General features: G+C 48.0%; 8 protein-coding genes and 1 long non-coding RNA gene across 23 annotated transcripts; 5 read left to right on the top strand and 4 right to left on the bottom strand.

The window, feature by feature from the left end:
• Positions 1–29,320: 29,320 nt before the first annotated feature.
• LOC144286723 (uncharacterized) lies at positions 29,321–39,531 on the bottom strand. 2 transcript variants are annotated; one of them, XR_013354644.1, is made up of 3 exons: positions 37,960–39,531; positions 36,677–36,845; positions 29,321–29,945 (listed from the first exon to the last, which is right to left on the bottom strand). It is a non-coding gene; the product is annotated as an uncharacterized LOC144286723 (long non-coding RNA). The 2 variants fall into 2 exon arrangements; XR_013354643.1 differs by lacking the exon at positions 29,321–29,945 and having other exon boundaries at positions 35,126–36,845; positions 37,960–38,020; positions 39,261–39,531.
• Positions 39,532–39,811: 280 nt separating this feature from the next.
• On the top strand, positions 39,812–46,582 carry C1QL1 (complement C1q like 1). The gene is made up of 2 exons (XM_077853566.1): positions 39,812–40,506; positions 45,893–46,582. The coding sequence occupies exons 1-2, from the start codon at positions 39,910–39,912 to the stop codon at positions 46,070–46,072; spliced, it is 777 nt and encodes a 258-aa protein (XP_077709692.1). The 5' UTR covers positions 39,812–39,909; the 3' UTR covers positions 46,073–46,582.
• Positions 46,583–56,909: 10,327 nt separating this feature from the next.
• On the top strand, positions 56,910–77,262 carry KIF18B (kinesin family member 18B). Of its 2 annotated transcripts, XM_077853563.1 has the most exons (16): positions 56,910–57,029; positions 66,280–66,606; positions 67,252–67,409; positions 67,756–67,860; positions 68,064–68,174; positions 68,258–68,455; positions 68,595–68,771; positions 69,614–69,688; positions 69,850–69,950; positions 70,438–70,597; positions 70,947–71,074; positions 73,641–73,840; positions 74,073–74,592; positions 75,514–75,603; positions 76,060–76,166; positions 76,384–77,262. In XM_077853563.1, exons 2-16 carry the CDS (start codon positions 66,288–66,290, stop codon positions 76,503–76,505), a joined length of 2,571 nt encoding a protein of 856 aa, XP_077709689.1. In that variant the 5' UTR covers positions 56,910–57,029; positions 66,280–66,287; the 3' UTR covers positions 76,506–77,262. The 2 variants fall into 2 exon arrangements, with proteins under 2 accessions (XP_077709689.1, XP_077709691.1); XM_077853565.1 differs by lacking the exons at positions 56,910–57,029; positions 66,280–66,606 and adding an exon at positions 66,616–66,913.
• Positions 77,263–84,796: 7,534 nt separating this feature from the next.
• Positions 84,797–94,387, top strand: GFAP (glial fibrillary acidic protein). Of its 3 annotated transcripts, XM_077853550.1 has the most exons (10): positions 84,797–85,282; positions 86,170–86,230; positions 86,425–86,520; positions 87,588–87,749; positions 89,120–89,245; positions 89,445–89,665; positions 90,237–90,280; positions 90,653–90,772; positions 92,049–92,134; positions 92,806–94,387. In XM_077853550.1, exons 1-10 carry the CDS (start codon positions 84,819–84,821, stop codon positions 92,845–92,847), a joined length of 1,422 nt encoding a protein of 473 aa, XP_077709676.1. In that variant the 5' UTR covers positions 84,797–84,818; the 3' UTR covers positions 92,848–94,387. The 3 variants fall into 3 exon arrangements, with proteins under 3 accessions (XP_077709676.1, XP_077709678.1, XP_077709677.1); XM_077853551.1 differs by lacking the exon at positions 90,653–90,772 and having other exon boundaries at positions 84,798–85,282; XM_077853552.1 differs by lacking the exons at positions 92,049–92,134; positions 92,806–94,387 and having other exon boundaries at positions 90,653–90,777.
• FAM187A (family with sequence similarity 187 member A) lies at positions 91,985–96,340 on the bottom strand. The gene has a single exon (XM_077853553.1). The coding sequence runs from the start codon at positions 96,326–96,328 to the stop codon at positions 95,090–95,092; it is 1,239 nt and encodes a 412-aa protein (XP_077709679.1). The 5' UTR covers positions 96,329–96,340; the 3' UTR covers positions 91,985–95,089.
• A 124-nt stretch (positions 96,341–96,464) lies between these two features.
• Positions 96,465–100,886, bottom strand: DNAAF19 (dynein axonemal assembly factor 19). Of its 6 annotated transcripts, none has more exons than XM_077853559.1 (4): positions 100,757–100,886; positions 99,405–99,556; positions 98,724–98,856; positions 96,465–97,840 (listed from the first exon to the last, which is right to left on the bottom strand). In XM_077853559.1, exons 2-4 carry the CDS (start codon positions 99,545–99,547, stop codon positions 97,388–97,390), a joined length of 729 nt encoding a protein of 242 aa, XP_077709685.1. In that variant the 5' UTR covers positions 99,548–99,556; positions 100,757–100,886; the 3' UTR covers positions 96,465–97,387. The 6 variants fall into 6 exon arrangements, with proteins under 6 accessions (XP_077709685.1, XP_077709681.1, XP_077709684.1 ...); XM_077853555.1 differs by lacking the exon at positions 100,757–100,886 and adding an exon at positions 100,538–100,694; XM_077853558.1 differs by lacking the exon at positions 100,757–100,886 and adding an exon at positions 100,538–100,660 and having other exon boundaries at positions 99,405–99,550.
• EFTUD2 (elongation factor Tu GTP binding domain containing 2) lies at positions 100,815–147,386 on the top strand. Of its 3 annotated transcripts, none has more exons than XM_077853547.1 (28): positions 100,815–100,973; positions 105,206–105,314; positions 113,213–113,378; positions 114,515–114,593; positions 116,645–116,720; positions 117,209–117,274; positions 118,046–118,081; positions 119,940–120,030; positions 120,971–121,053; positions 124,451–124,617; positions 127,252–127,376; positions 132,267–132,330; positions 132,708–132,798; positions 135,421–135,556; positions 137,515–137,642; positions 138,497–138,690; positions 140,073–140,184; positions 140,578–140,718; positions 141,372–141,473; positions 142,651–142,733; positions 143,715–143,801; positions 144,231–144,357; positions 144,559–144,646; positions 145,287–145,405; positions 145,573–145,667; positions 146,168–146,321; positions 146,469–146,576; positions 146,920–147,386. In XM_077853547.1, exons 2-28 carry the CDS (start codon positions 105,210–105,212, stop codon positions 147,013–147,015), a joined length of 2,919 nt encoding a protein of 972 aa, XP_077709673.1. In that variant the 5' UTR covers positions 100,815–100,973; positions 105,206–105,209; the 3' UTR covers positions 147,016–147,386. The 3 variants fall into 3 exon arrangements, with proteins under 3 accessions (XP_077709673.1, XP_077709674.1, XP_077709675.1); XM_077853548.1 differs by having other exon boundaries at positions 100,971–101,085; XM_077853549.1 differs by lacking the exon at positions 100,815–100,973 and adding an exon at positions 101,003–101,026.
• Positions 147,387–147,856: 470 nt separating this feature from the next.
• On the bottom strand, positions 147,857–150,469 carry HIGD1B (HIG1 hypoxia inducible domain family member 1B). 2 transcript variants are annotated; one of them, XM_077853562.1, is made up of 4 exons: positions 150,343–150,469; positions 149,333–149,483; positions 148,636–148,770; positions 147,857–148,001 (listed from the first exon to the last, which is right to left on the bottom strand). In XM_077853562.1, exons 2-4 carry the CDS (start codon positions 149,430–149,432, stop codon positions 147,937–147,939), a joined length of 300 nt encoding a protein of 99 aa, XP_077709688.1. In that variant the 5' UTR covers positions 149,433–149,483; positions 150,343–150,469; the 3' UTR covers positions 147,857–147,936. The 2 variants fall into 2 exon arrangements, with proteins under 2 accessions (XP_077709688.1, XP_077709687.1); XM_077853561.1 differs by lacking the exon at positions 150,343–150,469 and adding an exon at positions 149,573–149,782.
• Positions 150,470–158,263: 7,794 nt separating this feature from the next.
• On the top strand, positions 158,264–203,796 carry GJC1 (gap junction protein gamma 1). Of its 3 annotated transcripts, none has more exons than XM_077853546.1 (3): positions 158,264–158,627; positions 200,973–201,048; positions 202,175–203,796. In XM_077853546.1, exon 3 carries the CDS (start codon positions 202,195–202,197, stop codon positions 203,383–203,385), a length of 1,191 nt encoding a protein of 396 aa, XP_077709672.1. In that variant the 5' UTR covers positions 158,264–158,627; positions 200,973–201,048; positions 202,175–202,194; the 3' UTR covers positions 203,386–203,796. The 3 variants fall into 3 exon arrangements, with proteins under 3 accessions (XP_077709672.1, XP_077709669.1, XP_077709670.1); XM_077853543.1 differs by lacking the exon at positions 158,264–158,627 and adding an exon at positions 159,002–159,178; XM_077853544.1 differs by lacking the exon at positions 158,264–158,627 and adding an exon at positions 159,525–159,717.
• Positions 203,797–220,341: the final 16,545 nt, after the last annotated feature.

Genomic DNA, 220,341 nt, shown 5'->3' with positions numbered 1-220,341 from the left:
CACTGCCTCGTTAATTCCCCCTTGACTCTATGTCTAGGAGTTCCTGCCACCTCTTCTTCAGATGTCCAGCTTCTTCCTTCCCTTGGGGAGGTCGAAGAGCCAGGGGGAGATTTGGGACACTCCGTGATGAGCTTCCTTGACTAAGACACTGGGTGGGAGAGAGACAGTCATGTCTGCTAGGTGTCCCCTAGTTCTCACAAAGCCACTTTAGGTCAGAAGGGCAGGAGAGGGAATGGGGTCGCAGTGATGACCCAAGGCCTCGGGGCCACACAGAGGCGGGACCCCCAGAAATGGCAGAAGAGAAGGAGCAAAAGGAAAGGGGTAGTGAGGTACTCTGGGCTGCCTTCCTGCTCCTTTCCAAGAGATGTGGATGTAGCCCGGCTCCTCTGTCTCACCCACAGAGCTGAGGCTGCACCAAACTGGGGCCCAAAGAGCCTCCTCCCTTTGCTCCCCACCCCCCCTCCCCTCCCCACCCCATCACTCAGATTCCAATACAATTTCCAGCTAACCAGCATGTCGATAGAACAAGTCGGGCAGCCGGATTGCTGGCCAATTACAGGAAATCATTCTGCTCCACAGCTCAGCGCCCAGGGAGAGAAGGGCGGGCAGGCGGCGGGAGGGGATGGGAGCAGCCGGCGCCCAGCTTGCAGGCTGGGAAGCGGTTTGGCTTCAGCGGAGGAGTGCGGCAGCCCCTAGGAGGGACTGGAGGGGGAGCGGGGGGCGGGTGAGGGGGAGGCCTATAGGCGGCTCCGCTGGGGGCTCTTCCTCGTCCTTACACTGCCTTTGGGTCCAGCTTCTCTGTAATAAAGACCTATGCTCCAAGCCACAAAGAGAGAGGACTGGAGACTGAGGGCCCCTGAGGAGGGCCCGGCGAAGTGAGGCTCGGAGTAGAAAGGGACAGAGGGAGGGGTGCTGAGACCTATCTCCCCTAGAGCCCTGAGTTTGGGAATGGGGATGGCACCCAGGTCTCCCTGGCCCAAGGGAGCCCCATAGAGCCACCTGAGCATCTGGAAGCTTGGCACAGAGGCAGCGCCTGTGCTTCCACACCCAGCCACGAACTGAGGGGATCCTGGGAGGCCCTGGGAGACGGGGTTTGAAGGGGAAGATGGGTGGGAAGGGGCTGCAGCCTGCAGCTGAGTGGACCAGCAGCGGCCTCACTTGGTGATGGGGTAAGTCTCGAAGCCACCCTTCTACCCTAGAAGGTAGGGCACAGCAATAAGGGAGGGGACTAGTGCTTCCTCACTTACCCTCCCAGCCCCTCTGCCTTACTTCCCACCGCTGGCCCTCAAGAAACTTTCACTCAGATGGAAGGACCCCAAAACTCCCCTCCACTGTCAATCCATCTGAACCACAGGGACCTGGATGTCTCTTTGCCACCCCCACCTCCATCCCTCATCACATCTTTCCCAGAACTGTCTTAACCACCCCTCAGGCAGCCCACCCTGAGATCCCTCTGCTTCCCAGCACCAGTGATTGATTAGCTCCCTGTCCCAGCTTTTAGGGTCTCTCCCAGCAAAGAACTGAAAGATCACGGAGGGACAGAAACTTTTCTGTGGAATAACCTTGCCCAAGTGAATGACTATTGTTGCTATGTTTGTCTTGAACCCCAAAAGGAGGCAACTCTGACCCGAAGATCCTTCCTCTGCCCCAGGCTGTAGCCATTTCCCTAGAACCCCTGCTCAGTTCCCCCAGGATCTCGCCGCTCCTCCCAATATCAAACCCTCTCCTTCAGACCCGCCAGGGGTGGGGCCTGGGTTGGATTCGCTCTCCTCGCTTAGACCAACCCGAGGGTAGACAAATGGACAGACATAGGAGAGGGGGTGCACCAGCGACGCCCAGCGCATGCCGCCGAAGGGCAGGGCCACCATCAAAGTTCCTCTGGTGAGTGCCCCGGGAGAGGGGGTCAGCGCCCTGGGGCGCCTCCTTCCCCGGTCCCTCCCCGAGTCCACAGGCTTGGACGTCCGGAGTGGGGTGTCCAGGCGGGCCCTATTGGCGTCCCCGGCTTGGCACACAGTGGGCGCCCCGCGCTCCGCCGAGCTGATTGAGCCGCAGCTCCGGGCTCGGGCTCGGGCTCAAGCGCCGCCTCCGCCGGCCTCCCCGGGCTCTGCCTCCCGCGGGCCGGGCGCCCGGTGCTCGGCGATCCCGAAGAGGGCGCGCGCCCCGGCCGCGTCCGCGGTGGCCCCCGCCCGGCGCGCCGCGCTCGAAGCCCGCAGGCTCCGCGCCATCGATCGGGCCGCGGGGACCCGGGCGCGCCGCCCCCCCACCCCTCGCTTTTCGCTTTTAATTGAAGTTTGTTTGAGCAGAGTGCGGAGCGGGCAGAGGCAGAAACCAAATATTTAGTTGCTGCAAATTGGCACCTCCAGATCAATTACCCGGCCCGTGTCAGGGCCTGCGCCGCCCCCCGCGCCCCGCGGAATCTCAATGCCGCGCTGCCCCCGCCCGCGCCGCCTGCCTCCGTTCCGCGGCACGTTTCTCATCAGCTCCAGCCATACATCACCCGTGGCCGCGAGGGGAACAGATTTTCAATGGGAAAAGTTCCCCGGGAGGGTCCTCGTTGCTGATTCCCGCCGCGCCCTGCGCTGTCTGGCCCCAGCCCTCACTCGGCCTGTCTGATGGGGGCGCCCCCCCCCAAAGAGTGAGCTCCGTGTGTGTGTGGGGGGGGGGGAGAGTGAGCTCCAGAGCAAGGTCTCTGGGTCACACGGACTTGACCCAATCCTAGTAACTCCTCTCACCCTCTGAGTGATCTAGGAGGAGTTACTTATGCTCCCTGCGCCTCGGTTTCCCCAACTGTAATAAAAAGCTCAACCTTCACCTTGAAGTGTCGTCGTGGAGGTCAACCTTGCACATGGTGGCTCGCCATAGATCTTAGTTCTCAGCCCTGCTAGGGGGTAAAATAGGTTCCAGAATGAAGTGAGAAACACTGAGTTGGAAGTGACTCAGTCAAGCTGCTGGAAAATACCAAAGGGAAAGCTGGGGGCAGCCTGCTTCTCAGAGTGCTCTGCAGAGGCTAAGCACGCAGCAGGACCCCGTCAGGCTCCATCCAGGAAAGGTTTGAACCCCCAGCCCAGGTGACTCTGGGTACAACCAGAAGAGGAACTGCTTCTCGGTGTCAAGGACTCAAGGATGCAGAGTTAGCTTCGCCTGGAGTCAGCTGACAGAGCCATGACCCCATGGATGGACCAGGGAAAAGAAAGAGGCTGGGAGGGTTCTGAAGGTCACCGAAGGCTGAGTGCCAGGAGGCTGCACCCATGGCTGAGGGGAGGTGGTGAGCCCTGCAAACTGTGTGAGGAGGCTGGGCTGTAGCTGAGGCCTGCCTTGTCCCTGCTGTATGACCCCGGGGCAAGTTACTTAACCCTGGGTTCCCCATGTGTAAGATGGAACCAACCTCCCAGAGCATTTATGAAGAACAAAGGAGACAAGGTATGTGACATCACCAACAGGCATTAAAAAGATGGTGTTGGGGCACCTGGCTGGCTCGATTGGTGGAGTGTGGGACTCTTGATCTCAGGGTTATGAGTTTAAACCCTATGTTGAGTGTAGACATTACTTAATAAAATAAAATCTTAAAAAAGAAGAAAGTGGTGCTGAGTTTGTGAGTTCTCATGCTCAATGTTCCAAGAGCCATTCCAAGAGCCCCTTGAGGGAACTGGAGTCAAATAGTTTGGCATTTTTAAATGACTGCCTCGCCAGACAGAGTGACAGGCGTGCTGGGTGGGAGGAGAGGTGTGGGGGAAGGCTGTGGGGCCCAGCTTAGGGCTCAGAGAGCCTTTCCAGCCTCCGTCTTACCTAGAGAATGAGAATCTCCAGACTGTCTCTCTCCTCCCCCTGGCTTCCATCACTACCATCTCTTTCCAGGCAGAGACCTATGTGCCCACCTGGAGTCCTTAGGGCAGGGGGCCCCCATACCTGGAAGAAAGGTTCTTTCCTGTCAACTTCAGAGTCAGGAAGGAGAGCCGAGGCTGATGTGGACTCTGGAGCCCCAGTGGGAAACAAACTCACTTCTCAGCCTCATGATTTTCCCAACTGTGAAATGGGACCATAGCTGGGGAGTCACTACTTACAAGGTGCTATTTGGGCTGGTGGGTGACCTTTAGAAGTTACCATTCAATCTGTGGCCTCACCTTCCACAGAGGCTCCTGCCCATCTCTTCCCCCACCTGCAGCAGGCTTATCTCTGCTGGCAGGACAGCTCCACCAGCCTCCTTGGGGATGCAGCCACTGTCCAGTCAGGAAGTCCTTCCAACAGTCTATCTTAAATCTCTCATTGCCTCCTTCAGGGAAAAGTTAAAGAATGAACAACACAAGATAAATGCTTTTGGATAGGCAATGCCACACTATTAAAAAAAAAAATACCCCCAAAGAGGGCAGGGGGTGGGAATTAGCTTCGGACACAATGCTCTTTACACTAAACATCTTGGCGATAAATATAGCTGTGTAATTCTTTTTTTCTCCTTGGCAGAGAGAAAGGCTGAGGCTGGGCAGAAAGGCAGAGGGACCCAAAAATATAAATCAATATGTGACTTTAATATATGTGTTCTCGGTGTCTGTGTGTGCTGGGGGATTATTAGTAACCTTGATGCCAGCTCAGTGTCCATGTGAGGCGGGGAGACGCGTGGCCCCCGGGGAGGAGAAGAGAAATTAGGAAGCCAAATTCTTCTCCTGATTGACACCTGGGTAAACATTATCCCGGCAGAAGGGGAAGAAAAAAAGATCAATGCCGGGTATTTTTATCACGTTCCAGGGACGGACAGGGGGGGAAATTAAAGAAACAGTCCCCTGGCATCGAATATGCTCATCTCTGGCAGACGGAGTGGAACCCAGGTGGACAGGGTCAGCAGAAGATCAGGATCGCAAGTGGAAGAGAAAGTGGGTGCGTCCCAGGGAGCAGTGGTCGCTGCTTCTTTTGCCCTGGGGCACTTCCGTGAGTGGCAGCGGGTACAAAAGAGGATGCTTTTAATGATAAGGCAAAGGTACCAGCTTTGATGGGGAGAATCACAGGCCACAGAGTCCAATATGAAATAAGACTCTGGCTTCGATGGATGGCCAAGAGGTATCAGTCTTGATGGGATTACCAGAGGGATGTTTCTAGTGGAGGTTCTCATAGCTTAGGGAGGGGAGGGTGGTTTTGGCAGGGCCTGCCCCAGAGAGGGGGGGTTGGGGAGGGAGGGCCAACGCCAACGTGGAGAGAGAGGCATCTTTCTGGATTGTCTTGGAAAGTGGTTCTCAATTCTAGAGTCAGGAAAACCTGTCTTCGTATCTGGCCTCCACCCCTTCCTGGCTGTATGACCTTGGCAAAGTCATTTGACCTCACGGAGTCTCACTTTCCTCATATGTCAACAGAGGTGGGTAACCCCCACTCCTCTGTCACAGTTTTCAATGAGATTATACAAAAAGGGTGAGGCGCTACTGCTATCTAGAGTGGCACCATCCAAAAGAAATAAAATGCAAGACGCATATGTGCTTTTCAGTGTTCTAGTAGCCTAGTTGAAACAGTCCTGAGAAATAAAAAAATTAACTTAAATCGTTTTAAAAATAATTTAACCCAATATATCCAAAATATTATAATTTCACCCTATGGCACTAGCCACACTCCAAGGGTGGTCACCACATGTGGCAAGTGGCTACCACATTGGACCAGCACAGATCCAGAGTAAAGCACCAAAGGTTAGGGGCTTTTGCTTCTGTGACAGTGGGGAGGCAGAGGGGAAAGTGTGCCCCTATGATCTAGGAAACAAATTGAGGGTTGCTGTGGGCGGGGGAGGATAACTGGGTGATGGGCATTAAGGAGGGCACTTGACATAGTGAACACTGGGTGTTAATATGCAACTGAGGAATCACTAAATTCTGCCTCTGAAACTAAAAAAAAAAACAATAAAAAATATTGTACTGATAAGATAATTCAGGAAAGTCATCAAACATATATAAAGTAAAACTTCTGGGCAGCTCAGGTGGCTCAGCGGTTTAGCGCCGCCTTCAGCCCAGGGGGTGATCTGGAGACCCTGGATTGAGTCCCGCGTCGGGCTCCCTGCCTGGAGCCTGCTTCTCCCTCTGCCTGTATCTCTGCCTCTCTCTCTCTCTCTGTGTGTGTCTCTCATGAATAAATAAACATCTTTTTATAAAATAAAATAAAACTTCTATTTATTGCCTTAAAAAACTGCTTTTATGTAAAGAGACCCCAGCACCCCAGCAGGAGGCTTTCTGGGGGAGAAGCTGACCAACGGCAGAGTCTTCCTTCAGTGAGTCCACCACAGCTCCCCAGCTCTCCTGGGCAGGACCTGGCGCTGGGTGGACACCGAGCTTTCTGGCATCCCTTGGCACTTGGCATCCCTTGGCATCCCTTGGCACTTGGTCTGGTGTGGAGGGACAAGCCTGCCAGTTGAATTGGGAAACTCCTTTCATTCCTGGTGCCTCTGCTTTCTGACTGTGGGACCGAAGACAAGGCCCCTACTTGAGCTTCACATCTTACCAGTGGGGATGGTCATGAACAAGCCCACTTCAGTCAAAAAAGAATGTATGCTCTGTAAGCCATGCGCATGTGTGAGGAAAGGAGAAAGTGGGGAGGATGGGCCACCCCTACCAAGGCCACCCCTTCTGTGGTGGCTATTGCTGGGTGTGTTCTCAGGATCTGCAGGGGCCATCCTACTCCTGGGGGAGTCAGGCTCCAGCTGGAGGAAGAGAGCAGAAGCCCAGGAAGGGTATGATTCTCCAGGAGCCACACAGCAAACCCGGAAATGGCTTAGCTGAAGCTTCTAGGTTTGGAACCAGGACACCTGGGTCCTGCTTCTTCAGCTGCTCTCAACACTAGGATTTGTGGGAAGGAGTGAACAAGGCTATTTCAGGGCACTGCGAAGGGTGCCGAGTGCTGTCAGGGAGGCAGTCCTCCTGGGTCTAGCCTGACATTTTCTACTGATGCTGTGAACTGGCAGCCTGGAGCTCTCACTCCTGGGATGGCTGGTCCTGTGCCCAAGTGGCCCCAGCCCTACTGCCCAGCAGTACTCCTGGTCCTGGCTGCAGAACCATCCTGCCAGGGGACAGGTGTGGGGAAAGGCACCCAGCTGCTCCAGACCACGTACCCCCAGTACTCCTGTGGGGTCCTGAGAGCCATGGAAAGGTCTCAGTTACAGCTTTTGCAGACTCTACAACTAAGGGGAAGAGCCGGGATATTAGGAGACCTAAACCCTAGAAAGTCCAGCAAATGGACTTCACCCGATCCAAGGGCATGCCTCCTGTCCCCTTCATCAAAAGCAAAACCTATGTTCATTTTTCTTTTTTTTTTTTTTTTAATTTTTATTTATTTACGATAGTCACACAGAGAGAGAGAGGCAGAGACACAGGCAGAGGGAGAAGCAGGCTCCATGCACCGGGAGCCCGACATGGGATTCGATCCCGGGTCTCCAAGATCGCGCCCCGGGCCAAAGGCAGGCGCCAAACCGCTGCGCCACCCAGGGATCCCTATGTTCATTTTTCTAAGCCAAGGGGTCTAAGCTTCTGTGAAGGGTCTGTGACTCCTCAAAGGGTAAGAACTGCTGCTCTAGACACACACACACACTCACAAATACACACACATAATATAGACACACTCATGCATATACACAAATGCATATACACATACACACATATGCATGCACATAGGAACACACACATATCCACACAATACATATCCATACATGTGCACATGTGCACATACACACGTACACACATACATGCTCTCTCTTCCTGTTTCAGATGTCTTCCATCTTTCCATCCTGCACAAAGCTTCCTCCACATGCATCCTCTCTCTGAAACTGCTTCAAGCCTGTTCTTCCCAGCTAGAGACTCGTGGTGATCCCTAGTGCCTACCAGATGCATTTCAGACTCTTTGGTTTGGCAGTCAAAGAGCCCTCCACCATAAAGCTCTGTCTTCCAGACACAGACAGGAGCCTCGTTTCCAGGCCAGCTTGCCAGACTAACTGACCCTGCTGGGTGCCACGCACCCTCCACTCCCTCCTTTTGTCCAGACAATTTTCCCTTCCTGCAACAGCCGTCCTCTCCTTGCCCACTTCCACTTGTTGCGATCCCACCCAACTGCAAGCCCTGGCTCACAGGCCACTTCTTCAGGTCAGCCTTTCACAGCCTCATCAGAAATGCCTGGCTTCCTCCCATTCATCCCCCATAGTCCCTTGCGTGGCCCAGGTTCTGGACCCTTATCTCTCAAAACCTTACACTTGGGGTCTCCAGGGACTGCACCCAGCTTGCTGCCCTGTGCAAACTAAGCCCCTGGAGGGCAGGGTCTGTCGGGGGTGTGCATGAGTCCTCTCTGAATCCATATCTCACCATCACACTTCTGCGCTGCGCCCCCCCATCCCCAAGGTAATACCAAGGTCAGACATGAGAAAAAAATAGAGGAAACATTTTGCAAATCACAGCGTAAACTCCATTCAGGTGCTCCCCTCCTCCCAATACTCTTCCTGGACTTCCACCTGCCCTTGGCTGGGTCCCCCTGGCCTCTCCCCATCCCTCCAGTCCAGATGTCCAGAGCCTGAGTGACTCAACTGGAGAGACTGCGTCTCTCTGTCTCTGAGTCTGGATCTCTGTCTGTGTCCCCAGTAAACATCTGATCTCCCCATCAGACTGGGATCACTGGGAATATGAGGGCCTACTTTTTTTGTTTTGTTTTGTTTTCTTTCTTGCCATTCCCTACTCCATTCAAATAAAGATTTCAAACAGCTTTCAGACACATGTGACAAGATAAAAAATGAGAGAGGAAGCCAGGGGTGGAAAAGGTCCTGCCTTTCCCTTCCCTGGTCCCTGTCTCTGGCTCCCAATGAAGGGCACCCTTCATTGTGGGTCTTTGCTGAGCCCATTCATTCTCGTTTGCAGCGACCTCAGGTATGGACTTGGCCAACACCCTCCTCCCTCACCAAACCATCAGGCTCTGCTGCCAACCCTGGCCCCGCCAGCTGCAGCTCACCTGACCCAGCCCTTCATGCTCTGGCTCTTTTTCTCCTGCCTCCATCTGCAACCACAGCACATCCCAGCTGTCTGATTAACTCAATTGATTAATTAAGCTCTAATGAGAGCTGTGACTCACCCCTGCAGCTGCTGACCAGGAGGCCAGCCATGCCAGGAAAGGCTTGGGGGCCACAGGCATGGGCCTTGGAGGTCCCAGGGGACAGGAAGCTCAGTTGTTGCTGCCACTGGTGAGGGAGGCACCACACTTACCCATGGCTAGGTCTCCTCCACAGCCCTTGGGGGTGAGGGGGTTCTGTGGGCTCTTGTGGCCAACCAGTCGGCTCCAGGATGACGTATCTAGCACCAACCTTGCTGAAGGCAGGGAAGGCACAGTGGGGATTGATTGGCTGAGATGTGCAGGGAGAGGACTAGATGCCCTCAGTCTCACTGTGAGTAGACTGGGGCAGACCAGGGCCTGGACTCCCCAAGGTCCAGAAGGCACTGGCCATGTGGAAGCTGGTCACCAACCACAAGGGGCTACCAGCTGGGCAGTTTCTAGCCCCTACAACTCCCACTAGAGTTCTAGAGCTCTAGCTGCCGGCTCCCAGTCCCAGGTAACCACAAGGGCTCTGCAGAGCAAGTTCTTAATTCATTGCCCACTGCCTTCAGCCTGCCCCACCAAACCTGACCACCAACCTACCCTCCCCCATGTTCTGACCCCTTGTCTGGGGTGAGGGACAAATGCCCCCTGTTAACAACCATAATCATCATTTTCCATCTCACAAAGAACATCCGTATCCATTCTTCTCCAGAATCCTGTGAGGCAACAGATGGAGTAGGGAGTCCATGCTAGCGATGAAGAAACTGAGGCCACTGCTTGCCCCAGATGACACCTGGTTTTTTTCTTGCTCCTCGGCCTTTGCATTTGTTTTAGGAAAACACTGCTCTTCAGCTTGGAGGCCTCAACTTAGGGGTCACTTAGACTGGGAAGCCACCTGTCTTCCCAGCTGTAAGAAGGGTCTTCCTATCACATCACATTTGGTAACTTGTTCACATTGCCCATCAGGCCATGAGGGCAGCTGCCACTCTGTCCATCCCTACTTTTCCCTGGCATCCTGCTCAGGGCCTCACATGTAATAAGGCATAATGAATGTTTTCGGGAGGAAGCAAAGAAGGAGGAAATGAATGAGCCACCACAAGTGACAGATATTCTGATTCCCAGCCTGGTGCTGGGAAGAAGGATGTTGCAAAGGATAGGGCAAGTCCTATTGGTGTGGGCATTTTGGCTGAGGGTGTGCAGGGAATCTACAGCAAGAAAGGACCAGAGCCACAGGACGAGAGGCAAACACCGAAGCCCCTTCCCTTCACCACCCACCCCACCCACAGAGAATATGTGGTGGGCTGATGGGAGATGGTGGGTGCAGAGCAGGAGAGGGTGGGGAGCATGCAGCTCTGGGGCGCTGGAGTTTCCTTCAGGGTAGAGAGCACTGGCTGGAGAGGAAGACTGGGTTAGAGTCCTAGCTTTGCTTGACCCCCCTTTGGGTGACTTTGGGCATGTGGCCTCCTTAGCGAGGCTGCGAATTGAGAAAGTCTCATGATATAGGCTCAGGATCTATCATCCTCTCCTGGTCTGGGAGGTCTGCTGCCCCAAGAGACATCTGTGACCAAGGGAGTGAATGAATGGTGATGGACAGTAGGAGCGGGGTTGTGACACAGCCAGAAGCCTCTGATCCCTGGGAAGAATCCCCTGCACTCCTCCCAGCCCCTCAGATTCAATTACCAGCTCGGCTTTCAAATCGGGCTCCAGCCAGTAACTTTACTAGAGAAAATGACTATGTGATTATTGCAACCTTGCTCCAAACACCATTTTAATTGGATCTGGGAAAAGGCTATTTGGGCATGGAGGGGCCATTTGGGGGGCAGGAGCGGAGCAGCATGGGAATGTCAAGGAGGAGCCCATTAGCCTCTGAGCCTTGAGCAGCAGTAGATGCTTCTGAGCCACTCCTTCCAGACCCCCACCCTCTCCCTAGATATTCATCCTGGACCTGGGGTTAGCTTTAGCAGTAAAGAAAAAATTTGTGGTGGTAGTGGGGGGCTTCACAGACAAGCAGGTGTGTGGGGGGAGGCGATTCTAGCACCTGAGCTTCCTGCCAAAGCAGCCCTCACCAACTCAGGAAACTGCCTTTCTTCCAATCTCCTTTTTCTGCCTTCAGCCCCAGCCCACCTGGGAGTAAACTTTTGCTCAAATACTAGCCCTAAGGAAGTATAATTGGAAAGAACATCTGATTTTCCAGAATCCAGCAGAGTTTTCTAGAGGGATTTGGGATTATCTGCTCCAGGGATCACTCTGCCAGCTTTCTCCCTATTAGGCAAATAATTGGGATTTGACTACATGCTAATCTTTCTGAGCTTCAGCTTCTCCAACTGTCGAAGGGACAGTTGGTCCTAGGTGACCCCTAAAGGCCCCCTCCCAACTCGGAAGGAAGCCATTTGAGCTGACTCCCCATGTGTCCTCCGCGTGGCTGGGGAAGTCCAACTCCAACTCCTCAGGCCTGTGGGCTCCAAGCCTTGCAGGCTCCATCAACCCCAGCAGCTGAGATGTCCCTCCCTACCCTGAGTCAGAGCTCGGCCTGGGGCCAGGTGGAGAGCATGAGGCTGGAATCTGGGCAGGAGGATAGGGGTGGGATGTGCCCCAGGGGTTGAAGGTTTGGAAGGAAGGATACAAGCAAGGAAACCCACCCCCCTGCCCCCAACTCCATCTTCATGTATCTCAAGATCTAGCCTTCCCAGGGCTCTAATGACTTTTTCCCATCACCATAGCAAATACCATGTCAAGACTTTTTAAAAAATTGCTTAAAAGCAAAAAAAAAAAAAAAAATTGCTTAAAAGCTGCCATATTGGTGAACTGCTCCAGGAAGCTACACATGGCAGGAGTGAATGTGCCCCCCTGCACCTCCCAGGAAAACAAGGATGCTGGGGCCACAGGAGGACTGGCCGGGCCTTGGCACACCCCCCGGCAACTACCAGTCACCAGCAAGCACTTACAGGGCACTGGGTGGACATGGGTGGAGGGACAATGGGACAAGTACAAAGGGAATAGAAAATGTTGGTTAAATTCATCCACCTGAATTTAGCATCTCCTGGTGCCAGGGATGGGGCCAGTGTGGCCCCAGGGAAGCTGACAATCTTGTCTGAGAGACAGGACACCCCTTTCCTGGAATAACCTGGAACTTCAAGAGGGTGAAAAAATGAGGCCCTGAGCACTTAGGAGGCATCAGTGTCCATAGGATGAAACCCAGGAGGACTTCCTATAGGAAGGAGGTCTGTGTGTGGTTTGGCCATGGGGATGTTGGTGGGAACTTTTGGAGGACCACACAGTTGAGATGCATAGGGAGAAGGAGCAAGTGGGAGAAAAGCAAGCAAGCGAGTTGTATCTTATGCTCACAACACCCCGAGAGGGGGCAGTGATTACCTCCATCTTCCAGACTAGAATCCTGAGACAAAGACAGGCTCACACACTTGCTAGGGCCACACGTAGCCAGAAGGGACAGAAAGGTCTTCCTGGGCCTCTCCCTGAGCCCTAAGAGGGTCAGCCTCACGCTGAGAGCACCAATTGCCAGAAGCCTAGAGCTCCGTTGGGAATTAAGAGGCCAGTGCCCTGGGGACTTCTGGGATCCTTGAAGATCCAGGAATCAGATCTGAGACAAACAGGACCCCAGCTCTCCAGGCAAGCGCCTGCTTGGAGTGGGGCGGGGAAGAGGGCTTCAAAGGCACAGATCAGGGGGGAAATTATATCGTCAAAGAGGCAAGCCAGTACTGCCATCCCTCTTTCACTCATTAATTTCTGGGGAAGTATTAGCTGTCAGCAAGTAGCGGTCCTCCAATTCAAATTACAGAATTTGAATTCTTAATTTCTCCTAATCCATCAATGAGCTGCCTTCCTGGGCTAATATTAGCAGCGCTGGTGAGGCTTATAGCACAGTCATCGATGTCTACCCCCACACACCAAAGAAGCCCTAATCGATAGGGCTGGGCCTGGGGTGGGCCCTCAAGAGGCAGGGACCCCCTCCCTACTCTTCTGCCTCCAGTCCCAGAAGAGTGTGGAGTTTGGGGGAGGTCCCTGGAGAGTCAAGAGAGCAACAGAGAGGTAGGAATGGAAGAATCAGAGCCTGAGAGACTTGAAACAAGAAAGGGAGGGAGGCTGAGATGGGGGTGGGGAAAGACAAAATTAGTGAGGCAGAGCGATGGGGAGATTAGGCCAGAGGCCCAGAGAGATGGATGGACATAAGGTGGGGAGGAGGTGGGGAGCCCTTCAGAAAGTGGGATCAGAGCAACCCGCACACTGACTTTGTTCACAGGAAAAGCACAGCAAAGCAAAATGCAAGCCCTGTGGGGCCCCACAGGATCATGGGGGTATTGTGTCCCGTAGACCACGTGGAGCCCATAACACTGGACCCCATAGTCCACTTTGCCTATAGATGTTCTGGAGTCAGTCACCTTGAATCAAATCATAGCTCGAAGGCCTCCTCTGCCAGGAAGCCCTCTTGCTTTCCATCCAGTAGCACTATCTCTCTACCTTTGGGCAGTAGCACCCTCCCCTGGAGACACTTTGTAAAGATGCTTCTTTTCACAGGTGGATTGAGGAAGACAAGATGGATGGGATGGCTGCTAGGCAAAGCACCTTCTGTGCATTTCTATTTCTCTCTTCAACAAGGCTATAAAGTAGGAACAGTTCTTACCCCACATTTAGTAGGCAAGGAAACGTGTTAAGTCATTTGCCCAAGGTCATGGGGCAATGAAGCAGCAATGCCAGGATTTGAACCCAAGCTGGCTGACTCCAAAGCAAGATGGTTAGTTAACACCATGTGACAGGATCTTGAGGGAAACCTCCAGGGGATTATACATGGTGCAGTCCCTGTCTTTGTTGAACTATGGAAGGGTGAAGGACATGTCAGGCTGGCCTCATGACTGCCTCACATGACCCTGCTTCCATCAGCCAGTCTTCTTATTAACATCCAGACAGCCTGGTACCTCCCAGCCCCCTCGCCCAGATCACACTTCTCTCTCTGGCTTTTCTATCTCCCCCAGATCTAACCCTTCATCCAGACAGGCCTGGTTCAAATCAGGCCTTCAGCTGGAAGCCTTCCCGTAGACCCATCTCTGATCTCGGCAGCCTGTCCTTCCCTGGCCCAGTTCTATTACCATGGAACCCGGTCACTCCTCATCCTTTATGTGACTGTCTTGCCTCCTCAGCAAGTTGTGAGGCTCTCTGTGCACAGCCTGGGTGCTCTCTGATGTCCTAGGAACTCAACCTTGCCCAGGCAAATGCTCAGTAAATATTTGTGGGCTTATCTACTGATTGATTGGTGAGTGAAGGCAGGAGGGATGAAGACGCCTCAACTGAGCAGTGTCCCTCCCATCCTGGGCCCTAGGGAAGTGCCCAGGAGCTGAGGACATGCAGGTGGGGATTCCAGGCCCTGGCACATGTGAATAGCCCAATGTGGACAGAGCAGCTCTCCAGATTGCTCTCCCAACTGCCCCTTGGGGGATCCCATCTCCCCAGGCTGGAGGATTTGGGGATGTGAGTGGGGAAGGGAGGAAGGGGGGCCCCTCAGCTTGAGAAGGGAGCCCTGCAGATGGCTCTTGAAGCTCCTCTGCCCTCCCCCAGGCTCTGCCAGGCACCAGAGGTGGAGGCAGACTCCAGGGTCTCCCCCAGGGTTGAGGTCACCCACTGCCTTGGCTGCCCCAGCTACTCCTCCTCCCCTATCTGCGAGGCTGGGCCCGAACAGAACTATTTCAGGCCAAACTTCTGAATTATACATGCTCTGGCCAGTGAGGCCATCACTCCTGATCAGTGGCAGTGGGGGTTGTGAGTAGGCGATCGCTGCGTTTCACTTTGGGCTCAAGTATCTGAGCTCGTGCCCATGCCAGAAGGAATGCGATGGGGTTGCATGCATGCGCTTGTCTAATTTTTGTGGCTAAGGGATTGTGGGTGTGAATGAATATTCGTGGGTTCACAGGAGATCTAGGTCTCTCTTTCTGAAGCTGCAGGATGATGCTGGCCCAGCACCTCGTGGTCTCCAAATCTGTGTGTGAGGCCAACATACAGGATGAATAGAGGTCCAGATTCCTGTGGGATGATACAAGAGAAATAAAGTTTAGGCCTTTAACTGCCTAAGAATAATGGCAGTAATGGCCAGCACGAGTCGAGGACCTCCTCTGGGTTCAGACATTTTATATATACGGACTGAGTTAATTGTCACAACACCTCTATGCCATATGTACTATCATCCCCATTCTACTGATAAGGAAGCAAAGGGTCAGAAAAGCTAGGTAACTGGCTCAAGATTGCACACAAGGAACAGCAGAATCAAAATTAAAATAGCTAAGAAAATAATAAGGCAAGCCACAGCCTGGGAGAAAATATTTACCATACCTATATCTGACAAAGGAATCGGATCCAGTGAACTCAATAATAAGAAGACAATCTCGTTTTTTTTTAAATGGATCAAGAGAAGATAGTGAATGACCAATAGGCACATGAAAAAAATATTCAACATCATTCATTATCAGGAAAATTCAAATTCAAACTACAATAAGATACCGCCATACACCCATTAGAAGTCTGGCCATGCTAAGTGTCGGTGAGGTTGTGGAGCAACTAGAACTCTCAGACACGGATGATAGAGATGTACAATGGTGCAACTGCTTTAGAAAGGAGTCTGTTGGGCAGCCCTGATGGCCCAGCAGTTTGGCGCCACCTCCAGCCTGGGGTGTGATCCTGGAGACCCGGGATCGAGTCCCACGTCAGGCTCCCTGCACAGAGCGTGCTTCTCCCTCTGCCTTTGTCTCTGCCTCTCTGTCTGTCATGATTAAATAAATAAAATCTTTAAAAAAATAAAAAAAGAACTGTTTTTGTTTTTTTTAAAAGAAAGAAAGGAGTCTGTCAGTTTCTGAAAAAGTTCAACATTCAATTACCATAGAACCTGGTCATTCCAGACTTAGGTATTTACTCAAGAAAAATGAAAATATATATTCACACAAAGACTTGTCCACACACATTCATAGCAGCTTTATTCACAACAGCCCAAACCTGGAAACAACACGAATGGCCAACAACAGGTGGCCAAATTCTCACCTGTTCATACAGTGGGCTCCACAGTGATAAAAAGGTATAAACTCCTGACACAACAACACGGATGAATCTGATAAACATTATGAAAAGTGAAAAGCAGCCAGACATCAAGAGTACATATTACATAATTCCATTTATATGAAACTCTAGAAAAGACAAATCTAATCTATAGTGACAGAAAGCAGATCGGTTGTTGCCTGGGGCTGGGGGAAGGCTAGGGATCGACGGGGAAGGGGCACCAGGGAGTTTTTGGGGATGATGAAAATGTTCCATATCCCGATTGTAGTGGTGGTTATCTGTGCATATAAATTTGTCAAGACTCATCAGATTGAACATTTAAAATGTGTGCATTTTGTTGTATGTAAATTATACTTCAATAAAATTAAAAACAGAAATCCAGGTAAGCTGAGCTAAAATCCACACCTGTCACTGTTATGTTCTGTGTCTCTTGAGATAGTGGCAGGTGAGTAGTGGGCAGGCAGGTGAGTAGGAGGAAGAGAAAGATGGGGATCTAGAATTGATTACCTGTCCCCACCTGGAGAAGTGTCCAGCTTTCCTCTGTGTTACTGCCCCCCCACCACTCAGGCTGTCTATGGCTTTCCTTATAACCTGGGGAACTGACCACCTGCGGGTGTCTAGTCTTCTGCTGGAGTGTCCCTCTTTGACTCATAGCTTCCTCAAACAGCATCCTGCTTGGTGGGTCAGGAAGCCCCAGGAGGTCAATATTTTGTTTCCTTCCACCTTTAAGGATCAAGTCCAACCTGCTCATCCCCCTGAGAGGCCTCTCTCACCCCAGCACTGAGAGGACTGGTTGGTGATGGGTCTCCAGTGCCTTGAGAGGGGGCATGGGCATTCTGCCCTGGGGCAGGTATTAGGCTCACCCCTCCAGGAACCCCCAGGAGAGGCCAGTGTGCCAGTGCTCAGAGCCCTTGGCCCTTGCTATTATCATCAATCACTTCTTTTTTTGAGATTTTATTTATTTGACAGGAGAGAGAGAGAGAGAGAGAGAGAAAGCAAAGGGATTAGCAGAGGGAGAGGGAGAAGCAGGATCCCCACTGAGCAGGGAGCCCAATTCCGAGCTCCATTACAAGACCCTGGGATCATGACCTGAGCTGACAGCAGACGCTTAACCCACTGAGCCACCCAGGTGCCCCACATTAACCGTTTCTTGAGTGCCTATTGGGTGCTAGGCTTTGAGTTAAACCTTACACCTCCATTTTCTCTGGTGATCCTCTGGGTAACCCTAGGAGGCTGAGGCTATTATTGCCCTCATGTTACAGATGAGAATGTTGAAGCACAGGGAGGGTAAGTAAGGGCACATGGCTAGCGGGTGGAAGGAAAGCTGACAGCAGCCAATGCATTTAATTTCCCAGCCATATCTGCACCACTCCATTCGAATCCCTTGAAGGGCTTTTTAAAAATACAGATTTCTCAGCCAATGCTTTGATTTGTCCCTATTTCCTCTAGATTCTCAGGAGCATAACGGGATAGAGGATCAGCCCTGGCCCTTCTGAGCTGTGACACGCCCCCAACCCCAGGTACAGAGCACCAGGCTCCACTTGGCTGGGCGCAGCGCCAGTCCATCTGACTGAGGAGGGAGGCAGGGCCGAACCTGGTCGGGACAGGCTAGGGTTGGGGGCTGGCAGGGAAAGAGGATCTACAAATAGCAGCAAATTGCTCATTGATTTCTGTCCTGTTGGGGGGAGCCCTGGGACTCCAGTAAGAATGGGATTGGGTTTTAACTAGAGAAGTGGAAAGGGCAGGCGTGCAAAGTCAGCAGGCAAGATACCAGGGCCCCTGTGGCCCTTAGGTACTAGAGCCTGGTGGTCCTGGGAAAGTAGTACCCCCACCTCCACCCACCCCTGGGGATGCGGGTTCCTGGAGGCCGGCCCCAGAATCTAACTGGTGTGATCTGGAACCAGGGAAGCAGTGAGGAAAACGCAAGAGGAAAAATGCTCCACTGCCAAAAATACCCGTTTTTCTGAGATGACCCATATTTCGAACATCTGCCCCATCAGACCCTTAAGCACACAAACCAATCACACCAAATGTTCGGATTTGGGGATCAGAAAATAACCTTCGTGCCTGGAAAGAGCATTTGAGAGATCCCCTAACAATCTTCCACATCCTGCCCGCCCACACTCCAGGCTCCTTGGAGTTGATTACGTGTTCTGCATGTCCCCACCAGCCCCTCTGTGTCTCTCTGCACAGGCTCTTCCTTCTGCCTGGAACATCTCCCCCCATCTCCCCTCCACCAGACCATGCCCTGTGCCATCCCAAGGATCCAGGCTAACTCCTGCTTCCTGCTGAAAACTTCCGAGCAGTCAACAGCCTTCTGGGGTTCTTCCTCCCCTGAAGAACTTCACAACTGCCATCTCCTTTGTGTGCACTCATGTGTGTGTGTATGCGTGTGTGTTTGTGTGTACATGGGGAAGCTCAGTGAATGCTGCACTCCTGGGGTTTCTTGGGCACGAGTCCCATTTCCTTCACTGGACAGTAGGGGCCCAAGCACCAGGAGCCACGTCTTAAGCATCCCTGTCATGCCCACCCCCAAAGCAGACACAGACGCCGCATGGTCAGCCTTAGACTCATGGCCTCAGAGACCCCTGCACCTGGAAGGAACCACGACGGCATCCTGTCCCTTTTCCCCTGCTCAGAAAGTCCTAGCGATGGAGGGCAGTCCTGGCAATGCTCTAGGAATTTCTGTCCCATCCTCTGGAAGGGGTGACAGGTGTCTTGACCTTGGTCTGCCTTTCTTCTCCTCCATCTCCAACTCCTTCAGCTCCTGAGGCCCCTTAGGATTCTCCTGACCCGTCCTCTGTCGGGACCCAGGGGACCCAAGCCCACCCTCCCTTTGTGCCACAGGAGGCTGGTGACTCTTCTTTGATCCCCGAGATGGGAATAGAGAGCAGGAAAAGAGGGGAGAAGTTAGAAGTTATTGCCATCAGGCTCAGCCTTGTTTCAGCTGAGGACAAGTTACAGTAGCCTCTGGCCATGCCCAGGAGAGGAGGGGAGGAGCCCAGACATCACCGCTCAGGGCAGCAGGGGTGGCAGCCTTCCTCATTGGAATGATGGGGAAACTGAGGCCTGGGGGAAGGGCCATGACTTGACCATGGCTGCACATGTCGGAGTCCAAGCCAGGAGCCAGATTCCCACCTGGGGTGTGGGGTCTGCTGCACCCTGAGTCTGAGGTTGGCAGCAGTCAGGGCCTCATGATTGGCATGTGAAGTTCCCTGGGCAAGCCCCACAGAGGGTGAGGGGAGCCTGAGGCTGGGGCTGGGCCTGAGCTTCCAGGGACAGAGTGATTTCCTGTCACTCGGCCCCTAAGCCCAGAGCAGCTGCTCCCTCATCTAATTAATGGCCCTGGTTCCAAGTCCTTGATGAAGGGGGATCATAAGCAGTCACTCTGTATGAGCCTCCACGGAGCTTTCCATTAAGCAGAGAACCAGGAGTGGCCGGGCGCAGTGGGGCAGCACACAGGCTGCCATGCCGAGGGCTGCACCCCCTTCCCACCTCTCATCCTCTTCTCTGCCCCTGCCATTCCTCAACTCCTCACTTCTTCCTCCCCCTTGGCCAGGTCACCACCCATTCACTGCCCTTACAGGCCTCCTCTGCTTCCAGTTCACCTTATCTCTCACCACTCCTCAGGACCTGCCTCTAACTGCTTCACCTTGAACCCCTTGCCTGGCTTCAGGAAGGGGGTGGACAAGGAGAGGTGCCACCTTCCACCTACAGCTTGCATTGAAGGCAGCAGTCTAGAGGCTTTCCCTATGAGATCAGCCCAGGCCAGAGCCATGATGCTCCACGGACTGTCACTCTTAGCAGCTAACACCCTGGAAGGAGGTGGAGGGTGCAGTGATGTAGGCATCCAGCAAGCAGCAACCAGACTTTTCTGGGGACAGTCCAGAGACAGTAAGGAAAACTCTCTCAACAAAACTCTGCAGCGTGGGCTGGGAAAAGTCCCTAGGGCCTGGTCTGATGAAGAGGAACAAGACTAGAGACCCAGCAGTCCACCACTGGCTGACAGGACAGGTCCCAGGAGCCAGAGGAAGTTTGGATTAGGGCTCAGTTAGGGTTAGGGCTGTCCAGCTCTGAGCAGCAGACATCTGAAGAGTTGTAGGTAAAGCACAGGATCCGGCAGAAAGCGACAGGTGACAGTGACTATGGGGTAGGGTCTTTGTTGGATACAATCTTGGATGGCCAATGGAGAATGGGTTGGTTAGTTTGGGGTGGTCAGCTGGGGGAGATCTGTACGGAGGATCACTCCTGGATGTTAGGGCAAAGATATTGGGGTGATGGTTGGCTAGTGTTTAAAGGATGTATTAACATATTGATGGGTGCACCTGGGTGGCTCAGTGGTTGAGCATCTGCCTTTGGCTCTGGTTGTGATCCCAGGGTCCTGGGATTGAGTCCTGCATCAGGCGCCCTGCAGGGAGCCTGCTTCTCCCTCTGCCTGTGTCTCTGCCCCTCTCTCTGTGTCTCTCATGAATAAATAGAATCTTAAAAAAATATATTGGTGTTGGGTCATTAGGTGTGGCTCGTCAGTGATGAATGATTGACATTGACTATTTGGTTGGGCTGGCCCATCAGTGTTGGGAGGTTGGACCTGGGTCAAAGGGTGGTCAGGACTGCTGGAGATGGTGACTTGGCTTGTTGGTGTTAAGAGGTAGATGTTGAATGGTCAGTATTTGGAGGTTGGGGCATGCATGCCCTTCCCCACTCTGCATGATGCCTGTTAAAGCAACACTGAGTTCAGCCCCCTGGTTCCCTGCCCCAGGCCTTCCTCCAGTTCCAGGCTGCATCCCTAGTTTTGTCAAAGCAAAGTTGTCCTGGGGCTGAAGTGGGGGCTTAGTCTTTCAGGATTACAGCAGACCCAAAGGCAGGTCAAGGCCCCTAGACATGATGTGTGGGGCATGGGGGGCAGGGAGCCAAAGTGCTTAGAGTTGCAGCAAAGCTCCACGGGAGCTGTGGGCCTCAAGGCCAGGATGCTCATTGATGAATTGATTCCCATTATTGATGCTGCTTGGAGAAGTTTCGAAAGATGGAGCTGGGGGAGAGAATGGAGTTCTCCCAGAGAAAACCATAGTTCTGCCTGGCCACTTAGAATACAAATAAGGCCATCTGCTCACCTGGCCCTTCACAGCTGCCCCCTGCGGTGTTGAGGGGAGGTGGGGGGCATGCACTTGGCCATGCAATGAACTGCAGATGTGGGTGCTAGGGGATCCAAGGTCAGGCTTGGGCTACAAGTCTTCAGTGAGGCACCACAACTCTGGACAAGCCGCTGACTAGCAGGCGGATGTGCAGGGAGTGGTGTCAGGTTTGCATGCGGTAGTCACAGGAGATGGAGTTTGACCACCTGTCAAGTTTTTCCCAAAAAGCTGGTCGTTCTTCATAAGAGAAGGCTTCCCTACTTCTAGAGCCACTGAGTGCCCTGGACTGAAAGTGTCCAGCAGAGTTTGGAAGACCCCACTCAAGAGTCCCCCAGTCCAAAGGGAAAGACTGTGCCTGTGCCAAGTGTATTCATACCTTTCGAGGAAAACAAGAGACAGGTTGTCCCCAGGGCTCCAGATTGGCTTAGTCGGGGGAGCAGGTGACTCTTGATCTCAGGGTTGTAAGTTTAAGCCCACGCTGGGCGTAGAGATTACTTAAAAATGAAAATCTGAAAAAAAAAAAAAAAAAAAAGAGGACTGGAGAGAGATGGCAGTGCCCCAGACCTGGGACCAGAGGCAGGAATGTGGAGGCCACCCTGGTGCCACGTCTGTAGGGAGAGGAGCGGGCTGAGGACCCAGGCCTGCTGACTTCCTGTCTCAACTTTCCCAGGGACTGGCCTCAATTCACCACCACTTGCTGTCACACTCTCTGCCCCACCTTCTGCTTGCTGTCCCTCACTCCTCTCTGTCGCCATGGAATTATTGAATATACTCAAACCAGCAGGAGGCCGGGGCTGCCACTCCCTGGCCGAGAGGTGGCATTCTCTACCTGTGCCTGCCCTGACTCCACACCACCTCCCAGGAGGCATGTCAGTCTACCTCTTCACCCCTCATTCAAGCACCCCACCCACAGGAAGTATCCCAGGGGATTTGGGCTCAGAAGGGCAGCAGCGCCCTCTGCCTCAGACCTGAATCCTCAGCTGTGTTCTGGCAACTTGCTGCCTCACTTCAGGCAAGTCCCTTGCCCTGTGTCCCTCTGGACGAGTGAGTGGGCCTCCTAGGTCCCTGCAAGCGCTAAGTCTCTGAGCAGGAGTGATTAGGAGCAGTCTCCACTTGGGCTCTACATTAGCAACATGTGACCTCAGGTGGTGACTGAACCTCCGGGAGCCTCAGTTTCCTGTAAAATGGGCACAAGGGAAAAATTGGGCCTGAGGGCTGCGTTTGCCTCCTGGGATCACGGTGAAGAGCAATGAGGGATACCTCGGTAGCTCAGTGGTTGAGCATCTGCTTTCAGCTCAGGGCGTGATCCCGGGGTTCCGGGATCGAGTCCCGCATTGAGCCTGCTTCACCCTCTGCCTAAGTCTCTGCTTCTTTCTCTCTGTGTTTCTCATAAATGAATAAATAAAATCTTAAAAAAAAAAAAAAAGAGCAATGAGATAAAGGCAAGAAAGTGCTTGGTACAGGGCCTGGCACGTGGTTACCCTGCCTGATAAACATTATTATGGCTCTTGTTGTTATTATTCTCCTGCCAGGAGTAGTAACGTCTCTGACCAATCTTCTTTGGACGCCATTCCCCTTCTCCAGGCAGCGCAGCCATGGCTGGGCCCACAGCCCGATTCTTGTCCCATGTGATCAGAGCCCACACGGCCTACCTACTGTTCCATTTCCTTAAGCGCCACCTTCACCAGGTCCCCTTCCCAGGGACAAGGCTGTGCAGCCCCCTCGCTCTACACCCGCTACCACTCCTACCACTCAGAGGGCCCCCTCGCAGCCCCCCTCTCCTGCAATTATGTAAAGCAAACAAGAGCAGCTGATGGGAAAGGAGCTGCTATTAGCTTAACCTTTCGGGACTGGAGCTGCTGGGACAATGCGAGGAGGCCCATGGGGAGGGGGCTCCCGGCGCAGGTGGGGCTGAGAGACGAAGGGAGGTGGGGGGCACCCTTGCTCTGAGCTACTAATGGGTAGGATGCGGGCCCAGAAAAAGCAAGAAAAGGGACAGAGAACGAAAAGAAGACATGGAAGTGGAATAAAGGAGACTGGAGCAAAGAGATAAGTATGGAAGGGAAGGCAGAGAGAGGCTGGGAAAATAAAGGCCGGAGCTGTGCTGAGAGCTCCTGCCACGTCGTCAGTAAGAGTACACTGTCCCTTCACACTGTAGGGCGGGATGTAAAAGGCCATAGACAGCTTTCTCCATCTGTCACTATGGCAGATGGAGTTGTAGAATGAAGATTGCCAGTGCTGCAAGATGGCCTTGGACACCCCACGGCCCAGCTCTCCCACTTTACAGATAGGGAAACTGAGACCCACAGAGGGCTTTTGCCTCTCCCAAAGTCACAGCAAATGCTCCCTGAAACCAGAGGAACATTGAGTTTCCTGAATTCATGATGCTGAGCTCTTCCCTCTATATCATTTCCCATCCATCCTTCGGTCTCTCCATCCATCCATCCATCCATCCATCCATCCATCCACCCATCCATCTCTCCAAGCAGGCCAGCCAGGTTCCCAGTCCAAAGGAGCTCAGATATGGTGGGGGTGACATTACAAGGAAACAAAACACAGAATGGAGAGAGTCCCACAGAGAGACAAATTTCCCACCGGGCACGATTGCCTCTCCTCTGTAAATTTAGTATTATGAAAGTGTGTCAGTACGTACTGTGAACAAATATCTCCTTCTGTGTGAATCAGGGAGGCTTTGGGGAGGAGGTGACTTTGGTGTGAGGCTTGAAGGATGAATCGGAGGAAGCTGTGACAATGGCGACTTTCTGAGCAGAGCCAGGCTCAGGTGCTGCTAGAAACTGGGGACTCAGGGAAGTCCTTCCTCCTTTCTCCTCTGAGTTCTGGGAGGGAGAAGGAAGCAGGTGTTCAAGGAGATAAGACCTTGGCTGCATGCAGGCCTCTCCCTCCTGAGGTGGGCAGGATGGTAGGTGGGGCCGTTGGTGGGAAATTGGTCAGGAACTGTGGGGAAGGGTTGCTGAGGGTGGCTAGGTAGCAGAAGGTGACTTTTGCCTTTCTTCCTGGTCCCACCCGTGTCTCATTCCCAGCTCAGGTGGTCTCTGAAGAGGGGGTGGTGAGTCAGAGACCTGTGGAGCCTGGGCAAGAGCCTTCCGCCTGACCTGGGCTGGGCCAAGCCCTGAGACTGGCTGTGACCCTTCATCCTGCAGCCCACTCAGGGGGCCGGGGGAGAGGAGAAGGGGGGTGGTAGGCTTGACTCACACTTAGCCCACAGCCTCGGCGAGACAGCAAGGAATATTTTTAGGAGCTCATTAAACAGGGAAGAAAGAAAGGGAAGGAAAGGAAGGAAGACGAGGATTATGCATTATTTTTCATCCAAGTGACAGCTCTGAGCATCTCCACTGGAACTGTCATGCAAAAGAAATGGCATGTCTAATATTATTACGGAACGGGTGTGCGTGTGCGTGTGTGCATGCGTGTGTGAGTGGGTGTGCCTCTGGTGTGCAACTCTGTGGGGTGGGAGGCCCTCAGGTGAACCCGGCGAGCCCACGTGAGTGACACCAGGCCAGAGTGCTGTGTGCACGAACAGCAGTGGAGCGGCTTTGTGTGTGTGAAGGCGGTGTGTGCACTGCGTGAGGGGATGGGAGCCCTGTGACTGTCACTGTGGGGGAGATTCTGCGGAACTGTGTGTAATGGGGCGTGCAGACTGTGTACAACTCTGTGTAATTGGGTGTGTATAACTCTGGGTGCGTGAGACAGCACTGTGAAGCTTGTTTCCCCCCTCCCCCGGGAGCTGTGTGGGGTGGGCATGGGGGTGAGGGAAGGCACAGTATCCCAGGCGAGGGGGCAGCGGGGATGTGCACCAGGGTGGAGGTGCACAGATAGGAGGGGAGAATGGGAGCAGAGGTGATTCAGAGTCATGCCCCCATAGGTGATGCGGAAACAGGAGAAGTGAGGGGGACACTGGACCCACCTGCCCAGTCCTACAGGGCTCACACGCCTGTCCCCAGGGAACCTGGCCGACTATGCAGATGGAGGGACCCTGCCCTGCTGGTGCGAGCCCTCGAACTTTGGTAGGCATCTGGGGAGATGTCCTTGGCTTTCCACGGCCCTCTGGTGAGGCAGGGACTATCATCCGTCCTGTTTCATGAGTAAAGTGCTCATGAGCTGAGGCTCAGAGAGGTTCAAAAGCATCCTTGACCTCCCAGAAGCTGGCAGAGAGCTGAGCTGGGATTTGAACTGGCCTCTGCTGAGTCTCCATGTGCTGTGGCCTCCAGGGTTGCCGAGCTGAGTGCGAGGTGCGGATCAGCAGGAGGAGGGTCAGCCAGGGAGGCCGTGACCCTGAGCTGGGAGTTTAGAGAGCCTGGCAGGGCCTCCGTGGGGGTTTTCAGGGGTCTGACTGTATGACAGGTGCCCAGCAGGGGAGGGGCCGCCGAGAGCTGGTGGGATGCGCAGTGGGGCCAGCCTGGTGGGGTGTGAGAGATTCGCTGCTGTCAGCGGCTGAGCTGTGGCGCGGGCCCTGCCGACTCGGTAACTAAAGCCAACCTCGTAAGTGGCTAATTGATTTCTGTTCCCTGATTAAATGTGCGGCACTTTACATGGCAGCAGAAGGAGGTCAGCGCTCCCCCCACTTCTCCAGCGCCGCGTGCGGAGAGACAAAGAAATTGATTTTCCAATCGATGCTCTGAGCAATGATTAAATGTTCTCTGCACAGCGGGCCTAATGAGTCCCCGAGGGGCGTGCCGGTCCTTTAATTAGAGACTCCCGTGGGGGCCTGGGGTAGGGGCTGCCCTGGGGTGAGGGGGTCCGGCCGGGAGCAGACCTCACCCCCAGGGGCCGGTGGGCGGGGCCCCTGCGGGAGCACCCTGGCCTATGAGATGCTGTCTAGGGGCCCCTGGGCCTAGAGACCCTGTGGAGGGGTCCCTGGGGGCTCAGGCCCATGCCAAGGTGTCTCTGCTCCTTGCCCCCCAGCATCCACATAGCCGGCGGTTCTCCTTCCCGTGGGTCAACCCAGCTCCTCCTGGGCGGTGGTGGTGGCGGTGGTGGCGGCGGTGGCGGCGGCGGCTGCAGCCGCGATCAGACCGGACAGGAAATGAATCCCCTGTAAGCGGCTGCGTTTTCATTACCCGGCTGCCCCATTGGAGGACTAAAGACTTTAGAAATTCAAATGAGGCTCTCGGGGGAGAGCGGGGCTTAAACATTCCCCTGCGCAGGCGGCTTTATTGAAGGAATAAACTATATTTGCAAAGTAAGATATTGAGGCTGTCAGTTTCTCTTAGGGATATAATGAGATCCTGGGAGGGAGGGAGGCCGGCAGGATGGAGCTCCCGAGGGCGGGAGCCCTAGGCAGGGACTGGGGTGAGCTGCCAGCCTTGGCCAGGCGAAGGATCTCCCCTCCCCTATTCTGTGACCACCAACTGGTGGAACCTAGACTTCTTCCACATATCCATGATCCCCACCTCCCTTGTCAGAGCTCCCAAGAGAGATGGAGGCAAGAAGATAGCCAGATGTCACTGCTTGGCCATAGAAACCTCAAGACAGTGGAGCCCCTTAAATCCCCCCCCACACACACCCACCCACCAGCTCTCTTGTATGTATAGAGTTCTGCCTCTGGAGTCAAAACTCTAGTGTGGGGCTGTGGCTGAGTCTGAGCCTAGGTTCTGCCACTTGCTAGGTGTACGACCTTAGGCAAGTTACTTAACCTCTCTGTGCCTCAGCTGTCTTTTTCTTTTCTTTTCTTTTCTTTTTAAGATTTTATTTATTTATTTATAAGACACACGGAGAAAGAGGCAGAGACATAGGCAGAGGGAAAAGCAGGCTCCCTCTTGGGGAGCCCAATACGGGACTTGATCCCAGGACCTGGGATCATGCCCTGAGCCAAAGGCAGATGCTCAACCACTGAGCCACCCAGGCGCTCCTCCTCAGCTGTCTTATCTCTAAAATATTAGTGACTGCCTCACAGAGTTGTTGGGAGGATTAAATGAATGATTACACATAAAGTACTGAGCATGCACTTGTTTTATGGGTGACAATAAATAGTAGCTGTTATTAAAGAGGTGGGGAAGAGGTGGGGGAAGGTAGTCATCAGCCAACCACCAGCTCTCTCCCCCTCCCCCCAGCTCCAGGAGGCCTTATCTTATTCTAATCATACAAGAGCTATTATCACCAGACCTACCAGCACCACCATCATCACCAGCTTCACCACCAGTTCCACCACCTCCACCACCCCTACCACCTCTACCACCATCACCACCACCTCCACCATAACTACCACCTCCAACAACAACATCACCACCACCACCACCACCACCACCGCCTCCAAAATCATCATCCCTGTGACTCAAGACTTAGAGTCAGTTACATAGTTTTGAGATGGGGTCAGAGGGAGTGAAACTGTGTGGGATGAATCCCAGAAGGCTTCCTGAGGGTGGAAGTGTCTGAACAATGCAATCTAGGTACAATTCTTTCACTCTTCTTCCTTTTTTTCACTAATTCCTGGTGATTCAAGGTGGAGCTACCATTTTTTTTTTTTTTTTTAAGCAGGAGACTAAGGTCTAGAACCAGAAAAGAATGGGGAGAACAAGACAGCTGGACCCCTATGCTCACCACCTCAGAGCTCAGACAGGGATATCCATAGAGGGTGCCAGCCCCTGGTCCCTCCTTCTCAATGTTAGTCAGAGCTGCTACAGCATGGTGCCCAGGCCAAAGGAGCCTCACCGTCAGATCTGGGGGAGGAGATGTCAAGTATAATGGGTCAGGCAGCAGCTGGGTATCTGTCACTCTCACTCTGAAGCTAGTGGAGGAGACTGAGTTGACAGTGTGCAGGGCCAGGAGGACAGCAGATACAGAGCCTGTTCCAGAGGATTGAGGAGGTCTGGACTCTGGGCCTCTGTCAGGGGCATGAGGAGTAATGTGCTGATGGTCCTCCCATCCTCCTCAGTGAGAACCCAGTCCCTGGTGATACAAAGGCTGCTAAGACCTAGAAGTAAAGAGAAAATGGTCACTCCTTGTTTCTAACTGCTGCATGACCTTGGGCCAATCAGGTCGTGTAGCATTTAACCTTCCTGGGTCTCCATTTCCCCTGCTATGAAACATAGGTAGTAGCATCATGATGGTCTAGAGAAGGAATATGGAGCTAGGAGTCAAAGGACCCAAGGTTTAAATACATCTCTCTACATCTTTCTAGCAGTGAGCTCATAACCAGGTCACTTGTTATCTCTGGCTTCGGGGTCCTTATTTGCAAAAGGAGACAGTAATCTCTGTGTATTGCTATGGAAATGAAGCAAGTACCACAGGACCTGGCACATAGTAGGGCCTCAGTAGATTAGCTGGAACTGGGCCCTTTTCTAGCTCTCAAAATCTAAGCACAGGGTTCTGAAAAGAGCTCCCATACCACCATCATCTACCACCACCAGTACCATTATCACATCCATCACCACCTTCACCGTCATCATCACCACCTCCATCACCATCAACACCACCTTCACCATCACCACCTCCACTGTCACCACCTTCACCACCACCAGTACAATCAACATCTCCACCATCAACTCTATCATCACCAACACCATCCCCACATTCACTGCCACCAGTACCATTATCCCCTCTACCACCTCCATCACCATCATTACCACATTTATCATGACCAATATCATCACCTCCACCCATTACCTCCGCTATCACCTCCATCCTCACCACCACCACCACCACCAATACCATTATCACCTCTACAACTACTTTCCCCATCATCACCTCCACTATCACCAATACCATCAACACCTCCACCATAACCTCCATCACCACCACCCTCATCACCACCTTCACCATCACGAATACTATCATCACCTCCACTACCATCATCACCACCTCTATCACTATTTCTTCACCTTCACCAACACCATCTCCACCATCACCTCCATTACCACCACCATCTCACCAGCACATACACACACAATAATCCTTTTTAAAATTTGAGAGCCAGAGAGATGGGAAACAGGATGAAGAAAAGAGCTGTATCTCTGGAATATTCAGATAGTCCAGGAGGTAAAGCCAGCCTCTCTACCCTCTTAAATAAGAGGCTCCCCTCAGAGCAGATCTGGACTTCCAAGGAGGATGGCTTGAAGCATAGATTCATAGTGTATGAACTGCTGGTTTCTGCTGCGTGCCCCCCACCCAAACTTCTTCCCCCTGCCAGTGAGAAGAGATGCAATGTATGACACTAGAAAGGGGGTAAGGGAGGAGCTAGCATAAATTGAGACCCTACTGTGCACCAAACACCATCTTTGGTGCTTTATATACTTAATCTTATTTGATGCTGTTGGTACCACTGTGATGGGTATTAGTTACTGCCTTTTAACTGAGAAGGACACTGCGACTGGGAGAGATGAATGATTTGCTTGAGGTCACCCAGCCAGTGAGTGTCCAAGCTGAGATTCAGTCTCACCTTCACACTCTGTCCACCATCCTCAGATGGTCTGGCTGCCCAGGAGGGGAGACCTGCAGATGTGGGAGACGGGTGAGAAGGGGATGTTAACCCTGGGATGAGACAAGGATTCTGCGTCACTTGAAAGCATTCAGCTGGAAGAGCAGGACATCTGGGTCCTCAGGCGAGGCGCATGGACACTGCTCCCTGGTCTCCTGGGGGCATGATGCTTTGTTGTGCATTTGTTTGTCTCCTTCGATCAACTCTAAATACCGCACAGGCAAGAAGAGCCTAGTCTGGCTTTTGCGCTGGCTCCCAGGACGCAGCACAGAGCCTGGCACCTGGATGAATCATGCCTGTTGAGCAAATACATGAATGAACCCGTGAAAGCATGAATCAATCAGGACGTCAAAAGCTGGGTAGAAGGCTGCACTGACGATTGAAAAACAGGAAAACAGTAGCCAACGCAATTTTCGCTGCCTATTATTATTATTATTATTATTATTATTATTTTGCCTTTCTGATTTTATAGAAATGGTCATTCTCAGATTTCAGAGCACAAACTGACTCGTTGATGCCCTAGAACTAATGCCCTGAGACAGACCCTAGGGAAGAGGGATGATTATTTAACACAGCACCCGGGGGGCACAGGGTGTGAGGACGTCATTCTTGTGCCTGGTAAAGCAGATGAAATAAGAAGTTTCTACCAAAAACATGTTTGGCTCCTCATGGTGGCTTTCTTTCCCAACCCCCTCCTCAAGCCCCTGCCTCATGCATAGGTTCCTGTCCATGTCTGGTGGATCCTGGGTACCTGGGAACAGAGAGCCCATGGTTCCCAAGCTCAGACTCAGTGGCCAGGGGCCTGGGCAAGGTCTTTTGAAAAAGAGGGTCCAGTTGCCTCCCTTCCCCTGCTGCGGTCCTGTGAGGTAAGGGCAGCTGGGCTGGTCACTGGTTTCATCTGGGCCCCTGTGGGTGATGAGATGGGCAGTGATGGGTGAGTTGGCAACCAGGCCTGAGTGGCACAGCCAGCTGCCCTAGGCACTGTCTTCTCTGCTTGTCACCACTCCCGGCTGCCCAAGCAGCAAAGCAAAGCCACAGTGACAAGATCCAGAGGGGAGAGGCTCCAGCTGGGGGGTGGTGCTGGTCTCACAAGCCACTGGAGCAAGAATGTGACAGCTTCTTATCCAGGGGGGCCCTCTGTCCCCAGTTCCTACCCCATCTGCCCTGACCCAGCTCAGTCTCCTTTTCCTTGTCTTGCCTTTGTCTTGCTTCTGTTCCAGGCTGATATCAGCTCTGAATGGCTTTTGGTCCCCACCTCTATCCACTCCTCCTCCCTCTTCCTCACCCCCTGACCACAGGGCCCCACTGCTTCCTACAGTGCTTGTACAGGCAAGCACACATGCAGAGCCCACCTCAGACAGAAAGCAGGAGGTTCTCTCCCAGGACCTGTGATTAAGACCTGTGGGCAGTGGCTCGGACCTGGGAATCCAATGAGATTATGAGTGTGAGTTAGTGTGTGTGCAAAGGTTTGAGTACATGTGTGTGAGAGATCAGTGTGGATGTCAGAAAGGGCGTGTGTACACATGTGAGCATGACAGTGAATGTACCTGAGTGTTGAAAGGGTATGTGTGAAAGCAGGTCAATGTGGCAATGGGTGTGTGAGCATGTGGGAGCTGGCCGGGTGCTGGAAGAATGAGAGCAACTCTGAGTGTAAAAGCAGTGCCCAGTGGCGGCTGAGAGACAAATGCATCCTTTGAGCTGGTGTTTCTGAATGTGGAGGCTGCCGGCCCCATGCCCTGCTTGATCACCCCCATCTCTGTCATCCTGGGCTCCCTCAAATCAGGTTAGGGTGTGGGGAAGGGGGAATGAAGCTGCTGAGCTCCAGGCAGGGCCCCTGCCCGCTCCTTGGGCCTGTCAGCCACTGATCTGTTCCGTGTTCCTATAAATATTTACAAATCCCAGCTGCTGAGGAGCAAGACATCCTCCACCAGCTGGGGCTCCCAGCCTGGAAGCTGAAAGGGAGGGAAGGTGGGGGATGGAAAGGCGGGGCTGCACTGGAAAGGCAGGGGGCCAGCACTCCTGGGTTCAGCTCGCAGTTTTGCCAAAGATTAGCCCGTATACCCCAGTGTGTCTGCATCAGGAGCTGTGAAGCCAGAAATCTCAGCTCCTCTGCTTCAGGAAGCCTCCTACCTGACAGGCGGGGGGTGGGGGCTCCTTTACAGCCAATCTCCTGCTTCCTATTAATGTCTCCATTAGGGGTAAAGGGAGAGGTCTTACTTTTAAAAAGATGCAGAATTCTCCCTGAGTCCCTAGAGGGTATAGTCTCTCTGAACTCAGAATCTTCCCCAGGACACCTTGATAAATCTATATGGATCCTTCCAAACTGGAGGCTGAGGACTTGCAGCTCGATGGGCGACTCCCATCACAAGAACCTCTTCTGTAGACCCTGGCAGGAGCTAAAGGATTTCCATCGGACCTCACGCTCTGCCCCAGCCAGCTCTGTTACTTCTGGAAGAGGTGATGTTAGGTGAGACCCAGGAGAGGGCTCACTTGCCCCAGGCCAGGCTGATGGTCAGACACCCTGAGGAACCAGCCCAAGAGACTATGCAGGGGGGGCAGAGAATGACTATCAATTATTGATCCTCTATGTCTGGTGTCCAGTGCAGTATCAGGCACAACATAGGCCCGTGAGGATTTGTACGGAATCATCAGCCATATGCCAGGATCTTCAAGTCGAGCTTTCCCAACAGCACTTGGTGGTGACTCCCAACCTCCAGACCCAGAAGACATTGTGCCTGGGGGATGATATCAAAGTCCAAGGTGACCCGGGCCACCTAGCTCAGACACAGGAATCCCCAACACTGAGGAAGCTGAGATCTCTTCCCCTATCTTAACCAGAATTTCAGATTGATTGATTCAATATCTTTTTTAGAATTTCAGATTTATTAATGGTGGCCCCTCCTGGGCCCCAGTAGGACTTCCCTTGGCCTTGCCTAGGTAATACCTATATCCTGACCTAGATTTGTCCAAGAAGCCAGGAATTGGAGTGGGAGAAGAATGTAGGGAGTAGGAATCTCATGACATTGTGGGTTTCTGGCTGCTTGTGTGGGACATCCAACTGGAAACTTGGCCCTAATAGGGCATTAAAGACCAGCAGGCAGAGGCCTGCCAGGGTGGGGGTGGGGTGAGGGGAGTAGAGGTCAGGACTGTGGCTTCCAGTCTTCTCTCAGGGGCCCAGGCCAGCTGTTTTCACTGTGGCGGGGGAGCCTAACCATCCCAACTTCATAGGCAAGAAGAAGGAGCTAGGGAAATGCTGAAATCTGCCAGTCTCCTTAGGCCAGAGCCATGATGAAGGAAGGAAAGAGGGAGACGACACAGGGCAGGGCAAAAAGGGGAGTTCGTGGGGGGGCCAGAGATGGGAGCTTTCCTTGGCGAGAGGCATTTGGCCTCACCTCAGAGAAAACCGTGATCTTCTCAGCTGCCAGAGAGGAAAAGCATGGACTGGGGAGGAGGGACCAGGAGGAGGACAGTCTGGAGCTGGCAGAGATGTCCGGTGATGGCAGTGGCACAGGAAGAGTTAAGAATATTCCTAAAATAGCCCAGCCAGAGCCTAAACCAGCCGGCTAGTGCCTCTCCTGGAGAGCAGATCTATAGCGGGAAAAGTCAGCCAGCTCTGAGCCCACTGCCTGCTGCCTGGGCTCAAGCTGCTAATTAAGCCTCCCACCCCACCCCTTGCCAGCCCCTTCTGCTCTAGCAGGGGCCAATCAGCAAAGGAACCATGTCTCTCCAAGGGACAGGGGACTCCAGCTGGGACCAGGAGCTCTCTGTCCTGGCACCCACCTTCATACATTCCACCCCCCTCCACCTGGGTCAGTGATGGGCACACAGATGGACAGACAGGCAAAGTGCAGGCCTATGGATGGGATGGGGACTGGCAGGTCAGAGCAGCCGGGTTCTCCCAACCCAACCTGTGCACCGTCAGCCGTCGTAGGGTGGAGACCTTTGGGAAGCCCTCAAATGCCAGCTTCTCCTGGCTCTGTGCTCCCCTCTGCTTGGGATATCCTGGGGGTGAGGTTGGGGCAGGGAAAAGCCAGGGGAGCCCTCCAAGAATAAACCACATCTCTGTTTCAGGGGCAGGACCAGCTATGTGATTTACAGGACCCAGCATGAGATGAAAACGTGGAGCCCCTGTTCAAAAATTGTTAAGAACTTCCAGACAATGATAGCAAAGCATAAAACCAAGCGCAGATCCCTTCTGAGTGCAGAATCTTTGTCAGAACACAGGTTGCACGTCCTTGAGGCTGGCAGTGTTCAGGGGTTTGGTTTAATGAACATTTACTATGCACCCACTGCTCGGCTCCACTGGTCTACTGGCTCTTCCTCCTCAGAGATCTTCAGCCACTCCGTTCTCAAATACATGGATATAGGGTGCTCCAATATGAGCCCCTGAACATGGAAATGTGACTGGATTACCCCTACCCTGGTTGATTTGGGCCCTCTGAGGATTGCGCTGCAGACAGAGTTCCAACCTCCACACCCAGCTGTCAGACCTCTCTGAGCTGCAACCTCCACTGGTCCGTGGGGACTGCCTAGTACAGGGGTGAGCAATCAGCCCTCCTCCTCTTGCCTCCTGACCCCCACCAGTGGGGTCCTGAAAAGAGTTCAAGGGGCTCCCATCTGGCTCTGCCTCAGATAGGCATGACCCTGGGGAAGCTACTTTGCCTCCCCCAGCCTCAATTTCCCTGTCTGTCAAAGGAGAGGTCTCTAAAACCTTTCCAGACCTTAAGTTCTAGGTCTCCTGGGGTAAGAATGCCTGGGGAAGGCTATTCCTATGAGAGACAGAGCTTCCCAAAAAAAGTCAATCTGGGGAGCAGGGGGCTTTCTCCCCAGAACCCAGGAAAACCAGCTGCTCCCCATCAGCCCAGTTCCTCCTCCACTGCCCTCTTCCTAATCCTTGTCCACCTCCTGGCCTTCCACCACCTAGCCTGGGAGTTGGTGGGTGGGGGGTGGTCTGGAATAGTCAATGCCTTCATGAGGAGGCGAGAGGCATGCGGACCCTGCTGGCCAGGCAGGGGCCTTCTCCCTGCTGCCTTTGCAAGAGGCTCAGCATAATTGCACTGCCTGTCACTCCCATGTCCTGCTATCTGTCTCTCTGGCTGACCCTGCGCACCCGCCATTATATTGGTTCCTGTTGGGGCTGCAGAGCCTCATTACTTATACATGCAGCTGGGAGATGCAGGCTGGGCTGAGGGGAGGCACCTCCTAATAGGTCTCCTGTCCCACATCCCAAGCCTTCTCAGAGCTGCTTCCCTGGTGTTGGGTTGGGATGGGCAGCAGGGGGCTGCTGGTCTGAGGTGGGGGGTGCAGGAGGCTCCAGGCCTGAGCAAGTCTCTGGAGCCCCCAGGCACAAAGCTCTGAGTTCTCTGGAGAGGGAACATGTGAAAACCTGACTATGACTTGGGTATGTGGGCTCTGCCCCCTTAATCCCACTCACTCCTCCTCCTGCTATGGAGCTGGAGGAGGGATTCCTTTTTTTTTTTTTTTAAGATTTTATTTATTTATTTATTCATGAGAGACACACAGAGAGAGGCAGGCTCCTCGCAGGAAGCCTGATTCGGGACTCGATCCCCGGACAGGATCATGCCCCAAGCTGAAGGCAGATGCTCAACTGCTGAGCCATCCAGGCATCCCTGGGGGAGGGATTCCTTTTTTTTTTTTTTTTTAAAGATTTTATTTATTTATTCATGAGAAACACAGACAGAGAAAGAGGCAGAGACACAGGCAGAGGGAGAAACAGGCTCCATGTAGGGAGCCCAATACTATCGTGCCACCCAGGCATCCCTGGGGGAGACATTCCTGAAGAATGTTCCTCACCAACCTCTGAGCCCCAGCCAGACTGAGGAATTCTGAGTCCCCCCCGCTGGTTCAATCCACTGAGGTGTGTCCTGGCCCTTCACCCGAAATCATAACACCACTTCCATTCCCCCTGCACTTTTTGACCAAATATTCCCTCTCCAAAGGGGGCTGAAATCATGGAGGCTTTTCCAATGGAGGATCTAGAAGGGTCTGAGTTAAAATATCAGTAAAGGGATTTTAAGTATTTTAATAGATGACAGTGGGATGTTTTCTTTAATATGAGAATCACAGCCCTTCAGAGCTCCCCTGGACAATTCTCCAGCCCAGAGAAAGAAATGAAAGGCCTTAAATGTGATGAGACTTCCCCAAGCACATGTGGCAAGTTGATGGGCCTCATGACCTGGAAAGCCTGCCTCTGCCTCTTGCTTCCCAGCTCTCCACCTCCCCTGTGAAGTCTTCCTGGAGTCCTCTGGGCAGGGAGTTTTCATCTGTGCTTCCTAACGCCTAGTACAAACCTCATCCCAAGCCTTAGTTTTTCCTCAGCTACAATATGGGGAAAATAACACTGCCTACCTCATGGGGTTATTGATATTAAATGATACAAGCCATGTAATAGTTTTAAGTCCAGGATAATAGGTTGTTAAATTTAAATAAGATAATCCACTTGGAACAAGATCTTGCCCTTAGTAAGTGCTCGGAAGAACGTTAATAATTATCATAACATTTACCATTGCTTGCTGCCTGAGTCACCTGTCAAAGAGTGAGCTCCTCAGGGGTATGGTTTAGGTCTTTCTCATTTCGGGGCGCACCGGCACCACCACATTACAGTGCCTAGATCGACGTTTGCAATGAGTGGACAAATGAATGCAGATTTGCCAGCCGATGATTCAGGGCATAGCACCCCCGTCATCACTCACAAACCCAGACACACACTAACACAAATTGTCTCTTACATATTCACACCCACTCACATTCATTCAAAGAACCCCAAAATACCACAGAGCAGCCACCTGGTTTCCTAAAGTCAGCCATGTGTAAATGGAGAGTCTTACTCACTTTACGCACACCCATAATGCCCAGTACCCCCCCACCCCTAAAATGATAGGGGCTGTAGGAGTGGGGTGGGGCTCCCCCTCACAGGAAGGAAAGCAAAGCTGGGTCTTTAGCTCCCAGCATGGCAACATCCCAGCGGGGGAGAGTCCTGCTCTCCCTCTTTTCTAACAAGGCTCACCTCTTTCCCCTTCTGTAAACCTGGGTTCCCCTGTCCCCCTGCGGGCAGGTGGCTGAGGAGGAGGCTAGAATGCCAGAGCACCAGGGGTCCTTCTTCACTCATCTAAGTCTTGTCTCTGAACCTAGAAGCATAGGCCACTGTCTTCCTATCCTACACCAAACACTGCAACCTGTAGGAAGAAGGCAAGAAAAGGAAACCCAAGGCCTAGGGTGGTGGAAGGGCATTCTTAACCTGGGGGTGCAATAATTATATTAGCCACCATTTACTGGGTGCATAACCAGGGTCAGATATTGAGCCCAGGGCTTTACACCCATTATCTCATTGAATTCTCACAACCCTTTTTCTGGAGAACACTTGAGGTGCTGCAGGTTAGACTATCCTAAGCAGGTCTCTAATTCTAGAATCCTCAACAGCCAAGCTCTAGAGAATTTGGGGTGGGAGGAGTGGGAGGGCTCGGGGGTCCTCAGTCAGTAAACTGGGGGACTCCCCTTCAGGCAGCGCCCGCCCCCCAATCGGTCGCGTCCTCACGTCCCCACCTAAGGAAAACGGGTGCCCCGACACCGCGGTGGGGGTTCGCCTCACTCGGGGGACCTGGGCGGGACCGAGGCGGGGCCTGGCGAGCCCGGGGGGAGGCGGGAGGCGGTGGCCCAGGCTCACAGGCCAAGATGGCTGTTAATTAAAGTGCTGGCACCAGCTCCTCTCTGCAAAGTTTGAAGCCGTTATTTTCCACTCCAGCGAAGCGGGGAGAATCCGGCTGGGCTGACAGAGACGCCACACCGCGCCAGGGAGCGGGCGCTCTTTCGGGGGGCGGGGGGCAGGCCGCCTGGCAGCGCCGAGCGCGCCCCGAGAGCTCGGGGATGGGGGTGGGGGTGGGGGTGGGGGGAGGGCGCTCCCGCCTCGTCCTCGGCCTGGGGCGCCGCCGCGCTTTCCCGGCAGGTGCTGGGAGGGCTGCGGGTGCACAGCAGACGGGAGACCCCTCTGCGTGAGAACCTGCCGGAGGGGGACAGTGCAAATCGCACGCTAAAGACCGCGCACCTTGTCCCTCGGGTCACCAGTCCTGTCGCTCTTCAAAGAGACATATTGGGGGAGACCAAGGTGGGGGGACAGGAGGCCTATTGACAGCTGAGGACTACTCTTCCTGAGCCTGGGGGTCTAGCTGCTCCGCCTAGCGCCCCCCTCCTGCCGGACTTTCCTCCCTTTGGACATTGAACAGTACCTAGAGACCCAACCACCCGGGTTGGAAGAGCCTGGAGTCAGATTGCGGGTTTGAATCCCGACTCTACCTCTTATTAGTTGTGTGACTTTGGTCAAATCTCTTCACTTGCCAGAGCCTCAGTTCTCCATCTGTAAAATGAGAAAAGTGATGAGTTTTACCTCTAGGGCTTGATGTAAAGACCCAGTGTGATCTTGTATGTAAAGCATTCAAGACAGGGCCTGGCACACAGTAAGCCCAGTGTAAATGCTATTTATTGAATTGGTTTAGCTCCCTCCTTGGTGGTTGGGGGTCCCTCCAACTGGGCTCTGCCATCAGGGCTTGGAAAGTCCTCTCTCATAGCCCCTTATTTGATATTTTCGTGTCCCTTTCCTCCTCCCAGCTCTGGGTGGGGGTAAGCAGTCTCATCCTAGGGTAGAGAAAGCCAGAGAATCATAAGGACAGTTGTGACCAGTCAGCAGGGGAAGAGTGTGAGGTGGGAGGGGACCTCTCAGGAGAAAAGAAAGAGGCTGAAGGGTCATCTTTTAGCAGGGGCCAGAGGCCTCCAGAGGCAGAGCCTTCCATGGTGGGCTGGATAAAGGAGGATGAAGGAGGAGCAATGGAGCAGCATGAGTGGGGCCTCAAATAATGTGACAAATATTTTGATGGAAGCAGACACATTTCCACTTATGCAACCTCAACACTTTACTGCACTTGAGGAAGAGGACTGCCTCATGCAACCTGATAGGGAGAAGAGTTAGGGGGCTGCTGAGGGACTGGGGGAGACCAATTTCCCTTCTTGAAGGCTGGGAAAGGGAGTTACCATCCAGGGACTGTTGGTATTGGTCAGAATGAAGGAACAAGGCGGAATGCCCGCTTTCTTAGGGCCCCCATTTCTCTCTTGTCTAAACGCAGGAATAAGGGGAGTGATCAGAGGAAAATGGAGGACCAGCCCACTCCCAGGAAAAAGCAGCCTTGTCTGGCTTGGAGCTCGATGAGGAACAGGGAGGCAAGGAGGTATGGGTAAAAGATCCTGCCCGTCCTGAAGGAAGACGGGGCCAGGGAACAGCCAGGAGCCAGAAAAGAGGAGGAGCAGCTGCTGTCAGTTACTCGGGATTTCGCTGGACACTCTGACAGGCACACGATCCCTATATCTCCTGGACTAATGGTCTGTGAAGACCCGTGCAGAATGGCCCCTTCCCCATCTTCCTTTTGCCTTCCTCTCTTCTTCCCTCTCACTCTCTTCCCTCATTGCTCCCAATTCCATACTCCCCACTCCACACTCCCCTCAATTGCTCTCCATCCCCAGCAGGCTGGGGAACTGTCCACCCCGGCCTCCGCCCCCTATGTGCCATGGCCCCTAGAGCCTCCTCGGTTTTCTTCGCAACCAACCCTCGAGGCCTCTCTTCTCTGCTTCCCTCGGCGCTCGCTAGCTCTCCCTGTGGCCGTCTCTTCCATTCGGTCTTTGGTCCCTATTCTCCCCTTCCCTATAGGAGACTCTACTATTTCTTAGACTCAAGCATCCTCCGCATTTCCCAGTGTCAGTCTCCAGCGCCCAGTCTCCCGGTTCCTCTCCCGGCTCTGGCCTTCATCTCCGTGGCTCCGCCCCCTCGGTGGGCGGAGTCCTACCTCCAGCGGCCCAATTAGGTGCTGGCCCCGCCCACAGCCCCACCCCTCACGGGCGCCGAGCGGCCGGGAGCCGGCGGGCGGGGCGGGGCGGAGGGGGCGGTGGCCCGAGCGCGAGGAGGCGGGAGGAGCCCGGCAGGACGCGGCTGCCGCCGCTCTCATTCCGGCCGCGCAGCGGGAGGGAGGCGCGAGGCAGGAGCCGGCGGCTGGGCTCGGCGGCGCATCCAGCGCAGCGCGGCGCTCCGGGCCCGGCCCCATGCCCGCAGCCCCGCCGGACCGCCCTTGAGCGCGGGCGCCCTGCCCGCGCCCCCCGCCCGCCGGCACCATTGCCCCGACGGCGCGGCCGGGCGGCCCGGCGCTCCCCAGGCTCCGCGCCGGCCGGAAAACGCTGCTGGCGGCCGCTGCGGGCGTGGTGATGCTGCTGGTGCTGGTGGTGCTCATCCCCGTGCTGGTGAGCTCGGGCGGCCCGGACGGCCACTATGAGATGCTGGGCACCTGCCGCATGGTATGCGACCCCTACCCCGCGCGGGGCCCCGGCGCCGGCGCTCGGCCCGACGGCGGCGACGCCCTGAGCGAGCAGAGCGGCGCGCCCCCGCCTTCCACGCTGGTGCAGGGCCCCCAGGGGAAACCGGGCCGCACAGGCAAGCCGGGCCCCCCGGGGCCTCCCGGGGACCCAGGTCCTCCGGGCCCTGTGGGGCCACCCGGGGAGAAGGGTGAGCCAGGCAAGACCGGCCCTCCCGGGCTACCGGGTGCGGGGGGCAGCGGCGCCATCAGCACGGCCACCTACACCACGGTGCCACGCGTGGCCTTCTACGCCGGCCTCAAGAACCCTCACGAGGGTTACGAGGTGCTCAAGTTCGACGACGTGGTCACCAACCTAGGCAACAATTACGACGCGACCAGCGGCAAGTTTACGTGCAACATTCCCGGCACCTACTTTTTCACCTACCACGTCCTCATGCGCGGCGGCGACGGCACCAGTATGTGGGCGGACCTCTGCAAGAACGGCCAGGTGGGCCCGGCGGGGGCATGGGGCTGGCCTGGGGGCAGGGCACCCAGGGAGCCCGGGACCTATGGGTACCGGCGGGCACAGGTGGAGACCTACAGCAGCCCCGCTTAGGCATCACACGCGGGGACGGTGGACCGCTTGGCACTAACTCCTCGGTTCCTGGGCACCGGCGCGCGGCAAGGGAATGCGGGAGATAATACCAAATAATCAGAGCGCAGGGCTCCCAGGCGCGCGGACTGGTCCTTGGGGACTTGGCCCTTGGGAAGCGATATCTGAGAGCTGGGATTGTGGTTGATACCAGCGGGCGATTAGGGGAGGGCAAAGACGGGCTCTGGGGAGAGGCAGCCTCTGGCGCCCGCGGGCGTCCGGGCGCACCGCTAAGCGCGCAAGCCTAGAAGGCAAGCTGTAGGAGATGTTTTGGACACAGGCAAAGGGAGCCAGGGGCGCAAAGCTTTAGCTGCAATACATCCTCCGTCCCTGAGAAGGGACCACGGGGCAGATCTGAAACCCTTGCAAAACATGGGGCAGCCCGGTGGCTTGGCTTCCCACAGTGTCAGAGCTACAGGCGCAAGAAAGCCGCCTCCGGGGGAAAGTTTTTCCTCCTGAGGCCGGGCAAAGAGATGGAAACTCCCCCTCCCTTGATCTTGCAGCTGCTGCTCCTGACTCCTGGGGCATTCCCTATTCCCATCCCAGAGACGGAAGCTGGCGCCAGGCTGGTGGTACTGGGAGGATAGTGCATGGTGCTTTTTCTCTGAAACTCCTGCCCCAGGGCCAACCTCGACCTAACTCCGCCACAGGGTGACAGTTTTGCCCAGTTCCCTTCCCTTTTGAAACCCCCTCCCTTTCCTGTACTCCCAGACCATGGTGGCCAAGCCCCCCACCCCCGGGGGTTGAGGGGGGGTGGCTAGTGAGGCAGAGCATCCCAGTGGAAAAAGAGACCAGCAAGGGTCCAAACTAAAGCTAGCATGGTGGGAGTTGGAAAGGAATCTCCTGCGACTGGGACCCAAGACCCTGTTGGAAGCTTTCCCACTGCAGTACTACCCCGAGATAGAACCTGGCTTGGGGGGTGGGGGAGAGGACAGGCATGGGAGTAAGCACGAATACTACCAGGCACTTGTAAGTCTACCCCCTCTTCTTTTTCTCCTGCCTGCCTCTTTTTCCTACTCTCTTTTCCTCATCTCTCTCCTGTGTCTACCAGTCCTACCCAGCTCTCTTGGGTTTCTGGCCTCTGTCCCCTGGGCTTAACATCCCTCTCTATTCCTTGAGTGTCTCTCTCCTACTGGGGTTTGTCAGGCTTCCTGCATCTCTCCTCTTTGTCCTTGGTTCCTGACCAAAAGGGAGGCCTCAGTATCCAGGGAGGGCTCATTCTGCAGACAGCCCCACGATTCTCCTTATTAATCACCAATAAGGGATGCAGCAATGTCACCTTCATCAATGGAATCTTTTCCTTTCCCAAAGAAAGTTTGGGCTGGCCCCGAGCTGAGCCTTCAGGGGGTTTGGGGCCCATTTTGCCTGGATAGGGAGCTAGTCACCAGACCACCAGCGGGCCCTAGACCTGGTGCGCCACCTCAGGCAGTTGCAGCAGGGCCTCAGAGATGAGGCACGATGTGACCCCAAAGGTGATGTGTGCTTGGGCAAGGGGCACTTGCTTCAGTCACTGGGAGGTGAAACCATCTCAAAGCCTCTTCTTTCCCCTTCAGCAGAGCCTGCTGAGGAGGTACTCGCTGGAGGTGGGACCACAGGCTAGTAGAAAAAGGGAGGTGGCTTTAACGAAGGGTTTCAAGACCCAGCATTTTTAACAGTGACCCAGACCATTCCTCCCGACAAAACAGTGGGGCCTACACTCCTCTCCCCTACATCCTTTGTGACATGATCAGGATTGCTCAAGACTCATTAAATCTCACAAGTCATCCCACATATTCATTTTGAAGCCTTACTAGGAGTCAGGTTTGGAGCCAGGTAGTGGGGTTTGATCCACCTGCTCTCTGGGATCTTGTGGTCTGTGCAGGAGAGAGAGTAGTAACCACATAATACACACCAGCGATTTGTGTGTCAGAGGAAGACTGGGAGCCCAGCTGGCACCTCTGGTCCCCAAATGTGTTAGCTGGAGGGAATGATCCAGTGGGGCCTGCCCCAACCCAGACCAACCTGGTCAAGGGAAAGGATGGCGAACCTGGGCCAGTCCCCAAGGTGAGGAGACATGGCTAGTGAGAAAATAAAAAGATCAATGGTAGAAAAAGGATGGCTTAGAGGTAGAAGGGGACATTCAAGTGAGCAGAGAAAGAATGATGGTCCTGGGCAATGTACATGAACAGAACCGAGGGGCTTCTGCCTCCCGTGCCTTCAAGACCAGTGGCAGTGTTGGGCTCTGTGCTTTTCCTTCCTGGCTTCTTGCCTGCAGAAAGGCTTCCAGAATTTCCTCAGGAAGGCAGAGCTGACACTCTTCCTTGGCCTTTCCCTGGACAAGACGGGGAGCGGGAGTCACTACCTTCCTGCCTGGTGTGGAGCACCCACCCCATCCATGCCTGAGGCCCAACCTGGTGGCACCAAGCCTTGCTCATGAGGACATGGAGATCTGAGGAGCCTGAGGAAGGGGCTGTAGGTTGGGGGTGGTGCCCTGAGTGAGGTAAGCTCCCTGCAGCTGCTCTGGGGGTCCCCAGTTCAGATGGATCAGGAAAGACATGAAATTCATAAACTGGGCCAGGAGAGAGGAGGCTGTGTGGGAATGGGCCAGGGTCCTTGACCAGGGTGCCAGTTGTCCAGGGCAGGAACTTTGGAAAGGTGAATATTACAAATGGGGAAGGGCTTGGTCAACAGGGCCTGAATGAGGTGAGAGGTGGAGTAGCATATACATTGAGGACTCTCATGTAGAGCTCCTCACTGGAGCTCAGCCTAATGCCTGACAGAGGGAGAGGGGCTCCTGCTGCCCTTTTCTAGCCTTGAATATCTTTCCAGGCACAGAGCATAGTGCCTAGCACAGCAGGGACCCAATAAATGTGGGACAGCACAAGTATGCCCTGTGGGCCAAGCTGGCTGCCTGGGGGAGCCACTCCTGCACATCCAACACTCTAGCATTGATCAGGGGGCAGGGGCATGTTTCCTGGGTTGTCCCCTCTCCTCCAACCAGGGCCCTGGTCAGATCACTGCCTCAGTTTCCCTTCTAGCAGCACTCTAGGAAGTGATTCTACAGCGCCCCCTCGTGACAAGTCTCAGACTTGCTTTCTTGCTTCCATGGCAACCTCAATTCCCCAAATTTCCCCTTGGCCCCCAGGAGGAGTTAGATGTCTCAACAGTTTCCAGTCTTGGGCAGAGAATCAGGACCCCTGGGTTCCACTCCTAGATTCCCCACCGTCTAAGGATGGAAGGGCATAAATTCTCCCTGCCTCCATGGATAATTAGGATAATCACAGCAACAATCATGGTGATGAATAAATAATAAACATAAGCATAACAGTTCTGATGCCTGTCACATCACCAGGAGATTCCTGATGACAGATGACTGTATTCTAATGGATTTGGCTATTAAGAAGCACACTGTTTTAATGAGTTAAGGCTAAATTAATCTGGGTAATAAAAATAATTGTTATTAGTAGTAATTTATTAGCAAAGATAATGAAATGCATGCGTAATAATAAATACTATGAGGATTAGGGCCCAGGGAACAATACAGAAGTTGGCTGCTTGCTTTGAGCGCTTGCCTAGTAGCACAAAGGCCCATCAAGATTAAAATTTTTTTTTCTTCACCATCAAAAGGCTTTTATAAAGGTTGCAGTGGTGAGGCAGGATCTTCTCATCCATTTTCTAAACAGAGAAACTGAGCTTCTTGACAGACAGCCTCTTCCTCTCATTTGATTTTCTCTACCTTTAGCTGAACTGTGAGTTTTCCCAGCTAAGTGTGCCCAAACTGTTCCTTCCTTGGTTGAGGAAGAAAGAGGTTGAGGGCAGACAAGGGGCTGGAAGGATCTGGACTTTACCTGACAGACAGCATGCAAATGTGTTGGGTCCTCCTATTGCAGCATTGCTGCTGAGTCAGCAGCTTTGGCACAGCTGACCTGCAACCTCCTCCTCCCGCCCCAACAAGGAGAATGGGCCCTTCCCCTAATTTGACTTGGTCCAGCCCAGACTGTCAGCCCTTAGGAGAGCTACCTTCGGGGAAGGGGAAGGATGGAGAGGGGCTGTTATGGGAGCCCAGCTGGGAGAACCCCCTCAATGCAGCCTCCTCTCAACACCTTGGAGATGGTCCCTCTCTTCCCATTCTCCACCCAGGCTATCCTGGAGAGGCCCCAGATCCTCTGGCTCATGATGCCTTGTGTTGCCTCAGTTGTTGGGGAGGAATTCCTGGAGGGCATTTGTCCACCACCAACCCCCTCAATATCTTATGATTATAGTCAGAGCCCCCAAAAGTGACAGCAGGCTTCACACCTAAATGCCGGTGCTCTCTTGCTTCATCATCCTGCCCATCCCTCCCTTCTCCCATCAAAACAAGGGCCAGCAAAGATATCACATCCACCTGAGGATCACAGAAAGATGTAAAGCCTGGATTCTCTTCTTCCCACCTACTTCCTTTCTACCACCCTGGGGTGACATAGGAGGAGCCAGAAGTCCCTTTTGGGTGGGGTAAGAATCACAGGTATAACTGACAGCTCTTTGGAGGCCAGTTGCAGGCTCAATCTGAGCCTTGGGAGGGGAAATAATTACCAGACCTTCCATCTCACTGCTCCAGTGCGAAAGACTCCAGAATGAAGTACAGACAAGGAGTTTAAAGATTGGGTTCTAGTACTAGGGTGGTTGCCTAGTAGCAGCCTGGCATTAGTCTAGCCTCTTGACCCGTGGAACCAAGGTGCACCCTTGTGTCCATCCACTGATGTAAGAACAGGTAGGTATGGCTGAAATATAAGGCATTGTTGTTACAATTAAAGCAAAGAGGAAGGAATGATAAGGAGATAAGGTATGGCCCCCCATCCTCTGGTGTTCCAGAGAATTCCTCTTTGCAAAGAGGGAGCTCCAGGCTGGGACATCTCAGGGACATTGTTGAGGTCTTCAGCAGGCCAGCCGGTAAGACCTAAAGGAGTTAAGGAGGCCAGCTCCACCTTGATTCCTAATTCAGAACCAGATTACACCTGCCCTAGAAATCCAGGGCTCCTCTATAACCAGGTCCCCAAATACACAGTTATGATTGGAAAGGGGGGGATGACCAGAGAAAAGCTGGCTGAGAGCTGAAGGCGGGGCTTTTAGGGCCTCCAAGATCCTCCCCATGTGGCTACCTTACCTCTGACAGTCCCCCTCCCTCCCCAACCCTACTTCTCTCCCTCCCTCCCCGCTACCCTCTCACACACTCCACCCCTACTCCCCCACCCCCTTATCCCCCCCGCCCCCCCTCCCCCCGCAGGTGCGGGCCAGCGCCATAGCCCAGGACGCAGACCAGAACTATGACTATGCCAGCAACAGTGTGATCCTGCACCTGGACGCGGGTGATGAGGTCTTCATCAAGCTCGACGGAGGCAAAGCGCACGGCGGCAACAGCAACAAATACAGCACGTTCTCCGGCTTCATCATCTACTCCGATTGAGCTCCCCGCGTCCTCCTCCATCCCCTATCTACACCCTCCTCCACCCCCCACCCCGGGACTCCCCTCCGGCGGGCTGAGGACAACCCAGCCCCCGGCTCCCCAGCCCTGTCTGCGGGCCCTCCCCGGCTATGACGCCCCTGGCCCGCCCTCGCCACCGCCGGGGCCGCAGGCTAGGCTCTCCTGCCCGCTCGCCGCAGAGCCAGGTGCAGAGCGCCCGTCCCGGCCCCCGGGAGGCGGTGTCCACCGCCCCCGCCCCCTCCCGCGCTGTATATTTGTACAATAGGACTGTTTATTGTTCACCCTGCTCGCCAGCCCGCCCCAGACTGGGGACAGGTCTCGGCGAGGACCCTGCTGCCCATGCTCGGATGCGCTGCCCTCCGGCTCCAGGGTGGCGCTTCCTGGGAGAGGGGTGGGTTGGGGCTGGATAGCGTCCAAGCACCTGCTAAAGCCCAAGCCCGACCCGGCTGCGCCCCGTCTGACCAAAGCTCTAATAAAAACACTTCCACCCTGCTCGCTTTGGGTCTGTGCCCTGGAGAGGAGTTGCAGGAGGGGACGGTGAACCCTGCCTTCTTCCAGAAAGGAAAGGGGTCTGCTGGAAGTTTCCGGTGGATCTGGGAGCAGGCAGGTGCCAGAATCAGAGCTGCTCTGGGAGGAGGTGGTCCAAGGAGCCCAATGCTCACCACAGCCCAAGAGCAGAAATGGGAAGCAGCCCAGTTGCATCATCATCTTCCATGGTGGAAATGTTCCATTTGTCTGTCCTTGAAGGTGGCATCAGCAAGGTTTAAACTGCGACACCCAGGTTCTCAATTTGGTACCACTGTGTGTGATCTTGGGCAAGTCACTCGTCTTCCAGCTCTGGGTTAGTGACAGCAATGACAGGAACGTATTTTGCACTAAAAGCTGGTTGACTTTGGCCTAAGCGCTTCACTTCTGGGCCTCAGTTTTCTCATCTATAAAATGTTAAGTAACAAGTCCTACCTTGCTTGACTGAGGATTCAAGAGGTATCATGCACATGTCCAATAAACACAGCTTTTATTATTTATAACGTCACTGAAAGTTTGCACAACACTTCCAGGTATGGCATCTCACTCAAGCCTCCCAAGAGCCCTGAGAGTCTGGGTGAGTAGATTTTGTTCTTCCAGGGAGATGAAATATCTTTCTTCATGCGACAGTCACTAAGTTCTGTGATTGCACTTGAATCCAAGAAGCCCGGCTCCTTGAAGACAACACCCTTGTTGAGTCTCCTTGTCTTGCCCCTGCCTCCCTTATCTCCTGCAACTGGGACCCTGACATTTGCAGTTAGGGCATTCCTAAATAAAATAGCTAATATTCAGGGGTGCCTGGGGACACAGTTAAGCATCCAACTCTTGGTTTTAGCTCAGGTCATGATCTCGGGGTCCTGAGATCCAGCCCCACATTGGGCCCTGGGTGTGGAGGCTGCTTGGGATTCTCTCCCTGCACCCTCACTCTTGCTTGTGCGTGCATACTCACACACACACACACTCTGTCTCTCAAATAAATACATAAATCTTTTTAAAAAAAACACAAAAGCTAATATTTAGAGAGCACCCACTCTGCGTCAGGTACCACATGAGAACTTTATAAATACTATCTCATACATACGTGGGTGGGGTGGGGTAGACTGGCAGGAAATGCTTGAATGCTCTGTAACACGGGTACTGTTATTTTATCCATTTCAGTTGGGAAAACAGATTCAGAGAGGTTAATAACTTGCCAGGGTCACAGAGCTAGGAAAAGGCAAACATCAGTATTTGCAGCAGAGACCCTGCTCTTAGCTAGTATGCTATATTTCATAGAGATTTGGGATCTCCAAAGCAGAATGGAGGAAGAATGGCTTTGAGGCAGCTCTGTCCCTGCTATGCACAGCCCTTCCACCCCCACCCCTGCCCTGCAGAGGCTCGACGGACTTATAAGCATCTGCACTGGGCTGCAGCCATGGGGTGAGCCTGTTGGAGAGACCCAAGGCTCTATATTGAGCAAGAGTCCCACCTGGCCTCCCCTCCCCCAGCCAGCTCAGCTGGAGAGACCGGAAGGAGGGGTGGCCTCCTTCCCAGTCAGGCCCCATGTATGGACCCTTGTCATGGCTGGCAGCCTTGAATGACTTTCTTTATCCTCCCTTCTCTCCCCTTCTTCCCCCTACTGCCAGCTGTGGCCATTTAATAAAATTAGCTTAATGCTTGTTCCTTCCCTGTGGGGTCTGGAGATTGAAATCCGCGGGTCCCCACAAACCCAATAAAACCCCTGGCAGGTCTGGTTGGAATGAGAGTTTCCTCAGGAAAAGTGATTAGATTAGAAGGCGCTTCCCCCTTGCCCTAGGTGCCACCCACAGCCCCCTATGATTCTTTAATGGCCACATTGGCCTGGCATTACCCAGCCACATACCTGGGGGGTTCCTACCCTTCCCCAGAGGCCACAGGGACTGGACTGGGACCTCTGCTACAATAAAAAGCATGTTAATCATTTCTGTAGGGAGTGCCTGGCTGGCTTGTTTGCTTTTATTTCTGGTGACCAGACAATCCTCATGTCGTTTTTGAAAGATGGGCCTAATATCTCCATTTTGCAGATGAAGAAATCATAGTCCAAAGAAAATTCGTGACTTGCCCATGGTCATGCAGTAAGTGTGTGGCATAACTAGGACTGGACTGAAGCCAAGGACTTTTTTTCCTTTGCAGGGTACCAAGTGTATTCTAAAGTCACTCAGGCAGCATCCCAGCTGTGGTGGTGGGGCGGGAGGGCAGGGGGCATGGGGACTGTTTGGAAAGTGTCTCCCCCATCAGACAGGGGGTCCCCAAGGGCAAAGTCTATTTTTTTCCCCTCAGACTTGGGATACCTGAGGGCAAGGACTGTGTCTCCACCATCAGAATGGGAAGCTTCCTGAAGGCAAGATCTCTGTGTCCTCCATCAGACTGGTGATCCTCAAAGACAGTGTAAGCTGTAAGCTGAGGGTAAGGTGTGTGTCTCCACTGAAACCAGGATCGGGGGAGGGGGGGTCCTAGATGCAGAGATTGTGGCTCTCCTCTCAGTGGCTCTGAGGGTAGATACTGTCTTTTCTATTAAACTAGGGCATTCTAAGACCAGCCCCTGGGACTGGGGGTTCCCCAAAGGACAGACTCTGACTCTTCATCCAACTGGGGGATCTGTGAAAGCAGAAGCTGTGTCTCCCTTCAGACTGGGGGGCTCCCTGAAAGCAGGGCATGTGTCTCTCCTCCTCCTCAGTTAAGAACTTTCTGGCACAAGAACATTCTAGGGGGCAGGACTAGCTGGGTGGTAGAAAGGAGGCCAGACAGGCAGAATGGAGGTCCCACTCTGGAGGAAGGAAGGAAGAAAGCTCCCCAGACTGCCTCCCCTTTAGAAAGATGTGTGATTAATTAACGAATAATGTCCCTGCCAGGGGGGTGTTAGGATGGAGGCGCCCCTGGAGCTCACCCACACAAGGAACAGTAGGCCATCCTGTGCCCAGGCAGCTGCTAGCCCTAGGAGATAGGGCTGCCCTGCTTTCTGGGGTCATGGGCACCAGAGGGGACAGCAGGATCCCACCGCTGGGGACTGTCCTAATTGGATGACTTTGCAGGACGGCCAGGCAGGTGCGCTCAGCTCGCCGCTTCAGCTTGCTACAAACACATCTGCCACGGCAAGGTCTGGGGGTTAATTGCCTCCCGCCTCACTCCTGGTAACCGATATTCCATTTACTGCTCTGAGGGGGAGCTGCCCGGAGAATCAATCCTGGACAAGCATCCAGGAGACAGGGGAGCTGTGGAGGCATGGGAGCTCTTTCCCCGAGGATCTCTGAACACCAGAGGAGGAGGCAGGAGGCAAGGGCCCAGAGAATGCAGCCGATTGCTCCGGGCTACTGAGGCCTCACCTGCGCTCTGTTGACCCCAACAGGACCCCAAGGGCTAGAAGAAAATCCCAGGGGCACAGAGGCTGCACTATCCCAGCTAGCTGTGCTGTTTCCCCTGCCCTGGTTCCTTCTGCATTTATTTATGAGTGCCCCCATAAGCTGCAGCAGGTTAGATGCTGTTAATAAGGTTATTTTCACAAGCAATGAAGGTATATTTGAAAAGCGGAACTGGAGGTGTGAGCTCTCCGCTCCCTTCTAGGTAACAAACCTTAAAATCCTACAAATGAAGTGATAATAAAGTGGAAGTGAAAAGTCTACACATGTTGGGAACTGGGAAGGAGTGGTAGGGTTTCTGAGAGGTTGTGGGGAGCTGAAGGGAGAAAGGGGAGGCTATCCCTCATGCTTTCAGTATGCTCCCATTTGTTCCACCTGGGAAGCAAAACCACCGAACAGGTACTCCTATTACGCAGCCGGGAAAACTTAGACCCTGAGAGGGAGCCACGATTGCCACAGTTGGTTCAGAGCACAACTAGAACCAGAGACAGCAGAACCCAGTAGACATGCAGCAAGTAGAGACGGAAGTGGGATCAAATCCTGGCCATGCTCAGTGTTTCAAGAAAAGACATATGACCTTTCTGAGCCTCAGTTTCTCCATCTATAAAATGGGGCCGGGACGCCTGGGTGGCTCAGGGGTTGGTTGCCTGCCTTCCGCTCGCTCGGGTGTGATCCTGGAGACCCGGGATCGAGTCCCACGTCGGGCTTTCTGAGGGAGCCTGCTTCTCCTTCTGCCTGTGTCTCTGCCTCTCTCTGTGTGTCTCTCATGAATAAATAAATAAAATCTTAAAAAAAATAAAACGGGGCCAATAAAGTATCTACTTGTAGGGCTGTCGTGAGGCAGTGCAAAGAACCTGTTTCATGGGGCATCTGGGTGTCTCAGTCAGTTAAGCATCTGCCTTCAGCTCAGGTCATGATCTCAGAATCCTGGCATCAAGCCCCACATTGGGCTCCCCGCTCAGCAGGGAGTCTGCTTCTCCCTCTCCCTTTGCCCTCTACTCATGCTCCCTCTCTCACTCTTTCTATCTCAAATAAATAAAATCCTTAAAGTAATAATAATAATAAAGTATCTGTTTCATAAGTTTTTTTTAAAGATTTTATTTATTTATTCATGAAAGACACAGAGAGGCAGAGACACAGGCAGAGGGAGAAGCAGGCTCCATGCAGGGAGCCCGACGGGGGACTCCATCCCAGGTCTCCAGGATCACACCCCGGGCTGCAGGCGGCACTAAACCGCTGCGCCACCGGGGCTACCCTGTTTCATAAGTTATAAAGCAAAGTGCAAATGCATTATTAGCATTACAACACCTGTCCCCTGAGCCCCATGATTTAAACATCTTTTGGTTGCACTTGATGCCTGGGTGGCTCAGTGGTTGAGCATCTGTCTTTGGCTCAGGTCGTGATCCCAGGGTCCCGGGATCAAGTCCCAAATCGGGCTCCCTTCAAGGAGCCTGCTTCTCCCTCTGCCTATGTCTCTGCCTCTCTCTCTGTGTGTGTCTCTCATGAATAAATAAATCTTAAAAAAAAAGAAAGAAAGAAAGCAAGCAAGCAAGCAAGCCTGGGGATGGTAATGATGGTCATGGGAGAAGATGAAGATTCCTGGGTTGTTCACTCACTCTGTAACCCCAAAGTGAGTGTGGAGCCCTAGGGAAGGGGTCAGTTTGGGGTACCCAAGATCTGGAGTCTTGAGAATGGGTACCCTGAGTGCCCCCATGTCCAGTGTGGACTCCCCCAGCCTTCTGTTCTATGGCTTCCAACTTGGGATGAAAGCACAGGATACCCTGAGGCTGTGATCCACTGCCTCTCCTTGCTCTGCTTGTCTCAAAATTACTAACTAATAACCATCTTCAATGGGTCAGGCCCTAGCTTGGTGTGATTCCAGAGATGCCTAAGAAACCATCTAGAGATTCGAGATAGCACAGGAATCAGAGACATCCTGGACACAGTGCTATTGGAGGGGCAGGGGAGGCTTCCCAAACAGTCAAGAAGGGTTACTCTGAGGGAGCTGGGCTGAGTGGAGGCTTACAATTACTTACATAATGTTTAGAAAGGTTTTACAAGTGTCTGTTCCTTTGAAATCTCAGCCCTGTCTCCCTCCCCAGCAACCCCTCCCCCAGTCATTGCTGAAGCTGTCCTCTTGGGGATGGGGTTGGTGGGGGTAGAACCCAAGGAGCTGAGAGTTTTCTCTTCTCTCATCCAAGGGCTTGGGAAATAATGGAGCTAGAGGAACGACATACACCCTCATCTCTGTATCAGCTCCTAAGTTATAAGAACAGCTTATGTACTATTCTAAGAACTTTGAATGAATTCATTCATTTAAGCCTCACAATGACCCCACAAGGTAGTTACCATTATCATACCCATTTTTTTGGGACAAGAAAACTGAGGCACAGAGGGTGAATTAATTCATGCAAGATCACATGGCTTACCCTTTCCCGGAACAGCCCTCTTGACTGGCCATTCTCTGGAGTAGGAGAAGGGCTGAATCTCACTCCCTCCCAGCCAGAGCAGTCTCACCTAACGAGGTCACCTGGCACCCCATCCCACAATGTTTGCTGCCTGGCCAGCTTGTGCAGGGGCAGGGCTCCTGCCTTTCCTCAGATGGTGAAGGGCAAATTTCCTTCCCAGGCCCCCAGGACACAGGCCCCTTTGCTCCCTGAGTGAGGACCCCAGCCTGCATCAGGACAACTGCATAGGCCAGGCAAGTGACAGACCTCTCCTGCCTGCCCAGAGCCAAGGATGGATTGGCTAGGCTCGAGGTTACTTCCACTGCATGCAGAACACCTGCTCATTATTCAAAGCCCAGCTCTTTGCCTGCTCTTCCATGAAGGCTTCCTGAACTCCCCCAGCGGTCATCTGCTGGTCTCCAAGGCCATACTGAGAGCATCATCCACATAACAATGCCTGACTCAGTACATAACACTGTGCCTGCCACATAACCGTTCTACCATAATAGCAGCGATTCAAACATCTGTCACACTTCTAAACTACCTCCTGGTGATGGACGCTGTGATACACTGCCCAGGTCTCTCTCAAGACCTAAAGCTCTATTCCCCAGCTGCTGAAGGAGCTGCTACCAAGTGGCTCTCAGCTAGCAGCCCCCTTCAGGAATGGCCTCTGCTGATGGGAGCTGCTTCACCCAGTGTCCTGGCCACTTCTCAAGGCAGCCTGTTTACAGTGACAGATCAACATGGAGGTTTAAAGGCCTAGTCCCTTAGCAGAGCCTTTATACTCAGGACAACTCAGAAGATTCTTCCCAGCTTCAGAGCTCCCAGCTCAATGTCCCTCTCTGCCCAGTCCTGCTTCCCTTTCTTTCTCTTCTACGTGTGTTTGTTCCAAGAGCAAACCCGAGTAAACTTCCTGCACACCGATCTTCACCTCACAGTCTGCTCCGCAGAGTACCCAACCTGTGACACCTACCTCAGGTCTCATCCACTCACTAATTCCTTCAGCCAGCTTTATTGAGTACCTATCGTGTGCCAGGTTTGGCAGCAAAGGCAGGAGGTGGAATGTGAAAGCTAACCAGCCAATTGGTGATTATATGTCCTACCTCCCACCAACCTCTATGGTAAAATCCACAAACTTTTCTGCATCTGGTCCTCTCCTCTCCTACTCCTTTTTGCCTCCATGGAAATGCTGTTCCTGCTTCCAGGGCTGGGCCTGCCACTGTGCTCTGCATCCAAAGCCCTCCCACCAGGAGGGCCAAATCTGTCCTTATTTGCGCAAGACTTCCTGGTTTTCAAATTGAAAGTCCTATATTCTGGTAAACCCCTCAGCCCCAGCTGGCCTAATCAGAATGGTTGACCACTGTATCTCCCAACTTCTCGGGGGCTTCACTTAATTCATAATCCCACCTCTCTTTACTCTTCAGCTGCTCACTCTGTATCAGCTTTCTCATCATCATTTAAATCTCTACCTTTAAAAAATCCTCCCTTGACCCCGCAATTCCTTCTAGCCTCTGCCTCCTTCCTCTGCTCCCCTTGACAGCCAGATGCCTTAAAAGAATAGTTACTGGGCAGCCCGGGTGGCTCAGTGGTTTACGCTGCCTTCAGCCCAGGGCCTGATCCTGAAGACCTGGGATTGAGTCCCACATCGGGCTCCTGCATGGAGCCTGCTTCTCCCCCTGCCTGTGTCTCTGCCTCTCTCTCTTTATCTCTCTGTGTCTCTCATGAATAAATAAATGAAATCTTAAAAAAAAAAAAAAGAATAGTTACTACCTTCTCACCTCCCACTCCACTCTGGCTGCTGCCACTTGTCTGAAACTGCTCCTGCCAAAGCCACCTATAACCTCCTTGTTGATAAACAGAGTGGACACTTTCCAGTCTTGACTTCCATGCTAGGCCAGACCTTGAATTATGTCTTGGACTTGGTTAAAGGACCTTCTAAAATTGATCTGTATCTGAAGCAGCAAATGCCACACCTAAGTGCAAAGAATGTGCAGTGAGAAGAGTGCAGGTGAGATGCTGTGCCTCCCCTCAGCCTCCTCTGAGTACTTAGGGTCGGTGATCTTGCCAGCTGCAGATCATGAGATATCCACACACCTCACAGGAGTAGAGAGCCTGTCACCTTTCACAACATATTGGTCATATCATCCCAGAATCATCTGCTACCATACAAAGTAAAAATTCTTCACCTAACCCTCACATCTGGGTTCTAGGCCTCAAAATTCCAGTTAGGCCAATGCCAGGCCAATCTCCCTTTATCGGCATCTGTAGTGTAGAGCTCAGGGGTTTTCCATTTGTGTCCACAAAGGTGGGCCTGGGCAGGCCCTACCAAGGCTTCTTAGCATCACAGGCTCCGTTGACTCTCTTACCTGCAAAATTCTTTTTCTTTGGCTTCTGAGATCCAAGGAACAGCAACTATTGCTCCAACCTGCATGCCACTTTCCCCGACTCCCTTTTTTGTTCTCATTATAGCCCATATATCACATCATTTTCAGTACTTACTTAACTATTTTCTCCCATAGTTTGCAAGCTCCATGAAGGTAGGAGGTGGTGTTTATCACTCACCACTCTATCTTCTGGGCCTACCAATAAATACTTCTTGGATGAAGGAACACAAGAACACCTATTACCATTTCATTGGATGTCTGCAATGTGTTACACTTACATTATTTGTAATCTTTGTAACAAGCAAAGTACTTAGCTTGTTCCCTGCCTCACCTCATCTTCTCCAGCCAAATATCCAACCCAGGATTGAACCAAGGCAAGACCTGGCTGACAAGGACACAAGAGGAACCTGTACACTTGGTCACTCCTGGGGGCCCCAAGCCCTCAACCATACCACTAACCTCTGTTAAAATGCATATCCCTGTGAGAGGGGAGGAGATTCTTAAGCTGGAAGCCATTCTTTAACAGTTGTATTTCTCTTGGTTAGTGCTTATGGCAAGAATACCCTGGTTTTCCTTTTTTTTTTTCTTTTAAGATTGTATTTATTTATTCATGAGAGACACACAGAGAGAGGCAGAGACATAGGCAGAGGGAGAAGACTCACAGGGAGCCTGATGCAGGGCTGGATCCCAGGACCCTGGGATCAGGACCTGAGCCAAAGGCAGACACTCAACCACTGAGCCACCCAGGTGCCCCAATACCCTGGTTTTCTTGTAGTTTTACAGTAACGGCACTTTTGCATTATTTTCTCATTTTATTCTCCCCAAAACAATGGCATCCCATCAAATAGCAGGCAAGGGAGGTCCAGATAGGTGAATGAAGAGTGGGTCAAATCAACCAGGTATTAAATAGTGTCTCTATTATCTTTCTTTTAAAGATTTTATTTATCTATTCATGATAGAGAGAGAGAGAAAGAGAGAGAGAGAGAGAGAGGCAGAGACACAGGCAGAGGGAGAAGCAGGCTCCATGCAGGGAGCCCGTCGTGGACTGGATCCCGGGACTCCAGGATCACGCCCTGGGCCCAAGGCAGGCGCTAAACCGCTGAGCCACCCAGGGATTCCCGTGTCTCTATTATCTTGATCTCAGGTCCACCAAGGGAATTTTGCTTCCTGCCTCTCACAAGCCTCAGACCTGCTAATCGTCCCAGTAGTGGGGACAGATCAGGTTAATGAAACTGGTGAGTAATTGGCTCCTGGCAGCCACCACCTGTTTTATCCTGATCCGATTCATACAAAGCTATCCCCTTACAAATGCTGGGGATTTGGAGGGTTTTCACATCCATGCTGTGTTAGGTGAGTGGGAAGGGGAGGATATTTACCCCACTTTATAGATGAGGAAACTGACAGAGAGCAGCAGTGACTAATTGGTGATTGAGCCACTAGTGACTGGAATTGGGCTTCCTGATTTCAGTGTAGGGCTCTCTCTTTGACATCCACAACCTCCAGCGTTGAGGATCAGCATGAGGTTTGAAGCAGCAGACGGTCAAGAAGGATGGAGACACTGCTACCCGGCAGTGCCCAACAATCAGTCCATGACACTCCTGACACCGTCAAAAGGGTAGACTTGCCATTTTCTGTCTCCGCCGGCTTTGCCACATAAAGGCTGTTCTCAAAGTTCATGCTTGGGAAGGTCGCGGAGCGAGAAGAGCCCCTGGAGGGACAGAGGCTAAAAAGTCCCTCTTGGATCAGTAGATGCCGTCTTACCCCACAGAAAAGGACTTGGAAACATGTTGGGCATCTGGTTGCTGCAGCTGGCGATGAGCCCAGTCCCAGGGACGAGGGAGTAGATCGCGCTTTCCCGGTACCCCAGCCCCACACAGGTTTCCGCGGGTCTGCTGCGGCCAGCCGCGGACGCGAGCTCAGCAAACAGCGAGCGGGGAGGGAAGCAAGTGCGCAAGCGCACAGTTGACAGCGCCCGCCACCTCCGAGCTCTACTTTGTTACTTAGGAAACAGCCAATCAGCGACCGGGACGGTGACCAATGGGAAGCGCGGATGAGCCGACCCGGCTAATTTGAACGCGCCGCGCGGAGCGAAGCTTGGCGCGGGTGGGGCGGAGGGCGAGGGGCGCGCTCTCGGGGGTCTGGGGCTCGGGACTGTGGCGGAGGGGCCCGGCTGCGAGCGGCGACGGCAGCGGCGGGGAGCCGGCGCAGGGTAAGTTCTGGCTCGCGGCGGAGTCGGCCCCGCAGCCCCAGCGCGCAGGTGGGGCCCGCCGCCCCGGGCGGAAGCGGCTTTTGTGCCAGACCCAGAGGTGCAGCGTGGAGACCGAGCAGGTCCTGGGTGGGTCCCTGGGAACAGGACCGGGGGCGGGGGGGTGGGAGCGGTGCGGGGGGTCGGGTCTTCCTTCCATAGCTGCATGCAGATCGGGATCCCTCTGCTAGTTTGTACAGGACCCGGACTGGGTCCACGCAGCCGCAGGGGGCCCGGGCCTCTGCATGTCCGCTGGGTGAAAGGTCCTCCTGCTCCCCAGAACTGGAGACCTGAGACCCCTGCACATCTGTGTGTAGTGGCTAAAGACCCTCTCCGCACGTCCATACGGAAGAACTGATTGCAGAGCGGCGCCAGCGCAGTGAATTAGCTACTGGGGCACTCAGTAAACCTGATTGAATAAAGGAAGCAATGAAAAGATTATCTGTATGACAGAAAACCATGCCTTCTGCTACTGCGCCTAGGATGCCTCTCCTCTTAGCTTTGGCACTTTTGACCCTTTAAGTTAGAACAGAACAACAATATATGCGTAGGAAATTTTTTTTTAATTTTTAAAAAGATTTATTTATTTATTCATTCATTCATGACAGACACACAGAGAGAGAGAGAGAGAGAGGCAGAGACACTGGCAGAGGGAGAAGCAGACTCCACGCAGGGAGCCCGACGCGCGGGACTCGATTTCGGGTCCCCAGGATCACACCCTGCGCTGAAGGCGGCGCTAAACCGCTGGGCCACCGGGGCTGCCCAAGAAATTTTTTAAAGGAGTTCGCAGAAATTAATGAAATAGAATTTTACTGCGTATTGGGATTAATTTAACCAAAAGCTGTATCTGGGAAAAGACTAGTAAAAAAAAAAAAAGCCAAACCTGTGGCAATATTGAGATATAAGGAAAAGAAACATAGAAGAATGATCTTAGGAATGAAAATAGGGGCATAACTTCAGTTACTTGGAGATTAAAGAGAAAGAGAGACTTCAGTGGAACACCCTTTTTCACAATGCTTTTGGACAATTTTCTAGTAAAAAAAAAAACTTTGCAAAATGGACTCAAGAAGTTATGGAAATTATGAACACATCTAGGACCATTGAGGAATTGAATTCATTTAAACTCTCCCCATCAAACAAAACAAGACTAAAAAGCATCATGAAGTGCAACCAGCAATTTATGAGCAATTAAAAGAAATTATTCTAATTTTGGGATGCCTGGGTGACTCTGTGGTTAAGCATCTGCCTTTGGCCCAGGTTGTGATCCTGGGGTCCTGGGATGGAGTCTTGCATCGGGCTCTCTGCATGCAGCCTACTTCTCCCTCTCTCTGCCTCTCTCTGTGTCTCTCTGAATAAATAAATACATTTTTTTAAAAAGAACTTATTCTAATCTTATATAAACTCTCCCTAAAAAAGAGAGAACCTTTCCAGTCTATTTCGTGATACCAATAATCAAAGAAAGTTACCAGCCATCTTCCTTTAAAAATGTAGTTGTAAAAATCTCAAATAAAATACTAACAATCAGAAACCAGCAATATATTCATACATTATACATATACATATATATGTATAATGTATATATATCATATCATGACCAAGTGGGATTTATCCCAGGAATATGAAGATGATTTAACAATAATGTTAACTGTAAATACAATTTACACATTTACAGATTAAAGGAGAAAACATATCCCATTAGGAGCAGAAATATAATTCGATAAAAAGTCAGTACCCATCCATGAATTTTTAAAATTTTGGTAAACTAGGGGCACCTGGGTGGCTCAGTCAGTTGACTGGCTCTTAATTTCTGCTCAGGTCATGATCTCAGGGTGGTGAGATCAAGCCCCATCTCGGGCTCTGTGTGGAGTCTCCTTGAGATTTTCTCTGCCTGCCCCTCCTCCTGTGAGCGCTCTCTCTCTCTCTCTCTTTCTCTTTTTCTCTCTTTCTCTCTCTCAAAATAAATAAATCGTTATGGCGTGCCTGGGTGGCTCAGTTGGTTAAGCATCTGCCTTCAGCTCAGGTCACGATCCCAGGGTTTTGGGATTGAGCCCCGTGTCGATCTCTCTGCTCAGTAAGGAGCCCGTTTCTCCCTCTCCCTCTGCCACTTCTTCCCCTGCTTGTGCTCTTTCTCTCAAATCAATAAAATCTTTTTAAAAAATTTTAGGGCAGCCCTGGTGGCGCAGCGGTTTAGTGCTCCCTGCAGCCTGGGGTGTGATCCTGGAGACCTGGGATCCAGTCCCATGTCAGGCTCCCTCCATGGAGCCTGCTTCTCCCTCTGCCTGTGTCTCTGCCTCTCTCTCTCTCTCTGTATCTCTCATGAATAAATACATAAAATCTTAAAAAAATTTTTTTTAGTAAACTAGAAATAGAAGTAAATTTCCTTAAACCAACAAAAAGTAAAGTAATAGGAGCACCTTTTATACAATTAGAAAAAAAATAAGACTGTTCACTATTGTTACTGACATTCAAGATCGGTACCGGAGGTCCTAGCCAGAACTGTGAGACAAGAGAAAGAAATACAAATAAAATTAGAAAGAAAGAAACAAAAGAATCATCAGTTATAGCTTTATGAAGGTCTATTTAAAAAGCAAAAGGAAAAGAAAATAAAAAGCAAAAGGATACAGCTCCTTCCTCTAAACCACACCCTTAGAAAGAAGCAGTGGTCTTTGGAAGTTGCCCTCTGGATACTAAAGTACGGGGAGGTAGGAATTGCAAAAGCCCAGCTAGAGGGCAGGATAGTCTAGGATGAAGAGTGATGCCTCTGGTGACAGAATAAGTTCTGGCTTTGCTACTTACTATCTGTGTGACAAGTTTCTGCCTGAGCCTCAGTTTCCCTTGTAGAGTAGGATTGTAACAATTGTATCAAATAACTAGAGAATTAGATTGTTGTAGAAGTTAAATGACACCATTTGTAAAGCAGTTAGAGTGCCTGATGCACAGTTATGTGCTCACTAAATGTTAGCTATGATAGTAATAACTTAAACATTTGGATTCAGACCCTGCTCTTCTCTGGCTCTTATTCATTCATAGGACAAATACCATACAGCACGTACTACATGTTGGATCTGGTGCCTAGGTATCTGGGGTACACAGACTACATCAGAAGAGGGTCCTGCCCTCTCGAAGTCTGAGAACAAGAAACACACATGTGTGAGAGATGTAAGGGAGTGACAAAGAGGGCTATAGCGACCCCTATGAAAATAGAACGTCGATTGGCTAGGCACCTTCTCCACCTTCCCAGCTCCCAATGTCTGCAGGCAGATCCCCTCAAGTCCTCAGAAATTCTCCAGGAACTTCTAAGGAGTTGGGGCTTGTTCAGCTTGTCCCTAAGAAAGTGAGCCGAAAAGCCTACCCCCAAAACAACCGAATCTTGGCTTCCCAGCCCCAGCTCGGCGGCGAACTAGCCTCTGGGTTTTAATGAGCTGCCCTGGGTTAGAAACAGGACGTGACTGTGGCTGGCTCAGAACCCTGAAGATCTTATTAAAGAATCATCTCCCTTGTACTTTGGGCTGAAATGCTCTTTCCAACCGAGGATCAAAGCAAACTTGACAAACGTTCTCTCATTAATCTCCCCATCCCCCTGGGGTGGGAGCAGATCGGTAGCTGTTCTCTCTGGCTCTCAAAAGGGGGAAGCCAATGCGACATTGACGTGGTGTGGCTGCTGGAAAGAGCTCTCCCCAACCCCAGTCAGATGCAGAACAGACACCAGGACCCAGGCCTCCCACCTGCAGCCTTGCCAAGTGTCACCCTATCCCCCACCCTGTGCCCCCAGCACAGTCTCAGGAAGAAGGAAAACATCTCATTAGGCAAACAGTCTGCCTCACTGGCCCTCAGGAGGCGGAGAGGAGAGGACTGGAAAGGTTATGTGCACTCGTTGCCAGTGCCCTTTTTAATTTCCTGCTTAGAATGTTAGGCTGCTCTATGGCTCCTCCTCAGCTCAAACCCTCCCCATGGGGAGCTGGGACTGCCATTAAGGCAGCCAGCGTAGACCTAGATGGTGGGGCCAGTAACCCTCTGCCCTTGCTTCCCTGGGTGCAAGAGTGGGACTCCCTGGGGGCAAGAATGCAATGATGGGAAACAGGAACTCTCTCTGGGTGTTGAAAATTAGGTACAGTCCATATATCTGAAATTGTTTGCAGAATACATAATGCTAGTTACATACAAGGGATTATACTTATACAAACGTGGGAATATTACAACAATGTGATCATGAGAGCATCATATATATTTTTTTTTTTGCTTGCTCATATATAATATCATTATAAGGTAGTATAGCAGGCTCTGCAGCCCGACCGCCTGCGTTGGAACTGAGCTCCATCACTTACTAGCCTTGGGACCTTTGGCAAGTTGCTTAAGCCTCTCTGTCTCAATTTTCTCATTGAAAAATGAGTCTAATAATAGAATCTGTCCTGTGGGATTACCATGGAGCTGAAAAGGAGATGGTACACATAAGGTGCTTAAAACAGCCCTGCCATAGTGAGCACTTAGCCGTTATGTTTATTATGGCAGTCTGATGGCTGGGACAGGAAAAGAACTAAGTAGTGTAACAAGATGATTATTGGTTGATATCTTTCCCTCATTCTGTGTGGGGAAGGAATTAAGAAGCATGCAGGTGGGGGACAAGACTTTCAAATCAGCTCAGTTCTGCTTCATTCCCAAAGGAAAAGATGAGTTATTTACCAGAGTATTAGGGAGAAATCTCACTTTTCTTTGCTGAATGACCTGCGTCTAATCAGTGGGATCAATCTTTCCTGGGAAAACGTTCATCTATTCATGTCCCCCGGAAACAGCCCCAGTTGCTTAGCCTTGTTAATATATCCCTAGAGTTGGGCTGAACTTTTCCAGGATAGGCATGACTCCTGCATTTCAGAAATTCCAACTCTACCCTTGGTAGGCTGGCTTGAAGGAGAAACAAAAAGAATAGGGAGAGAGGTGTGAGCAGAATACAAGATGGAATAGATAAATAAGATTTGGAATCATTACCAGGTCAACATTAGGAAATCTGTCTACATTACTCCCTGTATTAACAGACTATAAAGGATGGGGTGCCTGGCTGGCTCAGTTGGTGAAGCATGGGACTCTTGATCTCAGGGTTGAGAGTTTGAGCCCCACATTGGGCATAGAACATACAAAAAATCCCCTAAAACTCCAAAAAACAGATTAAAGGAGAAGCACTGTTATCATCTCGGCCCATGCCAAAAAAGCATTTGATAAAATTTAATGCCCATTCCTAATGGGCAGTGGAGGGTAGGAAACTAAATATAGGAGAGCTAAAATAGAAAGTAACTGTCATTATTTGCAAACTATATCATCATTTAATTGAAAAACCTAAAAGAATCAATGACAATCTATTAGAGAGATCAGTAATGTGGCCAGATACAAGATCTGCATCCAAAAAGCAGTTGCTTTCCTATATCCTGGCAATAAATAAATAAATAAATAAATAAATAAATAAATGCGATTTCATTTATATTTTAAATATTTTATTTTTTAAAGATTTAGAAAGAGAAAGATTGCAGGAGTAGGGGGATGGGCAGAAGGAGAGGGAGAGGAGAATCCCAAGCAGCCTCCCTGCTGAGTGATGAGCCTGATGCAAGGCTCAATCTCATAACCTTGAGATCATGACCTGAGCCGAAATCAAGAGTCAGACACTCAACCAACTGAGCCACCCAGGCGCCCCATTAAAGATTTTACTTTCAAGTAATCTGTACACCCAGCACAGGGCTCAAACCCACAACCCTAAGATCAAGAGTTGTTCTACCAACTGAGCCAGCCAGATGCCCCTGAAAATGTAATTTTAAAAAGTGCCTATTCGGGAATCCCTGGGTGGCTCAGCGGTTTAGTGCCTGCCTTTGGCCCAGGGCGCGATCCTGGAGTCCCGGGATCGAGTCCCACTCACGTCAGGCTCCCAGCATGGAGCCTGCTTCTCCCTCCTCCTGTGTCTCTGCCTCTCTCTCTCTCTTTTCTCTCTCTGTCTATCATAAATAAATAAATAAATAAATAAATATTTAAAATAAATAAATAAATAAATAAATAGTGCCTATTCACAATATAATAAGGACTATACAATAACCAGTAATAAACTTACCAAGAAATGGACAAAACTTATGTGAGAAAAGCTCATGAGGGATCCCTGGGTGGCACAGCAGTTTGGCGCCTGCCTTTGGCCCAGGGTGCGGTCCTGGAGACACGGGATTGAATCCCACATTGGGCTCCCTGCATGGAGCCTGCTTCTCCCTCTGCCTGTGTCTCTGACTCTCTCTCTCTGTGTGACTATCATGAATAAATAAATAAAATCTTTAAAAAAAAGAAAAAAAAAAGCTCATGAAATTTTACTGAGGATTATAAAGTGAATAATGAAAAGAGATATGATGTTCCTAGATAGGAAGATGTGATATAAAAAAAAAAAAAAAGGAAGATGTGATATTGTAAAGATGTCAGTTGTCTTCATATTAATTTATAAATTTGAAATAATCCCAATTAAAATCTTAAGAAGGTTTTTTTCAAAGAATTCTGCAAGCTGATTCCAAAATCACATGCAAGACAAGACGCCCAAGAACAGTCAAGAAAAAGAACAAGGTGATGTGTAAGAGAATCACAGCAAGTTACTGCAAAAAGAACATATTAGTAGAAAAAAATGGAGAGCCCAGACATAAATTCATGTTCATATGAGAATTTAGTTCTGTTAAATGTGCCATTTCAAACTGGTAGAGAAAGAGTGCACTTTAATAAATGATATAATCACTAATCATCTGGGGAAAAAAAAGATATTTAGAAACCTCATTCATAAAAAAAAAAAAAAAAAGAATTCCATCTGGTTAAAGACCTAAATGGAAGGAAGAAAAAGTATCAGACAAATATAAGAGAATTAAATATGACATAAAAGCCATAAAGGAGAAGGTTGACACATTTAGCCATTTAAAAATGGAAAACTGGGATCCCTGGGTGGCGCAGCGGTTTGGTGCCTGCCTTTGGCCCAGGGCGCGATCCTGGAGACCCGGGATCGAATCCCACGTCGGGCTTCCGGTGCATGGAGCCTGCTTCTCCCTCTGCCTATGTCTCTGCCTCTCTCTCTTTCTCTCTCTGTGACTATCATAAATAAAAAAATTAAAAAAAAAATGGAAAACTTCAGTATGGCCAGGGTAGGATTTTTTCCCAAGAATGCTTGGTTGGCTCAATACCAAGAATAATATCAAATTTACCACATCAACAAAATAAAGGAGAAAGAAAATCTACATAAACTTATCAGCAAGGGCACCTGGGTTGCTCAGTGGTTGAGTATCTGCTTTTGGCTCAGGTCATGATCCAGGGGTCCTGGGATGGAGTCCTGCATCTGACTCCCTGCAGGGAGTCTGCTTTTCCCTCTGCCTATGTCTCTGATTCGAATGAATGAATGAATGAATGAATGAATAAATAATCTTTAAAAAGTATATCAGGAGATGCTGAAAGATCATTAAATATAATTCTAGACATTCCCAATAACAGGTCTAAGTTAATAAAAGTGGAAGGAATTCCTATTATAATTAACTATTTGTCCAAAACAAATTTCTAAATAGTGAAGCGCTAATGCCAGTTCCTTTAAGATCAAGAGCAAGACAAGGATGCTTGTTATCATCATTATTGTTCAACACTGTTTTGGAAGTTCTAGGGAATGCAATACATAAGAAATAGAATAGTTGGTATAACCGTGGAAAAGAAAAGGTAAATATTTATATTTATATTTTCTGGTATATATTTGTGTACTCAGAAGAACCAACAAGCTTTAATAAAAAAACAATTGGAATTAATCAGAGTTTAAGGGTGGTGGGTAGAAGACAAATGTGTAATTATCAGTTGTATTTCTCCATACTAACAATCAGTATGGACATGGGGGAAGATGCTCCACCCATAAGAGCAATTAAAGTACTTGAGAATTATATTAAGGCAATTACAGAACCTATTTGAAGAGATGAAAAACTATAAAAGCTTAGAGACATAAGAAATATCTGAATAAACAAAAGGCAATAGCCATATTCTAGCATGAAAAGTGGTTTTTTTTTTTAAGATTTATTTATTTTAGGGGAGGAGGGGCAGAAGGAGAGGGAGAGAGAATCCCAAGCAGGCTCCCCTCCAAGTGCAGAGTCCGATGTGGGGCTTGATCCCACAATCCTGAAATCATGACCTGAGCTGAAATCAAGAGTTAGCTACCTAACCCACTGAGGCACCCAGGTGCCCTGCATGGAAAATTTTAATATAAAATAAATATGTAAACAATCCTGTTCTGCTTGTAATAGAGTAGGAGGGTGTGGAGTTCTGGGTTGCGAATGGAATTGATAACATTTTCGCAAAGTCAAGTAGAACAACAAATGCCTGAAAATTGGGAAAATTATGAGCAGAAAAGACTAACTGTGGTGGTTGGGGGGAGAGGCGGTTTTTACCTTGCTAAATAAGCATAATGTAAAGGACTGGAACCAGAATAGTGTGGCATTGGCACAGGGAATGGACAGATTAGTGGAGGTCACCTGGGTGGCTCAGTGGGTTGAGCAGCTACCTTTAGCTCAGGTCTTGATCCCAGGGTATTGGGATCGAGCCCCAAGTCGGGCTGGGCTCCCTGCTCAACGAGAAGTCTGCTTCTCCCTCCCTCTCCATCTGCCCCTGCTAGTGTGCTCACTCACTCTCTCTCTCTCTCTCCCTCCCCCATCCCTCCCTCTCCCCCTCTGTCACAGAAATGGATAAAATCTTAAAAAAAAAAAAAAAAAAAAAGATTAGTGGAACATAATAGCCCAGTCATGGGCCTCCAGAAAAACTCAAATCATTTGGATATGACAAGGGGGGGCATCTTGGTTTTTTTTTTTTTTTTTTTTTTTAAGATTTTATTTATTTATTCATGAAAGACACACCGAGAGAGAGAGGCAGAGACACAGGCAGAGGAAGAAGCAGGCTCCATGCAGGGAGCCCAATGTGGGACTCGATCCTGGGACCCCAGGATCACACCCCGGGCTGAAGGCGGCCCTAAACCACTGAGCCACCCGGGCTGCTCAGGGGGGGGCATTTTGAATGAGAAAGATATTTATTAGTAATTGGTACTATCACCAATATTCTCATTCTCTTGAGGTGTCAAGGGAGATCAGCTGTTGGAGAGAGAGTGGGAGAAGGCCCTCAAATGCTAGTGAGGCTGAAGGGGTACCTTGTCAGGCCTGAGGTCAGATTGGTCCTTTCCATTGTATCTGTCCAGGTGTCGCCATGGTGATGGCGGTGGAGGACAGCAAGGTGCGGGTCGTGGTGCGGGTCCGGCCCCCTACGCCACGGGAGCTGGAGAGTCAGCGGCGGCCTGTGGTTCAGGTGGTAGATGAGCGAGTGCTGGTGTTTGACCCTGAGGAGCCCGATGGGGGCTTCCTTGGCCTGAAGTGGAGCGGCACCCATGATGGCCCCAAGAAGAAGGCCAAAGACCTGACATTTGTCTTTGACCGGGTCTTTGGCGAGGCAGCCACCCAACAGGACGTGTTCCAGCACACCACCCACAGCATTCTGGACCGCTTCCTGCAGGGCTACAACTGCTCAGGTGAGAGCTGGAGCACTGAAGAGGAAAAGCCTTGGTTGGTAGCAGCCTTGCCTCCCTGCCTCCTTCTGATGGCTTCATGCATCATGTGACACGTGCCCTCCTTCCCCTCAGCTGGGTACTCACTGAGGAGGGTTCTGGCCCTTTGATTTCCTGTGAGTTCCCCTTTCATTCTCCTGTGTATGAAGCACTCTCCTGGGCTCTAGCAGCAGATCAGACACATGTTCCTGCCCTCTTGATGCTTGCATTCTAGAGGGGGGAGAAGACGCTAATCACAAATCACCCCCTCAATGTGTGATTGTAAGCTGAGGTAAGTGACATGAGGGAAAGAACCGCAGGCCTTCAGCAGAGGAAGCTGCCTGGCTTGGAGAATGCTCCCTTGAGGAAGGCAGAAGCTCCAACTCAGCAGAGATCCCTTTGCCCTGGAATCCACAGGGGAGCCAGGCCATAGGCCCCAGGAACTCCAAAGCTGCAGCGTGAACACGGCAGGGTGTGAGTAGGGAGGAGTGGTGGAACTGTGCACAGGAAGGCAAAGGAACAGGCCTGGGGACGAGGGGAGGGCCGGGCTGGGGGGAAATGCACAGGGGGACCCGTAGGGAAGGAGGATCTGGCCCTGCCACCACTCTCTCCCCACTCTGTCCTCTACAGTGTTTGCCTATGGGGCCACCGGGGCTGGGAAGACACACACCATGCTGGGGAGGGAGGGGGACCCCGGCATCATGTACCTGACGACCATGGAACTGTACAAGCGGCTTGAGGCCCACCAGGAGGAGAAGCGATTCGAGGTGCTCATCAGCTACCAAGAGGTAGGGCTGTTCCCTCCCAGGCCTAGGTGGCTTCACCCCTCATTCTTGGAAGCCCTGAAGCTGGGGGAAGGGGAGTGAGAGTGGGGAGAGGGTGGTAGGAAGCAGGCCAACTGGGGCCCACTGGAAGTCCGGAGGGCAAGGATGAGGCTCTGAGAGAGACTGCATTGGAACTAAACCCGCTTGTCCTTCCCTTGCCACTTACCATTGTCCTGCAGGGTGCTACTCCTGGCATGGTGTCCTGTCATGCTTCCCCTGCCCTACACCTCAGCCCTCCCCTGGCCTCTGGGGAGAGATTTCCTGAAGGGCCCTCCCTCTCAGGACTTTCCCTTGCCTCCTTTCTCCTCAGGTGTACAATGAGCAGATCCACGACCTCCTGGAGCCCAAGGGGCCCCTTGCTATCCGTGAGGACCCCGACAAGGGTGTGATGGTGCAAGGACTTTCCTTCCACCAGGTGTGGAATTGGGCTCAGGTGGCAGGAGCAGCCCCATTGGTTCTCCTGGGTTCTCTTACTAGGCAGTTTGGGGATGCCCTGGATCCTGGGGTGGTGGCGGTAGCAAGGGGGTGATGTCGGTTCTGAAGAGCAGCTCTTCCTGTTGGGGGAAAAGCCCTGGTTGGGGAAGACCACAACACCCTTCCTGGTCATCTCCTCTGTAGCCAACCTCAGCTGAGCAGCTGCTGGAGATGCTGACCCGAGGGAACTGCAACCGCACGCAGCACCCGACGGATGCCAACGCTACTTCCTCCCGCTCCCATGCCATCTTCCAGGTGAGAGGGGTGGCAGATCGGAACCTGAAGCTAGGGCTTCTGATGCCCAGCAGCACCACCTCACCCCTGCCATCTGCCCCTAGATCTTCGTGAAGCAGCAGGACCGGGTTCCAGGTCTGACTCAGGCCCTTCGAGTGGCCAAGATGAGCCTGATTGACCTGGCTGGTTCGGAGCGGGCATCCAGCACCCATGCAAAGGGGGAGCGGCTTCGGGAGGGTGCCAACATCAACCGTTCCCTGCTGGCCCTCATCAATGTCCTCAATGCCTTGGCCGACGCGAAGGTAAAACCTCACAGACCCAGGGTCCTCCACTGGACAGCGACTGAGAGCCTGAAGCCCGGGGTCCTTCCCTCCAGCCCTGAGGCAAAGGCTGCCGGGTCCCAGCCCAGCTACCTTGCCCCATGCCTTGTTGTCTCCCCAGGGCCGCAAGTCTCATGTGCCCTACCGGGACAGCAAGCTGACCCGTCTGCTCAAGGACTCCATTGGGGGCAACTGCCACACGGTGATGATCGCTACTGTCAGCCCCTCCAGTCTGGCCTACGAGGACACTTACAACACCCTCAAGTATGCCGACCGCGCCAAGGAGATCAAGCTCGCGGTATGTGCCAGCCAGAAATGGCCAACCTGGTTGGGGGGGGCGGGCAGGAGGAGGAAGGCCAGGACCCACACAGCTTCCTCCAGTACCTGGAGCAAGTATTTCCCTAAGGCAGGGAAGAAGTTCCCTCGCCTCCATCTTCAGGGAAATTCTTTGTGATAGAAGCGGCATAGTCTCCATCCTTGGGAAGACTCCAGGTCGGGGAGAGGCAGTATAGTTTCCAAACTTAAAAAAGAGAGTAATGTATCACAACACTGGGATGACTGAGGCAGAATCGTCTCAAGAGGGAAACAGGAGGGCAGCCCTGGTGGCTTAGTGGTTTGGCATCACCTTCGGCCAGGGGCGTGATCCTGGAGACCTGGGTTCAGGCTCCCTGCATGGAGCCTGCTTCTCCCTCTGCCTGTGTGTGTGTGTGTGTGTGTGTGTGTGTGTGTGTGTGTGTGTGTATCTGTCTGTCTGTCTATCTCTAATAAAGAAATAAAATCTTAAAAAAAAAAAAGAAAAGAGGGAAACAGGAGGGGGTGGCCCAGTGCTGGCTGGTGAGCACTGTGCCTGCTTCCTCTGGGGAGCCCTGGTGCTCCTGGAGATGCTGCTCGGAAGCCCCTGGCCTGGTGAGAGTGTATTGGACAGGGAGTTAGGGGTCTTGGGTTCAAAAGCATCCTTCTGCCTCTTGCTGTGGCCTCAGGCAAGCCACTGCCCTTCCTTGATCTGTTTCTCCAGTTGGGAGGGGGGTGAGTCTAGGGCACAGGAGTGAAGCATCTCACACAGTGCCTGCCAATTGGAAGTGGTTGCCAAAAGCTGCCTTGAATGAACACACATCTCTCTCTCCTGTGACCCCATCTCAGCTTAAGAGCAACGTGATCAGTCTGGACTGTCACATCAGCCAGTATGCTACCATCTGCCAGCAACTGCAGGCTGAGGTGAGGAGCCCACCTAGGGAGCTTGACCGGGAGGCAAGGTGCCCAGCACGAGGGCTGGAGAGTCAGAGAGGAGCAGTGGGGCGCAGCCAGGGCTCTGTGCCCACACTTCACCTCCTGTGCTTGTTGGGGGGCTCTGAGGGGCTGCATTGCTTTGATTACAGGTGGCCACCCTGAGGGAGAAGCTCCAAGTATACGAGGCGAGAGCCCAGGCCCCACCACAGGACCTCCCGAAATCCCCCAAATCGGGCTCTTCCCAGCAACTGTAAGTCCTGCTGCCATGCTTGCCCTCTTCAGCTCAGCAGGGAAAGTCTCCCTTCTCCAACCTCTGTGCTGCCACCTAGGATGGGAGTTCCCAGCCAGTGCCCAGCACACTGGTTGTCACTCTCAGTGACACTCTAGGTGACAAGACACCAATTGTCACTTCTAGTGCTCTCTCTCATTTGACACAGTGTATTCTAGACAGTCCTAAGAGCAACTCTAAGTAACATAAAAATTTAAAAAAATTCTCCATGTTGGATGAGTAAATGACACGCCCAGTCCATATAAGCAGCATATCCTATTTAAAAGAAGGTGAAGTTAAGGAGGGAGGCCTCATTGTTTCTTAGACCAGAAAATCACTGGCTCCTCCCACCCTCTGCTATTGCCTACTTGTTACCCAAGCTGGGCCCTATACCACCTGATGCACAGAGACCCCGCCCCTCCCTGCTTTCCCACCTCTCACACTCCCTCTTTTCCCCCTGCCCCCCTAGCCTTCCCAGCCCACCCTGTACCCCAGAGCTCCACCCAGGGTCTGCAGTCCTTCAAGAGGAGAGCCTGGGGCTAGAGACCCAGGTGGGGAGGGTTATGGAAGAGAACCCTCCAGACCAGGAGCCACTCCAAAACGACAAGGACAAAGGCCTGGTGGAAGAGGTAGGACTTGGAGGTGGTGGAGTGGTGGAAGAAGTGTTCCCCCGCCCAGCCCATAGAGTCTCTTCAGTTCCACGTTCCCTACCTGGATGACTTGCATCTTAGTCCTTAGGGGGCTTTCAGATCCTGTGCAAGATAGGAAGTCCTCTGTGTCTGGAGTGGGGAGCAAGCCTTGTTACCAGAAGGGGAGAGGGAGGAGGAGGGGCCTGGGAAAGAGAAAGTCCCAACTAGGACCCCAACGGTCCAAGAGCCATCATTCCCACTCTTGGAGGAGGGAAGGATTTTAAGATCTGCATATGCAGGGGAGGGTGGCCATCCAGGGCCTTCTACCTGTGACTCCCTTCCTCCTTAGGTTCTAAACCAGGGACCAGAGCAGACCCTCAGGCACCCACTGCCAACGTCCCCTGGCCTGACCCTGCAGCCCAAGCCAGATGTGGGCTGCCTCTCACCACAGAACTTGGACAGGGACAGTTCTAAGCAGTAGGTATCTTTCTTGTCTTCTCTGGGGTTCAAGGTGGGAGGTGATGGGTTTCAGCCTCCTGGGGTGGCAGCCGGTGTTAAGTACACCGCAAAAGCTCTGGTTCTGCTCCAGTTAAGAGTCGAGTCTTTTTTCCTCAACATTGTCCCTTACCTGCTTTCAATGAAAACAGAGATTATCACCTACTACATCTACTTACCGTCAACTCTATTCTTCCACATAACTGGCAAGCAAAACACCAAATTCCATCCAGAATTTGGCTCCAGTCTGGGGGCTGAGCTGCCCATCCTCTGCAGGGAGGAACCAAGCAGCCAGAAGAAGTTGGGTGGCAGGCTGAGGAAGGGACAACCTTCCCGAGCCAGGTGTTTATCCTGTGTCTTCATCAACAGATTATGGCCATTTCTTCTCAGAAGTAAATACAGACCACCACCCAAAGCCAAAGAGAAATGGATTCTGGATCCTTCTTTCTGTGCTTAATAGAGAGGTGCTGCTAGTACGTTTTTCCTTTGGCCCCTAGAACATAAATCCCCTGCCACTTAGCTTTGCTGCTGCCAACCCCACTCCTGCCTCCCCAGCACGCTTCACGCTAGGCAGTATATTTAAAGCTTCCGGACAGAAGGGCCTGTTTAATTTTATTTCTTGTTGGGGAGTGTCTGTTCCCGACTCAGCAAAAATGCTGCAGCCTGAATAATCAGCGGCTCATTATCTGTCTCCTGCTGCTGACTCCCCGGGGTCCTGGAGTGGCAGGGATGCACTGGCGGGGTATCCCCTTGGCCACAGGGCTCCCACTGATGAGTCAGGGTCTCTGCACCCTGGTTCCCCCTCACTGTGAGGAGAAAGGGCACCAGGGTTCTCATTTCTCCTTTGCCTCTGGTTTTGAGGTCCCTGACAAGATGCTTCAGTCTTGGCTATGATTTGGGGATCATAGTTCTCATTTTCCCTACTTCTTAGAGCTAATAATAGGTACTAATAAAATGTGACAGAAGACCCTACGTATCAGGGGCTGCAGAACATGCTAGATCATCTCCATACTCGGAAACATCCTAACAACCAGATAATGGAAAATCATTTCTCTTTGGCTGTAGCCTTTAGAATCCTAGACCACTGGGGCACTGAGTGGATCTTAGATTTTCCAGTTCAATGGTTTTTCAGAATTTTTTTTTTTTTAGCTACAACGTCCTTTCTTCAAATGGAATCTTATGCTGAAGTTTAATATGTAGGATAGATAAAGCCGAGCAACTCCATTTTAAATGTCCTCTGATGGGTTTCTTGAAACCTAATTTGGAAACACCGGGTATAGACCAGCTCCCCCTTCACCAGATTGGGTACCGAGGCATTTGCCCAGAGCCACAAGGCCAGGGGGACAGGGAGAGACCTGGGTCACCTGACATCTAGGCCAGTGCATTTCTCCCTAGACACCCACTTTTCTCAGTGGTCTAATCTTCTTATAATGTGTGGCTCAGGCAGATGTAGAATGAGTTTCTGCTATGTCCTTTTTAATTTATATCCTGCCTTCTTTCAGAAAGGCCTGGAGGCTGCTTTATAAAATGAGCTTGGATTCCCTGAGCACACACTGAAGGCAGAAGAGGGGGCTCAGAGATGTCCAGGCAGGTAGTGCTACCTGAGGATAAATTATTGGCCATGAATAATCCCCACCGAGATAATTGTGTTCATTCTTTTATCATAGGTGTGCCTCACAGGAAGGAAATTTGCTTTATTAGAATCTAAATTTACAACATCAATAATCGCATTACCCTCATAATTCCCTTTAAATAGCCTCTCTGTGCATGTAAAGTGTGCATTGATTCACATGTGCGCTTTCAGGATCCCAACCACTAAGTAGCGAGTGCAAACTGCATGTGTTTTTGAGGGGGCTTCTCAGAACCAAGACCAACTTGGCCGATCTCATCCCATCTCCTCTTTCCTAACAAGGTAGATGTTTTCATATTACAGAAAGTAGTTAACCTGACAGTGCTTCGTATGTGGCAGGTACTCTTTATATACTTTATATGTAAAATAATTCATTTCCTTTTCCCATAACCCTGAGATGTGGGTGCATTTGTCATCCCCATTGTAAGGATGTGGAGACTGAGGTTAAGTAGTGCTTCCAAGATCACACAGTGGGAAGTGTCAGAGCATGGATTTGAGCCGGCAGGCTGGCCTGAGCCTAGCTCTTCACTGCTGCTACCTTATGTTGCTCCTTGGGTCAATGAACTTACTCAAGATCGCAGTGCCAGTGAGTGGCAGAGCTGAGAGGAAACTCAGGCCTTCTGGTCCCAGGCCATTTAGCATCCTTACCCTATTTTCCAGGTCACCGTCTTTGTTGGGGGACATATTTAGGGATAAACACCCACCACTGCCTTCCTTGCAGCTGTCTCTGCCAGCCTCGGTCTCCAGCAAGAGTGTGGCTGAGCAGGAGTCACAGCTAAGGGGTTGGTGTGAGGCCGGCCAGCCAGTGCGGGGCAAAGCAGGAGGGAGGCCTGGGACCTGCCCCCATGTGCTCCTCACCGCACCTGAGCAGTAGGGCCGGATGTGAGTAGGGCTGGGATCCCCTTCGTTCTCTTCCAGGTTGGCCCTGAAGATGCTGTGCCTGGCACAGCGGCAGTACTCCCTGCTCCAGGCGGCCAACCTGCTCACCCCCGACATGATCACAGAGTTCGAGACCCTGCAGCAGTTGGTACAAGAGGAAAAAGCTAAGCCTGGAGCAAAGGCCTCAGGCACACCTGGCCCAGCCAAGGGGGTACCTCTGGAGCCCTGCTCAGAGTCAGGTGAGTCTCACCCCTGCTCTGTCCCTCTCAGTGCCCTCTCAGAGGGCCAGCTGGTGCTGAGGGGTGGCTGGGGCCTCGGGTGCCAGGTCATGCTATGGTACACAGGAGTTGCAGCAGACCTGTGGAGTTAGGGGTTCCTGCATGTCTCTGTTGTCTCCACAAAGTCTACAAATTTGCCTGCCTTCTGGACAGTCCCTGATCTCCCCTCAGCACCCACCTTCTCTGTGCCCAGATTCTCCAGGCTATTCTGGCCCTGTGACCCGGACCATGGCAAGGCAACTAGGTGGCCTCATGCACACTCTGGGGGTCCTCCCAGGGTCTGACTGCACCCCAGCCCGGCGGCCCACAGAGAGGAGGAGGAGGAGGAAACCAAGCCCCTCAGAACCAGATGGCCCCCCAGCCCCGAAGCTGGGGACCAAGCGTCAGCGCCAGTCCTTCCTGCCCTGCCTGAGGAGGGGCTCCCTGCCTGAGGCTCAGCCTTCACTTGGGCCCAGCACCCCCAAAGGGGGAAAGGCCTCCTCCTCCTGCCACTCCCCTCGCATCTGCCCAGCCACAGTCATCAAAAGCCGTGTGCCTCTGGGCCCCTCTGCTGTGCAGAACTGTTCCACCCCCCTGGCCCTGCCTGCTCGGGACCTCAACACCACATTTGATCTCTCGGAGGAGGCCCCCTCAAAGCTGGGTTTCTGTGAATGTGCTGGCTGGGAGAATGCCCCCCAGGAGCTGAATATGCTGGATCCGCCCCTCATCCCCAGGTGAGTCTCCCTCCAGGCGGGGCTCAGGGGTCAGTGAGGGACAGAGGTGCTGCCAAGAATAGTGGAAGCTGGCTCGATTTTGGGAGCCAGATGTTTGCTCTGTCTCTCCCTTTTGGCCTGACCAGTGTTGCTCCCCAGTCCCAGGAGGGCTGCTCCTCTCAGGGGCCCTGGCTTGTGTGTCCATACTTCAAAGCCACCAGCTCTGTGCTGATCTCTGGCATGCTGACAAGTGGCTAACGGGACCCCCTCTGCTCTGGGAGGGTCAGCAGGGAACAGGAATAAGGAGGGGCCTAGTCTTTCTATTCTTCTGCATCACTTGACCCTCTGGCCCAGTCTTAGTTCCATGTCCTGCCGAGAAATCCATATTTCTGTCATTTCCACCCTGGATTTTACCCTCCAGCCCGGCATCTGGAACTGGGAGGGGGATCCTCAGAAAACATGATTCAGCAGTTTTCAGTGGGAAGATGAAGCTCTCACCTCTCCTTCTACCCACATGCCAGGGTAGGGGAACAGTGACCAGCTCAGGACAGTCCAAGGCCAAGAACAAACAGCAGATTGACCTTGTGCTTGTGAGGCTGGGGGTAGCCGGCTGCCCACCGCACCCCCTGCCCCTCCTACAGCCTGAACTACCTCTCAGTAACAAGCTCACAGCCAGGCAGGTGGAAGGGTCAAATTGTTTGAACTCCAGTTCCCTGAACGTGCCAGACCTGACATCTGGATATTCTCCCAGAACAGGCCTGTCACTCAGCTGTCAGCCTCAGCCGAGTGAGGCAGGGAGAGGAATCCGACTCTAAGTAGGAAGAAACCTCAGAGGTCATCTTGTCCAACCTCCCCACCCGCCAAGCTGGGGGCTGGAGAGAGGAGGCCCCCTTCTCTGGTTCCCTCCTGATCTGCCTCCCTTCACCTTCCTCCCTCCTACAGTGGACCTGTGCCCCCGTTCACCATGAAAGGCCCCAAAGCAACCTCTTCCTTCCCTGGAACCTCAGCCTGCAAGAAGAGGAGAGTTACGAGGTGAGGAGGGGGAGTGTATAGGGGGAGAGACAGAACTTCCACCAGGACAGTGGACACCGAGCCACCTGCGGGCCCTGGCTGTGTCTCTGAAGCCCTCAGAGCCAGAAGCAGGGGTCTTGTGAACAGGGCCAAGATTGGGTTCTCCAACTGATTGAGGTTCCCTCGGCCCTTGCCAGTACAGGATTCTATCAGAGGGGAACGTATCTCCTTTAGTGAAAGGCTACAGGCTCCCTCTCTGTGACAGAGACATTCAGTGTTGACTGGCTAAACTGGGGAACAGATACCCCTCACCTCTACTTCCCTCCCACTGCCTCTCCTGCCCTCAGATCTGGCCCCAGAAGCTCTTGGGGCTGGGCCTCCCCCTGCTCTTAGTGTCCAGCTGTGCCCCCCACCCCTACGCTATGTCCCAAAGGCATGGCCATGACCTTCCAGCCTTCCTTCCCACCCTCCCCTCAGCTCCTCAGCCTCCCAATCACTGAGAGTGGCCCGGGGCCGCAGCAGCCGCATCGCCCGCCTCCCCAGCAGCAACTTGAAGAGGCCAGCCTGGCCCCTTGCAATCCCAGGTAATTGGTCCTGGGGACTAGACAGTCTGGGCCTTGGTGGCAGATGAAGACGAAGTAGGAGGGGACAGGGCAGGCCAAGCCTCAGGCGAAAGGAGGGCCTAGGGTATTTCCCAGTATTGCAGGGACCCTGTTGAGAGAGGTGGGAGAGAGCTGGGAAGGGGTGGGGAAGCAGAGCAGTGGGACAGAGCCTCACTGTCTTCCTCCCTGCCTGCCCCAGCCAACTGGCCTGCAGAGCCCCCCTCCAGTCCCCGCTGCCCTGGCAACCAGAGGAGCCAGCAGGAACCGATGGGGATTGGGGGAGCCTTGTCATCTGGGAGCTGTATCGGCAAGGCATCTTGACCCACCAGTCCCTCATGGTCCCTGGAACTGCCTGCGCCAGGAGCCCTGACCTGCCTTCCTTGGCTCGGAGCAATTAATGCCAACACCCTTTTCCTTTCTTAACACTTGTAGCTAGCCACTCATTCTGCTACCTGCCCTCTTTATCAATTTCTCTTTATACTTAGCTTCTTAGCATGTATATATTCATCTTGAGTGTTAGCATGTTGCTATTTTAAAGGTGCAGCCATCATACCCCCCTAGTTCATAACACTCTCCATGCAAGCAGGTGGCTCGGGGGGGACTTTGCTCCCCACCTCCCATCTCAGGGCTCTATGCAGTCATGGCTGCTGTGCAATGGAAAAGGGATGAGGATGGCATGGGATGGCAATGGGGACCTGCTGGGGGCTCCCAGCTCAACTCTCCCTGGTTTGTGAGGCAGGATGGGGGGCCTTCAGTCTCCTCCCTGCAGCCTGGAGCAGGAAGCCCAGCCCCAGGCCACCATCCTGGTGATGATGCAGATGATAGTAGTGTCTTGATTTCCAAATGAAGACAGTTCTATGGCTTTTGCCTTATTGTAAACAGGATGCACACTCAGTGTAAAAAGAAGTGTAAAGAAGAAAGGGTAATTCAGCTTTAATGCTACCACCTGGATAGAAGAGCTGTTAATACTCGGGTTTATATCCTCTGATCCTTTATGTCTGCATATATACATATATATGTACATGTAGATATAGATATATTTTTTTATTATAATGATTAATAAAACATCTCCATCCTTGGTGTGTGTGTCTTTCTGGACACCTACACAGCATAACAACACTTCCCCACTCTTGCAGACCTCGAAAACTTCGGAGAATAGAATATGCCCCCCACTGCCTCTTCCTGCCACCTTAGGCGGGGGTCTCGGGGTGAAACTTGCTCTTTACTCCGAGGCCTCACCCCGCCTCTGCTCCTGAGCAGGTGAAGAAGCCATCATACCTACATGCCTGTTCCATCCTTCTGCAGCCTTGGGTATAGGTTGCTAACAGTCCTGCTGTTGAGACCATGTTTAGGGGCTCCAGGGCTCGGGTGAGGCCCTAGGCTAAGCCCTGACCGCTTGAACCCCCAGGCAGTCTTCCTCCCCACACTCCAGAAGCCCCATTCCCACCCCAGTTCGAGGTTTTCCTCTGCACTCGTTTGGATTGTGATGGTTCAACCCAAGTTTACCTCTGTCTCTCTAAGAAGATGCGGCTGGCTGAATGAATTAATCGTGTAAACAGGATGATAGGAGTCTGTGTTTAACTTGCTTCTGAAAACAAACATGTTAAAGGTATTTAGCACATTGTGAGCAGTGTGTAAATAATGCTGCTAATTTCAAGTGAGTCGTAGCTGTTCTGGGGGAGCAACCTCCCCCTCTACCTGGTGAGCCCTGCCCCATTCAGTTTTGCCTCCTTTTTGGAGAAGAGAACACATAAGAGGAGCACTGGGGTCCCTCCTGGCTTCAGGCAACGCACAAAACTTTTTGACCTTATGAGGGATAATGAGGAGAGAGACCCAAGAAGGTTAACAGAACATGTCCAGGGTTAGACAGAAGCAGCGGTGCCAGGATTCAAGACCAGGGTCTGGTTCTGTACATGACACTGAGCTGCTTCCTTCTAGAAGGGAACAGGCATCATTTCCTTCCGCAAGCCTGGGGTTCCCGCCTCTCCAATTAGTCTTAATGAGTTTTTTCCCCTGGTGCGCCATGATTCCCACAGAAGCAATCACAGCTTCACATCTGTAGCCCCCAGCGGCCTGGCGTGGTGCCTTGACCTTAGGAGGCCTCGCTGAGCGCTGGTCGGATTCAAATTGAATAACTTGCCCGTTTCCTGGGGCCCTCACATATATTATCTCATTTGATGGTCGCCATCACCCCCTGCAAGCACCGAGGCAGCAGGCACAGGACAAGGCGGCTGGTAACGAGGGCCAGAAGGGCAATCCTCCCACAACAGGGTCCATTGCATGAGGCAGAATTTGCCTAGGCTGGGGGCAGCTGGCAACTGGAAAGGGTCACTCTTGACAAGGTTGCTCTGCAACCGGCCATTGGCTCAGCAAACATTTGTGGCTCCACGGTGCAAAATGTGCTCTCGGGTGACCCATTAAATGTACAAAGACTCTGCCAATGGAGTTAAGCACGTGTGGCTCCTGCCCTCAATCACAGGAGGTCGGGCTGAGAGTGCTCGCTGCATGGTGTCCTGCTGGCCGGGAGGCAGCCTGGCTGGTCCCAGCTTCACAGGGAGCTGGCAGGGGCTGAGGGGGCAGCAAGCTGACAGCCAGTTCCCAGCTGACCTCCGTGGGCGGCGATGAGGCTCTGAGATTGGATTGTTCTTACATAAAGAGTCATCCTTGAGACGCAGCAATCGATGGCTCCCTCATCCATGGCAGGCCCAGCCTGGGCTAAGGCCCCTCTTCCTGCTTCACCAGGCCTTGCCCATGTTGGGGGTCTGCACAGAGTCCCTCACTCCACTTCTGGGAGTTCAGAAATGCTCCCTTTGTGGGTCCTTTGGATTCATCTCCATGCCCACCTCAGGCCTGAAGCTCGTGCCTGGGCCCCACCCTGGGGTACAAAGTCCTGCCCAGTCCAGAGGAGCAGGCTCAGTGCCAGGAGCTGTAGACACAGAGAGCAAGATATTGTCCCTTCACGGAGGGAGTCAGGATGTCCTGTCCCTGTCACCTGAGTGGAAGCCCAAACCTCCTTCGGTGTTGGGACCTGTCAAGGGGAGGGGACTGGACTCTCTCTTCTGGGTCCTCCCACCCCAGCTATCTGCTTGGCTCCCACTGGGGTGGGGGGGCTCTGACACCACCAAGTTCCCCTTGGCAGCTGCTAAGTCAAGAGTCCTCCTTGGGGGATCCCTGGGTGGCGCAGCGGCTTGGCGCCTGCCTTTGGCCCGGGGTGCGATCCTGGGGACCCGGGGTCGGGTCCCACGTCGGGCTCCCGGTGCATGGAGCCTGTGTCTCTGCCTCTCTCTCTCTCTCTCTCTCTGTGACTATCATAAATAATAAATTTAAAAAATTAAAAAAAAAAGAGTCCTCCTTCTCACACCCCTGTTCATCTGTCTCCAGGTTTTCCAAGGAACATCCCTCTGGCTTTTAGGTAAGTTTGGGGGATCCTGGTTCCCAGGCAGAGTCTAGTTTATGGTTGTCTTCCCCTCCTCCATGGTTCTTTAGTGATGAGGGACCTCGGAGGGCTTGGGATTGAGGCTGTGGGGGGAGGAAGGGACCAGAGTCACCCCCGGGGTCCTGGAGACCATGGCTGTGTTTTCCAGCTCTTCCTAAGTGCCAGTCCCCCAACCCCCCCCAGATCAGCCGCAGCCCTTCCACCCCTGTTCCCTGGCTCATCCTGTCCATTTGGAGGACCACTGGATTGGAAATAACAGGCTGCCCGCCAGCCAGCCCTCTCCTCCCACCAGGGACACATCTGGCCCCCACCTCTCGCCCTCCCAGAGGGACGCAGTCAGACAGGGGGACGGAGGGGAGCAGGGAGCAGAACAGATCAGGGAAAGCAATTAAAAAGCAGGTCTCGGGGTTAGAGGCTGGAAAGTAGGGGGTAGGCTGGAGCGCCCAAGAGGGTTGGGGGAGGGGGCTGGAGAGAACAGGTCCAAGCTTATTAACCCCAATGCAGCAGCCTGGCCCCTGAGGCTGTGGAGGTAAGGGAGCTTATGCCTCCGACAACATGCTGACAAGAGGCCAGGGAAAAGAAAGGTGAAGGAGTCTGGGGGTTCATCCAGGAACCCTCCTATAGCCACAGGAGCTGGGCACTGCTCACCAGCCGAGCCAGTTCCACAGAGGCTGACAGGTGGCAGAAGGAGCCATCCCTGGCCCAAGGCAGCCCTCCTCCCACATGGAAGGGGGAGGAAGCCCCTGCCCTCGAGGAGCTCCCATCTGAGAGCAGACCATGGGTGCTTGCATCATGGGGGCTCCCTCAGAAGAAAAGAGAGTGTCCTGAGGAACCCTATCCTAGGGAGACTCCATTCTGATGGGAAGACATAGATCCTAACATCAGAAAGTCCCTATCCACGGGGGTCCCTCTCCTTGGGAAGCCTCAGGCTGAGGTTGCAGGGGAGACTCACTGCCATGGAACAGTGTTAACACACCAAGAGCTTCTCAAACTGATGGAATTGTGGGCCTCCAGTCTCTGGCTGGGGAAAGGCAAGGGTGGAGGGACAGAGAGTCCCAGGGGGGAGTCAAGGAGGTGAGAAAGCAGGCTGGGTAACAAGCCTCTACTCTGAGGCTCCCCTGGAGCAGGTAGAGATGACTCCCGTGTGTTTCCTGGCAGACCCAAAGCCACAAACCACTAGTGGTCTAGGGGCAAATGATGCTGCTTCCCAACTTCTCTCCACTGGCAGCTGCCAACCTGCATCCCTACCACACTTCCAGGTAACCATCCTGGGGAGGTACCTATACACTGTTCCCTGACCACCCCTGGAGGAGTCAACAAGACCCTGCAGTGCCTCCTGGCAGGCCCAGCACATACCCCTCCAGGACCACCCTATCACTAACACAGAAATAGGTAAAACACCAGGTAAGTGTTATTAAATTGAAGCTGTGATTTGTTGAGCAACTCCTGTGTCCAGCTTTCACTGAATTTATCCTCAGCACTACCTTGTAAGCAAGTGTTTTGAGTCCCCATTTTACAGGTGTAGAAATGAAAACTCAGAGAAAGTTCCTGAAGTCGCCCAAGATCATATAACTATTGAATGGCCATGGCCCTGCTTGCCTCCAGAGGGCACTGTCATAGCAGTTAGAAGCAACTCTAGATAATAAGTCTAGATCCCTCTAGGTGAGAGAAATTTGGGTTTTAGAATGCCTCCCTGCAGCTGTGAGACCTGCTTTCTCCCTGCGGACACGAGGCAGCTCTAACCTGGGCAGCTGAGCACTGCCATCTAGTGGCCACCAGGGCCTACTTCCCTTCCTTAGGGAAGGGGCCCATGGGGGATGAATGGGCTCAGTAGTAGCCAAGGAGTCCACCAGAGAGACCCAAGTTCTCTTCAGCCCACCCATGCTTGTGGACCACCATGATGTGCCAGGCACTGGGAATGAGACCAGGGCATAAGGGGAGCCGGTGGGCAGCAAGCTAGTGGTTTGAATTAGAGGCTGGAAATTTTAGAAAATGCTGGCCACCCTTGCGGGTGGGTTGAAGCCACGTGCGGTACTGATCTGTTCCAGGAAGCAGGAGGGCATCCTGGCCAATTCTGATGCAGGGGAGGGGCATAGGGGTGAGAGACCATCCTGTCCCCACCTCGGCTGGAAGCAGGGCATGGCTTGACTCAAGGCCCTGAGTAGAGGCATCCAGGCATCCTCTCTCCAAGGCCAGGAGCTTTCTGCTATTTATGCAGAAGTCAGTCTAGGAATTGGCTTGAGACTTTGGAGGTTGAGGCCCTTAGATTAGGGAAGCAGGAGAAGAAGGAAATAGATGGGGCCTGAGCCAGGCCAGGAGGATGGAAGTAGTCGTGGAGGCTGGGAACTGCATCTGCCTGGGGCAACTATGCAGCATAGTGTAATCTAGAACAGAGAGAGAGAGAGAAAGGGAGGGAGGGAGGCGAGGGAGAGGGGGGGACAACTGTGTGTCTAACAATAGGGCTTGGGTAAATTAATGCATACAGTGGAAAACCATGCAGCTGTTAAAATGATGATGTAGATAAATATTTATTGATATGGAAAGATGTTCACAACATATTGCTGAGTAAAAAAAAAAACAAATTACAAAATAATTTGTACAGCATGAGCCCACTGGTTAAAAAAAAAGAATTTATATATATGGGGGGAAATCTGGTAGTGTTTATCTCCAGGTGGCAAAATCATGGCTAATTAAATTTTTTCGTTTTGCTTATCTATATTTTCTGATTTTCCTACCATGAAAGTGTAATATAAAATAATGAAAGTTTGGGGCAGCCTGGGTGGCCCAGCGGTTTAGCGCCGCCTTCAGGCCAGGGTGTGATCCTGGAGACTCAGGATCGAGTCCCATGTCGGGCTCCCTGCATGGAGCCTGCTTCTCCCTCTGCCTGTGTCTCTGCCTCTTTCTCTCCTCTCTGTGTATTCTCATGAATAAATAAATAAAATCTTTTAAAAAATAAAATAATGAAAGCTTGGCAAACAACCACAACCATGTCTGTCTACCTCTCAGGTTCTTGTGTGGACATCTTTGGACAGTTAAGGAGTGAGGGTAGGGAATGGGTCTGGGTCAGATGGAGGTTGAAGACGGAGCAGCAGGTCCAGGGAAGTGGCTGAAACGGCTAAAGGGCGGGGGCGAGGGGGCTCTCTGCTACTGCTATTGATATAAGCCTGGGTCACACACACACATACACACACACACACACACACACACACACAAGTCACTGAGTCACTGGCAAGCCCTTCCTGCTCTTGTTCCATCTTTTCCCCTCAAGACTGCTTTACACTCATTTCAACTAGATTTCACCAGAACAAAGAGAGAAGGCTGCATACTGTGACTTGCCCCAAGAGCTAGGACACCCCCTCCCAGTTACAGAGAGTAGTTGCAAAGAGGGTTTATCCCATCTTGTTCTTCCTTTAATGCCTCTGACATTTCCCAGCTCCTTGAGCCACAACAAGATCAAAAGTCACAGGGCATCCCCTCCCCCAGAAGTCCCCTCCACTTGTTACTGCTCAGGTTCCAGCGTCAGGTGTGGCTGAAGACTTAGGGACCCTCACCTTTCCTCTCTGTGCTGGGACTCACAGGGAAAAACATAGGCAGGCAGCCCATAACATGCCCAAGTGGCAAGTATCTCCCCAGCGTGGGGTAAGAGGCATTGCCCTGCCTGGAGCTCAGGGGTGTGAGCTGGCTCTGGGAGCTGGGGAGGGGGCAAGCAGCCAGGCCTTGTCTGCAGTGCTGGGCTGGCCCCCGCCCCCCTACCAGGGCCTTTGCCTTGTGCCCACTGAATGACTCACCTTGGCACAGACACAATGGTCGGGGGTGGGCACAGAGCCTGCTCCCCACTGCCCCCGGGGCCCCCTCAGATGCTTCCGAGAAGCTCTTTGAGCTGGGGGCTTGGGCTGTACTCTGCCTAACAGCCTGGCATCTTGGGATAAAAACAGCACAGCCCCTCGGGGGCTGCCCTCTCCATGTGGCGCCCTGACCAGTGGTGGAAAACAAGGCTCTATTCAGCAAGTGTCCAGGAGAAGGGATCAGAGGCCCAGGCATTGGCCTCAGTGGGGCGGGGAGAGGAAGGCTTCCCAGAAATCCAAGGACACAGATGGGTGAGGGGCCTGGGTGAGGCTCTGGCCCCATGGGATCAGAAGAGAAGGGTGGATGGATCTGAAGTGTCAGGCTACAAGACGCCAGCCTGGGCTCCTAATATGGACCCAGTGGCTCCTGGGTTCCCAAAATGACCCATCCCCAGAGGCGTTTCCCATCCTCTCAGCCTGATGTGTGGGAACTCAAAGGATATAAATCTCCAGTGTGAAAGTGAGGTGAGGGGTGGTGGGGAAACTGGGGGATGGAGCAACAAAGATGGGAGCTGGGACAGCCAGCTCATCCATAACTGCTTTGTGTAGCTGTCTAGACCGGGCTCTAGGCAGGGGTACAGAGAGGCCAGGCACAGGGGAAGTGAACTTGGTGGGACAGAGGCAGGGGCTTAAGTGTGGTCCAGGGAGAAGGCCAGGGAGTCCAACACCTGCCCTTCTTGCCCCTTCAAAACTTCTATGTCCCTTCCTTCACCCCCCACCCCCTGCTGGACAGAGGCCTCAAATGACCCTCTAGACAAAGGGCTGGTATCCAGTTCCAGCCCACAGCCCCAGACCTCCGGGGAAGGGGGAGAAAGCAGGAATGCAGGACGCCTATGTTCAGAGCAGAGAAGTCCAACAGTCCACTAGGATCGGGGCTCAGCACTGTAACACGGGCTGCTTCTTGAGAGTATGGAACACATTTGCTGTTCGCAAATTCCAGCACTTAGCAGGCACTAGGAGGAGTGCTGAGCCGGGAAGGCCTGCTTTATGGGATCTAAGAGGTGGAAAGTGGTGGAAAGCGGGTCAGAGGTCATCTAATCCAGCCCTTTCTTGGCCCAACTTCCCAGAGAAAGGGCCTCCTTGCCTAAGTGGTCAGGGCCGCAGATGGAGCATCAGGCCCCAGGCATCGCCCACCAGCACCTCTGTCTGTGACCCGGCTGGGGTTGGCGTGCCCACGAGGCCCAGCCCCTGGGCACAGTGACCTCGGTGGGGTGAGAGGAGCCCCCCCGGAGCTGCGGCCCAGCCCCTCCCCCTCAGGCCATGCCAGGGGGCGTTGCCAGGGGCAGCCGGGCCGTGCCAGGCAAGCCCTCGCCTCCATAAAGCCCTCACTTCCCGGGAGCGGGCAGGGCCAGCATGGAGAGGAGACGGGTCGCCTCGGCCGCTCGCCGCTCCTACGTCTACGTCTCCTCGTGGGACATGGCGGGGGGAGGCCCGGGCTCTGGCCGCCGTCTGGGGCCGGGCCCCCGCCCCTCCGTGGCTCGGATGCCGCTGCCGCCAACCCGGGTGGACTTCTCGCTGGCCGCGGCGCTCAACACCGGCTTCAAGGAGACACGGGCCAGCGAGCGCGCCGAGATGATGGAGCTCAACGACCGCTTTGCCAGCTACATCGAGAAGGTGCGCTTCCTGGAACAGCAGAACAAGGCTCTGGCTGCTGAGCTGAACCAACTGCGGGCCAAGGAGCCCACCAAGCTGGCCGACGTCTACCAGGCCGAGCTGCGAGAGCTAAGGCTGCGGCTAGACCAACTCACTGCCAACAGCGCCCGGCTGGAGGTCGAGAGAGACAATCTGGCACAGGACCTGGGCACCCTGAGGCAGAAGTGAGGAGGGGGCCCGGGGTGAGGGACCTCCGGAGCAGGGAAGACGCCCGCCCCTCGCAGGCCCAGGACCTCAGGCGGAGCCTCTGACTCTGTGATCCTTGGCTCCTCTGTTTACCCATCTCCGGGAGGGGAGGGCTGTCCTTGCTCCCCAAGATGATGAGAGGGACTGGGAGGAGGCCGAGTCCCAAGGATCTGACTCCCAAAGACCTCTTGCAGAGGAGCCACGGTGCTCTCAGCACCTCCCCTTTGGGGAAAGCCATGTGGGAACAGTCAGGGACCCCCATAGGCAGGGTCTTCATGTTTCATTCGCTGCCGCTGGGCCTGGTGCCCTTGCAGAGCCCGTGGAGTGGAGAAATGGGAAGGGAAGATTGGTGTTCACTAGGAGGACGGGGCTCTGGGGCAAAGGAGGAGGTGAGGAAAAGAGCAGGTGAGCCTGGCTTGGAAACACAGGTGATACTGCCTGTCACCAGCTTATGATCCTGGTCAAGCCACTTTAGCTTGCAGTGCTGTGAAGTAGAGATTCTAATAAACCTATTTCCAAAGGTCAGAGGAAACCCCAGGGACGTGGCGTTTTGCTGAGCTGGCAGGGCAGGCATGTGTGCCCTCAAGTACAGGAAGATGAGTGTGCATGCAGCAGTGAGTGTATGTTGGTGAAAGTGCCTGTGTGAGCAGGAGCAGGTGCACCAACCTTGATAAAGCACTTTAGTAATGAGTTAAAGCACAGGCCCTTATCTGCTCACCCTCCTGGCCAAGGCTCTGTCTGGGACCCTCTGCCCTTCACTCCTCCTGTCATTCCACTGGGCCTAGGGGTAGGGGTGGGGGTCTCTCTGGCAGCCACCTCCAGGGAGATTGGGGCAGACACCCGGGAATGTGTCCCCCTACCCCAGGTTCCAGGATGAAACCAACCTGAGGCTGGAGGCTGAGAACAACCTGGCCAGTTATCGACAGGTGAGGGGGGTGGAGGAGAGGGATGGGGGAGGGAGGTAAAGAGTTGATGGCAGCTCACTCACACAGCCCCTAAGCCCAGCCCTCCAGAGCAATGTGCTGCTCTCCCCAGCCACAGAAGGAGGGACCAGACAAGACATGGGAGTGGGGAGAAGGAGTCTGGGGTCAGAGCAGCCTTTCGTCCCTCCCTGCTCCAGGAGGCAGATGAAGCCACCTTAGCCCGTCTGGATCTGGAGAGGAAGATTGAGTCTCTAGAGGAGGAAATCCGGTTTTTGAGGAAGATCCACGATGAGGTAAGGCCCTCAGAGAGATTGAAATGGATAGAGACAGAGACAGACAGAAAGAAAATAAGCATAGGGGAGACAGACAGAGAGATAAGAGAGCATCCTTAGCCCCTGATGAAATCCATAGACACACACCACTTACTAAGAATTATAACAGAACTTGTTGCCCCCCCCCTTTTTTTTTAAAGATTTTATTTCTTCATGAGAGACATAGAGAGGCAGAGACATAGGCAAAGGGAGAGGCAGGTTCCCTATGGGGAGCATGATGTGGGACTCGATTCCAGGACCCCAGGATTAAGACCTGAGCCAAAGGCAGACGCTCAACCACTGAGCCACCCAGGTGCCCCACCCCATTTTTTATTTCACAACAGCCCTGTGTGATAGGAACCCTTCCGGTATTATTTCCTTTTCACAGAGGAGGACGCCGAAGCCCAGATATGTGACTTGCTGAGGTCACATAGTCTCTCTGACATCACCCCCACTGCCACCTGTCTCCATTTAAATGCGAGCCACTCATTTTATTTTTTTTTTATTTTATTTTTTTTAAAGATTTATTTATTCAGAGAGGGCGCAAGAGAGGTAGAGACACAGGCAGAGGGAGAAGCAGGCATCATACAGAGAGCCTGATGTGGGACTTGATCCAGGGTCTCCAGGATCACACCCCGGGCTGCAAGCGGCGCTAAACCGCTGCGCCACCAGGGCTGCCCGAGCCACTCATTTTAAAAAGACACCACTGAGATCTGACTTCAGATTATAGATTCATAATCTATGATGCCATGGAACCTGGGACCCTGCAGACACACCCACACCACAGGGACTCAGTTGCTCTCCATAAGAACACAGGCACACTTTCAGTGCTCCTGCCTGGTGGAACCTGGGAGGAGGACACCATGAGGCCCCCAAACTACCCTCTGCCTCCCCTGGCCTGGGCCATGCCACTTCCTCTGATAGGACTGCCCAATTTCCCTTAGCTAACATCAATGTCCAAGGGGCAGGCAGGCAAGGGCATGATATTGTGGGGAAATGCCAGTTGCAGCCTAGGCCCCAAGCCCTGGCATCCCTTCTCTCCTGGCCAGGAGGTGCAGGAGCTCCAGGAGCAGCTGGCCCGGCAGCAGGTCCATGTGGAGCTGGATGTGGCCAAACCGGACCTCACAGCAGCCCTAAGAGAAATCCGTACGCAGTACGAGGCCATGGCATCCAGCAACATGCATGAGGCAGAGGAATGGTACCGGTCCAAGGTAGCGCTGACTGTGGGCCAGGCTGCTTCCTCCAGGGAGCCCTACTGGCTCTATACAAGAGAATCAGGGAATAAGGGTGGGGGACGCTAGGAGAGGATCCTCTCCAGGTCATTGACCTTCACCAGAGAAATGAGGGGGCTTGCCCAGGGTCACACAGTCACCATTACTTGCAATAAGTACTTTTTAAAAAAGATTTTATTTGAGAGAGAGTGTGAGTAGGGGGAGGAGCAGAGGGGGAGGGAGGGAGGAAGAATCTCAGGCAAACTCCAGGCTGAGTGCAGAGCCCCACACAGGGCTGGATCTCATGACCCTGAGATCATGACCTGAGCTGAAACCAGGAGTCGGATGCTAAACCAACTGCGTTCCCCATGTGCTCCTCCAATAAGTACTTATTACTATTACTATCATTATTATTGTTATTATTACTATTATTAGCCAACATTGTATGCCAGGCCCTGTGCTTTGCATACATTATCTTACTACAAAGAAAGTAGTGTTCCTCGACAGATGAGAGAACTGAAGTCCAGAGAGGTTAACTAGTTTGACCAAAGTCACACAGTTCCTAAGTGGTAGAGCTGGATGTCTAACCCTAGCCATCACACTTGGGAGCCTGCGTTCTTGATGCCTCTGTTGTCTGTATCCTGGGTCACTGGGCATCCACTGCATGTCAGCACTGCCCAGGATACAGAGACCTGTCAAACCAGGGAGATGTGATGTGCACCCAAATATGATGTCTAGAGAGAACACCGCTGGGCAGCTTATATGCAACATGGGGAACATACCATAGAAGGGAGGGCATTTGGGCTAGGAAAGACTGGCAGCCAAAGAACATGAAAAGAAGAGGGGAGGAGCATTCCGAGGGTAAGAAAGCACAGAGAGGCAGGGGCCCAGAGATGCCAGCCCAGCATCCGAGCTAAGGAGTGTGAGTGGCAGAAGCCAGTGATGGTTCTGAGAAGGTCAAGGCCTGATGGAGCCATGAGAGCTTCACTGCCAGCTAGGGGGAGAAAGGACTTTTAGAACCCAGGGTACTGCTCACCAGAAATCCCTGTCCACGGTGGGGAGGGGGGGGGGTTCGGTTCAGGCTCCTGGAAGGCTGCCAGCACAGGAGTTTCTGGATTCCGCTGCCAGCACTGGTTTCTTCACTCCCTGCCCAGGCACTGTGCTAGTTGCCGGAGCCCTAGCAGAGGCCTTCTGAGCCTTCTGTTCATGGGTCACGGTCACTGGGAATAATCCCACCCAGGGCCAGAGTCCCGGGGAGACCTGGACACCAAGCCTGGGGTCCTGGCCATCTCCCTGAATTCCCAGAGACCCACCAGCCCGCACAGCTTCCTCGACAGTTCTCCACAGAGAACTAGTGCTCTCCGCCCTAGTTCGCGGACCTGACCGACGCCGCTGCCCGCAACGCCGAGCTGCTCCGCCAGGCCAAGCACGAGGCCAACGACTACCGTCGCCAGCTGCAGACCTTGACCTGCGACCTGGAGTCCTTGCGCGGCACAGTGAGCGCGGGCAGGGCCGCAGCGGGGCAGATGCTGGTGCGCCAGCCTGAGCCTGGGGGACCTGCCAGCCAGGGGCGGGGACAGGACGGAGGGCAGGGGCGCTGCACACTTACTGGGCGGGGAGCCACAGGGGAGGCTGGGGATCAGGGGGGGCGGGCAGTGATCCCTCCCCGAGGCACCTGCCGGCTCCACCCTGCAGAATGAGTCCCTGGAGAGGCAGATGCGGGAGCAGGAGGAGCGCCATGCGAGGGAGGCGGCGAGTTACCAGGAGGCACTAGCCCGGCTGGAGGAGGAGGGACAGAACCTCAAAGATGAGATGGCCCGCCATCTGCAGGAGTACCAGGACCTGCTGAATGTCAAGCTGGCCCTGGACATTGAGATCGCCACCTACAGGAAACTGCTGGAGGGCGAGGAGAACCGGTGAGAGGCCACCAGGGGCGTGGTTGGGGAGGGCTGTCCTCCCTGCTGCCCCTCCCTGGAGTCTCCTTGCTTCCATCAGGGACTGTCGTATTCAGTTTGTGTTGTGCCCCCTCCTATCCCAGTGCCCAGTAGGTACTCATAAATGTTTGGTGAATGAATTAATGGATTCCATTCAGTTGGTGTCGGTGAGGTCATAGGGTGAGGACTTGGGTTACCTCCCCCAAACTAAGAGGCTTACTCCCCACCCTCCCAATGAAGATTGGACTTTTCCCCTGACCCTCTCTTTTACCTCCTCAGAACTTTCTTCACCACTTCCTCTCCCCCTCTGCCATCCTCCAGGCCTCCACTCTTTCAAACAGAGATGTGCCTCTGGCAGACAACACCCAAGCCCCTTGCAGACTCTTGGAGCCCCAGGGAGCATGTAGGCTGCTGGGGAAAGCCAGGAGATGGGCTCAGCTCTTCCTGGCAAAGAGAAGAGCTTGGAGGCTGTCCTGATAACCCTAGACCGGGACCTGGCCCCAAGGATGTCCTTGGACAGCCCGGTCACTCTTCCACCTTTGCTATCTTTCAGCATCACCATTCCCGTGCAGACCTTCTCCAACTTGCAGATCCGAGGTCAGTACAGCAGGGCCTTGTGGGCAAAGGTGTTGGATTCCTGCCCCCTCCCCCAGTGTGGGCAGCTGCTTTGGCCTGGGGCTGAGGACCAGGGCAAAGGGGTCCGGTCCAGGGCTCTCCTTGGGGGCCTACATAATTCACCGCAGAGCTTCCAGCCAGAACACAGCAGCTCAGAGCATTCCAGGTGGGGCTTGCAGCTGCTCCTGTCCTGCTCTGCCCTGTGTCCCATTCCCTAACCCTGCCACCCCATCCTACAGCAGAATTGGGTGAAGGTCTCCATCTCTGTCCTGTCTGCAGATCCCTGAGCAAGCTCTGCCCATCTAAGTGTTTTATGTTTTTGTTTTTGTTTTTTTTAACTGCTTGTCACTACAGGGGGCAAAAGCACCAAAGAAGGGGAAAGTCACAAGGTCACAAGACATCTCAAAAGCCTCACAATACAAGTTATACCAATACAGGCTCACCAGATTGTAAATGGAGCCCCGCCGGCTCTCGGTTAGCAGCCTGCCTCTGACACGGTGCATTTCTCAGCCTGACAGGGAGCAAGCCTCACCAGGCCCATTTGCCCTGCCCTCCTGGGCTCCCTCCTCTCGGGTTTCCCTAAAGGGCCACGCTTGTGTCATTATCCCAGCAACTTCAGTGCCCAGCCCAGGACCTGGCACAGGGTAAATGTTGGTTAAACTAGCAGAGCTGGCTGGTGTTCAAAGTGATATATCCTCTGGTGCTCAGACGAGATGCTCTGGGGCCTCTGAGCAAATGCCAGCCTCTGCCTCACCTCTTCCCCATCAGTGGGAGGGCCCCTTGGGTTTTGCCGTGCCTGGTGGCCAGGTTCTCTGCTCGATACATCTGTCCCTGAGGCTCCACAGCTCAGCTCAGTGCTGATTCAGCCCAGAGGAGTATTTCCCCCTAGACTGCTGCTCTTGGAGTGAATAAAGTTTTATGCTCCCTTCTCTTAATTTTAAATATTAGTGAGAGTGACATATTACATTTTTCTCTCTGAGGGGGGGAAAACTAAATTACTTCTTACTTGTATGTGGCCCTCACATGATTCTTATCTAAGGGGAAAAAAAAAATTCTGCTCTAGAAATCTAGGAACCCTAGATCTGCATGTCCTGGGGCTCAGTTCAGCATCGGAAGTTTAACCAGGCAGAGCAGGTCAAGGTAATACTGCCAAGTGCCAAACAGTAAAGGGTCAGTAGGGACCAGAGAAGTGGCAGAGAGAAGTAGAAGGGAAGGAGAACAGGAAAGGGACCCGTGTATATTGAGCACTAGTATGTGCTAGGCACTTAACATGTATTATTTCAGTAAACTGACTCCTTGCTCCCACCTAGAGAAGTAGATACCATCACCCCCATTTTGCAGATTAGGAAACTGAGGCTGGGAGAGGTAAATTACCTTGCTCACAGCCTTGAGGCTGAGCTGAGACTCGAGCTCTGGCCCACCTGATTTCAAAGCCCGTGTGTTCCTTCCTCGGCACAGCACTGGGTTGTCAGAAAGCCAGGTGCCAGGTCAGAGCTGGCAGAGGGACCAAAATGCAGCCAGGCCAGGGAAGTGAGCAAAGCACTGGCTGGAACAGCTAGGTCTTGCCTAGCACTGTGGGAACTTGGGGGGGTCTCCAGCCCCCTTGAAAGAGCCTAGCCCTCTCTGCCTGGTTGGACAGACTTTCATACTCAATTCCCAAAACTGTGGGTTTCATAGGGAAGCTGGGAGTGGGGGAGGATGTTTAGTGGCCCAAGAGCCAACAAAGGGCCTCCTGTCCCCATGACTGCAGAAACCAGCCTGGACACCAAGTCCGTGTCAGAAGGCCACCTCAAGAGGAACATTGTGGTAAAGACCGTGGAGATGCGGGATGGAGAGGTAAGGTCAGATCTGAGATTCTGGCCCTATCAGCCTCTGGCTGCCTCCAGGAATTTTTGAGGCCAGACTTTGGAAGAAAGCCTGAACTGGCACATAGAAGGTTCTCAATTACTCAGAAGAGCTTCCCAGGGAGGCTCTGGAAGAGGGGAAGGAACCGGGATATAATTCAATTCCCAATCCCCTCCACTGGCAGTTCTAGGGACCCTGGGTGTCTAGGCCACCAGATGGAGTCCTGATTTGGACTTTCTCCCTGTCTCACCCTCAGACTCAGGTACCCTCAGACTCAGGTGCCCTCAGACTCTAGCCTGGGGAGAGAGAGAAAGGAAAATAAAGTTAGTAGCCTTCACTCCCAGCTTTCAATTTCCAGCTTGATAAAAGGAACCTGCCAGAGGAACAGGAAGGGGGGATTTGGCATAGCCCCTCCTTGCCACGCCAGTGACAGCAGCTAGCTAACTTACCACATCAGTTCATCATGGACCAGGCATGGTGCTAAATGCTTGCAAGTGTTCCCTCATTTCCTGGCAGCTGTGTGAGGGGGTTCTGGTTACTATCACAGAACAGAAAGACCCAGGAAAGCTGGGGATTTCTCCAAGGTCGCATAGCCTAGCAGTGGTGGACCTGGTGTCTGTGTGAGCCCCTAACTGTTGTACACTTCTCTCTGTACCCTGCAGGTCATTAAGGAATCCAAGCAGGAGCACAAGGAGGTGATGTGAAGCAGGACCCACCTGGTGGTCCATGTCCCACACAGCCTGAGGGGTCTGAGCGGATGGGATTGTTGCCCCTCCTCTATAGCTGACTTCCCCAGACCTGAGTTCCCACCTGCCCCAGCTGCTCCCCTCGTCCCTCCACCTCTATGCTAGCTTGCTGCTCTAGGCTCCATCGGGACTAGGCCTGCCAGAGGGCACCTACCCTGCACCCAATAACTCCAACTAACAAGTCACTCCCCACCCAAAGGGGTGGTCTGAAGGGGTGTGGCCAGGAGCTTGGGTTAGAACTGTGGGAGGAAGAAGTTGAGGTCAGGGGACCCAATAAATCACCCTCCATAGCCCTAATCCCTGTTGTCATGGCAACTGTTGCCAGAACTGGAGGTCCCTGGGGGTATCTGGGAAGTGGGCCTTAGAGTTTCCTCAGGCTGTTGGAGGAAAACAGAGACTCAGACAGGAAGGGCAACTCCCCACAGGCAAGATAGCCTGTCAGAGGTCAGAGGTTTCTTATTCTAGACTGACCCTGAGGAGTCTGAGACTGGGTGGGGACATCCTGCCACTTGGAGTAGTCCCCAGACAGAATGCCTGGTCTGCCCAGATCCCAGAGGGGCCTCCTGAGTGACAATTCAAATGTCTCAGTCCCACTGAGCTGACATGTGGGCATGCTTTGGGCATGCCATGGGCGTGTGGGAGCTTGATTCTCAGCACTTGGAGGATCTATAGTGTAAGTGGAGAGGGATGGGGTGCTGGGAAGGAGTAGAGGGGGGCTGCCTGGCCCCTAGCTTGGATACAGAGAGGTCAAGCCCAGGAATCCTCCCTCCATAAGGCTGGAGGGGAGGCAAGAGGAGAAGGTAGAGGAGGCAGTTAGGATGATGCTAGACATCAGAGTAGGGGGTTATGGGCAACCAGATACACTTGGCCTCTGGGTCGTGGGAATCAAGGAAGTGATTCATCCTCTTGAAGATGCTGACACTAGAGAGAGGGGCTGCTGTCCCCAGGGGCAAGGCACACTTTGTTCCTATTTTAAAGCCTCCCTCCTTGCTGCATAATTCCCCCACCCAGACCTCTGAGCCACTGTAGCTGCTGCCTCCCAACCCCAGTAACACTGCTGGGTGAAGCCACTGTCCTACATCAGATAATTCCTACCCTCCAGTGACCTGCTGTTTTTTCCTAACCCAAGGGCTCTTGTGGTTCCCCTCCTACTCCAATGCAAAATGTACCCTCATACTGTAGGTAGCACTATATTTTATCGTTTGGGGAATGGAGGCACAAACAGAATGAAGACTGGTTTGTGCTCTGCTTTCCATGGGAAGACTGGGGATGAGGGGCAGGCACAGGACTATCTGTGCCCACAAATAGGGCTGAGAGGGTCTGCTCCAGGGTCCTCCATACCCCTCCAAGGCCAGAAAAGTGAGAGTCCTTCCCTCTTTCCAAGACCTGGTGCCCTTCCCCTCACTCCCTCCTGCCACCTGCTGCTGCTAACCCTCGGGGTACCACTGCAGCCTTTACTTACTAAGGTAAATAAAGACAATTGCTGTGGCCTTTCCCAGAGTGGACTCTGATCTTTTCAGGGGAGGCTGGGGCTGGGGGAGAGGGCAGGAAGTAGCCTTGGGCAAGACTCAACTTGCTTCTTATTGCTGATCATCTTGGGACCCCAAACCCCCAAGCAGCAGGCACATGACAAATCCCAGCTCTAACCATGCTCCCCATGGCAGCCCTGGTGCCCCCTGCCCCTCTTCTCACTCAGTCCCCAGCCCTGGGAAAAACCCTGATGTTGAACTCCACTTTCCTCACCCATTTCTCCTGTACGAGTCTCTACCTTTTCCCTCAAACCTGCCATTGTGGAGACAAGAACATATATGAGGCTCCCCCACTCCCTCTTCCTCTCCCTGCTACCCCTAATTCAACCAGTGCCTATTTAGCAATCCTCCAAGACAAGAAAATAAAGCACCTCAAACACTGTTCCAGCATCAAAAAGGCCATTTGATAAATACTAGGTTCACTTCTTCCTTCTCTGAGCGTGAAGTTGGAAGACGTGCACCCTAGCTACTTCCATACTGGCCTCAGCCCCCCCATCTCCTACCTGCCTCAGGCTTCTCCACCTGCCAGGAGCAGGTTGTAACTAACAGATTTGTCCACACCCCCCTTGCCACACAGCCCAGCCTGGGATGCCCACCCAGAGGCATCCGGCATCATTTAACAAACACATCTGAGCACAGCTGGTCTTCAGAGGTGGGGAAAAAAGGGGGATCTAAGGGGAGAAGTTGGGACAACAGTGAAATAAGTAACAGCAGCACCTACAGAGGTGAATGGTGACAAAGACAGCCGTGATGAACAGGTAGCCTAGTAGGGTGAGCTCCATAGCAAAGCGAGTCTCCGGGTCTGAGAATGAGACCCGGTAGCTGCCCCGAGATGCAACACCCAGTCGGAACCCTGCAACCCGCACCCCCTGCCGCCAGCAATAGTAGATGCCCCGGTCACTCAGCTGGGTGAAACGGATGTGGAGATGGTTGCCGTGGTCGATGAACACTCTCATGGACCTGTTGACGCCCTTCAGGTACTGTGTGCGGTAGAGGTACTGGTGGTCCTTGTCCCAGGCCACAGCGTGCTCGGGCCGGGACCCAGGACAGGAGATAATGAGTCCATGGCCTAGCCTCTGCTCATGGAACTGAATGGGGACCTCAGGCACCCAGGGCCGGCTGCCCACCTTGGCCACATAGCTGAAGATGGCCATCAGGCCGTCCTGAACCTTCTTCTCACAGGGCACCACACAGCTCTGAACCAGTAGTTCGGGTGTATGCTCCCTGGTCTGGGCCCGAAGCTTTCTGGGCACAGCCTGTGAACCACAGGACACCACATCAGGCAGTGTCTTGTGGTAACGTGGGGAGAGATCTGGGCTCTGCAAGTAGCAGAGGCCAATGCGCCACTGCTCCCCACGCACCCCACAGCGGTCACAAGGGGTCCACTCCCAGAAGGTGGTGAAGATGTGGAGGTTCCCGCGGTGCTCATCTGGAATGGGCTCCTGGCCCTGGTCCTTGAAGGTGGCCACCATTCCCTCACTGCTCTGGATGTCCACATCATAGGCATAAAAGTAGTCCCCCTTGCGGGTGCCACAAAAATACAAGCCCGAGTCCTCAGGCTGGGCCCGGAAAACCAACAGGCTGAACATGCGGATGCTGAAACGAACCAGCATGTCGCTGCCCACACGCACCTGGGATTCCTCTGTCAGCACCCGCCCGTCGAAGTCTGTTAGCACTTTGGTGTGGCGGCTGCCCAGGTGCTTTTGATAGTACCAGACCACAGCAGACACCTCCTCAGGCTTGCAGTGGCAGGGAAGCTCGAAGCTCATGTCGGCCAGGTAGGCTGCATTGTCAAATATCAGAAACGCGGGGCAAGGGGTCCTCTGAAAAATATTCTCCTTCTCCACAAGTTCAAAGGCCTGGAGACTCCCCCACACCCACAGGAGCACAGTGGGGTGGGCCATGTTCATGCCCACAAGAGGCAATGGTCGGGGGGGCAGGGCAAAGCCAAGGCACTGAAAGGCCTACAGGACTTCTAGAAATCACTTCCAGGAGTGGGTATTTATATGAGAAAGGATTAAGTAGCCAGGAAGAGAAGCAAGAATCTGCAGAGGAAGTGGCCAAAGGCCAGGCAATTTATTCCCAGCTGATGTACAAGATGCCCTTCTCATGTTCCAGATGTGATCTTAAGGGAAAACCATTCTAGAACCTAGCCCTCTCTCCCCTTTCTAGAACACTGGCACTCGCCCAAGAATGGGTCAAGAGAAACCGGAATGAGAAGGGCACACGTGCCAGAACAGGAAAATCTCTGCCTTCCTGCTTCAGGCCCTGCCTGCCTGGTTAGTGGAAAGGTCTTCCTTTGGTTAATCCAGGAATTGAAGAAGGCCCACCTGCCTGCATATCTGGCCATCTGAAGCCTGGGAGGCTGGCCAGACCTAAGCTGATGGCTTGGGGCTTTCCCAGGCTCCCCAGCGCAGGAATTCAGCCCCTGAGGAAATAGTATACCTCAATGAGGTAGCATTTGATTATTTGCCAATTAAATGTCCATTCACTGGTTTGGGGTATTCCTGTTAAGAGCTGTGGAGATCAGTATTTGTTTACCATGGAAGATGAATGAATTTGTTTTTTATTTTTCTTTTCTTTCCTCTTCTTATTTATTACTATTATTACTATTACTACTACTACTATTATTTTGAATAGAGGCTTCAACGGGTATAGCCAGCATTTGGTTGGGCACACATTAATCTCTCAGGGCCTATGGGAGGCTTGGTAGACTCTAAGGATGGCAAGCAAAATTCTTTCAAGTTCTTGGGCCCTTGTCCATCCTGTTGATCTACATAGTACAGAATATTGAGCCTCCAGGGTGCCCTGAGAAATGGGGAAGATTCTATTCCCGCATCTGCTCTGAAAATTCCAAGTTGAGAAGGGGATTAGGTGTGGGCTTCTCATTACAGTCCTGAAGAGCCCCCTTCAACAAACAAAAAATGCTTTCAGGGGCCACTGGGGTCCTCTGAAGGCAACTGACCCCATCAATCCACCCGGTATACCCCTAGCAGCTCTTTCAGGAGCCTCTCCTCCTCCTGGAGCACACCAGGCTGCTCCTCCAGACCCCACTCCACCTGGCTGAAGCCCCCCTTTGTGGATCTGGGAGCACTCATGGCCTGCAGCTTCTGAAACAGGCCTCTGCAGCTCTCTCTCTCCACATGGCTCAGCAGGCTCAGGTTCAGAGTGAAGCGCCCGGTGCCCGCCAGGCTGCGCAGGATCCCTAGTACCACCAACCGGTCGGCTGGCCTCACATGATCAGCCAGTGCCACCAGCAGCTCCCCTAGAAGTCCAAACCCCACGTCCGTCTGGAAGAGATGACCCAGCTTTGGACCTCCGAGCTGCAGCAGGGCCTGGTAGCGCTCTGGCCCACTCCGCAAATACCGCCGCCAATCACGGTAGAACTCTGCGGAGGTCTCAGGCTGGAAAAGTGTTTTCACCTGGATCACAAGGAAAGACAGGAAGTCCTGAGCTCTTCCAGCTGCTCTGTGCCAACAAGTCAGTGACAGCGAGGGGAGCCTGTGGGTTTTCATCTTAGCTCTAGTGTTGCTCTCTGAGCACTGGGTAGGCTGTGGTCCCTGTGAACCTGGTTTTCAGATCAGGGAACTGGGAGTGGCATAGGGAAGGAGGGCCCAAGGAACCCAGAACATGATTTGAGAATCTCAGGTGTACCACGATTTTCCCATTGATGAATGTGGACCTAGCCCTGTTCTATGAGTGTAAGTCAGGCTTTACTCTGAGCAGGGCAGAGGGGATGGTTGGACACCTCAGAAAGACAAAAAGGAATTCAAGGCAAGTGTTAAAAATCTGACAGACTGGGTCTCTCTCTTAACATTGCCACAGGATCATTACACTATATACTGTATAACCCGGGGGCAGAGCAACTCAAATCTGATCTGGGAGCACAAGTCAAAGGAGTGAGTGGAGAAGACCTGCCTAACCCATCTTTCCCTTTCCTTTTTTTAAAAAAGATTTTTATTTATTTATTCATGAGAGACACACACAGAGAGGCAGAGACACAGGCAGAAGGAGAAGCAGGCTCTCTACAGGGAGCCTGACTTGGGACTTGATCCCAGGACCCCGGGGGTCATGACCTGAGCCAAGGCAGACACTCAACCACTGAGCCATCCAGCCCGGTCACCTTTCTGACTTGTTCTGCCCAGTTTAACTCACCCTCATCATCTGCTAGTTGCTTTTCTTTCTGGAATTGGAGACAGAAACCTGTCTCTGTCGGTTTAACAAGAACTATGTATTGTAAGAAGACCAGATTGGAGGTTCAGAGCAGAGAATCCTACTGGTCTGAAAAGGCTAGGCCTCACCTACCTGGGTGATTTCAGTGGCCTCATCCTGAGAGGTCCCTCTCTGAGTAGTGTGACAGTTCCAGGGTACAGTCCTCTTTCCTCCTATCTTGTCCTTCCGCTCCAGTGGCTTCAGATGTGATGCAAGGACAATACCCCTGTGGGCAAAGGACAGAGTGGAGCATAGTCTTATTGCTATCCGTGGATGTGAGGTGGCTGGACTTTGCCTAACAGAGGTGAAACCTACCAGCGAAACCTAACAGCAACAGTGGCTGACAGTTTTTGAGCACCCCCCATGTGCCAGATATTGTGCTTGAAATCTTACATGTAATAATTTATTTACTTGTAAAATAGGTTATTCTCTTTTACACACGAGGAACAGAGGCTTCAAGAGGTTAAATAACTTGCATAAGATCACACAGGTAGGGGCACCTGGGTGGCTCAGGTCGTGATCCTGGGGTCCTAGGATCGAGTTCTGCATCAGGCTCCCTGCAAGGAGCCTGCTTCTCCCTCTGCCTATGTCTCTGCTTCTCTCTATGTGTCTCTCATGAATAAATAAATAAAATCTTAAAGAAAAATAAATCACACAGGTAGCAGAAGGCAGGGCCAGCACTGACACCAGAATTGTCTGACTTCAAAGCACATGCTCTTACCCAGTATCATCCATTGTAATGGGAGGGTCTGAGAAAAACAGCATTAAGCCAACCTGAATTCCTCATAGGAAGCCACCTTTTGTTCCACTGCCCGTAACTTGGCAGCATTCTCCCGTTTGTATTTCTCATCAGCGGTGAGCGCAGCCTGCAGCTCTTTCTCCAAGGCCTTGAAGTCAATGATGTCATTCCTTTCCATGGCCTGTTTCTAGGAAGGCAAAGGGAATGGACATCTGTGGATGACATGTATCAGGGGGAAGGACGTGTCTGCATTTTTTGCCAGCCTGCAAAATGATCCCAAAGCACTTATTTTGGGATATCTTTCTACTTATTTTGGAGGGTGTTACAACAATCTAATTCTCCACTACTTTATTGAGGGGAGCTGAGTTGCACAGTGAGGAGTTGCTTAAGACTTGTCACTGGAAATAGAACACAGAGTTCTTACTTGCAGTTCGGCTTCCAGTGGTAATTTTGTTCTCTGCCTCTGAAAGCATTTCAATTTTGGAGCTTCCACTGAGGCGACATTTGGATCTTGGAACTAAGTCCCTTCTCTCTTCCACATGGGCTCACTCTATAGTGAGGTGCTATGACAAAGGAACTTCCACAAAAGCAGAACTACTGTTAACTATGCTCCTGAGCCGAGGGATGAAATTTCACCCATCATTTAAATTTTGTCATGGGGAATGATAGTTTTCACCCAAACCAGGTGCAAGGACTAAGTACGAAATCACGCAGAAGTGGCAGAGAAGGGGCTCAATGATCCCTCTGTTCAGACTAATTGGAGCACAGGTCACTTGAGCAATGGCTTTAGTTCTGCCCTGGTACTTCTGCGGCCTCTGCATGTGAGGCTGATTGATCCTTTCTACAGGGAAATCATCTATGCAGGTTTTAGTAGTAGTGGCTCTGCCATTTACTTGCTATGAGACCTCTCTGAACCTCAGACTTTCGGTGCGTTGAGCTAGATTTTGTGGTGGTGTCATCATCAACGGGGCAGGGAAGCAAGAGGTCTGCTAGCAACCTCATAGAGCTTTTTCCCTCTACCCCAGCGCAGTAGGCCAGGAGGGGGAGGGGCTGGGTAGGCCGGGAACTGAACTCAGGTGTCCCGGCTCCTGTCCAGTTCTGAGCCCTCCCCAGTCATTGATGAGAGAGAACAACTAACCCTCCGCCCCCCAGCCCTTCACCCCAGGACCTCAGGCCTAGATTCCCTTGCTTTCCTTGAGAATACTCAGTCGCACCACCAGAACCGCACGGCTCGGCGTAGACCACGCCCAGCAGCCGTGGTTGCTCAGCAACTGCTCCAGCAGCCTGACCACGTGATCATCCCGAAGGCCCCCTTTCAGGGTGGCTTCGAGGCGCCTGTCCAGATTCGTGCCTCCTCAGGCGTCCGTCTCTTTGGAGCAGCCCACACCTTGGCTTCGGGGCCTACGACTCCACGTCGCCGGTTCCTGGATCCGCGGCCGGCATTCCTCCTAGCCGGTCCTCAGGCAGAGGGCTGTCCTCGGGGCAGCAACGCGACGGCGGCGTCTGCGGGGTCCTTCCGTTCGGCGGGCGCAGCGGTGCGGCGGCGTGGGGCGGAAGCGCGGTCTCGGGCGCGGACTTGGAGCTTTAGGCCGAGCGGGCGGCAGGTGAGCTGGCGCGCGGTCAACGGCGGAGAAAGTTGCTCCGGGCGGGATGGGAAGTAATGTCCAGTCTGGAAGAGACATTATAGACTTTCTGCCCCTTTCACTTTGTAGATGGGTAAACTGAGGCGTGGAGCGGGAAAGGAAAGACAGCACATACCTCTATTCCGGGAGCGTGGGGAGGGAGGGCATAAATGTTGATCGTCCGTAAAAACCCCTTCCCTGGACAGAGGTCGTTGTCTTACTCCCTCTTCCATCTGTGCGTTCTTCACCCCTTCTTTACCGAGCTCCTTTCGTCTTTATTTTGTATTCGTTTGAGAGCCTGCGTTATAGCGGGAAGTTGCAGTGAGATTTGGTCACTAGTTTTGTGCAACTGTGGACAGGTCAGCTGTCTTCTCTGTGCGCTGTAGGAATCATTCATTCAACAAATACTTATGGAGGTCTTATTTTGTACCAGCGTAGTTCCAAGTGAAAAAAAGTCCTTGCTTAAATTTTAGTTGGGGAAATGAGAGTGAAAATGACCTGAATATGTGAACGAGGGTCTAGTACTACTAGTAAAAATAATAATAAAACGGTGAAAGTAGGGACGCCTGGGTGGCTCCGTGGTTGAGCGTCTGTCTGCCTTTGGCTCAGGTCGTGGTCCCGGGGTCAGTCCCCCTCAGCGAGGAACCTGCTTCTCCCTCTGCCTATGTCTCTCTCTCATGAATAAATAAATAAAATCTGGGATCCCTGGGTGGCGCAGCGGTTTGGCGCCTGCCTTTGGCCCAGGGCGCGATCCTGGAGACCTGGGATCGAATCCCACATCGGGCTCCCGGTGCATGGAGCCTGCTTCCCCCTCTGCCTGTGTCTCTGCCTCTCTCTCTCTCTCTCTGTGTGACTATCATAAATAATAAATAAATAAATAAATAAATAAATAAATAAATAAATAAATAAATAAATAAAATCTTAAAAAAAAAAAACAGTGAAAGTGGGGGTTGGAAAGTGTGTGTAGTAGGGACTATTTTAGAGTTACATTCTCCGGTGACATTTTAGTAGGGACCTGAGTGAAATGAAGTAACAAGGTATAAATATCCATGGGAAGAGCATTTCCTTTTTTTAGAAAAGATTTTATTTATTTATTCATGAGAGAGACAAAGGCAGAGGGAGAAGCAGGCTGCCTGCAGGGAGCCTGAATGTGGGACTCAATCCCAGGACTCTGGGATCACAATCTGAGCCAAAGGTAGGCACTTACCCACTGAGCCACTCAGGAATCCCAGGAAGAGCATTTCCGAAGAGAATTTTTTTTAATTTATTTGAGACAGAGAATGTGAGCAGGAGCTGGGGGAGGAGCAGAGGAAGAAGGAGAAGCAGACTCCCTGCCAAGCAGGGAGCAGGATATGGGGCTCAATCCCAGGACCCTGAGACCACGAACCCAGAAGAAGGTAGTTGTTTAACTGACTAAGCCACCCAGGGGCCCTTTGGAAGGGAATTTCAAGAGCAGTGGCCCTGGAGCAGAAACGAGCTTGCTTTGTTACAAGCTGCCTTTTATAAAAATGTGTGCAGTCACTTCATGGATCTTGGGAGAATAAAACGAGCACAGGGATCCCTGGGTGGCTCAGCGGTTTGGCGCCTGCCTTTGGCCCAGGGCGCGATCCTGGAGACCCGGGATCGAATCCCACATCAGGCTCCCAGTGCATGGAGCCTGCTTCTCCCTCTGCCTGTGTCTCTGCCTCTCTCTCTCTCTCTCTCTGTGACTATCATAAATAAATAAAAAAAAAAAATTAAAAAAAAAAAACAAAAAACGAGCACAGATGTTGATAGCTCTTGGGAAGTAAAAAGAATCTCTGCAAATGAAAGTTACCATAATAATTTACATTTAAGTCCTTGGAGCTAGTCCTTTACTTGAGATAAATATCACTATCTCAAAATTAAATATTCCATTCAGTTAACATTTATCCAGTTCCTTCCTATGCAAGGTACTATACTGGGCATTGGCAAGTAGGCACAAGGAACACAGAGTTCCTGTATTCAAGAATGGCCAAAAAATAATGCTTCCTAACATTTACTGAGCCTGGGACTGTGATAAATTGTTTACGTAGACTGTTTTAAATCTCATAACTTTTTATGCAATGGGGATTACTCACTCCATTCTCCAGTTGAGGAAATAGATTTGGAGATGTGAAGTAACATACCTGAAAGTACATAGTAAGTGACAAAGTTAGGATTCAGATCTGGGTCTTTCAGGGCACCTGTGTGGCTCAGTCAGTTAAGCGTCTGCCTTCAGTTCAGGTCATGATCCTGGGATCCTAGGATGGAGCTCCAAGTCAGTCTCCCTGCTCTCCCTCTGCCCCTCCCTCAATTCATGTGCACTCTCCCTCTCTCAAATAAATAAATAAAATATTTAAAAACAAAAACAAAACAAGTCTAGGCCTTTCAACTCCAGAGCCGTACCCTTACTCTGCCTCTGATCTGTTATTACTTATAAACTGTACAGTTGTTGGGGAGGGTAATTAGTAGTTAACTGCCATTCAAGGCAGAATTAAATGTTGATTAAGATACAAAAGGCTGGGCAGCCCTGGTGGCTCAGCGGTTTAGCACCGCCTTCAGCCCAGGGCCTGATCCTGGGGACCTGGGATCAAGTCCCACATCAGGCTTCCTGCATGGGGCCTGCTTCTCCCTCTGCCTGTGTCTCTGCCTCTCTCTCTCCCTCACTGTGTCTCTCATGAATAAATAAATAAATAAATAAAATCTTTAAAAAAAAAAAAGATACAAAAGGCTATAGCAGTGTAGGGGAGTGAGAAACTAAGGATCTAGAAAAGCTTAAAGAGATGGCATTTGAATTGTTACTTGAATAGAATTTCAGTAATTGAAGTGGAGAGAACCCACAGAATACTTATCAATTACAAAAAAAAAAAAAAAAAAGCAAGTAACTTTGGAAAAGCCTGGCAGACACCACCATAATCAAGTGATTAAATTAACATCATTACTAAAGGGATAGATTAAAACCATCTACCACTTAATAGGAGATGCGCTGAAAAGGACACCGCATTACTTCTGAGATATTCCTGCCCGTGATGTAAAACCTGACTCCAATCATGAGAAAACATCAGAGAAACCCAAATTAAGGGACATTTTACAAAAATCAGTAGCCTGTAATCTTCAAAAGTGTCACATTGTAAAAGTCAAGGAGAGACTGAGGAGCTGTTCCTGACTATAGGAGACTAAACACATGACTGTTAAATGCAAACATGTCATCCTGGATTGGATCCTTGCTGTGCAGGACATTGTTAGAACAGTTCATTCTGGGGGTACCCGGGTGGCCCCATCTGTTAAGTGTCCGACTCTTGGTCTCAGCTCATGTCTTTATCTCAGGGTCATGAGTTCAAGCTGGGCTTTAGGCTCCACACTGGACACTTGGAGCCTACTTAAAAAACAAAAAACAAACAAACAAAAAAAAACCCAGTTTGTTCTAATAATGGAAGTCTGTGGATTAGGTAGTAGTAATGCATCACTATTAATTTTCTGATTTTGATTGTTGTGTTCCGGTTATGTGGGAAAATGTCCTTGTTTGTAGGAATCACACACATTAAAGCAGAGGTTGGCAAACTTTTTCTATCAAGGGCCAGATAGTAAATATTTTAGGCTTTGTGGGCCATATGTTCTCTGTTGTAGCTACTCAACTTTGCTGTAACAGTGTGAAAGCAGCCATAGACATTATAAATGAATGAGCCTGGCAGTGTTCCAATAAAGCTGTTTTTATAGACACTGAAATTTGAATTTTATGTAATTTGCACTTATCATGAAATATTCTTTTGATATTTTTCAACTATTTAAAAATGTAAAAAGCATTTCTAGCTTGGGGGCTGTATGAAAACAGACAGCAGGCCAGATTGGCCACAGGCCATAGTTTGCCAACTCCTGCATTCAAGTATTAGGGAGTGATGAAGCACTGTGTCAGCAACTTCTCCTCAAGTAATTTAGGAAAAAGAAAATTATTTGTGCTACTTTGCAACTTCTCGGTATTATTTTAAGTTAAATTTTTTTTAGTATTATAAGAGTGGGAGAAAATGTAAACAGGGACAACAGGTAAAACAGTGAGGAGGGGAAAGAACAGGGCCTTGGGAGGAGCAGTCAGTAGATTGGTCCAGCTGAAGAGATGTGTGAAGGGATGTGGTCAGCCATAAGGTTAGAAACGGGGGCTGTGGGTAGAAGCTTCAGTTACCTCGTCAGAATCTAATCCTCATTTCCTTGAATTTTAGCATCATGGATACTGACTTGTATGATGAGTTTGGGAATTATATTGGACCAGAGCTTGATTCTGATGAAGATGATGATGAATTGGGCAGAGAGACCAAAGATCTCGATGAGGTAAAACAAATATATTGCTGTTTTCATCTCTTTCTCTTAAAAAAAAAAAAGTACTGAATCTTCTGTGTTCCCATAATATCCTGTGGACATCTCTCACATTGTACCTTTTAAAATGAGTACTTGTTGGGGTCTTATGCTTCCCCTAAAAAGCTTAGCTACTAAAGTTCCAAAAGGTGATATAAGTTGGTTGCATAAGTGGGGTGGTTTTTTTATTTTTTTAGATTTTATTTATTTATTCATGAGAAACAGAGAGAAGGCAGAGACTTAGGCAGAGGGAGAAACAAGCTCCATGCAGGAAGCCCGATGTGAGACTCGATCCCGGGACTCTGGGACTGAGCCACCCTGGTGTCCCTAGGTGGGGTGGTTTTGTAATACAATCTCTGGTTCATCTGGTAGTAGCTCTCCTTCCACTTAACCTGACGTTCTTTTTGACAGTTATGAGTAATACCAACTTAGAAAAGGTAGTCAGTTTTTCCAAGTGCAGCTGCACTGGCAACTTCTTCATAAGCTTAGCTCCTGAAAGATGAATAAAAGCAATAGAAAGGTAAGGTACAGGGGCGCCTAGGTGGCTCAGTCAATCAGTCATTGTCTGCCTTTGGCTCGGGTCATGATCCCAGCGTCCTGGGATCAAGCCCCACCTTGGACTCCCTGCTCAGTGGGGAGTCTACTTCTCCATCTGCTCATGCTTGCACATGCTCTCTCTCTCTCTCTCTCAAATAAGTATTAAAAAAGCAGGGGGGTGGGCTACAGATTCTTTTGACTCCCTTCAGGAGAGCTATGGCAGATGAAGTCCAAAATGGTCTAAAGTTTGCAAAAGATGGGATCCCTGGGTGGCGCAGCGGTTTGGCGCCTGCCTTTGGCCCAGGGCGCGATCCTGGAGACCCGGGATCGAATCCCATGTCGGGCTCCCGGTGCATGGAGCCTGCTTCTCCCTCTGCCTGTGTCTCTGCCCCTCTCTCTCTCTCTCTCTGTGACTATCATGAATAAATAAAAATTTAAAAAAATTTTGAAAAAAAAGTTTGCAAAAGATATCAAAGGTAGCTTTTACGTGTTAGCAATGTTCAGAACAAAATGAACAAGAAATAGATGGGCCTACCACTTACCAGTGGAGGCATGATACTAACAGTACAGCAGGAAAGCAGAACAGGGGATCCATGGGTGGCTCAGCGTTTAGTGCCTGCCTCCAGCCCAGGGGGTGATCCTGGAGTCCCGGGATCGAGTTCCGCATCGGGCTCCCTTCATGGAGCCTGCTTCTCCCTCTGCCTATGTCTCTGCCTCTCTCTCTCTCTCTGTGTCTCTCATGAATAAATAAATAAAATCTTAAAAAAAAAAAAAAAGTCCTGGTTGGCATCTGTCTTCTCCATTAGGGAAAAAGCCCTTCAAATAAGAAAAAAATAGAATAAACACTAGAAGAAGAAAATTGAGGCCATCTAGGTAAGGTAAAAGAGAGCATCTTGCAGCTTTAGGTGTAGTCAAGTCTCCAGACCCAGATGAATTATTTCCTGGGTCGGAGTGGTGGGGTAAGCTGAGAGAGCCATTGTGGTCATCTTTAAGAAACTGGGGAGTGACTGTGGTGCTAGCAAGTGAATCGCAAGTTTTTTACTTTTCAAAGATGGAGATACAGCACTGCATCAGAAACTACCAACTGGTTAGTGTGATGTGCATCAACGATAAAAATGATGGAAGGAATTTTATTCATTCATTCATTCATTCATTCATTCATTCATTCGAGACACAGAGAGACAGGACCTGGGCAAAGGGAGAAGCAGGCTCTCTGCAGGGAGATGCTCAACCATTGAGCCACCCAGGTGCCCTGATGGAAGGAATTTTAAAAGAAATGATTGTTGAACTCTTAGGTAGTAGCTCATATGAGTTTTATAAAAATGATTTTCTTGGTATGGTTACTAGATTGAGATATAGGTCAGAGGTATACTGTAGATTAGATATTACGTATCTTGATTTGAGCAAGGCAGTTGAAGTTTTTAATTTTTTTATAAGCCAGATTTTTCTTTTTAAAAATATTTTAAAATGATAGTTTTCATTTTACAAGCAATTTGAATACATTTTCATGCAGATCAAATAGATAAAAAGTCTTGTTGGTCCTTATTCCATTTCACTTTTCCTAAGGTAATCATTGTAACTTATGATGTCCTTATGGGAAGAATACCGGGGTTGAGTCATAATGTATTTAGGAGAGATTGCAGCTGATAGAACAGTGAGACCCTAAGAGTGCTGATTAATGGATCACCACCAGAGGTGACATGCCTCAGGCATCTGTGCTTGGTCCCATTCTTTTTTTTTTAGATTTTATTTATTTATTCGTGAGACACAGAGAGAGAAGAGGCAGAGACATAGGCAAAGGGAGGAGAAGCAGGCTCCATGCAAGTAGCCTGATGTGGGACTTGATCCGGGGACTCCAAGATCACGCCCGGAATCAAAGGCAGACACTCAACCACTGAGCCACCTAGGCCTCCCATTCATTAAGTATTTGTAATCACTTACTATTTCCAAAGAATCATGATATGGAAAGAGCTGAGGCACTATCTCTGCTCTTAAGGAACCAACTTTCACCAGGGGAGATGAAGTACAAAAAAATATTTATAGTATGAAGCCGGGAAGGATGGACAAGTACCATTTAAGATTATTTATGATTAGGACACCTGGGTGGCTCAATGGTTGAGTGCCTGCCTTCGGCCTGGGTATGATCCTGGAGTCCCAGAATCGAGTCCTACATCCAGATCCCTGAATGGAGCCTGCTTCTCCCTCTGCCTGTGTCTCTACCTCTCTCTCTCTGTCTCTCATGAATAGATAAATAAAAAATCTTAGTAATAATAAAAAAATATCTAAAAATAAATAATCATAAATAATCTTTTTTTAAAAAGGTTTTATTTATTTATTCATGAGAGACACAGAGATAGAGGCAGAGACACAGGCAGAGGGAGAAGCAGGCTCCATGCAGGGAGCCCGATGTGGGACTCAATCCCAGGTTTCCAGGATCACGCCCTGGGCTGAAGGCAGCGCTAAACCGCTGAGCCACCCGGGCTGCCCTGTTTCATAAGTTGTTTTTTTTTTTTTTTAAAAAGATTTATTTATTCATTTAGAGAGAGAGAGAGAGGCAGAGACATAGGCAGAGGGAGAAGCAGGCTCCATGCAGGGAGCCCGACATGGGACTCGATCCCGGGTCTCCAGGATCACACCCCAGGCTGCAGGCGGCACTAAACCGCTGAGCCACTGGGGCTGCCCAGAAATTTTATTTTTAAGTAATCACACCCAGTGTGGGGCTCAAACTCACAATCCTAAGACCAAGAGTTGTGGGTTCCACCAACTGAGCCAGTCAGGTGCTCCATTCAGATAGTTTTAACTTAGTACTGTAGTAATGGTTAATAAAGAGGGGGATCATTTCTGCCTGGGATGACCAAGAAAGGTATCTGAGGAAGTGACATTCATAGTGGAGCCAAAGACTAAGTAGGCATCTGTAGGGATAGAACGCAGAGTGATTAGTGGTTGCCTTTGTTTTGGGGCATAGAATTGGGGAGTGATTGCTAAAGGATACAGGTTTCTTTTTGGGGTGACAGAAATCTGACATTGTTTGTGATGATGGTTGCACAGCTCTGAGTATACTAAAAACCCATCAATTTTGCATTTTAATTGGGTAAACTGTGGGGATGTCTGGGTGGCTTAGCATTTGAGCATCTGTCTTCGGCCCAGGGCATGATCCTGTAGTTCTGGGATTGAGTCCCACATTGGGCTCCCTGCGAGGAGCCTGCTTAACAAACAAACAAATAGGTAAACTGTAGAATGTGAATTCTGTTTCACTAAAGTTGTTAAATCCTTTAAAGAAAAAGGACCGCTTAGGCCCTATGTGCATGTGTTCACCTCAGTACTGAATGTTAATATCATCCCACTCTCATTCATGCTCCTCAGTATTGTTGCTTGTGCTGTCTCTGCTCTTGTTTAATTAATTTATTAATTCCTTTGTATCTCTTTCTCATACGTATGTATGTATTACCGTAGTGATTGTTGTAGCATGTGTGTGTTTGTCTTTGTTTTTATGAGCTACAAAATGTGAATGGTTTTGGTAATATAAGTACTTGAAGTGGTATCGGTTTGTCTGCATCATTCTGCTTCTCACTTTTGCCACCCAGCATTGTGGTAAGTGATTTGGTTTAGGATCCATCTCTGGTGCTGTGTGTCTATCTGGTCTGGCATCTGACTGCTGCTCAGTAATCCCTGGTATGCATTACTTTCTTAGTGATGGGCACCCAGGTGACCTGCCACCAGCCTTTCCTTGCTACAGATAATGCTGTAGTGGATATTCGCAGATATGTACCCCCTGCACCATGTGAAAATGTCTTTGAGTCAGCAGAACTGCTGATTACAGGATCATGTACATACTTAATGTGTTTATACTTAGTAAAGGGGTTTTTATTAAGTGCAATCAGATTGCTCCTCAGCTTGCCAGGACTAGTCCATACTCCCCACTAGAATGAGCATTCCTGTAGCCTCCTGGTCCACATGGGGATGCACAGATTTTTTTTAAAAAAACATTTTTTATCTAAATGTATTATAGTAAAGAGATGCATAGGATTTTGATAATGGAGACCAGAAAGAAGGAAGGACATTCTCGAAAGAAGTGCAGTGAGTGGGGGGTCCAGAGGTAGTGTGTTAAGAGGAAATGATTTCTCCTCCCAATTGCCAAAGTGTAGTCTTTGGAAGATGGCTGTAGGGGTGAGGCACAGAGGAGGGATGAGACCCTGGAAGGCACTGAGTGGAGAACAGGGAAGAAGAGGTGACATGATCAAACAAGATGCTGGAGCCCTTCCTTTAGTGAATTGGGGGATCAGGAGGCCAGGAGCTCATCACACTGGAAGGGTGCACAGGTGTGGAGTTGGGGGGAAGAAATTGGGGTGAGTGGGATGATTAGTGGAACAGTGGTTATTAACAGACAAATAGAAATGAGAAAAGGACGCTTGCATAGTTTTATTTTAGACTTGTCAGGTTCAAGTTACCGACAGGACACCCAATTGGAAATAATTACAAGTAGTTGGAAATTATTACACAGATCCTCCAATTATTTTTTTTTAAGATTTTTATTTATTTATTTATTCATGAGAATACACAGAGAGGAGGGAGAGAAGTAGAGACACAGGCAGAGGGAGAAGCAGGCTCCATGCAGGGAGCCTGATGTGGGACTTGATCCCGGGTCTCCAGGATCATACCCTGGGCTGCAGGCGGCGCTAAACCGCTGAGCCACCGGGGCTGCCCAGATCCTCCAATTAGATGGAAAATGCATTCAGCAGGATGGGGCAGGAGGAAACTAACTTAATAGCTGTTTGGGGGCCCCTGCTAGTGGGATAGGTACCGCTATCCAAAGAGCTAATGTAAGGTCAGGCTACATTAATAGAAGCAGAGCATAAGGATGGTAGGAAGTGGCCAGTCAGCACACGACTGGAGGGTTTTTGTTCTTTTTAAGAAAGAAGTTGACATGCTGGAATTTGTGAGAAGGGAAACGGGCTCCCACCAATACCTCTACCCACTTCTGTACATCTGTGCTATTTGCCTTCCCTCCTGCTCTTATGAATGATTTGTCTATCTGCTAGAAACTAGGTCCTGTCTCTTCTCACCTGCACAAGACATTCACCCTAGCAGTTCTCCCCTCTCCTGTATCCATTTTCCCTTTACTAGATCATCCCCATCAGCATACAGACACACTGATCCCATTTCCCCCTTCCTATTGCTCTCCTTCCCTGTGCAGCACACTTCAAAAACAGTTTTTGATACTTGCCTCCCACTTTCTCTCAAGCTAATTTCTGTCCTCTGCCTCTTCTGTTCTGTCCCCTGCTCATCAGTGACTTCTGTCCCAGACACTGTCCTCATTTCACTTGACCTCATCTGACCTGATCACACTCTCTTTCAAATCCCCTCTTCCATTGGTTTCTATGGAACTCTCTGGTTTTCCTTCTCCTCACTGGCCATCCCTTCTCCATCTTTGCTGCTGGTTCCTCCCCATCTCCTTGACCTCTAAATGTCAACAGACCCCAAGGCTCCTTTCCTCACACCTCTTCTCTTAGTAGGCTCACTCCCTGGCAGTCTCATCCACTCTGTTAAATCCATTCTGTTCACTGAGGGCTTTCACATTTCTGTGCTGTTCTTCCCACCCTGGCTTCCTTGCTAATCTTGGCCCAGATCCTTTGCATTTGTTGTTCCAGCCAATTAGAATACTCTTCCTTAGCCACTTGAAGAACTTTCTCTCTTCCTTCAGACTTTTCCTCAAATGTCATCACCTCTTCCCCCCCCCCCCATTGCTATATTATTAATACTGGAGAAGTGCCTGGCACATAGTAAGTGTCCAATAAGTATTTGTTGAAGGGCACTGGGTGGCTCAGTCAGCTAGCTAAGCTCTGACTCTTGTTTTGGCTCAGGTCATGATCTCTGGGTCATGAGATTGAGCCCCGTGTTAGGCTTCACATGGAGTTGGCTTTAGACTCTCTCTCCCTCTGCCCCTTCCCCTGCTCACTTGCACTTTCTATTTCTAAAATAAATAAATAGGGCAGCCCGGATGGCTCAGCAGTTTAGCGCTGCCTTCAGCCCAGGGCCTGATCCTGGAGACCCAACTTAGGCTTAAGTCCTACGTCAGGCTCCCTGCGTGGAGCCTGCTTTTCCCTCTGCCTGTGTCTCTGCCTCTCTCTGTGTCTCTCATGAATAAATAAATAAATCTTTTTTAAAAAATGCTTTTATCATCCCAGAAAGAAACCCTGTACCCCCTAACCATTGCCGTGCAATTCTCCCATTCCCCCAGCCCTAGGCAACCACTAGTCTACTTTCTATCTCCATAGACTTCCCTATTCTAGATATTTCATCTAAACAGAATTATACAACATGTGGCCTTTTGTGTCAGGCTTCTTCACTTGCTATCATATTTTCAAGGTTCGTCTATATTGTAGCAGGTATAAATACTTCATTTTATTGCCCAATATTATTCCATTGTCTAGATATACCACATTTTATTTATCTAGTCCTCAGTTGATTGACATTTGGATTGTCTCCACTTTTTGACCATTATATATAATGCTTCTATGAACATCTGTTTATAAGTTTTTGAGTAATACAGATTTTCGTTTGTTTGGGCATATATTAGCGAAATTGTTGAGTTGTATGATAACTCTGTGGTTAACATTTTGTAGAACTACCAAACTGTTGTCCAGAGTGGCTGCCCCATTTTACATTCCCACCAGCAGTGTCTGAGGGTTTCAGTTTCTCCACATCTTCACCAACACCTGTTATTTATGTGTCACAAAGGTGACACATAACTGTTCTTTTTCAAAAACAGTTCTAGGGGAATGCCTGGGTGACTCAGCAGTTGAGCGCCTCCCTTCAGCCCAGGGCATGATCCGAAAGTCCTGGGATCAAGTCCTACATTGGGTTCCCTGCATGGAGCCTGCTTCTCTGTCTGCCTGTGTCTCTGCCTCTCTCTCTATGTCTCTCTCATGAATAAATTAATAAAATGTTTTAAAAACAAAAACAGTTCTAAAAGGTATGGACTTGTTCCCAGTTTCTACCTCTGGTTTCTGACTTCTGCCCTTGAAGAAAGTTATTTTTCCCCTTAAAAGGGTGTGCTGTGATAAGCCATTTGTTTTTTCCAATCTCAATCCACTTGTGGTCCGGTGGCCCACGTTTAAAAAGGGGCCAACTTGATACAGGAGAGCCATCGGTAGCCATGGCTTACTGTGAAAGATCATGCAAGAACAGGACCTGTCCTGCTGATTCCTTGGCACAGAACTCAAAATAAGAAGCTGTCAAGCCCAGGGATTCATTGCTGTTAACTTGTATAATGTAGACAGTCACTGAAAAGGAAGGATATACACCTCTCCTGACCTCCTCCCCTCTCTTGCTCTTAGATGGACGATGACGATGATGACGATGATGTAGGAGATCATGATGAGGACCACCCTGGGATGGAGGTGGTGCTGCATGAGGACAAGAAGTACTACCCCACAGCTGAGGAGGTGTATGGCCCCGAGGTAGAGACCATTGTTCAGGAGGAAGACACCCAGCCTCTCACCGGTAAGTCAGGAGGCACTGGGTTGGGAGAGGTGAGATGGATCCTAGAAAACTTCAGTTCATAGCTGTCGGCAGTGTTGAAAGTTCAGTAAATGAATTGATTGGCTTCTCTCTACTATTTTCAGGTACTGTTTCTGGATTGAGATTCCTTCCACCCTGTTTTAATATTCAGTATAACTCTTAGCTTGTTACTAAGCAAATGGGAGTTACTTCCTTATTTACTGAATATCTATTTAGGTGCTTAAAGATTATTTTTGTTTGTTTTATTTTGGTTTTTTTGGTTCTTGTTTTGTTTTTTATGTAGGCTCCATGCCCAGTGTGGAACCCGGTGTGGAGCTTTAGCTCACAATCCTGAAATCAAAACCTGAGCTGAGATCAAGAGTTAGATGCTATATGTTGGCAAATCAAACTTCAATAAAAACAAAAAACAAAAAAAGAGTTAGATGCTTAACTAAGTGCGCCACCTAGGTGCCCCAACTTAAAGACTTTTTTTTTTAAGGTCTCCCTCTGGTGTTACCTGTAATAATCCCAGCTCCTTTAACCAGTCTTCATAGTGCTGATTTTCCACTTCTTTAATCCTTTTCATTGATCTTCTGGGAAGTGGTTAGATTTTATAAATGCAAGGAGAGGTTTTGAACTGACATTGACTTCAGCCTATATCCAGTCCCTCTCCCCTCCTGCCACAAAATGAAGTCCAAACCCTTTAGTCCACAGTTTGAGATCCTTCACTGTCTTGTGCCAGACAGCATTCTCAGAACTTATCTCAATGTATGAGTGATCCTTGATTATAACAAATTGATGTCACATATCATACATTCTGAAAGCTCAGTCTAGGGGCGCCTGTGTGACTCAGTCGGTTGAACGTCTGACTCTTGGTTTTGGGTCAAGTCATGATCTCAGGGTCATGAGCTCAAGCCCTGCGTGAGGCTCTGTGCTCAGTGGGGAGTTTCTTGAGATGTTTTCTCTCCCTCTTACTCTGTTCTCCCCCCCCCCCCCCCCGCCGTGCTCGTCCGCGTGCTCTCTCTCTCAAATAAATAAATCTTATTTTAAAAAAAATGAAAGCTCCGTCTAATGGAATGGGGCTCTGCATTTTTATGTTTCATGCCAACCTGTACATCACTCCTTTTTTTCTCCCCTAGAACCTATTATTAAGCCAGTGAAAACCAAGAAATTCACTCTGATGGAGCAGACGTTACCTGTCACGGTGTATGAAATGGAGTAAGTTATAAGGTCTCAGTGTGGGTTCATTTTTCTGTGGAGGTAGGAGGTAGTTTATGGTTGAAGTACCTAGTAAATTGTAAAAGTAAAAATCCTCTCCTACAATTTGCCAGAATTTTCCTTGAGCATACATGTTTGCTGGAATGTGTAGAGTCCATCTTAACTTTTCTCCTGCCTCTCCTTCAGATCTCAGCCTTTTCTCTTCCAATTCTTTAGTTGGGTATTAGAAGCTGGCCTTTGAGACAGAACTGGGGATTGTAATCATCAATGTTGGGGCAACCAGAGCCTATTTTGACTTGGTGAGAATGCTGTTTGGGGAATATAACAACTCTTTATTATGGAAAGGAAATATTCTACATGTGTAGAGTACTTTAGATTCTTTGTACTGCAGACTTTCTGAAAATATTTTCATTGATGAAATGCACTTGTAAGGTCCTCATATATTGAAGTGCTTAGAACTCATTTATTAGATAATGAAACTTTTCTTTGTTTTAAACATGTTGAAATCTACTGTGTCTAAAAGAGTGGGATCCGGGCAGCCCGGGTGGCTCAGCGGTTTAGCGCCACCTTCAGTCCAGGGTCTGATCCTGGAGACCCGGGATCGAGTCCCACGTCTGGCTCCCTGCATGGAGCCTGCTTCTCCTTCTACCTGTGTGTGTGTGTGTGTGTGTGTGTGTGTGTGTGTGTGTGTGTCATGAATAAATAAATAAAATCTATTTAAAAAAAAAAAAAAAAGAGGGTCCCGGGGTGGCTCAGCGGTTTGACGCCTGCCTTTGGCCCAGGGTGTGATCCTGGAGACCTGAGATCGAGTCCCACATTGGGCTCCTGGCATGGGGCCTGCTTCTCCCCCTGCCTGCCTGTCTGTCTGTCTCTCTTTGTTTTGAAGAATGAATGAATGAATGAATGAATGAATGAAATTAAAAAAAATAAAAGAGTGGGATCCCTTCTGAAATGGTCAGCCCACCTGCCAACATTCAGCCATTTTTGAAACAACTTTTCAATTATCTTTAGAACTTGCTTCAGATTCCTGTGTGTTCTCAGTGGTGGTTTTTAAAATCTCCAATCTTTTAAAGTGGGCTTGATATTTCAAAGAGTCAAAGTCCTCTGAATTAATGTGGTAAGCAAGAAAGTGCCGTTCTGATCAAGATGGAACTCCTCAGCATCATTAATGAGATGGAGTTTTCTCAAAAGTTTTGTTAACTAGCTCTAAGGGCAATTTCTTTCTTTCTTTTTTTTTTCTTTCTAAGGGCAATTTCAAAGGAGAAGCTGGGGTGCCTGAGTAGCTCAGTCGGTTAAGCGTCTGACTCTTGATTTCAGCTTGGTTCACAGTCTCAGGGTCATGGGGATTGGGCCCCACATCAGGCTCTGCACTCAGCCTGGAGTCTGCTTGTCTCTTTCCCCCTGCATCCCCCTCCCCTCTCTGCTCGCTCATGCTTGCTCTCTCTCGCTCTCTCTCTAAAATAAATTTTAGGGATGCCTAGGTGGCTTAGCAGTTGAGCGCCCGCCTTTAGCTCAGGGCATGATCCCACGGTCCCGGGTTCAAGTCTCACATCGGGCTCCTTGCATGGAGCCTGCTTCTCCCTCTGCCAGTGTCTCTGTCTCTCCGTGTCTCTCATGAATAAATAAAATATTTTTTAAAAAATTTATTTTTAATCTTTAAAAAAATAAAAGAGAAACTCTCAAAGTGATTTTAAATCCCCTTTGCATCAATGAAATAAATGTGTGGTATCTAATCTGAGGATTTTGAAAGGGACAGTGCTGGTGTATGTGCGTGCATGTGTCCTTATATTTGGTTTTGCCTTTCTTGCTTACTTTTGAAATCTCATGATTTTGCTCTTGAAACCCATTTCATGGGTTGTGTCATGTCATGGATAAGTCTGTTCCATTTCCAGAGCCAAACCCATATAGATGTAGAAATTCACATCTGCCTCTGAGCATTCTCCAGTTGGTCTGAAAATTGTTCCTGACAAAATTCATGAAACACTTTTGTACCACTTCCCATTTGGAAGCTTTTGCCAAAGTCCCTTTTCTCTTTTCCTTTCTCCTTTCAGCTTCTTGGCAGATCTGATGGATAATTCAGAGCTCATCAGAAATGTAACCCTCTGTGGCCATCTCCACCATGGCAAGGTGAGAGAACTTTCAGCTACTTGGAACACGATTTCTCTTAGTTTCTGCTCATTTATTCAGGCCTCAGAGTCACAGTTGGGGTTTGAGGCCATCATGATGGACCTCTGATAATGGGGGACCTCCATGCTTAGTGTGAAACTGTGCTATGAAATTCTAGCTTTTCCTGAACAGTGGATGGAGCCTGTTTCTAAGCCACTTGCAGCCTTGTGTCTACATCTGTACAGAAGAGGAGAAATTGAGCCTTACTCTCATTTTATAAGTTTTCATTTCCTGGGGGAATGCTTGTCCAAGAAAGATTTCATCTTTCATTTGAAGATAATCCTATGGCTTCAGTGGCTTCAGTATTAATCCCTTGCTGTCCCATAATCCTCCTTGCTCTCCTCTTCCTCTCTTTATCCCTAAATTAGGTGGTGTTTTGGGCACTGAGGGAAGGGTAGAGTAGATTTTCCTTTGTGCTTGGCACATCTTAACCTTCTCTTCTCTTTCAGACGTGTTTCGTAGATTGTTTAATAGAGCAGACTCACCCGGAAATCAGGAAGCGCTATGACCAAGATGTAAGTAGAAATTCTGTGGAAGGTTTAGGATGAACCATTCAGAATATACAGGGGTGTCGCTCTCCTTCCCCTTCCTTCCCACTCTCATTATAAATAATGACGCCTACAAAGCGCTGCTTTATAATTGTAATCTCTATTCATAGCCTTAAAGAAAGTAATTTTAACTTTCTTAGGAGACTAGAGAATATTAACCTGTAGTATTTTTGGATGATCTGTTCTGCACTTGGGATCTTTCCTCTGTTCTGATATATCCTGACTTTTATAGCCTATTCTTTCCTGTCATGGTATTAATAGCCTACTCTATAAATATAATACAATTGGACCTTGTTGTTTTCTGTGATAAATTTAAATGCCTGTGAATGAGGCCAAATGTGGCTGCAGGTCTCAGCGCAATAAATGTTCCATGTCTGCTAGATTGAGTGTTTTGACGTGTGGGGGGTTCCATAAAGGCTGGATGTGTCTCCCTTTACTACTTTAGGATTCAGTGCATTTGATAGAATTTAGCTCTCTCCAGCCATACCTGGTCCTCAGGGACCACCCTGACCCCCTCCTACCCAACCCCCCTCCAAAAAAAAAAACATCCATCCGGGAGCATTTTCTATCTGAGAGGACCTTGGTTTTTCTGTAGGATACCCTTCTGTCTTCCATCTAACCTCCTGAGACAGAAACCCTTGGGTTGGGAGCTGGTGGAGGAAAGTGATTGATGGTTTGTATGGGAGAGGAGTCTGGAGTCAGGTGGTAACAGCACTTCATTTTTTTTTTTTTTTCCAGCTATGTTACACTGACATCCTCTTCACAGAGCAGGAGGTAAGTGTGCCTGGGGAAATCTAACTGCTGCTCACACCAAACCCAGCAGGAGTTTTTCAGGGAATGTGGGGGAGCCTTTATGCTAACACTTTGCTGTGTACCACACCCCTCTCTCATTGCCACCTCACACCTCTTTATCTTGCTGCTTCTCCCAGTCATCCCCTGATCTAGTACTTGAAAGAGAGCAGGGCAGGCAAGCCACAGAGTAGGGGGAGGACCTTCCTGCTGTTGACTGGATTTAATTTGGCCCAGTAGGGCAAATGCTAAGAGGTGATGTCTAAATTTATGCTGTAAGTGGGGCACCTGGGTGGCTCAGTTGGTTAAGTGTCTGCCTTCAGCTTAAGTCATGATCCCAGGGTCCTAGGATTGAGCCCTGAGTCAGGATTCCGGCTCAGCGTGGAGTCTAGTCTGCTTCTGCCTTTCCCTTTGCCCTTTCCCCCTGCTCATGCTCTCTCTCTCAGATAAATAAATAAAATCTTAAAAAACAATTTACACTGTAAGTTATACCGAAACTCAACAGAATTTTTTAGATGACATCATCCTTAAAATCTAGAAGATGATTCTATCTATATGATGATCTCTTTCCTAGGAGTAGTTTTTCTTTGAGAGTAGGTTCCTTTGTCTTTGTGCTTCTCTTCTGTGTAAAGCAGTGAGCATACATCGCTGTCTCGTTCCAGCTGGTGGGTTTTTTTTTTTTTCCTATCTGGATCTTTCCCCTACTCCCTGACCCCTGTCTTTCCTCTCTCCTTTATTTCTACCTCTTTTTCTTAAATAACCGCCTGGAGAGCTCAAGTTTTTAAGTGTGGTTTACTAAATGAAATTTGAACAGTGCAGGCTTATGACGAGTAATCAACATTTTATCTATTGTGTTTTAATATGTTCAGCTACAGTTTTTGTTATAACTTTTTTAAGTCGGCTCCACCCCCAGCATGGAGCTCAGAGTGGGGCTTGAACTTAGAACCTGAGATCAAGGACAGCCCAGGTGGCTCAGTGGTTTAGTACCACCTTCAGCCCAGGGTGTGATCCTGGAGACCCGGGATTGAGTCCCACGTCAGGCTCCCTGCATGGAGCCTGCTTCTCCCTCTGGCTGTGCCTCTCTCTCTCTGTGTGTCTCTCATGAATAATAAAATCTTTAAATTAAAAAAAAAAAAATCCTGAGATCAAGAGTTGAATGTTTAACCAACTGAGCCACCCAAGTGCCCTAGCTTTTTCTCTATAGATTTTTTTAAAAGTAATCTCCATCCATCAATATAGTACTCAAACTCAAACCCCAAGGTAAAGAGTCTCATGTTCTACTAAGCCAGCTAAGAGTCCTTCTTATTATAGCTTGTGTGTGTGTGTGTGTGTGTGTGTGTGTACACTTTTTGTTTTTCAAGGTTTAATTAAGAATTCCTACAATAGATCGCCTGGGTGGCTCAGTGGTTGAGTGGCAGAGGGAAAAGCAGGGAACCCCCACACGGGACTCGATCCCAGGACCCTGGAATCACACCCCGAGCCAGAATCAGACACTCAACCGCTGAGCCACCCAAGCATCCCGATGCTTTAGTTATTATTTTTGTTGGCGGTGTATAAAGATGGGATAGTAGGGCACTGGATTCACTGTTAGGTTAATCCTACTTTATTTGCTTGCTCATTTTTATTTTTGTTTTTTTAGTATTTGAACCAAACTCTTGCAAAAATGATGTTTAACACCAGTAGATTTCGTCTTCAAGGGTCATTCTGGTTAGAGGTCTAGATAAAAATCATACTCAAGGAGAGACATCAATGTAACTTACTAGCAATAGGCAAGCTCCAAGAGCAGAAGGAAGCCCTCTTGCATAGGAAGAAGTCTTGACCATTCTGTCTTTGTGACTTTCAGAGAGGTGTTGGCATCAAAAGCACTCCTGTGACGGTGGTCTTGCCAGATACCAAAGGAAAATCTTACCTCTTCAATATCATGGACACTCCGGGTAGGATGTTCCTTTTATTATCTGGACCTTTCCCTCTTTGTTTTTTGTGTTCTCACTCTTTCCAGAACAGAACAGCATTTCATTGTTGTGTTTACATTCCCTTCACTTCTTCTTTCATTGAGATAATTTCCGTTTTCCACAGTCTCCTTTGCTTCTGCCTAATTAATTAGCAGGCATTGTGCACCAGGCTTTCTATTTTGTTCCCCTCTTTGCTCTTCTCTAAAATACTTAAATATGGGGGAATTTCATTCATTTACTCATTTCAGCCTGTGTCAGGCCCCATCCTAGGCACTTGGTAACAAGGGTGAGTCAGACATGCCCCTGGCCTCAGGCATTCTTAGTCTTTTGAAGGAGGCCATGGGGTTTACACACAAACTAATGACATAAAGGTCATCATAGGAGCAGCATAAACCTTGTGCTGTAGCTGACTCTGTCTTCATCTTACGGAAAGGACCCACTCAGGGCAGAGTTTTAAATAGAAAAATTGGAGTTTTGACACATGGACCTTCTCACCTTCAGGTGCCCAGTGCCTTGGAACATCTCAGCCCCTGTCTACCACCAGCAGCACCTTGCCAGGAATTGTCTCCCATGCACCAGGCCCTTCTTGCCCATTCTGCCTCTGAATTGTCCTGTGCCCCACAGAACTCTGCTTATTGCTGTTGAGACCAAGCTGAAGTGTGAATGTTGATATGTTATGCCCTCCCAGGGCATCCAGAACACTTCATTCTTTTTATGTTTGGGGACTTAGCGTATGAAAGTTTAATCCAAGCATGTGACTAACTGATGGAATTTTATATACCTACAGGGAGCTGTAGGGAAAGAGAAAGGGCGTTTTGGGGGGTTTGCATGCTTAGCAGCATTCCCTTAGACCACCTACAAGTTAATTGTGCTTCATCCTGGTATCGTGCAGGTAGTGACTTACTTGGTATTTGTTTTACAGGCCACGTGAATTTTTCTGATGAAGTCACAGCTGGCTTGCGCATCTCAGATGGAGTTGTCCTTTTCATCGATGCTGCTGAGGGCGTGAGTCTGCTTCTACTCTCTTATGACCCCTCCTCCCTGATAGGTTGCCCCACTCAGTGCCAAGAGCAGAGTGAGCTGGGAGTCAGAGAAGATTAAAGTCTGTGGGATTTTCTTTTCTTTTTTTTTTTAAAGATTCTATCCAGGGGACACCCGGGTGGCTCAGCGGTTTAGCGCCTGCCTTCAGCCCAGGGCATGATCCTGGAGTCCCAGGATCGAGTCCTGTGTCAGGCTCCTTGCTTGGAGCCTGCTTCTCCCTCTGCCTGTGTCTTTGCCTCTCTCTCTCTCTCTCTCTCTCTGTGTCTCTCATGAATAAATAAATAAAATCTTAAAAATAAATAAATAAGTAAATAAAGATTCTGTCCACCCATTAATGAGAGACACAGAAAGAGAGAGGCAGGGCAGAGCAAGAAGCAGGCTCCATGCAGGGAATCTGATGTGGGACTCGATCCCAGAACTCCAGGGTCACGCCCTGAGCCAAAGGCAGACCCCCAACTGGTGAGCTACCCAACTGTCCCAAGTCTGTGGGATTAAGGCTCATATTTGTTCTGATATTAAGGCAGAATATAAAGTTTAAAATGAGTCCTCAGTATGAGTCCCTCCCTCACTTCTGCCCATTGAAGCTCAAAGTGATAGGACTCAAAATAAATGACAAATGTAATTAAAAGAGAAGAAGGAGAGTATATTCATGTAAATGGATTTTAAATGTTAATGAATTTTTCTAAACTGGAGAGATTGAAGTTAAAAAGCCCAAAGTGTCTTTAAATATTTCCAAATTGAAAGATAATTTGGCTAACTTCATTCATGTTGTCATTGGTGAGATAGCCAAAAGAGGGAGCCAGAGTTGCTTTTTCTTTTTTTCCCCTAATTGACTTCATTTGGGAATAATTTCAAATTTATTGAAAAGTTGCAAAAACGATACAAGGAGTACACTACCATCTGCTTTGTGATTCTCTGTACACATACTCACACGTGTGTGTATTTTCCCCTTGAATTGTCTGAAAGTGGAATACTTCCGCAGGTTAGCAAAGAAAAGGACATTCACTTACATGACCAAAATACAGTTAACAAAATCAGGGCATTTAACATTGATACAGTATTGTTGTGTGAATCTTTTTCTCTAGACCTTATTGAATTTCACTAACTGTCCCAGTAATATCCTTTATAGGATTTTTTTTTTTCCCGGTCAAGGATGCTGCCTAGCATTTAGTCCTCATGTCTCCTTAGCCTCTTTTTTTTTTTTTTTAAGATTTTTATTTATTCATTAGAGACACACAGAGAGAGAGAGAGACAGAGACACAGGCAGAGGGAGAAGCAGGCTCCACACAGGGAGCCTGATGCAGGACCTGATCCCGGGTCTCCAGGATCATGCCCTGGGCTGAAGGTGGCACTAAACCGCAAGCCACTGGGGCTGCCCTCTCCTTAGCCTCTTAATTGGAACCATTCTGTATCCTTTCCTGGTCCTTTATGATGGCATTTTTGAAGAGCATAAGCTATATTTGTTTTGTAGAATGTCTCTCCATTTGGGTTTGTTGAATGTTTACTGATGATTACATTCAGGTTATTATTATTATTATTATTATTATTATTATTATTATTTTAAGATTTCACTTATTTATTTGACAGAATGCACACCCACAAGCAGGGGAAGTGGCAGGCAGAGGGAGAGGGCGAAGTAGACTCCATGCTAAGCAGGGAGCCCCGTGTAGGGCTGGGATCATGACCTGAGCCAAAGGCAGATGCTGAACTAACTGAGCCCCCCAGGTATCCCTTTCCACATTATTTTTGGCAGGAATGCTGCATAAATGTAGTTGTGTGTTCTTAGTCCATTGCATCAGGAGGCCCATGGTGTCACCTTATTCCATTACTGGTGATACTAATTTTGATCGGTTAGTTGGGGTGGGTTTGCCAGATTTTCCTACTGTAAAGTTACTGTTTTTCTCTTAGTGGTACATATGGAGCTATACTTTGAGCCTATATATACATTCTCTTTTTCAAACTTTGCAGGTTAGTTTTATCATTTATTACTTTTTTAAGGGATCCCTGGGTGGCGCAGCGGTTTGGCGCCTGCCTTTGGCCCAGGGCGGGATCCTGGAGACCCAGGATCGAAGCCCACGTCGGGCTTCCGGTGCATGGAGCCTGCTTCTGTCTCTGCCTCTCTCTCTCTCTCTCTCTCTCTGTGTGTGTGTGTGACTATCATAAATAAATTTAAAAAATCAAAAATAAAAAAAATTTTATTACTTTTTTAAAAAAGATTTATTCATTTCAGAAAGAGAGAAAAAGCAAATGCGTGTGAGCAGGGGAAGGGCAGAGGGAAAAAATCCCAAGCAGACTTTCCACTGAGCTCAGAGCCTGACAAGGGTTCAGTTCCACAACCCCTGAGATTGTGACATGAGCTGAAACCAAGGGTTAGACACTTAACTGACCAATGTAAATGCTACACCCAACATGGGGCTCAAACTCACAACCCAGAAATCAATAGTCACACTTCACCAGCTGAGCCAGCTAGGCACCTCAAGTTTTATCCTTCATTGGTCATTCCAGGTTTATTTTTGTAGTAGTTGCAAAAGTTGATTTCTCTAACTCTTATTATTCCTTCTATATTTTTTGGTTGGAATTCTGTTGTAAGGAAGGACTTTCTCTTCTCCCTCGTTTGCTTAGTTCTTATCGGTATGGGTACATGGATTTTTATTTCAGTGGGTTATAATCCATTGCCATCTTTCTGATACTCTAACTACCCCAAGATTTGGTTAAGTAGAGCTCCTTCAGGTTGGCTTCTTTGTCCTTTTGACATGTCCTATCTTTTTTCAAGTACTTCCTTCTCTTACACTCAAAAAAAATGTTCTAGACTCATTTTGTGCATTCTCTGCCCTAATCCTGGAATCAGCTGTTTCTTCAAAGAATTGTGGCTGCTTGTAGTGGGGACTGGTATATAGAAACAAAGGTCAGGATGTATTCACTGCTTTAGGGTCCAATACTTGTAGACCCTTTCACTGAACACAGTACCTACCCCCACATATCTGTAACTATTTCTACACATGTATATGAAACACGATTATCAAGAGTAAAGAACTCATTTGTATGTCAATATTGATATCCACATTTCATTAAGCACCACAGGTGCTTCCTAGCTTTCCTCCACTCCTTCTCTAGAACCGAGAAACCTGGCTCCCAGCATCACCAGTGTGTTTATTCATTTCTCAGTCCTGCCAGGTGCCCTCTTCACATTCCTGAATCACCCTTTGGGCAGAGATACCCTCTGCTTCCACCCAACAATCTCTTTCCCCAGGTCCTCTTTTCCTCATACTTCATATTTTCATATAGTACCCTCTTTGACTTTGCTCTGAACTTTTCTGCCCTTTTTGCTCTGATCACCACCTCTGGGTCTTGTGTCTCTCAGGTAATGCTGAACACTGAGCGGCTGATCAAGCACGCAGTGCAGGAGAGGCTGGCGGTCACTGTGTGCATCAACAAGATTGACCGGCTGATCCTGGAGCTGAAGCTGCCTCCAACTGATGCTTATTACAAGCTGCGTCACATCGTAGATGAGGTCAATGGATTAATAAGGTATAGGACCCCAGGAGTTGATTTCCTGTCCTAAGGAACTCTGTTTTTTACCTTGAACTCCTTTGGAGGGCAAATCTGATTTCCTAGAGTGAGTAATGAGCTTTTTAGACAAGGCTAAGGGTGCTTTCCAGGGCCCTTCAGGCTTTGAGGGGCCTCACTGATCCTGTGCCTTAACCAGCTATGCAACTTAAGACACATCTTCATTTCTGCATTGTTCTAGAATTGTTCTCACTTTCACCTCATACCAAGTTGTGAACCTGGGCAAGCGACTTAAGCTCCTAGAACCTCGGCTTCTGCCTTTGTGAAAAGAGAATATGATTAGATTTGTCTAATGGGTTGTAGCAAGTAATTAGATAGGGGTGCCTGGGTGACTCAGTTGGTTAGTGCCTCCCATTCAGATTGTGATTCCAGGGTCCTGAGATCAAGCCCCACATCTGCTCCCCCTGCTTATACTCTCTGGTGCTCTCATTGTTTCTCTCTCAAATAAATAAAATCTTAAAAAAAAAGAAAAAAGAAGAAAGGAAGGAGGGAAGGAAGGAAAGAAAGGAAGAAAGAGAAAGAAAGAAAGAAAGAAAGAAAGAAAGAAAGAAAGAAAGAAAGAAAGAAAGAAAGAAATTAGATAGATATTTGATATAACATGCTTAGCACAGTGTTTAGCATATAGTACCTGCCTGGTGAATCATGTTAGTTGCTGTTACCTTCTTTTTTTTTTTTTTTTTTTTTTTTTAAGGTTTTTATTTATCTATTCATGAGAGGCACACATAAAGAGAGAGAGAGGCAGAGACACAGGCAGAGGGAGAAGCAGGCTCCATGCAGGGAGCCTGATGTGGGACTCGATCTCGGGTCTCCAGGATCAGGCCCTGGGGTGAAGGCAGTGCTAAAATGCTGAGCCACCTGGGCTGCTCTGCTGTTAACTTCTAAATGCAGACTCAATAATTGAAACTATTGGCTTTTGTTTCTGTGGACATAGCTGCTTTTCAGCAAGATGCATCTTGTGTTTATATTAATAACTTTTAGTGATGACTGGGAGACCTTAGAATACAGTATTAAGATGACTTGGAAGAATAGATTAAATATATCCCAACGACAGTCTTATCTGCAGGCTGACAAATGGACTGGATGACTTCTTGAGGCCCCTCAAAGGGCCACTGAGAGGCTGTCCTATTGAAAGAGCACCTCTCCAGTTAAGGACTGAGGATAGTATCCCCATGGCCAGAGTCAGATTTACCTTCGGGAGCATCCTCAGGGTGTGGCCCTAATTCTTTTTTTTTTTTTTTTTTTTTTTTTTTAGATTTTATTATTTATTTATTCATGACAGACACAGAGAGAGAGAGAGAGGCAGAGACACAGACAGAGGGAGAAGCCGGCTCCATGCAGGGAGCCTGACGTGGGACTAGATCCCGGGTCTCCAGGATCAGGCCCTAGGCCAAAGGTGGCGCTAAACCGCTGGGCCACCGGGGCTGCCCTTGTGGCCCTAATTCTCAACAGCAGTATCCTCTCCCTGGCTCCAGAAGGGCTGACGGTGACTGGAGACTAAAGTAACATCAGGAGCCCCCAAAATGAAATGTTAAACTTTTTTATGTATCTCCTTAGAGTGGGGGATAGGGCTAAATCCTGATCACCAAAATAGGAAGTCAGAACTCAGCCCTAAAACAAGTAGTAGCAACATAAACATATTCTTTAGAAATGTAGGGCAAGGGATCCCTGGGTGGTGCAGTGGTTTGGCGCCTGCCTTTGGCCCAGGGCGTGATCCTGGAGATCTGGGATCGAATCCCACGTCGGGCTCCTGGTGCATGGAGCCTGCTTCTCCCTCTGCCTGTGTCTCTGCCTCTTTCTCTCTCTCTCTCACTGCGTGCCTATCATAAAAAAATAAAAAATTAAAAAATTAAAAAAAAATGTAGGGCAAGTGCTCTGAAAGCTTTAAGAGTTGGAAGTAGTTCTCTCTGGGGAGCATAACTTGAGAGAGAATGGGGTAAGGTAGGGGACTGCTCTTTATAAGCTAATACTTTTACTTCCAAAATAAGAAATTCCGTAAAACAGTCGGTCAGTAAGGCTAAGGTTGTGGATTGGATTCCCGTGTACAACTGATTTTCTTTTAAACATTAGTGAACTTAGTATGCTGTAGTTTTGTGCATGGCTTTTGGAAAAATTTTAACATGAATCTGTATAACGAAACCAAACAAAACAGAATAAAGAAGAAAGCAGTGAGAGTGGGGAGCAAAGTTGCCCTTTTGTTGATTGTCCACTTCTGTGTTTCTGTCTATATTTGTGAAATTGAGATTTCTCTAAAATATACTCTTTCACATTAGATTTCTTTCCTGTGTTCAAAGATCTTTGTCTCTGACCTCCAAGTTTCCCCTTGTCTGTCCGGTGCAATTAACTTGATGGTGTTAGAGGATCCTGCATGAAGTTCCCAGTTCTGGGAAATCAGCTTGTTATTGGGAGTTAGGGGATAGCTCCATCATGTCACTTTCTTGGGCCAGGCTGGTGACAAAATTGTGTCTGATGCGAGCCCCTTCTGAGGACAAGGGCTGTAGAGAAGCCGTGACCCTGAGTCCCTGTCCTTCCCCACTGGTCGTTGTGTCAGTGTTGCTGCACAGCCTGGCTCTGTGCTCACAACTCTCTCTGTTTCAGCATGTATTCCACTGATGAGAATCTGATCCTTTCCCCACTCCTGGGCAACGTCTGCTTCTCCAGCTCCCAGTATAGCATCTGCTTCACGTTGGGTTCCTTTGCCAAGATCTATGCTGACACCTTCGGTAAGCTCTGCCTGGCAGTTCGCCTCCCAGCTTCCCCAGAGTCATATGTGCCTTTCCTGCTGAAGAGTTTAGAAATGGCCAGAGTCCCCTGTTGGGGGAGCATTTTATCAACTGTTACTGTCACAACTATTATTGTCACTCTTTTTGACCCCTAGACCCTTTGTTTTGGCTAAGTAGTTTCTAAAGAACAGAAAAATAAATGTGCCTGCATAAGAAGGGGGTGAAGAGAGAATCATTATAGGAATAAGAATCTCTCCCAATGTGAGAGAGATACCATCCAAAAGGAATGGCCCATGCCCACAAAACCCTCTCAGACCTTTCTGAAAGATACAGTCTCTCACTACTGATGCTTCTAGCTGTCTTTCTGACTGTATCTAGGTACATCAACTTTTGTGGGCCTACTCAAGAGCTCACATTGGATTTGCAGTCCTCTGGGATGCTCAGCTGAATGATTTTACAGTCCTTGGAACCTTGATATTAGAGCCCCGGGACCCACTTCCCCACTCAGGAGACTCTGGCACTCCCACATCCTTGCCTCCCAGTTCCCTCAGATTCTGATAACAACCATGTCCTGAGTGTCCAATGCTGTACCCCCTAAGGGGGTCATTATCACCCCGTCTTGAGAGCTGAGGAGAGGCTCTGTGAAAGGTCTCGCAGCTGACAGGCGCTAGAGCTCCAGTGTTTCTGTTCACCCCACCCAGTTGTCCTTCATCACTCTCTTGTTTGCTTTTGTGAGAAAAATGGGCAAATACAACTTAAAAAAAAAGTACATATTTACTATATTCCCATTGTAGAAAAATAGAAGATATAGTAAAATCTAGTCAAGAAAGCAAAATTCACCCTTAACCTAATTACCATAACTATTGCAAACATTTGTTAGAATTCTTTTTTGTTTAGTATTCTGCATAAATGAGATCACATTTTATAGAGAAAGATATAACAGATATATAACACAAGATAAATTTTCATTCAGAATTGGATTATAAGATTTTGCCTATTTTATTAAAATTCATTTCTAAAAATTATTTTCTAAAGCTGCCTATTGCTCCACTATATAAATGTATTATAATTTAACCATTTTATCATTAGACATATATTTTAGTTGTTTGTAGATGGCTAGCTTATTTATTTATTTATTTATTTACTTACTTATTTTTAAAGATTTTTGTTTATTCATGAGAGACACAGAGAGAGAGAGAGAGAGAGAGAGAGAGAGAGAGAGAGAGAGGCAGAGACACAGGCAGACAGAGAAGCAGGCTCCATGCAGGGAGCCCGATGTGGGACTTGATCCTGGGTCTCCAGGATCACGCCCTGGGCTGAAGGCAGGCGCTAAACCTCTGAGCCACCCAGTCTGCCCAAGATGACTCTTTTAAAAAGGAGAAAGTAGGGATCCCTGGGTGGCGCAGCGGTTTGGCGCGGGCCTTTGGCCCAGGGCGCGATCCTGGAGACCCCAGATCGAATCCCACGTCGGGCTCCCGGTGCATGGAGCCTGCTTCTCCCTCTGCCTATGTCTCTGCCTCTTTCTCTCTCTGTGACTATCATAAACAAATAAAAATTTTAAAAATTAAAAAAAATAAAAATAAAAAATAAAAAGGAGAAAATAAGGCAGCCCTGGTGGCTCACTGGTTCAGTGCCGCCTGCAGCCCAGGGTATGATCCTGGAGTCCCAGGATCGAGTCCCACGTCAGGCTCCCTGCATGGAGCCTGCTTCTCCCTCTGCCTGTGTCTCTGCCTCTCTCTCTCTGTGTCTCTCATAAATAAATAAATAAATAAATAAATAAATAAATAAATAAATAAATAAATAAATAAGTAAATAAGTAAGTAAGTAAGTAAGTAAATAAGTAAATAAGTAAATAAGTAAATAAGTAAGTAAGTAAGTAAATAAAATCTTTAAAAAATAAATAAAAAGGAGAAAATAGATGGACAACAAATGAAACTCATCTGGGCAGGTTTCTGAATGTTTGTTTTTTTTTTTTTTTTTTTTTTTAATTTTTATTTATTTATGATAGTCACAGAGAGAGAGAGAGAGAGGCAGAGACACAGGCAGAGGGAGAAGCAGGCTCCATGCACTGGGAGCCCGACGTGGGATTCGATCCCAGGTCTCCAGGATTGCGCCCTGGGCCAAAGGCAGGCGCCAAACCACTGCGCCACCCAGGGATCCCTGAATGTTTTTTATATCAGCATGTGAAGCAAAACCCAAGAGAGTTTCTGTAACTACAATGTGTTAATGATTCAATTTCTGATTGAAAATGGCCCTAAGCCTCAAGAGTATCACCTATCCTTGGAACCCACTGTCATTTACAAAGGAGCCAGCTATGGGCTCTAACATCATCATGATGAAAGCCATGTATGGGCTTCTAGAAAGTCAGCTTTAAAAGGAATATCAGAGATAATTGAGTCCTTCCCTTCCCTTTCATTTCATATATGGGAAACTATGTCCAGGGTTGCAGAACCTACTGATGGGCTTGGGACTAGAATCTACTTGGGATTTTTTCCATTACATCCTACTGCCACAGTTGATGCCTTGTCCTCTAAACTAAGAATCTGGCAGGGCGTAGGGAACAATCTGTGACTTCTAGGAACTCTGTCCAGGCAGTTGACAGAAACCCACACAGTGATGAACAGTGTCTGGCATCAACTTTGGAAGGAGATGGGGTTTGGTGGACGGGTGGAGAATAGGGAGCTGGGAACTCCAGACTCACAGCGTTGGGCAAGAAGGCACAGAGGCAAGTGGTTTGGACCCATGGCTTGCTTAATAATACTGGACCATTTCACCTAGGAGAAGAGGTGAAATAAAACTGTGGGCAGGCTGAATTGGTATCACATTGAGGAGGGTTTGGAATGCCAGGTTAAGGAATTTTGACTTTATCCTGTTGGCAATTGGGAGCTATTAAAGATAGAGGTGGGCTGTAGGCCACATGGTCTCTGTCACAACTATACAACTACTTAACTTCCCTTATAGAGCACAAAAGCAGTCACAGATGATGTGTAAGTGAATGAATATGACCATGTTCCCATGAAACCTTATTTATGAGCAGCGAAATATGAATTTCACGTGTCCTAAAACACTCTTCTTTTGGTTTAGTCAACCATTGAAACATGCAGACAGAACCTGTGCTTTCCTAGAGGGACAGGCATAGGCCATGAGCTGAATTTAACCATCAGGGACGGTACCTGCATAAGGCTACCCCGCACTTAACCTGAGGCACGGACCCTCCTTACCAAACATGCAGAGGACACTCTGAAGTGGGACGTGGAAGATTTCTTGCACAAATCAGCTGCCTCAACTAATTCTCCTTTCCCAGAAGCTAGACTTTCTGCATGGTGGCCAATCTAAAACTTCCTGACTCTGTATACTTTGGCAACGTTTCCTCCACCCTGTTCCCCCGTTCAAACATCTACCCCAAAAGTCCTCAAAGAAGGATATGGTGCCCCTGGGCAGAACAAAAACCTGTATCCCAAAATGGTTTCCTCCTCTGGCAGCTTCCTCCTCAAGCAAAAGAGACAGGAAATTCATGTCCCAAGGCCACTTAGTATCCTAGTCACAGCCCCTGTAGTGTCCTGGCGTCTGTATGTTTTTTCAGGATCCACTTTCTCTCTCACAACCTGTTTAGGAATGATGTGCATAAAATAAATGAAAAAATGCCATAAAATTATGTTAAAAAAATAAATAAAAACAAAGATTAGGTTGGGCTGATGAGTGCAAAGCTGATGGAAGATAGGCCAGAGAGAGGAGAGGGTGGAGGAAGGAACACCCATTTAGAAATTTTTTGCCAATATTCCGGTACAAAATTGTGAATATTGGATTCCTGTTATCTATGAAATTGGAAAGGAGGAATTGGGTTAGGGAGACATTCACCTGTTCTTTCAGTGGCACACTGGGCCTGGTTCCTGTGAGCACTCCAGCAGCTCAGTCCAGGGAGTATGCTGTACCATATATTAAGTGCAGTAATGGAAGTGTGTAAAAGACATAGCAGTTCAGAGGAGAGAGTTTCACTAATGTGAGAAGGAAGGGAAGAATTTGGTAGTTAACATAGTGAGGAAGAAAAAGATTTTGAGCTTGGACAAGGTGCCAAAGGTAGCCTCACTGAAAGAATAGTCTGAAGGGAAGCATAGCTTTAGGGAAAAGATGATAAATTCCCTTTATACCATCTTGAGTGAGAGAGAACAGTCTGACATCTGGATAGAAATACTCATGAGTTAGTTGGTGATGTCAGTGATCCAATTGACTGTTACAGAAGCCCTTGACTGAGAAGATCTTGAATTTTAAGTCACCATCGCTTAGCTCAGTCTGACCAGAATTAAAGGTTACAATCAAACTAAAAGGATTAATTGGTAAAAGATGAGACAAAGGTTGGCTTTGGTGTTTTCTCTCCAGAGGACTAGATATCTGCCTTCCAGAGGCTGAGGGCTAGTTGGAGCTTTAGCGTGGCACTGCAGCTGGGAGATTGCCCACACTGGAAGCAGATAGCTTCTGTAGATCAGGAAAGAATGAGGGAGCCATTAAGCTCCACTTCTGGAAGGAATGGGGTTTAGGGGCAGACAGAGCATAGCATTTTGGCGATTGAGCCTGCTTTATCGAAGGAAAAAGTATAAACCATTCCCTTGTCCATAGCTCAGTTTTTTGCTCTCTAGACATGTAGTCACCTGGGTGCTCATTTTGGCTCTAGCATAGTCTTGTCAATTTTGGAGTCCTGTCCTTGTCTGTGCCTCAATATTCTTGTCTGCCTGCCTGGGTAGGAGGAAATGTCCGGACCTTGGAAAGGAAGCTGTTAGAATTACTCAGCTGTAAACCACTTATTCACCTGGAACAAACTTTCTTTTTTGTTTGTTTGGAACAAACTTTCAAACAGTACTTAGGTAGATTATAATTGTATCTCTTCTCTTATAGGTGACATTAACTACCAGGAATTTGCTAAAAGACTCTGGGGTGACATTTACTTCAACCCCAAAACGTAAGTAGAAGAGGAAAATGACACTCCAGAGGGGGATCCATTTTCCCAGGAAGTGAGAACCGAGTTCCTAAGGTTAAAACCTACTTTTTTTTTTTTATTAGACGTGAACAGACATCTTTCCTCCTCTAAGTGAATTGGCTTCATGAGCTCCTAGCAGGATGAGGATATTTTTCTTGAGGGCTTCACAGCTTGGCTCGGGCATGCGTGCGAGTCATAGCCATATGTCTTCTCAGGAATCTCTTTGGAAATGTTATGATCATACACACATTCCTTTCCCTTGACCCTACAGATTCAGAACTTAGAAGATTCACCCTTGGGGTCAGTGACACTGCCTTCTCCGTGCTGGGTCACCCATAACTCTTTTTTTTCCTCCTTAGACGAAAGTTCACAAAAAAGGCCCCAACCAGCAGCTCCCAGAGGAGCTTCGTGGAGTTTATCTTGGAGCCCCTTTATAAGATCCTCGCTCAGGTGAGTGTGTCAGGCCTCTTGATTCAGGGCTGCCCTTCTAAGCACAAAGTGGAAAAGCTAGGGAACTCCCACTTCCCTTTCCCCTAAACATGCTCAGTTTTGTATTACTAAGTATGAGGATAGTTGATCACCAGTCTCCTAGATCTAGGACACTATGGTTCTCTAAACACTGTTGAATTCAGAGTGAAGGGGGAAGGTACACAAGATAAAAAAAAGCACTGGAGAAATTTCATGTGAATATTTTGTCTATTCAAAAGAAAATGGGGCAGCCCAGGTGGCTTAGTGGTTTAGCGCCACCTTCAGCCCAGGGTGTGATCCTTGAGACCCGAGATCAAGTCCCATGTTGGGCTCCCTGCATGGAGCCTGCTTCTTCTCTGCCTGTATCTGTGCCTCTCTCTCTCTCTCTCTGTGTCTCTCATGAATAAATAAAATCTTTTAAAAAAGACACTTGAGAACTAATAATTTCAGTTGTGGGAATTTGACTGACAAATATAATTGGGAAAGTCCTCCAGGCTTTACATATATATAATGTGTACGTTAAAGCATTATTTTTATTTTTTTTTTATTTTTTATTTTTTTTAATTTTCTTATTTATTTATGATAGTCACACAGAGAGAGAGAGGCAGAGACACAGGCAGAGGGAGAAGCAGGCTCCATGCACCGGGAGCCCGACGTGGGATTCGATCCCGGGTCTCCAGGATCGCGCCCCGGGCCAAAGGCAGGCGCCAAACCGCTGCGCCACCCAGGGATCCCTAAAGCATTATTTTTAACACAAGGGGGGAAAATTAAAAGTAAGTTACCAATGAGAATCTGATTAAATGAATTAGGCACATTTCAAGTATTTTGCATCCATTAAAAGAATGGCTGTATGAGCTTGCTTTTTTTTTTTTTAAGATTTTATTTATTCATGAAAGACACAGAGAGAGAGAGAGAGAGAGAGAGGCACAGGCAGAGGGAAAAGCAGGCTCCATGCAGGGAGCCCGACGTGGGACCTGATCCCGGTCCCCTAGGATCATGCCCTGGGCCGAAGGCGGCACTAAACTGCTGAGCTACCCGGGCTACCCTGAGCTTGCTTTTAATACTTTTCTGGGCGTGTATGTATATGATGTTTGTCAGATTGAAAAGAATGCATCATGGGCACCTGGCAGGCTCAATTGGTAGAGCAGGTGACTCTATCTCTGGTCATGAGTTTAAGCCCCATGTTGGCATATAGCTTACTTGAAAAAAGAAAAAAGGATGCATCAGACACTGGTGGTAAGGATGTAGTTAATGGGATCCTTGGGTGGCTCAGCGGTTTAGCGCCTGGTTTAGTGCCTGCCTTCGGCCCAGGGCGTGATCCTGAGGCCCCAGGATCGAGTCCCACATCAGGCTTCCTTGCATGGAGCCTGCTTCTCCCTCTGCCTGTGTCTCTGCCTCTCTCTCTCTCTCTCTCTCTCTGTGTCTCTCATGACTTAAAAAAAAAAAATGTAAACATGTGAGATGCTTCAAAGAAAAGAGTATGGCATTGATTGCATTTGCATGAATTTGTGCTACCTTAAAGGCAGCAGCGAAAGGATAACATTGTATGGGAATTTTCAGAGCCTTTTTTTCCACGACAGTTATAAAATATTCAGATGTTTAATAAGCACTGTGCACAGTGGACACACACATATACACAAAATGTGTGTGTTCCAGTTGACAAAAAGGAAAACATAGCAACAAGACAGAAGAGCATGATTAAAATTTATTAGTGCTGAAAAATACGGAGTATCTTGTGTCAGACTGGAATGGATTAATAAAAGAAATTTATAGAATCTGTCTCAGTAGAGACCTTGAGTCTGCTGAGGATGATTTAGCTTGGCCTTGCCCTACCAACAGATGGACTGCCAGGTGACCTTTTTTGGTTCCTTCCAGTGCAGTGATCCTCTAAATCTGAGAAGTCTCTAAAATAGGGAAGAGTAAGGGATTTCCTGACTGGGATGAGATGCTGCTTTTCAGACACCAGGGGGCAGCACTGAAGGTCCATCTGAAAGGGCCAGGCTTATTGGCTGGTGTGGGCATGTATGTATGTATTTATTTATTCATGAGAGAGCCAGAGACACAGGCAGAGGGAGAAGCAGGCTCCATGCAGGGAGCCTGATGCAGGATCCGATACCGGGACCCAATCCATGGACCCCAGGATCACGCCCTGGGCTGAAGGCAGGCACTAAACCACTGAGCCACCCAGGCGTTCCTGGTGTGAGCAAGCCCTTCTCACCTGGGGTTGGTTTGAAGAGTGGGTACCAAAGATTTCCCTGAAACCAAATGGTTGTCCTTGCCAAAAGCTCTTCCTATAGAAGAGAACTTAGTGCAGTGACCCTTCAGATTGCCTTCTGGCCTTCCTTGCCTTCTTTAGCAGGTACCACACTGAGGCTGTCACTACAGCTGATGTGGTTGGGAAGCCTGGGTGGCTCAGCAGCTGAACCTTTGTCTCAGGTCTTGATACCAGGATCCTTGGATCGAGTCCCACATTGGGCTCCCCGCAGGGAGTCTGCTTCTCCCTCTGCCTGTGTTTCTGCCTCTCTCTCTCTCTGTCTCATGAATAAATAAAATCTTTAAAAAAAAAAAAACCTATTACAGCTGATGTATCTGATACCCATACAGGTTGTGGGTGATGTGGACACCAGCCTCCCCAGGACTCTGGACGAGCTTGGCATTCACCTGACCAAGGAGGAGCTGAAGCTAAACATCCGCCCCCTGCTCAGGCTGGTCTGCAAAAAATTCTTTGGAGAGTTCACAGGTAACAAAAGAGCTCATGGCCCCTTCCCATCAACATTATCATGTTCCGCCACATGTATCATGAGAATCTTTTCCTCATCCCACAGTGGTGTTCAGAGATGTGAGGTTATTTCAGATAAACTACAGGCTGGATGTATAGCACCTGGATTTTCTACCTAGCTCTCTTCTTCAGTGGACAGTACCAGGAACTCTGTCTTGGGAAACAGAAGCAATTAAATTTCCTTACCAGGAGGAGCGTGCAAATAAAGGAAATGGGGAAGCAGTATTTTTGCCAGGGAGCAGTCAGAAAAGTAGACTCGTGAGTGATGTGAAATACTGGGGAAAGCACCAAGTTCAGATTTCTCTTTCCCCTGAGCTCCTGTATCCTCTATTTGAGTGGCACGGAAGGCAGGTAATATAGTAAACCAAGCCCTTGGTTGGTTAAGAAAAGATCCAAGTCTTGCCTCTGTAATGGCCCCAACCCTTCCATGTAGTGAGAACCTGGGCCAGCCACCCAATTCTCTGTGACTCGAATATCTCAGCTGTAAAATAAAGGAGGTGTAGAAGGTAACAGCTAAGGTCCCCGTCCCCTCAGCAATCTCTTGATTCTGAGTCTGGTGGGAATTAAGTGTCAGAATCCTCCAAGTGCATAATTCTAGTAGTTTGGGGACATGTGGGTGGCTCAGAGGTTGAGCGTCTGCCTTTGGCTCAGGGTCTGATCCCAGATTGCCGGCATCGAGTCCTGCATCAGGCTTCTTGCATGAAGCCTGCTTCTCCTCCCTCTGCCTGTGTCTCTGCTTCTCTGTCTCTCATGAATAAATAAATAAATAAAATCTATAATAATGATAATAATTATTATTGTAAAAATTACTTTTACTATTATTATCATTATTATTCTAGTAGTAGTACATCCTGGGTGGCCATCAGTCTGACCAGGAGATACCAACTGAAAACAGATCTGCCTTCCCCCAGGTACTAATGGAGGTCATCCTCTCTTGCATGGCTCATTAGCCATTAGAAAAACAGATACAGGGCAGCCCTGGTGGCGCAGCAGTTTGGCGCCACCTGCAGCCTGGGGTGTGATCCTGGAGACCTAGGATCCAGTCCCACGTCGGGCTCCCTGCATGGAGCCTGCTTCTCCCTCTGCCTGTGTCTCTGCCTCTTTCTCTCTGTGTCTCTATGAATAAATAAATAAAATCTTTAAAAAAAAGAGAGAGAGAGAAAGAAAGAAAGAAAGAAAAGAAAGAGAAAGGAAAGAAAAGAAAAGAAAAGAAAAGAAGAAAAAGAAAGAAAGAAAGAAAGAAAGAAAGAAAGAAAGAAAGAAAAGAAAAGAAAAGAAAAGAAGAAAAGAAACAGATACATGTGTAGAATAGAAACGTGTGCAATCTTTCCCAAAGGGAAAGAATCAGTTCAGGGATTGTTCTGAGTAGATCTGAAGAGATGAAATATTTATTTAATTTAGTGTAAGTGCTCATATTCAATAAAAAATCATAGATTCAGGGATCCCTAGGTGGCTCAGCGGTTTAGCACCTGCTTTGGGCCCAGGGCATGATCCTGGAGTCCCGGGATTGAGTCCTGCGTCAGGCTCCCTGCATGGAGCCTGCTTCTCTCTCTGCATGTGTCTCTGCCTCTTTCCCTCTCTCTGTGTGTGTCTCTCATGAATAAATAAATAAAATCTTTTAAAAAAAATAAGATTATAGATTCATAGAGATACTTGAAAATTTTTGTCAGCTGAGTTCCAAGCAACCACTGAGCCCTGCTTCTTGCTCCTCCCTGGCCTCAGTGTGACATCTTTTAGAACATACTCCCAGGAAAGTAAGATAGTACTGCCCTCTGAGCTCATGGTGCTATAACTTGAAGAGCTGAAAATCAGTCTTTTCAGTTTTAGCTTTCTGGAAATCACAAGTAGATCTGTACCTCAAGCCGCTCACTTACTCCTGTGAGAGTGTATAGTAATGGCTTGCTCTTCTCCTTCCACAGGCTTTGTGGACATGTGTGTGCAGCATATCCCCTCTCCAAAGGTGGGCGCCAAGCCCAAGATTGAGCATACCTACACTGGTGGTGTAGATTCTGATCTCGGCGAGGCCATGAGCGACTGTGACCCTGACGTAAGGGAAAGCCCACCATTTCTCTTGATTTTTGTCCCCTCCTGTATGAGTCCCCTGTTTTCTGGTCATAAGAATAATGCCGTCTTTCCATCCTTGCTTTTCACTCACTCCCCATGAGCAACGTCAAACAGACCTGAATTCAAAGCCTGGTGTTACCACTTCTAGTGGTATGATTTGGGGAACATTATTTAATCTTTATAAGAGTCGTGGTCTATAAAATGAGGATTAAAATATGTATGTGGTTGTTATAAGAATTGAATGAGATAGGGAAAGTATTATAGTTGTTCAGCATGGTACCTGAACTAGTAAAGATTCAACAAGTGTAGCTGACCTCGTCAGTCTTGGGCTTTAAAAAACATCTTTCCCAGGGGTACCTGACTGTCTCCATCAGTAGAGCATGATCTCTGAGTCATGAGTTCAAGTCCCACATTGAGCGTTCAGCTTACTTAAAAAATAAAAGTCTTTCCCAGTCATTCCTTAGTCTAGTTTCTCAGCATAAACATACAACCAGTTGAAAATTGTGAGTTATGTTTTCAGAGGGAATGTGAGGCAAGCATGTCTTATAACCTTGTACTGTAATGCAGTGCCAGTCTGGCATCCTAAACCTGCTTTTCTTCGCCATTGCCCACATCTCCCTAGAGAACAGGAAAAGAGGTTTTTTTACTATGCCTGTGACATCTATATACTAAGCAGGGGGTAGGGCATGGCTTGGAATTTCCCAGGAGATTGACGCATCTTCCTCTAGATCTGGGCTTTTCACAGAGCCCATGTCATTGCTGTCAAGGGAGGTGGAGACCATGGCATTTACCCTGGGAATATGTGTGGTTGAGCCTATGCTCTGTCCCCACCTCCAGGGTCCTCTGATGTGCCACACTACCAAGATGTACAGCACAGATGATGGAGTCCAGTTTCATGCCTTTGGCCGGGTACTGAGTGGCACCATCCACGCTGGGCAGCCCGTGAAAGTCCTGGGGGAGAACTACACCCTAGAAGATGAGGAGGACTCCCAGATATGCACTGTGGGCCGTCTTTGGATCTCCGTAGCCAGGTAATGCCAACCATCACCTGTAGAGGTATGCCTTGGCCTTATTACTGGAGCTGCCACAGGAGCTGGGAGAAGTGGTCCTCCCTGGAAGCACAGCAGCTTCATGGCCCCCCCTACAGCAGGAGATCAGCAGGAGATCTCCCTCACATCTGTTGACTTCTACTTCTTACTACCCAGAGTTGCTAGGGCCAAAAGGCAACTACTATTGGGATAATGCCAAGAGCCTTGCCTTCACATTTTGAAGGCTTGTATAAACTTTGTAGCAGGATTTCTATTTTTACTCTTAATCCTCTTCCTCTTCTGTGTTCCTAAGTCATAACCTTTGTGTTTCTTCCCAAACGAAATTGTCTCCCAGCCTCCACTGACTATTCTTTGACCAAGATAGAAGATTTTGCTGGATATCTTGTAGCTTCCCCATCTGCAGAATCAGACTTAGCTTGAACCTCTGGGCTGCTCATGAGTTCATAAGTTTGGCTTCTCAGCCAGCAAGCAGAGTGCAGGAAGTTGTGTTCCTGACGTTGCCTGCTGCACCTGGCCCCCAGCCCCTTCCCCCACTCCAGATTCACCCGTTCCCTAGAAGGCAGAAGATTGATGAGCTAGGACAGTCACAATGTTTTCTGTGATGCTTTTGGCATCTCCTTACATTCTACCCCTTGGGCGCAGTGCCTTGCTTACCACTAGTATCCAACTGGAATTCAGTTTTCCTCTTTGTCCTCTTACAATACCATGCGTTTTTCTGTCATGGGCTAATTAATTAATTTGTATCTCCAGTTGGCCCTTTAATAACACAGGTTTGAACTACATGGGTCCATTTTAATATGTTTGTGAGATTTTTTTTTTTTTCAATAAATACACTATAGTTCTATAAACGTATTTTCTTTATCTTATTATTTACTTAGTATTTTCTCCTTTTAGCTTTCTTTATTGTAAGTATAGAGGGCGCCTGAGTGGCTCAGTTGGTTGAGTGTCTGCCTTTGGTTCAGGTCATGATCTTGGAGCCCCGCGTCGCTTCTTCCTCTCCCTACCCCCTGCTCGTGTACTTTCTTGCCAAATTTCTCTCTTTATGAAAAAAAAAAAAGAATTACAATATAGAATACATATAACACACAGTATGTGTTTATTGTCTGTTATCAGTAAGACTTCCAGCCAACCAGAGACTGTTAGTAGTTAAGTTTTGGGAGGAGTCAGGACATACACATGGAGTTTCAACTGCATGGGGGATCAGCACCCCTAACCTCAGTGTTGTTCAAGGGTCGCCTGTCCACATATATGAGGCTGTATGATTGTTTATGGTATCCTTCCCGTCCTGGAATGTGTCTGTTTGGCTCACCCCTGCTCCTGACTCAGTGCTTTGCACTCTTCATTTTGCTTTTCTGTTGCTCCAGGTACCACATTGAGGTGAACCGTGTTCCTGCTGGCAACTGGGTTCTGATTGAAGGTGTTGATCAACCAATTGTAAAGACAGCAACTATAACTGAACCCCGGGGCAATGAGGAGGTAGATTTTTTAAAAAGGCAACGGGATTAGTTTATTAAGCTAGGATGTCACATAGAGCCACACCACACGTGAGCAACCAGTAGCAGAACTATCAGGGTACTAACCCAGTCATGGCCACTTCCTGGTTCCAGACCTCAGCATGAGCTCAGTGTTCTAGATCCGACTCTGCTCTCTTCTCCCTATACTCTCCCTGGATGCTAGGAATTGGGAGGGGTGGGCCTTTTATCTTTCCCTCTCTCTTTGTTCTGCCAAAATGCATGGGAATAAATGGCTCTTCAGGCTGCCTCTAAGCAGCACTATGGCTCCTGGTTGGGGAATGGTCTGCTCTGACCTCTGCACCTTTGGTGCCTACTCAGGCCAGGTGCCCTCACTCTTTTGCATTTTGAATATCAGGCTCAGATTTTCCGGCCCTTGAAATTCAACACCACATCTGTTATCAAGATTGCTGTGGAACCAGTCAATCCCTCAGAGCTGCCCAAGATGCTGGATGGTCTGCGCAAGGTCAACAAGAGCTATCCATCCCTCACCACGAAGGTATGCGCAGGACCTGCAGGAGCTACCAAGCCCCAGGGCCTGTGGGTCTGTGCTGCCCACTGCTTCATGTCCACCAGGTGTCTCTGATCTGCTGCTTCTGACAGCCTATGTCAGGAGCAGGTATTCCTGTCTAGTACTATCATTTGAAAGCAGGACATGTTTGGGGGGATGGGGCACAGTGAAGGTACACATGGGTGTGTTCATATTCCCTAGTATCTTTCAATGTGAAAGAGATGTGTTTTGGAGAATACACTTCGAATTGATTTCCCAGAAATTATAGAGGGAAAAGTGAATCATTCTGATCCTTCTACATTCTTGAGCCATCTAGCATACTTTTCAGAGTAGTTGGCCTGGGCTAAAGGGTCAACTTACATCCATAGACATAGGGCAGGGTGTTCCCTAAGGAGTTGTGACGGGAATAAATTGGTGACCTTATGCCTAGTAGCACTATTCTGAATGGTCTACGTGTCTTGAGGTTTAACTCATAAGTCCCTGCTCCCCATTGATCCTTGAAGAAGCTAGAACTGATGTTGAGCAGTGCCTTTCTAATAGTGCATTTGGGCACCGCCTCCTAGGCCCTAGCGTTGATTCTGTTGCTAGTTGTTGCTGGCACAGAGGTCTAGGCCATGACCACCAGGGCTATTGTGTTTCAGGTGGAAGAGTCTGGGGAGCACGTGATTCTGGGTACTGGGGAACTCTACCTAGACTGTGTAATGCACGATTTGCGGAAGATGTACTCAGAGATCGACATCAAGGTAAATCAATGTTTTCCTTTCTTTTCTTTTTTTTTTTTTTTTTAATTTTTATTTATTTATTTATGATAGTCACAGAGAGAGAAAGAGAGGCAGAGACACAGGCACAGGGAGAAGAAGCAGGCCCCATGCACCGGAAGCCCGACGTGGGATTTGACCCCGGGTCTCCAGGATCGCGCCCTGGGCCAAAGGCAGGCGCTAAACCGCTGCGCCACCCAGGGATCCCGATGTTTTCCTTTCTTGAGCTCCTGCCTGTCCAGCAGCTTGACACTCAGCTCCAGACTGATTTTATGAGCAGCCAAACCTTTGATTCCCTTGGAAGACCTGAGGGAAGAGGGGGGCACTAGGGGAGGAGACATGTTTGGGAAAAACATGACCTATTGCTCCCTATATGGGAAGGTGTTTGGGATCTGGTTTGCCCCTTTCTGCAGGGTTATTCTTAAAGTCAAATGTTTCAAGTCAGGGCTCCCAAGCAGAAGTGATTCTCAGTCTTTTGTTAAGAAAACAGTTACATAGTTAACCCATCTCTGGTGATTAGGGCTCAGTGGATGTTTCAGGACGTGAGGACTGGCTCTCGAGCCATGATGTGGCCTCTCAGTTGAAGTGTGCTTTGCATGACTCCTGTCTCCTAATTGGTACACATATCTTCTCCTAGCCCCCATGGAAGTGGGAGTGAGTGCTCTCACATAACTGTCTTAGACACTCCTTCTGATGTGCGGGGGACCAGTGCTCTATGAGATACTGAGTTCCCCAGTAGTGGACCATGTGGGAGCTTCGGGGAGGAGCTGTGCTACCCAGAGCCAGGGGTTGAGAATGGAACAGGGGTCTGCCGGGCAGGCCCTACTGCCAGCTGCAGCAGAGCCATGGGAGGTATTCAGTGAATGGCAGTGGGATGGCTGAACGGATGTTAAAAGAGACCTTCGGGGACTATCATTTAGGGCCAGGTTCGACTCACACTTTGTCTTGACTAAGGAACATAAACTCCATACTCTGCTGCGTTTCTTCAGGCTTCTTAGCACTGGCACAGACTCTTTGCCCACTATTGTACTTGCTGCTGCTGCCGATAAGAGCAGAGAGTTGTTGCAGAGGTAGTGCAAAGGGGAACTCAGGATTCCCGTTGTCAGAAGATTGTCCTTCCGACAAATTTAGACCTTGCCTGACAATTTATTCCATTTCGCAGGTGGCTGACCCTGTTGTCACGTTTTGTGAGACAGTGGTGGAAACTTCTTCCCTCAAGTGCTTTGCTGAAACGCCCAATAAAAAGTGAGCTGTGGGGTCCAAGTGACCCTGGGACTGACGGGACACTCTCCTCCCCACCCCAATCCACCCTGTTCACAAGTGCTTTAGAAATAGAGAGCTCCTAAATCTTGGGATGGAATCTTAGAATGCTTGAGTTTTATGCCAGCGCTCTCATCTTTTAGGCCTGTAGATGTGATGCTGTGGATTCTTTGCCAGAGGTACCCTAAAGATGAGTGTCCTAATTGCCACTTGTTTCTGTATAATATGATCATCTTAAATTTGTTTTAGCAGCTCCACTGGCTTGTTTTGTTTTGTTTTTTTAGATTTTATTTATTTACTCATGAGAGAGAGAGAGAGAGAGAGGTAGAGGGAGGAGAAGGCTCCATGCAGGGAACCCGACATGGGACTCAATCCCGGGTCTCCAGAATCAGGCGCTGAAGACGGCGCTAAACCGCTGGGCCACTGGGGCTGCCCAGCTCCACTTTTTTTTATTGTTTGTTGTTTTTTGTTTTTTAAGATTCTATTTTTATTTATTTTTTTTTTTTTTAATTTTTATTTATTTATGATAGTCACAGAGAGAGAGAGAGGCACAGAGACACAGGCAGAGGGAGAAGCAGGCTCCATGCACCGGGAGCCCGACGTGGGATTCGATCCCGGGTCTCCAGGATCGCGCCCTGGGCCAAAGGCAGGCGCCAAACCGCTGCGCCACCCAGGGATCCCAAGATTCTATTTTTAAATAATCTCTGCACCGAACATGGGGCTCTAATTCATGACCCTTAGATCTAGAGCTGCATGCTCCACTGACTAAGCCAGCCAGGCATCCCCAGACCTCACTTTTTTAAAGAGTGATAGATTCCAATGAAAGAAGACAGAAGATGAACCCTTTTTGCTCTTCTCTGGCCCTCTCACTTTTACTGATAACACTGGTTTGTCGGCCTTTTCTTAGGAATGCCCCTTCTGCCAGTCCTGCTGATCCTCATCATTACCCATTTCCTTTCTGACTAGGAACAAGATTACCATGATTGCAGAGCCTCTTGAGAAGGGCCTTGCCGAGGACATAGAGAATGAGGTGGTCCAGATCACGTGGAACAGGTGAGAGAATGTGGCCCTGGTTCCAAAGCTGAAAGGGGTTGAGGCACCAGGTGCCTGGGTGGCTCAGTTGGTTAAGCATCTCTTTTTGGCTCAGGTCATGATGGTCCTGGGATCAGGTTTCACATCGGCTCTCTGCTCAGTGAGGAGTCTGCTGCCCTTTCCCTCCCCCCACCTCCTGCTTGTGCTCTGGAGCACATGCACATGCTTTCTTGTGTGCGCTCATGCTCTCACTTATTCGCTCTCTCTCACATGCGCAAAAAATAAAATCTTTAAAACAAAAAAAGACCAGCTGCCATAGCCTACTTGTTGAGTCTCTCATACCACCTGTCCTGGGAAGCAAACTGTCCTCCAAGAAGGCAGAATCTGTGACCCCAGCAGGTAATAATCGCAGAGCTACAGGATACCTCCATTTTCTCCTCCTTCCCCCAGGAAGAAATTGGGAGAATTCTTCCAGACCAAGTACGATTGGGATCTGCTGGCTGCACGTTCCATCTGGGCTTTTGGCCCTGATGCCACTGGCCCCAACATCTTGGTAGATGATACCCTGCCCTCTGAGGTACAGCAGAACTGGCGGGAGCCAATGGGGGGTGCTTTCTTTGCTATTGAGTGGAGGAAACTACAAAGTGTACTTCTTTCCCCAAAAGTATGTTGTGGCTTGTCGTGAATCGTCTTACCAGTATATCTACCTTCTCGTCCCTCTAAATTCTGGTTGTTGCCATGATCAGTGTGCTCACACATGCCCTCATGTTCTGTGCAGGTGGACAAGGCTCTTCTCGGCTCAGTGAAGGACAGCATTGTTCAAGGTTTCCAGTGGGGAACCAGGGAGGGGCCCCTCTGTGATGAGTGTAAGTTCCCCTAGCGCCTCTGTGTCCTCAGCTACAGTCTTCTAGGCTCCTTGTGCCTGGGCATATGAGGTGAAATAGGCTCACCTGTGGGCCCTGGCAGGAGAGGCAGCTCAGCACACAAGGCTAGCCTGTGTCCTGGGGCAGCCTCCTCTCTTCTCTCTCCTCTCTCCCTGTCCTAGTACTATTGCTTGGGACATCCTGGATATACAGTTATTTCTAGGCTGACATTTGCTCTTCAGTCCTGAGAAGAAATGTGTTTGAAGAGAAGTATCAGGAGGAAGATGTATTGGAATAGTTTATAGACCAAGATTGGATTTAGTGGGAAGAAATGTGCAATTCCTTGAATTTATTCTCTATCCAGAAATAATTAAATACCTGCATAAAATGCACATAAACTAGGAAAGCTTTATGATGTCTGGGCATGACCTGAAACGAACACAAAGAATGTGTGCTTAACTTCTGTCCTCTGCTTTAGGCCATGGTATCCTATCAAAATACCCATCTGCAGGATGATTTTGTGCCATAGCTTTTGTGGCCTCAAGATAGCTCCCATGCTGCTAGAGGCTCTTTGCTGCTCTGCCCTTGGGCCCTTGACACCTCAATTGCTCCTCACTCAGCAGTTTCCCCATCTCTGTTTCAGTGATTCGAAATGTCAAGTTTAAGATCCTGGATGCAGTGGTTGCCCAAGAGCCCCTGCACCGGGGTGGGGGCCAAATCATCCCCACAGCAAGGAGAGTCGTCTATTCTGCCTTCCTCATGGTGAGTGGGTAGGGCCAGCCTGCTCCAGGAGGGCATTAAGTGCAGGTCCAGGAGGTCCAGGCTTTGGGGGCATCAAGACTACAGTCCCTCCAGCCTTTTCTTTACCCAGGTCCTCAGTCGTCAGCCTTCCCCAAGCTGAGGAAACCTTTCATCTTGCCCCACTGCAGGCCACTCCTCGTCTGATGGAGCCATACTACTTTGTAGAGGTCCAAGCTCCTGCAGATTGTGTCTCTGCTGTGTACACCGTCCTGGCCAGGCGCAGGTGAGCCACCAGCATGGCACGTCAGGGAGGGTGCAGAGAGCAGGAGCCCAGCAAGAGGTAACTGGGTTCCTGTGTGGAAGGAGATGAGCCTTCTACACTATATTTGCTCCTTAAAACCTAGTGAGCTAGTTTTTCAGAGGAAGTAGGAAAGATTTGAGGCAATCCCCAGCTTCACTGCAGATACAAATTTGAGGTTTCCTTCTTGGGCCCTTTCTCCTTAGCCTCTGGGGAAAGTACTGAAGTGTGTCAGTGGGGGGGAATGTCTATAGGACCTTGTCCCATCAGAGTTTCCACTCTTGCCTAGCAGTCACTGCCCCTTTGACTGCCACAGGAAATGATACTGAGGGCCCCAAGCCTTTTCCACCCACTATAGCATGATTGTGGTTATTCTTTCTTTGGTGGTCACTCTGTGTTGTGGTACATTTGGGGCCAGATTCTCTTCTCTGCTTTGGGTCTCTGTAGGACAAGGGACTCAGGTTTTGTTTTTTTTTTTGTCGCAGGGGGCATGTGACTCAGGATGCACCCATCCCAGGCTCCCCTCTCTACACAATCAAAGCTTTCATCCCCGCCATTGACTCTTTTGGCTTTGAGACTGATCTACGGACTCACACCCAAGGGCAGGCCTTTTCGTTATCTGTCTTCCACCATTGGCAGGTGAGAAAATGGTGCAGACTGGCCAAGGTCGCCTCCCACCTGTTCAAGGCCAGCCTCCACTGATCTGTTCCCCTTCCAAGCCCCAAGTGAGATTTCTAGCATCCTAGAGAAGAGCCCTAGACCATCGATAACCACCTTACTTTTTAGATTGTACCTGGTGATCCTCTGGACAAGAGCATTGTCATTCGCCCCCTGGAGCCACAGCCTGCTCCTCACCTGGCCCGGGAATTCATGATCAAAACCCGTCGCAGGAAGGTATGCATCCCTGAGGCCCATGGTCAACCCTCAATCCTAGGGCTCTTGGCAGGAGTTGGATCTCTCTTCATTTCTAACTTTGGGACCTTTCTCCCAAAGACTGAAAGAACTGTTCACTACACCATGCAGAGAGGTGCAAACTTTACAGGCCTCGGGTCACTGGCCTTCTGGGACCAGTCTGGCTGGGAAGGGAGCATCTTCTCCTCCCCAGTGGCAATTCCTGAATAGCTGGGCAAAAGTTCCATCTCCCACCATCCTCCCCCTCCAGCACAGGTCTTGGGCAGTCTCCAGCTCTGGTGGCCACCACATAGGGCTCTTTCTTGCATCTGCCCCCATTCTGCAGGGCCTGAGTGAGGATGTAAGCATCAGCAAGTTCTTCGATGATCCCATGTTGCTGGAGCTCGCCAAGCAGGATGTTGTACTCAATTACCCCATGTGAGTGCTGGGACTCCTGGCAGCCCCTGCTCCCTGCAGCAGGCTGTATCCTGGACTTAAAGCTGGGACCTGGTGTGACCCGGACTCCCATGTTGTCAGCGAGCGTCTGAGAGCTGCTATGGCCATTTTTAACAACCCCAAGCCCTCCGACCCAGAGTCCCAGCAAGGGAGGAATATTTGGCCTCCTGGTTCCTCTGCGGCCTCTGCCTGGCTCCATTCCCAGGGAACAGAGTGGAGCTTGGGCTCAGAAGAAGGGGACGAAGTGTTTAACCCCAAGGGGCCCTGTCTTCAGGATTTACGTGGAATTTTTTTTTTTTTTTTTGTACAAGTTTGACCTTAGACATGGTTTTTAACTGAACAGAACATTCAGACCTCTGCCTTACTCTGTTCTTTTCATCCCCACACCCCCTCCTCCTCCCCCTCATCCCCTTCTCTCCAGCGTATTCTGGTCCTGACACTTGGGTTCTGAATATATGTCTCCTGTGTCTCTTCTCCCAGCTGTAGTCTTCCTGCCCGGGTCCCCAGGGCAGCAATCTGTGGTGAGAGGGATGCCTGCCTCTTAATTCAGTGTTCCCATGAATGTTGAGGCCACTTTCTTGCCTCCACCTTTCCCCACCCACACCTGTCTTTCTGTTATGCTTTTTCTGGGTGGGACCTGGGATGGCTTGGGAGATGTTAGGCTTCTGGAACCAGAGGCCATTCCCATTGAACTATCTCCCTTGCCCTGGAGTTGAGGGAGCCAGAACTCTGATTTCTAGCCCTTTCTCTAATCCCTCCACCACCACCACACATACACCAGCCACTACCAGTACCTTCCTGTATCCCCATGTGAAGAAGAGACTTGGTTTTCCTCAAAACTGCTTTATTAGGAACATACCAGGGATTGATGGAAGAAGCTCTGGCTGCCCCAGGCCCTACAGGAATCCTACTTCTCCCCGTCATCCTGTGCTGTTCGCTTGATATAGTCTCTGTACATCGTATACACAGCACCTGCGAGAAGGAGAAGGGAAAACATCCCATAACACGGAACCCTGCACGCATCCTCTGGCTCTCCTGGGACTGACTCCAGCCATTCCCCTGAGAGTCCAGCTGCCCTGCTCATCTTTCTGCTCGATGTCTCATCAGCTGCTGCCAGCACCTGACCACATGGCCTAGGGAAACCGCCCCCCTTGACCATTCACAAAGTCCTTCCACATAGATCACCTATCAGAGAAACCTCGCAGCAATCTGTGAGGTCAGCAAGCCAGGCTGCTTATCATCATGCTGTATACAGGGACACTGAGGCTCAGAGGAGGGATTTGTCCGCTGTCACCCAGCTAGTAAGTAATCTTGACCCAGAGAGGAAAAGAAAGTCAGCATGCATTCTGCTGTGTGATTTTGTTCACCTCTAGGACAAACTCATGAAACCAACTGTACCATCCCCACTGGCCCTGGGACAGGAGGTAAAACAGGGAACCCCTAAAATGGCTTGGCTTGAGGACTTCACCCAGGGCTTGCTGTGGAGCCGTCCGGAGGGGGCGGAGGCTGAAATCACGATCCCTTAACTGTCAGGACTCCCAGGCAGATTCTTCCTCATCAGCTGTCCCGTTCTCCTAGGGCCACCCACTCCCCAGCAGCCACTTACCTAGCATGACTGCACCCACAGCACAGGCCTGTGCTGCCACTCGGGTGTGAATCAGGTGTATGGACATCTTGGTGGAACCACGGGCCTTCAGCCGATAAATGCGGTAGACTGCAACTGCCAGGCAGCCACCTAAGCCTGTGGGCAGAGAACGTGACGGCTGGCCCTCAGTCACCAACCACACAGCTCCCCTGATGAGAGACCCCTCACCAGGCAGCTGGGCATCTAGACAAACCCCTACTTTCCTGCCGCTGTACATGGCAAGGGGCCGGCATCATCAGAATATCGAGTTGCTGCCCCCCTCCGGTGATCCCTGTACGTATGAATAGCCCATCCTGAGCCTCCTACTCCCATCATCTCTGTTGGCTCCCCCAACTACTTTCATACTCTCCCAAGGCCGTGAGGAAGGAAGCCCTGGGAGATCCCAAACTGCTCCTATCCTGACGTTGGTGCTAATGCCCTACCTGTCCCCACACCCAGGTCTGCAGTTGGCCTCCACCTCCACCCACCCAGACTCCCTCATTTCATTGTCAGGCATGTCCCTTTCTACCTTGGCACCTCTGCTGCTGGTTCACTCCTCTCCTAGCTGTTGACTGCTTAGTGGGTATGACACTTGAGTTCTCTGCTTCATTTGAAAAGATGAGACCTTATCTCTGAGGGAAAGCCCCTCCTCACCTTCATTCCTTATTGTCCTACTCACCTATAGGCACCAGCGGAGACTCCCTGGTCTTCCTCAGGAACTTCTGAGACACACTGTCTTCACCCTCGGGTGGTACCCAGCAGCCTTTGTTAGCAGACATGATCCTGGCCCCAGATGTTAGCAGCTGGGGCTCTGAGGCTTCAGCCCAGACCTAGAAGGAGGGACCCCACAATAAGAACTCCCAATTCTCCTCAGTCTGGGGGAGAAAGGAGGGAGTTGCCTGCTAAGACCCTCTCTTACCATGCCTCAACTCAGCCGCTACTTGAAAAGATGTCCCAAGTGCCTTGTCTCAGATGGCTGGACCACGAGTGCCATTTCTCCCATTTCTTCCTAACATTTGCCTCTTCCCCAGCTCATTCTGACTTCACTGGTTTTCCTGCCGCCCCCGCCCCCCCACACACACACCCTTCCATCTGTATCCCTGTGTGATCCTTGGATCAAGAAAAGCAGCTGGAAAAATCCACAGATGAGAGTGGGAGGAACAGGCCTTGAGCCCTGGGACCCCCACTGGCCTTGAATCTGTGATGGTGGTTCCTGAGGGAGCTACAGAACAGGATCTGGCCCCGGGGAACCAGAGCCATACCGGACAGTGTTCCAGCACTGGTTACTGAATCACCAGAGCCAAACATGAAAATGATTAGACATTGATTTGTGAATAATTTAGCATGGATTTTGGACATTAGTACTAACAGAACTAATTCTGGTCCCTGAACTCCCGTTTTCATCTCTTGGCAGGTTCATTGCCATTGCCAAACCCTTACCTCGTTCCCAGGGTACGTGATCCCTGTTGCTCTACTTGCTAACCCAGTAAACATCTTCTCTGACTGCAAATTAGACAGGCTCCCAGAGTCCTGGTCCACAGACCAGGGCTTCTGCCTGTGGGGTGCCGTCTAGGTCTAACCATGAGACAGACTCCCTGTGTGAGGTGACCTCTATTCCTAGTTGCTGCTTCTCTTCTGGAGAAACAAGGACTGTCAGGCCCCACAGGTTCTCAGCATGCTGGTGCTTACCCTAGGAGATGGCTAGAAAGTAGAGTGCGAGCAGCCCAGCCAGGGCTCAGCATCTGCTGTTTTGAACTGGCCAGAAGCCGATGATGGAGCTGCCACTGTGGGGTCAGGGAAGCAAGCTTTAATGGGGACTTTGAAGTCAGGAATGGAGAGGGGAGGAGATAGGCCAGGGCATCAGTCTTAACCCCCCACTTGCTGAGTTCCAGGCCAGAGTTACAAGCACTGAAAAGTAATGAAAGATGAGATGGTGGGAGCCCTTAACTAGATTCAGTCTGTTTATTCCCATGGATGTAAGGGGCTGGATCAGACAGGGACCTGCTACAGAGAACTGAGCTGGGAATATAGAGGCTAGGACAGGTAGGGATCCTGGGTGTGTCCCCCCCCCCCCCCCAAGCTATACTGCTTCAAACACTCATGGACAATGTGGGATACAAATAAAACGCCCCCCCCCCCCCCAAAAAAAGCCCCAGTTGTGGGAGGCAGGCTCTCTGGTCTGGGTCTTGATCCTTTCAAGGATGCTCTCAGGACCAAGGAGATTCATCCAGTTTGTAACCACTAGGATTTCCTCATCTCCAGGGCTCCTTAAACTGACTCCAGGTAAGATGCTTACTCAGGACAGAGGTGACAACAGACCTATATTGTCTTTTTTTTTTTTTTTTTTTTTTTGAGGTATTTACATTTCGGGCCTTTAAGTTGTTCTACGTGATAAGTAGCAGTTTGTTCATAGAATGGGAACTGAGCTTCTAAGAGGCTAACTTATGTAATGGTGCACAGCTAGTAAATGACAGTGTCATGATCTGAATCTAGGTCTGAATGGCTCCAGAGTTTGTACTCCTATCCTGCTTCCCATAGGCTGGCCAAGCAGAAACCCTCTTCATCAAGGCTGAAGTTTAGGAATGCTAATCAATTGTGGTACCCTGGATTCAGAAAAGAGGAGGAAAGAACCTTCTTGCCAATAAGCAAGTGAAAAAAGATTGGAGTACACTATGGAGAGTCCTGTTCCATCCCAGGCCTTTGTTCATTCCCTGGATCCTCAGCCCCATGTGTCTGTCTAAAGGGGCTTTTCAGCACTGGAAGTCCGTCCAGCAGCTGATGTCTTTTTCTCTCCCCAGCACTCACTGCTCTAGGAAGAGATCCAGGGTCAGAGCAGTTCCCCAGGGCCCTCACATATCCCCAGCGTCCATGGGAACTCTCCTCCCAGTCATTCACACACACTCTCTTGGGCTGCCTCTCCTGGTCCCAATGGTGGCCTGAATTCTCAAGAGATGGATGGTCTGGGTCAGAGGTGGGATGGAAATGCCTGGATGAAACAGAGCAAAAATCAAGATCAACTCCAAGCTCTTTGGAGAACAGAGGCCAAACTATGGAAAGTGAAATTCAACTTCCTTGAGAAGTTCTCCCTTCTTGGGCTTCTGCTGATGCTCCTATAGCAACTCAGCCCAGATTGGAGAAAAGAGTAATATACAAAGTTGCTATGAGTTTTCTGAGTACCTGTGGGGAAGAAATATGCTAATTGCTTTAATTAGGTTATTTTATTTAATCCTCACAACTCTGTAAGGTAGGTACTATTCCCGTTTCACAGATGAAAAACAGGCTTGTGTTAAAGGTCTTGCCCCAGGTCATAGTAAGGAACAGAAGACCCCTAGATTTTAACTGTTCCTAAAGTCAAATCTCACTGCTCTGGACTAATGGGAGAAGGATTGTAGAGTGGAGAGAAAGTCTTGAAATAGAAGAAATAAAATTGTTTTTCACTTCAGAGAACACACAGTAACTAAAACTTCAAGGAACAGATTTCTATATAGAGTCCTACTTCAGTAAACAGCTATGATAAATTATAACATTTTTGTTATGCCATGTCTTCAATAATTATTTCTATTTAAGCATTTCTACATTAGTAATTTACTTAGTAAATCTTTTTTCCTTCCAGGTCATGTCAGACTCCTAGAAATTCTAATTTAGAGGAGTCTAATTGAGGGATGCAGACAGATTTAATGGATCCAGAGTGTAGGCCACAGTCAGACATGGGGTCAGTTAGCTGCTTGAATGACCACTCTGAATACTTGGTCTTATGCCTCTCAAACCTTTTTTTTTTTTTTTTTTTTTTAAGATTTATTTATTCATGAGAGATGGAGAGAGAGAGAGGCAGAGACAGGCAGAGAGAGAAGCAGGCTCCATGCAGGGAGCCCAATGTGGGACTCAATCCTGGGACTCCAGGATGAAGCCTTGGGCCGAAGGCAGGCGCTATACCACTGAGCTACCCAGGGATCCCAACCTCAACCTTCTTTTGCGTCTATGCTATGTCTGTAAAATAGAGGTAGCATCTACTCATAGAATCACTGTAAGAGTTAAATAAGATGATTGTTAGAATTCCCCTGCACACTGCTTGCTCCTCTTCCTCCAAAATGAGCAAGTGTCAGGGAACGGGTAGCAGGCTGAGGGAGAGGTGGAAAGTCCCTGACAACAGATAGAAAGGTTACAATATTCTAAGTGGTCACAATTCAGCACAACCTTGCCCCTCTCCAAGTTTCTTTTCTTTCTCGGGCTTCGTGACCCTAACTAAAAGCTTCAGTCTTGTTCTCCCTATTGCATTGGGTGGGGGGTAGCTAGGACTCGAAGTGCTGCACAATCTAAGACACTGCTGTACTATATATAGTCCAAGGGAGCTAGGGGCCTTGAGCTAGGGAGTGCTGTGAGTGAGGGGATGCTGAAGAATGAACTGGACAAAGAACAGAAGACGATGTTTGAATTGGAAGGACCCAGGCTGAAGGGCTGGGGGAATCGCAGGAGAGAAAGCATTAGGCCATATATAGTAGTGTCTCAGGGACTTGAGGTGCCAGGAATGGGGAAACAGGAACAGGCTGGGGCAGTGGAAGTTTCCAGATAACGTGCCTAGGCTGAGGCAGCCTCTAGGAAGTGCCTGGGGTAAGGAGGGAGGGTAGGACATCCATCCCCTCCCTTGAAAGCAGGCAGTGAGTTCAAAGGACATTGCAGTATTTGTCCAAGGACAGCCCCAAGAGCCACAGGCCTGGGGCCAGGAAAGTGCCTTGATGCACCACTAATCTTTCTGGGGAGACTACTCACCTATTGAAAAAGCTAAGAGGATGTGGATGGAAGTGATTGGAAGACTGCATCCGACTGTAGTAATGCTGATGATGTAGAATCACGTCTTGTGAAGGACCAATTTTGAACTGCGTATTAAGACACACCTGTATCAGATGACGAATGGGTGCTCCAGAGATTTGCAGTGTTTTGCTAAGATCCAAATTACCTGGCCTCCTCTAAAGAACACTGTGGGAGGGGACTAATGCCTTAGGAGCCTACAAGGTTTGGCACTTAACATATTTTACCTAATCCTCCCAACAGCCCCAACAGATGGATCTCATGATCCCCATTTTACAGATAAACCATGGCTCACAGAGGGTAAGTAACAGCCAGATGGCACAGCAAGTTAAATGGCTGAGCTATCCAACCAATAATGTTAACCACTATAGACCAGTTTACAGTGGAAAATTAACACAGCAAGTAATAATGGGACTTCATGTACATTTCACCATCACATTCTCACACCATCTTAGAAATATGAGTAAACAAGTACAAATAGTTGGGCAGAGAGAACTTCCAGAAATTCAAAGACTGTACACCTACTGCACTGGTTCTTACCAATGCAGGGTAGTTCCTGAGCCAGCCCACTGTGTTCTAAGTGCATCCAAAAGTCCTTCCCTAATGGGTAGTACCAGAACAGGTCCTCTCCCATACCCTTCTCCCAAACCCCCATCTCCTGCACACACTTCACCTATCCCTCATTTACAAGTAAGTTGACCTTAATTTAAATTTCATTAATACACAGGAACTGCTAACTGAGCTCAGGGAAGCACTGGTGGGGGTCATCTTACTGTTCTTCTGTACTACTTGTATTACCATATTCAAAAAATTCTTTTGACAACAACAAAAAAATCTGCCTTACCATCCCTGTGGCTGAGAGAAACAGTATAATGTGCCTCACAGGTCAACTGAAACTGCAGGGGATTACTGGGGAGAGGGAAGTGCTACAAATACCCGCCTCCCCATCAGCACGTGCAATCAAGAGTTGCTTTAACAAGAAGCTTCCTCACTATCCAGCCAGTCGGGGGCCCTGGCCCCGGAGGGCTTCCTGTTGCCAACAGGGAGCTTTCTGAAAATTCTACCTCTCTGAGCCTTTTCTCCCATCCCCCAGGACACAACAATCTACTCTGACTTTATCAGCCAAGTAGGGACCCTGGAAAATGTGTAATGGAAATAGTGACACACTGGAGTCTTCAAGTTGACCCTGCAGTTCCCAAACCGCAGAGCCCCAGGGTGACTCTCAAGTTCTCAAACTGGATTTTGATCCTTTCCTGCCTGGGCCCCATGTGAATAAAAAGCAATACGGTTCTCACAGCACCCGCCTGCACTGCTGCTCTTTGCCCAAGGCTTGGAAACCAGACCCATTCCCTATTTGAAGCTTGGGGCTTTTTTTTTTCCTTCCGTCTGGTAGTCCTTTTTGTGCTAGCCATGGCAAGCTCTCAGTTACTCATTCACTCTGCATATACTTGCTAAGCACCTACTATGGGCTGAACTCTATTCCAGAAGCTGAGAGGCATTGGTCCTGCCTCCAGGGAACTCACATTCTAGTAGTTGCCCTGGTTTGCTCCAGATCCTTGTTGATGAAGGAGCAGAAGGCAAACTAAAGACAAAGCACAAGCTGACACGGCCACAACCACCCCCTAGGTGGGATATGTGTGACATTCTTCAGGCACTCCCAGCTGCTAAGGGAAGGAAACATTTATAGAGATTACAGTCCTGCAAGACAAGAGTCTCCCTCAGTTTACAAATGTAGTGATTTTTAAGAAAAAAAATTCTTATCAATAACCTAACTTTCAGAAGGAAGTGTGCGTAAAATTAAATGTCCTGTAGCCCATTGACAAATACTTGAACCCGGGAGACTATAATGTTCCTCCAGGAAGAGCCCTACTGTCTTAATGCTAATGCCTTGCTAGAGGGAAAAAACAACCTTAATTTGACATTGGCAAGCCCTCCGGTATCTTAAAGATCCTCTTTACCATATGAAAGTTCTTTTGAAAACTTCCCTTTTCCCTCACCTCCCCCAGCTTCAAATATGTAATTAATTGCTCCTCATAAGCCCAGTGCAGCTCTTTCTGTCCACTTGCCCTGACCCATGCTTTAATAAAACTATCTTTTTGCACCAAAGACGTCTCAAGAATTCTTTCTTAGCCATCAGCTTCGAACTCTAGCATCTTTCCTACATCGCTGCTGACTGCCTGGATCAGAGAACCCATTAAAAGATGTCACTAGCTAGCAAGGTGATAGAAGAAAGAAGAGTTATATTTCTGGTTTGTTTTTTAACTTATCTGCAGGTAAAATAACTTAACTTCCTTGAGTATCATTATTTCCATCTTTAAAAGGTTCTACCAGAAGACAGATGGGGCTACAGGTTTGGTAGTAAGGTAAGGTAACAAAGTGTATTGTTCCCGGTCTCCATGAAGAATGGGCAGATAGGAAGCCTTCCTCAGCAGTTTCATCCATGAATTTATAGGAGAATAATACCTAATGTACATTCAATGTATCTTTTTTTTTTTTAAGATTTTATTTATTCATGAGAGAGAGAGAGGTAGAGACACAGGCAGAGAGAGGAGGCTCCATGCAGGGAGTCTGATGTGATCACGCCCTGGGCGAAGGCAGGTGCTAAATTGCTGAGCCATCCAGGGATCCCCCACATTCAATATATCTTATTTATATATAATACGTGCATACATAATCAAATTTTTAACGCCACTTTAAATGTTTTAAAGATTTGTTTATTTGAATGAGAAAGCGTGCGGGGGCAAGGGGCAGAGGGAGAGAATCTCAAACAGCCTCCCTGCCCAGTGCAGAGCCTGATCCCAAACCCCTGAGATCATGACCCAGGCCAAAACCAAGAGTCAGACGTCCAACCGACTGAGCCGCCACTCAGTATATGTGCTGCCGAAGCAAGCACTGACTGAGCCACTCAGGCGCCCCACACTTTAAAGGTTTTTATTGAAATCTTAATATGCCGCACAAAAGTGTACTATCAAAAGTGTACAGCTCAGGGATCTCTGGGTGGCTCAGCAGTTTAACGCCTGCCTTCGGCCCAGGGCGTGATACTGGAGTCCCGGGATTGAGTCCCACATCGGGCTCCCTGCATGGAGCCTGCTTCTCCCTCTGCCTGTGTCTCTGCCTCTCTCTCTCTCTCTCTGTGTCTCTCATGAATGAATAAATAAAATCTTGAGGAAAAAAAAAAAGTGTACAGCTCAGATGTGGTAACTAAATACATTCGTGTATTCAACATCCAATCTAGAACAGGACCAGTCCCCCAAAAGCCCCCTCATGCTCCCTGTGACTAACCTTACCCCTAAGTAACCATTATCCTTATTCCTAACAACAAGGGGTACTTTAGCCTGTTTTTGAACTTCATATAAATGGAAAGTTTTGTGAGATTCATCTATCTCATGTAATTGTAGATCATTCATTGTCGTTGCTGCAAAGGTACCATTGTGTGACTATAACATTTCATATATCCTTTCTACAGTTGTTGGACATTTGGGGGGTTTCCAGTATTTTGGCTATTACAAATAATGTTGCTATGAACATATTACTACATGTATTTTGGGAAACATCTGTGCACATTTCTGTGGAATTTCCATGGAACTGCAGTCATAGTGTAGGCATAAGTTTAGCTTTAGTAGATACTGCCATTTTCCTTTTTTTTTTTTTTTTTAATTTTTATTTATTTATGATAGTCACAGAGAGAGAGAGAGGTGCAGAGACACAGGTAGAGGGAGAAGCAGGCTCCATGCAGGGAGCCCGATGTGGGATTCGATCCCGGGTCTCCAGGATCGCACCCTGGGCCAAAGGCAGGCGCCAAACCACTGCGCCACCCAGGGATCCCCAGATACTGCCATTTTCCAAAGCGATTTGTACCAATGTAGAGGTGCACAAGCAGGATATTAGTTTTAATATTTTAATCTATATAGTGATGTTGTCTCCTGTGTTATTTTAGTTTGACTTTTTTTTTTTTTTTAAGATTTTATTTATTCAGGAGAGACAGAGAGAGAGGCAGAGACATAGGCAGAAGGAGAAGCAGGCTCCCTGAAGGGATCCCAATGTGGGACTTGATCCCAGGACCAGGGACCACAACCTGAGCCTGATTCAGGACTCCATCCCCAGACCGCAGGATCATGCCCTGAGCCAGAGGCAGACACTTAACCGCTGAGCCACCCAGGCATCCCAAGTAAGACATGTTCTTTATCATATCTTCATATATTTACAGGGTCCTCACACTTGTCATTTTAAATACATTTGTAGAAAGGTGATGTGATGGGGGGGTGGGGGTGGGAATGACTAGGGCATGGCAAGTTTTGGGGGAAGAGAACTTAAATACAGAGGTCAAGCAGGTAATGAAAATGATTCAAACAGCTAAATGGAGACAGTGCCTGCCCTAAATAAATAAATATTACTCAGAAGTAGGCACCCATTGAAACTAGAGGCTCAAAGGGCACATTTCCCCTCCCACAATTTGAGAGAAGCCAAAATTCTGGATTTTAAACTTTCGGCAATTAATTCATACTTTTAGAAAACATTGTACTGGCCAAACAAAACTTTTGTCAGTGGGCCAGATGCCCAGCCCTATGAACTAGCCTTTAGTTCCAGCCTGGCTTTCGGGATGGGAAGGTTTGACCTGTAACAAGTCACCTCATTTGTTAGAGCTTAATTTCCTCTGTGGTCAAAAGGGTAAAGTGGAAGCCTATCCTTTTGTATAGTGATGGTCAAATGAGATAATTCAGGAGTACAGGAGTTGTCTAACATAATACCAAGTACTCTATCATCTCCTTAGTACGACTTCCGTTGTTAGGCACGGACTCACTGTACTTAAAAGCATTTTGAAGGAGTTTCCAGATTCCTCAGAGGCGAGGAAGTTTAAGGCTGGAGATTCCCATGCGTGCAAATCTTCAGAAAGTCCTTTGAATGGGATCCCACTGGGATGCAAGGGGTTAAGAGGAAATGGCCTATTAGGGTCTTGCAAATCCGAGAAGCCCGGGACCTCAAAAGTATCTAGAACGCCACTAAAAGCCACGACTCAAAGGAGGGAGGATGGGTAGCCCGACGACTGCCTGTAGGAGCAGAACCTAGACCCGGGCGTCAGCATCCTGATGTGTCACATTGGACCCAGGCCTCGGCGGAGCGCACAGAAGACAACTCCGAGGCTCGTAGGACCGACCTAGGATGCCCAGGTAAGGCGTGTCCTCCGGCAGAGACAGAGGCACAAAGCGCAAAGTGAGGCGCTGGCTGCCGGGGGGCTGCTGCCCCAAGGAGCAAGCTGGAGGAATGAATTGTCCTGGGGGCGAGGTCTGCGCCCACCCGGGTCCAGACTCCACGCGGGTGGCACCCACACGCTCCGCGCCTCCGGGGCTGCCCGGGAGCGCGCGAGGGCCCGCCCGCGGAAAGTTGGACGCCCGCGCCGCCGCCCGCGCGCTCCGGGGCGCCCCCTCCCACCCGAGCGCCACGTGCCGCGCGCCCCCTGCTCCCAGGCCGCGGCGGGACGCCCCCGCCCCCACCGCGGCGCGTAGTGCGCAGGCGCCTCCCCGCGGGTCCGGGCGGCGGGAGCGGGAGGCGGCGGCGGGAGCGGCTTCGGCCTCGGCTGGAGACTGAGGCGAGGGCGGCGGCGAGAGTTGGAGGAGAGGTGGCGGCGAAGGCGATGGCGACGCGGGGCACATGAGGCGGCGGCCGGTGGGACGGGCCGAGGCCCGGCGGAGGAGGCGGCTCCCGGGGAACACGCCGCCCGGTGAGGGGCGGCCGCAGGGCCGGCTCCGAAGCGGGCAAGGGGCGGAGCTCGGGGGGGGCGGGAGAACTTGTGCGGAGGCCGGGGGAAGGGGCTGCGGGGGGGGGCAGGGGTCCCGGGACGTGTGCGGCCGCGTGGGGGGGGGCGGGCGGGGCCGCTGCCGAGACTTCCCGCCGATCCCCGAGGGGCGTCTGCCCCGCGGCCCGCCGCCGCCCCCGGCGCGCCCTCCCCCTTTGTCCCTGGGCGCGCGGTTCCCAAATTGGGAGGGAAACGGCCCGGGGGTGGGCCCGGGCGGCGCCGGCCGCGCTGGGTGGGCGGGGAGCCCGGAGGACCCCGGGCGCGCACTTGGGCGGCGCTCGGCGGTGCTCGCAACTCCTCAGGGCGGTTAGGGGCGCAGGGCCGCGCCGGGGCCGCCCCTCGCCGCCCGGGCGCTTCGCGGGCTGGTCTTTGTCTCCCGACGCTCGGCCCCTGACATCCCTCCGGGCGGCGTGCGGTTCGTGTGACTCCGTCCTCCAGCACGGCGGCTGGGACTCCTGCCTCCTGTCAGTGTTTCAGACAAGCTTTACTTGGAGGGCTGGCAGAGGGGAATCGGGGTGCGGGGGGCACGGCGCGGTCGCCTCCTGATTAGCATGCTTCCTTTACTTACAATGATTTTCCCCCCTACTTCGTGAAACTTTGGACGACTGTTTTGTTTTCCCTTCAGTCTCCAGATTCAAAATTACGAGAAGGCGCTAAAGCTGCGATTGTGGCCAATTGTGTGGCTGGTGGCTGCGTTTGGAGCTTTCGAGTTGAAAGGATTTACATGAATGTGTGGTTTAGAATTTGCGTTGTTTTCCTTCCCTTGCGACTGCTTCTAAAATCGGGATTACTTTTTCTTTGCGAGGCGGGCGGGTGTGGATTTATCGTTTGAAGGAATGTTTGTTCCTTGAGAACCTGCAAGCGGTACAGATTTCATTGTGCTCACGCCTTATTTTGTTGGTAGCATCAGGACCGTACTTTGTGGAATCGAGTACATCGAGGTAGAGTAAGTTCTGGATGAGCGTTATCTTGTGCCGGATTCGTCTAAAATGATTGTACGTTTCGTGTTGTGCATCCTTGCAAGTGAGTGTGTGTGAAAGCGCTATAAAAATCAAGCTGTGTAAATGAAGGGGATTTTAAATTCCTGATAAACGGAGGAACAGCACATCTCGAGTACATAACCTATCTGTAGGGAAGGGGAGTAATAATTTAGGGATCAAGCCCTTTACCCCCTAAAGAGAGTTTAGGTATTATTCAGAGTAAGAATGCAGAAAAATAAACTTAATTCCAGAGCTTCTGACTAAATATATTGTGAATCGTGGTTACGACGTTTTTTCCGGAGTTTCGCTGGTTTTATTTTTTGGAATTTAGCATAGTATATTGCAGTTGCTTTAGATTTCTTCAGTGGTATAGAATGGCAGAATTAAACATGAACTGACTCTTCTGGGTAAAAGGTAAAAAGGTGTGGTAAACAAATCTGCATCTTCGTGTTCACCAGGTCTTTGTGAGCAGAGTATTGTAAGTAAAGGACATTTTGAAGAGAATATATAGGAGCTCTATGGAAGTTCTCCCTATTTTGTCCTGATTTGTAATGGTTTGATAACTATTTACTGCTTGTCTTAAACTGTCGTGCGCTTTTCCAGAGCATTTCAAATACCCTTTCTAAAAGTCATTGCTTTTAGCTTTTTTTTAGGTTGTGTGACTTCAGAATTGGTTTTCTATCTGTACTAAGTAACTACCACAATTCTTTCAAACAAGAGCAAAGGACACTGAGACTTTCAGTTCAGTTCATGAAGGTAGAATTGACTTTTAGCCTTCAGTCCAAAGGATTTAAAAAGTTAACGTATCTTCAGCATAACAGTCTTACTTAAATACTGTCACCCCTTGATAATATTTATATTCTTATTTTATATTTGTATAAATTAACCAAAGGGAAGGAATAGATGGTCTGTCTCAGATTAGCCTCACCACCCACCACCATATTTCCAGGCTCTCCCTATCAATTCAGTAATTGGGATCCTAGAATACAAAATATATCATTAAAATCTAGAGTTTCATTCTCTTAGTAAGTCCATAATTTGTTCCATGCCTAATTCACTGCGAAGAGATGAATTCCAAAAAGCTGGGCTTTTTATTTGAAGTTTGTTCACATTTCAGAATAAATGAGCTGTGTTCTCTTCTTTTTCTTTTCTTTTTTTTCATTATTATTAGTCTGGACAGTTAGTGCAACTGGGAATATACTTATTTATTTACAAATTAGTGCTTTTTTTTACTTACTAATGTATTTATTTTTATTGATCGGTGCTTTTCTTGTAGCGTAGAAATGTGTGACTCCTAGCCAAAATATCTGATAGAAATTTAGGGAAAGAAAAATGCAATGGGGTGCCTGGGTGGCTCAGTCAGTTAAGCATCTGCCTTCTGGGATCTAGCCTCGCATCTGGCTCCTTGCTCAGCAGGGAGCCTGCTTCTCCGGCTCCCCCTGCTTATGCTCTCTCTCAAATAAGTAAAATATTTTTTAAGAAAAAAAGAAAAATGGGATGACTTTTTTTAGACCATTTCTTTTAGAATACATATGACAATAGATTTTAGCTGATATGTTAGGGATCCCTGGGTGGCGCAGCGGTTTGGCGCCTGCCTTTGGCCCAGGGCGAGATCCTGGAGACACGGGATCGAATCCCACATCGGGCTCCCTGCATGGATGGAGCCTGCTTCTCCCTCTGCCTGTGTGTCTGCCTCTCTCTCTCTGTGGTGAATATCATGAATAAATAAAAAAAAATAAAAAAATAATTAAAAAAAAGATTTTAGCTGATATTTTAACTTAAAACACAATTAGGAACTGTTAATATCAGCTAAGTGCCAGCAATTTTCAGATATATACTGCAACTGATGAGTTTAATTTTTGTGAAAGTAAGGACCTATTCTTTTAAGTCTGAGCATTGCTATTTTCTACAGCTCCTTAGAATGAATGACCAGACGGTCAATACTGGCTGGCATATGGTGGTAGTACATTCTTGAGTTTTGCAAACACTATAGGTGTTGACAGCCATCAAGTTTGTCATTGAGACCTGTGTGTGGAATGTGTTGCCCAAAGAGTTTTTTTCCCCTAAGAAAAGGATAAGATCTCTGCAGATTTCATTTAATTCCTAAAGAAAACAAGTGTTGTGTAGAATGAGTAGAGCCCTCAGTTTGGTTTTTGTTTGGTTTTGTTTTTAGCTATATTGCTTGTAGCACCAGCGCAATTTGGACAAAAGTACTCTGGTGCCATTCATTCATTAGTGAACTATTTCTTTTCATTTGAGTATTTGCTAGACACTAAACTAGATACTGAAGATTAAGTACTATGGTTTTGCTTTCAAAATGCTTACAGTTTAACGTGCTAGAAGATTTAACAATTTGGAAATTATCTGAAATCTTTGAAACAAAAGAAATGTATAGGATTTAGGAGAAAGTTTTTATAGAAATGGAATAAACTTCACACATCCCTGTTCTCTAATTTGTATTCACGTCTCATAGTTATAAAGAATATTTTCATGTACATCTTTGTATGATTTTTTAAAATTATTTTATTTTGAAGATTTTACTTATTTATTCGTGAGAGACACACAGACAGAGAGGCAGAGACACTGGCAGAGGGAGAAGCAGGCTCCATGCAGGGAGCCCGATGTGGGACTCGATTCTGGGACTCCAGGATCACACCCCGGGCCAAAGGCAGGCGCTAAACCACTGAGCCACCCAGGCGTCCCTGATCTTTTTTTCTTTTTTCTTTTTTTTTTTTTTTAAGAATTTATTTATTCATGAGAGACACAGTGAGGGGCAGAGACATAGGAAGAGGGAGGAGAAGCAGGCGCCATGCAGAGAGTTTGATGCGGGACTCTATCCTGACACCCCAGGATCACGCCCGAGCCAAAAGCAGATGCCCAACCACTGAGCCACCCAGGCATCCCTCTTTGTATGATTTATTAGTTTTGACTGAATTTATTGTTACTTAGCTGAATTATAACATTTCTTTTGGGAATGTTCAGAATAAGGTCGATCTGGACTTCTATTTTTAGGGAATTCCCTTTGACTCATTCTTGGACTCCTGATTCTTTTTTTTTTTTTTTTTTAAAGATTTTATTTATTTATTTGTGAGAGACACAGAGATGTAGGCAGAGGGAGAAGCAGGCCCCCTCCAGGAAGCCTGATGTGGGACTCAATCCCAGGACCCCAGGATCACAACCTGAGCCAAAGGCAGACGCTCAACCACTGAGCCATCCAGGTGCCTGGACCTCTGATTCCTAATTGCCCACTTCAGAATAGGTGTTTATTTGGATTCAGAAATTTCCTTCCTGAAGTGCTCTTTTTTCTTGGTTTTTGATTCTTGCCTCCCCTTGCCCTTGCTCTCTGATTGTTCTTTCAGGTTTTTCCCCCATCCTCTCTACCAGATCTTTAATTGACAGTCTTTCTCAACTCTTGGTCCTCTAATCTAATCCATTCTGTGGCTTCAGTTACCATATGTATTTTTAATACTCCCAAATTTTTGTCTGCCTCCAAAACTTCTTATCCCAGCTGCCCACTCAGCATCTCTACTTAACTACTCAGAGGTGCTTTTTTTTTTTTTTAAGATTTTTTTTTTTTTTTTTTTTTTTTTATTCATGAGAGACACAGAGAGAGAGGCAGAGACACAGGCGGAGGGAGAAGCAGGCTCCATGCAGGAAGCCCGATGTGGGACTTGATCCCAGGACCCCAGGATCATGCCCTGGGCCGAAGACATGCGCCAAACCCCTGAGCCAGCCAGGCGTCCTTTTCAGAGGTACTTTTTTTGAATTGAGTTGCCCAGACTGACCTCTTGATCTTGGCTTCAAATAGACCTTCTTCACTGTACCATTTCATTAAGTGGCTCTATCAACAACTTACTGACTCGTGATTTCTACCTTCTGTCTTCCTTTTTTTTTTTTTTTTTTTAGATTTTATTTATTTATTCATGAGAAACACAGAGATGTGTGAGAGAGAGGCAGAGACACAGGCAGAGGGAGAAGCAGGCTCCATGCAGGGAGCCCCATGTGGGACTTGATCCCAGGACTCCAGGATCACGCCCTGGGCGGAAGGCAGGGGCTAAATCGCTGAGCCACCCCTACTTTTTGTCTTCCTATCTAGTCTAGGTCACCTTTTTCTAAGACAATTTATAATCAATTATAAATAGCCCTTTCTCATTCACTCTTGTTTTTAAGGGGGGGGTAGTTTGAGATATTTAAGACAGAAAAAGTAATAAAAATAATACTACAATAAATATTTTAACTACCTTGCAGCTTAGGGAAATAAAATATTACCAGTAAAGGTCAGGTCTTCTGTGTTTCCCCACCTGATTGCATCCTCCTTCCCTCAACCTTCAGTGTAGGTAATTCACCAATTGAATTTATTATTCCTTGCATTTCTTTATACTTTTACTACATACGTATATACCCTAAGCAGTATGTCCTCATCAGCTCTTCTCACAGCAGCTACAGTTGTCTTTATAAAACAAATTTATTTTAAAGATTTTATTTATTTATTCATAAGAGACACAGAAAGAGAGGTGAGACCCAGGCAGAGGGAGGAGAAGCAGGCTCCATGCAAGGAGCTCATGGACTCCTGGGAATCAGGGATTAGGCCCTGAGCCAAAGGCAGAGGCTCAACCGCTGAGCCACCCAGGCATCCCTTTATAAAACAAATTTAAGGAAGTCCCTCACTTACCTGAAAACTTCTGTTTTCCGTTTTAGGCCTTCCTTCTTCATTTAACAAGGGTTAATCTGGCCTTGCCTCCTTCTCCAGCATCATGTCTTTGTATTTACTTTTTTGTTATGAGTGGTCTAGTTTATTGATCTTTTCTTTTCTCTTTTCCTTTCCTTTTTTCTTTTCTTTTTTTCTTCCCTTCCCCTATTCCTTAAAGGTTCAAAGCTCACCTAAAGGCTTAGAACATGCTGTAGCTAATTCTTCTGCCTGAAAGGCAGCTCCTCAGTTCTTCAGAATATGCTTAAAATATTGCTTTTGTGGAGAAACATTTTCTGATCCTCCTAGATTCAGTTAGGGAACTCAATAACATACTCTTATGGCATCCTGCACTTCTCTTGCAAAGAATTAATTTTGGTTAATTATTTGTATGACTCTTTTACCATTAGACTGTTAATTATTTGTATTATTTGCCATTTGATCTGATTAATTATTTGTATGACTTTTACCAGTAGACTGTTCATATTTCATGCAGTCAGTAGTAATATCTATCATCAGTACCTAGCTTGTAGTTCATTTCTGTATTCAACAATTATTTGAGTGCTTACTAATTTCTTTTTTATTTATAGTTGCTGATATAGCAAGTAATTTCTGACAAAGCTTTTATTCTTCTAATTAAAAGCCTCATTATTTAATGTTATTTTTTACACTGTTGGTCTTCTATGCCAATACAGTGCTAGTTACTTGATAAATATTTATTGATGTAAACTTACTAATAGCCATGACCTGACTGATCTTCGGTTTTAATAGACCAAAAATATAGTGGTCACCAATGGTATAGTATACACAACGTGTACACTTGCCTCCCAGGAAAATAATCATAGCTAGCTTATATAGGCTGTCAGCTATAATAAAGAAATTGGAGATTAGGTTTTTTCTTTGACATTCTTTTTTTTCTTTTTTTTTAAGATTTTATTTATTTATTCATGAGAGTTCTAGAGAGAGAAAGAGAGGCAGAGACACAGGCAGAGGGAGAAGCAGGCTCCATGCAGGGAGCCCGACGTGGGATTCGATCCTGGGTCTCCAGGATCGCGCCCTGGGCCAAAGGCAGGCGCTAAACCACTGCGCCACCGAGGGATCCCCTAAATAAAATCTTTAAAAACAAAAAAAAGTCAGTTTGTCTGGTCCTTAAGAAATTCTATTGGCATTTTTAGAAATCAAGATGATATTATATTTTAGATCAGTTTAGGGAGAACTAATATCTTATGATGATTTTGTTTCCAAGAACATATAATGTTTTATGTTTTATGTCTAAAGCTTTGAAGTGTTTTACATTCCTTGGCAGTAATTTTTTTTTTTAAGATTTATTTATTTATGATAGAGAGGGAGAGAGAGAGGCAGAGATACCGGCAGAGGGATAAGCAGGCTTCATGCCGGGAGCCCGACTCAGGACTCGATCCCGGGACTCGATCCTGGGACTCAATCCCAGGACTCCAGGATCGCTCCCTGGGCCAAAGGCAGGCGCTAAACCGCTGAGCCACCCAGGGATCCCCCTCTTGGCAGTAATTTTTAAGTGTTTCTTATTTAAAAGATGTATATTTTTTTCTTAGCCTTATTCCTAAGTATTTCATCTATTTGTTGCTCTTTTTTTTTTTTTTTTTTTTTTTAAGATTTATTTATTTGAGGAACACCTGAGTGGCTCTGGTTCAACGTCTACCTTTGGCTCAGGTCATGATCCTGGAGTCCTGGGATGGAGCCCCGCATCAGGCTCTCCAGAGGAAGCCTGTTTCTCCCTTTGCCTATGTCTCTGACTCTCTCTCTGTCTCTCATGAATAAATAAATAAAATTTTTAATTAAAAAAAAAAAGAGAAGTGCATTAAAAAAAGACTTATTTGAGAGAGAGCAAGAGCAAGGAGGCTGGGGGAAGGGGCAAGGGGAGAGAGAGAGAAACTCAAGGGGACTCCACAATGAACATAGAGCTGGACTCAGGGCTTGATCTCATGACCCTGATATCAAACCTGAGCCAGATCTAAGAGCCAGACAGTTTAACTAACAGCGTTACCCAGGCACTCCTACTTGTCGTTGTTTTATAGATTTTTTTTTTATTTTTATTTATTTATGATAGTCACAGAGAGAGAGAGAGAGAGAGAGAGAGGGGCAAAGACACAGGCAGAGGGAGAAGCAGGCTCCATGCACCGGGAGACCGACGTGGGATTCGATCCCGGGTCTCCTGGATTGCGCCCTGGGCCAAAGGCAGGCGCCAAACCACTGCGCCACCCAGGGATCCCCTTGTCGTTGTTTTATTTTTATTTATTTATTTTTTTTAAAGATTTATTTATTCATTCAGAGAGCGCGAAGAGAGAGGCAGAGACAGGCAGAGGGAGAAGCAGGCTCCATGCAGGAAGCCTGATGTGGGACTCGATCCTGGGTCTCCAGGATCACACCCCAGGCTGCAGGCGGCACTAAACCGCTGCGCCACCAGGGCTGCCCTCTTTTCGTTGTTTTAAAGGGGACTTTTCTTTAGTTATATTTATATTGCTTGTATTTTTTTCTTTAAGATTTTATTTATTTATTTATGGGAGATACAGAGAGAGGCAGAGACACAGGCAGAGGGAGAAGTAGGCTCCATGCAGGGAGCCTGACGTGGGACTCGATCCTGGGTCTCAGGATCACACCCTGGGCTGAAGGCGGCATTAAACCGCCGAGCCACCTGGGCTGCCCTACCTTAGCATTTTTTATTTTTTATTTTTATTTATTTATTCCTTAGCATTTTTTTTTTAAGATTTTAAAATGTGATGACAGACACAAAGAGAGAGAGAGGCAGAGACACAGGCAGAGGGAGAAGCAGGCCCCATGCAGGGAGCCCGATGTGGGACTGAATCTTGGGTCTCCAGGATCACACCCCAGGCTGAAGGCAGCGCTAAACCGCTGGGCCACCAGGGCTGCCCTTCCTTTGCATTTTTTAAAAGTAAACTCTACACCCAACATGGGGCTTGAACTTACTACCCCAAGATCAGGAGTCCCACATTCTACCAACTGAGCCAGCCAGCTAATCCCCTGCATCTTAGCATTTTGAACCTCTTTTAATAAAAGTTTATTTCCTCCTTAGGGTGTCTGGTTGGCTCAGTCTGTGGGGCATACAACTCTTGATCTTGGGGTTGTGAGTTTGAGCTCCATGTTTGGTAAAGAAACTTAATTTAAGAAAAAGAAGAAATTTATTTCTTATTTCATTTTCTTTATCTCAGAAAACTGTTGTTTTGGTTTTTCTTTGTGGTTTGGAATTACATATATATCAGAATAGTTATTTGAGGTAGGAAAGTGGAGATGAGACTCCAATTTCAGAATAGTGGTCTTATTAGATTCCAGTTTAGCTAATCTTCAAAGCCTTAAAGTAACAGATAATTTTGCCCTTTTTTAAAAGTTTGTTCATTCATTCATTCATTCATTCATTCATTCATTCATTCATTCATGAGAGACACACAGAGAGAGTCACAGACAGAGGCAGAGGGAAATGCAGGGAACCTGACGTGGGATTCAGTCCTGGGTCTGGGTCTCCAGGATCGCGCCCTGGCCCAGCACTAAACCGCTGAGCCACCCGGGCTACCCGATAATTTTGCTTTAAATAATTCATCTAGGGACACCTGGGTGCCTGAGCAGTTGAGCATCTGCCTTTGGCCCAGGGCATGATCCCCAAATTCCGGGATCAAGTCCCACATTGGGCTTCCTACCTAGAGCCTGCTTCTCTCTCTCTGCCTGTGTCTCTGCTTCTCTCTCTCTCTCTCTCTCTCTCTCTCTCTGTGTCTTTCATGAATAAATAAAATCTTTTTTAAAAAAATTCTAGGGCAGTATATTAACACTTAGCATTTTCTCTCAGAAATATCTCTTGGGTTTGTACTGAGTCTCATGGGCATATTCTTATCCCAACAGAAGAACCCTTGAACTGAAGGAGAAAAAAATGAAGTGGAGTGATTAGGACCGAAAGTATGAGTTTTATAACATTTTTATATGGCAAATGAGGATTTAATAGCATTCATTTACAGTGGAGACTGGGGGGCTTGGTGGGTTGTCTGACTTCATCTGACTTCAGCTCAGGTCATGATCTCAGGGTCCTGGGATCCAACCCTAATTGGGTTTCCCTGCTCAGCAGGGAGTCTGCTTGTTCTTGTCCCTCTGCCCTGCCCGCTGCTCGTGTCCTCTAGTGGGCATTCTTTCTATATAAATAAAATAAAATCTTTATAAAAAAATAATGAAGACTGGTTAAGTTTTTGGTGGCTATTTTAATAATCATTTTCTCAAATAAAGGTAACTCTTTCCAAATACTCAATATCAGACATTCAATAACCAGCAGGTAGCAGTGACAACTACTATATTTTTCAAGGGAATATTAAATATGTTAATTTTCTGTGTTGCTTCTGAACCATTTTATAGTGAGTTTATAAAGAAATGCAAAGAACAACATTATGATAGTAAACTGCTGTATATAAGACATCGTGTCAGAATACTACTCTCTTTTGGGGCTCCTGGCTGGCTCAGTTGGTGGAGCACCTCACTGTTGATCTTGGGGTCATGAGTTTGAACCCCATGTTATATGTAGAGATTGCTTAAATAAACTATCTTTTGATATATCCTTACAAATTAAGAATTAGCCTCTAGACTCGGTTTTACTCTGGAGTGGAATTTTATATAAGTTCTGTCTTGAATCTCTTTATGCAAGGGGGTGTAGTAACTGTATCAAAGGCTCTATGAGATAGTTTTCTGTGATATATCCATTACTTAATTAGGTCTTCATGAATGTATGCAAATATGGAATGTGTGCCCCGACCTACTTTTAAAATTTCCCTCAGGGCTTTTGTTGCATAGGAAAGCTTTGCCAACTCCTTTATTAACATGTTTATTGTAGAAAACACTGAAAAGCAAGTAGAAATTGTTCGTAGGCCATTATCAGTGTTGGTGTATTTCCATTCATGTATATTATGTTGCTGGAGATTTTTTGTTTGTTTGTTTGTCTCTACTACATATGAGCATTTCCGCCACATATTGAAATATTCTTTTTAAACAGGTCACAAATTGGCAGGCTTTATTTAGCTGATAAGATATCTGGCTCAATGTTATTTAAATGTTGCATGCCTGGGTGGTGTGGTTGGTTAAGTGTTGGAATCTGGATTTCAGCTCAGGTCATGATCTCAGTGTTTTGAGATTGAGCCCCTCATTGGGCTTTGTACTTGGTATGGAGCCTGCATAAGATTCTTTCTCTCCTGGGACACCTGGGTGGCTCAGCGGTTGAGCGTCTGTCTGTCTTTAGCTCAGGGCGTGATCCCAGAGTCCCAAGATTGAGTCCCACATCGGATTCCTTTCATGGAGCCTGCTTCCCTCTCTGCCTATGTCTCTGCCTCTCTCTGTGTGTGTCTCTCATGAATAAATAAATAAAATCTTAAAAAAAAAAAAAAGATTCTTTCTCTCCCTCTGCAAAAAAAAATCCATACATATATATTTCTTTTTTTTTTTTTCATACATATATATTTCTAATTTTTTTTCTATTAGTTGCTTACACGAAAGAAGAAGAAATAGGAATGTAAATTGATAAATTTTTCTCTTTGGAAAAATACTAACTTATTGAAGCTGACATGACAATTTACTTCTAGGTACTCAACAGGAATTCATACATATATTCACTCTAAGACATATGGAATGTTCATAGTAGCATCATTCATATATCCTCAAACTGGAAACGGCTCAAATGCCCATTAGCAATAGAATGGATAAATTGTGATATGGTCATACGATGGCAATATAGTAAAACAAAGAGAATGAACAGACTAAAGCTAAATGCAGCAAAATTGGTGACTCAACAGATGCTGAACAAAAGAAATCAGACACAAAAGAGTATGATTCTGATACAAGAGAGTCCATTTTGTATGATTCCATTTATATCAACTTCAAGAACAGGTAAACCAGTGGGTCTCAATGTAGTGTAATATTGTTCCCCATGGGGCATTTGGCAGTGTCTGAAGACATCTTTGGTTGCCACAACTGGAAGAGACCAGGTATGCTGCAAAACACCCTACTGTGCACACAGTTTCTCACAACCAAGAACTAACCCTGGGCTAAACTAATCTATACTGTTAGCCAAAGGATGGTGGTTTCTTTTGGGTAGGAACGGGTATGATTGGCTCTGTGTGTGTGGTAATGTTTTGTTCCTGATTTTAGTGCTGGTTACAGGGGTGTATTCGGTTTGTGCCAATTCATTGCACTTCATGCTTGTATGTATGCACCGTTTTTTTCCCCAAAGATTTTATTTATCTATTCACGAGAGACAGAAAGAGGGGCAGAAATATCGGCAGAGGGAGAAGCAGGCTCATCACAGGGAGCCTAATGCAGGACTCGATCCCAGAACCCCAGGATCACACCCTGAGCCAAAGACAGATGCTCAACCACTGAGCCACTGAGGCTTCCCTGTATGCACCTTAAAAAAAAAAAAAAAAAAAAATTATTTATTCATGAGAGACAGAGAGGCAGAGACATACAGAGAGAGAGAGAGAGAGAGGCAGAGACACAGACAGAGGGAGAAGCAGGCTCCATGCAGGGAGCCTGATATAGGACTGGATCCCGGGACCCCAGGACCATGCCCTGGGCCGAAGGCAGGCACTAAACCGCTGAGCCATCCAGGGATCCCCAGGCCATCAGGGATTCCCTGTATGCACCTTTTTTAAAAAGAAGATTAAAAAAAAAATTCATTTATTTATTTTTGAGAGAAAAAAGTGCACAAGTCGGGGAACGGGAGTAGTAGAGGGAGCAGCAGACCCCCGCTGAGCAGGGATTATAGGACTGTATCTGAGGACAGATGCTTAACCCACTGAGCCCCCCAGGTGCCCTATTTATGCACCTTTCTGTAGGTATTTTCCACTTCAATCAAAAATATACATAAAAATCAGACTTCACATAAACATCCACATTGAAGATTTCTTTTGAAAGATTTGACAGTCTTGGGGAGCCTGAGTGGTTCAGTTGGTTGAGTGTCCAACTCTTGGGTTTTAGCTTAGGTCCTGATCTCATGGGTTGTGAGATTGAGCCCCACATTGGGCTCTCTGCTGAGTGAGGAATATGCTTGAAGGTTCTCTGCTTCTGCCCCTTCCTCCACTTGCATGTGTACACTAAATAAATAAATAAATAATAAATCTTATTTATTATCTCTGAAATAAATAAATAAATCTTAAAAAAAAAAAGATATGACAGTCTGATAACTCCCATAGCTGTAGTTTATAATAAGCAGTAGCCCCCACTTTGGTTGATGTCTACTTTCCATGCCCCGTTTTCTTGTTTTGGTTACTTCATCTAAACATTTTTAAAGTGACTTAAAACAGGGACGCCTGGGTGGCTTAGTGTTTGAGCATTGGCCTTCAGCTCAGGGGCTGATCCTGGAGTCCCAGGATTGAGTCCCACATCGGGCTCCCTGCATGTAGCCTGCTTCTCCTTCTGCCTATGTCTCTGCCCCTCTCTCTATGTCTCTCATGAATAAATAACTAATCTTTAAAAAATTGTTTAAAAGGGTCTTAAGCAGCTTGAGTGAGATAATTCATACACTATCCAGTCGACCTGTTTAAAGTGTACAATTCAAAAATTACAGTATATTCACACGGTTTATAACCATCACCAGAATTTAACTTTAGAATATTTTCATTTCTCCAAAAATAAACCCCACACTTAATAGCAATCACTCCCTATTCCGCCCCTGCCCCATCTCCCTTTCGGATCTAGGCAACTACTAGTCTACTTTTGTCTTTAAATAATTGTATACATCTGAATTTTGTGAACTACTTTTTTTTTTTAATTTCATTCTTTTTTTTTTTTTTTTTAATTTATTCATGAGAGACACCCAGAGAGAGAGAGAGAGGCACAGACATAGGCAGACAGACATAGGCAGAGGGAGAAGCAGGCTCCATGCAGGGAGCCTGATGTGGGACTCGATCCCTGGTCTCCAGGACCACACTCCAGGCCAAAGGCGGCGTTAAACTGCTGAGCCACCTGGGCTTCCCGTGAACTCTCTTCTTTTTTTTTGTGAACTCTCTTCTAAAACAGGATTTATAGTAGTAGTTGTGCAGTATTTCATCATGAGGTTATATCCTAAATTGCATAAAATTTGTCTTATATTGGGCATTTACTTTAGATGAATTACTAGATGTGAAATTGCAGATCAAAGGATGTAGACACTTTAATATTTTCTTTTTTTTTTTTCCTAAAAAAATTTTTTTTAAGTAGTCTCTACACCCAGCGTGGGACTCAAACCCACAACCCCAAGATCAAAATTTGGATGCTTTTCTGCCTGAGCCAGCCAGGCATCCCAGGATGTAAACACTTTAAAGTTCCTGAATATTAACCACAATACCTTCCAGAAAGGTTTTGCCAGACTGTCCTTACCCATCAGTAGATGATAATTCTTTTTTTTTGCAATTTTTTTTTTTTTAAGATTTTATTTATTCGTGAGAAAGAGAGAGAGGCAGAGACCCAGGCAGAGGGAGAAGCGCATGGAGGGAGCCTGATGTGGGACTTGATCCCAGGACTCCAAGATCACATCCTTGGCCAAAGGCAGGCGCCAAACCGCTGAGCCACCCAGGGATCCGCCCCCCCCCCCTTTTTTTTTTGCAGATTTTAAGTTGTGAACCTAGACATATTGGAAATGTTACACGTTTTTTATTTTGTCTTAGACATGTTCATTCTCAGACTGATCATTGTTCAGACAGTTGATTTGACCTAAACTCAGGCTGTTTGAGACAAGTGTACCAATACTGTCCTTTTGTTTTACACGAAGACAGTACCACTTACAATGTGAATGAATGCATTATCCCAGGTTCCTCATACTTCTCCAGCTGGTTCCTGAAGGTTCTTACATCTAAATAGAGTGGCTTCTTGCCAGCACAAATTGACACTTCAACCCACAGTGATGTATTTTGTTTCTTTGTTGGTTGATAGAGCCAAGATTTCAAACTACTTTCTCTCTACTAGGTTTTATAATTTGACTCACAACAAATTATATTTTGTGTTTCTCAAATATTGTCCATAGCCAAGAGCTCTTTTGAAAACAAGTTGTTTTTATGTTTGTAACACATAGATTACTGTTTGCTAGTGAGCTGCCATAATACTTTTGCTTAGAAATTGTCACTAGCTAGTTATTAAACATCTATTATCGCTCATGCAGAATTAACTTCCACTTAAAACATTCCAGTTAAACAAAACTTCATTGTAAACCCTTTAATTGATTCCTTGTCTCTGCACATAAAGCCGTCTCATTCAGGAGTGTGAGTCACTAGCACAATTCTTAATGGATTGCTCAGCTTATGATCTGGGATGCCCAGATAGTTAATACTTTAGAACTATGGTGAGTCAATATTGAAATTTTTTAGTTTGACTCAACTACAGATTTTCTGGGATGACTGAGAAGTACTTTTTTGACAGTTTGACATCTTATCATTGTTTAATTTCACTATAGTTACTTCACCTCTTTCCTGTTCTGTAGAGTTCTGAATTCCACATAATTTGTTGGTTATTTTTACAAATTTTATTCTGCCTGAGGTGATTTTCATCAAATGTTAATAGACGGGACCTTAGAAATCATCTGATATTTTCCACTTATTTCACAAATGAATAAATGGAAAGAAATACTTACTCCTGAAGTGCCTGTTAGAATCTCTTAGCTCCTAGTTCAGTGCTTACTCCATCTTGGACTCATAAAATTCAACGTTAGGAATGACTATCCTAGAAAATTAATTTTAGTTAATCTTGGGCTTTTTTTATTTTAAAAAGGAATTAAAATTCTTAAAATCTGGTCTATCCTAGGTTTGGGGTGTTTGCTTTTTGGTTAGAAAGAGATTAAAACTTGGCTCTGACCCATTTGGACTTGATTGTTGGATTTGCAAAACATTTAGAACAACACTACTTACCTTAAAATTTTTAATTTCCTGGTTATTATAGTTTAGTAAGATTAAAAATTGACAGGGGACAAGTTATTGAGTTTTTAGTTGTTGATCTGGAACCCTTGGGAGCTTTTTTAACTTGAGTCTACTAGAGAGACTTTTCCAAAGAAATATATGAAAGTGATATTTTTGGAATAACTTGTTTTTGTGGCCAACATAATAGTAAAGAGCTTGCAGTGGAAAAAATGAATCAAATAAACTGAAAAATAAAGCATTTCCTTATACCGTTACCACTATAAAGTGCTTAAATTTTAACAGATGAAAAAAAAAATTTTTTAACAGATGATTCTAGTTAGCTTCCTCTAATCCTCTATTGCTTAGCATATATAACTGTACATTAAATACCTCAATACAGCTATAGTTTTTTTTAATATTTATTTATGATAGAGAGAGAGGCAGAGACACAGGAGGAGGGAGAAGCAGGCTCCATGCCCGGAGCCCGACATGGGACTCGATCCCAGGACTCCAGGATCGCGCCCTGGGCCAAAGGCAGGCACTAAATTGCCGAGCCACCCAGGGATCCCCCAGCTATAGTTTTTTAAAAGTGTTTGTAAATTTCTTATAAACTACTAGATTGCAAGCTTATTGATGCTAGTAAGTACCAGTTGCATGAATTAATTTTAGTTTAAAACTTTTCTTAAAGATTTTAGGGCAGCCTGGGTGGCTCAGCGGTTTAGAGCTGTCTTCAGCCCAGGACCTGATCCTGGAGACCCGGGATCGAGTCCCACATCGGGCTCCCTGCATGGAGCCTGCTTCTTCTTCTGCCTGTGTTTCTGCCTCTCTCTCTCTCTGTCACTCATGAATAAATAAATAAAATCTTAAACAAAAAAAAAAGATTTTATTTATTTATTTGAGAGAGAGCTCATGAGCAGAGGGAGCAGGAGAAACAGACTCCCTGCTGACCAGGATCTAGACTTACAGCTCCATCCCAGGAGCCTGGGATCATGATCTCAGCTGAAGGTAGATACATAACTGATGGAGCCACCCAGGGGCTCCATAGTCTAAAACTTTTATTATCCTTTTTTTTTTTTTATCGTGGCAAAATATACTTACCATAGGATTTATCATTTTAACCAATTTTTTTAAGTGTATGGTTCTGTGGCATTAAGTCAGTTTACATCATTGTGCAGCTATCTCCTAAACTTCTGAATCTTCCCAACAGAAATTGTACCCATTAAACACTAGTTCCCTGTTCCTCTCAGCTCCTGGCAATCACCATTTTATTTTCTGTTTCTGTGAATTTGCTTACTGTTACTATCTCATGTAAGTGGAATCATGTAACATTTATCCTTTTGTGACTGACTCCTTTCACTTAGCATAATGTTGTCCAGGTTCATCCATGTGTCAGAATTTCCTTCCTTTCAAGGCTGAAGAATACTCCATTGTATATTACAAAATGTCCTATTTTGTTTATTCATCTCAGTGGACACTTGGGTTGCTTCTACCTTTTTTGGCTCTTGTGAATAATTATACTGTGAACATGAGTATACAGAATCTGTTTTGAGTCCCTGCTTTTGTTTCTTTGGGTATATACCCAGAAGGAGAATTGCTGGATCATATGGTAATTGTATATTTAGTATTTTGAGGAAATTAGGACACCTGGGTGGCTCAGCAGTTGAGCGCCTGCCTTTAGCCCAGGGCGTGATCCTGGAGTCCTGGGATCGAGCCCCACATCAGGCTCCCTGCATGAAGCCTCCTTCTCTCTCTGCCTGTGTCTCTGCCTCTCTCTCTGTGTGTGTGTCTCATGAATAAATAAATAAAATCTTTAAAAATATATATTTTGAGGAAATTGTAGCCATACTGTTTTCTCTGTAGCAGCTGCACCATTTTAGATTCCCACCAGCAATGCCCAATAAGGGTTTCACTTTCTTCACAGCTTTGTTGGCACTTGTTCTTTTCTTGTTCTGTAATAGACATCTTGTTTTTTTTTTTTTCTTTCTTTCTTTTTCTTAAGATTTTATTTATTTATTCATGAGAGAGAGAGAGAGAGAGAAATAGAGGGAGAGACAGGCTCCCTGCGTGGGGAGCCCGATGTGGGACTGGATCCCAGGACCCTGGGATCATGACCTGAGCCAAAGGCAGATGCTCCTGATAAATAAAATCTTTAAAGGGGGGGGGGGGGGCATCTGGATGGCTCAGTGGTTGAGCCTGCTTCTCCCCCTGCCTATGTCTCTGCCTCTCTCTCTGTGTCTCTCATGAATAAATAAATAAAATCTTAAAAATGCAGATGCTCAACCACTGAGCCACTCAGGTGCCCCTGTAATAAACATCTGATGGGTGTGATGCGGTATCTCATGTTTTTTATTTGCATTGCCCTAGTGATTGTGGTAGTCTAAAACTTGTTATAGTTTAAACTCTTATTAATGTAAACTGTTTTTTTTTAAAGATTTACTTATTTATTTATGATAGAGAGAGAGAGAGAGAGAGGCAGAGACACAGGAGGAGGGAGAGCAGGCTCCATGCCGGGAGCCCGACTTGGGACTCGATCCCGGGACTCCAGGATCGCGCCCTGGGCCAAAGGCAGGCGCCAAACCGCTGAGCCACCCAGGAATCCCCTAAACTGTTTTTTTAATAATAAATTTATTTTTTATTGGTGTTCAATTTGCCAACATACAGAATAACACCCAGTACTCATCCCATCAAGTGCCCCCGTCAGTGCCCGTCACCCATTCACCTCCACCCCCCGCCCTCCTCCCCTTCCACCACCCCTAGTTCGTTTCCCAGAGTGAGTCTTCCATGTTCTGTCTCCCTTTCTGATATTTCCTACCCATTTCTTCTCCCTTCCCTTCTATTCCCTTTCACTATTTTTTATACTCCCCAAACGAATGAGACCATATAATGTTTGTCCTCCGATTGACTTATTTCACTCAGCATAATACCCTCCAGTTCCATCCACATCGAAGCAAATGGTGGGTATTGGTTGTTTCTTATGGCTGAGTAATATTCCATTGTATACATACACCACATCTTCTTTATCCATTCATCTTTCGATGGACACCGAGGCTCCTTCCACAGTTTGGCTATTGTGGACATTGCTGGTAGAAACATCGGGGTGCAGGTGTGCCGGCGTTTCACTGCATCTGTATCTTTGGGGTAAATCCCCAGCAGTGCAATTGCTGGGTCATAGGGCAGGTCTATTTTTAACTCTTTGAGGAATCTCCACACAGTTTTCCAGAGTGGCTGCACCATTTCACATTAAACTTTTTTTGTGTGTTTTTTTTTGTTTGTTTGTTTGTTTGTTTGTTTTTTATTTGCTCATGAGAGACACAGAGAGGCAGAGGGAGAAGCAGGCTGCATGCAGGGAGCCTGACGTGGGACTCGATCCCGGGTCTCCAGAATCACACCCTAGGCCGAAGGCAGGTGCTAAACCGCTGAGCCACCCAGGGTGCCCTGTAAACTGTTTCTTAAAAAATATTTTGAGGGGATCCCTGGGTGACTCAGCGGTTTAGCCCCCTGCCTTTGGCCCAGGGCGTGATCCTGGAGTCCCGGGATCGAGTCCCACGTCGGGCTCCCGGCATGGAGCCTGCTTCTCTCTCTTCCTGTGTCTCTGCCTCTCTCTCTATGTCTATCATAAATAAATTAATTTAAAAAATACATATATTTTGAAATCATTGGTGAGGGAGTGAGGAAACCAGCATTTTCACCTGATAGTGGAAATATAAATAGGTACCAGCTACTTGGAGGGGTAATTTGGCAATACAGGGCAAAAACTTTAGAATTTTTGGAGAGAGAGAGTGGGCAAAGAAGACCTTTTCCTGTAAACACACACACACACACACACAATTTTCACAATTCATACAACTGTTGACCAGCAATTCTTTTAGAAGTGTATCCTAAGGGGCACTTCGGTGGCTCAGTTGGTTAAGCATCTACCTTCAGCTAAGGTCATGATTCCAGTTTGCTGGGATCCTTGTTCTGCAGGGAGCCTGCTTCTCCCTTTCCCTTTGCCCACTGCTCCCCCTGCTTGTGCTCTTTCTCTCTCTCTCTGTCAAATAAATAAAATCTTAAAAAAATAAAATAAAATAAAAACTAAGTCTATAATTGAGTCTGTATACAAAGTTATGAATATTATAACAAGCCACTGTAAACAACCTAAATGTCCAACCATAGAAGATTAATTGGATTCTGAATTGGTGGGCCTGGGAGTGGGAATTGGGTAAATAGGACATGCAAGTCAGCACTTTGAACATTGCCCTCTGGATAATTCTGATAAAGGTGGTCTGTGGACCACATCTGAAGTACCTTTACTCATCACTACTTAAATGCTTTAATTTCAGGTTCCATGGTATACTAAGACTCCCTGCAAACTGATGTGCCTTCCCTTTTCAGCCTTCTCTGCAACCACTTCCAAACATCCTCCACCATATTCCAGTCTAAGAGGCTTCTTGTGCAGCTTCTCACTCAGACCATTTTCTGCATCTCCCTTGCCTTTGCTTCCCACCCCAGCTCTGTCTGGTGAAACCATACCCACCCTTCCGACACCCACTTGTCTTCTGCAGTGAACTTTTTGTTTTTTCTTCCAACTTCATTGAGGTATAATTGACCGCTTGTACTTTTTTAATTCATAGGAATTAGTTTCTTTCCCTTCTCTGATTATTATCACATTTGTGCTTTTATACCATTCATTGTATTCTTTCCTGAAATATGATTGTATTAGTAAACATGTTTTACATTTTCCACTTCATACAAATTCATTCAGATCTTCTGTTCAATATAGCATACATTCATTGAGTGCTTTTTGTATCGTGGGCAGCATACTAGGAGCTAAGTTTCCAGAAAATTTATTTATTTATTTATTTAGATTTTATGTATTTATTCATGAGAGACACAAACACACACAGAGAGAAAGAGAGAGAGAGGCAGAGACACAGGCAGAGGGAGAAGCAGGCTCCATGCAGGGAGCCCGACGTGGGACCTGATCCCTGGTCTCCAGGATCACGCCCTGGGCTAAAGGCGGCGCTAAACCGCTGAGCCACCTGGGCTGCCCAGTGTCCAGAAAATTTAAAGAAACATGGACTTTTCAAACATCAGGGAACTCCTGTTCCAGCAGAAGAAACCAGTATCACTAATGTTGGTTTCACAGAGTAAGTCCTGATATTAGGGGAATAAAGAATTAGGGCAGCTCTGGTGGCGCAGCGGTTTAGCGCCACCTGCAGCCCAGGGCGTGATCCTGGAGGCCCGGGATCGAGTCCCACGTCGAGCTCCCTGCATGGAGTCTGCTTCTCCTTCTGCCTGTCTCTCTCTCTCTCTCTCTCAATGAATGAATAAATAAATAAATCATAAAGAAAAGAAGGAATAAATAATTATTAGAGCTTTCTGGGGAGCATATTGATTGAGGAAGTCAAGGAAACTTGAAGTGGGGATCCCTGGGTGGCTCAGCAGTTTAGCACCTGCCTTCAGCCCAGGGTATGATCCTGAGGTCCTGGTATCAAGTCCTGCATCGGGCTTCCTGCGTGGAGCCTGCTTCTCCCTCTATCTGTGTCCCTGCCTCTGTCTCTCTCTGTCTCATGAATAAATAAACAAATAAAGTCCTTTTTAAAAAAAAAAAAAAAAGGAAACTTGAAGTGACCCTTGACCTAGCTCTTAAGGAATGAAATTTTTTTCAGGTAGGAAATTGTGGAAGGACAATTTTTTTTTTCTTTCTGTGTTTTTTTTAAGATTTTATTTATTCTTGAGAGACACAGGCAGAGGGAGAAGTAGGCTCCATGCAGGGAGCCTGATGCAGGACTCGATCCTGGGACCCCGGGATCACGACCTGAGTGGAAGGCAGAAGCTCAGCCACTGAGCCGCCTGGGCGCCCCTGTGGAAGGACAATTTAAAGTGGAGGAGGAGCGTGCCTGACAGGCTTAGTCAATGGAACATGCAACTCTTAATTTCAGGGTTGTAACTTTGAGTCCAAATGTCTCTTGAGGAGATTACTTAAAAATAAAGTAGAGGAAAATCAATGAGCAAAGATTCAAATTTATTAAGTCTTAAAATTAGTAGTTATTGATCACCTGCTGAGATGTTCATTGTTGTAAATGCCTGAGATACAAGAAAAAAGTCCTTATGATCAACAAATTAACAAATAAAAAATATGTTAGGTAGTATTAATAAGTGTTCTGAAGGAGAAAGGCAGGGTGAAAGTATAGAAAGTGATGGAGGGATGTTATAGGTAGGTAGTCCGAGAAGGTGTCACAACAGGAGGTGGCCTCTGAAGAGAAACATAAATGAAGTGAGGGAGGAGCAGACATGAGGGTGTCCAGGGAAGTAGTATTGTTTTTGTTGTTTTAAGATATTGTTTACTTATTTTAGAGAGAGCTCCTTTGGGGGAGGGGGCGGAAGGGGCAGAGGGAATCTTCAAGCACGCCAGGTGCTAAGGGCAGCACCCAACACAGGGCTCAGTCTCACAACTGTGAAATCATGACCTGAGCCAAAATCATGAGTCAGACTCTTAGCCAAAAAACAGAGCCACCCAGGTGCCCCAGAAGAAGTGGGTTTAATAAAGGAAACAACAGGGATCCCTGGGTGGCGCAGTGGTTTGGCGCCTGCCTTTGGCCCAGGGCGCGATCCTGGAGACCCAGTATCGAGTCCCACGTCGGGCTCCCGGTGCATGGAGCCTGCTTCTCCCTCTGCCTGTGTCTCTGCCTCTCTCTCTCACTGTGTGCCTATCATAAATAAATAAAAATAAAAAAAAATAAAGTTGTTAAAAAAATAAAGGAAACAAGAGGGATGCCTCGGTGACTTAGCAGTTGAGTGTCTGCCTTTGGCTCAGGGTGTGATCCCAGGGTTCGGGGATCGAGTCCCCTGTCCGGCTCCCTGCAGGGAGCCTGCTTCTCTCTCTGCCTATGTCTCTGCCTCTCTCTGTGTCTCTTATGAATAAATAAACTCTTTTAGGGGATCCCTGGGTGGCTCAGTGGTTTGGCGCCTGCCTTTGGGCTGGGGCGTGATCCTGGAGTCCCAGGATTGAGTCCTACATCAGGCTCCCTGCATGGAGCCTGCTTCTCCCTCTGCCTGTGTCTCTGCCTCTCTCTCTCTCTCTCTCTCTCTCTCTCATGAATAATAAAATATTTTTTAAAAAATAAAAATCGGGAACCCTGGATGGCGCAGCGGTTTAGCGCCTGCCTTTGGCCCAGGGCGCGATCCTGGAGACCCGGGATCGAATCCCACGTCGGGCTCCCAGTACATGGAGCCTGCGTCTCCCTCTGCCTGTGTCTCTGCCTCTCTCTCTCTGTGTGTGTGACTATCATAAATAAATAAAAATTTTTTTAAAATTTTAAAAAAATAAAAAAATAATAATTTTAATAAAGGAAACAGCAAATCATATGAAAATGCATAATGTAAATTAATGTAAATAATGAATTTTTCCTTTGAAGTAAAACAAATTAAGATGAACACTTTATTAGGGTGCTTGGGTAGCTCTGTCGGTTAAGCGTCTGCTTTCAGCTTGGGTTATGATCCCAGGGTCCTGGATGGAGTCCCACATTGGACTCCTTGCTCAGCAGGGAGTCTGCTTCACCCTATCCCTATACATCTCTCCCTGCTTGAGCGCGTGCACTCTGTCAAATAAATAAAATCTTTAAGATGAATACTTTATAAAGAACATTTGAGCTTTTGAAGAAAAATTTAATGTTAAAAGTTTATTAAAGGGTTTTTTAAAAATCTCAAGCAGACTTTATTCTATAGGGCTTGGAATGCCTTTAGAGGTGTTTTCCTTTAAAAGCCAATATATTTATTTTGTTCAAAAAAACAAGACCTTATGAAAAGATACATAGGGGCATCTGGGTGACTCAGTCAGTTGAGCAACTGATTCTTGGTTTTGGTTCATGTCATGATCTCAAGCAAGCCCCACATTGGGCTCTGCACTCAGTTGGGAGTCCGAGATTCTCTCTCCCCCTGCCCCTGCTCACATTCTGTCTGTCTCAAATATTTTTTAAAAGAAAAGATATATAATCAGAAGTGTTGGTCTGCTAGTTTTTTGTGTGTTCTTGTGGCTTTTTTTTTTTAAGTTTGCTTATTCAATTATTTAATCTACACCCAATGTGGGGCTCAAACTCAAGAGATCAGGAACCCTATGCTCTTCCAGCTGAGCCAGCCTGTTGTACCCCTGTGTTTCTTTATAGAAATAAAAGCAGGGATGCCTGGGTGGCTCAGTGATTGAGCATCTGCCTTTGGCTCAGGTCGTGATCCCAGGGTCCTGGGATCAAGTCCCATATCAGGCTCCCCACAGGGTAACCTGCTTCTCCCTCTGCCTATGTCTCTGCCTCTCTCTGTGTGTCTCTCATGAATAAATAAATAAATAAATAGAAATAAAATAAAAAACACAGATTGCAGTTTTTTTTCCTCCTTACATGAAAGACAAACCTGTATACACTTAATATACCTACCCTTTTTCACTGATTAAATATCTTGGTGTCTTTCTATGCAGGGATAGCATTTCTCATTATTTGTATAGATAGACCATAGTGAATTTAACTATTCCCTAGACAGTGGATATTTGAGTCCTTTAGAGAAACCATGCTCTAGGGGCACCTGGATGTCTCAGTCAGTTAAGTGTCTACCTTTGGCCCAGTCATGATTCCAAGAGTCCTGGGATGGAGCCCCACATCAGGCTCCCTGCTCAGCTGGGACTCTGATTCTCCTCCCCCTGCTTGTGCATGTGCTTTCTCTCTCACTCTCTATTCCTCTCTCCCTCCTCCCTTCTTACCTCCCTCCCTTCCCCCCACCAAGTAAATAAATAAAATCTTTAAAAAAAATGTTATAATATTCTTTTTTTTTTAATTTTTAAAAATTTATTTATGATAGTCACACATACACAGAGAGAGAGAGAGAGGCAGAGACACAGGCAGAGGGAGAAGCAGGCTCCATGCACCGGGAGCCCGATGTGGGATTTGATCCCGGGTCTCCAGGATCGCGCCCTGGGCCAAAGGCAGGCGCTAAACCGCTGCGCCACCCAGGATCCCATATGATTCTTCCCAAAAGTCAGATTACCTGTCAAAGGATAGATGCATTTATGATGTTGTTAGATACTGCCAAATTTCCACGAGAGGTTGTACCACTCCCAACAACGATGTATGAAAACATGTTTCTTCATGGCCTCCTCAACTTTTGGATTTTTTTTTTAAGATTGTATTTATTTATTCATGAGAGACACACAGAGAGACAGAGACACAGGCAGAGGGAAAAGCAGGCTCCTTGCAGGGAGCCCGATGCAGGACTCACCAGACCCCTGGATCACGCCCTAGTGGAAGGCAGACACTCAACCACTGAGCCACCCAGGCATCCCACAACTTTTGGATTTTTGCCAACACAATAGAAGAATTGTATCTCAAAGAAGTTTGTTTTATTTTTGAGATATAATTCACGTGCCTTAAAATTTCATCCTTTTAAAGTGTACAATTCAATGGTTTTTAGTATTCAGAGGGTTGTGTAGCTATCACACTGTCAAATTTTCATCATCCCAAAAAGATACCCTGTATCCATTAATAGGCACATTCTATTTCTCAAAGCCCCAGACAATCACTAATCTTTCTGTCTCTGGATTTGCCTGTTCCAGACATTTCATATAAATGGAATCATATAATATATGGCTTTTTTGTGTTTGACCTCACTTAGCATTATTTTTTCTTTTTTTCTTTTCTTTTTTTTTTGCATTATTTTTTCAAAGTTCACCTATCTATGTTGTACATTTTTTTTTAAGGGGAACCTATAGGGGCTTTTGTCATGAAATGTCTGTATTCCTTGCCCATTTTCTGTTGGATATTGGGTAGGTTTTGGTTTTGTAGGTTTCGGGTGTTCTTATTTTTTTCTTTTGTTTTTATTTTTGGAACTATATAGCAGGGGAATTAGGTCTTTATAGGCTTCCTGCAGGGGAGCCTATTAAATTATTTCTTTAATAATAAAGATTATTTTAAAAGATTTTATTTCTTTTTTTTTTAAGATTTATTTATTTGTTTATCATAGACAGAGAGAGAGAGAGAGGCAGAGACATAGGAGGAGGGAGAAGCAGGCTCCACGCCGGGAGCCTGATGTGGGACTCGATCCCGGGACTCCAGGATCGTGCCCTGGACCAAAGGCAGGCGCTAAACCGCTGAGCCACCCAGGGATCCCCAAAAGATTTTATTTCTAAGCAATCTCTATGAGGCTCGAATTCACAACTCTGAGATCAAGAACTTCATGCTTGGGGATGCCTGGGTGGCTCAGTGGTTGAGAATCTGCCTTTGGCTCAGGGCGTGATCCTGGATTCCTGGGATCGAGTCCCACATCAGGCTCCTTGCATGGAACCTGCTTCTCCTCCCTCTGCCTCTCTTTCTATGTCTCTCATTAATAAATAAATAAAATCTTTAAAAAAAAAAACAAAAAACTGCATGCTTGGGCAGCCTGGGTGGCTCAGCGGTTTAGCGCCTCCTTCAGCCCAGGACGTGATCCTGGAGACCCAAGATCGAGTCTCACATCAGGCTCCCTGCATGGAGCCTGCTTCTCCCTCTGCCTGTGTCTCTGCTTCTCTCTATATATATCTCATGAATAAATAAATAAAATCTTTAAAACAAACAAACAAACAAACAAACAACTGCATGCTCTATTAACTAAGCCAGCCAGGTGCCTCTTTCCTAACTCTTTTATAGGTTAGGGATCATGCCCTGGGCTGAGGCAGGCGCTAAACCGCTGAGCCACCCAGGGATTCCCCCAGATTTTATTTATTAATTCATGAGAGACACAGAGAGAAAGGCAGAGACATAGACAGAGGGAGACACAAACTCCCTGCAGGGAGCCTGATGCGGGTCATGACCTCAGGACCCTGGGAATCACGCCTTGAGCCTAAGGCATATGCTCAAACACTGAACCACCCAGGTTCCCCCATACTCAAATTGATCTTTTTTTTTTTTTTTTTATCTTTTGCTTCCTGCTTTGAAGGTTATCCAGATATCAGCTGTTTTAGTCCAATACTTTTTACCCATTTGTGATTTATCTAGATATCTAATGGGAGGTGTGAATTCTTCCTTTTTATCTTTTTTCCAGGTGGTTCCTGTTGCCCAAACACCATTAATTTAAAAGTCCATCTTGGGACATATGGGTGGCATAGTCAGTTAAGTGTTCAGCTCTTGGTTTCAGCTCAGATCCTGATTTCAGGGTTGTGAGATCGACCTCCCCCCTCCCAGCTCAACACAGAGTCTGCTTGAGTTTCTCTCTCCCTCTCCTCCCCCCCTCCAAATAAATAAGTTTTTTTGTTTTTAAGATTTTATGTATTCATTCATGAGAGACAGAAAGGCAGAGGGAGAAGCAGGCTCCATGCAGGGAGCCCAATGTGGGACTCTATCCTGGGACTCCAGGATCACGCTTGAGCTAAAGGCAGACACTTAACTGCTGAGCCACCCAGGCGTCCAATAAATAAATCTTTAAAAGTCCATCTTTGGCCCCTGGTTTGAGGAGCCACCTCCATTAGTGGCTTTTTGGCAAAGGAGTAACCATTTTAGAGAATTCTAGTGGTAATGTTCCAGGAAACAGGCTAAAAAAGAAAGTAGAATGGGTGTTGTTGATAGCCTTTCAGATATTTTAATTTTTTGTTTTCTTCTAGGATTTTTAAAAAAGTTATATATGTATGTGTTATTTTGGGGAGGGAGGGGGCAGAGGAAGAGGGACAGAGAGAATCTCAAGCAAACTCCCTGGTGAGCATGGAGCCTGACACAGGGCTCTATCCCATGACCTATGAGATCATGATCTGAGTCAAATGCACAAGCTGCTCACTCAACTGACTAAGCCACCCAGGCACCCCTCTTCTAAGATTTTTTAATGCATATATTTTATATGTTTTCTCAAATTTGGGATAACTCTGTTTTGTACTCTACATTTTCAAATAGTAAACCATGAACATTATTTTTCTAAATGCCTGAATTTATTTATTCAATAGATATTTATTGACAGCCTACCACCCTTTGTCAGGCCGTGGGGTTTTGATCCTAGAAATAAAGAACAAAAATCTGCCCTCAGGAGCTTATGTTCTATAAATAGCTAAATTATAAACTAAAAATTACATGTATTATGTAAGTTTAAGTGCTTATAAAGAAAATTAAAGCTGAGTAATGAGACTAGTCTGGGGGATGTTTTTCTTTTCTTTTCTTTTCTTTTCTTTTCTTTTCTTTTCTTTTCTTTTCTTTTCTTTTAACTTTTTTTAAAAGTAATCTGTATGCCCAACATGAGGATTGAACACACAACCCCAAGATCATGAGTGGCATGCTCAACTGACTGAGCCAACTAGGTGCTTCAAGTGATGTTTCATTAAGGAGATGACTTTTGAGCAGACTTGAATGAGACAATTCTGCCAGTAGCTATGAAAACAGTGTTCAAAGCAGTGAAAATAGCAAGTGCAGGAGAAGTCTTGAGAAACGCATGGTGTATTTGGTGCAGTCTGAGGAGCAGTGAGGATAGGATGCTGGTCCTGAGTCAGAATGAGCAAGAGGGAGAATGGAAGGTTTATGAGACAAGAAGCAAACTGTGGATGTATGATAGGGGATTTTGTAGACTGGTAAAGATTTTTGGGTTTATTCCAAAAGAGTTTGAGCAGAAAAGGGACATGATATGACTTAACTTTTTAAAAGCTTTAAGAGAAAATAAAATAAAAAATAAAAATAAATAAAAGCTTTAAGAGAATAGATTTGAAAGGGGTAAGAGCATAAGCTAGGAGACCAGGGCAGCCCCAGTGGCACAGTGGTTTAGTGCCGCCTGCAGCCTAGGGTGTGATCCTGGAGACCCTGGATCGAGTCCCACGTCAGGCTCTCTGCATGGTGTCTGCTTCTCCCTCTGCCTTTGCCTCTGTCTCTCTCTCTCTGTCTCTATGAATAAATACATAATCTTTAAAAAAGAAAAAAAAAAAAGCTAGGAGACCAGGTAGAAGACTTTTGTTTTTACAGTAGTCTTGTTTAGGAATGAAGGTGGATCAGAGTGGTAGTAATGGAGGTGGTAAGAAGTGATTGAACTGTGGATTTATTTTGAAGATAGAACTAATAGGATTTGCTGATGATTTGGCTTGAGATGAGAAAAGGAGTGAGGCTGACTTAAAGGTTTTTGACTAGAGGAACATGAATGCTGGAGCCATTTACTTAGATTTGGCTAACTGAAGATGGAGTAGGTAGGTCTTCAGAGAATGGGAAGATTGGTTTGGGGTATGTTAAATTGGTGCCTATTAGACATCTAAGAGAAGATGTAGAATTTCAGGTCTAAAGTTGAAGAGAGGGGATCCCTGGGTGGCTCAGCGGTTTCGCACCTGCCTTTGGCCCAGGGCGCAATCTTGGAGTCCCGGGATCGAGTCCCGCGTCGGGCTCCCAGCCTGGAGCTTGCTTCTCTCTCTGCCTGTGTCTCTGCCTCTCTCTCTCTCTCTCTCTCTCTGTGTGTGTGTGTGTGTGTGTCTATCATAAATAAGTAAAAAATAAATCTTTAAAAAAAATAAAGTTGAAGAGAGCTGTTGAAGCAAATGGGACATAGCTTGAATTCTGGTTTGAGGAAGCTGCAAAGAACACTGAGGAAGGGTAGGGTAATAAGAGAGGATAAAGATCAGGATATGTATTTAGAAGTTCGAAAAAGGAGAAGTGAGACTGAAATGTAACCTGAAAAATAATAGCCAGAGGACTAGGTATCAGAGAAGCCAGGGGGGAAAAAGAAAGTATTTCGGAGAGGAAGGAGTGATCAGCTGTATCAAATATGGCTTAAAAGGTTGAATAAGAGAATGGACTATTGAATTTGGCACTATAGAAGTATCTTTGGCAAGAAGTTTTGGTAGATTGGTAGTATAAAGGCTTACTGGTATGTATACTGTTCATAATGTAGATGTTACCAATAGTTTATTCACCACTCATCATCAATTAATAGCTATTTAGGTAGTTTTTCAATTCTTATGATATTTTAGATATTCAAATTCAGATGTGTATGATGATGTATTTGAGAGCATCATGAAGTAATAATTTATGAATTAATGGCTTATTGGCTATTGTTCCTAAGAAAATGGGATGCCTGGGTGGCTCAGCAGTTGAGCATCTGCCTTGGGTTCAGGGCATGATCCCAGGGCCTGGGATCCAGTCCCACATCGGGCTCCCCGCAGGGAACCTGCTTCTCCTTCTGTCTTGTCTCTCTCTCTCTCTCTCTCTCTCTCTATTTTCTCTGTCTCTCATGAATAAATAAAATCTCTAAAAAAATTTTTTTTTGAGAAGCAGAGAAACCTTACCTCCCTTACCACCACCACCACCACCCCTTTTTAAAGATTTTATTTATTTATTCATGAGAGAGACAGAAAGAGAGAGGCAGAGAGACAGGCAGAGGGAGAAGCAGGGTCCATGCAGGGAGCCCAATGTGGGACTTGATCCCTGGACTCCGGGATCACACCCTGAGCCAAAGGCAGACGCTTAACCGCTGAGCCACCCAGGCATCCCAATCCCCGCTTTTATAATGTAGATATTTAAATATTTCCTCAACATATGTTGAGAACCACCTCAGATAGTGTTAGAAGTTTTGCTGCAGTAATCAATTTAGAAAACTCAGGGAAAAGGAAAGTCTGTTGTATTTACCGTATTTTTACTTTTTCTTTTCTGATGTTCCAAGATTCCTTAAATTCTTTTTCTTTCCTTTCACTTGAAATTATCTTGATTTCGCCGTAATTCCTGAAGGATATTTTGATTGAATATAGAATTCTGATTGACAGTTGTTCTGCTAAAGCCCTTGGAAAATGCACTACTACTTTCTAGCCTCTGTGATTTTTTTTTTAGTCCTTTTTTTTTTTTTTAAGATTTTATTTGTTTATTCATGAGAGACACAGAGAGGCATAGACATAGGCAGATGGAGAAGCGAGAAGCAGGCTCCCTGTGGGAAGCCCGATGCGGGACTCAATCCCAGAATTCTGGATCATGCCCTGAGTCAAAGGCAGACACTCAACCACTGAGCCACCCAGGCATCCCTCGACATGAATTTCTTTTTTTTTTTTTTAATTTTTATTTATTTATGATAGTCACAGAGAGAAAGAGAGAGAGAGAGAGGCAGAGACACAGGCAGAGGGAGAAGCAGGCTCCATGCACCGGGAGCCCGACGTGGGATTCGATCCCGGGTCTCCAGGATCGTGCCCTGGGCCAAAGGCAGGGGCTAAACCGCTGCGCCACCCAGGGATCCTATCGACATGAATTTCTTTAGGTTTATCCTGTTTGGGGTTGGATCTCTCCTTGAATCTGTAGTTTTGTATTTTGCCAAATATGGGGAATTTTCAGCCATTATTTCCCTGAATACTAAAACATAGGAGACAGAGAGAGGGAGAGACACAGGCAGAGGGAGAAGCAGGCTCTGTGCAGGGAGCCTGACGTGGGACTCAATCCTGGGACTCCAGGATCACGCCCTGGGCTGAAGGCGGCGCTAAACCGCTGAGCCACCCGGGCTACCCTGGATACTCTTTTAGCCTCATCTTCTTTCAGTTCTCCATCTGTATCTCTGATGAGAGGATTGTAGATCTTTTGTTAAGATTCTTATAAGATCCCTGAAGCTGCTTCTCCCTGCCCTGTGCGCCCCACACCCCTCCCACCCCCAATCTGTTTTCTTTTATTCAAATTGGATAATATATATTCTTCTGTCTTCAGGTTCACTGATTGTTTTCACTGTCCCTTCCACTGCCAAGCTCATCCACTGAATTTTTTTTTTGGTGATTATATTTCTTAATTCTATAAATTCTATTTGGTTCTTTTCTCTTTTCTTTTCTTTTCTCTTTTCTTTTCTTTTCTTTTCTTTTCTTTTCTTTTCTTTTCTTCTTTTCTTTTCTTTCTTTTCTTTCATTTATTTGACAGAGCACAAGCAGGCGGAACAACAGAGAGTGAGGACAGACCAGGTTCTCCGCTGAGCAGGGAGCCCAATGTGGGACTTGATCCCAGAACCCTGGGATCATGACCTGAGCCAAAGGCAGACACTTAACTGACTGAGCCACCCAGATGCCCTTACTTTTTTCTTTTTCAAGTTTAAATCATTTTTTTAAATTAAGTACTGATTGTACAAAAGATCAGTCAAAAGGTGAGCTACAGGGCTCAGTGGCACAGCGATTGAGTGCCGCCTGCAGCCTGGGGTGTGATCCTGGGGACCCAGGATCGAGTCCCACATCGGGCTTCCTGCATGGAGCCTGCTTCTCCCTCCGCCTGTGTCTCTGCCTCTCTCTTTGCTCTCTCTGAATGAATGAATAAATAAATCTTAGAAAAAAAAAAAAAAAAGGTGAGCTACATTTACAACTTAGTTTGTTCATGTAAACTGCCATCAACATCCTTCAACATCTGTGACAGCTAAAGTGTGCATAGGGTTTGACATGCATTTTGTAAGAAATCGAAAAGAAGCAATTGCCTTTTCAGTAAACTTGGCTAGTTTCACAGTCTCTTGGTCAGTCATGCAAAGTCGGGGTAATCTGCACCTTGTATACATTGACCCATTCTGGGTGATGTTTCATCTTTTCTGCTTGCAGGGCAACTCAGGACATAAAGCCAAATGCTGTCTGATTAGAATTTTTGAAGGAGAACTCTTTGTAGATGACATCTGTCTCATTTAATTCTGACCATCCTGCTGCTTTAAGATCAAGTATAGCTTGGTTCCTGTCCTCTGCTGTCAGTCAGTGAGCATCTGCTGCCATGACCACGAAGCTTGGACATTGGCCCTGCAGAATCACCAGTAGGAGCCACAGTATTCCCATGCCCCCTCATTTGGCTTTACTTTTTATCTTGTCTTTCTGAGATTTCTATTTGTTTGTTTCAGGTGTGTTTCATAATTACCCATTAAAGCATTTTTATGAGGGCTGTTAAAATCCTTGTCATGTAATTTTAGCATCTTTGTCATCATGGTATTGTTATCTATTCAAGTTAAGATTTTCCTGGTTCTTGGTATAACATGTGACTTTTGATTGAAATTTGGACATTTTGGTTGTTAAAGAGATTTTAGATCGTCTTAAGTCTTCTATATTAGCATGTCTCTGACATTACTTTCTCCAGAGGAGAAAGGGGGTGCTCCTTCCTTACTGACAACCAAGATTGGAAGTCCAGTTTTCTCCACTTGGGTCTCTTCACCCTAAGGGACGATGATTGTTACTGCAGGGTGACTGTGGGAATTTAGACTTCCACTGGTGGGTGGCTGGGAGGGGCAAGGATGCCTCATTACTGTTCCTCATGTGACCTCAATTGATACTATGAGGAAGTGGCCATATTACACCTGAAGAGTAGTAAAAGTTGACTCTCCACTAGACCTCTGACACCACCCCAGCAGGGAAGTTCATCTTTATTTTTGAAAGATCGTTTTGCTAGGAATAGAATTGTTTTTGTCTTTCAGTATTTGAAATGCATTGTTATACATTTTCTAGCTTGAATTGTTTTTCTTTTTTTCTAAGATTTTATTTATTTAGAGAGAGAGTACATGAGTAGGGTTGGGGAGAGGAAGGGAGGAAATAATCTCGAGCAGAGTCCATGCTGAGTGTGGAGCCTGACAACAGGGCTTGATCCCATGACTCCAAGGTCACGACCTAAGCAGAAACTAAGAGTTGGATGCTTAACCAACCAATGCACCTCCAGCTTGCATTGTTTTTTTTTTTTTTTAATTTTTATTTATTTATGATAGTCACACAGAGAGAGAGACAGAGAGAGAGAGAGAGGCAGAGGGAGAAGCAGGCTCCATGCACTGGGAGCCCGACGTGGGACTCGATCCTGGGTCTCCAGGACGACGCCCTGGGCCAAAGGCAGGCGCTAAACCGCTGCGCCACCCAGGGATCCCGCTTGCATTGTTTCTAATGAGAAATCTGTCATTCTTATCTTTGCACTTTATAAAATGTCTTTTTTTCTTATGCTTGGGATTTATTGAATTTTTTTGTTCTGTAGATTTATAGTTTTCACCAAAGATGTAGAATTTTGGCCATTATTTCTGCACTTTTTCTCCACCCACCCACCCCTTTTTTTCACTGGCATTATAATTAGATGTATTAGAGCGCTTAGTCGTTTCACAGCTTCCTGATACTCTTATTTATTTTCTGTTCCCCACTCCCTTGTTTTATTCTGGATAGTTTCTGTTGCTCTGCCTTCAAGTTTTTAAAAATCTACACATTATCTCATCTTAGGTGTAACTTTCATCTCTAAAAGTTCAATTTGAGTCTACATCTTCCATGTCTCCCTTCCACGTCTCCCTTTATAATAGCAGCTTAAATGTCTTTGTCTCCTAGTTCTAAACTTTTTTTTTATTTATTTATGATAGTCATACAGAGAGAGAGAGAGGCAGAGACACAACAGGCAGAGGGAGAAGCAGGCTCCATGCACCGGGAGCCTGATGTGGGATTCGATCCCGGGTCTCCAGGATCGCGCCCTGGGCCAAAGGCAGGCGCCAAACCGCTGCGCCACCCAGGGATCCCTGTCTCCTAGTTCTAAATGTATCATATTTTTCTGTATGCCTGGTAATTTTTTATTGGATGCCAAACATTATGAATTGTTAGGTATTGGGTTTTGATATTTTGATTCCTTTAAATATTTTTGAGATTTTTGCTGGACTCCTTTAACTTCTGAAAACAATTTGAGTCTTCAGGGCTTGCTTTTAAACTTCGTTAAGGGGGGATGCCTGGGTGGCTCAGCGGTTAAGCATCTGCCTTCAGCCCAGGGAATGATCCTGCAGTCCCAGGACCGAGTCCCACGTTGGGTTCCCTGCGTGGAGCCTGCTTCTCCCTCTGCCTGTGTATCTGCCTCTCTCTCTCTCTCTCTCTGTGTGTGTGTCTCTCATGAATAAATAAATAAAATCTTAAGAAAATAAACTTCATTAAGGGGAACTTAATTTTTTAAGTTATTTCTATTTAATCCAACATGGGACTTGAACTCATGACCCCTCAGATCAAGAGTTGCATGCTCCTCTGACTGAGCCAGCCAGGCACCCCTGTTGAGGGGAACTTTAGAGTTTAGTCTAGAACTAATTATGCCCCACTTCTGAGGCATTACCTTTCTGAGTACTCTCTATGATGTCCCATGTGTGAGGATGTCTTTCCCCTCTGGCTAGTAGGAACAAAAATTATTCCTGCCCTATGTGATACTTGGGGGTTATTCTACATGTTTTCTTCTAGTTTGCATCCCTTCTTTGGGTATTTTCCTCACTGGCCAGTACTCAACTGACTGGACAGAGTTGAGTCCCATGCTGATGTCCAGAGCTTGCTCTCTCTGCAGCTTCGTCCTCTCCAGTACTCTGCCCTGGGAATTCTAGCTACACTGGCCTCACCAAATTGGGTACTCTGTCTCCTCAATTCAGTGAGTCGGCCAGGTCCTCTGGGTTCCATCCTCCCTGCTCTGTAGTCTGGAAAATCTCCAGGCAGTAAGCTAGAACTGTCAGAAGTCTCACCTGTTCATGTCCCTTCTCACAGGGATCCCTGTCTTGTGCTGCCTGTTGTCTGATGTCTGATAGCTATTGTTTCATATATTTTGTCTGTTTCTTTTTTCTTCAGCTAAGACAGCAGAAGAGATGAATTATTGTACACGTGTTACATTCAGCCACAAATGGAAACAGACTTAGTCCTGAAAGTCACAGGTCCAGAGCAAAGGACCAAGGAGGGATGGTTTTGGTGTGATCAAGTCTGGTCTCTCAGAGGTGGTCGTTGTAATCAGATGGTGATGGATGTTCTAGATCCCCTGAATCAAGCTCTAGAAAGTAGGCATGCAGTCCAGCAATTGGTACCAGCATCTCTGGCCTCTGGTTTTCCTTATTTCTGCTCCCGTGGCTCCATGCATGCACATGCTAGCGGTTTACTTGGACCTCTGCCTCATCTTTCTTCTTTTACGCTTCAGCCTGTGCATTCGCTTCTTCCTCCACTTGGCTCTCATGGCACAGAGGTTTCCAAGAAGATGGCGCTAAGGCCGAGAGTTGTCTGTTTTTTAAATAGGAAGAGAAGAAAGTTGAGAGCATTTCCATCTGTTGGCACTTATTTCCTCAGTGAAGAGGAATGTAAGAGCATCTGAAAATTTGGAATTGGGCTGGGATTTGGGAATTTAAGGTAGAGATTTTGAAGAGAAAATGGTGGGAAACAGGAAAGGGAGACAACTCGGGAAAAGTAAACAACTGGTTTTCTGAAAGGTGTTGAACCAAAACAAAAACTTTGAAGTGAAAATTCTTAATTTCTAGCTCAGTGGTTTGCCTAACACCTGACTCCATACAACAGTCCATTTTCTGCTTAAACTGTCCTGTGAACCAAGATTCATTGCCTCATGAGGCTGCTGGGTTGTTTTTTTTTTTTTTTTTTTTTTCTTAAAAAAAATTATTTATTTTAGAGAGTGCACACACACCCATGAGCAAGGTGAGGGGGGAGAGAACCTAGGCTCCCCCACTAACCATGGAGCCTGACATGGGGCTCGATCTCATGACTCTGGGATCATGACCTGAGGTGAAATCAAGAGTCAGACACCCAACCAGCTGAACCACCCAGGCACCCCAAGGCTACTTACTCTTTTTATGAACAGGCTGATGCAGTGGGAATATAGGTGAAAAATATAGAATAGGTTGTAATAAGTACAAAGCGGGTCCCATAGGAATGCATTTATTCATTTGTCAGACATTTATTTAGCACTTAATGTGTGCTGGTTATTGGGCTAGATGTTAGGGAAGCAGAGGTGAAAGAGGTGTAGCCTCTAAGAGCTTCTAGTTCAGATACAGTGACAAGCCCAAAAGTTGTAACAGCACTAGGAATAATAACAGTGCTTGCCTTGAGATCAAGCACAGCTCTTAGCTCTGTATATACCATCCTAGTAGCTCCCCTTTCACATCTCCGACTAGCATCTCCTGAACTGAGTTTACCAACTTCTCTAGTCCCTATTCTCAATGCCCAAGTAAAAAATTAAACCATTTCTGTTAGAGATACCACTTTTCTAGTTTTATCCCCCCTCCCCCAAATGCTAAGAAACCTTTACATTCTTTCTGGTATTGTTTTTGTTTTGACTTTGTTTTCTGAAATTTCTCCTTTTGATCTTTGTAAATTTATTTTATTATTTAGTTTAATTCTGATGCCAAAGGTTGGGATTAGGTTCCCCCCAACCTTTCTGTGTCCACATGGAATCTATACATAGTTCCATCTGTAATGTAATTCTTTACTAGTGGTTAAGAGCCATTCTGGAGCAAGACTGACTGACTTCAGATTCTGGCTTCACTTTAATAACTGTATGATCTTGGGCAAATTTTGTATGTTTTGTGGATCTCATTTCTATTTTTTTTTTTTTAAGATTTTATTTATTCATGAGAGGCAGAGACACAGGCAGAGGGAGAAGTAGGCTCCATGCAGGGAGCCTGATGTGGGACTTAATCTTGGGACTCCAGGATCATGCCCCAAGCCGAAGGCAGACACTTTAACCGCTGAGCCACACAGGCATCCCTCATTTCTTCATTTTTAGAAAGGATCTAGTTGTATAATCTACATCCTGGGATAATCCAAATAATATGCTTTGTCTTTAATCTTCAAAAATCCTATGAGTTCTTTTTTCACAGAAAAATGTGGTAAGGGCAGCCTGGGTGGCTTCGAGGTTTAGCGCCACCTTCGGCCCAGGGCGTGATCCTGGAGTCCCACGTCAGGCTCCCGCTGAGCCACACAGGCATCCCCAATAAATAAAATATTTTTTAAAAAAAGAAAAGAAAGGGATCCCTGGGTGGCGCAGCAGTTTGGCGCCTTCCTTTGGCCCAGGGCACGATCCTGGAGACCCGGGATTGAATCCCATGTCGGGCTCCCGGTGCATGGAGCCTGCTTCTCCCTCTGCCTGTGTCTCTGCCTCTGTCTCTCTCTCTCTGTGACTATCATAAATAAATAAAAAATTAAAAAAAAAAAAAGAAAAGAAAAACGTGGTAAACTTTGACTTGATCCTGTTAAGATATAACTGTGGAAAACTTCAAATACAAAGAATTTAGGAGGGAATTATGTAATTTATTACCATGTTTATGCCAACTAATTTTGAAAATTCTATTTTCTAGTACAAGACAAGGTAGATTTGTAACTTTCATTATTTGGAAAATGGACTAAAAATAGCACATTTGATTTCTGTCCAATAAATGTTATATAAGCAAACATAATTTTCTTTAGTGTGTTTTGTGTGTGTGTGTGTGTGTGTGTGTATGTGAGTCCTTTTGAATTATGGGCTACCATGAATTGCAGTATTATTTACTTAAAAAGTCATGCTAGAAGGAATAACTGAATAACTCTTCCACCTTTTAATTTATTCAAGAAGTTGACCCATGTGACTATATAAAAATAAGGAAATTTGAAGGAAGACAGTAAACTAAAAGTGTTTATATTAGGGGATCCCTGGGTGGTGGCTCAGTGGTTTAGCGCCTGCCTTTGGCCCAGGGCGCAATCCTGGAGTCCCGGGATCAAGTCCCGCGTCGGGCTCCCGGCATGGAGCCTGCTTCTCCCTCTGCCTGGGTCTCTGCCCCGCCCCCCTCTCTCATGAATAAATAAATAAATCTTTTTTAAAAAGTGTTTATATTGGGATCCCTGGGTGGCGCAGCGGTTTGGCGCCTGCCTTTGGCCCAGGGCGCGATCCTGGAGACCCGGGATCGAGTCCCACATCGGGCTCCCGGTGCATGGAGCCTGCTTCTCCCTCTGCCTGTGTCTCTGCCTCTCTCTCTCTCTGTAACTGTCATAAATAAATAAAAAAATTAAAAAAAAGTGTTTATATTATAGGTCAAATGGGGGGTGCCTGGGTGGCTCAGTCCATTAAGCATCTATCTGCCTTCGGCTCAGGTCATGATCCCAGAGTTCTGAGATCTGATCCCAGGGTTCTGAGATGGAGCAGCATCAGGTTCCCTGCTCGGTGGGGAGCCTACTTCTCTCTCTTTCTCTGCCCTTGAGAGTCTTGCGTGCTCTCTTTCTCTCAAATAAATAAAATCTTAAAAAAAAAAAGCCAACTGGTTAATGTCTGTACTATATTAAGAATACACTCTGCAAATAAATGGCCAAAGGGCTAGAAATAGTCCATGAAGGGGGTAGAATATGCGGGAAGCATGTCTTGGTATATTAAAAACATACAAATTGAGAGGCGTCTGGTTAGCTCAGTTGGTAGAGCATGCAACTCTTGATTTGGGGTTGTGAGTTCAAGCCCCATGTTAGGTGCAGAGATTTTTAAGTTTTTTTTTTTTTTTTTTTTTTTAAGACTATTTACTCATGAGAGACAGAGAGAGAGAGAGAGAGAGAGGCAGAGACACAGGCAGAGGGAGAAGCAGGCTCCATGCAAAGAGCCCGATGTGGGACTTGATCCCGGGTCTCCAGGATTACATCCTGGGCTGCAGGCAGCGCTAAACCGCTGCGCCACCGGGGCTGCCCCAGAGATTACTTTAAAATAAAATCTTAAAACATACAAATTGATACAATTTTGATATGTGATTTGCATCCTAGTGAAGTAGCATAAAGGTCAGTGCTGATGAGGTTGAGGTGAAATTATAATTGTTCTTTGCTAGGCATTATAAATAGCTAGGACCTTTTTAGAAAGTTGGATGACAAGGGTGGCTCCTTTGGTTAAGGGTCAGGGGTCCAACTTTTGATCTCAGTCAGGGTCATCATGAGTTCAAGCCCTGCATCGGCTTCATGCTGGGCATGGAGCCTACTTAAAAAAAAAGAAAAGAAAGAAAGTTGGACGATAGTACAAAGCAAGAGCCATGCAGATTTTCATTTCCTGTGGCCTAGTAATACCACTTCCTAGAATTTGTCTGTAGATAAATTCAGCCAGAGCATAAAGAGTATTATTTTGTCAAAAAGATATTAAGTACAAAAAATACATATCAATTGGGGCTTTCTTAGTTAGCAAAAAACATTTAGGTATCTATCACCCCCCCACCTCTCACCACCACTTGTCACAGGCTCCACTGTCACTTTCTCCTTCATAGATGGAGATAATGGAAATTATTCTTATTTTTTCATGAGAGACATTCACAGATTAATTGCACACTCTCCCTCCCCATTCCTTATCTATGTCTGTTTGCTGAAACAGAGAAGTCAGGAAGAGAGGGAACTGTAGTGGAGCAAGAACAATGAGACCACACTTGGCAATGACAGGTTCTGTTTAGAAATGTCAGTTCTGGAACCCACCCTTTCACTTGTTCTATTTTCTCTCCCTCCCTCCCTGCCTCCTTCCCTTTCTCGCCCTTCCACACCCTTGGAATAGTGTAGTCTGGTATATAAGCCATTCTCTTAATGCTTGCAAGGAAAGGAAAGGGATTTGCAAAGAGTAGCAAAGAAAAATCTGTTGACTCCCCAGTAGATAAAAGTGATGTTGCCATTCATTTTAGGAAGCCCATGGTTACTTTAGAAAGAAAATTCCAGTTACCTGTTTTATGACATGCTGGAATTAAGTTACTAAATGCAACATCATTCATACTCAAGGTACAGATATGGGGTGCTATGGTATTTATGAATGCCCGTGGGAAACCAGGTTCTAAGGGTTTAGCATTTTTCTAGGCCTAGCCTACATCTTAACCAGTGTACAGTGCCTACTTCTGTGTCTAAGTTGCGCTTTATAATTTACATAAGCTTTGAAGGACATATCACCATTCATCCTCCCCCCAAAGACATTAGATTATTATATGAGATTCTGAACTGTTGAGAAATTCTTTCATAGCAACAATTAATAAAAAGATACTCATTTGGGTGGCGTGGTCAGTTAAGTATGGAACAATCTGAGTCTGAACTTGGGGATATGAATCATTACAGAAGTTCCATGTTGGAAACTTATGTCACCTTATTTAAAGATTGGATATTACTCCTTAGTGGTTTTATAATCTGTGTATTCAGTGGGAGAAATACTGAGCTCATTTAGACATTAGGAGTGGAAATGTATTTGAAGTCCTGTGGTGAGATGCTTGTGTGGCCAGATTCTGTACATAATCTTGATACTTGCATGTTATGTGAGTGCCAGGACTTCTATCTTTTCTTATTCTTTCCCTGACCTTTATTTATGAAATTAAATGATAGCAGGGGCTTCTGGTTGGTGGTGTTGGTTAAGTGTCTGCCTTTGGCTCAGATCATGATCCCAGGGTCCTGGGATCAAGCCCCCCACATTGGACTCCCTGCACAGCAGGAAGCCTTCTTCCTCTCTCCTGCTTGTGCTCTCTCTCACTGTCTCTGTTGCGGTCTCTGTCTCTCTCTCTCAAGTAAATAAAAATCTTTTTTAAAAATGATAGCAGATGAATGAAATTGGCACTTTATGCTATTCAGAGTTGGCAGAACTTGATAATAAGCAATAATTTATCCTGGATATTTAAAAAGATTTTGAGTAATCTCCACACCTAGTGTGGGCCTTAAACCCACTGCCCCCAAGATCATTAGTTGCACACTCCACCAACTGGGCCAGCCATGCGCCCCTGGATTTTTTTTTATTTTAAGATTTTATTTATTTATTCATGAGAGACACAGAGAGAGAGAGAGACAGAGACAGAGACACAGGCAGAGGGAGAAGCAGGCTCCATGCAGGAAGCCTGATGTGGGACTCGATCCTGGGTCTCCAGGATCAGGCCCTGGGCTGAAGGTGGCGCTAAACTGCTGAGCCACCCGGGCTGCCTTTTTTTTTTTTTTTTTTTTTTTTTTAAATCACAACGCAGATGCAGGTGTTTTCTTTCTGTGAGCGGTCTGTGTCAATCTATAAATCACCTTGTGTGGATTCGGGTGTCCCAGTGACTGAGAGCCAGCTGTTGGGTGTTTTAACTAAACAGCTTGCTCCTAGTTGGCTGTTCAAATCCCAGTGAGAGGTTTTAGCTGCTCCAGGGAATAGAACAGGAATAGAGCATCCAGGGTGAAGATTTTCGCAAGGCCTTTCGTGACCCGGTTTAAATTTGTTGAGACTTTCCTGCTTTGGCTTTTTCCTATAGGTGCCAGAGTTGATCTGCTTCAGATTTGCACAAATGACTCATCTTCCTGTCATATTTCCTTAGACTGCAATGACTTAAGATTATCTTTGGGTTACTGTTAAACATAGTTTCTCTACCGCATGTGTTGGGAGAAATAAATAGTGGTATTCACATTCAAGCCTGTTTCTGCCTGCCTCATCCTCATTGATTCCTATGCTCCATAGAAAACTCTGTTCCTGATAATGGCATTTTAATGATTCATTATTTTCTGTGGGAGGAAGCTTGTGACCTTCTCTTGTCTTTTTTCCTTCCAGAGGAAATCTGGAAAAGTTGTAAGCAAAACATCGTTCCTCTAAGAAAATTCTGGATACCAGAAGTTCTGGATAACAGGTAAAGAATATTTAAACTTGGGTCATTCCGATAATCACCGATAATCTGCAAAAGTAAACTGGGAGAGAGAAGTGTGCTTTGGGTCAGGGATTACAATAGGGAATTTTTTTTTTTTTTTTTTTTTTTTTTTTTTTTTATGATAGTCACACAGAGAGAGAGAGAGAGAGGCAGAAACATAGGCAGAGGGAGAAGCAGGCTCCATGCACCGGGAGCCTGACGTGGGATTCGATCCTGGGTCTCCAGGATTGCGCCCTGGGCCAAAGGCAGGCGCTAAATTGCTGCGCCACCCAGGGATCCCTACATTAGGGATTTTATATATATATATCACCTCATTTAAATGATTTTTAGCAGGATTCTGGGCATAGATCTAAGAGTCTCAGATTCTGAGAATCTGAATCCTTCAAAATGCTGTTTTAAATGGATTTGCCTATTGATTGGATTTAATGTCCTCACAGTTTAGTTTGGAAACATTTTTAATATCTGCCATAAAGTACAGCAATACACAGGATCCTAGAATCTCCTATGCTGTGCAGCCCAGCTAGGGAGTGTCTATTTCCTTTCTTTTTTTTTTTCTTTGATCATTGCCAGTTATTTGTAGCTGTATCATCTTAATTCTTTTTAATACTTTGTCACCGAGTCCAAAATTTAAATTTCCTAATACAGCGTCTCTTCACACTGGAGTCTGCCCACGGCCCATGTGTCCCCATTGTGTTCTCAGTGCTAGTCACCATGAGTGGACAGAATAAGCCTTACTATACTCTGTTCTGTTTTTTTTTTTATCTGTATCTCACAAAGAAGTCTTATGAAATAATAGTATACATAAAGAATCCAGTATGCTGGGTCTGAGAAATACATCTCAGATGATAGCTACAATTTTACCTTTGGGACCAGGGAAGACATGAAAGCTGACCAGACATCCTAGGATGCTGCAGGCCCAAACAAGTGCTCCATAGACTGAGGTAAAGTGTCCTACCTGACATAGGAGAGACTGAGATGCTCTTTCTTTTGTCATTCTAACATGAGCCTTGAAGTTAGATTTCAGGTATTCAGAAGAGTAGTTCCTAGAGGTATCATCAAAAAGTTAAGTTATTCAGATTTTCCTTTGGCATTTTCCCATTTTTATCAGGGCAAACCAATTCGGTCACCATGAGTTGGAGCTTCCTGACTCGCCTGCTAGAGGAGATCCACAACCATTCCACATTTGTGGGGAAGATCTGGCTCACTGTATTGATTGTCTTTCGGATTGTCCTTACAGCTGTAGGAGGGGAGTCCATCTATTACGATGAGCAAAGCAAATTTGTATGTAACACAGAGCAGCCAGGCTGTGAAAATGTCTGCTATGATGCTTTTGCACCCCTCTCCCACGTGCGCTTCTGGGTATTCCAGATCATCCTGGTGGCAACCCCCTCAGTGATGTACCTGGGCTATGCCATTCATAAGATTGCCAAAATGGAGCATGGAGAAGCAGACAAGAAGGCAGCTCGGAGCAAACCGTATGCAATGCGTTGGAAACAGCACCGGGCTCTTGAAGAAACAGAAGAGGACCATGAAGAGGATCCCATGATGTATCCAGAAATGGAATTGGAAAGTGAAAAAGAAAATAAGGAGCAGAACCAACCTAAACCCAAGCATGATGGCCGACGGCGGATTCGGGAGGATGGGCTTATGAAAATCTACGTGCTGCAGTTGCTTGCAAGGACCGTATTTGAGGTGGGTTTTCTGATAGGGCAGTATTTTCTGTATGGCTTCCAAGTCCACCCATTTTATGTGTGCAGCAGACTTCCTTGCCCTCATAAAATAGACTGCTTTATTTCTAGACCTACTGAAAAGACCATCTTCCTTCTAATAATGTATGGTGTTACAGGCCTTTGCCTGTTGCTTAACATTTGGGAAATGCTTCATTTAGGGTTTGGGACAATTCGAGACTCACTAAACAGTAAAAGGAGGGAACTGGAAGATCCGGGTGCTTATAATTATCCTTTCACTTGGAATACACCATCTGCTCCCCCTGGCTATAACATTGCCGTCAAACCAGATCAGATCCAGTACACCGAACTGTCCAATGCTAAGATTGCCTACAAGCAAAACAAGGCCAACATCGCCCAGGAACAACAGTATGGCAGCCACGAGGAGAACCTCCCCGCTGACCTGGAGACTCTGCAGCGGGAGATTAAAATGGCTCAGGAACGCTTGGATCTAGCAATCCAGGCCTACAGTCACCAAAACAACCCCCACGGACCCCGGGAAAAAAAAGCCAAAGTGGGGTCCAAAGCTGGGTCCAACAAGAGCAGTGCTAGTAGCAAATCAGGAGATGGGAAGACCTCCGTCTGGATTTAGTCTTGGCTGGGCTTAAAACTTGTGCTTTTCATAGTTTATGGTAAGCAGCGGCTCACTGAATAATGACTTCCATTGAGTAAACATTTGGCTCTGGTTATCTTCAGAGATGCTGTTGGCTCATGATCCAAGCTCAGGGGACTCTGAAAGCGGGGCTGGGACAAGGGGGAAGAAAAGGGGAAAACACAGTGTTCCTGGGCACATATTCCAGCAATAATACCGTTATGGAACTCTACATTTGTGTCTTCCAGATCTGGAAAAGAACAGATATATTTAAATCATTCTTGTTGAAAAGTTTTTGTATGTACAGTATTATGGTACTTTTTTTAGTATGAGAATTTTTTTTGTATTTGTATATTGGACCACTGTAGTTATACTTTTATATTAAAGGAAAAAAATCCTTAAGGTAATGCCTATCAGGCTAGTGTTATTACTTTTGTTCAGCAAATTCTACCCTGGGTTTAAAGTTTTAATAGATGCCACACCTAATAAAAGTGCCTCTTGTGTTGCAGAGAAGATTTCAGATATGTAAGGAGCCAGAGGAGGAAGCATCAATTTTCAGTCTTGGAAAGAAAATCCACAGTAGGAGGAGGTTGAGATCTTTTCTCCTTTACTTAAGCAATCTTTGACTCTCATTCATGAACCCAGACTTGAATCCAGTCTTTAAAAATCTGTTTGTGTTTGCAAAGGATAGAAATGATTCACTGCAAGATTCCTTTAATTATCAAGTGTTACCCGTATATGCCTTGTTGGTGTGTATATAATCTAAGTTCTTTATAAAGGCTGATACACAAAGATATCCCCAGTCTGATAGCAGTGCAGAGACCCTGACCAGAGTTGTGACTAACATTTCTCTATTGCAAAGCAAAGCCACTCCTGGAAAATGAACCCCACTACACTGTTTAGTTGTGGCCCTACTTGATTTGCCTTAAATCTCTATCCTGAAACTTGCCTCCCGGGTTTCTTAAGAAACCAGTGATATTTTCTTTATATGTTAATATTAGAGATAAAAAAAATTCCCTTATAGGCTAAGAATACTCAAAGCTACTTGCACTGCATATGACAGAAAGCCTAAGTCCGAATTCCTAATTTTTGTAATTTACTGTGAAGCTTTTATCATTTCTGTACTTCTGCCTATGTAGATTTTTGTGTGGAAACCAGTCAGAACGAGGATTCTACCTGTAAATAGACCTAAAGAGAATTTCAGTATTTATTCCCTATAGGCATATATTTTTGTTAATGGCTAGCATTAGTGTTCACATAACACCCATAATTTGCAGTATTTTATTGATGTTTTTGGTCCTATTTTATGTTGGAGAGCTTTGCTCTCACATCATGTTCACATCATTTATCTCAGAGTTTATGAGCATCTGAGTAAGAGCTTGATAAAGATTTATAGGAAGGGGCCTTTTTTTCCCAGAAAGCATTTTTGTTTGAGTGTCTCACTCTTTTCTAAGAGAAGACAAGCCACCTCTGACTTTGAAATTCTAAAAGTATTATTTTTTTTATGTCTTAATTTTAGAATGTCAATTCTTTATTATTTAGGAGAATCCTGCAGCACCTTTGGGTATTTCTTTTTCATTTCTTTCTTTCTTTGTTCTACTCAATAGAAAATTTAAGCTTATTTTCTAACCATGCATTAAACCTTATTTTGCTTTGCTTTTTTTTCTTAAATTTATAAATTTTAGCCTAGAGAAGCTCCTTAGAATCTCTAAACATCTTAAGTGGGAAGTAAACTCAGGTAAGACCAAAGGGGAAATTTCAGAGAATGAGACACGTGTTGTGTCCTGGAGGATTAGTAGACGTGCAGAGTGTCCTTCATACCACATGCTTTATAAGGAAATTCAACTGATTCTTCTTAGAAAACAAGATTTTATTTTATTTATTTATTTTCTTTAGAAAACAAGATTTTAACATTGAACCTTAGCTTAGCTTAGCTTTGTATGACACTAGAGCTTCAAGGAGATTTCTTAATCAAAGAACAGAAAATACACATACACTCGAGTCCATCTGCGCAGAGCCTGAAAGAAAGCAGAGCGGCTTCACCAGCACTGTTGGGAAGGTTGAGGACCGATAGGGAGCCGAGCCAAAATGCCCGGCAGAGACACAGTGTCAGGAGTGGGAACTCGTTCCCACAAGGAGTGCCCAAGACCTCTCTTCTCAGCTTGAGAATGCTACATTGTGTCTGGATCATTTCTTTAACATCTTAAAGTATATGGAAAGATACTTTCAGTCACTTCACATGTGCACACACTTTAAAAATCTATTTTTATTCTCTCACGGAAGTTTTAATTATGACATGGAGTTCCCAAGTCTCACTGCTTTCTTGGTATATTTCCTTCAGCCTTTGCACGTGGGAATTTGCCAAAGCCATTTTCCCGTAATGGCATGTCGAGGACCTCCATTAGGAAGATGGCCCTACCTGTGTCTAGCTTAGCCCATTAGTTGGGTCTACATTGAATCTAAAAATACCGTTCTGGTTATTCTGGAACTTTCAGGTATTAGTATAAAAAGCCTGTCAGCAGGGGTTGATAAAATCAACCTCTTTTTTTTTCCCCTATCAAAATCCTGTTCCTCTGAACTGCCATTGAAAACGGCCTTTGTCGCATGACATATACTTTCTAAATAATTGAGTGCTTAGTCCTTCATATACTGGAACCAGGGTATAGTTGACAAGTTTATATTTCTTAAATGTTTTTTTTTTTTTTTTTAATTTTTTTTTTCTATTTTCATTTATTTATGATAGAGAGAGAGGCAGAGACATAGGCAGAGGGAGAAGCAGGCTCCATGCACCGGGATGCCCGATGTGGGATTCGATCCCAGATCTCCAGGATCGCGCCCTGGGCCAAAGGCAAGCGCCAAACCACTGCGCCACCCAGGGATCCCTATATTTCTTAATATACTATTGGATTTACTCAGATGTAGTGTGTCTTTTGCTCATCATCTGTATTAAAATCTATTATTCAGAAAACACTTATAAAACAGGCTTTTTTCTTAGTTCAAATTGGAAGGGAGAATTAGATAACATTTTCCCCTAAAGAAATGTTAATGTTCACTTTGTGGCTTTGTTTTTGCTTTATGACTTCATTTTTCCTGCCTCTATATTTGCTTATTTAAAACCACAAGAGTGTTATCTCATTCGAGGTAATTTTTCTGGGGATTTTCCTTGACTAATGTCTATAGAATTACTTTTGATAAAAATGAACTTTGCCATCTAAAATGTTTTTCACAGCCCCAACAATTCTCATACATGTCTTTCAGAAAGGCACCTATGTCTTAAAAGAGGAAAAAAAGTCCTCATTCTATACCTTAACTCTTGTCATTTTTTTCATGGTGTGAAATTAGGCAGTTCAGTTGATTTTTTTTTTTTTTTTTTTTTCCCAAGCTTCAGGAGCTACTTACTTCTCCTAAATGTTAAGTAGTTAGATCCTCTGGTGAAAGGTATTAAAAAACCAACTATTGGTCATTTGTCTGAACTTGGAGCTTCAAGAAAAAAATAGTTGACAGAACTACATGATGGTAGTTCAGACATCCTTCAGTGCTCTTGAGCACAGGAATCAGTGATGGCTTAAAACACTTGCTTTAAGCAGTTCCTACCAAGAATGGATTTAAATGTTATTCCCATTAGTCATATCAATGCTTTACCCTTTTGGCTTATAAATATCCATGCTTTATTCCTTCTGTCTCATTTAAGAGGCAGTACACCTCTAAAAATAACATTTATAGTTTATGATAAATTTTTGGCCTGCTAGCTTTCAATAAAAGGCAAGTTGTTATACTTGAACCTATTTCAAGAAATGCCTTTTTATAAAGGAATGGCCTTTCCCAACTGAAGAAAAGTACCCAAAGTCAAAGATACACAGCTGCTGGTCATTTTGATTGAAGATTCCTGGTATTAGATTAATTGTATCTTTATAATATCATGTAATCTCATGAAGAGCCTTACAACCTGAAAATAAGAAAGCCCTGGTGCCTATACAGTGCAGAGTTGGGAAATAAAATTTCGACTCCTCTATATCCTAAATTTGTAATAGTTTATAGTCACCATCAGATGTTAGAATCATTAGGTTGAATTGCATACTTGTTACTCATTCTGGCCACACATCGTGGAGAGATTAAAAGATTTTATTTGTCCCTAATGGAGTAATGTTGTTTTTAATAATGATGTTAAGTGATTTTGGTTTGTGCACATTCCACCTTAATAATCATACTTTCCAAAGAGGCAATCCATGAGTATTTCAAAGTCCAGGAGTCCAAACAAAGGAAAATCTTAATTCCCATGCAGAATCTCTACAGAAATAAAAGGAGTAAGTGTTACGTATTTCAGGGTTGGCTTGTTGAACCAGCAAAGCATTTGACTCTATGCTTCTAAGATTGGAAATGTTTTTATTATATTCTCAATTGTGTTTTCTTAAATAAAGCTCTTAGAGAAGTCTACCTCAGGCACTAAGTACAAGATATGGTTAGCATACTGATACTGAAAAACTTAGCTAGGACTTCTAGTTTTTTAAGATAATTTAAATGTAAAATTTAACTGTTAACCAGCAATCTAATGTCATGTGGTGTGCAGTCTGGATGTTGTATGAACAGCTAAGGAATTATCCGTTCTAGTGCCAAAGACCACTCATTGCTAATTTTGTTCTGTACATTAATGTAAAAATTTAATAATGGGGACAGACTCTGCTTGGGGCTTTTTCTCAGGAAGACTGGTCAGTTCCCAATGTTTTGTCGGTTCCAAATACAGTTTAGAAGATTCGTTCATGGTCTGTGCATATTTTCCCAAACTTGAAAACTCAGCTGCCAGTGTCATATTGAGGATTTTATCCCATTCTTTGTGTAAAATAGTACCCGAGAGCTTAATGGTTTGTACAGAAAACCTGATATGAAAACCTCTTCTAGTACTTTCACCTGTAAATTGATCTCAGTGGGAATGCACAAGCAGGAAATTTTCCAAGTAGATGTTTGGGCTCAAAACATGCCCTTTTTTTCATAGCTGAGTTACAACCCCTGGGAGTGCTGGGGCTGCCTGGATGGGCATATTTCTGGCATCATCATCTGGGAAGAGTATGTGGCCTTGTGTGGGAGGAGTGGGGAAGCTGAAGTCTAAGTGTAGTCACTGGGATCCTACCCTGTCTAAGGCTCCCTTTGGTTCTCAGGGCCTTTTCAACAAGAGGAGTGCCTTCTGGGAGGTAAGTGTAGAAAAGGGTAGTATCTATTGTACAAATACCCTCTTTCCCCCCAGACGCAGAAGGCTGGCTGGTAGGTCATGCACAGAGTGCACCCTCAGCACCACAGATTGTAAACTGGTCAGCCAGCCATATTTGGTAATGAACTTGTGAGCTGTTCAAAAGCTGTCAGAGCAGTAAAGGCACTCTGCTCCTTTTGAAAGTGGATTCTTGGGCAGATTTGCCATCAGAACAGAACTAATACCTGGAAGAGGTATTGTCATCAAAGTTAAAATCTTTGCTACATGGAGTTTAAAACTTTCTAAGGCTTTTATGAATCTTAATATACAATATTTTTAGGGTTTTCTCTCCTTGAGTTCACATTGGAAGCATGTTCCCCAGGGGCATGAAGAATATGGAGGTTGAGGCAGAGCTGAGAACAGACGCCAGGTCTGCACAGTGGCTCAATACAGCACCCTTAGCCCTTTTCCTGGGGGGGGGTGTGCAGCAGCTGCTAGTAGGCTTTCTCATCAGGGCAGATAGGTGTGTGGCTCTTTGCTGGGTGGACCTTGCTGTATCTATAGCATTTTTTCCAAATATAACCGTTGAGTTGCCTATGGAGGAAGTAACAGGAATGCCTATTAAAATGTAGGTTCCAGGACGCCTGGGTGGCTCAGTGGTTGAGTGTCTGCCTTCACTCAGGGCATGATCCTGGGGTCCTGAGATCGAGTCCCACCTCAGGCTCCCCACAGAGAGCCTGCTTCTCCTTTTGCCTCTCTCTGTGTCTTTCATGAACAAATAAATACAAATCTTTTTATTTTTATTTAAAGATTTTAGTTGTTCATGAGAGGCAGAGACACAGGCAGAGGGAGGAGCTCCATGCAGAGAGCCCAATGTGGGACTCGATCCTGGGAGCCCTGAGCCAAAGGCAGAGGCCCAACCGCTGAGCAACCCAGGCATCCCACAAATTTTTTTTTAAGACTTTATTTATTCATGAGAGACACACAGAAAGAGAGAGGCAGAGACACAGGCAGAGGGAGAAGTAGGCTCCATGCAGGGAGCCCAACGTGGGACTTGATCCTGGATCTCCAGGATCATGCCCTGGGCTGAAGTCGACGCTAAACCGCTGAGCCACCTGAGCTGCCCCCCACAAATCTCTTTTAAATAAATGTAGGCTTTTTGGGCACCTGGGTGGCTCAGTCGGTTAAGTGTCTGCTTTGGCTCAGATCATGATCTCAGGGTCCTAGGATTGGGCACCCTGCTTGTGCTCTCTCCCCTCTCTCTCAAGTAAATAAAAAATCTTTTTTTTTTTTTTTAAATACCGATTCCTCAGATGCATCTCAGGCCTACATAGTCAGAACTAAGTTCTCTAGATGATTATTTAAAATCTTTTTTTTTTTAAGATTTTATTTATTCACTTGAGAGAGAATGTGAGCGAGAGTGCACAAGCTGGGGAAGAGGGAAAGGGAGAAGCATCTTCCCTGCTGAGCAGAGGGAGCTGATGCTCTCAGGACCCTGGGATCATGACCTGAGCTGAAGGCAGACACTTAACCAACTCAGCCACCCAGACACCCCTAAAAATCTTTTGCTAAGGCATAATTTACATGTAGTAAAATTCACCCTATTTACTTAGCATATAATACATAGTTACAAATGCATACAGTTGAGTAACCACCACTAGAAGGTGAATACATGCATCAGGCAACAATTCTGTATCACAATCACCACCTACACTGATTTTTGAGAACCACTTATCTTAGGGAAAAGAAAAACTTGAAGTGTGTGCCTGCCAGGGTGAAAGGGGAAGGGATTATTTCCAAGGAGGTTTAGACCTGGCATAGCACATGTCTTCTCAGCCAGCCCAGAATGATGGCACCCTGGAGTGGAGGACTAAAGGGCTGGACCGAATAATCCATAAGTGATTTGCAGGGGGTAGGTGCTGGGTAGCATGTAGTCCTGGACTCTGTGTTGTATAACTTTGTAAAACATCCAATGGTGGGCAGCCCCGATGGCCCAGTGGTTTGGCACCGCCTTCAGTCCAGGGTGTGATCCTGGTGACCCGGGATCGAGTCCCACGTCGGGCTCCCTGCATGGAGCCTGCTTCTCCCTCTGCCTGTGTCTCTGCCTCTCTCTCTCTCTCTCTCTCCCTCCCTCCTCTGTGTGTGGTGTCTGTCATGACTAAATAAATAAAATCTTTAAAAAAAAATCCAATGGATTCAGGGCTTCCACTTTATGGCTATGACTAGTCCCATGCAAAGAGAACCACCTTCTATGTCAATGAGTTAGCATTGTTACTTAGAAATTTCTCCACCCTATGTTGAATGACATCTTTGAGGACATTAGAAACGGGAAATGAATAGTGGAAAACAAGAAAAAGATGACATGGTGACAAGAATTAGCTGTCTGTTGGTTTTCTCCTGCCCTCTCAATCCTGAGGAAATGGCACAGCATTTCCTTGCCCTGTCCTTGACACGCTAGGCCTATTTTCAACTAGATTCGGGGATTGTGAGAGAAAACCCAAGGAAGCCCACTGCCAGTGCCTGGAGGAAAAGCTGACCGGATTCCCTCTTTACCCTCGGCCAAACCTTCCACAAGTATCCTTGTCTGCTCTGCTCTCCAGGGCCATCACAGAGGGCATGGCTGGCTGACAGCCTTAAACCCCAGGCAAGGCAGAGCCAAGCAACTGTTCATAACTGATTTCCCTGCACAGCCAGTGACCTGAATGGGACCTGACCATGGGGAAAAATGATACAGAACTAGATCGCTTTTTTTTTTAATTTTATTTTTAGTTTGTGTAGTCCTGTGAAAGTGAAATTTTATCTTTGCACTGGAACATTGAAAAGCACTGACAGGGAGCCCCTTTGGCCTGGCCCATTTTTCTGAAAGCATGTTGCAGCTGTGGCTTGTGCCCAGCAGGCAGAGGCTGATGTTCGATCCTGTACCCAGGTGCTGTTGACAGCAGTGACAGGCTACAGCCTCTGCAGAATGGTCTGCACGAGGATCTGGGCTCCCCAGATGCTCTTAGAGTCAAAAGCCCTGGAAATAGGATTAGTGCAGGTTGTCAGTGGATTGTTTACTTCATGTTCTGATGGGGAAATGATTGTGGACAAAGGTCTGCCTAGTTTGGCCCCCTCTCAGACCAGCTTGTGATTATGCTGTTTCATTCCAGTGGTCTGCTTCTGGGGACTTGTTGGCCTAGAAGAGACAGTGTGGGGTGGGGACTGCTTTTCGTTTTATTTATCTCATTGCCCTTAGGCAGTGAGTGGCCACTCAAGCCAGCTCTTCTGAGTAGTCTCTAGGATCCTAGGAAAGGGAAAGGCTGAGCATGGGGTGTGGGGGTTCTTGTGAGGTCAGGAGGAATGTGACATACCAGAGCACAACCAGGGACTGCCAGAGAAGGCTGTGAACAGATTGACATAGGTTGGCCTGGAATACATGCGCTGGGCAGGAACCTATTACCTTTGATTTAAGTTGTCAGATAAAATACAAGACGCCTGCTTGAATTTGAAGTTCAAATCAACAGTGAATCATTTATTATATATTGCATCTTATATATGGAAAATATGTACAAAATTATCATTTATCCAAAATTCAAATGTGACTGAGGGTCCTATGTTATTTGCTAAAACTAGCAACCCCATCTTGATTGAAGTCAAACATGGGTTCTGAGGCCTGGTAACAGGATGGAAAAGGCTTTAGTCAACTATCAGAAAAACCACCAGCATAAACTGCCAAGTCTGAGCCACTTCGTGCAGAAAGGTAAGAAATCATGCTACCAGTGCGGAAGGCATTTTGGTGTTCCCTGTTTATAGCAATTCTCTGTTTAATGCAAACCATTTTTTGGTTCTATGATTTTATCAGTAGCAATTTAATAGCCATATCAACCCAAATTCAGCCAGCAGCCAGCCTACTTTTTTAAAAACTCATTTGTTGGGGCGCCTGGCTGGCTCAGTCAGAGCTTGCAACTCTTGATCTCGGGGTTGTATTTTTCTTTTTTTTTTATTTTATTTATTTATTCATGAAAGACACAGAAAGAGAGGCAGAGACACAGGCAGAGGGAGGAGAAGCAGGCTCCATGCAAGGAGCCTGATCTGGGACTCAATCCCAGGACCCCAGGATCACGCCCTGAGCCAAAGGCATACGCTCAACTGCTGAGCCACCCAGGCATCCCGATCTTGGGGTTGTAAATTTGAGCCCCACGTTGCACGCAGAACTTACTTTAAAAAGTAAGGGGGCGGGGATCCCTGGGTGGCTCAGTGGTTTGGCGCCTGCCTTTGGCCCAGGGCACGAGGCCCGGAGTCCCGGGATCGAGTTCCGGGATCAAGTCCCTCATCGGGCTCTTGGCATGGAGCCTGCTTCTCCCTCCTGTGTCTCTGTCTCTGTCTCTCTCTCTCTCTATCATGAATGAATGAATGAATGAATGAATAAATAAATAAATCTTTAGGAAAAAAAAAAAGTAAGGGGGCACCTGAGTGGCTCAGTACGTTAAGTATCTAACTCTTGATCTTGGGTCACGTTGTGATCTCCGGGTCATGAGATCAAGTCCTGCATCAGGCTCTGCACTGAGCATGGAGCCTGGTTAAGTTTCTCTCCTTCTTCCTCTCCCTCTGCCCCTCCCCTCCTCATACTCAAAGAAAAAAAAAATTAAACTTAAGAAACAAAATAATTTAAAAAAAGAAAACAAAACAAAATAATAAAAGCATTTTGACCAATACTAAAAGATATAAAACCGTAAAAGTCCCCCTCACATTCCTTCCTATTACTCTTCCTCAGAGTTAATCACTGTTTCCAGAAATATTTATGCACACACAAGCATATACACATGTTTGTTCTTTGCTTAAGCAAACCATTTATTATTTTTTGTTAAAAGTTTTATTTATTTAAATAATCTCTACAACCAGTGTGGGACTCAAACTCATGACTCCAAGATCAAGAGTTGCATGCTCTTCCAACTGAGCCAGGCAGGCGCCCCATTAAGCAAACTATTTATTCAACAGAATTACAGTTGTCATCTTTAGTAATAGGCTACAGGACCCCAGAGCCAAAATTGGTGACATCAAAATTAGAGAACTTAAATTTAATGAATTTTCCTGAAAGGGAGCACTTAGAAACTTAACAGGAGCATTTGCTGCTAGTACACATGAATTTACTTTCCATGAAGATAAGTTCTGTACTATAACATAGACTACTTAAAATGAAATGTAAGAGCTCTAAAGCTTTTTTTAATTCCTTAAACGAACTTTATGGGGCATAACTTGCAGACAATAAATGTGCCCTTTTCCAGTATATAGTTCAATGATTTTTGTGAGTTTTTTTTTTATATATATATAAATACCATTGCCTTCTGGGGTTTTTTTTTTTTTTTCTTTGTTGACTATTCTACTTTAATGACATTTTATTCTAGTCATGAAGATAGTATTACATGCTCCTTATAAAAGACTTGGAAAACTCAGGAAGGAATAAAGAGAAAACAAAAGACATCAATAATTGCCCCATCCCGGGATCCCTGGGTGGCCCAGCGGTTTGGCGCCTGCCTTTGGCCCAGGGCGCGATCCTGGAGACCCGGGATCGAATCCCACATCGGGCTCCCGGTGCATGGAGCCTGCTTCTCCCTCTGCCTGTGTCTCTGCCTCTCTCTCTCTCTCTCTCTGTGACTATCATAAATAAATAAAAATTTTAAAAAAATAGTAATAATTGCCCCATCCCTAAAAAGCCATTCCTAGCAGTGTCTCTTGTTAAAAGCACACATGCATTTATTTACCTTCAAACACATAAAAGCAGGCAGCCTGGGTGGTTCAGCGGTTTAGTGCCACGTTCAGCCCAGGCCCTGATCCTGGAGACCCGGGATTGAGTCCCACGTCGGGCTCCCTGCATGGAGCCTGCTTCTCCCTCTGCCTGTGTCTCTGCCTCACTCTCTCTGTGTCTCTCATGAATAAATAAAATCTTAAGAACACACACACACACACACACATAAAAGTATGTGGGAAATAAAAATGGCCCACAGCTTATATACTCAGAGAACCCTTGCTAATACTTAAAAGGTAATATACACTCATGTCTTAAAATTAGCACCCTGCGCACCCAGCCTTGCGTGGTCTCCGCCGCTAATGGGCTCCGCGGCCCAGTGCCCCTGTCTGCGCCACCTGGGATCGCCCGAGGCCCACGGGGTGACCCCGCAGAGGTTTCCACCAGCCCACAGCGCCCGCCGGCAGCCATCCCCTGCAGCGCTGGCTTGTGGCCACCCACCACTGTGAACCGGCACCGCCGGGTTTCCACTTCCAATGACAGGTCCTGTGCAAGGGCAGAGTATCCTGGGGAAGCCATCCCCCACCACACGGGTCTCCCCAAGGCCCACCCAAGTGGGGAGGCTTCTTTTTCAGGAAGTCCACTCTCCCGTCCGTGGCCACCGTGTTGGAGTCCCCAGAATGGTGAATCTACCCTCCCCGGGGCCAGCGTGGGAGACGGGGGTTGGTGGAAGCAGCCTCTGAGCACAAGCTCTCCCCTAGCTTGGAATCTCCCCCAGGCCTCCAGCAGCAGGATCACCTGTGACTTGGCTCTGGAAACCTTGAGGAAGCAGCCTGGTGGCCAATCTGGCAAAGCCAACATCGGACCCCAGTCCTGAATGGCCACTGCCAGGCATCAGGAGGCACTAGGCTCATCAGAGCCCCTCACTTCATAGACTACAGGCTGCAGCAAGAGGAAGCATCTGGGTTCTTTTATAGCAAAACACCAAAAAGGAAGCTGAGAGAAGCACCCCCCCACTTTAGTAGCCAAGCCACACGGAAGTCTTCATGACACCCTGTAACTGTGTGCCTTGCACCAGTTGGAAAATAAACTCCAAGAAGCCAGTAAGTAAGCAAGCAAATAAAATCACCAAAATGGGGATCCCTGGGTGGCGCAGCGGTTTGGCGCCTGCCTTTGGCCCAGGGCGCGATCCTGGAGACCTGGGATCGAATCCCACATCGGGCTCCCGGTGCATGGAGCCTGCTTCTCCCTCTGCCTGTGTCTCTGCCTCTCTCTCTCTCTCTGTGACTATCATAAATAAATAAAGAAAAAAAATAATTAAAAAATTAAAAAAAAAATCACCAAAATGTAATGAATGAAAAATAGAAATCCCTATATCCGGGCAGCCCTGGTGGCTCAGCGGTTTAGCGCCGCCTTCAGCCCAGGGCCTGATCCTGGAGGCCCGGGATGGAGTCCCACATCGGGTTCCCTCTGCCTGCCTCTCTCTCTCTCTGTCTCTCATGAATAAATAAACAAAATATTAAAAAAAAAAAAAAAGAAATCCCTATGTCCCTTTCCCAGCAGCGTTCCTCCCATGTGTAACTTCTGGTCCATTTTTGTGAATTCTCCCAGGTTTTTCCTATGCCAGTAGCAGCCAACATGTAAGGTGTCAATTTATAAGCCTTTCTGCATTGTGCTTTCTCCCTTAACCACACCTGGGAGTGCTTCTCATACCCACACCTGTAGACCTACCTCACTGTTTTAATGACTACTTGGCTCCATGGCCCAGCTGTGAACACCTTCAGCCTCAGATTTCCAGCAACCAAGAACAAGGCCTCACCTGGCTCCACATTCTCAAGAGAACAAGAGAGATCACTTCACAGAAGGGAATTTGCAGCACTCGCCAAAAGAAAGACCATGCAGATCCTTATTGGTGAGTCCTCAGCTGCCTTTTCAAGCATAACTTCCAGTGTCACCATGTAGTAAGAGATTGACATGCAGTTTCTGGTTCCTTCCTAAAAAATAAAAGCTATATTAAATTTAGTTCAAAGAACTTTCTCAGGGACGCCTGGGTGGCTCAGTGGTTGAGCATCTGCCTTTAGCTCAGGCCGTGATCCTGGGGTCTCAGGATTGAGTCCCGCCTCAGGCTCCCGGCAAGGAGCCTACTTCTCCCTCTGCCTGTGTCTCTGCCTCTCTGTGTGTGTGTCTCTCACGAATAAGTAAGTAAAATCTTAACAAACAAACAAAACTTTCTCAGAGGCGCTTGGCTGGCTCTGTGGGTGGAGCACAGAACTCTTGACCTTGGGATTGTGGGTTCGAGCCCTATGTTGGGTGTAGAGATTATTTAAAAATAAAATCTTAAAAAATAACTTACTCAGATTTCATGTCTACAGATTTAGGCCAAATCATGGTAAGATGATGGCCAATAAATACACATTGCTGATGTGGTCTGATCAGGGCAGTTACCACTTCTGGAGAAATAAGATTTCCTTGTCAACAATGGAGATAGACCCACTGCTCTGGCTCTGCTGGGCACGCCACGCTGGGGGGTTCTCTCTATGTCTGAGCAGCAGGCTGAGGAAGCTCGTGGGTAGGTTGGGGGTGTGCCCAGAAGGTAATGGCAAAACAGGGTTGGCAGGCCAGTAAGATGGTGAGGAGCACTTGAATTGGGAGGATCTTGAGCCTGAGGAAGAGAAGATTTGTGCCCGGGTCATACCCACAGTTTTCACACACTGAAAGCACTGTCCTAGGGAAAGGATACCAGTGTGGACAGATGGGAGGGAGGCCGAATGTGGTTGTAGCTTTTATGTTCAGATCAGGAATCTGTTACTTTTTGAGGTGTGTGTTTCCCATCACTGTAGGATTTTATACAGGCCGGGTTGGGCAGTTTAGCATGAAGAGTCTGTGGGAAGCTGTACAGATAGCTTTTTTAGGTCCCTTGTCTCTAGATTCTTTTTTTTTTTTTTTTTACATTTATTTATTTATTCATGAGAAACACAGAGAAAGAGGCAGAGACACAGGCAGAGGGAGAAGCAGGCTCCCTGCGGGGAGCCCATTGCAGGACCCAATCCCAGGACCCCAGGATCATAACTTAAGCCAAAGCCAGAGGCTCAGCCACTGAGCCACCCAGGCAGGGGGCCCTTGTCTCCAGATTCTGCAATTCCATCTGATTAAGCAGGATTTCAGTCTCCCTTCCCTTTGCCACACCAGTCATTAGACTTTTTTCTTCACATTTTTTATTCTTTCCTCTTAAGCTCTTGGAGATTCTGGACAAGTATTTTAGCAAATAAACACTATAAATCTTTGACATTTATGAAAGCCTCTGAAAGAGGAAGGACCATAAATGTCCTTGGAAGGAAGCAGGGTCCTTGCAGGGGAGGCAGACCTGTTGTACCTCGTGCTCTGCTGCTCCTCTCTGGCCACAGGGATGGGACAGCACAGATGCCACGTGTCCTCCCCAGTGAGGTTATGTTAGGTGGTCCTGTGTAGGGGCTCTGGGGAAGATGCAAGAACAGAAAATGAAACTCCTGGGTGGCTTCCACGGAGTTGTAGAAAATAGGACCTTTACATAAAAGCGACAGTGTCAGACGGGGTGCATCCTCTAAGGCTGAGTGGGGCTGATCTGTGAAGTGGGGCTAGTCTTGGCCCCACCATGGTTGGCAAGTGACGATCACGGGAGATGCTGCCCCAGAGCCTGGCCCACGGTGAGCACTCGGCTAGGGCTGTGACTTCTAAGGCCCCATAGACAGGGGGGGCCTGGTGCTAGAAGCATGATGTTTCCACTGATCCATCTGGAGAGGCTAAGAGAGAAGCTAGTTGGGGAGGGGATGGATTTGTAAATATACTCCTAATTCTTTCCTTACAGCAGCAAGTCAGTTTGTTCATTTGTTCTTTTCTTTTCTTTTCTTTTCTTTTCTTTTCTTTTCTTTTCTTTTCTTTTCTAAGATTTTATTTTTTTGAGGGCACCTGCGTGGCTCAGTGGTTGAGCGTCTGCCTTTGGCTCAGGTTGTGATCCCAGGGTCCATCGGCTCTCCACAGAACCTACTTCTCCCTCTGCCTATGTCTCTGCCTCTGTGTGTGTGTCTCTCGTTAACAAATAAAGTCTTAAAAAAGATTTTGTTTATTTGAGAGAGAGAGAGAGTATGAGCAGGGAAAAGGAGAAGCAGGTGCCCCGAGGAGCAGGGAGCCCGACCTGTGGCTCGATCCCAGAACCCTGAGATCATGTCCTGAGCCACAGGCAGACGCTTATTAGACTGAGCCATGCAGGAGCTCCAGTTATTCCTTCTGTGCATTGGGAAAGAAATTTCCACCATGAGCACATGCCATGGTGTATGGTTCAAATGAAACTATTTTGCTTCCACGCCCCAAAGATCGCTCAAATTCCAGATTAAACTCCGGTTAAACAAAAACAGTGGTGAGCCAACCCAGATTTTCAGGTCCAATTTTATGTTCCTCCTTTTTCTCCTAGCCCAACACACAACCAGCCAGCCTGCTGTAGTCTTTGGATGACACTTCTTTTTTTTTTTCATTCGACAAGCATTTATTGAGCGCCATGAATGTTGAGTGTGCTAGGAATATGGTAAAAGGCAGACCCGGGCCACCCTTCATGGAGCTGATGCTGTCAGTAGGGGAGCAGACAGGCCAGCAGGTAGAGCGTGCCAAGCCCTCTGACGGAGGAAGTAGACCTAGGGAGCGCTATTAAGAGCCTGCAGGGGAGACACCCAAGCCAGGCTGGCCTTCTGGAGCAAGCAACATAAATTGAGAGCTGGAGGCAAAATAATAATTAGCCAGAAAAAGTGAGGAATGGAGTTGTAAATGAGAAGATCCAAAGCAAAAATTTTCAAGGAACTGAAAGACATTGGAGCCGAGAAGGGAAGATGGCCCTGAATGAGCTGTAGAGACAAGTAGAAGGCAAACAGGTGAGCCAGAGCCCCGGGACTGAGGCAGGCCTGTAGAGGGCAGGGCCAGAGGAACAGAGGTGGCCATTGTCAGGATCCAGGTGATGGAATGAGGGAGATGATTTGGAGTTGGCAACCTCTACTGTTGCTCCAAGGACTGGATGGGTGGTGAGGAAATGGGGGGGGGTGGGCGGGGCGGGGCAGGTGGTTCTATCAACAGGTGTGGCTGTGAAGACGTGGGGCTGGTGGCCAGGGTCTGTTTTTGGTAGTGGTGGTCTTTTTTTTTTTTAATTTTTATTTATTTATGATAGTCACACACACACAGAGAGAGAGAGAGAGAGAGAGGCAGAGACACAGGCAGAGGGAGAAGCAGGCTCCATGCACCGGGAGCCCGATGTGGGATTCGATCCCAGGTCTCCAGGATCGCGCCCTGGGCTGAAGGCAGGCGCCAAACCGCTGCGCCACCCGGGGTTCCCTGGTGGTCTTGTTTTTAAGGATGGAAAAGGATGGCATTTCCTAGAATGGATTTCATACGGTCTGCCCTCAGTGGGAACACTGGAACGAATTCCTTACAGCAGAATTATGGTGTCACCTCATTTGGAGAGGCAGCCGGGACCAGGCTCAACCTGGAAGGAGTTCCTGGGGTCAGGCTGGAGGAAGCAGACAGTGAGTTTATTTTTAAACCCAAGTGGGCACTACAGCTGCCAGGGAGAAGCAGACGGCTCTCGGGGAGAATAGAGATTGGCATCTGGTCAGACACTTGTCAGGAAGCCTGCAGGCTGCCAAATGGGCAGGGGTTCAGATTGGCTGAAGGCCAGGCCTGTGCATGAGGGGTCAGGGTGGGGGTGAGGGGAGCAGCAGTTAACACTCTGGAGCCCAATGGGGCACCCGGGTGGCTCAGTCAGCTGAGCATCCGACTCTTGATTTCAGCTCAGCTCATGGTCTCAGGTTCGTGGGCTCGAGCCCCACATGATGCTCAGTGCTCGGTACAGAGTCTGTCTGAGACTCTCTCCCTCCCTCCACCTCTCCTGCCTCGTGTGGTCTTGCTCTCAAGTAAGTAAATAAATAAATCTTTATATAAAACAAAACAAAACACACTCCAGAGCCCAGCGGAAAGTAGGGCAGCCCCGGTGGCGCAGTGGTTTAGTTCCGCCTTCAGCCTAACGCATGAT

Source organism: Canis aureus, chromosome 16 (genome assembly GCF_053574225.1).
Source record: "Canis aureus isolate CA01 chromosome 16, VMU_Caureus_v.1.0, whole genome shotgun sequence".
Classification (NCBI taxonomy): Eukaryota; Metazoa; Chordata; class Mammalia; order Carnivora; family Canidae; genus Canis; species Canis aureus.
Note: the sequence above shows the minus strand (reverse complement) of the source record. Positions and strands in the feature narration are given on the sequence as shown.

What these genes read in the sequence shown, in the direction of transcription:
- C1QL1 (XM_077853566.1), top strand. Translation starts at nt 39,910, where the DNA reads ATGCTGCTGGTGCTGGTGGTGCTCATCCCCGTGCTGGTGAGCTCGGGC. An exon ending in ACCTCTGCAAGAACGGCCAG is followed by an intron (nt 40,507 to 45,892) that starts GTGGGCCCGGCG and finishes CTCCCCCCGCAG; the next exon opens with GTGCGGGCCAGCGCCATAGC.
- KIF18B (XM_077853563.1), top strand. Translation starts at nt 66,288, where the DNA reads ATGGTGATGGCGGTGGAGGACAGCAAGGTGCGGGTCGTGGTGCGGGTC. An exon ending in GCTCCCATGCCATCTTCCAG is followed by an intron (nt 68,175 to 68,257) that starts GTGAGAGGGGTG and finishes ATCTGCCCCTAG; the next exon opens with ATCTTCGTGAAGCAGCAGGA. An exon ending in CCAAGGAGATCAAGCTCGCG is followed by an intron (nt 68,772 to 69,613) that starts GTATGTGCCAGC and finishes ACCCCATCTCAG; the next exon opens with CTTAAGAGCAACGTGATCAG.
- GFAP (XM_077853550.1), top strand. Translation starts at nt 84,819, where the DNA reads ATGGAGAGGAGACGGGTCGCCTCGGCCGCTCGCCGCTCCTACGTCTAC. An exon ending in AGGAATGGTACCGGTCCAAG is followed by an intron (nt 87,750 to 89,119) that starts GTAGCGCTGACT and finishes TCTCCGCCCTAG; the next exon opens with TTCGCGGACCTGACCGACGC. An exon ending in TGGAGATGCGGGATGGAGAG is followed by an intron (nt 92,135 to 92,805) that starts GTAAGGTCAGAT and finishes TGTACCCTGCAG; the next exon opens with GTCATTAAGGAATCCAAGCA.
- FAM187A (XM_077853553.1), bottom strand. Translation starts at nt 96,328, where the DNA reads ATGAACATGGCCCACCCCACTGTGCTCCTGTGGGTGTGGGGGAGTCTC.
- DNAAF19 (XM_077853559.1), bottom strand. Translation starts at nt 99,547, where the DNA reads ATGGAAAGGAATGACATCATTGACTTCAAGGCCTTGGAGAAAGAGCTG. An exon ending in GCTTCCTATGAGGAATTCAG is followed by an intron (nt 98,857 to 99,404) that starts GTTGGCTTAATG and finishes CTTTGCCCACAG; the next exon opens with GGGTATTGTCCTTGCATCAC. An exon ending in AGGCCACTGAAATCACCCAG is followed by an intron (nt 97,841 to 98,723) that starts GTAGGTGAGGCC and finishes CTTGTGATCCAG; the next exon opens with GTGAAAACACTTTTCCAGCC.
- EFTUD2 (XM_077853547.1), top strand. Translation starts at nt 105,210, where the DNA reads ATGGATACTGACTTGTATGATGAGTTTGGGAATTATATTGGACCAGAG. An exon ending in GGGGCCCCTCTGTGATGAGT is followed by an intron (nt 144,647 to 145,286) that starts GTAAGTTCCCCT and finishes TCTCTGTTTCAG; the next exon opens with TGATTCGAAATGTCAAGTTT. An exon ending in TCAAAACCCGTCGCAGGAAG is followed by an intron (nt 146,577 to 146,919) that starts GTATGCATCCCT and finishes CCCATTCTGCAG; the next exon opens with GGCCTGAGTGAGGATGTAAG.
- HIGD1B (XM_077853561.1), bottom strand. An exon ending in GTCTCCGCTGGTGCCTATAG is followed by an intron (nt 148,771 to 149,332) that starts GTGAGTAGGACA and finishes CTCTGCCCACAG; the next exon opens with GCTTAGGTGGCTGCCTGGCA. An exon ending in TGTGGGTGCAGTCATGCTAG is followed by an intron (nt 148,002 to 148,635) that starts GTAAGTGGCTGC and finishes TCCTTCTCGCAG; the next exon opens with GTGCTGTGTATACGATGTAC.
- GJC1 (XM_077853546.1), top strand. Translation starts at nt 202,195, where the DNA reads ATGAGTTGGAGCTTCCTGACTCGCCTGCTAGAGGAGATCCACAACCAT.